This window comes from Elgaria multicarinata, chromosome 4 (genome assembly GCF_023053635.1).
Source record: "Elgaria multicarinata webbii isolate HBS135686 ecotype San Diego chromosome 4, rElgMul1.1.pri, whole genome shotgun sequence".
In the NCBI taxonomy this organism is placed as follows: domain Eukaryota; kingdom Metazoa; phylum Chordata; class Lepidosauria; order Squamata; family Anguidae; genus Elgaria; species Elgaria multicarinata.
In genome coordinates, this window is record NC_086174.1 from 140,363,706 (window position 1) to 140,616,249 (window position 252,544).

The 252,544-nt window shown below is 42.9% G+C and overlaps 5 protein-coding genes and 1 pseudogene across 12 annotated transcripts; 4 read left to right on the forward strand and 2 right to left on the reverse strand.

The window, feature by feature from the left end:
• The first annotated feature begins 13,049 nt into the window (after window positions 1-13,049).
• On the forward strand, window positions 13,050-34,629 carry LOC134398089 (GDNF-inducible zinc finger protein 1-like). Of its 2 annotated transcripts, XM_063125296.1 has the most exons (9): window positions 13,050-13,108; window positions 14,379-15,659; window positions 17,499-18,395; window positions 19,786-19,880; window positions 20,243-20,410; window positions 21,282-21,439; window positions 24,002-24,163; window positions 26,215-26,376; window positions 33,707-34,629. In XM_063125296.1, exons 2-8 carry the CDS (start codon window positions 14,380-14,382, stop codon window positions 26,251-26,253), a joined length of 2,799 nt encoding a protein of 932 aa, XP_062981366.1. In that variant the 5' UTR covers window positions 13,050-13,108; window position 14,379; the 3' UTR covers window positions 26,254-26,376; window positions 33,707-34,629. The 2 variants fall into 2 exon arrangements, with proteins under 2 accessions (XP_062981366.1, XP_062981365.1); XM_063125295.1 differs by lacking the exons at window positions 26,215-26,376; window positions 33,707-34,629 and having other exon boundaries at window positions 24,002-24,530.
• Window positions 34,630-47,904: 13,275 nt separating this feature from the next.
• On the forward strand, window positions 47,905-68,759 carry LOC134398091 (GDNF-inducible zinc finger protein 1-like). Its single transcript, XM_063125297.1, has 6 exons — window positions 47,905-47,954; window positions 51,401-52,770; window positions 55,724-55,818; window positions 61,834-62,001; window positions 63,864-64,021; window positions 65,034-68,759. The coding sequence occupies exons 1-6, from the start codon at window positions 47,940-47,942 to the stop codon at window positions 65,391-65,393; spliced, it is 2,166 nt and encodes a 721-aa protein (XP_062981367.1). The 5' UTR covers window positions 47,905-47,939; the 3' UTR covers window positions 65,394-68,759.
• A 6,059-nt stretch (window positions 68,760-74,818) lies between these two features.
• On the reverse strand, window positions 74,819-101,706 carry NAPB (NSF attachment protein beta). 2 transcript variants are annotated; one of them, XM_063125857.1, is made up of 11 exons: window positions 101,586-101,706; window positions 94,135-94,214; window positions 89,691-89,807; window positions 87,762-87,808; window positions 87,542-87,619; window positions 85,961-86,016; window positions 85,435-85,519; window positions 82,042-82,146; window positions 79,523-79,591; window positions 78,006-78,056; window positions 74,819-75,479 (listed from the first exon to the last, which is right to left on the reverse strand). In XM_063125857.1, exons 1-11 carry the CDS (start codon window positions 101,690-101,692, stop codon window positions 75,375-75,377), a joined length of 900 nt encoding a protein of 299 aa, XP_062981927.1. In that variant the 5' UTR covers window positions 101,693-101,706; the 3' UTR covers window positions 74,819-75,374. The 2 variants fall into 2 exon arrangements, with proteins under 2 accessions (XP_062981927.1, XP_062981928.1); XM_063125858.1 differs by lacking the exon at window positions 94,135-94,214.
• Window positions 101,707-112,418: 10,712 nt separating this feature from the next.
• GPCPD1 (glycerophosphocholine phosphodiesterase 1) lies at window positions 112,419-166,097 on the reverse strand. 2 transcript variants are annotated; one of them, XM_063125298.1, is made up of 21 exons: window positions 165,814-166,097; window positions 156,675-156,755; window positions 153,907-154,003; window positions 151,683-151,767; window positions 146,083-146,158; window positions 143,621-143,662; window positions 141,015-141,138; window positions 139,005-139,248; window positions 137,853-138,015; window positions 137,154-137,286; window positions 135,506-135,560; window positions 134,660-134,752; window positions 131,771-131,848; window positions 129,885-129,924; window positions 129,124-129,185; window positions 128,678-128,743; window positions 127,306-127,442; window positions 126,225-126,360; window positions 125,833-125,993; window positions 115,974-116,104; window positions 112,419-112,528 (listed from the first exon to the last, which is right to left on the reverse strand). In XM_063125298.1, exons 2-21 carry the CDS (start codon window positions 156,721-156,723, stop codon window positions 112,464-112,466), a joined length of 2,037 nt encoding a protein of 678 aa, XP_062981368.1. In that variant the 5' UTR covers window positions 156,724-156,755; window positions 165,814-166,097; the 3' UTR covers window positions 112,419-112,463. The 2 variants fall into 2 exon arrangements, with proteins under 2 accessions (XP_062981368.1, XP_062981369.1); XM_063125299.1 differs by lacking the exon at window positions 165,814-166,097 and adding an exon at window positions 165,593-165,702.
• LOC134398239 (purine nucleoside phosphorylase-like) lies at window positions 161,073-162,715 on the forward strand (annotated as a pseudogene).
• A 272-nt stretch (window positions 166,098-166,369) lies between the features above and the next one.
• Window positions 166,370-242,376, forward strand: SHLD1 (shieldin complex subunit 1). 5 transcript variants are annotated; one of them, XM_063125301.1, is made up of 4 exons: window positions 166,370-166,798; window positions 176,508-176,569; window positions 197,928-198,110; window positions 240,086-242,376. In XM_063125301.1, exons 1-4 carry the CDS (start codon window positions 166,782-166,784, stop codon window positions 240,568-240,570), a joined length of 747 nt encoding a protein of 248 aa, XP_062981371.1. In that variant the 5' UTR covers window positions 166,370-166,781; the 3' UTR covers window positions 240,571-242,376. The 5 variants fall into 5 exon arrangements, with proteins under 5 accessions (XP_062981371.1, XP_062981372.1, XP_062981374.1 ...); XM_063125302.1 differs by lacking the exon at window positions 176,508-176,569; XM_063125304.1 differs by lacking the exon at window positions 166,370-166,798 and having other exon boundaries at window positions 176,514-176,635.
• The last annotated feature ends 10,168 nt before the right edge of the window (window positions 242,377-252,544 follow it).

Here is a 252,544-nt window from a genome sequence, read left to right on the forward strand (position 1 = left end):
GACAGTTCCTTTAATAATATCCAGCATTGAACGGGTTCATTACAAGTAGGGCTGTGCACGGATCCCCCAAACTGCTTCGGGTCGATCCGACCCTCCCCCGCTCCGCAGAGCGAGATCCGGAGGGATGGATCGAGATTTTGCCCCCCTTCCCTACTTACTTGCCTCTGTGGTGGACAGCAGAGGCAGGTAAGTGGGGCAGGGGGGACAAAATGGGGGCCAAATAAGCCCCCCTGCCCCCTTACCTGGCTCTGCCACTGTCGCCGCACGGACTGCAGCAGTGGAGCCAGATAAGCCCCCTCCCCCCCACTTACCTGCCTCCGTCGTAGTCCAGCACCAGCTTCAACTGAGGCCCATACCTCAAAGCGGAAGCAGGCCGTGGTGCCAGGTGAGCCCCCCTCCCCTCCCCACTTACCTGCGTTCGGCACTCCGGATGGAGGGGAACCACTTCGCTTCAATCTGCAGCTCCCCCAACCCGATTCAGATCTGCCTGAGGCGGATCGGGTCGCTCCGATCTGGATTCGCGATCCAAATCGGAGCGGAGCACAGCCCTAATTACAAGCTAGGGGACCTAAGCCTAGTAAGGGAGGGTTTCTCTTTTTAACCAAGCCATTTCCCTCACCAGATTTAGCTCACGGGACAGAAGTCTACAGAAATAGTTTTGTTTATCAAAGGTGTACAGGTATTCCATGTGCTTTACAACCCGCTCAACCACCAGGCACATCGTACCAGGTTGGCCTGTGTTGGCCTAACCCAATTAAGACTTCAACTGTGTCACAAGATAAGTTAAAGCTAAAGTATAACTGAAACACTGCAGCCTGCACGTGTCATATTTGTGCAACATGTTATTAAGAAATTAAACATGTGCAAGCCATTTAGAAAATCATCACCCATTTTGCAGCTGAGAAACACTGAGGTTGAGTGCCTCAGGTCTGAAGGACAATCAGCCACTCCAAGGTAGTGTCATGATTACAAGCTCTCCCACAGAGGTGTGAGACAAAGCGGTTTGCTGTACAATCCACAAAACCTTTATTGGGTAAACAGACACCTCTTCACACCTGACGGGAGTGTGAATGCTAGGAGCTATCCTCTAAGCTTAATTAGTCTAACAAAGCAAGGCAGTTGCCTATCAACTAAATGGACAGTTGACAGGCTTTTTTCTGGATCTTCCTTCAAGCTCTTCAAGCTGTAACCTCTGCCATGTGGCTAGTCTGACCACCTCCCACTTCCTTTAAACTCTGTCTGCTTGATCCTGTGCAGACTCTGGGATCTGTCAATTCTGATGCACCCTCCGCCTCCAACAAAGACTGAGTTCCCAGGGTGGATGGGAGAGAAGGTGATATCTGAGCCTGGGTCTCCTGTTCAAAAAACTCCTGGGAAGATTCCTCTTTGATTCCTGGAGAGTCTTGGAGAATTTCTTCCCCTGTTTCCTAGCTTGGCTGGTCTTCTCCTTATTCAGCCTCGAAGTCCAATTTGGAATCCACACAAGGGAGACCTGGCCTCATCCTGACAGGTAGAGAATTCAAACCCCATGCAAAGCAGGTAAGGAAGTGAGATGTTTTGGATTCTCCTAGTCCCTGATCATTGCCTACGTATGTCATCTGGGACTTATAGGAATTACAGTCCAAAACATCTGGAGGGCACCACATTGTCAATCCCTGAAATACATGCTCTCCTCTCCTCTCTCATAATCATATACACTCACTCTTTCTTAGAGCACCATGTACATTGATGGTGCTATATAAATAAATAAATAAATAAATAAATAAATAAATAAATAATAATAATAATAATAATTTCTTCACTCTGAGCTTTATCACACCAGCGTTATACTGTGCAATCACTGCGAATTGCATGCAAAGGACTCAGAAGTTTTCCACCTTATAATCTGCTTTGATTGTGAAGTACTCCCAGGCATCCTGCCTTAATTGTGCAATAAAGCAAAAAGGTTTGCCGTATTTAGCCCCTACTTTTTGAGCGTATCTTCCGAGCCGCCGCTGGGGCGCAGGAGCAGGATTTTAAAGAAATGCTTACATCTGCATAAACTTTAAAGATAAAGACACCAAAATTGGCACATTGATAGATATTAGGGAGACCTTTAAGTATACCAAATTTAAATTGAATTGGGTCATCCGTTGATTTTTTAATGATTTTTTTAGATTTCCCCCTTAAACTCACTTCCTGGTATGCAAAGGATCGCTGTCGCCCGGTAGCAAAAACAACAACAACCGCGAAAGCTTAGCGCCACGAGGATAATCTGAGGGAAGCAGGTAGGTGGGATGAAGCTTTCTGTCTTTCATGCATCCAGCCATAGATAACCCACATTCTCTCTCTCATGCATACATTCACCCACTCCCCACCTTAGGAACAGAGGAAGGGTCTTTCCCAGCACTGCTGGAGATGCCAGGGACTGAACTTAAGGCCTTTGGCATGCAAAGCAAGTGCTCTGTCAGTGAGCTACACCCCTTCCCTCACATTCCTGCACACAAACTTGTAAACCCCTCCCTCTCTCTGTCATTTCTATCCACACCCAAACCCACCCCACCTTTTCCTGTCTCATTCATATACACCCACACCCAGGATACTTACTCAGCATGCACACACGTGGCCCTCATACAGACACAGATGATGACCAGTGGTGTACTGGAGCCAGGGCTCGTAGGGACACTGTGCCAGCACTTTTTTTATTAGCAGTGTTGCCGACATCATCTCTTGCCACCCTTCCAAGAAGGCCCTGCTCTCACTGAATTTAGCTGAGGAAAAACAAAATTTCTTAATATACTGCTCCTCGTCATTCAAAATATTTGGGAGGCTGGCCTGGTCCTGAATGGGAAATTAAGAGCCGTTAGCTTTACAGAAGACGTGCTCCTGGCTGAGATGGAAACTTCTACAACTGCTTTGTGGATACGGATCACCACAGCTGCCTGCATTTTAGGACTCTCCGCAAGGGTGTGGCTATGGGGAGTGTCAGGAGGAGCTCCTGCACTTCAAAATGTACTATTAAGCATGATGTCCACACTCCCCCCTCTCCGCAATCCTGGCTTCTGTGCCTATTGCAGGGGCTTGGAGCTAGCAGGCAGGGAAGGCTTGGAGTGTGAACAGGTTCACCTGGTGGCAGGTGGGCAGAGGCTATGTGACCAAGTTAGCCTGCTAGTCCAGCCAGCAGGACTTCCTTACTCCACCTTTTGCCGGCACGGCTGCCTTCAGCCACTGGCAGCTGGCCGGGCTCCAAAGCGAGCGAGGAAGCCAATGAGACTCTCTCTTACCGCCACCGCCACCACTGCTTTGGTGACATGTAACAGCAGTTTTAGGCTTGGTCTTCTTGGTTTTGTATGAGGCAAGCATTGGGCATTTTGGTGACATAAGCCATAACAACCAGCGTATATTACTAGTTGTCAGCCTCCATTAGGGTGACCATATTTTGGAAACCAAAAAGGAGGACAACATGGTCGCCCCCAAGGGGGCGTGTCCAGCACCAAGGGGGCGTGCCCACCTGAACATAGCCTTGGTCACATGTCTGATTTTACAGCACACATTTAAGACAAATCTGTTCTACATAACATCTTAATGTTAAAATCACTGAAATAAAGAACAAGTGAGAGATTCAATGTATCTGAAATTAACTTCACTCACTCCTACTTTTGTAGGTTTTGCTGTACTTTGAAGCTTTTGTAGGGTGACCATATGAAAAGGAGGACAGGGCTCCTGTATCTTTAACAGTAATGTAGGGAAGGGAATTTCAGCAGGTGTCAATTGAAGTGAGTGAAATTCCCTCTTCATCACAACAGTTAAAGCTACACTAGCTATAGCAGAGTGGCCAGATACAAAAGAGGACAGGGCTTCTGCAGCTTTAACTCTTGTGATGGAGAGGGAATTTCACCCTCTTCAATTGACACCTGCTGAAATTCCCTTTCCTACATTGCTGTTAAAGATACAGGAGCTCTGTCCTCCTTTTCATATGGTCACCCTAGCTTTTGCTATACTCTCTGTGTTACATTCTCCCCTTCCCTCAAATATCTTTTCTGACTGTTTCTTCACTCATTGCAAGCTGCTGTTGTTGTTAACAGGGTTTGCTACTGGCCCCAGATCTGTTTCAAATTTGGTATGGCTAAAGCTCTACCTAAAAGCTATCATGGTGCCAACTTTCAGCTCTTTATCTTTAAAAATGACAGTTTAAAAAATAATAATGTTAAAACCTCATTTTTAAAAAAATTCCTAAAAAATCAGTGGATGAACGGATCTGTTTCAAATTTGGTGTGGCTAAAGCTCTACCTAAATCCTATCATGGTACAAAGTTCCATCTCTTTATCTTTAAAAATGACAATTTTAAAAATAATAATTTTAAAACCTTAATTTTTAAACAAATCTTAAAAAATCAATGGATGAACGGATCTGTTTCAAATTTGGTGTGGCTAAAGCTCTACCTAAATCCTATCATGGTACAAAATTTCATCTCTTTAACATTAAAAATGACGATTTTAAAAATAATAATTTTAAAACCTCAATTTTTAAAAAAATTCCTAAAAAATCAATGGATGAATGGATCTGTTTCAAATTTGGTGTAGCTAAAGCGCTACCTAAATCCTTTCATGGTGCAAAGTTTCATCTCTTTATCTTTAAAAATGACGATTTAAAAAATAATAATGTTAAAACTTCAATTTTTAAAAAATTCCTAAAAAATCAATGGATGAACGGATGTTTCAAATTTGGTATGACTAAAGCCCTTCCTAAGAGCTACCATTGTGCCAAGTTTCATGACTTTATCTTTAAAAATGATGGAGTTATAAGCATTTTTGTTAATTCCCATTAGAGCTGCTCTTTGGGGGGGGAGATTTCCCCTCCCCTCCCGGATTTGCCATCAAAAACCCGGACAAATCCGGGCAAATCCAGTCATATGGTCACCGGATTTGTAACTACTTGGACAACAGCCCAAGCCCAATAACTAAAGCATGTTCCACAGGTGACGCCACAAAGTTCTGGGGCCTTTTCCAAGTAGTTACTTCCTTTTTCTCTCGGCACCATTACAGACACAAATTCAACAAGTGCTGCCTCCCCAGGCTTTGAGTTGCAGTGCGGTGGGCAGCTGGACTGGGCCTAATCTACACCAAGCAGGATATTCCACTATGAAAACAGTATGAAAGCAGTATATAAAAGGCAGGCACCACACCACTGCTTTATAGCAGTATTGAAATGTACTGACAACTGTTGGGGCCCATTGACACATACCGTGTACTGCTTTCATACAGCTTTGATATCGCTATATCCTGCTTGCTGTGGCTCCTGCGTTTTATATGCTTTCATACCTCTTTCATAGCGCAATATCCTGCTTAGTGTAGATTAGGCACTGGATGTATTGTCTGTTAGGCCACTGTCAAAGTCACAGGAAAACCTGGCAGGGTTGCCTTCCTTGTGATGTTGCTGCAACTCATGTTGATGCTTCCCACCCAACTGTACCTTTTTTGCCAAGCCAAGGAATGGAAGAAATTAGCAGATTTAGCAACCTGTAGGGCCCTAAGGATCCAATCAGGTTTGCTGGTATCTTGAAGACTACACTCATTTGGAAAGATTTTAGTGACCTCTGGTGCTGCAATTGAGAAATGCAGCTAGGTATTGATTATTCTTCTGAAGGAGTGCAGGGTTTGTTTGTTTGCAAAACTTGGGGGCCAGTGAAATAGTTTACAACAGAAGAGGTGCAGAGGTGAGGGGTGGGATCCTGTTCTTGTTGGTGTATTCTGCTCTATCCCTCTCCCCTCTCTTGCAAGCAATGCTAAATTACAGAATCATAGAATCGGAAGGGGTCCTTGGAGATCACGACCATTGATTATTTATTTAATTAGACACCTTTCTCTAAAACAACAAACAAACAAAAACTCTATGCACCTTACAGCAGGATTTAAAAAATCCAAAGCATTGAAAACATTGAGCACCAGTGTGGTGTAGTGGTTAGAGTACTGGACTGGGATTCAGGAGATCTGGATTCCAGTCCCTGCTTGGCCATGGAAGCTCACTGAGTGACTTTGGGCCAGTCACTGACTCTCAGCCTACTTACTTCACAGGGCTGTTGTGGGAATAAAATGAAGAGGGGGGACCATGTTAGCCACCTTGGGTTCTTTGCAAGAAGAAAGAAGGTGGGATATAAACTCAATAATGAAGTTGATGGTGCTAAAAACAATTTAAAATGTCAAGACTTGGGAAAAACAACCCTATACAAGGTTTTCTCTTTGCTGTTCCAATTCAATAGATGCATAGCAATCATAAGGGAAGATGACAACCAGGTGAGTAAAGGATGTTCGCTCTGCAAACGTTTGTGGACTGGAGACCCTGCCTCCACATCTCCTGTGTGATACCCATCAAACTGCAGAAGGTTTGGTGAATCCGCATGGCATAGAACTGAATTCCTGGTACAGAAATATTCAGAGTTAAGATCAAATTCCCCCTTTGGTGACCACACTCTCTTTGCTGAAAGGAACTTTTTCCTCTTTGATGAAAGCGATTGCTACCTCTGTCCAGCAAAGAAAATCCATGGATGGCAACAGGCTTATTCTACGTGCGCTGCCAATGCAGATATGGATTTACATCTGACTACATTCACCTCTGCATCACAATACTTGTCGGACTATGCGTTCACATCTGCATTGTGATACTCATCCAGACCCTTTGAACTGGCTGGATGCATCCTTGGATGTGGGTTGGGCTGAGTTGTACACTACTCGTTGCTTGTGAGTGATTAGTTCTGGACTGGGGCCTACACATTCACTGACCTTCAAGAGTAGTTGGGATCAGACTGCTATCATCATAAGCCCTTGCCCAGTTGACTATGTTTAACGAACAACATAAATGGAGGAGATTGTGTTGCCACAGACAAGTTCCATTTGTAATTTTGGTTAAATGCATTTCTGCATTTTAAAAAATCTGTATCACCAAAGTGTGGCTTAGGCACATTTCATAAATCAAACTAAATAAATAGCAACTTCACTTTGAAAAGAATAAGAACCCTAATACTGTTACATAAGCATGAATGTTTTATGGGCTATTGCCAGTGAGAAATACTGCATTCCATCGCTTTGGCTGTTCTCTTGGGAACGGTCCCTGAATTTTCATTAAAACAGAGGAAGCCTTATATTTTAACTAAACATATTCATGGCAAATTATTTAACAGCAGTTGTTTTTCCCCCAGATGTAATTTATAGCATATATTGCATCTCCTCTGTCTGCATCTTGGCAGTCTTTAATTTTTGAGCACTTCTTTTGTCCTCGCTTCGCTTGAAAATGAGCATGTGTAATGCCCGGTTTCCACCTTGTAAATGAACTGAAATGGATTTTACATTTCTGTAAGCCTCCTGTGGCAAAGTACAAAAGTTCTTCATATAAATCTCAATGTAACCTCATGTTGTCAGGCTGGATGCATATATTTTGACAGCATCCATGGATAATACTAGCTTCATCTTGATTAAAAATACACAGAAAACCACCAAATGTTACTAGGGCCATACTCAATGCGATGTGAGATTGCTTGACTTTAAAAAAGAAAAACTTGAAAGTAACCTCGCGATGGGGGAGGCTTCTATTCTAATCAAAGTAGCGGTGCTAGGAAAAGGGTGTTTAACCATTTCCCCCTACACTATTATCCTGATCTAAATTGCCCCCTGAAGCTGCTGTTAGTCATCAGGGAGGAGAATATACTGGTACCTATATTGTGCCAGTATTCCCCCCACCCCATAGCTTATAGAACCTTGTGGATTGATTTACATTGCTTAAAATTGGAGTCCCTTTTTTTAAAAAAAAGGCAGGACATGTGATTATGGATTTTCCCATCTGTTTGGGGCCTTCCCTAACCTGCTGCCTTCTGGATATTTTGGAATACAGTTCCTATCAGCCCCAGTCCATCAGCAAGTGTCTCTGGGGCAGGGGGCGGTCCTGGGGGCATGCCTTAAGAAGCAAAGAAAAGTGGCACTTTTGAGTGGCTGTGAGAATTATAATGGGTGAAAATGTACTGCTTTCTACCCCACTGTTCTTCCATAGAACTCAAGGGTTCTCGGAACATAGGGATCTCAGAGGGTAGCCATGTAGGCACTGACCAGTCTAGCTTCAGCAAGGTCACTGCATCACCTGCTTTCATTCCCTGTCCTGGGACCAGGGTTCTACCACTCAGCTATGCGGCTATTTGGAGTCTGAGCAATCTCTTATTGGAAAACCACAAAATGGCTTAGGAATTGGGATACCCTCCTGCACGGACGAGGGGTGAGGCTTCTTGCCTTGGCAAATGCTTTGGAGAAAACCAATCCCTTTTCTATGCAACTGCTAAAGATACAGGAACCCTGTCCTTCTTTTCATATGGTCAACATACCCCAAATCGCATAGATGTGTTGCAGCTGATCCTGGGAGAATGGAAGATCAACAGAAGCATTATGGCAAAGGGTGGGCAATCACAGCTCTATGGGCCAAATTGGGTTTCCCGGGGTTTCCCATATAGCTACTCCCTCTTCCATTGGCCTACCCCCACTGACCACCAATCATCTGGTAATTTCTCAGCTTTTGTGCAGTTCCCCCTTCCCCCCACATTCCAGATGGTTGAAATGCCTCTCCTAACACTTAGTTCAGTGGTTCCCAAACTTTTTCAGGTAACAGCCCCCTTGGTTCCACAAACTCATGCCCAGTGCTTCCTGGGAGTCCAGTGGGGTCAGGGAGGGAGGGGGAGGGGTTAACGGGGATGGCAAGCCCCGCGCCAAGGATCGCCAGGCGGGGCCAAAAGGCTGCTGCAAGAGAACACATGTGCTTAAAAAGCAGGTCAATCACAGCAGTATCCTAACTTAATTTTTTTTAAAAAAACAAAACTTCGTTTTTTGCAAACCTCTTGATCTTACCTGTTCTTGATAAGGAACAGAGTGCAACGTTTCATACCGGTCATAGGCTGCCAAAATATGGCATTGTTTATGTAAGAATGGGTTTCTGTTTATGGAGCATGTATGGGACTTGTGATCGGTCACAGGAGGGAGGAGGGAAAAGTATGACTTCATCAGAGCAACTTGGATGAAGTATAAGAGGGAGTCCACACACCGTTCCGAAGGCGCCCCGAAGCCCCTTGAGGGCGCCCCGAAAACGCTTGTGTAGTACGTACCTTAATTGTCCCCAGAAGAGGAGGAGGAGGAGGCGTGTTTTGGCAGCGCAGACTGCGGGCGGGCTGCTCCTGGCTCCGTTTTCCTTTAGCCAGCAGCCCTGCGAGAGCTACCAGCAGCGGGGCTGGGTCGTGGGAGGGAAGAGAGCCGACGGGCGAGGAAAGGGGAGGGCGCCTCCCACCCCCCCGGGGCCGCGCAGGGGCCGCCGCCGCCGCCACCCCGCTGCTGGTAGCTCTCGCAGGGCCTGCTGGCTAAAGGAAAACGGAGCCAGGAGCAGCCCGCCCGCAGTCTGCGTTGCCAAAACACGCCTCCTCCTCCTCCTCTTCTGGGGACGATTAAGGTATGTGCTACACGAGCGTTTTTGGGGTGCCCTCAAGGAGCTTCGGGGCGCCTTCGGAACGGTGTGTGGACTCCCCCCAAATCTATCCTGATGTGGCTAATGGTTAGAGAGTCTCTGTCATGGATTTGTACAAGGTATGGGGCTCCTGAGTGCACAGTATAATAAAGAGTCTCTGTTTCTGGACCAGTTGTGAAGTCATCCCTTTCCTACCAGGTTAGGGGAATTTCCCTAACAATTGGAATAGAAGCAATTCGGAAGCCAAAACCACAACTTTCTTGATACGGGCACGTATAACCCCCCCAAAGACAACGCTGTCTTAACGCATGGGCACGCTGGGCAGTTGCCCGGGGGGGGCACGAGCATAGGGGCCCCATGCTAATCTATGCACAGACCAGAATTTAACACTAATTTTAACATAGAATCATAGAATAGTAGAGTTGGAAGGGGCCTATAAGGCTATCGAGTCCAATGCCCTGATCAATGCAGGAATCCACCCTAAAGCATAAAGCATTTTGTTTTTCAAGTTCAAGGCTCATGTTATATTGTCCAAATGTTTGTATTGCTTAATCTTTGATGTACAGCATGTTTTTTTTTAATGTCAAAACACTGATTTTGTTGGAGGTACCAATAAATATAAGTTTATTTTATTGATAATTTACATTTTTATTCCTGTGAGTGGTTGTGTAGGCCGGGCTCAATGCACTAGTTTGCCCGGGGGGCTATACTGCTGTTAAGACAGCCCTGCCCAAAGAGCCAGCCTTCCATGAATGGAGTCAGAAGAATCATCCGCCTAGCTCGTGCTGTGCCGCTGGACTACAGACCGAAGTTGGGGGCGGAGGTGGAATCATTGGGTACAAGAGAGCACACTGGAGTAGGGAATGGAGCACCTGCCCAAAGCTGCTTCAGTGTTGCAGCCGCAGGAGCGATCATAACCTCTCCATCACACTTTTATATATTTTTAGCCTCCAGTACGCACTCCTTGTTAGAGTTATGTTTTGTTTGGTAAAGTTCAGCTGCGTAACTTCAGCATGTAATTGGTGTAAGGAAAGGCTATAGAAAGAAAAACACACACTGCTATTTCTAGTTAAAATATAGCATTGTTAAGAGCTTATAGCTCCTGGGAAAACAAAAGTGGTTTCAGAGAGAGTTGAGTGCAGCCATTATGGATGCATGCTTCAGACAAAGAGGAAGTTAACTGACTGAGAAGAAGGAGGAAGGAAGTGAAGCCTAAGAATTGTAATCTACATCAACAAGTAGTTACAAGAAGAAACTGGTGGAGGAAGAAACAGGTTCCCTTTCTGTCTATCATCCCCCCCCCCCCCCCCGTTCCTGACTGATAGAGCAGTACGACAATGGAACCAGTGACCTAGGGAGGTTGTGGGCTCTCCCATACTAGAGGCCTTCAAGAGGTAGCTGGACAACCATCTGTCAGGGATGCTTTAGGGTAGATTCCTGCATTGAGCAGGGGGTTGGACTCGATGGCCTTATAGGCCCCTTCCAATGCTGCTATTCTATGACTTATCACAAGCGTTGTTGCTCAACTCCAACACTCCTGAGAAGCCCTAATAACTAGGGTGACCATATGAAAAAGAGGACAGGGCTCCTGTATCTTTAACAGTTGTATTGTAAAGACAATTTCAGCAGGTGTCATTTGTATATATGGAGAACCCGGGAAATTTCCTCTTCATCCCAACAGTTAAAGTTGCGGGTCATATGGTCACTCTACTAATAACAGGATTCCCCCCAAGCCTTGAAACTAAGCCTATAGAACTACCTTCCCCCAACCTGGTGCCCTCGCACTTTGTGAGAATGTTTTTAAAATGTTTTAATTTTTTTAAAAAAAAATCTTATAAAACTATTAGTCAAATTACATTTATATATATATATATATATATATATATATATATATTTGATTGTTTAGGCAATAAACTGCTATTGAAATGTTAAGAATACCATAAGTGTTGTATCCAATGTGTGTTTGGTTCTGTAAATAAGTTTTAAAACTGTGTTAATCTGATTGATTGTAGCTCCTTAAGAATTATTTTTAATCTGAAAAGTCGAGCATTCTGGACACAGACAAGAATTATTAAAGATTTTAATCACTTTTATTGGCACCAGAGTTAGTCTCTCAATCCGCGCCCTCGAGAGGTGTTGGACTACAACTCCCAGAATCCCTCAGCCATTCGGGAACCAGAAGGTTCGACCATATAACACCTGCTCTGGTCCGCTTGCACTGGCTGCCTGTATGTTTCCGAGCCCAATTCAAGGTGCTGGTTTTGACCTATAAAGCCTTACACGGCTTGGGACCACAATACCTGACGGAACGCCTCTCCTGACGTGAATATACCCGGTCACTATGTTCAACATCTAAGGTCCTCCTCCGGGTGCCTACTCCGAGAGAGGCTCGGAGTGTGGCAACGAGGGACAGGGCCTTTTCGGTGGTGGCCCCCAGACTCTGGAACAATCTCCCTGACGAGGCTCACCTGGCACCAACGCTGCTATCTTTCCGGCACCAGGTTAAGACTTTCCTCTTTTCCCAGGCATATGGCAGCAAATCTTATTTACCCACATGGTTTTTTTTAATGTTTTTTAATGCTTTATGTGTAGGGTGACCATGTGAAAAGGAGGACAGGGCTCCTGTATCTTTAACAGTTGTATTGAAAAGGAAATTTCAGCAGGTGTCATTTGTATATATGGGGAACCTGGTGAAATTTCCTCTTCATCACACCAGTTAAAGATGCAGGTGCCCTGCCCTCTTTTAATCTGGTCGCTCTAGTATAGCTCCTGCGCTTTTAAATGTTGTGATGAAGGAATTTCACCAGGTTCCCCATATATACAAATGACACCTGCTGAAATTCCCTTTTCTATGCAACTGTTAAAGATACAGGAGCCCTGTCCTCCTTTTCATAGGGTCACCCTATTTATGTGTGTATGTTCTGTGTTTTAAAATTTTGTATACTTGTTTTTATCTCAATTTTAGAATTTCTGTAAACCGCCCAGAGAGCTCCGGCTTTGGGGGCGGTATATAAGTGTAATAAATAAATAAATAAATAAATTCTGGGAGTTGTAGTCCAACACCTCTGGAGGGCACCAGGTTGGGGGAGCTACAGAAATCGAGAGACCTCGACGACGCCCTTCTTGTATTCTCCTTTTCCTTCGGCAGGTGGCGACAGCCCACGAAACCCGTGAGAAGAGGGGGCTTCAGTGCCAACGTTAAAAATGGCTCCTGCGGCTTCCCTTCCCACGAGAAAGAGGGCTGACCGCTCTGGCACAAGGCAACACCATAGATGCGGGTGATTCAATGATCAGTACGACCCCCCCAGGCAGAAGAAGGGATGGCCGTTCTAGCTCCGCGAGTCAGTCCCCGGCGGCCGTTGAGTCTCGGTGGACGAAGGCCTTCCGTTTCTCCACTCCTCCACCCTCCTCCTCGTGGAGGCTGCCTGGCTACGGTGGCCGCCACAGCTCATCTTAAGCCCCTCTCTCCGCGATGCTGGAGGGAGCGGAGGAGGAGAGCTGGGCGGCAGCAGCAGCAGCAGCAGCAGGGCAGAGGTGGTGACCGTCGTGGTGGCTGCTGCGGAGGGACGGCCAGGCTCTCGGCTGCTGGCTCTCTTCCCTTTGTCGCCGAAACCTCCCCGGTAGCAGAGCCAAGGAGAAGGTAAGCGGAGCCGTTCTGGAACAGAGGTGCATCCAGGTCAGCATCCCACGTCCAGCCAGATATTTCAAGGACCGGAGCTCAGAAACAGGGCATGGATAGGGTGACCCTATGGAAAGGAGGGCAGGGCTCCTGTGGCTTTAACAGTTGCAGAGAAAAGGGGATTTCAGCAGGTGTCATTTGAATATATGGAGAACCTGGTGAAATTCTCTCTTCATCACAACAGTTAAAGCTGCAGGAGCTATACTAGAGTCACCAGATTTAAAAGAGGGCAGCTTTAACTGTGGTGATGAAGAGGGAATTTCACCAGGTGCTACCTGCATCCAAATGACACCTGCTGAAATCCCCCTTTCAATGCGACTGTTAAAGATACAGGAGGCCTGTCCTCCTTTCCAAATGATCACCCTAGGCATGGAGGCAAGTGTAGAGTGACCATATGAAAAGGAGGACAGGGCTCCTGTATCTTTAACAGTTGTATTGAAAAGGAAATTTCAGCAGGTGTCATTTGTATATATGGGGAACCTGGTGAAATTCCCTCTTCATCACCACAGTTAAAGCTGCAGGTGCCCTGCCTTCTTTTAAATCTGGTCACTCTAGTATAGCTCCTGCACCTTTAACTGTGGTGATGAAGAGGGAATTTCACCAGGTTCTCCATATATACAAATGACACCTGCTGAAATCCCCTTTTCAATACAACTGTTAAAGATACAAGAGCCCTGTCCTCCTTTCCATATGGTCACCGTAGGCATGGAGGCATGTGACAATTGCTCCCCCTCATCATTTGTGGTTCCCCCAATGTATTCAAATGCATCCGGCTTCCAGGAATGAAGGTTGTGTTTAGATACTGCATTTTGCAGCTGTCGAGTGACATCCTGCTATCCCCGAATCCATCCAAGCCCATTTCAAAGCCTCCGGAGTTGCTGCTCACTGCCGCATCTTGTGGCAGCCAATTCAAAAGTTGCCTTTTTTCCTTTGCTGGGTGCCCTCCAGATGTGTTGGACTATAAGTCCCATCATGCTAATGTTGCAAGGATAGTGGAAGTTGTAGTTAAACATATCTGGAGGATGCTGGAAAAGGGGAAGGTTGCTGAAGTGTGTTGTGTGAGTTCATCATATGTAGCACATGTGCTTCTTTTTTTTTTAACAGTCCTGGGGTTCTTGAATTCTGAAAACTTAATCAGGTTTAATAAGTGCTCCGTTTTTAGCATGTGAGATATGGTAATTTTTATACAAGCCAATGGAAGTTTGCTATTGTACTGTCTTCTGTTTGATAGGATGGAGAAAGAGAAAATCTTAATGAAATCTAACGTTGCTGCTTCTAACCTCCTGCGAACATTACATTCTCTCTATCTCTTTGGTCACTTCTGCGATGTCACAATACACACAGACCAACTTGGAATCCAGGAGGAGTTTTCTGTTCACAAAGCTGTATTAGCGGCTTCCAGCAATTACTTTAAAAGCCTGTTCCTTAGTGACGAGATGCTGAATGCTCAGAATTGCGAAGTCACCCTCCAGGACATTCACGCTGAAGAATTTGTCTCCTTCCTAAAGTTTGTCTATACAACTGAAGTAGAAATTGAAGTGGACCGGCTGCACCGGATAAAGGAGGTCGCTGAAAGGCTTGAATGCAAGGATCTGCTTGAGGTTTTTGAAGAAATGAAGGCAGATATGAGTGTTCATTTGAAATGCCATGAAAGCGGTAGGTCTCTCTGGAGTCAAACGGAACAAGTGGAAGACAAAGAACAGAGTGACTTGTCCCAAATCCTGGCAACACCTATGAAGAGGAACCTTTGGGACAGAAAGAAGCATAGAAAACTGTCAGCTAGTTATGATATTATTGAAGGTCAAACTGGACATCCCAACAAACACGGGGCTGCTTTTGCAAAGTCCAAAGGTGAGAAAGCACCGTCAACTGCACATAGCAAAATAGACCTGAATGACATCCACAGCACAGGCAATCCCATCCAAGAGCAAAATAAGACCAGCCTGCCCTCCCTAAATCAGGTGGACTCAAAGGAAACCTGCATTGTTATAAGCAAGCTATTCCCTGGCCAAAAGGAGGATGAAAATAATTTGATTCTTGGTGAAACGAAACTCAGAAAATCCCCACGTAACATATCGAAAGTCATGCCACGAACCTACGCCTGCGACCAGTGTCATTGTTCTTTCCATTTTGCCAAGCAGTACCAGGCACACACGCAGCGGAAGCACGGCACGGATCTGGTCGTCAAATATAACTGCAGCGTGTGCGACCAGCTCTTTCCCAATTGCCAAAATCTCCGACGACACAGGCTCGCCGTTCACAACAATGAGCAGCGCTTCCCCTGCGTGTTGTGCGACAAAAAGTTCAAGCGCCAGAAAGATCTCAACGATCATACCCGGCGGGTGCATGCAAAGAAGCAGAATCCTCAAAGGTGTCCCTACTGTGACAAAGTGATCAGTTCCAAGTGTGGACTGACTGTTCACATCCGAACACACACGGGGGAGAAGCCTTATAAGTGTGAACGCTGCCCAGCACGTTTTGCTCAGAGATCTGCCTTTAATACTCATCTAAGGTAAAGTCTTCCCCCCACCCCCATTTTTCTTTTTTGTGTGCAATTCAGAGTATTGGGAGACAGGTTTTTTTTTAAAAGTCCTCGCTTCTTTAATGTTAGAAATTTTATCCAGAAGCTAGCATAAGTTTGTTTGCTAGCCTTAAACTCCAATCCTACACTGACTTTCTTAGAAGTAAATTCCATCGTACTTGATTTTTGACTTGACATGCATAGTATTGCACCCTTAGTGGAGTTTAATTGTGTGTGTGTATCAGTTAAACAAATATTTTCAAAATTACATTTGGTCCTGTAAGTATAAAATATTTACTGCACGGTTTGCAAGTCAAACTCATGCAACTTAGGGAAGGAAAGGAACCTCTCGTGCAAGCACTGAGTCATTGCTGACTCTTGGAGGGACGCCAGCTTTCGCTGACGTTTTCTTAACAGGCCTTATAGCGTTTGCCGTTGCCTTCCCCAGCCATTATTACCTTCCCCCCAGCTAGCTGGGTACTCATTTTACCGACCTCGGGAGGATGGAAGGCTGAGTCGACCCGAGCCGGCTGCCTGAAACCAGCTTCCACTGGGATCGAACTCAGGCCATGGGGAGAGTTTCGGCTGCAGAAACTGCTGCTTTACTGCTCTGCGCCACACGAGGCTCCATGCAACTTAGCCTCAGCGTAAAAGAGATTCAACACTCCCGTGCTAGGGCTTTCTACTTGCTGCTGCCGGTGCTTGGGGCAAGATCCTAAAATATTAGTTCAGACTTTCAGTAAGTCCCAAGAATTTTATTTCCTCAAGTTAGATTTCATTTCATTTATTTTCAACATTCCTATCCTGCCTGTCTGTACAATTATATAAATAAAAATTAAAATTAAAAACCTCCAAGCTGGCAAACAGGTATCACATTTTAAATATATCAAAAATCACCTATTTTTAAATAAATAAATAAATTGGAGTCAGTATAAAAACAGCAGTCAAAAACTTTGTTTTAAAAGGCCAGGGTTGAAAATTCCTGCTGGGAATCTAGGGCCATAGCTAGACAGGGTGAAATCCTGGGGTGATCCCTGGGATTGTCCCTGTGCGTCCACATGACGCACAGGTTATCCCGGGATCAGGGAGGGGTGATGCCTCCCTTGCCCCAGGATCTCACCCTACCCTGTGGCCAGGCACCGCAGTTTATCCCGGCTCCTCGTGGTTCCTCGCAAAGAGCCGGGACCCGCGCACGGGGCACAGAGCAACTCAGGAGCTCTGTGCCCACTGAGGGTGGGGTGGGGTGGGTGGAGCAGGATTTTTTTTAAAAAAACAACCCACCTACCTTTTGCACAGGAGTGCTCATGCGCTGCTGCCCCTTTAAAAATAAAAAATGGTAGACACGACACCTCTCTCTCTGAGGTTGTCGCGTGCCATGTGTAAACAGAGGGGGGATTTCACGATAAAAACATCCCGAGATCTTCATCTTCACCCCTTCGTCACGCAACAGGTAGGGAAGCAGTGGTAGGATCAGGTGAACTTCTGCAGCACAATCCTGTGTGTATCTGCTCAAGACTAAGGCCCATTGAGGTCAGTAGGGCTTACTCCTAAGCGAGTGGGTATAGGATTGCAGCCTTGGGTGATGCCTGCACCAGCCCTATATCCCGGGATCATTCCTTTGCATCCAAATGCCACATAGGGGATCCGGGGAGCAGGCAGGGACAATCCCTCCATTTTCCTGGGATAACCCTTAGGTGTAGAAAGGGCCTTAGATGCTTTTCAGTGGGGTGACCTTAGAATAATATGGCTTTAGGTGAATTTGTAGATTATTTGTGTATGTGATTTGGACATACCTAACTTTTATATACACCATTACGTTTTTCCCATCAGAAAAATTCATGAATCCAGGCAAGACGGGAAAGTCATGCCTGGTTACTGGACGAGAGTCCCACCAACAGAAAGAGTGGATCTTGTAGATGGTGAAATTGACATGAATAACAAAACATGTCATGAGGTACCAAATACTGACTTACCAAGAGAACTTGTGGGTGAAAAAAACTGGGAGCTTGAGAGAGAATCCAGACGTTCTCCTACAATGGAAGCAGAGCCTGACAATAAAGAGGAAAGGCAGGAGCAACGTGATATTAAAAGAGGGGCAGCTGATGAACGCAGGGCTGTGGTTGGAGAAGACAGTGCTAAAGGAGAAAAGGAGAATGGAGCCAAAGCCGATGGCAGTGAAGATGATGATGTACCATCTTCAGATGATGATGATGACTCAAAGGATCAAGGTGCAGAAGAAAATGAATCAGACGTAGACTTCAAAATAAGGGAAGTGAGCAAAAACGAGGCAACTAAAAAATCTGCTTATGTTATAACCTGTCCAAAATGTGCTGAGAAGTTCGTGTCGCGGAAAAAATACGTCGACCACTGCAAAGACGTCCATCACTCTTTGCCTGGTAAAGTCTATCAGTGTGATGTGTGTAGCAAGTCCTTTGCTAGTTACAACAGCTGGAAGGAGCACCGTGCTTGTGTTCACACGGAAGACCGGCACTTTGCCTGCACCCTCTGTAATGCCACATTTAAAAGAAAGAGGGACGTGAGGACGCACTGTGTGCGGAAGCACGAAGGGAGAGTGAAGCGCCCCCTCTGTTCGGTCTGCGGAAAGATCTTAAGTTCTAGAACAGCCTTAGTCTTTCATATGAGGACCCACACAGGAGAGAAGCCATACCAGTGTGGCATTTGCTGCTCACGATTTGCTCAGCCATCACAGCTCAAGATTCACACCAGGTCAGCCACTACCGTCTCTTTTTCTCCCTTCCTTCGTTGACTTCTGCATGCATTGTCTACGGTAGACCTGTGTCCTCCAGATGCATTGGACTGCAATGGGAATTTTGGGAGTTGCTGTCTGTGGCATTACCCCTCAGTTCTGTTCCCTTAGGTATGTCTGGCTTTGTATGTCTAGTGAGTGGAGAACGTTGGACTGAGTGGGTGTGGCTAGAGATGCTGTGAAAGGGGAGGAGGCGTATAAATGTGGGTTGGTTGGTTGGGAGTGGGCAGTGTCAGTGAGGATTGTCAGTGGTGTGGAGAGTGAAAGGAGAGAAGATTTTGAGAGACTTAAGATTACTGTTATTATTAAAACTAGTAGATTAAGCAGGTTAACTTGAATTTGAAGTAACTAAGATCTGTTAAACAAAAATAAACATTTTATTTTATTTTGTTACCTCAAACCACGTGTCTGCTTGGCTTTATCCCCTGCTCTACAGTTACTATTGTAAACACCTTATATATAACCTTCAGCTTACTACATACACAGTAAAACCTTTTCAGATTCTAGTCTTTACCCTCTCATAGGAGGGAATGGTTGTGTTTTACCCTACCCTCAGGTAGTTCAAGTGGTGGTGCTTAGCTTAAGGAGGGTTTGTGTGTCAAGGCCTGGTGTGTGAGGCCTGTGTCGTGACACAGTCCAACGCATCTGAAGGGCGCCAGGTTGGGGAAGACTTTGGGTACTTCTGTGCAGCTCATTCTGATTGTGCATATTGAGTAGTCAAATGACAAAACGAAGATCCGGGGGGGGGGGGGCAATCTACTTTTTTCCCTTTGGGTGTGTAGCCATCAACCCTCGGTAGACTTTGGAGGATAAATGACGATGATGATAATAATATAAATATATAAATTTCAGTTATGTTATTTATTATTAATAGCCTCGTGTGGTGCAGAGTGGTAAGTGGCAGTTACTGCAGCCGAAACTCTCCCCACGGCCTGAGTTCGATCCCAGTGGAAGCTGGTTCTCAGGCAGCCGGCTCAGGTCGACTCAGCCTTCCATCCTCCCGAGGTCAGTAAAATGAGTACCCAGCTAGCTAGGGGAAAGGGAACTGCGACTGGGGAAGGCAATGGCAAACCACCCCGCTACAAAGTCTGCCAAGAAAACGTCAGCAAAAGCAGGCGTCCCTCTAGGAGTCAGCAATGACTCAAGTGCATTGCAGGAGAGGTTCCTTTCCTTTTCTTTTCCTATTTATTATTAACACTTGTAAAGCACATAACATTTTCTAAGCACCCTGGCAAACTATTTGTAATAAACTCTGACAAACTATTTGCCATATTCACTAAATAGGAAATTTCACAGTAGAATGTGATCTTAAACTGCTTTCTCGGCATCTTCACATTTCTCTAAATGCAGGTCCCATACAGGTGAGAAGCCGTATATCTGTGAGGACTGTGGGGCGTGCTTTGCAGACAGAGGCAAGCTTAATGGTCACAAGAGGACACATACAGGTAGGTGTTCAAATCCATTCCCTGAGTATGGCGAGGGGCAATGCATATTGATTCCCCATTCTTCTGAGGACTTTTCATGAGTTACACAAGCACAGATTTCTCCTTCCAACACATACATTTCTACATTGGATGACCATCTGCAAAAAGCTTCTGTGGCATATTAACACAGGAAAAAAAGCTGTGGAACTATTGCAAAAAGAGGGTTATATATTTTCCAGGAGAAGAAAGAAATCAAATCTATTAGAAAAAACAACGCTGAAGGGTGGAGAAAAGTCCCCCTAAATTCTCTTCAGAAATCTCTTGTGGGTAATTGTCAACCTGGGTGACCAGTGAGGGAAATGGTTTGTTCCTTTCCTTCACAGGAGAGCGTCTCTTCAAATGTGATGTGTGTGGAAAACATTTTGCTACCAATGAATACTTAAAATGCCACAAGCGCTGCCACATGGGAGCCAAGCCGTACAAGTGTGATGTGTGTGGGAAAACCTTTGGACTGAGAGCCTCATTAGCCCAACACAGTAATGTTCATGCAGGTAATACATGCTCTTTTATTATTATTATTATTATTATTATTATTATTATTATTATTTTTATTTATTTATTTATTTATTTATTTATTTATTTATATAGCACCATCAGTGTACATGGTGCTGTACATTGGGGTGGAAGATGGAGGAGATAAATGTGCAAGAACAAGCTTCTGTGTCAGCCTTCCCCAAGCTCTTGCCCTCCAGATGTTTTGGAGTACAACTCTCAGCATCTCTGACCATTGGCCATAGTTGCTGGGGCTGATGGGAGTTTAAATCCAAAAGCTCAGGAGAGCATCAGCTTGGGAAAGGCTGTGTCACTCATTTCTATCCAAACTACCCACTAACACAGCCTTCCCCAACCTGTGGCCTCCAGTTGCTTTGGACTTCAACTCCCATCAGCCCCAGCAACTATGGCCTGGGGTCAGAAATAATGAAAGTTGTAGTCCAAGATCTGTAGTGCACACTGAATTAGGAAACTGTGTGTAGGGTCATCTACACATTCCATTTCGTCGAAAGTGCGGAGATTGTGACACAAGATGGAACCTTCTCTGTGGCAGCTGTGAGGTTGTGGAACTCTCTCTTCCCAGGGAGGTTGACCTTGCCTATTAACTAATAAGGGGCATTGTGTATAACTGGTTTGATCTCAGAGGGTATTTGCAACTCAAGTAGGTCATATTTAGCTGGTGATGTTTCTGTAGACTGTTTTGTTTTGTTCCGGAACTTGTTTTGTTGTGTTTCTGGTATCACTACCGTTGTAAGCCACTTTGTAGATCCATTTTGAGTCAGAATGCAGGACAGCGATATCTTTTTTTAAAGAAAAAATAAAAATTGCAGGGATTTTAAAAATGCCCTCTAACATTTTCTTTCTTTCCAGAGACTCCTCCCTATTTCTGTGAGCAGTGTGGAAAGACGTTTACTCAGCAAGGAGCCCTTAGGCGTCACCAGCGTATCCACACTGGAGAAAAGCCATACAAATGTAGGGCTTGTGAAAGAACCTTCACGGACATGTCCACCTTGAGGAGGCATGTCCTGGTATGTCCTCTGGTTTGTGCTATCAATTTTAACAAGTCTTTTCATCCTTGTCTGCTAAAATGCTTTCTTGATGCCCTAGGTGTGTGTGTATATGTGTATGTACGTATGTGAAAAAGCCCGTCATACGACAGGTGTATTTATTGGCCCGTCTGCTAGGCCGGAAGGTCCTGGCAGTTATTTTTCTGGAACTTCCCTAGAAGGCCGCAGTTTTGAGAAACGTCACTAGAAGGCGCCAAAGGGCAAAAACTACTCTGTTTCTTCGATTCTAAGACACACTTTTTCCCCATATAAACATCTCTAAAAATGGGGTGCGTCTTAGAATCGCGGGTGTGTCTTAGGGTTGTTTTTTCTGTTGGTGGTACTGAAATTAGTGTGTGTGTTATAATCGATGGCGTCTTACAATCGAAGAAATACGGTATAACTGGTGAGGAGGAGCAGCCTGGCATTTTATATATAGGATATAGATGTTTAAAACTCTTAGAGCAGGCATGGAGAACCTCCAGCCCACGGGCCTAACACAGGTCTATTAGAGGTCCCCCATCTGGCCCATCAGCTCCCCTGCTTTGTCACTGATCAGAAAAAGACAGATTCCCTGCTCTCCCACCCACACTGCATTTTGGCTTTAAAAAACAACCAAACATTGGTGCCAAGGGAGACTTTTTAAAAGCCTAACTGCAGTGTGTGCGCGTGTTGGGGGGCATTTTCAGGAGGCTGCTGGAGAGGGCCAGACTACCTCCCTTCTGCAACAGTGTGATCTCCCCTGAAAAATCACGCCTCTCCCACTGGGTGGGACAGCGTGTGTGTGTGTGGGGGGGGGATCTGGCCAAAATAGCACACAAGGCACACAACCACTATAGTATAAATATAAAAGTCAAAGACAGGCTGAACAGTTATAACAAACCAAAGGTTTTATAACAAGAACAAAAATTCAACATTATTGTAACAAAATCAATCTTTAGCAGATAACATAAAAGTTATAGACAATTGCAATGTTGTACAATTGTAACAATAGTATTGAGACACAGGCAGGTCTCTTCAATATTTCAAAACCTAATGAACAATACAATAGAATGTAGGAGGAATCTACAGTGTAAAGTCACAAATTAGTCTCTTCAGTGTTTATGGACCTTTTTAACAGGCTACCAGTTTAAAAATCCTGTTTCCGCGAGTTGCTTCGTCAGAGACACTGAAAAGAAATAATAATAGATAAAAGACTTTTTATCCCCCATAAACAAATTGAAAATCCAATCATAATATTGCGGGTGCGAGAAGTATTCAGCTTGGTGTAAGAAGTGGGATCTGGACATTACTTTCAGATGCCAGCAGTGGGATGTGCCACCCACTCACCTCAACTGCAGCCATTTGCCCCCTGATGTGCTTGCCTGGAACCATTCCAGCCCTTGGGCCAAAAAAAGTTTCCCCATCCTTGGCTTAGAAAACCCAACTGGTAAATATCCTTGCTGTACCCCTCCTCTTCCCGTCACCACTCACAATGTGGCACAGTTGCTGTGGCAGGAAGGAGAAAACAAAAAGCACTGCTGAAGAGGCAAAGAGAATTAACCGGGATGATCAGGGGTCTGGAAACCAAGCCCTATGAAGAGAGACTGAAACAACTGGGCATGTTTAGCCTGGAGTAGAGAAGATGGAGGCGAGACATGATAGCACTCTTCAAATACTTAAAAGGTTGTCACACAGAGGAGGGCCAGGATCTCTTCTCGATCCTCCCAGAGTGCAGGACACGGAATCATGGGCTCAGGTTACAGAAAGTCAGATTCCGGCTGGACATCAGGAAAAACTTCCTGTTAGAGCAATACGACAATGGAACCAGTTACCCATGGAGGTTGTGGGCTCTCCCACACTAGAGGCATTCAAGAAGCAGCTGGACAACCATCTGTCAAGTATGCTGTAGGGTGGATTCCTGCACTGAACAGGGGGTTGGACTCGATGGCCTTTTAGGCCCCTTCCAACTCTACTATTCTATGATTCTAACACTGCACCCGTGACTTCTGTCCTGTCCCGGGCAACACCGCTACTGCCGTGTGCAGGGCTTACACAGCTCTGGAAAGCAGAACAGCCAGCGTAGTGTTCCGAAGGCCGCTGTCATTATTGAGGAGCCTTTGAGTTGGCAAACTTCAGTCCCATTGTAGTCAATAGAACTTTAAGTTAGTTGCAACTGACTGAAGCTCCATTCATTTCGGTGGGAGTAAAGCCTGACTGATTTCCTTTGCTTCCTTCACCCCACCTCCTTTATATTGGCACGACAGTGTTGCTAGTATTGGGGATTAAAGGAGGCTTCCTGGCAAATAGGTCAAAGTTTTGTGTGTCTCGCTGCAGCTAATGCAGGCTCAGGCTCCCTTAGTCTTAAAAACACATACAACTACTTAGTGATATAATAAATTGGTGGTGATCTCATTTGTTTTTGCTTTTTGACAGCCATAATTGCATAAAGACTTTATTGCATAAAGACTTTTTAATTTTTATTTTAGAAGGTTTCTATGTTTGGCATAATCAGATCAGAACTTGAATTTTAAAAAGTAGTTTTGTTTTCTTCCCCTGCTGTAGGTCCATGACCGGAATGCTCATTGGAGGAGTTTCTTAATAGATCTTACTATCAAAAAGGATCACAACTGGTCCAAAATAGAGACTTTATCTAATATCTGTATGGAAGAGGACTCTCCACCAATTTGGTCTGGCATTCAAAGTAAACTTTATAAACCAGAAAGCGTGAGTGTAAAAAAAGGGGAACGCTTATCATCTAATACTAACATTAAAGATCCTGGCCATTCCCTTACGTATTTATAACTATAAACACTCAAGGTACAACTATAACCAGTCAAGGTAAGCATTTCTCATACCTTCAGCCTGTCCCTTGTGTGGGAACATTCTCCAACTGCCCACAAGTTCTACAGATGAGCTATGCTAGCATTTCAGCTTCACCAGAAGATGGGAGACACAGCCACTAGCAGCTCAGAAGTGCTTGTGGAACTGCATGGAAATGAAGCATTTCTTTTCAGCTTAGATGCTGGCTTCACTAAGAGCTTTCTGGGAGTCAGATGTTCAACGGAGTTCACAAAGCCATTACTGGTTTTAACAGGAGTACAAGAGTATCTCCTAAAAACTTTTTGGGACTGTGTTCTCAGAACCCTATCAAGGGAGGTGTGAGTAATGCTTAATTCCAGTAAAGAGAGAGGTCAGTACTCAGGCCTGTACATGTGCACAGGAACAAACCATTGCTCCTCTTTGGGGACAGGTGTGGAAAGAGACTGGTTCTGGTGCTATACAGGATGATAAGCGTAGGCTGGTATTTGTCAAAAGATAATGGTTTTATTTAAAAGTTCAAGAAGGCGCAACGTTTCGGATCGTCAGATCCTTCGTCAGGAGCACTGATTGACGCTTTGGACAAGCAGTTTTTTGGATAAGAAAACACAGCTCTCCACGAAGACTCTCTATAGAATAAGTGTCAATCAGTGCTCCTGACGAAGGATCTGAAGATCTGAAAGGTTGCGCCTTCTTGAACTTTTAAATAAAACCATTATCTTTTGACAAATACCAGCCTACCCTTATCATTCTGTATTGCACCAGAGCCAGCCTCTCTTTCCACACCGTTTTGTGGTGCTTTTTCTCTCCCCCCCCCCATCCTCTTTGGGGACAGACTGCATATGCTCAGTACTGAGGGAAAGGTGCTCCGTATGATCAAACACCTCCCATTGTAATAATTCCCAGGAGGTTAGCCGGGTTAGTCTGTTGCTGTAAAATCAACCAAGTGTTGTGGCACCTTAAAGTTTAATGTATTTATTATGGCATAAGCTTTCATGGGCTGCATTCCACTTCATCAGATACACAGGGTGTTTTCCTCTGTTACCATGCCTGGGCATGGGGAGTTTGTAAGCATTGAGATCAGAGGGAAACAAGATGCAGAAAGTACAGTGACAATCCTGTTACCCACAGTGGCCATTCACAGTTGTTTCTGATAATACAAAAGTCCTGGCTTTGGGCAAGGCAATTAATACAGGTAGTGTGGTTTTACAAAAACCTTTATCCCAATCCAAGCTGCACAAGATAGAATTAAACCTCTTAATAAATTGTCACACAGCTGTCTCTTGTTCTTGATGAATTGTAACTCAGCAGTCTCTCCCCTTGAAGTTTCTTTGCTCCAGAATGACCCATTAAGGACAGCGGGCTCATCTACACCAAGCAGGATATTCCACTATGAAAGTGGTATATAAAAGGCAGGAGCTACACTACTGCTTTATAGTGGTAATGAAGTGCGCTGACAACTGTTGGGGGCCATAAATGCAACAAAAAGGTGATAACCTTAACCTAACACAATATAAATGAAAGTAAAGAAGTTAAGGAAACAAGTTAAAAATGCAATTTTATAAACTAAAATATAATGTTAAAAGTAACATGCAGAGCATTTCACATGTACAATAATACAACAAAACAATCAAACTGCTAGACAAAAAAATGCTCAGTAGACTTAATCACATCTACACCAAGCAGGGTATAGCACTATGAAAGTGCATGAAAGCAGTAAATGGTATGTGTCATGGGTCCCAACAGTTGTCAGTGCACTTCAATGCCGCTATAAAGCAGTAGGGTGGCTCCTGCCTTTTATATATCGCTTTCATACCACTTTCATAGTGGAATATCTGCTTGGTGTAGATGAGCCCAGTGACAGAATATCCTGGGAGGTTGAAGTGTTCTCACTCCTTTTTTTTTTTTTTAATATTGCCATTTCTGATGTCAAATTTAGGTCCATTTTTCTTTTGCAGAGAAAATGTAGAATGCAGAGGAGCTTTGCTGGCAGATAATGACATTGAAAGATGAACAGGTGAAGAAACCTGATATTTTGGGTGACGTGACTGGGTCCTGTATCAGTATGGCCAGGTTCATACTATGGTGCTCATGAATTCAGCATTGTTATGGAGGCACAAGTTGTAAGGGTAAGGCGAGGGTTAACTGGGGCTTGGAACTGGAGTGTCTTTTAATTTGTGAATTTTATGGTTTCATAGGATGAGAGATAAGGAAGCCAGGCAGCTGTATGGGGGAGAAGACTGGAGCCAGGCCGGTTGTAACTGTCTGTCCTTGAGTGATTAAACAGCCCAAGCGAGAGGTGTGAAGACACTCCACGCATCAAAGCTGAAGGGAGGGGGGAAAGGAGTGAAAAGGATGGTATAAAGATATCCCCTGTGAAGGGAACCAGGGGTGTCGGCTGAGATCGGTCTGGGTGACGTATGAGATTGTAGTTTTAGTCTTTAGCTTGCCTACACTGGGTTCTTATATATATGCATGCTTTTATAGTTTTATTCTGCTAATCCCATGTATTCCTACCCTTTTCCTAATAAATGGTCTTAAACCTCCGTTTGTGAGCTGTGAGTGTCTGTGCCTGGGGATCCGTGCTAAATCCAGTCAAGAAGCCAGCTGGGTGCTGGGCGCTCTTCCTTTACATGGTGGGCAGCGCTGGGATTCGACACGGATCCGGAGGGGTGAGACACTGGTAGGAAAAAGGGGATAGAAACGAGGCATAGGTACGAACCCAGTGTGAGCAAGGTTGAGTAGGCAGCCGACAATGTCTCAGGATTGTGGAGCAGCAGCTCCAGGTGTGGAGTTGTTGGGGGCGACTTCTCAGGAAGGAGCGGAAGGGAATCCCATCGCAGCTACTATTGAGTGGGTGGTGGAGGGGACGCCTAGCTCCGTGGAGAGGGCGCGGAGGCGACACGTCGAGCCGCTCTGGACGCCAGGTGAAGGGCAGGAAGGAGCGTGGTACGACGTTCGACCCAAAACCCCATACCCTCAGGGGATGGAAGGCGGAGACAGCCCAGGCATGAAGGCGGAAGAGGAGAACAGTGAGGTGAAGTTACGACGAATGTATACTGAATGCTTGGAGCTGGTGACGCGCCATTTGAAGGTGGTCGAGATGGAGAGAGAGGGGGCCCGGGGGCAATCGCTGGCGGGGTCAACGAGGCACTGATTCGACCGACGAGCGTTTCCGGTGTACCAGGAAGGCGACGGTGTGGGGGCTTTTCTGGCGGTCTTCGAGGATACCTGTGACGAATTGGGGGTCCCAGCCGCCCAAAGGATGAGTCTGCTGCGCCCACAGGTCTCTGGGACTTTGAGGGAGCTGATTGCCACCATCCCTCGAGAGCTGCAGCAAGACTATGGGCATTTTAAGGCAGTAGCGAAGGAGCAGTATGCCCTTACGGCGGAGCATTGTCGCCAAAAGTTTAGGCAGCTCACCAGAAATCCAAAGGAAACCTTCGTGGCCTTTACTACACGAATGCTGACCGCAATGGAAGCCTGGTTGGAGGCGGAGGGAGTCCGCGACCTCAAGGCGGTGAAAGATCTGATGGCCAAGGAGCAGCTCTATCGACAGTTCCCCGAGAAATACGATGCCTGGATGGGGGAAAAGAACCCCAAGACGCCGATGGAGGCTGCTCAGATGGCAGACCAACTACAAGTGTTTATTTATTTATTACATTTTTATACCGCCCAATAGCTGGTATAGTGGAAAAGCATTGGGGGAACCCCCCGGGTGGCAGAGAAGGGTCCAGAGAGGCGTCCAGGAGGAGTGTCGGCAGAGAAGAAGACGGACTGGCCCGGGAAGGAGCGCCGAAAGAAAGGGAGTGCCCCACCAGCGGCAGTGGCGGCGGCAGGGCCCCAAGTGAGCGGAGGGTGCTTCTACTGCAAAGAGCCCGGGCACTTGAAGAGAGAATGCCCAAAGCTGGCGGCGAAGCAGGTGGGGGCGAGCGGCGGCGGTCCAGCTCCACGGCCGGTGGTGCAAGCGGTGGCGGCCCCACCATCACCGGCGTCCCCGTTATCAAACTGGAGCGACGACAGTGAGGGAGAAGTTGCTGACCTGGAGTGGGAGTACATGAGCGCCGAACAGGCCGGAGTGGCCAAAGCAGTGGTGGGGCCAGAGAAGCCAGGTTCCTCTTCTGCCATTGCCATGCGGTTGGTGACCCCAGCGCAGTTCCAATGGAGTCGGAAGAAATTCTGTGAGTGTGTGGTGGTCGATGGGAGAAAGGTGCGGGCTCAAAGGGACACCAGCACGGATTTAAGCAGCGTACATGTGGGCCTGCTCAAGCCGGAGCAGAAACTTCCGGGCCGAACTGTGACAGTAACCCCTTACGGAGCACCTCCTTTCGAGGCGCCGCTGGCTCGAGTAAAGATTGAGTACCGGGGATGGAAGGGAGAATTGATTATACTCACACACACTGAGGGGCCAGCTTTCCTGTTGGGGAATGACTTATGTTTTAAAGTTACACAGCTGGCCGTGGTTACCCGGGGGAAAGCCGCCCGGAGGGGAGAGGACTTGGGAAGTGAGACGGAGGATGCCCCTTTAAGCGGGTCACCCAAAGCCGAGGAGGAGGGAGGGGGCCCTGCCCCGGAGGGCTTGGACACCCCAGAGTTCTGACAAGAACTTCAGCAAGACCCCACCCTACAAGGGTGTCGGGAGTCGACGGGGGGGGGGCTGTCAGAAGGAAGGGGAAAACCGGGCACGGCAGTGTTCGCCTGGGAAAGGGGATTGTTGTACCGGTTATTCTCGCCCAAAAGTGGGGGCAGGGTGGAAAGGAAACAGCTGGTGGTGCCCCAGACGTTGCGGAGGAAGGTGCTAGAGGCAGCCCACGAATTGCTATGGGGGGGCACCTAGGGATTTGCCGAACCTTGGAGCGGGTGAGCCGGGATTTCTACTGGCCAGGGGTAGCCCAGGAAGTACGGGACTTTTGCTCCACGTGTGAAACCTGCCAACGAATAGGGTTTCCCCAGGACCACTCGAAAGCCCCACTTCGCCCTTCTCCCATTACGGAAGTACCGTTCAAAAAGATGGGGGTGGATATACTGGGGCCATTCAGCCCGGCAACCTGGTAGATTATGCCACCCGGTTTGCGGAGGCGGTGCCCCTTTCCACCATTTCCGCCCCGCAGTTGGCAAAGGCTATGATGACGGTTTTCACCCGCTTGGGAGTCCCCAGAGTATTGGTGCACGATCTGGGGGGGGGGGGGTTCATGTTCCAGCTGCTGAAGGAGCTATGGAAGCTGGCCGGAGTGCAGCAGTGTACTTCCGCGGCGTACCATCACGAAGGGAATGGGCTAGTAGAGCGGTTCAACCAAACGCTAGGGAAGATGCTGAAGGCGTACACCACCAAGCACGCGGCGGATTGGGACCAGGCCCTACCCTACCTCCTCTTTGCCGCCCGAGATGCTAAAAGCGATAGCTTGGGGTTTTCGGCGAACGAGCTGGTGTTCGGGCGGGAACTGAGGGGCCCGCTAAAGCTGCTGAGGGAGGGGTGGGAAGGGCGGACATCTCCCACCCCTGTTTCGGTAGTGGCGTATATGCAGGATTTGCAGAATTTGTTGAGGGAGGTAGGGGAGGCTGCACAAGAGAACTTAGCCCAAGCCCAACAGACGCAGAAAGGGTGGTATGATAGGAAAGCGAGGCAGCGGGTATTCCAAGAGGGAGACAAGGTGCTAATGTTGAAATCGCTGAAGCCGGAAAAGCTGGCGGTCAGGTGGGAAGGTCCCCTGGTGGTGGAGAAGAAGTTAAATGAGATGAATTACTTGTTAAAGGATCCCGCATCCCCACGCCGCTCGAAGGTATACCATGTAAACATGATGAAGCCGTTTCAGGAGCGAGCTGTTCAGGTGTGCCAGGTGGGGAAGGGGGGTCCGTTAGACGAGGAGGCAGGAATGGATGTATTAACTAGTTACCAGGGAAAGGAGGGGCTGGCAGACATCCAGATACCGGAGGAATTGGGCCCAGAGCAGCGAGAGCAGCTGAAGCGGTGTTTGGGGGAGTTTGAAAAGCTGTTTTCGGGGCTGCCGGGACGGACGTCCCTGACGACACAGTCTATCTGCACCGGGAATCATCCGCCGGTCCAGTCCCCCCCTCATCGGCTGAACAGCCGACAGTTGGAGATAGTAAACAAGGAGACTGAGGAGATGTTGGTGATGGGGGTCATAAAAAAAAGCCACACTCCCTGGTCCTCCCCCCTCGTACTCGTGGCGAAGAAAGATGGTTCGGTCCGTTTTTGCGTGGACTTTAGAAAGCTTAACAGTATTTCCACGATGGCGGCTTATTCCATGCCACGCACGGACGATCTGATAGAGACGCTAGGGAAGGCCAAGTACATCTCCACATTAGATCTAACCAAGGGGTATTAGCAGGTGCCATTAGATGAGGACGGTGCCTTGAAGTCTGCCTTTTCTACCCCTAGGGGGCACTATCAGTTCACAGTGTTGCCATTCGGGCTCTCGAATGCCCCGGGAGGCTTTCAGACGCTTATGGACCGGGTTCTGGAGGGGTTAGGGGCTTTTTCGTGCGTTTACCTGGATGATGTGGCGGTGTTTAGTGACACCTGGGAGCAGCACTTAGAACATCTGGCCCAGGTGCTGGGGCGGCTGCGGGAGGCCGGGTTAACTGTGAAGGCCTCAAAATGCCAATTTGGAAGGGGGGAAGTGACGTATCTGGGGCATCGGGTGGGGCAGGGAGCGTCCCCTGGAGGCCAAGGTGGAGGCAGTCCAGCAGTGGCCTACCCCCCAAACTAAAAAACAGGTCCAGTCCTTCTTGGGGTTAGCGGGCTACTACCGTAGGTTCGTTCCCAACTTTAGCCAGCTAGTGGCCCCCCTGACCGATTTGTGTAAGAAGAGACAGCCAGTGAGGGTGCAGTGGACAAAAGCCTGCCAGCGAACATTTGAGGGGTTAAAGGAGAAGTTAAAGCGCGCACCCATTCTTCGAGCGCTTGACTTTGATCAGCCGTTCGTGGTGCAAACGGACGCCTCGGAAGCCTGGTTGGGAGCGGTGCTGCTTCAGGAAGGAGAGGGGGTGCAGCTCCAGCCCGTCGCGTTCATCAGTAAAAAGCTGCTGCCGCGAGAGGGTATTGGCTACTATCAAAAAGGAGTGCTTGGCCATCGTGTGGGCAGTGAGGAAATTACGCCCCTACCTCTGGGGTCGACCGTTTCAAATACAAACAGATCATTCCCCGCTGTGCTGGTTGTCCTGGGTGAAAAACACCAACCAGAAGTTGTTAAGATGGAGCTTGGCACTACAGGATTATGAGTTCACCATTTCCCATATTAAGGGCAAGGATAATGTGGCCGATGGGTTGTCCCAAAGCTTTGGGCGAGAGGGAGAAGTTGAGGAACAGTGTGTGAAACCCCTGCCCCCGCGTGGGCACAAAAAAGAGAATAAAAGGAAAAGGGATCAATGTGTAAACCGGGAAAAGAAAGGGGGAGATAGGATGGAATTTTCTAGAAATTCCATCTTAAGGGTGGAGGTGTAAGGGTAAGGCAAGGGTTAACTGGGACTTGGAACTGGAATGTCTTTTAATTTGTGAATTTTATGGTTTCATAGGATGAGAGATAAGGAAGCCAGGCAGCTGTATGGGGGAGAAGACTGGAGCCAGGCCGGTTGTAAATGCAGGTTGCTTACCTGTAACTGTAGTTCTTCGAGTGGTCATCTATGCATTCACACATATGGGCTTTGCGCCTGCGCAGAGACCAGACCGGAACCTTCTATAGCTGAGTGGAACGTTTTTGGCTGGAACCTCTCCCCCACGCTACCGCGCATGTCCATGGGGTTCCCGCCCTTACCTCAGTTTACAGGAGTCCAACATTGTGCCCCCATAAACATGAGTGTAATTTCAATAAAGTACATTCCACATATAACTGTGTCATTTATAAGTCTCACACCACCAAGTGGGGATGGTGGGTGGGTTGTGTGAATGCATAGATGACCACTCGAAGAACTACAGTTACAGGTAAGCAACCTGCATTTCTTCTTCGTGGTCTCTATGCATCACACATATGGGCGAGTAGCAAGCTGATATATCCTTGGAGGTGGGTTGGTGCATCATCTGAAGATCTCCGAGAGCACTGTCCTCCCAAATGAGCAGTCTTATCTCGCACGGGTGTCCAAACTCTAGTGTCTAACAAACGTGGACGGAGTGGACCACGTTGCAGCTCTACAGACTTCTGTCAAAGGAACACCTCTGTCGAAAGCAACAGATGTTGTGACGGCTCTGGTAGAATGAGCTGTCACAGGTTTCACAAGCATTAGTTTAGAGATAGAGTAAACAAGTTCAATTGTCTCTACAATCCAGCGTGACAGTCGCTGGCATGAAACAGGGAGTCCCTTATAAGGCTCACCATAACAAATAAACAATTGCTTTGTTTTCCTAAAACTCTCTGTCCTAGCCTTGTAAAAGGCAAGAGCTCTCCTTACATCAAGTGTATGTAAAGAAAACTCAACAGGTGTTGTTGGATTCGGAAAGAAAGCTGGTAGAGTGATATATTGGGACAGATGAAAGGTTGACACTACCTTAGGCAAGAAGGCAGGGTCTGTGCGTAGCACAACCTTATCTTTGTGAAAGATAGTGTAAGGAGCATCTATCCTGAGAGCTCTAAGCTCACTTGCACGTCTAGCAGAAGTGATGGCTACTAAAAAGACAGTCTTGAATGTTAGAAGCCTAAGGTCAGATAAGGCCATGGGCTCGAAGGGCTTCTTTGTCAATGCCTGTATACCTTATGGCCCTCACCCAAGCACAAAACACACTATAATATATATATATATATATATATATATATATATATATATTAGGATAGAATAGAAGAAAAGATGTTAAGAAGCGAGAAATGAGCGAAAAGAGGAAAGATTTAGAGTAAAAGAAGGATTTTAAAGAGAAAAACGCTAAGAGGTTTTGGTTATATGGTCTGAGCACAATGGCGGACAACGAAGAACTGAGGTAAGGGCGGGAACCCCATGGACATGCGCGGTAGCGTGGGGGAGGGGTTCCCGCCAAAAACGTTCCACTCAGCTATAGAAGGTTCTGGTCTGGTCTCTGCGCAGGCGCAAAGCCCATATGTGTGATGCATAGAGACCACGAAGAAGAACTATCTGTCCTTGAGTGATTAAACGGCCCAAGCGAGAGGTGTGAAGACACTCCACGCATCAAAGCTGAAGGGAGGGGGAAAGGAGTGAAAAGGATGGTATAAAGATATCCACTGTGAAGGGAACCAGGGGTGTCGGCTGAGATCGGTCTGGGTGACGTATGAGATTGTAGTTTTAGTTTTTAGCTTGCCTGCACTGGGTTCTTATATATATGCATGCTTTTATAGTTTTATTCTGCTAATCCCATGTATTCCTACCCTTTCCCTAATAAATGGTCTTAAACCTCCGTTTGTGAGCTGTGAGTGTCTGTGCCTGGGGATCCGTGCTAAATCCAGTCAAGAAGCCAGCTGGGTGCTGGGCGCTCTTCCTTTACACAAGTGACCTTGGTGGTGCAGTAGACTTTTTATCAGCCTAGACAGGTGCACCAGCTATGACCCAATTTGGACAGAGATGTCCTGGCTACAGTTATACATACTCTGGTAACCCCTCATTTAGATTACTGCAATGTGTTAGGTGCCTTTGAAAACATTCCAGAAACTTCACCTGATCTAAAATAGGGCAGCAAGATTAATATGATTTATGTAATCATATTATACCAGTACTTCCAGTCAGTTTCTGGGCTTCATTCAAAGTGCTGGTATCAAAGTTTTAGGCCCTAAACAATTTAGGGCCAGAGTATCTGGAGGACCACTTCCTCTTGTATATACCTTAAAATTTTCATGAGATGACCTTTTGAAGAAGATGGCTACCAGAGGGAAGGCCTTTTTGGTGATGGCATCCTGATTATGCCCTCCCTTGAAAGGCTCACTTGGTATTTACATTAGGATCCTTCTGGGGTCCGGTGAAGTCCTTTTCATTTTCCCAAGCCCTTTAAATTATGTTTCAGTATATTGATGTTGGAACTTATCATTCCCCTCATTTGGTTTTAGTGCTCTTTTTAAATTATTATTTTTTGCTGCTCTGTGTTGGATTTATGCTGATTTCAGTATTGGTTTAGATATTCAACCCATATCCAGTTATGGTTTATTTGATTGTATTTTGCTGATTTTAAAGTATTTTGCTGATTTTAAAGCTTTGTGAACTGCCCAGAGGTCTTGGTTAATTGGGTGATATAGAAATCCCATGCATATACTAAACAAAATGCATTCTTTAAATGTTCCATGTAAAGGTTTCCTGCTTCTCATTTGGAGGGATGTTCCTCATTTCAAAATTTTGAGATTGAGACGAATACATTTGAAATCTTTACTCAGCATTTTGTGTATCTGCTATTTTAACTACATGATAATAAAATTGCAGAACTGCTTCCCTTTATCTAGTTAGTTATTCCATCTGTATTCATTCTTTTGAAAGGACATAATGACTTTTGAATCTTTATTGTTATTATATATATGCAACAAAGATAGCGACCCTGCATAGCGTAGCTAAGATCTGAACATGAGACTTGCAATGTATATATTGCTAACAAAGGGCAAGAGGACAAATCTCTGCCCCTAGCTTACAATCTAAAATTCGACAGTGAAGAGAAAGGGGAGAGAAGTAAAAATTAAAGGATTGCCTTCACCAGTACAGTCTTGCCCATACACTTAGATCAGGGCCTCCGACTGTGATCATATGCCAACCGGTTATAACAACTAAGTTGGCAAGTACAAGGGGCAAAGCTTTCTCAGTGGTGGCCCCTCAATTATGGAACTCTCTTCTTGCTTGTTTGTGTCTTACACGTTTGGTGCAGGCCTTTAAGAAAGAACTAAAAACTTGTTAGAACAGCCGTTCCTGAATAGTTAAGTCTGTTCTGTTCTCAACAATCTCAAACTTGGTTTAATATCCTCAATTTGCATGTTAATATATTTATATGTGCTTGTTTCTAATCCCAGTTACTGTTTAACTTGATTTGTGAGCGCATATTTCTGAACAGTAGGTTATAAATATTGAACAAAAAAACGAGGCAGGGTTAAACATGGAAGCAATACACCATTGTTTCACTTAAGACTGCAATCCTCTATCCATTTACTTGAACTCAATGGGACTTCTGAGCATACACATACAGGATTGCTCTGTAAATTATACAGCATGGCAGCTAGGGATTGAGCCAGAGGCTTCACAGCAAAGTATATATATTTTAAGAGGACTTTGAAAGAAGCGATGTGGCATCATGTTGGACAGTAGGAGCTGGAGCATGAAGATGAGGAATGTATTGGGATAAGAGGGCATTAAGAATGTGGGTTAAGGCCACGAAAGGCCTTAAGCATAAGGACAAAGAACTTGTGCTGGATTCAGCAAACAGAAAGCCAGTGCAGGGATTTAAGAAGGGGTATCTTATAGAGAAAGAAGAGTTTCTTGGAAGAAAGGTGTGATATAAATGTTAATAAATAAAATAGTTTGAGGAAAGGAACAACAGGAGAGGGGTGCTGTCTTCATGACATTTTGGTGGCTTCCCATAGGCACCTGATTGCCCACTGTGGGAAACAGAACGTGGGACTAAATGGCCCTTTTGCCTGGTCCATCAGGGCTCTCTTCTTAAGAACATAAAAGGACGTACCAACAGCATTCTCCAACCTCGTGTCCCCAGATGTTTTAGATCACAACTCCCATCATTACTGTCCATTGGCCACAGTGGCTGGGGCTGATGGGAGTTGGGAATCAAAAACATCTGGAGGGCGCCAGGTTAAGGAAGCCTGATCTACTAGTTCAGGCTGCAGGGAGGGAGGGTTTGTATGCTTCAGTCCCATTAGCCTGGCAGAACCCTTCCCTGCCTCCGGGTGGCTTGCTTTTTACATACTAGCAGGTGCATTTTGGCTAGGGTGACCATATGGAAAGGAGGTTGTTGTTTATTCGTTCAGTCGCTTCCGACTCTTCATGACTTCATGGACCAGCCCACGCCAGAGCTTTCTGTCGGCTGTCGCCACCCCCAGCTCCCCCAAGGTCATGTCTGTCACCTCCAGAATATCCTCCATCCATCTTGCCCTTGGTCGGCCCCTCTTTCTTTTGCCTTCCACTTTCCCTAGCATCAGCCTCTTCTCCAGGGTATCCTGTCTTCTTATTATGTGGCCAAAGTACTTCAGTTTTGCCTTTAATACCATTCCCTCAAGTGAGCAGTCTGGCTTTATTTCCTGGAGTATGGACTGGTTTGATCTTCTTGCAGTCCAAGGCACTCTCAGAATTTTCCTCCAACACCACAGTTCAAAAGCATCTATCTTCCTTCGCTCAGCTTTCCTTATGGTCCAGCTCTCGCAGCCATAGGTTACTACGGGGAATACCATTGCTTTAACTATGTGCACCTTTGTTGTCAGTGTGGTGTCTCTGCTCTTAACTATTTTATCAAGATTTGTCATTGCTCTCCTCCCAAGAAGTAAACGTCTTCTGATTTCCTGGCTGCAGTCAGCGTCTGCAGTAATCTTTGCGCCCAGAAATACAAAGTTTGTCACTGCCTCCACGTTTTCTCCCTCTATTTGCCAGTTATCAATCAAGCTGGTTGCCATAATCTTGGTTTTTTTGAGGTTTAACTGCAATCCAGCTTTTGCACTTTCTTCTTTCACCTTTGTCATAAGGCTCCTCAGCTCCTCCTCACTTTCAGCCATCAAAGTGGTGTCATCTGCATATCTGAGATTGTTAATGTTTCTTCCTGCGATTTTTAACTCCAGTCTTGGATTCGTCAAGCCCAGCACGTCGCATGATGTGTTCGGCATACAAGTTGAATAGGTAAGGTGAGAGTATACAACTCTGCCGTACTCCTTTCCCAATCTTAAACCAATCCATTGTTCCGTGGTCTGTTCTTACCGTTGCTACTTGTTCATTATACAGATTCCTTAGGAGGCAGACAAGATGACTTGGTATCCCCATACCACCAAAAACTTGCCACAGTTTGTTATGATCCACACAGTCAAAGGCTTTAGAATAGTCAATAAAACAGAAATAGATGTTTTTCTGGAACTCCCTGGCTTTCTCCATTATCCAGCGGATATTGGCAATTTGGTCTCTAGTTCCTCTGCCTTTTCTAAACCCAGCTTGTACATCTGGCAATTCTCGCTCCATGAATTGCTGGAGTCTACCTTGCAGGATCTTGAGCATTACCTTGCTGGCATGTGAAATAAGTGCCACTGTACGATAGTTGGAACATTCTTTAGTGTTTCCCTTTTTTGGTATGGGGATATAAGTTGATTTTTTTCCAGTCTGATGGCCATTCTTGTGTTTTCCAAATTTGCTGGCATATGACATGCATCACCTTGACAGCATCATCTTGCAATATTTTAAACAGTTCAGCTGGGATACCGTCGTCTCCTGCTGCCTTGTTATTAGCAATGCTTCTTAAGGCCCATTCAACCTCACTCTTCAGGATGTCTGGCTCTAACTCACTGACCACACCTTCTGAGCTATCCCCAATATTATTATCCTTCCTATACAGATCTTCCGTATATTCTTGCCACCTTTTCTTGATCTCTTCTGTTTCTGTTAGGTCCTTGCCATCTTTGTTTTTGATCATACCCATTTTTGCCTGGAATTGACCTCCGATGTTTCTAATTTTCTGGAAGAGGTCTCTTGTCCTTCCTATTCTATTGTCTTCTTCCACTTCCGCACATTGCTTGTTTAAAAATAATTCCTTATCTCTTCTGGCTAACCTCTGGAATTTTGCATTTAATTGGGCATATCTCCCCCCTATCACTGTTGCCTTTTGCTTTCCTTCTTTCTTGGGCTACTTCCAGTGTCTCAGCAGACAGCCATCTTGCCTTCTTGGTTTTCTTTTTCTTTGGGACGTTTTTTGTTGCCGCCTCTTGGACAATGTTGCAAACTTCTGTCCATAGTTCTTCCGGGACCCTATCTACTAAATCTAGTCCCTTAAATCTATTCTTCACTTCCACTGCATATTCATTAGGAATATTAGTGAGCTCATATCTAACTGATCTGTGGGTCTTCCCTATTCTCTTTAGTTTGATTCTAAATTGTGCAATAAGAAGTTCGTGATCTGAACTACAGTCAGCTCCAGGTCTTGTTTTTACTGTCTGTATTGATGTCCGCCACCTTTGGCTGCAAAGGATGTAGTCAATCTGATTTTGATGTCGGCCATCTGGTGAAGTCCATGAATAAAGCCATCTTTTCGGTTGTTGGAAGAGTGTTTGTTATGCACAGTGAGTTGTCCTGGCAGAATTCTATCAGCCTATGTCCCGCTTCATTTTGTTCTCCTAGACCATGCTTACCTGTAATTCCAGCTGTCATTTGACTGCCCACCTTAGCGTTCCAGTCTCCTGTAACGAAAATAACATCTCTTTTTGGTGTATTATCCAGTAGGTGCTGCAGATCCTCATAGAACTGATCTACTTCTGCTTCTTCAGCATCTGTGGTTGGGGCATATATTTGGATCACTGTGATGTTAAATGGCTTACCCTGAATTCGAATTGAGATCATTCTATCATTTTTTGGATTGTATCGAAGTACTGCTTTAGCCACTTTATTATTCATTATGGAAAGGAGGACAGGGCTCATATGTCTTTAACAGGATACCTGAGAAAGCGCCTTCTCCCTTACCAACCTGCCAGGTAACTTAGGTCATCCAAGGGCCTGCTCCTGGTGGTTCCACCTAGATCCATCCTCCATTTGGAATCCACCAGGGGAAGAGCCTTCAGCGTGGTGGCGCCCCTCCTGTGGAATTCCCTGCCTCTGGAGGTCAGGCAGGCGCCAACCTTGTACTCCTTTCGGTGCCTCCTGAAAACATCTTTATTCCAAGAAGCCTTTCCTTAATATGCAGCCTTGAATCTCTGTTTTTGCTTCTTTTAAATGGGGACGGTGTAAAAGCCGGAACGGAACGGAACAGGCCGGAACAGCCCCATTATATTAAAAAACCATACCAAAAACAGTGGCATGTGTTAGCAACACTTGAGAACAATATTTTAGGACTAAAACCATACCAATATTATATCACTATTAACCCCAAAACTCCCAAAACGACGTCCGGAACAGAATGGGATGGCCGGAACGGCCACTAGGGAACGAGCGATACCAACCAAACTCACCAGTCATGCATAACTAAATGGCAGGGATGCAATAGGCCACAAAAGTTGCCCCGAAACCACGTTCAGATACCCGTTCCGGGCAAAAACACGTATTGCGCAAAACGGGCCGTAACGGCAACTTCCCAATGAGGAAAGTCAACCAAACTCACCAGATGTACATAACTAGGTGGGACAAATATAGAAAGTTCCAAAAGTTGCCCCGAAACCACGTTCAGATACCCGTTCCGGGCAAAAACGTGTATTGCGCAAAAACGGCCGTAACGGCAGCTCCCCAATGAGGTAAGTGAACCAAACTCACCAGATGCACTTGACAAGGTGGGGCAAATATAGAAAGCTCCAAAAGTTGCCCCGAAACCACGTTCAGATGCCCGTTCCGGGCAAAAACGTGTATTGCGCAAAAACGGCTGTAACGGCAGCTTCCCAATGAGATAAGTGAACCAAACTCACCAGATGCACATGACAAGGTGGGACAAATATAGAAAGCTCCAAAAGTTGCCCCGAAACCACGTTCAGGTACCCGTTCCGGGCAAAAACACGTATTGCGCAAAACGGGCCGTAACGGCAGCTTCCCAATGAGGTAAGTGAACCAAACTCACCAGATGCACATGACAAGGTGGGACAAATATAGAAAGCTCCAAAAGTTGCCTCAAAACCATGTTCAGATACCCGTTCCGGGCAAAAACACGTATTGCGCAAAACGGGCTGTAATGGCAGCTTCCCAATGAGGAAAGTCAACCAAACTCACCAGATGTACATAACTAGGTGGGACAAATATAGAAAGTTCCAAAAGTTGCCCCGAAACCACGTTCAGATACCCGTTCCGGGCAAGAACGCGTATTGCACAAAACGGGCTGTAACGGCAGCTTCCCAATGAGGTAAGTGAACCAAACTCACCAGATGCACATGACAAGGTGGGGCAAATATAGAAAGCTCCAAAAGTTGCCTCAAAACCACGTTCAGATACCCGTTCCGGGCAAAAACACGTATTGCGCAAAACGGGCTGTAATGGCAGCTTCCCAATGAGGTAAGTGAACCAAACTCACCAGATGTACATAACTAGGTGGGACAAATATAGAAAGTTCCAAAAGTTGCCCCGAAACCACGTTCAGATACCCGTTCCGGGCAAGAACGCGTATTGCGCAAAACGGGCCGTAACGGCAGCTTCCCAATGAGGTAACTGAACCAAACTCACCAGATGCACATGACAAGGTGGGACAAATATAGAAAGCTCCAAAAGTTGCCTCAAAACCACGTTCAGATACCCGTTCCGGGCAAAAACGCGTATTGCGCAAAAACGGCCGTAATGGCAGCTTCCCAATGAGATAAGTGAGCCAAACTCAGCAGATGCACATAACTAGGTGGGGCAAATATAGAAAGCTCCAAAACTTGCCCCGAAACCACGTTCAGATACCTGTTCCGGGCAAAAACGCGTATTGCGCAAAACGGGCCGTAATGGCAGCTTCCCAATGACATAAGTGAACCAAACTCACCAGATGCACATGACAAGGTGGGACAAATATAGAAAGCTCCAAAAGTTGCCCCGAAACCACGTTCAGGTACCCGTTCCGGGCAAAAACACGTATTGCGCAAAACGGGCCGTAACGGCAGCTTCCCAATGAGGTAAGTGAACCAAACTCACCAGATGCACATGACAAGGTGGGACAAATATAGAAAGCTCCAAAAGTTGCCTCAAAACCACGTTCAGATACCCGTTCCGGGCAAAAAAGTGTATTGCGCAAAACGGGCTGTAATGGCAGCTTCCCAATGAGGTAAGTGAACCAAACTCACCAGATGTACATAACTAGGTGGGACAAATATAGAAAGTTCCAAAAGTTGCCCCGAAACCACGTTCAGATACCCGTTCCGGGCAAGAACGCATATTGCGCAAAACGGGCCGTAACGGCAGCTTCCCAATGAGGTAACTGAACCAAACTCACCAGATGCACATGACAAGGTGGGACAAATATAGAAAGCTCCAAAAGTTGCCTCAAAACCACGTTCAGATACCCGTTCCGGGCAAAAACGCGTATTGCGCAAAAACGGCCGTAATGGCAGCTTCCCAATGAGATAAGTGAACCAAACTCACCAGATGCACATGACAAGGTGGGACAAATATAGAAAGCTCCAAAAGTTGCCTCAAAACCACGTTCAGATACCCGTTCCGGGCAAAAACGCGTATTGCGCAAAAACGGCCGTAATGGCAGCTTCCCAATGAGATAAGTGAGCCAAACTCAGCAGATGCACATTAGGTGGGGCAAATATAGAAAGCTCCAAAACTTGCCCCGAAACCACGTTCAGATACCTGTTCCGGGCAAAAACGCGTATTGCGCAAAACGGGCCGTAATGGCAGCTTCCCAATGAGGTAAGTGAACCAAACTCACCAGATGCACATGACAAGGTGGGACAAATATAGAAAGCTCCAAAAGTTGCCCCGAAACCACGTTCAGGTACCCGTTCCGGGCAAAAACACGTATTGCGCAAAACGGGCCGTAACGGCAGCTTCCCAGTGAGATAAGTGAGCCAAACTCACCAGATGCACATGACAAGGTGGGACAAATATAGAAAGTTCCAAAAGTTGCCCCGAAACCACGTTCAGATACCCGTTCCGGGCAAGAACGCGTATTGCGCAAAACGGGCCGTAACGGCAGCTTCCCAATGAGGTAAGTGAACCAAACTCACCAGATGCACATGACAAGGTGGGACAAATATAGAAAGCTCCAAAAGTTGCCTCAAAACCACGTTCAGATACCCGTTCCGGGCAAAAACGCGTATTGCGCAAAAACGGCCGTAATGGCAGCTTCCCAATGAGATAAGTGAACCAAACTCACCAGATGCACATGACAAGGTGGGACAAATATAGAAAGCTCCAAAAGTTGCCTCAAAACCACGTTCAGATACCCGTTCCGGGCAAAAACGCGTATTGCGGAAAAACGGCCGTAATGGCAGCTTCCCAATGAGATAAGTGAGCCAAACTCAGCAGATGCACATAACTAGGTGGGGCAAATATAGAAAGCTCCAAAACTTGCCCCGAAACCACGTTCAGATACCTGTTCCGGGCAAAAACGCGTATTGCGCAAAACGGGCCGTAATGGCAGCTTCCCAATGACATAAGTGAACCAAACTCACCAGATGCACATGACAAGGTGGGACAAATATAGAAAGCTCCAAAAGTTGCCCCGAAACCACGTTCAGGTACCCGTTCCGGGCAAAAACACGTATTGCGCAAAACGGGCCGTAACGGCAGCTTCCCAGCTGTGTGGTTTTATCCTGGTTGCGCTTTTTATACTGTATTTCGTAATTGTGTTTTAAACTGTTGGGTGTTTTACTGTGGTTTTAATTTTTGTGAACCGCCCAGAGAGCTTCGGCTATTGGGCGGTATAAAAATGTAATAAATAAATAAATAAAAATAAATAAATAAATAAATAAGTGAACCAAACTCACCAGATGCACATGACAAGGTGGGGCAAATATAGAAAGCTCCAAAAGTTGCCCCGAAACCACGTTCAGGTACCCGTTCCGGGCAAAAACGTGTATTGCGCAAAATGGGCCGTAACGGCAGCTCCCCAATGAGGTAAGTGAACCAAACTCACCAGATGCACATGACAAGGTGGGACAAATATAGAAAGCTCCAAAAGTTGCCTCAAAACCACGTTCAGATACCCGTTCCGGGCAAAAACGCGTATTGCGCAAAAACGGCCGTAACGGCAGCTTCCCAATGAGATGAGTGAGCCAAACTCACCAGATGCACATAACTAGGTGGGGCAAATATAGAAAGCTCCAAAAGTTGCCCCGAAACCACGTTCAGATACCCGTTCCGGGCAAAAACGCGTATTGCGCAAAAACGGCTGTAACGGCAGCTTCCCAATGAGGTAAGTCAACCAAACTCACCAGATTCACATAACTAGGTAGGGCAAATATAGAAAGCTCCAAAAGTTGCCCCGAAACCACGTTCAGATACCCGTTCCGGGCAAAAACACGTATTGCTCAAAACGGGCCGTAACGGCAGCTTTCCAATGAGGTAAGTCAACCAAACTCACCAGATGCGCATTACTAGGTGGGACAGATATAATAACCTCTGAAATTTCCATGAAAGTCAGGTTCTGTTACCCATTCCGGGCCATAGTTCATATTCCCAAAATTAGCTGGAAAAGAAAATTATGGGTGAGGAAAATGAGGCACTATCTATTGTCGGGAAATTGCCTCGAAAGGCAACTTCTATGTGTGTGAATGCAATCAAATAAACTACTTTCATTGTACTAACTGGAACATTTAATAAACTTTCTCAGAATCCAGAGTGAAGTTCTGCAAAGATGGTTTCCTACAGAAGCCCATAGTTGTCATGTGGTTTGATAGTGTGCTTAAAATATCAGTCTATGATGGCATTGTTGGAGTTGGCCTGTCTCATTCCATCATGAAGCTTACAATGACCTGTGGCTATTCACATCTTTCAACCTAACTTATCCCACAGGGTTATTACAAAATTGGGAAAGGCCATTGTAGTTCACCATGCGTTTCTGGGTGGCGGGTGGGATATAAATGTTCTGTCAAAAAAGCCTAGGTCTTTTGAGGATTGCCATGGGAGTACTGGAGGCTGCATTCGCGGCCCCCAACCCCTTCCAGGGCTGATGGAGGCCTTCCCCCTCAGCCCTTTCCCCCAGGAAATTGGGTGCCAGTCCTGGTTGCCCTGGAGATCTCCATTTTTCCAGAGGTCCCCTGGGTTTTCCGGGTCATCTGGTCACCCTTATCACACCAGGAGACAAAGCGTTAATGCCCACATTCCACAATCTTGACAGGTACCCCTCCCCTCCCCAAACATGGAATTTATTTTTAAAAGCCAATCACACAATTTTTAATTGTATGTTAGGTGTCTTGAATAGGTTAGCCCCATGTGAATAAGAGGGAGCTAGGTTGACCATTTGTTTGATTCAGTATAACCCATTGTCATTGGCTGTGATTTTCTGAAGCTTTATTAACATATACGCTTCTTTAGTCATATTCTTTATGAAAACATGAATACAAGAAAAATAACCACAAACAGTAAGAACAAAAACAATGTACATAATATCTATCTATATATACTCTCTCTCTCTCTCTCTCTCTGTTTGTGTGTGTGTGTGTATGTGTGTGTAAATGTAAATGCTAACATATAGCACCTGTTAACATAATTTTTTGCCTACAGTGTAGATTATTCATTTCTCACAACACTTTGGACATTTGAATATACCACGAGAAGCTTGATTTATCTCAAGGCAAGAGAGATGGTACCAGTCCTGACATGCTCCCTCGCACAGAACCATGGTGTCCTTCTTGGGTTTCTTGCACTGATCACCCATTAAGCACAAAGACCAAGATGAAGTGTAACACTGTTGTATTGCTGAAGACAAGAACTGGATTGTAGAGAATGCTCCTTTCGGTGATTTTCTAGAAACAGGACTATTGAATTGCTTAACTTCTCTCTGATTTATTTCCTTCTTTGTTCTCTGCTGCTGTCTCTGCATTAAAATTGGCTGTGGAAGAAATGATTTGTGCTTGAGAAGTTAATTTGCAGTCCACTGCCGCACAGGCACCATGTCTGCTGGGAAAGGGACAGGTGAGCCACTGCATAGCACATGTGCAAAGAGACATACAAAAAGTTTGGTTGACTTACCTCATTGGGAAGCTGCCGTTACGGCCCGTTTTGCACAATACACTTTTTTGCCCGGAACGGGTATCTGAACGTGGTTTTGAGGCAACTTTTGGAGCTTTCTATATTTGTCCCACCTTGTCATGTGCATCTGGTGAGTTTGGTTCACTTACCTCATTGGGGAGCTGCCGTTACGGCCGTTTTTGCGCAATACACTTTTTTGCCCGGAACGGGTACCTGAACGTGGTTTCGGGGCAACTTTTGGAGCTTTCTATATTTGTCCCACCTTGTCATGTGCATCTGGTGAGTTTGGTTCACTTATGTCATTGGGAAGCTGCCATTACGGCCCGTTTTGCGCAATACGCGTTTTTGCCCGGAACGGGTATCTGAACGTGGTTTCGGGGCAACTTTTGGAGCTTTCTATATTTGTCCCACCTTGTCATGTGCATCTGGTGAGTTTGGTTCACTTACCTCATTGGGAAGCTGCCGTTACGGCCCGTTTTGCGCAATACGTGTTTTTGCCCGGAACAGGTATCTGAACGTGGTTTCGGGGCAACTTTTGGAGCTTTCTATATTTGTCCCACCTTGTCATGTGCATCTGGTGAGTTTGGTTCACTTTCCTCATTGGGAAGCTGCCGTTACGGCCCGTTTTGCGCAATACGCGTTTTTGCCCGGAACGGGTATCTGAACGTGGTTTCGGGGCAAGTTTTGGAGCTTTCTATATTTGCCCCACCTAGTTATGTGCATCTGCTGAGTTTGGCTCACTTATCACACTGGGAAGCTGCCGTTACGGCCCATTTTGCGCAATACGTGTTTTTGCCCGGAACGGGTATCTGAACGTGGTTTCGGGGCAACTTTTGGAGCTTTCTATATTTGTCCCACCTTGTCATGTGCATCTGGTGAGTTTGGTTGACTTTCCTCATTGGGAAGCTGCCGTTACGGCCCGTTTTGCGCAATACGCATTTTTGCCCGGAACGGGTATCTGAACGTGGTTTCGGGGCAAGTTTTGGAGCTTTCTATATTTGCCCCACCTAGTTATGTGCATCTGCTGAGTTTGGCTCACTTATCTCACTGGGAAGCTGCCGTTACGGCCCATTTTGCGCAATACGTGTTTTTGCCCGGAACGGGTATCTGAACGTGGTTTCGGGGCAACTTTTGGAGCTTTCTATATTTGCCCCACCTAGTTATGTGCATCTGCTGAGTTTGGTTCACTTACCTCATTGGGAAGCTGCCGTTACGGCCGTTTTTGCGCAATACACGTTTTTGCCCGGAACGGGTATCTGAACGTGGTTTCGGGGCAAGTTTTGGAGCTTTCTATATTTGCCCCACCTAGTTATGTGCATCTGCTGAGTTTGGCTCACTTATCTCACTGGGAAGCTGCCGTTACGGCCCATTTTGCGCAATACGTGTTTTTGCCCGGAACGGGTATCTGAACGTGGTTTCAGGGCAACTTTTGGAGCTTTCTATATTTGCCCCACCTAGTTATGTGCATCTGCTGAGTTTGGTTCACTTACCTCATTGGGAAGCTGCCGTTACGGCCGTTTTTGCGCAATACACGTTTTTGCCCGGAACAGGTATCTGAACGTGGTTTCGGGGCAACTTTTGGAGCTTTCTATATTTGCCCCACCTAGTTATGTGCATCTGCTGAGTTTGGCTCACTTATTTCACTGGGAAGCTGCCATTACGGCCCATTTTGCACAATACACGTTTTTGCCCGGAACGGGTATCTGAACGTGGTTTCGGGGCAACTTTTGGAGCTCTCTATATTTGTCCCACCTAGTTATGCGCATCTGGTGAGTTTGGTTGACTTTCCTCATTGGGAAGCTGCCGTTACGGCCCGTTTTGCGCAATACGTGTTTTTGCCCGGAACGGGTATCTGAACATGGTTTCGGGGCAACTTTTGTGGCTTATTGCATCCCTGCCATTTAGTTATGCATGTCTGGTGAGTTTGGTTGGTATCGCTCGTTCCCTAGTGGCCGTTCCGGCCATCCCATTCTGTTCCGGACGTCGTTTTGGGAGTTTTGGGGTTAATAGTGATATAATATTGGTATGGTTTTAGTCCTAAAATATTGTTCTCAAGTGTTGCTAACACATGCCACTGTTTTTGGTATGGTTTTTTAATATAATGGGGCTGTTCCGGCCTGTTCCGTTCCGTTCCGGCTTTTACACCGTCCCTTTTAAATGTTGTTTTAACTGTTTTATTCTGTTTTTATTTTCATTTCATCTTGTACTCCGCTCCAAATTTTTTCAATGGGAAGCGTTATATAAATATTATAAATAAATAAACGGTTGTATTGAAAAGGGGGGTTCAGCAGGTGTCGTTTGTATGCATGCAGCACGTGGTAAAATGCCCTCTTCACAACAGTTAAAGCTGCAGGAGCCCTGTCCTCCTTTCCATATGATCACCCTAATTTTGGCAAAAGAGGTACGAGTATACCAGCCGGCCGAAGTGGTGAAAAAAGCAGTGCCTGAAGGGAGCCGCGTAGTTACTAAGCGCCTGAATTGAGGCGACTGTTGCCGGGCAACCGTCATCACCTGTGTGGAGGAGGAGATAGTGTCGCTTTATATAAACGTTGGCCGCTTCTTCCCAGGGACATAGGGTTCAGTCGCAAGGCGCAACCTCAACTTCCGGTATTCATTCAAAGCTGCCTAGGCCAGCTACGATTCTCTAATAAACGCGGCTTGGGGCGTCGCTCTAGACCTTGGCATCTCTATGGAGAAACACCCCCCACCCCGCGTTTCATTGTGGGAAAAAAAACAAGCTCGAATGGAGAGCGGCGGAAGTGCCAGTAAGGCCTTGTCCTCTTCCTCCACGTCCCTCCCCGCCCACTGCTCTCGCCCTTTCTTCCGTCTCCACCTCCACCTCCTCCTAGCAACTGACGCCATTGTGATGCGTCGGACGTCATGGGGCGGTGGCGGTGCAGCCGTTGCCGGATGTGGGAGAGTCACGCGGGCCTTCCTGCCTTGAGACTGTAGGGCTGCCCGGATGTGGGGCTGCCCGGTGAGTGCGAAGCGGGGTGCCGTTGACTCACAGTGGCCCGAGGGTGGGGCGGGAGGATCAGCGGGACTCCTCTGCCCTCCTTTGTACAACCGGAGAGGGAAAGAGCGGCAGAGCTCTTTCTCGTGGGTGGGTGGGTGGGCAGGCGGCGGCGAGGGGCTCTTGCTTTCCCCCGGGGACGGTGGGTGGGTGGGTGGCTGGTTCCGTCCCATAATGTCGCCGCGGGGAGATTGGGGTGGGGCAGAGAAGGGCTGGTCACTTCCACAAGGCACACGGGCCCTGGCGTTGCTGTGAGGCCGGCAAGCCCTTCTGGCGTTGCAGCTGTGGAAGCTGACTGTCCTCCCTGCCCCAGTAACAGGGGCGTGTATTTGTTTATTTATTGAGAATGAATAATTGAAAATAATTGAAAAATTTCAGAGCAGTGTACAAGATAAAAATAAAATAAAAACAAACAGTTAAAACAAAATTTAAAAGAAGCAAAAACAGAGATCCAAGGCCGCATATTAAGGAAAGGCTTCTTGGAATAAAGATGTTTTCAGGAGGCGCCGAAAGGAGTACAAGGTTGGAGCCTGCCTGACCTCCAGAGGCAGGGAATTCCACAGGAGGAATGTATTTATTTATTTATCCAGCTCCGTCAGTGGCGGGGATGGTGCTTTACGCGAAAGAAAAGGGGCAGCCCTATGCATGATTACTCTGTCCTACAACTCCCAGCATCCCCCAGCCAGCTGCTGGGAGTTGGACTCCTGGATTCTGTAACTCCAGAAAGGACAGCTCCTTGCCCCATTGCACTTAAAATCCCTCTGTGATTTTAAGGCAGCTTTAAAGACTAGCCTTTTCCGGCAGGCCTACCCAGATTAATGTAAAATCAAGAATTTTAAAGATGTGTTGATTCTTGTACTAATGCTGTTCCCCGCCTCGATCCAAAGGGAGAGGCGGGTAAGAAATAAATAAAATTGTATTATTATTATTATTATTATTATTATTATTATTATTATTACAATCTGGAATGTGCATAAAGGAGAGGAAATTTGGAGTGAGGGATAGCAAGGGGTGAAGAATCTGTTCTAAAGAGTTATTCTCACAAATAATGGAGGAACAAAAGAGGTGGTGTGCCTTTTCCCCTTCATGTTGTTTTTTTGCAGGAGTTTGTCAGCTGCATCCCCATCCAAAAAAAACCCTAACTCTTTTTTCAAAAAAGCCCCCACAACTGCAACATTTGTTTCATGCTGATTGAAATCATGATTTAAATATCCCTAATTTAAATCCACCCTGCAAAAAAAAAAAATGTTCAGGAACATTCTACCTGCTTGGATAACTGCAGTATGTATTTATTCGTTGGAAACCGTTTTGCCCTGCATTTGAGCTGAAAAGGCTCCCAGAGCAGCTTGGGTAAGATCAACACAGTTTCTGCCTACAGGCTTACAGTCTAAAAGACATCACACAAAAGGAAAAAGGCATGAGGGGAGAGAGGAAAACAAACACGGGCACCAATTCTTCCAAGTTACATAGTAATTCTTATAATGACCAGCTGGACTGGAAGCAGTTCAGGGAGCGAGAGAGCGCCAAATGGAGCTGGCCCCAGAGCCAGTAGAATAGCTCTGCTTCCTATCTCTCCATATGTTTCAGCCTGCTTGCCAGGTGACCATCTGGGGCAGGAAGGGCCAGTGGAGCTCATCTTTCAGCAGAGATGATGGAGTGGCTATTCATAAACAGTGGATTTTCGGTGACGGATGTGAGCGCTTATTTTGGCCACACTGAACTCTTGCACAGAGTGTGCAGACAGAAGGCGGTGTGTGGGAAGACCGAAGTTGAAGGCCTTAATGAAAAGAAGGTCCTTGAGATAGGGAAGTGCGGGAAGCAGGAGGTTACAGGTGAAGTAGCTGAAGGAAGAGGAGCAGAAGAGGCAGAAGAGGAAGGATGGGTAAAGCACAAAGTACTGAGGGAAACCAGTCCACAAAAGGAAATGGGGTAGGGGGAAGTTTTGTGTCAGGCTGCAGGCTGTTGCCATGAGCAAGGTGGGAAAGAGGCCTAAGTAATTTAATGAGAAGAGGTTCAAGGTTCATTGTCCAGGGGGTGGAGTTAACTGGGATTGGCAACTTGTGGCCTTTCAGATATGTTGGCCTTCAACTCCAGTCGTTCCTCACCATTGACTATGTTGGTTAGGGCTGATGGGCGTTGTAGGCCAAAATATCTGGAGGGCCACAGGTTGCCAACCCTGGAATAACCAGTGGGTTACGAAGCAGAGATCTAAAAGGGTTGAGGAGAAGTCTAAAGGAAAATCTGGAAAAGGAATCCTTATCCAAAGCATAGGGACAGATGCCTGGGTGTTGCTGGCAGTAAGGGAAGAGAACGGCAAGAAATTTTCTTGACTGCATAACTGAACTGAGGAGACAATGAGCCCTCATCCACCCCTGCCAAAGTGGTGGTGAGATCTCTGATTCAAATAATAATCTGTACTAATGGGCCACACATCTGACAGTAGGTGTCCAGTAAACTAGCGATGTTTTTGTCTACGCATTTTTCATCTTCCGTGGTGGAAGGAGGTCTGTGCCAAGAGTGTGAGATGATCCAAGCCCCCTAATGCATGCATCATAGGAGGGGGGTTCTCTCCCTCATTCTTTTCTGAGCTCTGGGGAAGTAGAAGCAGTGGGAAGTAAGTATGGGTCTCAGGGTTTCTGCTTCAATTTCCAATGCAGGGTGGGTGGCCAGCCCTCTTCCCATGTGTACCTACCCAGCCCCTGAGCTCATCCTTGGACACCCTTCTTTGCTGCCCCTGCCAGGTGAAGTGTGGGGGATGACTATGAGTGCAAGGGCTTTTCCAGCAGTGGCACCCTGATTGTGGAGTGCCCTCCCCAAGGAGGCTTACCTTGTACCTGCTTTTTGTCCGTACACCACCATGTGAGGAACTTTTTTATTATTTTTCTAGGACTTTCACATCGTGTCGTTTTTAATTCAGTTGTCGCTCTTAGGTTTCATTCTCTGCACTTCGTGTTTTTGATCTTAATTTGGAACTTGTTTATTGTTGCATCACAGTTTACAGCAATGTTCTTTTTATTAGTGCTTTTAACTTGTTTGCTTTTTTATTCTGTAAATCTGTGTACTTTGCAAAAGCATGACCTATAAATATAGAAAATAAGAAATAAATAAAAATAAATAAACTTCCTTCTCCCACAAGTTCTCTATGCATGCCGGAGGACTTGCAGGTGGGTGGGAAGTCAGTTGCGATTACAAACTAAATGGCTGCCTACTAAGACAAAATCTGTGAACTGCTTCTATTAAAGTAAAATGCTGGGCCCACATAGTCTGGCTCACAGTAATAAGGAGAGTTTTGTGTACTTCACAGAGAAGGATTATTTCAATATATAAATTGATAAATGGGGCAATAATGTTTTGGTCCTTTGATATCAGATCCCTGACATGGAATTAATATGTGGTGATGTTGTTCACAGCTTTTAGAAAGGAAGAAGATGGAAAGTAATGCAGTTATTTTGGAATCGAAATCTTCACCCATCAACCTTCTGAATGAAATGCACCAGCTGCGTCTCCTCGGCCACCTTTGTGATGTGACTGTGAGTGTGGAATACCAAGGTGTCAGGGCGGAGTTCGTTGCTCACAAAGCTGTGCTGGCAGCAACAAGCAAGTTTTTTAAAGAGGTGTTTCTTAATGAAAAGAGCATGGATGGACCAAGGACAAACATATTGTTGAACGAAGTTCAGGTAGCTGACTTTGCGTCTTTTCTGGAGTTTGTCTATACTGCCAGGGTAGAGGTAGAAGAAGATCGGGTGCAGCGTATGCTGGAAATAGCTGAGAAGCTCAAGTGCTTGGATTTGTCAGAAACCTGCTTTCAGCTAAAGAAGCAGATGCTTGAATCGGTGTTGTTGGAATTGCAGAATTTTTCTGAGTCGCAGGATGCGGAAGAGGACAGTGGGGCCCAGCCAAGCAGTTTACTTGAGCCCAAGGCAATTGCTGAAACACAAGCCGACAATATGAACTATTTTGCAAATTCTCCCCTCGAAAGGCCCAGAGGTGGAGATGGTCTTGAAGCTCCCACTGCTAAATTAAAGGAGAAGTTAGACAAGAAGAAAGAAGCCCTGAAGACACCCTGTGCCAAAATCCGGAGGGCCAGCGGAAGACTGGCTGGTCGGAAAGTCTTTGTGGAAATACCCAAGAAAAAGTACACAAGACGCCTGCGGGAACAACAAAAGTATGCTGAGGCTGTTGCGGAAGAGAGCAGGCTCTACAAAGACCCCGGCATGCCTGAGGAAGGCGGGGAGGAGGAGGACGAGGAGAAAGAGCAAGTGGAGAACAGTGTGAAGCCTGAACACAAAGGGTGTGATGGCGCCACTGAACTGGAAGAAAACTTGAATAAATTGGAGGAGGATAAAAAGAACCGTGGTGGCAACTTCACATGCAGCACTTGTGAACGGGAATTTCTGTATGAGAAGAGCTTTCTGAAGCACATAAAGCATAGCCACGGGATTGCAGCCGAAATTATTTACCGTTGTGAAACCTGCGCCCAGACTTTTGCCAACCGGTGCAACCTCAAAAGCCACCAACGCCACGTCCACAGCAGCGAGCGCCACTTCCCGTGTGAGCTCTGTGGTAAGAAGTTCAAGAGGAAGAAGGACGTCAAGCGGCACATTCTGCAGGTTCATGAGGGTGGTGGGGAACGTCATCACTGCCTACAATGTGGAAAGGGTTTGAGCTCCAAAACGGCCTTGAGGCTTCATGAAAGGACACACACAGGCGACAAGCCTTATGGGTGCACAGAGTGTGAGGCTAAGTTTTCTCAGCCTTCGGCACTTAAAACACACATGAGGTATGAACAGACTTAACTAGCCTTATTAGCTAAATCTCTGGGCGAAAAGGTAAAGTCCAGACAGGGCAGCTTGGCAGCGGTCAAATAAGTAAAGTAGGGCTGGAGATTCTCCTATAAAATGTTCAGTAATATGGATTCTTTGGTTTTGAGGAAAGGCTGATGTGCTCATGATCACACCCAAAATGTAGTCTCAAACTCTCATAAGTTATCTTAAAAGAGTTTGGCATAAATATAAGCCTTTGTCAAAGAACTTGTAAGATTAGAGTCCTGATTTTAACACACTGGTATTTAGAGTTTTAGAAATGTAGTTAAAATAAATGTTCAAAAAAAATGCTTCAAACAGTCCCGGCTGTATAAGAGCTCTTGGGAATAATACCAAATGTAGGCATCCTACAAATTCAGTAGGAGATGGCATGCTTTAAGAACAGGTAGCAGCTGAGAATAACATCCTGTTATTTTTGTAGAAGTAAATTGTAGCAGCCCATCACAGGCCTGAAAACTAGTTTGTGTAACTTGGTCAAAGAATGACCTCGATACCACCTGGAATGCTCCCAGAGGTTTCTAGCATCTTTCTTGGACTTGGTTTCGTTATTCATCCTCTACACTTCTTAGTTGTGGAGGGGAAATTAGAAGTTTTATCTTGTAAAGCTGTAACTGTTCTGAAAAAAGTGGCCAGCCTGCTTCAGCTTTGGGAAATGTTGATCTCTAAACCAGTTTAATGCGTCCTGGCTTCTGCAATAGATCTATAGACAAAAGTATGACCTGTACTGTTAGCTCTAGAATGTGATTACAATGCTATGGCTAGGACATAGAGATTAGTGGCTGGTGCTCCATTAAAGCTTTGATTCTTGCTTGTTCAGTTTTAAGAATTATTGATAAAGTGATTGAAAAAACAGCAGTAAATAGGATAATGCCATTATGACACAACCACATTTAGAATGCTATGTGGTGATGTGTTCTAAAAAACAGAGCTAGAGAATGCACAGCAGCTGCAGCTGGAGAGCAGATGGGCCCTGAGCATCCAAGCCCAGACAGAGCGAGGGTCATTCACATTGCATGAAGGTATGGTTTAGCGTGACTTCGGAACCCAGCTGTTCATTCCATCAGCAGAGCCTCTGCCTTCTAGGTATTTCAGTCCATCGCTTCCTGGGTGCTGTGCACAGTGGCTGCCTGATTTTCTATCTATTGTTAAGCAATGTGTTTCCTACTGTCAGATTCAGGCTTACAGAGAATATTAGAATAAGGCACATCTACCTTCACATCTTCAAGAGCAACAGATTTCTTAACAGTGTGAAACTGTTCCTTCGGAGAAGGTGTTCCCACTGCTTTCACACTACCTGCTGTGGAGCAGCTTGTGAAACACACAGGGTGAATGAGAAACTGGGTCTTCTCTTATGAGTCATCCTTCTTTTCTTCTGGGATAACATATACTTGAATTAGATCTAGGAAATAAGAGGTGTAGTTTGTATAAAACACAGAAAAGAAACAGAAGGGCTTTGGGGAGTACCTGTTCATTTCGTAGTTCAGATGTTTGGGGTGAAATCACATTTTAGGAAAGAGAAGGGGCATTCAGCTCCTTGGTGGTTAGCCTCATTTAGTAATAATAATTTTAGTGGTGTGTTTGGGAAGACTGTGGCCACATCTACACCTAGCAGGATACAACAGTTTGAAAACTGTCTATGGAATGTGTCCTGGGCCCCAGCAGTTGTCAAAACCGTTATAAACTGTAATAATAATTTTAGTGGTGTGTTTGGGAAGACTGTGGCCACATCTACACCTAGCAGGATACAACAGTTTGAAAACTGTCTATGGAATGTGTCCTGGGCCCCAGCAGTTGTCAAAACCGTTATAAACTGTAATAATAATTTTAGTGGTGTGTTTGGGAAGACTGTGGCCAGATCTACACCTAGCAGGATACAACAGTTTGAAAACTGTCTATGGAGTGTGTCCTGGGCCCCAGCAGTTGTCAAAACCGTTATAAACTGTTTTAAAGTAGTAGTGTAGATCCTGCCAGGATCTGGACTTCTAGAGGGAGGATGATCCCCAGTCTACCTATTTAATATTCTGAAGAAGTCTGCCTCTTGCTTGTTGAGTCAGGGATATCAACCACTGTAGAACAGTGTTGGTCCCAACAGAAGAAGCGGGACGTGCAGGTAAGAAGCCAGTTTGTGATTCATTTTAAATGTGGTGGTGTGTGTTTTAATTTGAGAGGGAAAAAATCCAAAATGTTACTGTTCCATGGATTTCATAAGCAAAATATTTTCACCCATTTTTGAAAGCCAAAATGTGGGTGATCCATAAAACCTTGTTGGATTTTTTTTCTTCGGGGGGTGGGGGAGAAACCCAGGTCACTGGAACCACATTGTTATTCTTGTTCTAAATTTCCTGGCTACTTTATACAAAACAAAACAAAAAATAAGGCATTTGAATTGCGATTTTGATTAAAGCAGCTAATTCTTAACCAAGGTTTTGCTTGTTGGTTCTATTCTTATTATAGTCTAGTTGTTTTGGCCAAGAGACTGAGACCAGGCAGGGGAGGTTATCATAGTTGAGGTTAATTTTTTTATTAGATTATGTACACCTTCACAGTTTAGGAGCGTATTTCTTGTTTGGAATAATTAGTACCTGGTTCTTATTACCTTATTCACAATGTCTTGTTAATCTGAATTGTTACCTGGCCCTCCCATCCATCTGGCACACTGTACATGCAGAAGAAGACATCTGTGTGCGCATCACTGATGGATTGGGAACTTCACACACAAGTAGATGCAGTGTACTTCATTTGGGGCTGTATTCAGCTTTTGGGGCAATTGGAAGTAGAAGAATCCCATCAGTGGATTGGCAGTCACAAGAATAACCCGTTGATATGGTAGAGTGTCGCTCTCTAGTTAACGCTTAGTAATGAGGAGAAAGTGCTATACTTGTCTTGATTTGTATTATTTTCTCATTTCAGAATCCACACTGGTGAAAAGCCTTTTGTTTGTAATGATTGTGGAGCAAAATTCACACAGAATCACATGCTTATCTATCATAAAAGGTGCCACACAGGTAGGAACATTGTCTTTCTTTTTTACACTTGCAGTTATTTTTTTTTAAAAAAAGTTCAATGACTGAGTTCACACAACATGGAAACCTATCATGCGTTATTGTTTGAAACAAGCCATGGTGGGTTGTTTTGTCATCCAAACCTAGACCACTTCCCACCAGGTGGCTTGTTGTTTTTGCCAAGAAGCCACACTAATAACCTACTGCTTGTTCTTGGGATTGTTTAATCCATGGTGGGTTGGCATGTCATTCAAACCTGGCAGAGGCAAACCATTGTGGGTTGCAATTTGCAGTAACCGTGGCAGGGAGCTGCAAAACGGGGGTGGTCCCTAGAGAGCTTCGGCTGTGGGGCGGTATATAAATGTAATAAATAAATAAATCACGCTTAAAAGGACTTGCTGTAGACTCGGGCAAGTATGGAATGGAAGCACAGCACCCCCAAGGGCCAAAACTTAAACTCCTGGGATCACTTGCTAAGGGGGCAATCTTGACCCCCTTTTCCCCACTTGCCCCCATGGCTGTCAAAGTTGCTTATATGCAGTCCCATCTTGTCAAATATCTTGTATGTTTCATACTGCAGTTCATTCCCTTTGACAGCTGAAATGTACAAAGCAATAGACAAAGCAAGGAGATATATATATATATATATATATATATATATATATATATATATATGACAGCTGCATGTGCACACTCGTGCAACTGTCAAAAGTTGACATTTGTGCAAATGTCAGGGCACAAAAAGGTATGTTTTTAGAATGTTTTCAGGATGTTTTAATCATGTATGGTATGTTTTAATTCATTTTAATGTGTATTTTATATCATGTTTTTATACTGTTTGTTTTACACTTTGAATTGTCTTAGTTTTTGTGAACCGCCCAGGGAGCTTCGGCTATTGGGTAGTATAAAAATGCAATTAATAATAATAATAATAATAATAATAATAAGTAGTAGTAGTAGTAGTCGTCAGGGCACAAAAATGGGGCTGCAATTGGAGAAGGAAGGGCAATGGACGGACAGACATGACGTGTTCTGCGACAAAGTCCCCTGGGATATGTGCTGGAACCAGCTGGAGGACCCAAGGGGAAGGAGGCGGACAACAGCCCACAGTATGCCCAATCATCAATTGTTCCCATTGTGGGTTGTTTCACAAACAACCCACACTGCATGGCTTGGTCACCAGAGTTGGTTGTCATGTTGTGTGAACTCATCCAGTGTCTGGTTTCCTTTAAATCTGCAACCATGTTGATCCCAAAGAGTAAGTAACTGGTAACAGGTGCAGTGTTACCCTCTGGTTTTGTTCTAAAATGTTGCAGGTATGTGAACTCATACATCAGTAATGGGCAATTTGTGGCCCTCCAGATATTTTGCCCTACAACTCCCATCAACCCTCACCTTTGGCTATGGAAGTTGTAGGCCAAAATACCTTAATTATTATTATTATTATTTATTTATATAGCACCATCAATGTACATGGTGCTGTACAGAGTAAAACAGTAAATAGCAAGACCCTGCCGCATAGGCTTACAATCTAATAAAATCATAGTAAAACAATAAGGAGGGGAAGAGAATGCAAACAGGTACAGGGTAGGGTAAGCAGGCACAGGGTAGGGAAAAACTAACAGTAGAAAGTAACAGTAGAAGTCTGCACAACATCAAGTTTTAAAAGCTTTAGGAAAAAGAAAAGTTTTTAGTTGAGCTTTAAAAGCTGTGGTTGAACTTGTAGTTCTCAAATGTTCTGGAAGAGCGTTCCAGGCGTAAGGGGCAGCAGACGAAAATGGACGAAGCCGAGCAAGGGAAGTAGAGGCCCTTGGGCAGGCGAGAAACATGGCATCAGAGGAGCGAAGAGCACGAGCGGGGCAATAGTGTGAGATGAGAGAGGAGAGATAGGAAGGAGCTAGACCGTGAAAAGCTTTGAAGGTTAACAGGAGAAGTTTATATTGGATTCTGAAGTGAATTGGAAGCCAATGAAGAGATTTCAGAAGCGGAGTAACATGGTCGGAGCGGCGAGCTAAGAAGATGATCTTTGCGGCAGAGTGGTGAACAGAAACCAACGGACTGATGTGAGAAGAAGGAAGGCCAGAGAGAAGAAGGTTGCAGTAGTCCAACCGTGAAATAACCAGTGCATGAACAAGCGTCTTGGCAGAAGAGACAGACAAAAATGATCGAATCCTGGCAATATTATACAGGAAAAATCGACAAGATTTAGCTACTGCCTCAATATGAGGAATAAAGGAGAGCGAGGAGTCGAAGATAAAGCCAAGGCTACGAGCTTCCTTGACCGGAGTAAGCGTAACATCATTGACAGTAAGAGAGAATGAGAGATGAGGAGAAGGTTTAGGAGGAAAAACAAGCAATTCAGTCTTTGCCATGTTAAGCTTCAAGCGACGATGAAGCAGCCAAGCTGAGATATCTGAAAGACATGCCGAGATACGATCGTGAACATCAGGAGAAAGTTCCGGAGATGACAGATATAGTTGTGTATCATCGGCGTACAGATGATATTGGAGGCCATGAGATTGAATAAGCTTGCCCAAGGGCAACATGTATAAGGAAAACAACAACGGGCCAAGCACCGAGCCTTGCGGAACCCCTACTGAAAGGGGAAAGGAGGAAGACGAGCTGCCATTAGCCAACACGCTGAAAGAGCGACCCGCTAGATAGGAGGCAAACCAGTTATAGACAGAGCCACAAAATCCAAGGTCATGAAGGGAATCTAAGAGAAGATCATGATCAACCGTGTCAAAGGCTGCAGTTAGATCAAGGAGAATAAGAACGGAATAATGGCCTTTAGACTTGGCAATAAAGAGATCATTGGTGATCTTAGTAAGGGCTGTTTCGGTGGAATGCAGAGGACGGAATCCAGATTGAAATGGATCCAAAGCAGAGTTACTAGAAAGAAAGTCAAGACAACGAGAGTAGACCGCACGCTCCAGGATCTTTGAAACAAACGGCAACAAAGAGACAGGTCGGTAGTTAGACAGAGATAGCCTATCAAGAGTAGGTTTCTTGAGAATGGGAGAGACTGTAGCATATTTAAAAGCAGAAGGAAATGAACCAGAGGACAGAGAAAGATTAATAATATGTAGCAAGGAAGGGAGGATAGCAGGAATAAGATTAATAAAGACGCGAGAAGGAATTGGATCACGAGAACAAGTGGAAAGCTTCGAAGAGCGCAGTATTGTAGACAGTTCATCCGCAGAGACCGAAGGAAACGCAGAGAAATTTGCAGGAGGAGCTGACAGATGAGGAACAGGAACTGGAAGAGGAGCAGAGCTGGCCAGATCAGAGCGGATAGTTTGGATTTTAGCATTGAAAAAAGAGGCAAAGTTATTAGCAGACAGAGAGGCGGGGAGAGATGGCGGATTAGGCTTCAGAAGAGAATTGAAGGACGCAAAGAGCCGCTGAGGATGCCTAGCATTTGACTGGATTAGCGTTGAGTAGTACTGCTGTTTGGCCAGTGAGATGGCAGAAGAGAAAGAGGAGAGTACAAATTTGTAATGGACAAAGTCTGCCCGGTCCCTGGTCTTACGCCAAAGGCGTTCAGCTGCCCAGGAACAAGAGCGAAGGTAGCGGAGGGAAGAGGTGAGCCACGGTTGGGGTTGAGAAGGGCGAACTATCCGAGTTGTAGATGGAGCAAGATTATCAAGAGTTGAAGATAAGGAGGAATTAAAGAAGGAGACAGCTGAGTCCAAGGAGACAGCCGAACAGACAGAAGGAAGGGAGGAGGCTAGAGACTGGGAAAAAGCCTCATAATTGATAGATTGCAAGTCATGACAAGAGCGAGAAGCGGGACGTGAAGGAGGAGGATTATGAGTAATATTGAAAGAAACTAGGTGATGATCTGACAGCGGAAAGTGAGCAGTAGAAAAGTCCAACACAGAGCAATTCCGAGTGAGAACAAGATCCAGACAGTGTCCAAGGGAATGTGTGGGTGCATCAGACCAAAGCTTAAGATCATAAGAGGAAGATAATGAGCGAAATCGTAGAGCTGCAGCATCTTGAGGGTCATCCACATGAATGTTGAAATCACCCAGGATAAGAGTAGGACAGTTGTCAGAGAGGAAAAAGGACAGCCACGAATCAAAATCAGAGATAAATTTTGAGGACGAGCCTGGGGGGCGGTACAGAACTGCAACCCGCAGTCGCAGTGGAGCGAAGAGCCTCACCACATGTACCTCAAAGGAGGAGAAGCAATGTGAAGGAGGAATGGAAAGAGGCTGGAACTGGCACAAACTAGATAATAAAAGACCCACACCACCACCCCGACCCTCTGGGCGACTAGTGTGAGAGAAAGAGAGTCCTCCAAGAGAGAGGGCAGCAGAGATGGCAGTATCATGGGCAGGAAGCCAGGTTTCAGTAAGAGCAAGGAGGTGGAGAGACCTAGAGATAAACAAGTCCTGGATGACAGGGGCCTTAGAAGCAAGAGAGCGACAGTTCCATAATGAACACGAAAAAGGCAGCTGAGAAGAGGGGAGACACCGGATAGGAACTAAGTTAGGAGAGACGAGATTGGAACGAGCCATAAGGAACAGATATGAGGAGAAAAGAACTGAGAGGAGACAATGAGAAGATCGTGACCTGAATCAGAAAGTGGCAGCGACCGGACCTTGGCTGGGGTTTTTCCTCCAGAGTAGAGGATCCGCTTGACCGGCTTTGCCCCCATGGCTGAGAGCCACAGGCCGAGAGCCCTTGTGCTCTCGTCCTTCGGCTCGCGCCGAAGGCTCGCGCCTCCAGCAAACTGGAGGCTTGAAGTACCTGAAAAGGAGGGGGGGAGGAGCAGAAGCTGCAATTCAAACAGACCAATCGCAGTTAGTTAATGTTGCTCAATGGCTTCTCAGAGAGCTGAGTTGCAAGTTGCAAACTTAAGGGACACAAGTTGCTGACCTCTGTCGTAGGTGATCAGAGCAAAAATAAAAGTTAATACACCTACTGGCTGATGGTTGCCTTGTTTGATTCTCCATTGGGAATGTAAGTTTTTCTTGAAAACCGTGAGTGTAGTTTCAAGGCACAAATTACTGTTATCTCTTCCACTGTAGAAAATTATGAGTTTTCTGTTTTCCTAACATGAATGTTTTGTTCCTCCCTTCTGCAGAGAAAAAAGTTCGTTAATAGTTATTTGATCTTCGGTTAGTTTAGAAGGGCCACGTTTTCTTCTTCAGCTCGGGTGACGTAGACTCAGTTTCCCAGATGTGCGTTCCAGAGCTCTGTGGCTCATAGGCTACTGTTGGAATCACGAGACACTCAGCTTTCTCTTTCCAAAAAGCAAATTTTATTATAAGAGTCTGAAATGTAGGGTATTATTACATGTTGTGAAATTTAAGCCTGTCTTGTGATTTTAATGGTCTGATATTGAGCATATATTCCTAGCAGTATCAGGATGATCAGGCCAAACGTCAGATAGCTTGTTCAGTGGGTGCAAAGTAAACTGAGTAAACTAGCTGCATCCGTCCAGGACCACGTAAGTAGGTTCCTTCTCGGTCCTAGAAATATGCACAGAAAGATGTGTGCTACCATCATTTGCTGTGTGAAGCAGTTGGGGCAAGTCTCCTCTGCTAAGCTGCCTCTTCATAGCATTCATTTTGTGGATGTCATTCTTAAGCATGAGCCATGCAGGGCTTTGATTGATGGAGTGGCCAAAGTGTCTTGAGGGTGCTGTGTGGGTGAGTTGACACCGGTCTCCTACATTGACCCTTGGTCCAGTTCTATTCTGCACAACAGTGTTGTGGAACTCCTTTATACCATGAGTGGCTCCTGTTATGACATTCTGGATTACCTTTCTGCCAGCCAAATCTCTGACACTGCACCAGTGTAGTGGTTCCTGTGACCCCTTCCCTCTGTGGCTGGATCAACAGCTCAGAGGATCGAACCATAAGTGCTGCAGATTGGCAGCATGGTTGAAGTGAATGGTCTTGGTGCTCTTTATTGTGTCGTCTTGCTCCCAGACCTCCTCATTACTTTTACCATCAATGGCTTGAAATAACTTTTAATTTTTCTCGTATTCCTGTGTGATAATAGGGGAACGGCCTTTCATGTGTGAAACGTGTGGGAAGAGCTTTGCCTCTAAGGAGTATCTGAAACATCATAATCGCATCCATACTGGGTCCAAGCCATTTAAATGTGAAGTTTGCTTCCGAACATTTGCACAGAGGAATTCCCTGTATCAGCATATAAAAGTTCATACAGGTGGGCAGCAAAAGGTCACACTTGGGTTGTGGGGGTGGAGAGTTTGGCCCTAAGCCTGTTGTAGGAACTGGAGAGGAGCTGTTCTTATTGTCTATGCTTATAAACTTAAATGTTTAAACCCCTTCAAATGTTTACTTTCCTTGGTCATTGTGTTGGCGGTATTATAAAATATGTGACAAAAGCTGACTTGGAGAGAAAGGATTATAAGTTTGAAGAGATTTCTGGTAAAATCCAATGCTCCTCAATGACTCTTTCTGCAGGCCTTGGTCTTTGTTTTTGTCTCATCGTCAAGTGACCTTGCTGACTTTCCCTCCTGTTTGTAAACTTGGGTATTTATCTAGCCTCTAAACTCTCTCTTACCGGATGACCTGTCCTATTCCTCCTCAATTACTGCCCCCTCTTGGCTTCCACTCTTTCTATATTTCCTATTCAGATTACTAATCTGGTCCGGGTTTATCAGACTGGAACCTTTAATGACTTCCAGGTTGTTATGGCTCTGATCATCAAGTCCCCAACCTGGAATCTTCCTGCTTTTACCTTGGGCACTACAGATGCCACTGTCCCCAGCTCTTTAGCCTCCAGCTATAAATTTTCTCCCCAAGTGCCTTGGGCAACCAGATTCATTCCACGTTTATGAGAGCTCTCACATATACTTGAGAAACCTCCATGGTCAGTTGCTTATATCGGGACCTGTGGGTTAAAATCCCTGCACAGGGATTTGCTGAAGCTCCGCTTGATCTCTCCGCATCCTAGGAGAAATGTGATTGTCCTCTCTTCATGAAGGGAATAGGGTTGAAAGAGTGAATAAGAAAATGATTGAAAGGTATTTTGCATATGTTGCAAATGGTAATGGGTGAGTGATTGCTAATTTAAACATATTTCCTTCTGTTGTCTTTGAATCTTGAACTCTATCAGCTGTTCTACAAATGGTAGTTCCTCCCCTGGGCTGTTTTCTTCCACTGTGGTGCTTTTTTAGTTCCATCTTTCCTATTCCCAGTTCAAGCCCTTTGTGTTTTGCTTCCTTTTCCTGCGTGCACGTATCAACATGTTTCTCGGTGATTTCTTATCCCTGGCTGCCTGTTTTTCTTGACTTTCAGTTAAAGATTCTTTTACTTCCCTTCAAATCTATTCATTCCCTAGCGCCTGCTTAACTTTCATCTCGGATTTGTCTCTATTTCCTCCTTATTGCTTTGCATTGCTCAAGTCCTTGCTGCTTGTCAAATTTCATATCATCCAATCATGCTTTTTTCTTTATTGCTGTTTATCTATTTTATTATTTACCAGCTGATGTTTGTGCAATTGATTCTCTACCTCTTTTTTTTTTAAAAAAGGAGCTGTTTTTTAATATTTTGGTTGTAAGCCAATTTGACAGGTCCTGTAATTTGTATACAATATCTAGGTTTTTTTAGGCACTTCAAAAATAATGCATAATATCTTCAGTTCTTTGTTTAACCCATTTTAACTATATCAAAAACCTACTCAATGTGAGAAATAATTAGAAGGATGCAGGATGATACTGTGAATTACCAGATTGGTGCAGATAGTTTTTGAAGAGAAAAAGTGTAACTGATCAGCAATATTTTTTAAAAAAGATCAGTCCAGTCCTGTGTTAAGTTGGCAACACTCCATAGAAATCAATAGAACCGTTCATATCAGCTGAGATTCTGATTATACTTTTGAGATTACTGTACTTTCTTTGATCTGAAGGTGTGTTTGTTGCAAGTACAAAGGTCTTGAAGATGTTCTTTAGTGGATTCTTGCTACACTTGGTTGCCATCAAAGTGGTAATCCAGAGCTTCTACCAGAATAGCCCTTTTGAGTGCAGCCGAAAAGCAATAGTAATTATGTGCTCTGGGTTACAGGTGAGCGTCCTTACTGTTGTGATCAGTGTGGCAAACAGTTCACCCAGCTCAATGCCCTGCAGCGTCACCATCGGATTCATACAGGAGAGAAACCGTTCATGTGCAATGCTTGTGGTCGGACATTTACGGACAAATCTACTCTTCGGCGACACACATCGGTATGGAAGGGAGTAGGCACTTTTCCTTTGAAGAACCATCCCATTTTACATGTCCTAGAAGCTTTGTATAACCCCCACAGTAGAACTTGGCTGCCATTTGGAGAGGGACAATAGAATTGGAACTTCTGATGTCTGGCCGTTCTATGCATATGGACAGAGTGGGAATGTTCTTTAGCGAATCCTAACTGGCTCTTTCCAATTTCCTGCATTTAAGCAGCTCCATGTTACTGAATGGTTGGGTACACGATTAGAGACTGCTGCCGAAACAGGGATTTCAGGCATGCCGTGACAATTTAGACCTTGCTACACTGTGAGTCATTTTGGAAGAGGGGGTGATGATTGGCTCCCCAAACTTGCCCATCCCAACACCATATCTTCCTTGTTTCTTTTTATGGTACCTTCCCTACCCCAGTGACAGTTTTCCATAGTAATCTTCCCAAGGAAATGTGATACATAAAATTGTATCCCCTCGTTTTTGCAACCTGAGATCCCAAAAGCTATTTTATTTTAAAAGAAAAGCTGTTACTTGATTAACTGGTGCAAATGATGTATTCATAAATAATAAGTAAAACTGAAAGCTGGTTTGCCTTGCTTCTATTTTTTGAGTTTGTAACAGTTTTGACTTCCCCCTCCCCCTGCAGCTCAGAATAAATTATTTTTACATTTTAATTGCTCCAGCCATTATTTTTATATATGGGCAAGCTTAGATTGGAGTGAGTCCCCATTTTTGCTGAATATAAATCTCTCAAGTGTACTATTTATCCTACTATCAATCTGTAGGAGACCAAAAATGGGTTGCAAAGTGTCCTCTGTCTGATTACCTTCCCAAAAATTGGGGGATGCAGGGAGAGTAGCTAAACTGGCTGTCTATCTGAGTAATAATCCCCAGTTTAGAGCTCTGTGCAGTGTTGGCTAGTTGGATCTGCTTGTTTAAACAGCGTTCAGAGCTGTGAATGTGCTGTAAAATACAATGAATGCCAGTAATGGTTTTTGCATGTTTTTTCCCCTCCAGATTCATGATAAAAACACACCCTGGAAGTCGTTCCTTGTAGTTGTTGAAGGAGCCTCTAAGAATGATGAGGATCATAAGATAGAACTTCCTGATGAAGAATATGACGTGGCTCGTTCCAAAATATCAGAGAAGCTGCTATCATTTTCTGAAAACGGACACTATCAAAGTCTGGCTCCTGTCCAGGGAAGTGTGACTGCTCTGCATGAAAATGGATCCCCCTCAGTAACAGACTGCAAAACAGGGGGCACAGCAGGGTCTCAAGAAGTCCCCATAGCTACAACTTTGCATGATGTCACAGTGTTGCACACCCAGACAGACTTGCTTCAGCCTCCCCTTCACACCTTAGTGAATATGGAATAGCACCGTTAGCTATGAAGACAATTCCATCCCAACAATAATCTGTTGAATATTATAGACTCTGCAAGAACCCATGGACTGCAAAAGAATAATGAAGGCCTATAGTGTGTGTTTTTAGTGTCCTCTGTTTCCTGCAAAGCCACGATTTTGTTGTTTTTTTGACTGAAGAATTCTTGAAGAGTAAACTACACTTTTTCATTTTTTTGTCTGTGTGATTTAAAGTGGGTTTGAGATTACATAGTCAGTTTAAGAAAAGTGAAGATCCACCACTGTTTTAATCCAAATTTCTCTCTTCTTTTCCCTTGGCATAATGAATTATTTGGCTATAGATATTTTTAATGGCCCCTTTTGAAAGGACAGTAATTCCGCTTTTCTTTCCTTTTTTTAAACTCTTAACATCGAATTGCATATTATATGCAAATTAATATGAAATATTATAGCATGCTCTCCCTGGGCCCAGCACCTAATGTAATTTTAATGTAGGGTTGTTGCTTAAACAAAAAAGTGAGGAAAAAGAAAGCCTCTTATTAAACAGATAATAGGAAATGTCTTTCACTGCTTTTCTGAACAGTGAAACAGTTACTTTGGGAAATGTTTGTAAAGCCAGGAGTTGAATCTAATTGTATGTATTCACCAGAGGAACAGATTCCCCCTTCAGCCCCCCTCACTGCCCAAATCTGCTGTGGGTTGAGGGACCATCTGGAACAGTTTTCAAAGGGGCTGCAGGGGGAGGAGAGAAAGGGAAAGTCCTGTTGCATTAGCAGGAGACCCCCTCATGAGACATTGGATATCGCCCCAAGTTTCTTAAAGTGATGGAGCTGCATTGGAACTCATGCGATCAATCTACACTCCCATCAGATTGGAGTGTTCTAAGCAATTTGGACTAGATTTCAGAGTCCTGTTACTCAATTCTAGTCAGAATTTGTGGAGAAATTTCACAGCCTTTTTTCTGTAGCGGAACCTTCCTTCTAAATACTGGCACTCAGCAAGCCTGCTCAGCCCTTGTCTTCTCCTACATTTTTGCCCGCATATTTTGTCTGAAGTTCCCCATATCCACATGCACATCTTCAGCCTCCATCATAGGTATTCCCTCTCCTCCATACATTCCTTACAAAGAGTCTTTATTCACCAAGTATTGCACTTCTAAATGGTTCATTCCTCGAAGGGCCTTAATGTTCTTCCCAACCTCTACTGCTCCCAATGCCCCACTTATGGTTGTTGTGTATTTGGCCGTCGGACAGAGCCTTCTATAACTTTATGAATTTCCTTGGTGGCAGCATATTCCTAGAATAGATTGCTCCAAAATACTGGATATGGTTTTCTCAAGTAAGACTGCACATCGTGCAGTAAGTAATGGCAATTCTCCCCCTTCTCTCACCACCCCACCTGATGAGTTTTATTAACATTTTGTGTGAGAGCTGATGAAATATTCTTAATTCTGGCTTCAGGCAATGGCCTGAAATTATCTGGGTAAATACTCTTATTGTTTTGTATCTGCTAATGTTTATACCAAAGGCTACACAATCTGTTGGAGGATTCAAGTTACAGCCAGAACTGACATTCTCTAAGTATTTGCCTGATGTTCATTTGAGAGGTAGACTTGTTTAGGTCTCCAACCTAAACTTTTAAAGGTTTTACAAAATGTGTGCATGAAATGTTCATTCAGTGAAGCTTTATCGCTGAGAGCTGGAAAACAAGACCATGTAGTATAACCTGCCAAAATTTGAGGAACTACAAGTTGCTTTTAAAATGTGTTGCTTTTCTCCTCATGGAGGTGAAGGCTTATTTCTGCTAGAAATGCATCAATATTGTGCCTTTTTATTTTTAGATTCAGGAAAAAAAAAGTGCCAAATTAAAAATGTTTTTAAGTCCGACTTTTATTGACTTCCAACAGTACTTGAATTTACTAGTATAACTGTTGAGAGTGATCCTTACATTTGACTATATAACCCATGCCCACTAAGGCACTGGCACCTCTCAAAATGAAGTATTGCTCATAAAGAGCTCACAGGATCTGGTTTCAGCCTCACTTCCTCTCAAGAAAGAGATGCATCTGTTCAAGTTCAGTGTGTTTTAGTTTAGAAAGTGTTGTTGTAGGACAGAGTTTTACCAAACGTAATGGAGAATGTTAAATGCTACCTTTCGAATGCAACTATACTGCTTAAGTATACTGCTTTAAGTGACTCCTTTCTGTCTTTTGCCATACTGAGAAGCTACTATATAACACTGCTTTTTCTTTAATGCTGTGATTTCATTGGGTTGTATCCGGTGGTGTGTACCCGCCAACAGAATGGACATGGCTGACGGAATAGGTCCTCCCCCCACTTGAAGTTCCCCACTCGCCCCCCAGATCTGCTCCAAAGAGTTGGGAGACTCTCCAGAGCAGACTTGGGGAAGCACGGTGGGGAGGAGACCAAGAAGTTCCAGTGTGTAAGCAGGCATCTGCTCACATGGTGTTGGATGCCATCCACTTTTTAAATGCATGTGTTTTGATGCCTTGTTCCTTTGAAGACAAGGTTGCAGTGACTAAGCAGGAGTTTAACGGAGCTTTTAATGCCATGGTGGGGTGTCTTTTCCTGCTCAGGTTAATGTGTACAATTGGCCCTGCACCCATTCATGGCAACAGCATATGAAAACTTTCATGGGGTGGATGAGACAGAGAAGGAGAGTAGTGAACTTTGCTGGATGTTTTGGCAAAGTTATGCTCTGGGTTAATAAAACCAGGCCTGGCCTTCTCTAAAGCTCTCTTCCTCCCTTTGTTATATTAAATTCAAAATCACCTGTGTCTGGGGGGAGAGGGGAGAAATCTAGGGCAATTTTGACTCAGCACAGCGTTTACCTTAAGATACTGTCCTGATATTTTATTTACGGAAAGGCAAAGCAATAACAGATCAGTCCAACTATGTATCAGTTTTTTTGGTAAGCCCCTTAGTAAGAGCTTGTTACTATATTCCTTGTTTGTTTAATCCACTAAAAGGGATCTTTTTAGAAATACTACCAAGAGGTTATATTTACATATTTATTTTGTAAGCCATGTGCTTCTTTTTGACTATTGAATTTTAATGACCTATTGCAAAAAAAAACCAGTAGTAAATATTTAAATCCTTATGTTCGTACCTATAGGTAAGGATTTTTATTTTATTTTGTATTCTATGAAGATGTGAAGTGGGTTAACTTGTATGAATTGATAAGCCCCATTAAAAAAAACGTTAATAGTTCCTTCTTGTTATAAGTGACTTGCTTGGAGAAAACAATGTTTACGTGAAAACATCACACTTCTTAGAAGATACTTCTACCGTGTTCCAGACGAGTGAAAAATGTGTGTGTAGGAGAGAGTGAATGGGACTGTTGGAATGACTTGCCAGCCGACTTTGGCTTAATTTGCCCATGAGGGACTGTTGCATTGTGCTGGATGCTCACAGGCACCATTTTTGCATAGTGCCTAGCTTGCCATTGGTTGCTTGAAGGTTAGGCAACCTTCAAATAACCCTAAAACAAGCCATGGGTTATTTGAGAGTTGTCCAACAACCACTGCCTCCTGGGTTTGCATAATACGGCAAGCCGTGAGTGCCATTCAAAAATACACCACAGCCGCAGCAGGTAAATTAAGCCACGTTTGGGCTGTTGTGTCATATGAACCAAGCCAGTATATCCTGGAGTTTTCCCCCTGCAGTTTTCACATCTGCCCCACAATTAATTTCCTGTGTACATATACTATATGTAACTTCAGTGGTTAGGGGACCGTACTGAAGCTTCAGTATATTAGCTTAAGGCAGCTGTATCCAATGTGGTGTCCTCCAGACACTTTGGACTAAAACTCCCAGAATTCTTGACCATTAACTACAATAGTTGTGGCTAAGGAATTGAAATGCAAAACATCTGGGGGACACCAGGTTGGGCAAGGCTGGCTTAAAGCTTAGAGAGTAATCTTAAAAGGTCTTTACTCAGCCCTGCATGTTCTTTTAAATCTGCTGCAAGCATTTATATTGCATTTTTAATCACCAGAACTAACTTCTGTTTCTGTTATGTAATGGAGCAGTTAGCTGCTAAAATATTTTAGTAACAAGCTAGCTCTATATTGGTCAGCTTTCAGTTCACCATAACTGTGAAGGAAAAAGGGAGTGCACTTTCTGTCTTTTAGGCAAAGATCTGTCAGGATTTGAACACATATTTCTGTTCAAAGCTATAACGATTTCAAGCACTGATAGTTTCAGTTTCAGACAGGGAAATAGTATTGTGAGGAGGGATGTAGAAGCTACTGTCTTATCTGCCAATGAGAAGCATTTTACACAATTGTGGTAATCTGCCTAAAGTGGGAGTGGAATAGCAAAAGTTTATTCTAATCTGCATGTAGTAGTCTCTGTATAAACCTTCCTTCACTGCCATTTATGTAGCAGATAATCTAATGTAATGTACTGTATACTGTGATATCAGCGGCTTTTCAGTGAGTATAAAGCATATAATCTGTCAGCGTGGTGTACAATTTGAGACAAAAAGTGAAAACTGCAATAGAAAATTTGAACAACTAGTCAAGGTCTTTGGATGCAGTTTGTGTATTATTTGTGAATAGTAATAAAGTGGAACACTATAGTCATAGTTGTGGTTTTCCCTTTCCAAGTATTTTCTGGGTGTTACTCTAAGTAAAGCCTTTACATCCTGCCGTGGCACTGCTGCCACCACCACAAGTCATAAAGTTGAAAATTATTAAAACATATTTTCTTTCTAGTAGAGAGGTAAAGCTTTCCTTGTTGGCTTAAAGATGGGGAAAATAGTAGGAATAGCTCCAGGTACTTCCAGTGACAGAATTGTAACACCGATGATATAGCAAGAAACTGGACACGCACACCCTTCTTTTCCCCCTTGACAATTATGGTGAATTGAAAGCTGACCAACGTAGAGCAAGCTTGTTACTACAACACTTCAGCAGCTAACTGCTCTGTCTGTGAGGATGCTTAAGAACAGCTTCTCCATATGATGTGAGAAAGGTCACTTCTATATCTATGGCCCCGTTCAGAAGACACTTAAACCATGACTTTAACCATGGTGGTTAAGCCTTAACCACCATGGTTAAAGCCATGGTTTAAAGTGTCTTCTGAACGGGGCCACTGTCTGTCTTCTGCCCGCCTCAGTTTTCAGCCATTCCATTCTATTTCATCTGCCCAGTTCCCCCCTCCCTTGTGTGTCTCAACGTTCTGTGTCATTGAGTTTTTATTGGGCTGTTTTGGGTCTCCTTCCCCCCGCCGCCCCCCTTCAGTGTTTTCTAAAGATCTGCAAACCTTGTACGTCTGTTTCACTCTTGTGCACTGGTGGAACAGTTTTGGCTACATAAATAGTAGAAGACTTGAAGCGATATTAGGAAGGGTCTTCCAGCTAAAGGAAGCTTTTAATATACAAGTATGAAATTGGAACAGAGTTACAGATCCCACAAGGGCTGTTCTGTCCTCTTTTTGGTAAGCTGGCTGTATCTGACAACACACTGCTAGGGGAGGGGGGAAATGCTAGTTAATAAAAACACACTTCATCTTTTCAGTGGGCAGCACTCTCTTTAATGACAATTGTCATGATAAAACAGTGAACACAAAAAGCTGAAAACCTTCCCAGATCCAGCCACAGCCCCTTCAGTTAAGGAACCAACAAACCCAGACCCACTGGTGGTTGTGATCTTCACCTCTGTTATGAGAGTGTAGGTATTCTCTGACTATTAAGACAAATACAGATGTGGGAGAGTCAACAAAGGTTTGCTACTTCCATGTGTCGTGTTGCAAAACAAGCAGTCCATTATTGCCTTTCCACATTGGCAATTAATGGGTCTAGAAGTACACATCCACTATACATTTCCACAGATTCCTACTTAATATGATACCAGGACATAATACACTATGATTGTAGGTCTATGGTGGAATACTTGTACATTTAAATATCTCTCAAACACTAGGGAGCATCCCGTGAATAGTCCAGCAACATAGTGGATTTTTGTTGGAGGCATTTCAGTAGCAGCTTCATGTGACTTGCTTCAGAGAGCTTTGGTCTTAAAACTCTAGATCTGATCCATAGATGCCCCACATGTAGAAGCAGGCTGTGTGTGTGTGCCACACTCAGAATGGTTCCTCCTGTGGTCAGCTCAGACCAGAACCACTGAGCTACAGGCCTCACACTGCTGCTGCCCTCTTCCCCCAACAAGTGATGGGCACTACAAAGTTAATTGCATCAACCATCCATTTGGTGAAAATGCATAGTCTGGGATGGATTACTGCATCCTGCCTTAACATGGACGCCATCGAGATGTTTTGGACTACATTTCACATTATACCTCGCCATTGGTCATGCAAGCTGAGGCTGATGGGAGTTGACGTCCAAACCATGTGGAGGGCACCGTGTTGGTGGATGACTGCATATTGGGCGGATGCAGGGATGACAACCGTTATTCCACCCTTCACGGCAACCTTCTGAATGCACAGGAGAGCCATCGGCCAGATTTTGTGTGCATGTTGGCCTCACTAGCCCAGCGCCATTTACTTGAAGTCCCACAGAAAACAAAGACGCCGGCTTGTGCTACCGCAACTGAAGGAAGGTGCAACTCAGTGACCAGAAGGTGCATAGTAATGAAACACTCCCAACAAACAGCACAGCAAGGATGAATTTGGGCATAGCAGATGCAACATACTTCAAAAGCTGCACTGGCTAAAACTCACATCACCACAAATTACTTTCAGGGATACAAGTAAAGGGGGTGCGCCACAACTGAAACAATATATATGTCTGTCTTGTCAGAAATAAAAAATAGAAATTTACATATATATTTTATCCTCTATATATACCTTGCCTTTCTTTCCATGATGGGACTCCAGCAGTGTACATCAGGTTCCCAAGTAGCCTCCCATCTGTGCCCTGACTAGTTCCAGACCTGCTTAGCTCCATCAGGTGGCCTGCATCATCACGTGCCTTGCAAAATGCATTTGCCCCTGCTCCACACCCACCTAAGCCCTTGCTTCCTCTCCCTGCCTGCTAACCACTCCCTGCTGCTGTTCCCCTGCAGTAGGAGTGTTTAACCTCTTGTGGCCTGAGGGACCCGATTTCATTTCGGAGGCTCTGTTGGGGGTGGGGAGCATTCCAATTGTGGGACAAGACCAAATGCAAAAGGTGCGAGGCCAAAACACCAGCACATTGTAGCTGAAAGCGCTTCCTGCCAGTAGCAAAGCTTTAGGAGAGGCATTCCAACCTTTCACAATGGGGACGGGGGGCTGTACAAAAGGCAGGAAACCACCGAATGATCAGTAGTTGGGGGAAAGGGGGTAGAGCCAGGGGAAGGAGGCATTGGGACCCTGGGGCTGAGGTTCTGCAGTGATGCCCTACACATTGGGTGGGCAACCTCCGGCCACAGCCCCCAGCTGCAGAGGATTGGGAATCCTCTGTGCAACCACTGCACCGCCAGCAATACTGCCATCAGACGAACGCCAGCCAGAGCTAGTATGCCAGCTGCAGCGGAATGTGTAGGCTCTGTGCTTACGTGTCTGTGCCTCTCTTTCTTAGGGGCCAGCACCCCTTTGAAGGTCGGACGAGAAAGCTTGCTGCTGTTCCTCAACGGAAAAGCAGTGAGGAGGGGAGCCATAGGGGAAAGCCCGTGGCAGGCCGGCCAACCACTCAGTTTGCACTGAACTCTTTGACTGGGGCAGGTGCCATCTGACCCTGCTCAACTGGGCAAGAGGTAAATTGCATGGCAGAGGACATACCTATATACACACACACACACTCACATGCACACAAACACCTTTTTGTAAAATATGTGACAAGCTAGGCCAGAGGTCTGGTCTCTCCATGCAGCAGAACGGATTGTATCCCTTCACACTACAGGTTGGGGCGCAAGTTTTCTGCCTGCAGAGGATTTAGACAGAAAGAGGGAAATTCACAAATGCCACCCACAGTCTGAGGTGGTACAGGCCCTTCTACCACGTCAAGACTCTACCACCTCGTTCTGCTGCACATGTAGGCTAGGCCTGGAGGAGCACTTAGTCTTCCAAATTATGACAGACTGATAGCATTTTTAGATGTAGGTTGTCCTGTATTTCTACATGGCTATTAAATTGACACATAGCACACACATACCGCCTATATCAAAATCACAAGCTTTGCATCTGCAGCACTGAAACCGCACAACTGAAATTCACAGTGACAGAAAACAAAGTGCAGTATAAAACACCGTTCGATCAAACGAGTGTCTCACATGGATCAAAGGCATACAGCAGCCTTGCCCAACCTGATGCCCACCAGATTTTTAAGACTATAGCTCCTATTATCCCTGCCCACTGGTCATGCCACCTGGGGCTGATGGGAGTTGAAGTCTAAAATACCTGGAGGGCACCAAGTTGTTGGGGTAGGCTGGTTTCGAAGTTCCTTATCTAGGAAAGAAGAAAAATATCTGCTTGTTCACTACTAAGAAAAAATAAAAGGTAAGGTTTTCTTTCTCTTTGGCAGTGACTAACACTGCTTCCATTTCTGCAAGCAGCCTGATCCAAGCCTCTGCAAGCCCACAAAACACAGAGTTCAGACTACTTTATTGGCATCAGTGCTCAGATGTTCATAGCATTCTGGATTACTGAAGTGGACAGATGACCAGAGCTCCTAGTTTGAAGCCGATCTCGGGACAGTGAGAGATTTCTGGAATTCCACCAATGTCAGTAGTCTCAAATTATGTAACTAACATTTACAGGAAATGTTTTCATCCGGGTTATCAAAATAGACAGATTCCCCCGTAACTCATGTAACATTTGGACAAATGCCAATCAAAAAAATTGCATTCAACACTATTTATACTCTCGTTTTAGAACGGATGAGGCTAATACGTACATCTTAAAGCTTGCAATCCTAAACCAAAATCTAGGGTCACCATATGAAAAGGAGGACAGGGCATAGAAAAGGACATTCCAGCTGATGTCATTTGTATGCATACAGCACCTGGTGAAACTCCCTCTTCATCACAACAGTTAAAGCTGCAGGAGCCTTGCCCTCTTTTGTATCTGGTCATAGCTCCTGCAGCTTTAACTCTTGTGAAGAGGGAATTTCACCAGGTGCTGCAGGCGTACAAATGACACCTGCTGAAATTCCCTTTTCTATTCAACTGTTAAAGATACAGGAGCCCTGTCTTCCTTTCCATATTATCACCCTAAATTATCCCTTTACAATGCAAGTCTATGCATGTTTACTCAGGAGTAAATTCCACTGGCTTCAGTGGGGCTTACTCCCTAGTAACTAAACCCCACTGACAACAGCGGAACTTACTTTTGAATAAACATGCATAGGAATGCACCGTGAAGAGATCTTCAAATTTTAATTGCCATCTCTGGTCAGGTTCGATGTAGTGTTCTGCCATGCTTCATAAGTGGTAACACAAATCACACTTAGAGGATGCCAGTTGGATTTCTTAAAATACATGGTGCAAGTTGTGCTCTTCTATGCATATATGAACATTATAAACATCTTCGAAGAACCCAAACACATTTTAGGTGACCAACATTTATTCAAAATCACCACACCCAGAGTGGGAGGCGGGGAGTCTCACATTATGAGTGCATAATTTCAAAGGAGTTGACATTTCACATCAACTGACGGGATTTCTATGACTAAGGCAATTCTAAGCACACTTACTGGCGAGTGAGCGCAATTGCACACAACAGGACTTAGAGTCAATTTGCACAGACTGTAATCCTATGCACAGTTATGCGGGAGAAAGCCCCACTGAACTCAATGGGGCTTACGTCCGGGGAAATGTGCATAAGGTCAGGCCATATGCCTTGCGTTTAGAAATAAAAACAAACAATAAGGTTTTTAAAATATACAAATTCATGTCCACAATTACACAACAGGACACTAAACAAGACACCAGTCAGTCAAGCTAGAAGCATTGATCAAGTATCCCATAACGGTCCTTGGCCACAGCACAATGGACTGCAACAGACAAGTCACCATGCCACAAATTGCACCAACAGTTCACTTCAGGTCCCCGTCATTGTCTCCTTGAATGGACTTTTTGATGCGGAGCAACATAGTCGTAAGCCACTGGTCCAAGCGGGATATTGAATCAAACTCTTTAACCTAGTCAAAGGGTTAATGGTTAACGGGTTAGGAAATAAAGTCCCTGCGCACCATTTCTATTTCATTTTCAATTATTTTAAGTCAATTACCCAATAAGGTTAACATCACCATGATCTTCAAGCTGCAACAAAACCTGAAACAGAGGGGGGCGGGGGAATATAATATTGCGGCAATACAATATTGCTGCAATACAATATGTGTATCCAGTGGAATTTTAGGATGCTTTTAGGATGTTTTTTAACAGTGTATACTATGTTTTTAATCAGTGTTTTATATATTTTATGCTTGCTGTTGTTCCCCGCCTCGATCCAATTGGAGAAGTGGGTAAGAAATAATAATAATAATAATAATAATAATATTATTATTATTATTATTATTATTATTATTATTATTATTATTGGAGCATTCCTAGAGATTTGAAGGCCTGGGGGGGTGTGGGGGGAGAAACATAAAATAAGGGGAGGTTATAACAACGTTTTCCTGTTTTTTCCTCTCAAGGATTTGGGGGAAATTGTGGGGAGGGAATGAGTTTGTCCTACTTTTTCTGGGTTGACCCCCCACCCCTCCAAGCCTTCACATCTCTAGCCAACCCATAAGAGCAGCTTTGGAGAATCTAAAAATCAGGAGGAATAGGAAGCACACATGAGATGTGCTTCTCTGCTGCCTTGCATTTAAGCACTGGCTTGGCCATCATGGGCAACCAGGAATTCCATGTGGGCAAGTGAGTGGGCTGGCGGAGGCATGATGGAGACTCTACCACTCCTCTGTGCTCAACACAGGAACCATGTGGGCTGCCAGAGTAGGGAAGATCCCTTCTCCTAGCCACAGCAGACTAGTAAATATTTTGGCCTGTTGTAGACTTATTGACAAGGCTGCTTCCCTGTGGGACAGAAAGTGCAAATGAGTCACACTCCTCTGTTCCCTGCAATCCTCCAAAGAGAACTTCTCTCTTCCCTGCCTACACCCCTCCCCCGCCCGGTCACCCCAGCCACATATTCCAAAAATGCACAAGCTTCATATGAAGGTTAGCTTGTGTATTGTGCCATTGGGGAAAGGTAGGAGAGGATATAAAAGAATAAATCAACCCACAAAATAATGAATTTGTTAAAGGAGGATTAACGACTGTTCTATCTGGCTCTGTTCTGGACACAGTGCAATAGAACTGGAACTCATACCATTTTATTTATTACAATTCTTACAAAAATGTGTATCCCACCTTTCTACTAAAAAGTAACACAGAACACCATGATGACACCAGCATCACAACCCTCTAAATCAAGGATGGGCAGAAAGTAGATCTCCAGATATTCTGGACTTCAATTCCCAGCATTCCTGAATTGGCATGCTGGCAGGAGCCTCTGGGAGCTAAACTTCAAGCCATCTGATCTACCTTCTGCCCATCCCTGTCTTAAGTCAGGAGCGGGAAACCTCCAGCCTGTAGAGGCTCCCCATCAGGCCCATGATGGCTTGGGCATCTTCCACAGGCCCTGCCCACTCCCCTCCTCAAGCCCCTCCTTCTTTTCTTCAACAGGCTTAGAAGGCTTTGAAGGGACAAATTCATAAAAGAAGATATGTCCATCCATGGCTATGTACTAAATTAAATCTCTAGACTCAAGGGCATTATCAGCTGCTGAGATCATCCTAGAAGCATCTAGCTAGTCATTGCTGGAAAAAGGACACAGGGCTTAGATGAATCTTTGGTTTGGTCCAGCAGGACCCTCCTTAAGTTCTACAGTGCAGATTGTAAGGGTCAGGTATTCCTTCGATCCTGCTCGATCTGCATGTGTCTCGAGGTGGACTTAGCCCCTACAGCAGTGGTTCTCAACCTGGGGCGCTCCAGATGTGTTGGACTACAACTCCCAGAATGCCCCAGCCAGGCTGGGGCATTCTGGGAGATGCAGTCCAACACATCTGGAGCGCCCCAGGTTGAGAACCACTGCCCTACAGGGATACTGCTTGGACACATCAGCCTAGTAGCAGTAGTAATCAGTATTGTAGAAGAAATCATAGGTCAGATCAGATCTCAGACTAAGTTGGGTCCCATTGAAATCAGTGGGACGAATAAGTAATGACTGCACTTCAGTCCCACTGATTTCAATTGTAAAGAAGTGCAACTAACTTCCACTGCAATTCCATAACCACTTAGCCAGGAGAACCCTTGCTGAATTCAGTGAGACTCACTTTTGGGTAGACATGGACCCAATTTGGCTGTTAGTTGGATCAAACTGAATGTCTCCCTTGCACCGAATGTGCTGGCTGTTCCATCAGTTGTATTTATTTATTTATTTTTATTAAATCGTTATACCACCTAATAGCTGAAGCTCTCTGGGCAGGTCACAAAACCAAACTGAAAACTATAAAACACAATAACATAGTAGAACATAATATAAAAAGTAATATAAAAACCTTATGTTTAAAATAGAATCAAAGCAATGTAAAAAACCGAAAAAGTCAGAATTGCTGGTGGAACTGGAAGGGGTTCTGAGACTAATAAAACATATAGAAGAAAAACAGAGGTCTACTTACTGCCTCGGTGTAAGCTTCACAGTTTTGCTCCTCGTGAGCCTCCAGTAATTTCTAGCAGAATGACATGAAAGGATTATTCAGCAGAACTGACCATTTCCCCACTGCTCCCAAGTAAGATGGGTTCATTATGTAATTCTCTGCGTCCTACAAAACTGAAAAAGATCTTTTGCTACTTGAAGAGACAGGTTTAAAATGACCTAATACTTGAGAGCAAATGTAACCCATCCCCAATGATATCCAGGAATATGCAAAGCTTTTTATTCTAGTCCTATAAAAGAACTATAGCAACAGCTATAATAGCCTGTAACATTCATCACCACAGATTGTGACCTCATAATGGTAAGGATATAGGCATGTTGGGTGGGGTGGGGGAGAGGGAGTATCACTGTGCTGAATTCCCAGCAAGAATCATTTGCATGTCAGTGCAAGAGGAAGGAGACTGGGGGGCAAGTCAAGAGGAAAACTGTAGAGGGAAAAGCAGTCCAGCCATTGAAGCAGGTGGGTGAGAAGGGGGACACACACCTACAAACAGAGAGGCAGTGTGGTGTAGTGGCTAGAGTGTTGAGCTGGGAGTTTGGAGATCCAGGTTCTAGTCCCCACTCAGCCATGGAAGCTCACTGGATGACTTTGGGTCAGTCACAGACTCTCAGCCCAACCTACCTCACAGGGTTGTTGTGAGGATAAAATGGAGAGGAGGAGGATTATGTACACCGCCTTGGGTTCCTTGGAGGAAAAAAGGCGGGATATAAATGTAATAAACAAACAAAAAAAAAACCCCAAAAAACACTATAGCCAGACATGCTTCCCACAATCAGGAGCAGAGACTACAGACTGTTTCCAAGTAAAGGCCAATTCATAAGCAAGGGCCTATCCGTGAGTACAGAGGTGGGGCAGGAAATGAGGTAGAACAGGAAATGTGGCTTGGGGAACTGCTCGCAGCAGTCAAAAGGAGATGGAGGAGAGACCTCTGAAGCTTCTCATGGAGCAGGGGTGTAGAACCTCTTTCAGTCCGAGGGCCAAATGCCATTTCAGAGAAGCTCGCAGAGGCCACATTCCAGTGGAGGCTAAAGGCACAAGGGGAGGGGCCAAAATACCCCCAAATACCAGCAAAATGTAGCTTAAAGCTAAAACAAATAATGGATGGTTGGGGGAAATGGAGTGAGGCCTAGGGAAGAGGCATGGTCATTTGTGGAAACTCAAAGGGCCAGATTTGGCCCTCACGCCTGAGGTGAGGAGAAAAAAGAACACAAATGATAACCAACCCTCCTCCCTCTTTCTGTGGGCCTGGGCAGCTGGTTTGGGCCCTCACCTTCACGTCTAGCCAATGAAGATATTTTATTTTTAATATGCATATTGGGATGACCATTCTTTCCTTCTTTTCTAAGCTCAATACATGTTTAACTTAGAGGGAATGTGAATTCCTCGATCTCCATGTAATCTCCATTAGAATACCTCAAGAGAAAGTCTGGCAAACCTTTCTATTTTCTACGTACTGAGAAACATGCAGTTCCACTTACTTTCAATAGTTTACACTCCCTTGAATCTGTGAACGCTGGGAACATTTCTTCATATTTCTCAAGAGCAAGCTGGAAAGAGAGCAGCAACTTTAAACATTACTATTTCATCAAAGCAAGCAAATTCTACCTAATTATGAATGTTTCATTGGAAAACTAGCTATAGTAACAATGTGCAGCAAGAACAATATATAATAAAGACTAAGAGGCAACGCTCAACCTGTCTTTGAGTAACTGGGAATTTGAGCTCCAGGTAGCAAATAATATTTCACAAAACAGAATTCCCTGTCCTGGCCATCTCCAGTAAGTCCCTTATATGCAGAATCTTTCTGTATCTGAAAGTTCTCATTGTTGCACGCCTTCCCCAGTTGTATGGTCAAATGGAATATTTGCATGCAGAAGCTCCCAGGTTCAATCTCTGGCTTTCTGCTGTTTAAAAGGACCAGTTAGTAGCAGCTGCTGCCTGTCAGAGTCAACAATACTGAGCGAGATGGACAAATAGCCTGGCTTGGTATAAGTAAGCTGAATTATACCAAGAAAGTTTCATAGAATCATAGAATAGCAGAGTTGGAAGGGGCCTATGAGGCCATCGAGTCCAACCCCCTGCTCAATGCAGGAATCCACCTTAAAGTTTGGTTGTATAAGCAGGCTTGATATGTTCCTTTATATAGATAGGTTGATAGATAACCCTGCTGAAAATCTACTTAATTTTTCCTCTTCCTCTCCCATCCCTTTTTTCTTGTGTCTTTTTAGACTGTAAGCTTGTGGCCAGGAACTGCCTTGTTTTACCTTCATGTGAGCTACTCTGGGAGCCTTTTTGAGCAGGATAAAAATGCAATCAATCAATAAATAAGAGGTACAAACAAACAAGTTGTCTTACATTGATAAGTGTTTCAAAAATTCTTCTGTATCTCACGGTTTTTTTTTAAAAAAGCAAGCAAGAACCGCCTCCTGCCAACTTCTGTAAACTCGAAAAGTGCCAGCCTAAATATACATTTTACACCACAACATAAACAGGTCATGCTCAAAACAGACTCTCCTTGTGGGGGGAGGGGTCTACATGCGCACACATGCAGCTTTCGGTCAGCTGGCAAACTGGGATGTTTAAGGGCCAAACCGAGCAATATGCAAGAAATGTGAAAAAAGTCTCCCATCATTTCCCCTCTGCCTGAAAAGCAACTTCCAGTTTCAGTGGAAGAACGATAGGGAAGAGAGATTGCTTAACCATTTCCCATCCCCCAGTCTGTCCACTCAAAGTCACCCTCCCTGAAGCTGCTTTCTCTAGCTGCAGGGGGAAAAGACACCGGCTCTCCGTATGGGGTTTCAAGTGGGGAAGGGAATTAGGCGTCAATTTTAAGTGGAAGGAAGTGAAAGCACTAAGTAGCTCCTCTCTCTGCCACTCCGCAGCCTACATGGCTTCTTTTCAGTTTTAAAAAGGTAAGGCAGGATCTACACTACTGCTTTATAACGACTGCTGGGCCCCAGGATGCAATCCAGACACTGTTTTCAAACTGCTTTTAAAGTGTTATATCCTGCTTGGTGCAGATCGGGCTTCTAAGTCCGGAAACTCTTTACGCACCTCCTGCATACTGTCAAGTTTACCCTCAGCCTACCATGAATGGTTTCTTGGAAATGTAACATGTCACAAGGGACCAAAATCCTAATTATATGGCACACTTGGAGAAGCACATTTAGAAAGAAACTTTCAATGTAATTATAGTGACAGGCACGAAGATTTGTTATTGACAAACACAACATTTTGGTGTTACAAACTCTCAGCTGTTCTACATTTGAACCCGAAACTATGGTGCCATATTTGCAGCACACAGGACTGACTGACTTTAAGCCAGGGGTGCAGAACCTCAGGCCCAGGAGCCAAATCCGGCCTGCTCGGGGCCAAATCCGGAGCTCCAGGATTCCCCAGAAAGCCATGCCCTCTGCCCCAACCACCAATCATTTCCTGGTTTCCCAGCTCTTGTGTAGCTGCCCCCCTCACTCACTCACTCACTCACACACACACACACACACACACACACCAAGGTTGAAATGCCTCTCCTAAGGCTTTAGTTACTGGCAGTAAAAGCTTTAAGATAAAATATGTGTGCATTTTGGGGGGGGTTGTGCCCGCCCCTTTTGCCTTCGGCACCACTCACCACTAGAATTCAACCACCTCCCTCCCTTCCAAGAGCTTCTCTGAAATGGGATTTTGCTTTCGGGCTAAAAGATGCTCTGCACTCTTGCTTTAGCCACACAGCAATTAAGGAAAAAGTACAAAGCAAATGGCTAGATATGGTAACTTTCATTACTCCATAGTCCCATATAAACACAGGCAAACACAGAAAGAGCCTTCAGGTTTGAAAGGAAGGACTTAAAACAGTGAGTTATTCACTTCTTTTTCAGCAGATGGTATTAATTGTTTAATGTTCATAAATAAATAGATTTTGTTTATTCTTTGTACACCATACAAACTAAGCTGTGCAAACTAAGCTATACAACGATGATACATTGTGGGTTGCACTAACCTTAGCATTCAGTTCATCAACTATAAAATGGCACAGGGCAGCCTTAAAAAAATAATCCTTTGCACTGTGCTTGAGCAATGGGTTATCCATAGTACTTGTTCCAACCTAAGGAGAAAAAAAGTTACACTTTACAGTCTGATACAGATAATGAAAAGCAGAATGCAACACTAGTATTTCAATCGGTTCCTGACGAGTTTTTTTCTGCCCTTGCCTTTGGAACTCAGCTACTGTCCAAACTCTCCAAACAAGTTCATTCACTTTCCCATTAATTTTTTTTTTTTTGTTATTAAAAATAAGAGTTCAGTTTCTTAACTCATTTTACTACCACAAATAGTAAATATATTCATGCATATTCAGAGTCTCCTTCACAGTCTTACTTTGCCAAATAATCCAGAATTGATCAATAACTGAGTCTTGACTAAGTATCAAGCCTGATTTAAAAGCATCAGAAAGTCAGGTCAGGGATCCCACAGAGAAAGCGTGTTGGAACTGACAGATACTGAGGAGCAGCGGGAGAGTTTGCCCACATCTGTCAGCAAAGCAGTTCATACACTCTTTCTACTGCCCAATTCTCGGTAAAGTTAGTAAGAGAATGTTAGCATCCAATTTGAAAACAAACTTGGATTTAACGACCAGGACCCACAACAAAATGTTGCAGTATGGAGTGTGGCTATTCCGTGTTCAAGCCTGTGAGACTTCCTTCCAGGGGTGAGGGGTCATAGAAACTTTTACTCTTAAGGAAAAGCCCTCTTATTTATTTATTTATTTATTTATTTATTTATTTATTTATTTATTTATTTATTACACTTCTATACCGCTCCCATAGCCAGGGCTCTCTAGGCGGTTTACAGAAATTCTAAAATTAAGATAAAAACGAGTATACAAAATTTAAAATTCTAAAACACAGAACATACACACATAAAGCATTAAAACGGTTCTCACTCTTTAACTCAGAGACTTGGTTCGGACAACATGGAAGCACACTGTGGATTAATTTATCTGTAGTGGCTGTCGTGTTGTGTCAGGTGCCCACAGGCACCCCTGCTTCCCGTAGTTTGCTGTGTCATGCAAACCCTGCATCAGGGGTTGTTTGAAGGGGTAGACAACCCTCAAATAACCCTAAAATAAACTATGGGTTATTTGGGGGTTGCCTACTGCCTCAAACAACTGATGGTGCAGTGTTCACATGACATGTCAAGCTACGAGTGAGCTCTGCCGCTGCCGCTTGATTATTCAAAATGCTGTCTGGCACTCTCCACTCAGCCTCGTGGGGAAATTAACCTATGGTGGCTTAGCGTTTCATGTGACTTAGGCCCGGAGGGAGTGGCCCAATTTACAGGCTTGTGACATGGTTCAGAAGCCACAGCGGCTTGTTAACCAAGCTGTATGTGCCAGTTGCATGCTGTCCGGATTTCCTTAACCACCATCACTGCTAATGAGTTATTTGGGCTGTTGTTGGGTTGTTTGAGAGTTGCTGCCCTCCATCCCCAAACAAGCCACGTTGCCTGGGTTTGGATGAGCCATGCCAGTGAGCATAATTAGGGAAAACTGACCAGCATGCGCCACAGGAGAAATAAGCCATTATGGTTTATTTCCCTCGCTAAGATCATGGAAACCAATCTAGTGCGTGTGGGTCCTTCTCACTCTTACAGCAGCGTTCAGAAGCCCAGCTCATCCAAGCAGAAGGGGCACGGGAGCGCTGGACATCCAGCCACCACTACGAGCCTTGTCTGCCCCATCTGAACTCACTGCCAGCAGGCCCAGGCCGAGCCTCAGCATGGAGTGGCGCGGCAGCAGGTACACACCACCAAAAAACCTCCACACCGCCAGTTAGCCCTCTTCCAGATACTCCATTCTATTGTCCCCTCCCTTACGTTTTCCTAATCCACCCAACCCTCAGTCAATCAGCATTCTGGGCCACTGAGCATGCTCAATCCACATTAGGCTGTTTGGGGGTGTCCCCCATCCTTGCAGACTTTATTATTATTATCATTATTTATTTATTTATTTATTTATATAGCACCATCAATGTACATGGTGCTGTACAGAGTATTCCTAAAGATTTGTTGTATTACTGGAAACCTTTAGGTTCGCAAACATTCTGATACTTCTCTCTCTCTCGCTTTCTCTTGTGTTTGGGCGGTACCATGTTGGCAACATAAGGACAAACATTAAGAGAATTGAGATTGCTATTAGTATATACAACTGGGGCCTGCAGCAAACTGTTGCAGTGTGGAGTGCTCCATTCCATTCCCATTGAGTTTTCATGGGGGGAGGGGGTGTATGCGGGGAGATTCCACCAAAAGTCAGTAAGCTTTCCCTGGCCACTAATCATGCTTAGTCCTTGTTTTGGGGGAGGGGAGTTCTAACATTTTATTTGTACACCTGCAAACCAATGGATTCACCAGAGCCCGCTGAAAGCTCACTCTTGTGTGTGGGTGCTGTTGTTTTGGCTACATAAAGAGCAGCATTCAAATAATTGGAATCTGTGTGTGTGTGCGTGTTTGCGTGTGCATGATATATGATGGTTACAGAGGTAAAATGCAACAGCAACTGTAATATTTATTTTTATTTATTACACCTTTCCTCTTAGGAGCTCAAAGTGGATCTCCAGCCATCCCCACCCTCCCATTGTACCCTTGCAATAGATAGGTTAGGCTGAGAGATAGTGATTCACCCAAGGACACCAGGCCTCTCCAATCCAGATCTGACATTCTAACCCAGCCTTCCCCAACCTGGTGTTCTCCAGATGTGTTGGACTGCAAGTCCCATCCATCCTGAGGACAATGGGAGTTGCAGCCCAAGACATGTGGAGGCTCGAAATAGCTATCCTAGCCACTGCAACAAACTGGTTTTCAGACTCACATTAATGGTTTAGAAACTGAAAGTTAAAGCATTTTAAAAAGATGTCTGTACCTTGAGATTGTAAAGCTTCAGAATTTTATAAAGATCCTGACCTGGCAGTACTAAGATGTCCTTGGCTTTGGCTAAGGTAACAGAGAAGTGATAGAGAAGTAGTGGAGAAGTAGTAGGATTTAATTCCTGCAGCAGCAGCAGCAGCAGCAGCAGCAGCAGCAGCAGCAGCAGCACTCTCCCCCTTGACATAAAGAACTCTCTGAAAGCACCAATTTTGCTTAAACATTCAATTCTCAGAAATGTTCTGCCTGAAATATTATGGAAGTGCAAACAATTCCAGATGCTTCCTGCCACCCCTTGTTTGAAGTGACAGGTGCCATACACATCCGGCTTGCATAACAGCTTGGAATCTGATACATCCCCCAAACCTATTTCTCCACGTTGGCAGATTACACATGAATAGCACTTGGATTCATTTGGATCTTGTGGCTAGGATGCATTACTTTCCTTTTATAAACCAAGATACAGTGCACCCACCTGTTCAAACATTTCAATTGCCTTCGGATATTGCTCTAACTGAGCAGCATATCCAGCTACTTTCAGCAGACATTTGTTAGCAGAACTAGAAGCAAAAGGTATAATTCATTGAATAACACAGAAACAACAGATTTTCTTTTTTTTAAAAAAAAGTAGCAATATGTGATAGCATTCTCTGATGAAAGAATCTAAACCAGTCAAGAAATGTTTCACTCTGCTGGCATGCATACAGATGGAAACAGAGTACTGGCGTTTGGCCATATTCATATATTCTTATTTATTTATTTATTAAATTCCACCCATTTTCAGTTATCACATTCTTGAGCCTTGTGTTTTGATACTGAAACTGACAGAAGGGCAAGTGGAATGCCGACCCAAGAACGCTTAGTTATGATTTGGCCATTTATTGGACCTTACAACATGGGAGAGATAGAATTTGATTTAGGGTGTCAATGCAAAAACAAAACAGACTCCCCGCTCAATTTATACTTTCAACAGTAAGATCAGCTCTTTTATGAAAACTTGCCTGTTGGATTCTTCCCCTTTGTAATAATCTGCAGATTGTTCATAATGGGCAATAGCCTAAAAAAGAAGACAACAACTCATTTCTCTTTCAACATGGATTCTTTCAGTTTGGATATTTGGGGGACAGACTGTGCAGATTAAGTTCACAGGCTGTCAGCTTCCACAGCTAAAGCGCAAAGCGCAAAGCATTGATTCCCATAATTTAGGCTAAATCTTTTACACGTACAGAAACTTTGCTGCATGGATGTAGTTCATATCCACTTCATATGTCCATTTCAACCGCCCAGAGAGCTTCAGTATGGGGCAGTATAAAAATATAATAAATAAATGAAAATGACTATGTTGCATTTTATTTTGCACACATACCATTTAGCCTAAAAATGAATGGGTTGAATCTGAATGGGCCCTTTCATTGACAGAACAGAGTATCTTTTGATCCAGCTGAGATTCCCACTACTAGAAGAAGGGAGGCAAATTCTGCCAATTTCCCCTGTGTCTCTTGCCCTGCTGCCCTGGAGGGTCCTCCAACCCTCTGGATCAGATTTTCAGGGGACATAGGGGGCCGCAGGAGGAACTGGCAAAACTGCCTTCTTCCCCTTCCACTAGTGGGTGCCAGGAGTGCCATTTCCATGAGTAGAACTGCACTCATGGGATATTAGGAAAAAATGTTTGCTTTCTAAAAGACATGTATTGGATGCATACATTTCTGATGAGTTTTCTTGACATAACATTAGTTCACAATTCTTGAACAACCATAGCCCTTGCAAGTCAGGTCTACTTCGGACATTAATTCTTCCTCCAGTTCTAAAAATCTGCAAAATAAGCATGGCCCTAATTAGAGCAAACTTATATTTGTACTGAATGAAGGGACAATCAAACACACAAGTCTTACATCACAATCCTACACATGTCTGCTCAGAAGTTAAGCCCTATTGCTTTTACTTCCAGTTAGGAACCGCAGCTTTACAATGAAATCCTATAACCCTACTACTGCAATCCCATATCCAGTTATGTGGGAGTAAGTCCCACCGAATTGAATGGGATTTATTTATTTATAATATTGATTAAACTCCTCATAAACTAGTTTCTCTGAGTATAGGATTGTTGATAGCCTCTCATCTGGCAAAGCTCCTGCACATACAGACATATACACTGATCAGGTCTGAACCGCTGGTGATGAATCAAGAAAGATCTTAGGGCTGTGGTGGATAGTTCAATGAGAAGTGTGGATTCAGTGTGCAGCAACAGTGAAAAAAGGCAAATTACCCTAATAACAAATTGTAGATTAACTGTAGGTTGTTTAACCCACAATTAATTCATACTGTCTGGTTTCGGACAACACGGAGTAACCTCTGATCAGGTCGATTAGAGGTTGCATATTCAAAATGGTGGCATCATGCACCCAGCGTATATCATCATAAATTAACCCATGTTTTGCTGCTATTTATGTACATACCACATCTATGTGTGTTTACTCTGACATAAGTTCAATCATGTTCAATGGAGCTTCAGGAAAGTATACCTTTTCAGGTACTGCCTTGACACATATAGAAAGGACTCAAATAACTAAAAAGTCACTCACCTTCTCAATGTCTACTAGCTCAGACTCATAAATCTCGGCAATGGTAATGTGATGCTTGGCGGCAATGGTAAATCGGCCCTGGAAAGAAAAGAATTGGACCTAGGTATTTTCTTTTCAGTTCAGTGAAAACACTGAATACAAAGACAGTTGAATCAAAGAGTTAACACCAATCTGCCAGGTCACAAATTGGAATCACAACCTAGCACCTTGGATATCTTACCATGTCTGTGTAAATATCGATGGCAGCATTTAAGCAGTTGATAGCCTCTGCATCGTATGCATTTTGGGGGGAAATAATGAATAAAATCAGCTCAGTCAACCAAACATTATTATTATTTCAATAGTACAAGGAACTGGGTTGCTCAGCCATTTTTCTATTCAAGACCAACTCAAGGCAAAAGCTCTTTATCCTCTAACACAGTGTGGGCAGATGTCAAGTTTACAGGATCTACTTTGCTTTTTATTAGAGCACCAACCGGAACCAGGTGCAAAAGACATGCACTTATAATTAAAAGAATTCTGAGCACAACAATTTGTTTTGAGTACCAAGACTGAATGGAGCTCACAGTTCTTCTACAATCTACATTTAAAAAAAAACCCACTCCTGGTTATCCCATGAGGGGGGTGGGAGTCAGTTTTGGATGTTATTGTTAAACGGAGTAAAAATAATCCTTGATCTATTGCAAATCACCCAGAGATCTATAAGTAGATCCAGATCTTCCTTCTGCCCACCCCTGCTCTAACATACACAGAAGATACTACTGCCCCTATCCAGTGATCCCTCCTGATGACAGATGCTCTGAGATATTTATGGAAGACTCCCATCTTCATAAGTTTCTTCATATACTTCAATGGAGAGGACTGCTTGGCAAACACAAAGGGACCTGCTGCCTCAATTGCAATGAATTGAGACAAAAGCAGGAGTATCTCATTTGTGTTCCAGCACTAATGTGACTTTGCATGAGGGCATCTGTGCGCAAGATTAGCACCTTCAAATTAAGGTGCAGAGCTAGTTCTCACAGGTGCTAGTGTATTGACTATATACATGATGGGTTGTACAAGCAAGCCTAAGGCTCACACATCCTTTCCCATCACACATCTAACACGTGCCAAGACCTATACCTTATAGATCGTTCACATGAGTATGCCCTACTCATGTGACCCATCCATTCAGAATAATGGGAAGACAAATCCTGTAGCCCCAGTTCACATCAGAGTTTCAAAACATGCTGGCAGAATATGCACTAGCTCATATGGAATAGGCAACCTGGTGGCCTCCATACATTTGGGCTACAACTTCCATTAATACCAACCATCTTGACCAATCTGGACTACAACTTTCATTAATCCCAACCATCATGACCCTGAAACTAGCCTAAACTGGCATAAACTCCAGCAAAAAAGAAAAAGTCTTCAATGTACAAGTTGACTTTTTCTATCCATGAAATAACGTAAGACACACATGTACAAAGTTATGAAGTTCTTCTCAGGCTTCAGGACACCTTCCAACTTTTCCTATCATGATAATTGAACAGGAAATTCAGATTCAATGGTACTAAATTCAAATGCTTGCACATTCTCTTCTAATAAATAGATTACAAGGCCTCTAAACAAAAGATGAGCCAAATCATTTTAAAAGGATATGCTTAGCTTGATTACACATAGTTCAATTTTGTTTAAACCTTTAAAATAGCATAGACTGGCAAGACACATTATCGATTTGCAAAATATATAGATGTACTTCCTTCAGTAAGAGTCAATTTTATGAAAAACATGCACACTGATATATTTTTTCCTTAGCAGTACTGAAGAAAAAGTATTATTTTTCACAATTCTTCAAGGGAAGAAACAGTTTGGAAGGATTCATGCTTCGTTATTCATGCTAACAAGCTATACTTATCCCACACTGCCCTAATGCTACATTTATTCCAAGGTTCCTCAGAGAGCTTTTGGGATTGTTCAAGTTGACCGGAATCAACACATTCTTCTTGGAAGAGTCTGGTTTCCTTTGAGCTGCCTTACTTTATAAAAAAATCTCAATGGTACAACAGTTTTTATGGATAATTATAAAAGTTTATAGTACCACGTGCCTTTCTTAACAGCAGGAAATGCCAATTTAGATAGCTGTACTATGCACAATGCTTCTTACCTTGTGGATCAGCCTTTTTGAATGCATTCCCTGCATCCACAAAACAGGTCGCTGAATCATGTTTACTCTGTAGTTGCATGTGAAGCTTGGCTGCCTGACAAAATGCATTTCCTGCAGCTGCGAAGGAAAGAGTCGCAACATGTCAATCTCCAGTGCAATGACAAAACAATAGCACCCAGAAGTTTTACTTTGTACATACGGTTTTCAGGCTTACACTAAAAAAAAACGATCTTTTGCTCTAACTTTGAAGGCCACAGATATTTCGAAAGAAGAGCTTGCAATAGTTATTGATATTTGGACTGTTCTGAATTTGTCTTTGAAATACTCTCTATATTAGTAATTACAAAACAGTGGCTATTCCAACACATTACACCGAGAAAGGATTTCCACTGACACTCGGAAATAATTTATAATGACAGTTCCAGCTAATACGTATTGGCTGTGTTTGGAAGGACTTTGGAAGCTTAAGCTTTAGCTTTTAGTTAATCCTGGCTTGTTGTTTCATGTGAACCAGGTATTATGGTTTAAGAACAAAAAACATCCCAAAGAAAAAGAAAACCAAGAAGGCAAGATGGCTGTCTGCTGAGACACTGGAAGTAGCCCAAGAAAGAAGGAAAGCAAAAGGCAACAGTGATAGGGGAAGATATGCACAATTAAATGCAAAATTCCAGAGGTTAGCCAGAAGAGATAAGGAATTATTTTTAAACAAGCAATGTGCGGAAGTAGAAGAAGATAATAGAATAGGAAGGACAAGAGACCTCTTCCAGAAAATTAGAAACATCGGAGGTAAATTCCAGGCAAAAATGGGTATGATCAAAAACAAAGATGGCAAGGACCTAACAGAAACAGAAGAGATCAAGAAAAGGTGGCAAGAATATACGGAAGATCTGTATAGGAAGGATAATAATATCGGGGATAGCTCAGACGGTGTGGTCAGTGAGTTAGAGCCAGACATCCTGAAGAGTGAGGTCGAATGGGCCTTAAGAAGCATTGCTAATAACAAGGCAGCAGGAGATGACAGTATCCCAGCTGAACTGTTTAAAATATTGCAAGATGATGCTGTCAAGGTGATGCATGCCATATGCCAGCAAATCTGGAAAAGACAAGAATGGCCATCAGACTGGAAAAAATCAACTTATATCCCCATACCAAAAAAGGGAAACACTAAAGAATGTTCCAACTATCGGACAGTGGCACTTATTTCACATGCCAGCAAGGTAATGCTCAAGATCCTGCAAGGTAGACTCCAGCAATTCATGGAGCGAGAATTGCCAGATGTACAAGCTGGGTTTAGAAAAGGCAGAGGAACTAGAGACCAAATTGCCAATATCCGCTGGTTAATGGAGAAAGCCAGGGAGTTCCAGAAAAACATCTATTTCTGTTTTATTGACTATTCTAAAGCCTTTGACTGTGTGGATCATAACAAACTGTGGCAAGTTCTTGGTGGTATGGGGATACCAAGTCATCTTGTCTGCCTCCTGAGGAATCTGTATAACGAACAAGTAGCAACGGTAAGAACAGACCACGGAACAACGGACTGGTTTAAGATTGGGAAAGGAGTACGGCAGGGTTGTATACTCTCACCTTATCTATTTAACTTGTATGCAGAACACATCATGCGACGTGCTGGGCTTGACGAATCCAAGGCTGGAGTTAAAATTGCAGGAAGAAACATTAACAATCTCAGATATGCAGATGACACCACTTTGATGGCTGAAAGCAAGGAGGAGCTGAGGAGCCTTATGACAAAGGTGAAAGAAGAAAGTGCAAAAGCCGGGTTGCAGTTAAACCTCAAAAAAAAAAACCAAGATTATGGCAACCAGCTTGATTGATAACTGGCAAATAGAGGGAGAAAACGTGGAGGCAGTGACAGACTTTGTATTTCTGGGCGCAAAGATTACTGCAGACGCTGACTGCAGCCAGGAAATCAGAAGACGTTTACTTCTTGGGAGGAGAGCAATGACAAATCTTGATAAAATAGTTAAGAGCAGAGACACCACACTGACAACAAAGGTCCGCATAGTTAAAGCAATGGTATTCCCCATAGTAACCTATGGCTGCGAGAGCTGGACCATAAGGAAAGCTGAGCGAAGGAAGATAGATGCTTTTGAACTGTGGTGTTGGAGGAAAATCCTGAGAGTGCCTTGGACTGCAAGAAGATCAAACCAGTCCATAGTCCAGGAAATAAAGCCAGACTGCTCACTTGAGGGAATGGTATTAAAGGCAAAACTGAAGTACTTTGGCCACATAATGAGAAGACAGGATACCCTGGAGAAGAGGCTGATGCTAGGGAAAGTGGAAGGCAAAAGGAAGAGGGGCCGACCAAGGGCAAGATGGATGGAGGATATTCTGGAGGTGACGGACTTGACCTTGGGGAAGCTGGGGGTGGCAACCGCCGACAGAAAGCTCTGGCGTGGGCTGGTCCATGAAGTCACGAAGGGTCGGAAACGACTGAACAAATAAACAACAACATGGTTAGTTTTAAAACAACACAACATCAAATCATAGTTTATTAAGCTCGCTTGTTGAAACTAACCATAGTTAATGTTAAATCACAATCCCTAGTTCAGACAAAACAAGCCAGGGGTAACTAAAAGTAGAAACAAAAATGTCTGAACTCCTCCTCTCAGCTACATGGGAGGAGAGTAGAGGTGGGGTTGTGGGGAATGCTGGAGCCCAGGTAGATGCTAGGGTCTGTCTAAATGCAGCCTCTTTCTCTGTTTATTTCTTTGTTTTACAACATTTATAAACTGTTGTATATCTTAAAAGCCTGTTTAAATAGAAATGTATTTTGCAGATGCTGAAAACAAAGCACCTGCCTGACATCTGACAGGGAACTAGCCAAGACACTAAAAGCTCAACTCTCAGTGGACTCCAAATGGACCGCAGGTCCAAGCAGAAACAGCAGGAGTGCCTCATCAATGACCTCAGTAGGCTAGTAAGGAAAAAGTGCTCTCTCAAACATCTTGGTCTCAAGTTGTTTAGGTTTTTTTGCAACAATGACAAAATCTTGACCAGGTAACAAATAGGCACCCAGTGTAATTCCTTCACCACAGCTGTTATATGCTGAAAAGGGGCAGCCTCTGATAACAGGTGAGGTGCTGCATTCAGCACTAGCTGCAGCTTCTGGACTAAATTTAAGGGCATCAGCTTTATGTCTGATTCTCATATTGCAGCTTTCTTTACTTTTTTCCACTAAGGCAGAAGACACTCCACACACAGGGAATGCTACTCTGCAAGATCCCCCCTTCTCATAAAGCTATTCACACTGGTGTGTAGTAGATGGGCACCATTTCCATGCCTCACTTCCAGCACTGGGTATACTGGCTGCCACAGTCCTTCACAGTTTCCATGCTTATGTGCCACCCCCGGGCTTTCCCTTCCCTCCCCCCTCAAAAACCTATTTTGTGGTGCACGCATATGCACATACACACATCTGGTTTGGGCACTTCTGAGTCAGCTTCCCTGCAGTGTCGGAAGGTAGACTGACAAGAACCAGTGCCTGACATAAACCTCGATGGATAAGCAGAGGAGACTATGGTGAGAAAGAATCACATCCTGCAAGCCTCCCTTTTGGAAAAATGACAGCCCAGCCCAGCCCAGCCCAGCCCAGGCTGAGAAACAGAAATTAACATTCTGCTGATGAAAGTTCAGCCGCAGCCATGGCTTGAGTTAAGCCATCAGTTTCCCTAAAGAGAAAGGGAGTTTCATACTTCTCCCTGTTCTTTCCTAGATGCCTCAGACTCACGAGTGTTCAGTCAGCATCACTGCTCAGTTTCCCAAGATATTTTCAGCCCAACCAGCACATTGAAACCCAACACATCTGGAGGGCACCAGGCTGGGGAAGTCTTCTCTAGAAGTTTACTTAAAAGTAACTCATATCGAAATCATCAGCCCTTGACTCATATAATGGAAAGTGAGGGAAAGAGCTCCTATTAAGGACTCCTGAGTCACCTCCACTTCATCTTGGGATAAGGGACTGAGTCATCAACAAACAGCAAAGTCATTATCTAGACTATAGAGGATGCAGAAACGAGTGGATTTTAAAATTCAAGGCAAGCAAACCATGACTTGGGAGTATTGAACAAAGAGGTGTGGCTGTATAATCCACCCTGTAATTGCTTGCGTGTGTAATACAGGAGTGTTGATGCAGGACAAAGACCTTGAATTAGTAACCTCAGATAATCTCTGAAGTTAGCAGAGGGTTCTGCAGAGGAAACCAATTGTCAACCGTCAAGTAGGAACACTTTACAGAATTGCAAACATGCAACTAATTGTTGGTTTTAGACTACATGTGATGTGTGTTGTTTGTATTACAATGTTATTATTGTAAATTCTAACATTTTGAATAGGAGCATTTTTAAAAAAAGAAAGAAAATTCTACAAGAATCCACAAATAAATATCCACCCTCTCCTACAAAGGAGACAGACTTTCCATACGTACCACTCCAGTTTTTGGCAATCTTGAACATATTTGCAGCTCTAGTATACATTTCACATGCTTCTTCTACCCTCGTGTTTCCTCTAGGAAAAAGAGGAGGAGAAAGAGAGTGAGAAGGAGGCAGAACTTTGTAATACAAAGAAAGAGTCAGATATGAAAATGTGTGAAGAGGGTAAACCCACAAAAATAAGGAACAATATGCCAGCCTGATTCCATATAAACGGCTCAGATCACACAATTGTGAATCCTCAGGTGTTGTCTCTGCAATGGATGCTGTGTCTTGCATAATGAATGCTGGAAAAAGCATCAGAGACTTGGGCATTTTTACTAATGTGTCCTCTTGAGAGAAACACACACACACACACACCTGCACACTGCTATCAGAGGAGGGGTCTGATGACATAGAGGATGAGAAAGTCTAGGTTCAGGAACGCCTTCAAATCAGCTGTCCCACCAGAGACTCCAGCCATGTCCCATCCTCTCTGCCACGGCAGGTAGCCCTGCTCCCCTTCTCTGACTCAGAGGACTCATCGCCAAAAGTACATACAGCTTGGAAGTACTCCCCATCGACTACTATGCCACATTCAGGGGCAGCAAGAGGCTTCCTAGCCCCACCAGAACAGCTGCCTTCAGAACAGGGTATTGACTCTTGGAGCCCAAACAGCTTCCCTCTGAGGAGGCATAGCTAAAGACACCCACCTGGCTGCAGGATTCCAGACTACTGCTAGAGCAACACTCCAAATAACGTGTTGCTTTAACCTTGTAACAAGCCACCACAGTGAGCTGTCCATGGTCCTGACCACCAACAGCCTATTCTGGAATCTGCTGCGCTTGGCAGGGAAACTGAAGGGCGGCCTTACCCAACCTGGTGCCTCCACATGTTTTGGATTGCAACTCCCATCAGCCCTAGCCAGCTGGCCAAAGGTCAGGAATGCTGGGAGTTGTAGTCCAAAACAGAGCTCCATCCTGAAACAGGACACCTTCCCAACCACCAGGAACACCAAGTATATTTTGCTCCAAACCTTTCTCCCTGATGAATCATGTGTAATTATTCACTGGAAATCAAAAGCAACCTTCCTGAGAAGTTTGTCCAGCATGTAGGATAGGATGCAGATCTGGAAGCCACCCAAGTCTATGTCACATGATAGAGCTGCCATATTCTTTACTGATTTATTTATACATAATGTTTTACTACCGAATAACAGAAGTTCTCTGGGCAACGTACAACATAAAATCAAGAACAAGTTAAAATAATCACAATTACAATTTTAAAAAACCACAAAATTCAGCAAATCAAGCACAACTATACTGTCAAAAAAGACCACAGTAAAAGCAGAAGAGCAGAGGAACACAATGCTGCAATATTAAATGCATTACACAAATAGCAGGGGGGAGGGGGGAATCCACAGAGCTGAAACAGTATTAACCACCACATAGATTAAAAGCCCTGGGAATTGTTGATGTTGTTGTTTTAAGTATTTGCCCAGCAACAGAAAGACATTACAGTAGATGACAGGCAGACTCCTCTGGGTAGTGCATTCCAGAGCTGGGATGGGGGAGGCTGATGAAAAGGCCAACCATACCTCATCTGGTGAGGGATTTCTGAGAAGAAATTCAGATGATACCTCAAGGCCTGGGTAGGTCCATGTGGGAGGAGGCAATCCTTCAAGTACCAAGCTAGGGAGGGCCTTAAAGATTAAAACTAGCACTTTAAACTAGGCTTAGAAATGGACCAGGAGCCTGTGAAGACGATTTCATTTCAGTTCGTTTTGTTTATTACATTTTTATACTGCCCCATAGCCGAAGTTCTCTGGGTGGTTTACAGAAATTAAAAACCATTAAAATGGCACTTACATAAAACCACAGACAACATATAGCTAAAAACAATTTGTTCAACCATCAGCCGGGGTGATTAAATTCCTGGCAGAATATGTCCATAACACCCATTCCCAGTTAATACCTTTGCAACCATATTCTATACCCACTTTCTTTTCAAAGAAAACCTCACATACAACACATTGAAGTAATTCAAACAGGAGGTTACCAGGGCACAGATCACTTAAGCACAGAGATCTCTGTCCAGATAGGTGTTTAACTAATAGAAGGCACTGCAAGCCACAGAGGCCTCCAGTGACAAAGATGGATCAATGAACACCCACAAGCTAAGAACTGGGCCCTTCAGGGGGAGCGCAACCCCTTCCAGAACAAATCTACCACCACTCACCTGGGCAGATGAACCACCCACTAACAATAAACCGTGCCTAGATGTGCTCCAATTTACTGGCAGAGATTTATTATGATGAATTCATTGATCCTACGCTATCTTATTCCAAACAGCTCCAAGAGGCTTATGAAAAAAAACAATGTTCTTCCTAAAATGGTGTAATCATAAATACTTATATTAGCAAACTGTACATTAAAATGATCATGGCTCCCTAGCAGAAAAGTAAGAACTTCTGATACACAACGCTACAGATACCATTTTTTTTTAAAATGAAAAGAAATAAATCCAACAATTTTTCTTTTCTGTTCTAAACAAAAGGCTTTGTATGACTTATAAACCAGGTGGATTATTTTAGGAACAGGACCACAAATAGAAAAGCCCTTCTGCATATCATTCCTACTCACTTCTACAAATGGTAGATGTTAACAGCCAGTGATATGCCAGGCTCACATTGGAGACCTCCGACATGACCCACCCTATCCCAGAGGCTCATGACAGGTAATAATATGTCCACTGTTCTAGCCTACCTTTGCCCCCACCCCCTCACAAGCCATTCTGAATAAAAAAAGGTCTTACACTTATTACACCACCACTGCATGAATGCTACATTGGCATCACACAAGAAGCAGGTAATGCAGGTAACAGTGTTTAAGACGTAAGTGGACAGTACAATCACTGCAAGTGCAGGACTTGAAATGCTTTATCCTACTCAGACAACTGTTTTTACAATGACTAGGCATGGACCAGCCAAAATTAAAGGACATTCGCATCTTAGTGATTTCAACGAGAGAGTTAATATACACATATCTAGCTTGAGTGTTCTGAAGCAATTTGCAATCTAGTTTAAATGCAACTCAGTGCAGTTAATTTCACCATTGTTGATAAATATTTTTAAATTGTTTTCTTAAAGAAACATGCATTAAAGATGACCAAAGGTGTTTTTTTTTAATGCACCATGGCCAAAAACCATCTAGAGCAGGGGTGCTGAACGTGAGGCCCACAGGCCAAATCTGACCAATCTGAAGGCCAAATCTGGCCCTTTGGGGTTCCGCATAGCATCACACCACTTCCTTTGGCCCCACCTCCTTTAAAGTGCAATATTTCTTAGCAAAAAAATATGTGTGCATTATTATATTTACTGCAAGGACCATAACAATTTGACAGATACTCAAAAATCATCTATCTGTGGGGTGGGAGGAATAGAATTTTCCAATGTTACACCAGAGGCAACTTTTCTCCACAAAATTCACCCTCTTTCCTAAAGAGCAAGCTCTCACCAATTCCATCACATTAGAAAACCTGTCTTGGCACCAGTTGAAGGTCTAATCTCTTTAAGAACAAAATCAGATGTAATTTGAATTAACAGATTAGTGGAATCAGTTACAAGATAGCTAATTAACGGATAATCCAAGGAGAATTCGTGCCTGGTTTGCCTTATGTAATGGAGAAATCAGATACTAACAGTGTCTGGTTTTAACCAAATATCCTACTGAAAAGGAAAGATTGCAGAACAACTCAATATTTCTCATCACTAGGCCTTAAGACTCACCATCAACAGCTAAAATGGTAAGTATCTGAATGGACTACAACAGTTAGAACTGCATTTGGGGGTTCATGTGACTTAAAGCCTTTCATACCAAAAGAAGCCCTTGCATCAAGGGAGCTAAAATTCAGGCCAATGAGCCAAATCTGTCCTACCTAAGTTCCCAATTTGGTCCTCCAGGATGTCACAGATGGCCATGTTCCCTCCCCTTGGTCCCAACTCCTTCCCTGTGACCATTTGGTCGTTTCATGGCTTTTGAACATTCCTGCCCCCACCCACGCCTATTCTAAAAGGTTGAAATGCTTCTCCTGAGACTTTGGCCGTAGCTAGACCTAAGGTTTATCCCAGGATTGTCCTGGGGTCAAACCTGTTCATCTAAGTGCCACACAGGGCATCCAGCGCTCAGGCAGGGACGAACCCAGGATGATACTGGGATAAACCTTAGGTCTAGCTACAGCCTTAGACTCAGGAGACTCAGACGAGCATTTTATGGCACACCACAACTGGCCACTCATGGTTCTTCGTGGGACATTTTGATGACACAGCATTCCTTCCGCACATCTCCTGCTCCTCATGCTCTTTTTTCCATCACAAAATAAGACAAGGAAAATCTGATATTTGGGGGGGGGGGCTATAATGATACTTGCTGACATTTCCTGTTGTGTGCAGGAGAAGCTGCGTGATAAGAATGCCCACTGAATGGGCAATGTGGTCACTGCTTTCTTCCCCATGTGAAGAAAGAGGAAGCTGCTCATTATGGGACAGAAGCAGGAGGCAAAGCAACAGTAGGGAAATGTGATTTCCCCACCGTCCCACCCCATCTGATGAGGCACTTAAATTAGAGGAAGTTTTAAATTAAAATATGCTGGTATTTTGGCTCCATCCCTTTTGCCTTTGACCCCACCCACCACTGGAATGCAGCCCCTGAAAGCTTCTTCAAAATTGAATTGGTTCACAGGTGGAAAGAGATCCCAAACCCTTTCTTGCACATAGAAAACTAACACACCAGGGAGAAAATTCTGCAAGAACTCTGGCATTGATATGCAAGATTTTTTGTTCTAATATGGAGTAGCATTCAATCCATCTGCAGTCTAACACAGTCCAGTCCAGATACAGTTGAGGAGAGCTAGGTCAATGATTGGATGGTAGTGAGGGGTGGCAGGAAAACGTTAACCACACCATTCCCATTCCTCCTCTTTCCCCTGTGGAAGTCCTGTCAGTTGACGCCCAGCTCTCCAGGGCTCAAGGCATGGCAGTGGGGGCAGGTACTTAATTTATTTTGTTGAATAGATTTTTTTTTAATCCCACTTATTAGAGTGTTCATCCTGCCAAGGCATCTTACAAAGCAATCAGTAAATGGCAATAAATTAAGAGTGGGGGCTATTAAAACAATAAAATAGCACACAACAACCTGAAGTAATATCAAAATAACGGCAGCAAACAAAGCCAGCATTAAAGTACAGTGCCATAAACACAATGATGAGCAATAAGCAATGTGGAATAAAGCCAGTTCTAAAAGCCAACAATGAGGGGCCATGTGTATCTCCCTGGCGAGGGGCCAACAACAGATACATGCCAACCTAATAGCTCTCATTGGTGGACCAAAAATGAAGAACACAAACAGACTTTCCTACATCCTCAGGTTGTCACGTACAGAGATGTATCGACAAATTCCACAAGGTACCCTGTTAGTCTGTTGCAGCAAATGTTTTGTCATACCTTAATGGAGGGGTGGCCAACTTCTTCAATTCTGAGCACCAATTCCCTCCCCCAACCCCTCCCTGCTACCGTGGCAATTTTCTGCTGAAATTCAGGAGGCTTCTAGGGGCACGATTCTGCTTTCCAACGTGCACACTCCACATGCACCATATCTTAAGGATCAATTGCCAGTTTTTTTGCCACCATTACAGCAAATTTGGTGGCGGGGCCACAAAAATGGCCAAAGAGGCCCACATGTGGCCCTCCAGCCACATGTTGCCCACCCCTGTTTTAATGACAAACAGATTTATTGTGGCATACGCTTCCATGGCCCAAAGCCATGGCCCAAAGAAAAAGAAATGTAGACGGGGGCAGGGGCAAAGGCCTTGAAATGCAAGAGATCCAGTAGGCCTGTGGCACTTCTGTGCCAAGATAAAAGATAACAACAGAAGGACCCATTCACAGGAGTAAGTATTTATTGCTTGTTGCAGTCATTTCTCTTACAGGTAGTCATAGTGTGCTAAAGGTTTATGCTGGCATTCTCCAGTCTGGTGTTCTCCAGACATTTGGAACTGGAGCCAGCATAGCTAGTGGCCAGGAATCCTGGGAGTTGTAGTCCAAAACATCTAGAAGGCACCAGATTGGAGGAAGGAAGCTGTCTTGTGCATTAATGCCTATGGATGATTGTGTCTCTTAGATGTAGCAACACACATTAAAAACTAATTCCAGAGGGTTGCTTATTTTAATGTCATGAAAACAAGAGTCTCATGGCCTCTTAAAAACTGACATTTATTGAGGTTTTAGAGTTTATCCCCCCACCTCCCCACCCCACCCCAGTATCCATGTATATATAACTGCCAACGGAGAATAACACATGAAACCTGTGACGAAGTGGACACCTCTAACACATGCTAGTGTATGCCACAATAACATGCTTTGTCTTTAAGGTGCCCCAAAGCTATTTCTTGCAAGAGAATCCAAATATTAGGACCCCTGTGGACTTATCTCATAGACCTCTGAGCTTTGCAATGAAATGTCACCAACCTCCAGCAGAGACTGCTAGCATTTCTTCCAGCGTCTTTTGGCGCTACCTTGCAGAAAAGCAAGACAACGCATGCATTAATAATGATGATAACGTTGTTACATTCCCCACCTGTGCCTCTATGCCTGTGCCTCTATACCTTTCCTCCCAAACCGGCACCTTCCAGATGTGTCTGACTACAACTCCTACCCTCCTCAGGCAGCATGGGGATGATGGGAATAATAGTCAAGCACCCCTGGAGGACGCCAGGCTGAGGGAGGCGGGTGTAGAAATAGATATGGCAGTGGGTTGAGACTTTTCTGGCACTTCAGTATAGGAAACCACACATCTGAGGTGGAAGCAGGCTAGGGCGACCATATGAAAAGGAGGACAGTGCTCCGGTATCTTTAATAGTTGCATAGAAAAGGGAATTTCAGCAGGTGTCATTTGTATATATGGGGAACCTGGTGAAATTCCCTCTTCATCACAGCAGTTAAAGCTGCAGGAGCTATACTACAGTGACCAGATTTGAACGAGGGCAGCTTTAACTGGTGTGATGTAGAGGGAATTTCACCAGGTTCTCCATATATACACATGACCCCTGCTGAAATTCCCTTTTCAATACAACTGTTAAAGATACAGGAGCCCTGTCCTCCTTTCCATAGGGTCACCCTAGGCTAGGCTTAGGGTGCCAGAAGTGGGTCGGGCGCCGCCAAGAGACAAATGGCGAGCCGTGATTACCGGGGAGTCGCTGCCCTCTGTTCTCTTATCACACAAGGACCCTCCGTTCTCCCTTAGCCACGCTCTCCTTGCCCACACCGGCTGGGGCCTTCCTTGCACAAGGCGGCTGGGCGAGGGAGGGACGGCCACAGGGAAGCCCCCGAAGTAGCACAGGGGCGGCGCGGCCCTGTGGAGGGGAGAGGCCCACCCTCGCCCGACCCCCCTCGCTCGCTCGCTCGCTCGCTCACCCGAAGAGCCCTCTGAGGAAGGAATGAGAGGATTTGACCCGCTTCTCGGCCTCGGCCAGGAGATGCGCGGCCTCCCGCTCCTTGTTGCCGGCGGTGGCGGCATCCATGGCGACGGCTGTGCCTTGTGGCGCGGCGAGGCAAAGTGGCGGATGGACGAGGCCGCCCCCCTCACGCTCCGCCTCCGCCTGCGGCTTCTAGCGGCACCGGCTCGCCTCTCTCGACGTAAGAGAGAGAGAGGCCGGAATGTTCTCCTCCTCCTCCTCCTCCTCGTCGTCGTCGTCGTCGTCTGGATGGCGTCGCTCTCACAGGAGGCGGCTGATCCTACACGATTGACGGTTTTCACATAGGGAGGGAGGAAGGGACGCGTAGGAGAATCCCTGGCCTGCAGGCAAAAAAATACTAGCATGCCAGGGAGAAGGCAAGGCTAGAAGCCCTCTCCCCCAGACACAACGCAAGACAGGGGAGAACTGTTCTGAACTGTTTCCACACGGGGAGGGGATCCCTGCACATAGAAAACTAGCTTGTCCTTACACTCTGCAGGGAACGGTTTTCTACAGAGGAGCTTCCATATTGTGTGTGTGTATTATATTGTGTGTAGGGAGGAGGGGGATCCCTTTCTTGTTTATTCGTTCAGTCGCTTCCGACTCTTCCTGACTTCATGGACCAGCCCACGCCAGAGCTTTCTGTTGGCTGTCGCCACCCCCAGCTCCCCCAAGGTCGAGTCCATCACCTCCAGAATATCATCCATCCATCTTGCCCTTGGTCGGCCCCTCTTCCTTTTGCCTTCCACTTTCCCTAGCATCAGCCTCTTCTCCAGGGTATCCTGTCTTCTCATTATGTGGCCAAAGTACTTCAGTTTTGCCTTTAATACCATTCCCTCAAGTGAGCAGTCTGGCTTTATTTCCTGGAGTATGGACTGGTTTGATCTTCTTGCAGTCCACGGCACTCTCAGAATTTTCCTCCAACACCATAGTTCAAAAGCATCTATCTTCCTTCGCTCAGCCTTCCTTATGGTCCAGCTCTCGCAGCCATAGGTTACTACGGGGAATACCATTGCTTTACCTATGCGGACCTTTGTTGTCAGTGTGATTTAGAAAACTAGCTTGTAAGGGGGAAGGCAAACTCTTTCTCCTGGCATCTAGCTTTCCTGTGCAACACCTGTATATATGTATGTATTATATTTGCCTGGAGGAATATGCAATGATATAAGCCCCCCTGCTGTCGGAAGTGACCACTCAAGCTAATAGATTACAGTATGACATATATGGCTCGCCGCAGAGAACTAGTTTGTTGCAAACAAAACTGTGGCTTTGTTTGTACCCATATTGGACTGCAAGTGAGAATTCACATAACTGAAGCAGCACTTTACAAAAGAGTTCCCTGCACACAGGACATTGTTGTTTCAGGGAGAAAGGTTACAGCCTTACTTTCTTCCTGGCATGCTGGATTTCTTTGTACTGGGATGATGGTAATTTTACAGCCATAAAAAAATAAGGAAATATTCTTGAAATGGCAGAGTACTTCTGTGATGGAGCAGATATCTTTGCAACAAACTACATGAGCACTCATACTATGAGGGGAGACATGATAGCACTCTTCAAATACTTAAAAGGTTGTCACACAGAGGAGGGCCAGGATCTCTTCTTGATCCTCCCAGAGAGCAGGACACGGAATAACGGGCTCAAGTTAAAGGAAGCCAGATTCCAGCTGGACATCAGGAAAAACTTCCTGACCGTTAGAGCAGTACGACAATGGAATCAGTTACCTAGGGAGGTTGTGGGCTCTCCCATACTAGAGGCATTCAAGAGGCAGCTGGACAACCATCTGTCAGGGATGCTTTAGGGTGGATTCCTGCAATGAGCAGGGGGTTGGACTCGATGGCCTTGTAGGCCCCTTCCAACTCTGCTATTCTATGATTTACTATTTACAATGGGAGGGCCAGCCAAATCTAGGCTTCTGAGGAGTACCAGCTGCCCCTGATGGCTACCAACACAGATATGAAAGAAGGTGGAGAAGGGTCTCCTGAAATATCAGGGAGATGAGGAGACTATCTCACCAATTTTCATCCTTCCTCAGATATTTTATTCAATACCTGATGGAGCACATTCCCCCAACATGAACCTACTCGGACAGACTACAATCAACGTTTGAGGTGCAGAGCGGTAAAGCAGCAGTTTCTGCAGCTGAAACTCTCCCCACGGCCTGAGTTCGATCCCAGCGGAAGCTGGTTTCAGGCAGCCAGCTCGGGTCAACTCAGCCTTCCATCCTCCCGAGGTCAGTAAAATGAGTACCCAGTTAGCTGGGGGAAAGGTAATAACGGCCGGGGAAGGCAACGGCAAACCACCCCGCTATAAGGCCTGCCAAGAAAATGTCAGCGAAAGCTGCCCTCCCTCCAAGAGTCAGTAATGATTCAGTGCTTGCACGAGAGGTTCCTTTCCTTTCCTTCTGAGGGAGGCTCAGATCGTGGCAATAAGGGGCAGGGCCTTCTCAGTGTTGTCCATCTCCCCTGATGTGGAATGTTCTCTCTACTGAGGTCTGCCTGGTGGCAATGTTGTCTTTTTTTCAGTGCCATGTTAAGATTATTCTTCTGTCCCAGGCATTTGATGGTATACGACAGAGCATTTACGTAAGTTGTTTTTTTACAATGTCTTACTGTAACTGTCGTAGAAGGAAGCCCTCTTTTCTACAATTGCTTCTTTGACACTGCTTGTTAACCAAGCCGGTAACCTCTTGGACTTGGTGCTACCTTTCCTAATCTGTGGAATACATTTTAGTTGAGCTTCTATTATTGTGCTTTTGAGTAAGCTCCATGCATTTTCCAAGGATTTAAGCCTCTTGATTCCCCCTTTCAACTTTCTTTTCACTAGTAGTGAAGTTCCGTGCTAGGACACTCGTTTCCATTTTTCCCAAGTATTGCAAAAGCAAATTGACCAGATAGAGTTCCAGGATGGGGCTACCAGACAACTCAGGGGTGGGCAACTTGTGACACTCCAGGTGTTTTGGCCTACAAATCCCATGATCCCCCACTTTTGGCTATGCTGTCTAGGGCTGTTGGGAGTTGTAGGCCAAATGTTCTAGAGGACCACAAGCTAGTCTCCCCTGAAGTAACTGAAAAACTATTGCCTGTACACAGACTCTGAAGGAAATGACAAGGATTGGGCAAGGTATCTGTTATGTCACAATGCCTTCATCCAATTGCCTTAAACTGCTTTGGGCCGTGAGGTCACAAACTCATGGCAGAGGTTTCAGTGGAGAACACTGTCTCCTCTCCAGTCGCTCGGTATGAGTGAACTGTAATCTAGTCTCTTTAGGTTGGGGGTGGACTGTATTACAAGCAGAGGTAGGATTCTCCCACATGCCTGAATTGCAAGAGGCTTTGGAGAACAAAACATTTGGATGGCAAAAAAACAGAATTTAACATGCTGGAACTTCTGTTTCAAGTGCTTGGACAGAAATAAAAGGTATGTTCAGAGTCAAACCAACTCTGCCCCCCAAATGGGAGAGCAGTACAGGTGGAGGAGTGTGAGATGGGAAGTCTAATTTAGCCATACAATAGAGTTCCATGGAGGAATCACTTGAATTGTATGTGAATGTGGCTGAGCAGCGGTATTGAACCTCTTTCCAGATTCCATTTTGAGAAGCTCTCAGGGGCTACCTTCCAGTGGTGGGTGAGGCTAAAGGCAGGTGTGTGGCCAAACTACCAGTGGGGGCTGAATTGCACCCTGAGGCAGGCTGGATTAGGCTCCCAGGCCTGAGGTTCTGCACTATTGATGTAGAGTAAAACATTGCTGACTTTCTTGTCTATGGCCTGGTGATGGAGTTGTTGAAAATGGGGGTTGCTGTGTGGGCTAAACTTTTGACTCTCTGAAAAATGGATGTTGTGTGGGAAGCAAGATGGTGTAAAGGCTATTGAAAAGAATAGGTCTCAAAAACGAAACCCACACAATTCAGCCTCCATATTCTCCTGTCTCAAAACCTGCAGTGTTTCCATCTTCTTTATTCCCCACAAAAGAAATCACCCTTTCGAGGCATCCCCCGTTTGGACTTTTGTAATCTTCTTTTGACTGGTCTTCCCTATGCTCATCTCTCCTCTTTGGTCTCTCTTCACCATTCTGCAGCCAAGATTATTTCCTTGGCTCGTCGTTTTGTCCATGTTTCTCCTTTGATGAAATCTCTTCATTGGCTTCCGATCCCATATAGAATTCAGTATAAGCTTCTTTTGCTGACAGTCAAAGCGTGTCATGGTCTTGCACCTTCTTATCTTTCTTCTCTCATTTCACTTTACCATCCCCATCATACCCTCCGTTCTCCAAATGTTATGTTGCTCTCCTGCCCAAGAGTCTCTATCTCTCTTGCCCGACTTCGCCCATTCTCTCTGGCTGCCTCGTTTGCTTGGAATGCTCTTCCAGAGCAACTACGTACCACGAGTTCCATTGTAGATTTTAAAACGCGTTTGAAAACTCATTTGTTTTCAATAGCTTTTGGTATTTTAGCTTGATTTACTGTTCTTATTACTATGATTTTTCTCTTATTTCTGCTTTGTGAACCACTTCCCCCCCTTCATATGTTTTAATGTGATTTTAGATCATAAGCCTCTAGGCAGGGTATCACTGTTTTATTTGTATATTTTGTACAGCACCAAGTACATTGTTGGTGCTATATAAATAAATAAATAAATAAATAAATAAATAAATAATAATAATAATAATAATGTGTGGCAGAAAACTTCAGAGAAAATCTGTGAAAGAACTTCATTACTATAGACCCATTCCTGCTATTTTTTCTTTTTCACAGTAAATGAAATCTATAAAAATAAATACATTCTGCAGACTAGTCTATGAGTAGAATGGTTTATGTCTTCCAAAAATCAAATGATAGGATTTAATATTATTAAGCCCCCATAGGACAGCATAGCTCAGTTTTTCACAACCATCATGAACTTTTTCAGAATATTTACACTCGTTATGGGCTAGTACATAGTGACTGTTTTCAGATACTGGGGCTTGTGATTGAGCATGGTATAAAACACAGTGACACATATAATAATCCCGCACTTTTTCATAAAGGCACCAAATTTACACCATTTGTAAACTAATACATAGGGATTATTTTCAGATATTGCTGTGTGAGTCACTTTGTTGTACCAGGCTCAAATAGAAACATTATTTAACTCAGAGGGTGAGTGCACACACACATGTGCAATATTGCATGCCTCCACATCTGAAAACAAGCATTCTGTATTAGTCTACAAATAGTATCCATCTGGTGCCTTTATGAAAAAGTTGAACATTGTTATTTGAATGACTGTGTTTTATACCACACGCAATTGGCTGCTCATGCACATTCATGTGAAATAGCGCATGCCTTCATATTTGAAAATGATCAGCGAGTATTAGTCCAAAACTGGTGAAAAATTGATGCTCTTCTGAAAATGTACATGATTGTTTGCCTGTGTCACTCCACTAATATTAAAAGGTATCAGACTTAAACCTCAGGGATGCCTGCAATATATCCCTCCTCCTATAAAAGCTTACTGTTGACCTCGGCCCTAGTCACCAACTCTCAGCACAGCCTACCTCAGAGGGTTGTGAGGATAAAGTAAGGGGCCATATATGCTGTTCCAAGTTCCTTGGAAGAAGACTGGAATGAAGATGCTCAAATCTCAGATCTTTCTAGAAACGAACTATGCCCATGGTTATTCTGTTACTGGCCCAAGAGAGATCCATTTTACTTTTGCCTTAGGTCTCTAAAAACCTTCAAATAGTAAGAGTGGTGGGTGTGTTTGTTTGGTGGATAGAGACTCTTATTCGTTCATATTGATTCCTCCTCCCCACAGCTAGAAGTAGAGCCAAAGAAGCGTGTTATCCCATCCCTTCCCCAATTTATTAGTACTTAATTCTCCTGGAGAATATGTTTGTGCACTGGAAGCAGAATCTATCAAGAGTAGCTTAACTGAACTGTGTTAGCCTACAGACTTGGGCAGCAGTGGTGCAGCTAGGGTTGTACCACAGGATCGGAGTCTAGGGACCCCCAGCCCAGCCCAGCCTCCACCCTGAGAGTGGCAAGTGATGGGGCTGCAGAAAACATGCCTAGAGTCAATAGTTGGGCAAGAATGGGCCTGCTGGGGCTAGTTGCCACAGCACCCTTTCTTCATATTTTTTTAAAAATATTTTATAGTCAAGGGTGGCTAGCCAGGGAATGTCCATGATTGTAGATGCTTGTTTTAATTATATACATTCCTCTTCTAGAACAAGTTATGGCTTATTTACCATGCACAGAATATTTCTTTATCAGAGTTCTCAAACTTTGTTTTGTTGTTTTAAATGTGATGCTTTGTTTTTAGGCCTTTACACTGCTGGTGGTTTTTACTCTGGTGTTGTTGTTTTGTTTTAACTTTGGCTTTATTCTATTTTAAACTTTTAAAGGTTTTACATTTTATCATGCTGCATTTTGGAGTTTTTAACTTTTATGAACTGCCCAGAGAGCTTCGGCTATTGGGCAGTAGAAAAATGTAGTAAGTAAATGAAAAAGATCACAACTAAAGCACTACACATGGCCATCTAAAGGAGTAGGGTGGGGAGGATTTTAAGCCCAGGAAAGCCAGGGTCTAAAACTATCTAGCTCCGCCACTGAACTTTGGTCTCTTTGCAACTCCAGGACAGAAGTGTTTGAGTTGGCCATCAGTGAGGAGGCATCTCAGAACATGGAGAGACTGAAGATGGATGACCTGTCCCATCTTTTATCAGATGACAAAAGTATTGTTGGGCCTTGCAACACTTTCACAATTGTAGCAATGGTGCACATTGCAGAGGGCGATGGGGATCTTTTACAGGATGTTAAGCAGCAGCAACAGAGGACAGAAGACCGAACAAGGTTGGAGAAAAATTCTGACATTCGATGCAAAGGGAATGGGGACAGGGAGCACCCTAAGATCTCTGATGACAGGAGAGAGAAGAGAACCAGCATGCAACAAGCACTCAAAAATAGCATGGTGGGGGAAAAGAAGACTTTTGGGACCCTGGAAGAGTAAGGAGGCTTGGAAGAATTAGCCAATGGTGAAAGAACCCCTTTCAGAGAAAGATCGTGTTCTGAGATGTGGTGTCACTCTCAGATCAAGACAATACAAAGTGTGGTATACCCTTATGTCTCCATTTCCCCAGTAATAGCCACAGGAAGGCGCCCAACATACATTTATTTTGCCCACCTGGAAAGATGCACTAGCACAGTTTTCCCATTCAAAGTGTCTTGAGCTTTGGCAGACCTGTCAGAACATCATGGAAGTGTTCCGACCCCACCCCGCTCCCCAGAAATACTTGCAATAGGGCTTTCTTTCCATGCAAAGCTGAGTTCATTCATAATGACCCATCATTCCATCTTCAGCACTGCCAGTTAAAGAAGAAGAGTGACCACCGCAGCCCACATTGACAGGAGATGTGCAAGTTCCAAGACCAGGAATGTGGAGAGTGCACCATGGATATGTTTGGGGGGGGGGGGAAGCAGGGAAAATGATAAATGGACATTTCTCCTCTCTTTCAATGGTGTAATTCCCAAGAATGGCCTTCACGTGCCAGTATTGCTGTGCGTAATAAGGAGACCTTCTCTTGGCCTAGAAACAGTAGTGCAGTGATAATTTTTGAAGTCCAGGCACTCATAATGACAACCCCCTGCCCCCAGCAATGCCCCCAAGGATAATCCAAACATTCAGGCAGCTGTGTTGATCCATATCAACAAACCAGTGATAGCAGTTTTCATAATAACCAAACCAAAATAACCAAACACCCAACAATTAAAGTATCAAAGCAATACAATATTAAACGTTAAAAATGTTTAAAACATTAATAGGAGCCAGCAGTAAAATTAATAAAGATGTAATGCTTGCTGTAGGTGGAAGATCTTAACCTGGTATCTAAATGTTGTTGTTGCTGTTGGTGGTGGTGGTAGAATACATGGTTCTCTTCCACCACTTTATCATCACAATAACCCTGTAAGATAGTTAGGTTTGACTGACCTAAGATCACCCAGTGGGCTTCATGGCAGAGTGGGGATTTGACCCTGGATGTCCCATCCTAGGCCAATAGCCTAAGTCAGGGTGGGGCGAGGGAAACTTGTGGTACTCCAGATGTGGTTGGACTGCAATGCCCATGATTCCTCACTACTGGCTATGGTGACCATGGCTGTTATGGGTTGTAGGCTATAAGACTATCTATCCTGCTCCCATTTGGCAGTTCAATTTTATCTCCTGCTAAGCCAAGAAACCTGAAATACTCCAGGTATTTAGATGTATAGGGTAGTATCCAGCATTGTTCTCGTGCTAGCGCTGATGTAGCATGAATCATTGCTTGCATAAATTAGCACAATGGGGAAAACCAACCATTTTCCCCACAAGCCTTGTTTTGAAGAAAACTTTCCCCCTTTTTGCTACCATGCTACCAAATTTTGGCGACAAATCACTTTTTCTCATTGCGCTACTTACATTGCACAAGTGTTGGTTTATACTAGTATGTCATTAGCTCTAGTGCCATGGCAACATTAGATACTACCCCTTAACTCCAGATTCAGGTGTTGGGGGATCCTCATAACCAATGTTTGAGATAACTGCTCTGTTTCCATGGCCTCTGACACCGATTATACACAGAGGCCCCGGATATATTAGCTTGGCTTACTAACCAAACCTCCATTTCTCCTTACTACCAATTCCGCGAGCTTTCTAGTAAGCAGAGGGCTGGAGGGAGAGGTGGGCTTTTACCTCCCTTGTGCCCAAGGATTGCATAAGGATAAAGAAATGCCCACTGTCCCTTTTCCTATCCAAACTGCATGGCAAATGAGTGTCTGTCCAAAGCTTCTGGCAGCCCCCTTCCTAACCCGCCACCTGCAAGGGGCGCTTGTTCCAGACAAACAGGAGAATGGAACTGTTGATGCCTGGTTATGCACAAGAAGAAAGCACAAGGCTAGATATGATCAGAGCACTTTCCCAAGATTTAGCAAGTGAACAAAAGCCTCACTATGAGGATCCCATCCCATTTCCATATATAAAAAGGGGTTCACAGGAATTTAACTGATCTTCACTGCAATTTCAGCTGCAGACCATTCTGAGATTTCATACATCCTTGTGTGTTGAAGGCCCACCTAGATTGGGTGTCGTTCGCTCAGGCTGAGTGGCGGATCAGATCAGAGCAGTTGCATTTATTAATTACAATGCTTAGCATTTACATGTTGCTGTTAAGAGTTCAAAGTACTTCACATCATCTTGTAGTAATCCTTATAAGAACCCTGCAAAGTAGGTCAGTAGTAGGATCCCCATATTGCAGATAAGGGGACTGAGATGGAGAGAAAGAGAGGCTTGCCTAAAGCCACCTAGTGAAGTCATGGCAAAGGTGAGATTCAAACCTGGAACTTCCTGATCTGTAGGAACTTTGATCTTCAAGCCCCATACACACTTACCTGATAAGATGTTAGTCTCATTGAACTTAATGCGACTAACATCTGAGTATACATACATAGGATTACATGCATATTAACCACTATAATATAGCTACATACAACATAGCAACTATTTAGTCCCATATCATTGTAATGAAAGCCTGCCAGTCATCGTTCTGCTCCTTCACATATCTATTTAGGCCCACTGAGTTTGAGAGGCAAAGCAGCTGGCAGGAAAAAGGTTAAACTGTTCCTTCCCCTTTCCCCTTTTTTCTTCATCACAGACCCTGTTCAGACGACACGCTAAGCCACAGTGATTAAGCATTTTGAGCTAAACATTATGGCTTAGCATGTCATGAATGTGAACCATTCCTAACCATGGAGACTACAAAACCATGGTTTAAACACATTCACTAACCAATTGCTGCAAAAGGTTTAGCGGCCTAACCATGGCTTAGTGTGTTTGTCTGAACAGGCGCACTGTATGTTGCTGCAGTGTAATTTGCACGTTCATCAATACACAACAGGCTAAACTTGCCTCTTAGTCACCTCTCTCTAAATTTCCTGGAGCCATTGCTCTGGTTGCTGTGATGTCACAGAAAGGCCACCAATATTTTAAATGCTTAGAGGGAAGAATCAGTTATGGAATGTTGACACCAAAATGTGAGGAAACTAGAGGGTCTGTTCGGCTGTTGAAAAAACCTCATGTAGGGGCTAAAGAGATGAGGGGTTTGGGAGATAGGGCAACTAATGACTAAGAGCATGGCTAGATGGGACGATGTCCCGGGGATTGCCCCGGGATCATCCCTGCGCATCCACATGATGCACAGGGGATCCTGGGAGCAGGGAGGGATGATCCCTCCCTTTCCCTGGGATATCGCCCTACCCTTCTGTCCCAATGATCCCGAGACTACGGGACGTGTAGCCAGGCATCCTGTTTTTGTCCCGGCTCCTCGCGGGTAAATGCGAGGAGCCGGGCATGGAGCTCTGCAAATGCTCTGTGCCCATCGGGTGTGTGTGTGTGTGGGGGGGGGAGCAGGGGCAGCACTATTTTTTAAAAAAGACTTACCTTTGCCCTGGAGCGCTCCAGCTCCTGTTTTTTTTTAAAAAAAAATGGCGGCCGCAACGTCCTCTTTCTCCTGGGACATCGCGCACTGCGTGTAGACGAGGGGCACAATCTCGCGATCATCGTATTGCGAGATCATTCCCCTCGTCTAGCCATGCCCTAAGAGAAAGGGAGAGGCAAGAAGACAAGCTGGTGGAGCAGGAGGCAGGGGCATGAGGAAGCCCCGTGTGCCAATTGTGGAGAAGGATGCTGAATTCCATACATTGGTTTAAAATATCGAACCAAACCTGCTGCTGTAGATCTCTAGTTATACAGGTTTGTCCAGAGTCAAATGAATTAGACCAAAGGAAAGCTACTTGTTTGTTTATTCCTCAGCATGGCTTCTCCCCTTGCTATGTTTTCTCTGTATTGTTCTCTTCTCTGCTGTTGTTGGAGAAAGGTTCAACCTTTCTCGCCCCTACAACATAAAATACAGCATTAGTGTTTTAAACATCCACTGCAATCCAGGCTGGAAAAAAATATTTGAATACAAAGGTTATATTTAACTTGCATAGCACCAGCTAGTCACCTTGTTTCCTGTTTACAATGTTTTAGCCAGGTCACAGTGGTTTAGATCTTTGCCACAAACCTCAGTCTTTCGATGGACACATCTTCCTCCACTGCTGTTCCATTAATTTTCACCCCTTATTTCTTTTTGGAGCTTAGCTCAACAGTTTGAAGAATGGATTTTTTTAAAAAAAATCTTGATGGGTTGGATCCAGACTTAGTCATACTTTATAGTCAGGGGTGGCATCAAGGCTAGGCATGGTTGAGCATCTGCAAAGGGTCCACTGACAAAACTCCCTGGGGTTGGTCTTCCTCTTCCCCATTGCAACCTGCTTGTTCATCACCTGCCTCTAGCTTGGTCGCAGACAACGGTGGTAGTGGCGAGGGGCAGTAGAGGCTGCTACCTATACTTGTTCACTCACTCTGGTAACAATGATGAGAAAGAGGGTGAGAAGTAATCGCAGCTAATGACAATGGTTGTGAGAATGGGAGGTTGCTCAAGGAGGGACTCATTGAGGATGCCTTGTCCTAGGGCCCTCAAAAAACCTGGAGCTGACACTCTTATTCTCTTAAGTCTCATTGATTTCAATGGTTCTATTCTAGATAGGATTAAATCTGGATCCAACTCTCTCTCTCTCTCTCTTTTTAAAGAATGGCAACATATTTAGTGAATACAAGGATATTTCACTGTATTTATATAGCCATCCCATAACACAGGTCCTCTGGGTGGCTCACAAGCAAATACAACATTAAAATACAGTATAAAGCAATACAAACAAAACTAAAAAGCAATTAAAACATGGGACTTAAACTGAGAGAACCAACTAAAAGACTTAAGTTAGTTAGAAGGACTGAGTGGAGAAGAAGGTCTTCATACAGCACCGAAAAGACAATAAAGATTATGCCAACTGAAGGCTGTTCCATAAACAAGATGCCACCACTGAAAAGGCCCTCTCCCCAGTGGTCATCAACTTTACGCCATTGGTGGAGTCACTAAGAGCAGGTTTTCTGAAGAAGGTCTTAAGGTTTGGGTAGGTACATAGGAGAGGTGATCCCAACCTGTTTAGGACACAATCCTATACATGTTCAGACAAAAAAAAAAGTCCTACAACTCTGACCATCTGCCAACCAGCATCACAGGTTGAGGAATGTTGGGAGTAGTAAGACTTTTTTCTGTGCTCTTAAACATTAAAACCAGGTCTTTAAATTAAGCTCTGAAATGTACTGGGAGCTCATGCAGCAAAGCACAGGCATAATGTGGCCAAAACACCTAGTCCCAGTCAACAAACTCACAGCCCAGCCCTGTTCTGGACCAACTACAATCTCCAATAGTTTGGATTTTTTTTAAGGCAGCCTCCATGTTGAATGCACTGCAATAATGTGATAATATAGGTAATGGTGGTCAAGCTGTCTCCATTCCCAGGTAAAGCCACAGCTAGCACATCAGCCAAAGCTAATAGGGAAAAAAACCACCCTTCAAGTTACAGGAATAACTTCAGTCTCTAAGAGCTGGATTGATAAACAATACCAGATTGCAAACCTGATCTTTCAGGAAAAATATGATCCTGTCTAGAAAAGGCTAAACACCATTCACCCCAGTGGACTAACATTTGTTCTTTTGCTACAAAGATATAGGGTATGAGGACTATACCATTTTTATTTATTTTTTAGATTCGAAATAATTCTAATCTATTGGTAACTCAAGAAGTACAACTTCCAGTTGGATGCTTGGTGTAGATGATAAGTATTTTTCTCTCCCCCCTCCCTCTTTCTTTCACTCACTCACTCACACACACACTCATACACACACTGTTACAGAGAAATTAAATGCAGAGTTAGATTGAATTTAGATATAAAATGCATTTTATTTTTAAAACAGGAAGAGTTCCCAGAGACCTCAAGACCGTGTTGTTTGCAGAGAAGAGAATTTCAATACAAAGCAATAGGAGACAAACCACTTCCCCCAAACAACTCAGTAGTACAGACCAAAAATCATGTACATACTTGCATTTTTTGAACTTCTATATAATCAGCTTTGTACAGCAGTGACAAGATTCATATCATACAAGCTATTGTTTCAATTGTTGATTTGCCATAGCAGGGAAAAAATAAATATCATGGGGGTTTTCATATTTATTATGCATTTAACACTTCAGTAAAAAGATACAGGTACTTCAGTTTAAGTTACCTGTTACTGTAGAGAGGTATGGGTTTAAAGACATGCAAACATACATATGTGACAAAATACTCTTATCATAATTTCTGAATAAGTTATACACAGTGTACAATAGCCAGACGTTAAAGACTCAGGCCCTATTACATCATGAAAATCAAAGTTATCCCTCCCCCCTTTTCTATTTTAAACACATCTGCTAGTGGTCAGAAATAAAGAATAAGATGATAAAACCTCATTTAGCTATCTACACATAGAGGCCTGTGGTTTTACAGCAAAGATTTAAGCATTTTTAACCCGCCCTCGCTACCCTTATACCATATAGCACCACAAGGGTGCAAGGGCTGCTGCAAATACCTAGAGTTTCATGCTTAGTACTTACTGGCTTTTGTAATGTGCATCTTTTCATTTAACTTTTAATACAGTGATATATTTTCTTCAACTGATAAGTCAGACACTGGCAATTTGGCTTATATTGATTTGCAACATTCTGAGCTTCAGCAACATGTAGATACAAAAACAGTGGAGAGGGGGTGCCATTCACCTGAAGGTTGCTAGACAGAGACTACACTACTCATCATTGTATCTGGGAAAATAAAATAAAAGATAGCAACAACCTGAAGGCAACAGGATGGAAAAGACTCTAAGTGCAATCTTGCAATGTGATGGCACACAGGTTTGTATAAATGCATGCATCAGTGCAAATGCATGCAGCTGAGGTACCCTTTCCCCAGACCAAATATAATTTTATACAGTACAGTCTTCTCCACTACTGTCGGAGTCAGATCAACTAAACAATGATATTTGGCAGTTTAGTTATGATGTAGGGAACTATTGCACTTCAGATTGCTCAAAAACCAGGTGCCTACATTACAGTACACAGATTCCATCTTAAACTGGTCAGAATGTACAAGAACTATACAACAGTGCAGAATACGAACTACAACTGACCAAGCATTTTAGCAGGATTGGACAATCTAGCAATGACTTTTAACATTCTGCAGTGGACCGTGTGTTATTGCTTCATCTGGATGCAAGAACAGGGAGACATTGCTAACGTTTAGTAGAGAGAATTGGATTGGATATACACATCAAACTGCATTCCTTCCTGGGTGGAGTTCACTAGAAACTGCTTGTACTGTCTACCAATCTTGCATCTACAGACAATTATTATGACACTTACATAGTCCTACAGTACTAAAGTGGCTAACGGTGGGACAAATGCAGCTTTTCAGCTCCGGTACCTCCTTCCTCAGCCGTTCTAGCTGCTCTGTCTGGAATATATTTGGCTGTTCAGGCATCCAATCATAAATCCTAAAACAGACACACAAAGAAAAGCAGTTAATTAATGCCAACCTAGACCAAATGTGGTATTTGCGGCCTCTCCTAAAAGTTTGATGCCCACACTTAAAGACATTTTGACTTCGATGACAGCACAAGGAAAACAACATTAAGTTCAAATATGTGTATATGTTAGAAATAAGGCACTCATGTCACCAAGTGAACATTTTGATGTAACCAAGGTAGTAAGTTATGGATTATTGACATTTCTGACATCTAGGATTCCTGGTGTTAAGACTACGGTATAAATCTATCCAATTTTCAGAATACATGCACTAATGCAAGGTATGCCATGCTATACAATTTCATTCTTTTACGTATATGAAGAGCCTAGAGAAAACATAGTGTATACTTTGCTTCCAAATCAAAAGCTTTCTAAATTATCAAAAGGGATTTTTAAAAAACTAAGCTAGAAAAAAGCATTATGATCCCACTGCATTTTTCAAAAGGCATTCTGGGAAGGAAGTACAAACCTGTCACATCATTTGGAGCTTGAGGATCTGATGACTGTCTAGAGGAAGAGGAATTCAGGTGTCAAAGACTACACTAGTTACTTGCTTCTTTACAGATCGTACTTGAGAATTGTTTATTGCTTTATTTTTCCTCTAGGTCAGAGGTGGGAAACTTTGGCACTCCAAATGTTGCTGGATTACAGCTTCCATAATTCCTGGCCATTGGCCATGCTGGCTGGGGCTCATGAGAGTTGGAGTCCAACATCGTCTGGAGGGCCATTTCCAACAGTGCTTTAGGTCACCGTTAATACCCTACAACTGTTCATTGACTGATTCTCCAAAGCCAACTGTGATCCTCAGAGCTACAATTTCAGAAAGCATTTTTTAATTATCACCATCACTTTACCTTCCTGCCAATGGCCCAAAAGACTGAAAATCTGCTGACAATGGGCCTGTTCAGGCAGCGGCAGTCTTGGCAGGAATTAGCCAAACACTACGTGCTCTCTTTCCAGCAAGACCCACACCTGCCAGCAGCTCCATAGTATCCTGTACTGGTTCTGAATAGCGGCACTGACATTCCATCAATGTGCCAGCAAGTGTTGTAAGTCTAAAGAATGAATGAATCTGATGCCATTAACAGATTTTAAGTAGCAGCTCCTTTCCAGACTCACATATTATCAAGCTGGATGATGGAACTGGTATCGTGAGGCCAAAGTTATAGGTGTGTCATTTTTGTGGAAATATGAAAACATGAAATTTAGGCTTCCAGTTGCTGGTCCCACACTGGGGGTCAGCATTAGCCAGTTGAAAGAGACTAGCAATTAAATCTGTCATTTGCCAAGTAATTCTGGTTCTGAATTTCTTTTCTCAAGTGTCATCATATTGTGAGAATAGTTTTTATTAAGATGTTTGCCAGTTAAAGTATAATAGTGACCTTGAATATACACGTCGAGTTCCTTGCCTCCTTCAGCCCTCCTCACTTTTTCATCCCGTTAAAGCACTATGCAGTACAGCTTCTAATTTTTCATACGATCCTGTTCAATAATGGGAATAAACTTGCATGTAGTCCCAGCTTTCTTTTAGCCTTCAAAGTAGCCACTTTGAAGGAATCATTCAGCTCCCCAAACTCCTTAGTTATATTTTATGGCTGTTCATAACTGAAGCCTTTTTCTCTCTCTCTGCTGCAGCTTTGAGACCATTTTGTCTTCTCTATTTCATTCCTCCTTGAGTAATCCCAACCAATCAGGGATCCCATACTGGACATGACAAAATCACAATGCCATGTAGCCAAATTTGGCGATGTGCTCACAATGCTAAGGGCAAATAAAGCCCAGGGTAAGGGCAATGTTTCCTGTACTGATCATATCTGTGATTCAAGCAGCACTTTTAAACACTTTCACAGGAGCCCCACCACCACCACCAAAAGGGATGAAACCCTTTCAACATCAACAAAGATTTTCACAAAACCCACCACCTGTCTAGTTTAGATTCAGTGCTAAACAATGGGAAGATAAGGCTTCAGACTAGAAAGGTAAAATCCCATTAGTAACTCTAAACAGCTAAGAATATGAAATATTTTTCCAGGTCCTGTTCACAGCCTTCAGAAACTACAGGGCCAGATGCCCGTTCTCAATAATGATTTTATTTAATTTGTATTAACATTATGTACTGCACATACATCTAGTTTGGGGACAGTGATGTTTTCCCTCATAACGCCATAGGGATAAAGAAACTAGCTTAGGTGCAAATATCTAGCAAGATGCCTATGTTTCAATGTATACAGGGCACATTTCTGTTAATATCCCTACTATGAAAAAGTAACAGCTCCTAAGATCATCTTCCAATTAATATATCTAGCCTCTTTTTTTAATTTGATGGTACATAAAAGACATCAACGCTTTTTTAGAAGAACAAAACTATGGAAATTAAATATACTAAAGAATGGGGAACTGAAAGTTCTGTTAGGGTGTAATCCTATGGTTGGGCCCTGGGTACTTGTAAGCCCTCGAACTTGGGGACTTATGAATATCCTATGCAGTGATGGAGGTGCCTCTATCTATGCATTTTACCTAGAGAGAGGTTTTTGCCCGTCTAGTGGAGGCTTCAGGGAGGGGGAGGGAAGGAAGCTGGGGCAGCAATAGCGAAAGGAGTAAGCCAGCCACACTGGTCTCTTCCCCTCCCCTCCTCAACCACAGGAACGCCCCCTTTCCTCGTCTCCGTGATCCATTTTGCAAGCACAGAGAGGTAGCCAGTGCAATCCTCTCCACATCAGCTATGAAAGGGAGAGGGGGTGGAACGTGTTTCTTGGCTATGATGTTGGAGCCAAAAAAATCCTATGGCCCCCAGATGCTGTCTAGGGGACACAGGATTGCTCCCTAAGGCTCTCTTTTTAAACCTGTAATGTATGCCCTTTTTGTTTTTACCAACAATGCTGTAAGGATTCCCTTACCATGTTTATGTCCACGTCACGTCTCCCTAATCCAGGCACTCAAACAAGTTTGAGAGCTAATCAAAATAATTGGTTAGAAACTCTGAAACTGTAAACTGCATTTGCACATTTCTTAACTAAAAAAAGTAGCATAGTATATTTTTTTAAATGATTATAAACAGGGTTCCTACAACTAAGCATTTCCAAAATATTTCTCTCAGAGGGCAGAGCATTTCAAGTCTTTAAATCAGTCACATCCCAATCCATGCTAGGGAATGGCCCCCTTCAGACAACACACTAAACCATGCTGCTTAACCACAAAATGTTTAAGGGAATGCACCCCTTAACCATTTTGTGGTTAAGCAGCATGGTTTAGTGTGTTGTCTGAACCAGGCCAACGTGTTAAAAACCATTCTGCAAAGCCAGGATTATCTCCTGTGCCACACGGAGTGAAGAAAAGTAGCCGAGCTTCACTTCAGACATAGCAACCACTGGCAATAAGGGAAAGAGTAGGGCAGGAAAAAAATCATGTGTATTCAAGGACTGATCCAAATTATATAACTTTGGTAAGAATAAAGACCTGATGATCTTTCATTCCACAAATGACTGTTGCTTGAAAGTCAACCAGACTCTCTACAGCAGGGGTAGGCAACCTGGTGCCCTCCACTTGTTTTGGTCTACAGTAATATGGCACTATCAAATTCTGATTTAAAAGTTAGCTATGCATCTGAAATATGGAATGAAACAACCGTCTCTCAAACAGATAACATTTTACGAGGCATTACAAAGAGCTACTGCATCCTTATTTCATGAATAATCCCCCCTCTTTTTTCGAACTACAATATTCTTTAAATTCGTCCTTTCCCAAGGAATGTCCAGTCCCTCCTCTATTATTCAACAATGTATCAGAACCATTAGCAATGCTCTATAGCAATGGTTTTCAGATATCCAGGGAATTAAATTAGGGAAACTGGAGACAAGAAATCCTTGTTGTGAGAATTTTTTATTTGTCTAAGCCTCGAATCAGTCCCTGAAACCAGGCCCCTTTCACAAATTTTCAAGGTGCAAAATAGAAAGAGATAAATTCAAAGTTATGAAGATTTCAAAAAGACTGGAAGCATTCCATCCATAGGATCATTTAGATGGCAGCAGACTAACTGTAAGTAACTTGACTTTCTGTTTCCTAAAGAAATAAGAAAATACAGGCAATATTAATCTAGACAGGAGACCTAATGTTCTAGTTAAACTAAGTAGACAACAGGAGTAGTTTCTCTCTATGGGGGATGTTTTAAAATCTAACCTACATATCAATCTTTTTAAACCAAATTCCTTTTCTGTTCCTATTCCGAAAATGAATTTTGTCAAACATCACACTGTACCAAGTTTGACTGTTGGTAGAAACAAATTGAAGTCTCTATATATCTTATCAAAATGGGATAAAGCCCCCAACCAAAGATATAGAGCCAAAACCGCACCAGCGAAGCAGATTTAGTTGCAATGCTACATTCAGACTACTGATGTACCCTAAAGAAATGTCCTTGATAGCTTTCCAGAAGGAATACAGGCTATTTCTTGACATGTTGATTTCATTTTACATAGGTGCTTTGGCACACAGCAGAGGATAAACTAAGATCAGAATCCTAGGCAATCCTGTTTTCTAGGCAGAGTGATAAGCAAATTCTAAATACGGAGTCAACGCACAAGAGGTGATAATCTTGCCCATTCTACTACGTTAAATAGGGACTTTTTACTTTTTAAACATCATCTACTTCTGATCTCAACAGGAGGTGAGAGATTTAATGTATCTGGTCTCTGGGTTTGTACTAGCTTTTCTAGTTTGGACTGAATATTTGATGTCTCAACCTCCAACTAGGGGCCAACTGGCAGAGAGTGGCAGTGATATTAAAAACCAACGCAACACATATCCAGTGAACAAGTTAATCTAATACTTAATACTGGAGATTGAAGATTTTGCTGGTATATTCTCTTCCTCTTCTCTCCACAAGCCAATCCCTGAGACAGTGGATCTCAACATAAGCTCCAAACCTATTGCCTCAGTTGACTGCAACATGGCCACTGAGACTACAGTATGGGCACTGAGGCCCAAATTATTCATGGAGGTCATACAACAAGCTCTAGGCCAGTAAACTGGAAGAAATAGTGATTATGCACTATAGAGCTAAATGTTTTTCATGAATGCACCAATTTTTCAAATGTTGGGAAAACACTTGTCATGATCTCATCAGAGACTCCTCGGGGCTTAGCATCCTGCCCTTCTAAGCTGCCGCTGGGAAGACAGGTCAGATCGTATCTACCCTTGGAGGCTTATGGGGTCAAATCCTTTGGAAAATATATTCACCATGTCTAGTGACTACCTGGCTGAACTATGGAACAGGTGATAGACGAGAGAAAGGCTCTGGTGCTATTGAAAAGTATAAAATCTTTAATAGTTCTTTTTGTATCAAAGGCTCAACGTTTCGGATTTAAACAAAATCCTTCCTCAGGAGCTGACAAAGCTGCTGTAAAACAAACCTGTTCTTGTATATTAGAAAATCTTAAGCTTTTCTTTCTCCAAGGCGTTCTGTGAATGAACTGCGTTGTGCCGAAGAGTTCTTTCTCGTGATGATGAGATTTTTTTAAAAAAATTGCATGCTTTTGGGGAAATGGGATGGAATGGACTTAACACTGGAGAAAAAATGAGAAATCAAAGTTTGCATAAGGTAAAGTGAGAGGGAGAGCAGGGCCATTCTACCAACCATATTGAGGATCTGTCTCATGAAGGCTCCTTCTTCCTCAACTGACACTGCCAGCGGCCATTCCAACAGGTTGCGCTAAGGGAGGTGGGAGGGAGAGAGCAGGACCATTCCATCAGCCCTGCTAAAAGAATTAATTTTCCTCCCCATTCCTTTTTCCTTGCGTGTCATGTCTTTTTAGATTGTATGCCTGCAAGCAGGGACTGTCTTGTTTAACTGATTATATGTAAGTCACTGTGGGAACTTTTTTGGCCGAGGAGCAGCATAAAAATACTTTATAAATAGATAAATTAATAAATAAGTGTCCCAAGTGACTCCTTTCCAGTTGGGAACACTCTCCAGGCAAAGCCCAAGCATCTTCAACATACAACTAAACTTTTTATTCAGACAAGCACTTGATGACTCAGCATTCGCAGAAGGACTTGCAATGGTTGGTTGATTTTTAAACAGTATATATTATTTATACTCTCAGTGGAAGCAGGAAGGAAAGCCAATACATTGAGCTGGTTGAAAAGCAGGCTTCAAGTGTGTGTGTGTGTGTGAGAGAGAGAGAGAGAGAGAGATGGGGAGGACCCAGGTGTCATGGTACTCAGCCCAGCAGCTGGACAAGAGAACAAATTATATAGGAAGATGCATTATTGACAACTATCCCCCTCCCGCTTACCCACCCCAGTGATTAACCCATCCCAGTTGTCAGGCCAGTTGTAAACTTCCCCACTGGGGTTTACAAAGTGCTCCAGTCTTCTTATCCACTACTATGCTCGTGACCATGCCTGCTCTAAAATGTACCACCTGCTTCTATTTGAATGGCTAAACACACACCCTTCAGAGAAGGATCATACAAAATAGCTTACATACACACAAACCATACAGAACATGAACACCATAACCAGACATCCTGGCTAAAAAAAAAAAAAAAAAAAAAAGGTCTTCACCAGCTCTGTTAGACAGGAACTGATCTCAGTGCAGAGCAAAGCCTGCCAGAAAAACAGCAACAGAAGCTGAGCCCCACACAGATCTCTCACTACAGGCAGGGTAGAGAGGAGCACCAAACCCCAGGTCACAAAAGCTACCAGGGAGTGAAATATTCCCTCTGGAATCTGTGGGGGCGCTCCCCCCTGTGCAGTTTGTACCCAGCTGCACTTTTTCATTGGTCCACATTTCAACTTCTTCCCCTCCCTCCCCACCCCACCGATGCAAGAACAGTACCCCCTCAAATGAAGGAGGAGCGCCCTTCTTGCTTTAAATATTGCCAATCTTTCGCTTTTGAAGTTAAGTCTGGTTAAATATATAGAAGTAATCATAAAACCTTTAGGCAAACTGAAGCAACATCTCTCTGAATCAATGCAATATGGATCTACCTGACCCACATCTCCAAATATCTCACAAAATCTGCCAAGTGTCAACACTTAATTACATAATATGCACCTTTGAGAAGTGTTCAGAATGCTGGAGCCATACTATTGACTAGGACCATAGCAAGCATGTGACTCCCAGATTCACTGGTTTGAGGCACAATTCTAAAGGCTGGTTATGACCTATAAAGCTCTACATGACTTGGGACCATTCTATTTGAAAGATTGTATTCTCCTATATGAGTCTCCCCAGGTTTTAAGATCCTCAAGAGGGGACCTTCTCTGTCCCACCACAATCAGAAGCACATCTGGCAGGAACGTAAAAGAGGGCCTTCTCAGTGGCTGCTCCTAGGCTCTGCACGCTCTGCCAAGGGAAGCCAGTCTAGCCCTGTCTTCAATGCGTTTCTGCTAGCAGGGAAAAACATTTTTATTTAAACAGACTTTAAGTTTTTAAGCTGATTTGTTTGCTGAAATAGCTTTTAATTGGTGGGTACTATTTATTAGATGCTACTAAGATCATCTTCTTGGCTCGCTGCTCTGACCATGTTGCTCCACTTCTGAAATCTCTTCATTGGCTTCCAATTCACCTCAGAGTCCAATATAAACTTCTCCTGTTGACCTACAAACCTTTTCACAGCCTAGCTCCTACCTATCTTTCCTCTCTCATCTCACACTATTGCCCTGCTCGTGCTCTTCGCTCCTCTGATGTCATGTTTCTTACCTGCCCAAGGGTCTCTACTCCCCTTGCTCGGCTTCGTCCATTTTCTTCCGCTGCCCCTTACGCCTGGAATGCTCTTCCAGAACATTTGCGAACTACGTTCAATCGCAGTTTTTAAAGCTCAGCTAAAAACTTTTCTTTTTTCTAAAGCTTTTAAAACTTGATTTTGATCTGACTTTTATACTGTTAGTTTTACTCTACCCTGTGCCTGTTTGGTGCATTCTCTTCCCCTTATTGTTTTATTATGATTTTATTAGAATGTAAGCCTATGCAGCAGGGTTTTGCTATTTTATTGCTTTACTCTGTACAGCACCATGTACACTGATGGTGCTATATAAATAAATAATAATAATAATATTTTTGATATGTCTTTTAATTTGCTTTTATGCATTAATTATAATTTGTATTTTATTGTTGTTAGTCACCTTGAACACTATTTGTCATGGGAAGGCTGAATATAATTTTAATACAAACATAACCATCTAAAATTTCCCCCACTTAAAAGTGAATTGGGAAAAGGAACTAGGACAAAATATTTGACAAAATTGTAGGTTCCAACTCTAGCCAGCTGTGTGACTTATTATTATTATTATTATTATTATTATTATTATTATTATTTATTTATATAGCACCATCAGTGTACATGGTGCTAGACAGGCAAATTTAACTCCTATATAAATAAGCATTCCAGTACAAACACTTCAATTTGGCTGCTTGTTAAGTTAAATGACTCAGTATCTGAGGCAACAGTAAACTTGGCATGAGCAAGCTCTTAATTTGTTTGCCATAATTTTGAAGAACCAATAGCCTTGTGCAGGGAGAATGCTGCTCAGTTTTCAAACAACGATTTTAATCAGGAGTGCTGTGTGAGCTTGCACATTCCTTCTCCCCTTTTGTATGGCATTTCTTCCCACCCTGCAGAAAACTATTGTTAGTTATATCAACATCACTGTGAATGTTAACCACAATTAATATCAAACCAGTTTGAGGATTTGCCTACAATCATACTTGCAACTGTGAATAAAATGCTAAACATGGCTAGTGTCAAACACAATAACTAAAAATAACTGGCTGCAAAATCAAAGGAGGGAATGCCTACAAGGCTATAGTTAGCGATTAGGCAGCATTATGTTTGCAACAAGCCAATACAATTCTTGCACTTCAATAAAAGTAGAGTTCCATTGTTGTTTTTAATTTCACTATATCCTAATGGAACTTGAGCTGGGAGCATTTGGGATGATCAAGGCAGTCCCGCATGCACAAGATTGCATGCTGCAGAACACAAATACAAGTGGGAAAAAGGACAATATCCACTGGTGATAGACACACATAAGAACATAAGGGGGGGGGGACACGACAAATTACATGGACAAGAATAACTGAAAAATGCATGAACTTTTCAAATTAAAATACTTTGGTACATTTCCAAGGCAAAACAGAACAAAGTTGCATAGAGTTGGATCCGGAAATCTAGCTGTGTGATGGAGCAGGTGGAAACTTGACTTTCTCAACCCTTATGTTCAGCCTTTGGAGTTCTCTGAGGATCATGGGAACCAGCTGAGTAGGGTGGGCTGTGGTGTAAGAGGCTGAGGGAGGAGGGGGAGATCCTGGAAAAACAGGCAGATGCACCTTCTGCAAAAGGAGTCAGCTTCCATCCACCCCCTTCTGTGGATGGATCTCTGGATAAAACCCATCCAAAAGTTGCATTCAAAGTGTGCATCACCCTCAGGATTATCAATATTCAAAAAGGTGTATTTATATGTAGTTGCTTCACTTTTTAAAAAAACGAAGAGTTCAATGCAAACAGAACATGCATACAGTTCTAAGCTAAGCTTTTGATGAAAAATACAAAACTCCTACCAGCACCAGAAAGATAAGGAAATAAAAAGGATTGTAAAACTCTTGATTCAAAATTCACCTTGAATTTGAACAACCACCTAAACAGAGTTAAGCACTCTCTGCAAATTCTATGCAGTAGATAAAATATTGTAATACCTATCATATACCAGACCGTGAACTCCATATTCCCTCAGCTTTTTCCTATTCTCTGGTTCATTTGTTTCATCACCCCAGCAAAAGACAACCAAGCCTCTCGATATGGCATCTTCAACAAATGATGGATTGATTAGCAATTCTTCGGTATGTGCATTAATTCCCTAAAAAAGATAAAATATTAAATATGGATAGATGAACCACTTAGCCTGGCAAAGGTAAGTTTTTCAAGTTAGGAGTGTTGAACAATATTCCTTAAATTTAGCATAGATTGCAGTCATCTCAATCAGGTTATAATACACTCCTAGCATTTTGTTGTAGCAATGGAAATATAACTAAAACTGTCTAATTTTAGAAATTATTTGACACATAGTTGTCTAGACGGTTTGACTTACCAACAGATTTTCAAACAGTGCAAAACTCGTGGCAATAGCCGTCGTACGGCACCTGAGATCCATGAGTTCTGGGTAAGTTTCACATTTTCCTTGAGTTAGAAATAATATGGGATATTTATTTTGTTTCTGTCTGACCCTGTAAGAAAATTTGAAGTTACAACTTTGATAGAAAAAACAAACATCTATAGTATAGTTCTAACATGGACAAATCACCACATTTCCCCTAAATTAAGTCAAAAGCTAAATAGCAGCGCATTAATTGCATGAAAATGGCAATAGGATTCCTATATAGCACTAATCTACTTCAAAAAGTGAAAAGCAGTTATGACGTAATCTCATCTTCTCCCCTTTCTTCATAACAAAAAGTTTACAGTATACAGGAAGCAAACCATGACTATTTGCATACAACTTCTCTACTGGCAGACAGCAAATTCAAGCACAATATTGATATAATGCCACTGCCATTAAATTATAGTATTCCAGTGTGGTGCATGTTAAAAATTCATTATAAATGCTTGATGTGCTGAAGTTCAAGTAGCATTTTAAACAGAACAGTTCCTTGCCTCTTCAACAATGCCAGCAGCAGAGGTGGAAGCTTCAAAGGAGGCTCAAGTTGCAGGTATGTTTCTTCCCTGCGGGTGTGTATAGGATTGTGGCTCTGGTTCTTGTTTAATGGCTTATTCCAGAGGTTTACACAATTGTAATCAACAAAGGGTCCCACTACCGACCTACTGTTTAGAGCAAGAATGTGTAAAATGTGGCACTCCAGATGTTTTGGGCTACAACTCCCATCAGCTCTAACCATCATAGCCAATGATGAGGAATGATGGGAGTTCTAGGTCAAAACTGTTGGAGGGCCACAAGTTACCAACCTTCTCCCTTAGAGATCTGAGGAACAGCCACGCTATTGAGCCACATGTCAACAAAGAGAATGCTGAACAGAATCTATTTCTATTCACATTTCTTGGTTAAATATGACTCTACAAACACAACTAAAATATATTTTAACATAAAACCATAATACTCTAAGTCAAAAAACATCTCTGTAAGATAATGCTGAAAGGTATTTGCATTAACTCACATTGTGCATATATCTGCATCAAATGAAGAAAATATGATCCTCCTATGTCCAGCCTTGACCAGAACAGTTTTTAAAATTATATCTAGGAAAATGTTCATGTCAAAGTAGGTTGAAAGGTTGCCATCCCATAAGCCATCCTGTAAAAACAACAAAAAACAACAACAAAATAACTTTTTGGTTATTCTAGATTCATAGGTCAGGGGGGCAACCTGTGGTCCTCCAGATGTTTTGGCCTACTACTCCCATCAGCTCTAACCAGCAACAGCCAATAGCCAGGGATCATGGGAGTTTTAGGTCAAAACATCTGAAGGGCCAAAAGTTGCCCACCCATGATTTAAGTGATGATTAAGATCACCAAGGCCTGCTCTAAATAAGCCATCATGGATTAAAGCATTCCCAACAGACAACATGATGACAGACAACATGATAAAACACAATGGGTTAAATAAATCATCATTATACTTTATGGGAAAAAGCTAATGACTCTAAATGAAAATACCTTAGCTAAAAAATGTTTCAATGAACAGTTGAAAAAGGGGGGATGGGCACATAACTGGTTAACTTTGTCCCAGCTCTATGCCAAGGAGCTGCAGGAGCTCTAGCTAATAACAAAAGGAGTATTGGAGATAGAATCTATGAGGCTGATGCCCAAGGAAACACAATGGCTAGTCAATTACAGGCCTTCTCTCCATGGTTTAGTCTTATTAAGAAAGAACAGTACTTTTCACAATATTTGCTTGACCTATCGTTTCCTGCCCTAAGAAAGGCCTTTACTGCCCTTCGTTTTCAGACAATGCCCTCTGCTTTCTTGGAGGGGAAGTACAAAAAAGTCCCCCATGCCCAGCGGATCTGTTTTTGTGGCTCAGGGGAGATCGAAGACCTAGCGCATTATCTTCTGCGTTGCCCTCTGTACAAAGAAATCAGGGAGCGTTTTCTAAAGGAACTATTGTTAACAAGAGCGGATTGGCACACTAGAGACGTTATCTGCGATCTGCTGGCGGACCATAGTAAAGCAATCACAATTAAGGTAGCAAAGTTTGCTGCTGCAGCCCAAAAAATCAGAAATAACTTTCTTAACAAAGTCTGCGTAGATTGTAAGGGGGACCATTTGATTTAATAGTTTTGTATAAATTATCATCAGAGATCCCACCTAACTGATAGTGCCAGATATTGTCTGCCAGCATTTTAGGTTATAATGTAATCACTGAAATTATCCTTGTGACTTTGGCATGTATGTCACCATTGTGATAGCAAAGGGTGGGTGCTGCAGACAAATGGAGCACCCCTAGAGTGACCCACTGACTGATTCCATTGTGGGTTATTGTGTTGTCCAAACCCAGTCAAGGTATATGTTAAGAAAATAGTTTCTTACCTTTTGCTGGCAGATCCATTTGATTTCTATATTAAATCCAACACTTTCGGGAATAGATTCTAGTACCTATGTGAAAAAGCATTACTGAATTAACCAAAAGTCACTAGTGACATTAGTCAGAGAAAAATTGTGCTCAAGTATTTAGGAGTGATTGCAATCTCTTTTAATTTTTTTACATTAATAGTTCTGTAGAACCTACAGGAATTTATTTCAGGATTTCCAATGTCTCTTGGAATGTATAACCACTTTAGCAGCCCATAACATGACATTTTAAAATATATAGAGTTAAAAATAATTCTGTATCTACATACACAGCTCCTGGGTTCCATTGCTGTCACACTAGCAATGTACACTAACACAACCAAGAAACAGATCCCAAAGATATGCAGATTCCACTTAAGACTGTCAGTGGCACCCATTATATTGCAAGGGCAAAGTAAACTTACAGTTTGTAGAGAGGGGAATGGTTGCATGTCAGAAGGAACATTGTCTTCTTCTTTGAATGATTCTGTAGGGAAATTATATAAGAGATACCTTGGAAAGAATTCTTAAACAAAAACTGTCTATGGCAATAAAAAGTTCCATGATTTCTAACCCAACAGCGGCAATTCACATAGGGGATAGTGACTGATAGTCTGATCTGCCCTCAGGGAAGTCATTGGTCTTCTTCAAAACTCCCGTACCATCTATTGTTCTGTCTCTCTCCTGCCCCTTTTGAAGGGTAGGGAAGCAGCAGTTGTATGTGCCAGGAAGCCCAAGGATGTTTAAGTGAAAGCCTCCCTGATCTATTGTAACACTTACTTTAAATGGCCTTCAAAATAGTTTCCACCCAAGAGATACACTATATAGCAAGAGCAGTTGCATTTCTCCAGAAGCCCAACATAAATCAGCATTCATTATTGTCTTGTTACCAAGGCCTAAATGGCAATGTGATGTCTGCTTAGCAGTAGAACGTACTCCAAAGAGGTTCTGCCAGGGCAAATGGACGTAACTATTACATCTCAGACTAAAGTACTTTGTGAATTACTGCTCACATTAAATAATGCAATATATTTTGCCCAAACTCTTGCAAATTAATGAAGAGATATTATAGGAGTTACTAAATTCTCTAAACACTACAAACCATTGAAATATTAATGTTCATTAATTGGTTCATGATCAACATAAAATGGCCAGAATTACCAAGATTTTAAAGACTTCTACATACCTTGACTATCTTTGGATTTCAATGCAGTCACATGTGCCAGCTACAAATAAAATGAATATGCTTTAAAAAGTTTTCGTTGTAAGACCTTCCACATATTACCCATTCTTTTTCTGTTCAGAGTTTATAGTTTGGCCTCAAAATAAAGATATGTAGTGTTTATAATAAAAGGAAGACTTGTTCCCCTTTGTTTAACTTCAGCATACAGTAGTCTTACAGACAATCTGAGATGTTTGGGGTATTTTTCTGGTTAGCTGCCCTCCGACGTTGGCCAGCTGTGAAGCTCCAGCAACCCAGGGTTCAATGAACACAAAAAAGGCAGATCAATAGAAGCAACAGTTCAAAAAAAATTCTTTTGCCTTTAAGGGAGTAATAAAATCTTGCCTAGCGGTTTGTTTTTAAAGCAACAATTTACATAGAAATTTATGTTGAACTTTTGCTCAGTGGTGCAGTGCATAGTTTTGAGCTCAAATGAACAGGAATTCAGGGTTTCCGGTTCCTGGAATAGCAAGTATGATTCTAGTTCTGCTTCCCAGCTGGCAAGAAAAGAGAGCAAAGGAGAGCAGAGCGTAGTCACAGACAGAATTGCCACTGTACAGTCATAACAGAACTGATGCTATTAATTCACATTGTGAATCAATGGATGATTTTGGATTGCTTCACATACACCATATACCATGTTCGATACATTTTGCAATAAAACTGCAGAATTAGTTTTTTGGTTTTTTTAACAACCGAGATGAAGAGAGCTTCAGCTATTGGGCAGTATAAAAATGCAATAAATAATAATAATGATGATGATGATGATAATAATAATAATAAAGGTTAGTCGCCTGGAAGAAGAGTGTAAGTCCTGTTAAAAGGTTATTGGGAGACACACTGGATATGCACCTGTATTATTCTGGACAAAACAAGTCTACGTTGGGAACTGTTTCAATTCTTCTTTAAAATTCTCATAACACGAGAGAAGGAGTCTATCAATTTTGTCTAGCCTTCCTGGCCAAGCCAAAAACTGTACGAATCAGCCTCCCTAGTAAGCCCCCAACCCCCAAGGGGGGTATGCCAGCTGCCTGAAAGTGTCCCTAGCACTAGGAGGTGTTCTGAGCAATTTCTAGCAGCAGCGTCCAACACTTCCCTATCTGCTTCCCTTATTCTAGAGCAGTCAAGATCTTACATAAGGGTGGGTGATTCTTATAGTAGTTTGTTAACTCATAGAATTACATATTAACCAGATCATAATGTAATTCTTATAACCATCTCCTCTTCTGGATACCAAAGAGCTGTCTGCTGTCATATATGCCTTGATAATTTCCTGGCTTTATTACAGTAGTGTGCTTTAAGCAGAGCTTGAATACTACAGCCAATTCAAAATATGACTGTCCCCACCTATATTATAGGAGCTCATTTGGTTACCAATGGTTTTCCAGACTTAGTTCAAGGTGTTGGTTCTTGCCTATAAATGGCTAGTGTCTAAGTTACTGTTAAAAAACAAAAAAAAAACCCCTACAATTATCTGAAGTAACTTAAGAGTACAAAGGCCCTGTTTTGTACTCTTTTAAAAAAGCAGTTGCCAAGAGAAGCAGGGCCTTTTCTGTAGTGGTGCCAACCTTGTACAGCCCCCTTCCAAACAGAGGCTCAGTCAAAAACTTTGTTTCTCCAGTATTTAAGCAGGCTGATAAAGTTAGCAAAAAGCTGCTAGTATTTTTATAACTTTATTCTGCTGCTATTAATTCTGATTGACCCAGTACTAGAATTTATTTTTTGCATTTTATATTATGTGCTACCTTAATGGTCTATGTTGGGAGGGACAGAAATGCTAAAAAAGACAACCCATCAGAATTATAAAACAAACTTTGCAAAATTTATCTGGGACCAGTCTAGTACAATACCTTTAATAACTGAAGCTGGGCAAAAGTGAGTTCTTTAACTGCAATCTCGAACAGCTCCAATGGCTCAGTTTCATCTTTCTTTTAAGCAAATGGGAAAAAAGTATTAGGTTAGAAAGCCACTGGATGCTGAAAGTTCTTCTAAGGTTATCTTAAAAGAGACTTACTACGGCGTTAAGACTCATCCAAGATAACAGGGCTTAATTCTGAGTGCATGTATACAGGACTGTGTTGTAAGTAAACATAAGAACTATTACCCATTCTATCTCCTCCCCAAGAATAATTTCTGCACAGAGAAGTTTCTATAAAGGAATCTGCTATAGGAGGGGCACAAGCAGACCCTGTAACCAGCCATCAGCCTGTTCATCCAGCACAACAGTGCAGAGGGCTGCAATGTCTCTTCATGTTTCCTTCTACACAGGCTGATGGTTATAAGGAACTGCATGAGTAAAACCTCTCACAGCAGCAATGCATAGATTTTTTTGGCAGAAGAGTGAAGGTGTTCCATTCTTCTGCCCAACCACTCTTAAGAACAGCAGTAAGGAAGCAACCTTGCCTTGCCTCTTTAAAAGAGGTGGTAACTAGACCACTCCTGAAGAAGCCTTACCTGGACCCGGAGGATGTTAACAACTACAGGCTAATATCCCCTTCCTGGGCAAGGTGCTTGAGCGGGTGGTTGCAGGACAACTCCAGGCACTCTTGAATGAAACAGATTATCTAGATCCATTTCAATTGGGTTTCAGGCCTGGTTTTGGAATGGAAACTGCCTTGGTCGCCCTGTGGGATGACCTCTGTCGGGAGAGAGACAGGGGGAGTGCGACCCTGTTGGTTCTCCTGGACCTCTCAGCGGCCTTCGATACCATCGACCATGGTATCCTTCTGGATAGGTTGTCTGAGCTGGGAGTTGGAGGTACTGCGTTGCAGTGGTTCCGCTCCTACTTGGATGGCCGATTCCAGAAGGTGGTGCTGGGGGATTATTGCTCTGTGCCGTGGCTCCTAAGCCATGGGGTTCCACAGGGCTCTATCCTATCCCCTATGCTGTTTAACATATACATGAAGCCACTGGGGGAGGTTATCCGGAGATGTGGACTGAGGTGTCATCAATATGCGGATGATACCCAGCTCTACCTTTCCTTTTCATCAAACCCAAGTGAGGCAGTGGCTGTTCTGAACCAGTGCCTGGGCACGGTAATGGACTGGATGAGGGCTAATAAACTGAAACTCAATCCAGACAAGATGGAGGTACTGTTAGCGGATGGTTCATCTGTCCGGCGAGGTGATGTTTGACCTGTCCTGGATGGGGTTGCATTCCCCCTAAAGGATCAGGTCCGTAGTTTGGGGGTGCTCTTCGATCCAGAACTGTCACTTGAGGCACAGGTGAACTCAGTGGCAAAGAGCACCTTTTATCAGCTTAGGATGATATACCAGCTGTGCCCTTACCTGGACAGAGATAGCCTAGCTACAGTTATCCATGCTCTGATAACCTCTCGTTTGGATTACTGCAATGCGTTATTCGTGGGGCTGCCTTTGAAAACGGTCTGGAAACTTCAACTGGTGCAAAACAGGGCAGCACGGTTACTAACAGGGACTGGCCAACGAGACCACATTACGCCAGTCCTTTTCCAGCTTCATTGGCTGCCAGTCCAGGTCCAGGCCAGATTCAAAGTGCTGGTATTAACATTTAAAGCCCTAAACGGCTTGGGGCTAGGTTATCTGAAGGAACACCTCTTCCCATATGTACCTGCCCGGACCCTAAGGTCATCCTCAGGGGTCCTTCTCCGTGAGCCCCTGCCAAAGGAAGTGAGGCAGGTGGCTACCAGGAGGAGGGCCTTCTCTGCTGTGGCACCCCGGCTGTGGAATGAGCTCCCTAAGGAGGTTCGCTTGGCACCTACATTATATGCTTTTAGACGCCAGGTGAAGACCTTTTTATTCTCCCAGTATTTTAACAGTCTATAAATAAATTTTAACTTGGTGTTTTAAATTTGTAATTTTGCATTGCTGCTGTTTTTATCTGGTTGAGCTTTTATATTGTATTTTATATTATGGTTTTATACTGTTGTTTTATACTTTGAATGTTTTTAATTTTTGTGAACCGCCCAGAAAGCTCTGGCTATTGGACGGTATAGAAATGTAATAAATAAATAAATAAATAATACTCTTGCAGGTCTCTGAGTCAGGCCCACGATTCTATTTCATCGTTTCAAAAAGTGTTCTGATTATAACTCTCACAGTCATAAGCAACGGCATTACCTATTTGAAGAGGACTATCAGTTTTTAGAAATAGCCATGTGCATGTTTGCTTGTGTGTGTGTGTGTGTGTGTGTGTACACACACAAGCACTTTACAAAGATATGACAGTTTGGAAAATTTTAGGAGGTAATTTACATACATATCCGTAGTCTAAGCTATTTTAGAAAGGGTAGATTAGGAGTTCTGCCAATATGATTTATTTTCAAAGTTACTTGATCCATTACATGTAAATTAGCAAGCAAGCTAAAAAAATATAACCAGATTAATCCCAAATATCAGTATATGGATACTGGATACAGGTTTCCTTTGCTTGGAACTTTTCAAAATACTTGGGAGTGAAATGTCACTGAAAACAATTCCGTATTTCTACTCCATTAAAGTGTTTAGAAACATAGGGCTGCTAGACAGCAGTACAAATACAAACACACATACATTTGCGAATAATTACACAGATAAGATGTTGTGCATTTAATATTTAAGACTCTCTACTAAAGACATAGTTAGTATACAATACTGTAAAAGGCAGTAAAAGCAATTACTTTTATTATATTACCACTATCAATGCTAGCCTCTTAAGTTAAAGCCATTTTGCTAACCACCCAAACATTTAAGTGAAGTAATGCAAATTGCTTATTTTAATACCTTTTTCATAGCAATACAACAAGTAAGATCATGATATATGATGGGGATGTGATCCCGGGAAAGATGTACATCAAATTCCACAAAGGCTGCTCCCTAAGCCAGAAGAGAGGGAGGGGGTGTTGGAAGACAACTGCATGTGAATTTTAAAATATGCACGTTTAAAGATATATATAACAAGCGTTTATAATTTTGGAGACTGCACCACGTTGCTGCGTGCACTTTATATTTAGAGCCCCAATCATTACCAGCAAGTTAGCATGCTTTCAAACTCAACTCAAAGCACATTACAATATTAACTACAACAAATAAATGAAAATGGAATTAAAGGCAACATAACAAGGTGCAACTAGGCTTAAGCACTCCCACTATAAAAATCATGTTTCATAATATGAACACAGGATTATGAAATCTACCTAAACTCAGTTACTGTCCCTCTGCCAGCAGAAGTCTTCTGTTAGTAGAAGGTGGAGGGGGTGATAGTCTCTCTCTCTCTCTCTCTCTCTCTCTCTCTCTCTCTCTCTCTCTCTCTCTCTCTCTCTCTCTCTCTCTCTCTCTCTCACACACACACACACACACACACACACACACACACACACACACACACACACCCCTCTGCTTTGGAGGGTTGGGGGACACTCTGGAATAGATTTTAAAGACATGGGGTTTTCAAGCAGAAGAATTGCCCTCTTCCTCTTTCACTGAGGGCAACTTTCTACCAGCAGAGGAACACTATTTGGATCCCCCCTATGGTTTTTATACATGGTTCATATAATTTGTTATTTCAACAATAAATATCCAGAGGTGTCAACATGCAAAAAAAAAAAAGTAAACAAAATCCACACATACATGTCTAGCAGCATTCTTTAAAGAAGCAACAGTATTTTCTCGAAGTTTAGCAAGCCTGGAGACAAAAAAAGAGGGGTTATTTTTTATTATTATTTATGATTTCTTTAAAGCATATATTTAAATGATAAATTCATTAAATATAAAAAACTCAGAAAAACTAATGAGTCAAACTATGCATTTGAAACTCTGATTGCAACAAGGAATATTCCTTAACAATTTAAGCTAATACCAAAACTTTGTGAGATATTTCTTTTTCTAATATATATATATATATAAATCCCAAAGTACATTTGTAGCCAATAAAACTGAAACATTATATATAAAGGTATTGAATCTATTCTGTACAAACCCCAATATTACTATTTCCAGTGAACAGTAATTGATTAATAATTGGCCCTTATCAGGAATATGAATATTGCTTTATCTGGAAAAATAATAGTTTTAAGAGAAGCCCCAATATTACTATTTTTGTTGCTGTTGAAGAGGAGATAGAAATTTCAGAGTTTGTAATGTATGAAGTTACTTGTGAGGAAAAGGATCTAACAGCAATGAAGCACGGCCAATTTTATAAAAAGTCTAGCTTCTTCCATTTTGGTCTCGGTGGTAGTCTATCTATTGTAGAGACTAATGACAATTTTTTTGATTTAATGAACGCAGTGAACTCTAAGCATCAAGTTTATCACTCTGTTTCTCTTCCTGCATTCCCTATTCCATTTCGAAAACCCTGAACTCCTACTAAAAGCCTGCTATCCTCACTGATGAAGAACCTCAGTAGACTATGGAAGCAATGACCTCAACGCACGGCAGCTCCATGCACATTCAGTGCTTTCTCATTTTTGACGCAGCAGCTCCCAAGGCTAAGGAGGCAAGTGGCCATAGTTCAGTCTCAGGCCTCAGCCTTTGCATGCTGAAAGGTCCATACATTCAGGAAGCACATTCGAGAACAAACCTGTACCCGAGGCCATGGAGAACTAGTGTCGGTTGGAATGCACTTCTTTCCCCCTGCTATAGGGTTATGCATGCAGTTGTCACATATTGGCAAATCTTCAGATTAGGCCAGAATGGAAGCGGAAACTTAAAATTTTAGGAATATTTACTAGGAATTACATTCTGTAGACTTTTGACACTTGTACTCAAGAAAATACATTCCCAGCTGAGGAACAAGTGCTTTTAGATAATAGGCTTCTCTTAATTTGAATTGGTATTTGTGATGTTTTACTGCATTATATTGTAATTAGTTGTAAAGATCGCTATTAATGGCTATTAATATAACTATGTAAAAGGTTTAAAGAATGTACTCACTGTTTGTATTTTCAGAGTGTTGGCAAATATAGAGCCCTGGAGGGAGGGGAAGTGAGTGCCCGGATGGAAGGAGAGTGCTGATTGGATGTTTGTGTGGAGTGCCTGCATTGGCTGGCTGTGTGAGAATGAGAGGAGCCGGAGGACCGTGTGGCTATATAGAGGCTTTTGCTAACAGGAGAGTGTGTGTGTGTGGGTCATCACAATATTATACATCCAAAGTCTTGGATGTAACAGTGCTCTGCTACACTGATCAAGAATGGCTGCAACACGAAGAAGAAAGCTTGTGGTTCATAGGAGCCAACCAAAAGCAGCTAATAAAAAATATAATTCAATTATTTGAACTTACTTGGTGGTTGTTGTAGAGTTGCCTGCACCCCTGTGCCCGACATCTAGTCCTGATCTTTCTCTCCAGTATTTAGCATACGAAGCTTCCATATCACAGAAGTATCCTTGAATTGGCTTAATAATTATGTAGTCCACTGCAAAGAGAAAGTGAATTTCACTTAGTTGTCAAATTATTTATTTTTATCTAATTAAAAGAGTGCTTTATCTCTTCATTTGGCCATAGAAACATTATCAAAAATCTACTGAAATCCAAAAAAGTACGTGATATAGAAGAAATGGGTACATTTATCATGCTATTTATAATTACTAGGCACCTTTCCTTAAATCATTAATTCTGGCTGCATACACTGGCTTTCCTAAAATTCTTTGTACCAGAAGGTTGAATCTCAATTGGCCATTCTGTGAAGACAGTGGATCCACCAAAGACGCCCCCTGCCCTCCACTGGAGGAGAGAGGTGGCGAGGTGACCGTTGCTGATTCCCCATTCATCAATTTACACTGCTCTGGAAGGTTCCCCACCCTTCCAGAGCAGCTTTCCAGGAAGCACAGAGGGCTTCTCACAGAGGAATCTCAAAAGTCTTGTAATCTCTGTAACCACCAACGAATCTATATCCACCAACCCAATATTTTTAAACATAAAAAAAGAAATGTCTTTAGCTTAAGGCTCATGCATGCCCACCATTTTTTGTATTAAACATACCTCTAACTTTTCCAATTGTTTTTCGTGAAATTCTGCTCATAATAGGAAGCGTAAGAATACCACAGCTCTTTCCTGCTTCTGCGATAGTGGAGGATAACAGACATGCAGAGCCCACATGGCCCGGAAGCTCATCGCCTTGTATTACTGCTTCACTAAGATCTTCCTAAGAAATGCAAAGGTGTTTACCTATTTAACATTTAGTGCTGTGCTTATGAAAGATAAAGCAAGCATTTCTCTGAATATAACTCTTGTCCCATGAAGGCAGGTAAGGAACAAAGCAATGGGAAGTGTGTGTTCATGCAAGTTAAGCCCATTTCTTATCTTTGACACAAGTCTAATATATTTGATAGTGCTGAAAGTTATAAAATACAAAATTTAATTGAAACCTCCCCCATCCTCCTGCACTTTTATGGCATTATGTACCTTGAGATGGGAGTTAGACTAGAGATGGGGAAGACTACCTGTGATGGTAGAGTATTTGTTTCTTGTTCCTTGTATTTTACATCTATGAATCCTTACTGTTTTATGTTTTTCAACTAAAGAACAGTGCCAATCATTGTTTTTGTAAAAAGACCTTTAAGAAGGTGATGGCAGTATCTAAACAAGTCAGAAACTAGGAGAGATCTGGAAGATGCTACCAGCAGCCAGGAGGTAGGCTACCAAACTTAATAGAGAAACTGGTTTTGATATCCAAGGTTAAGATCTCTTTCAAATAACCACACCATTGCTCAGCTTAGATACTGTCTTCTGTGTGTCATGTGGAAAGGAAAAACATTAACTTGAGGACTGGTTCCTGTCTCATCATGCGTAGAGGTTTGGGGCAAAAGAGAAAATGTTGAAATGTGCCCTTAATTAGGTAAATGACTATGGGAAACTTTCATAAGATTTCCATCCTGTTTAGGATCAATCTTGCGGAGCCAACTCTTCATTCACTGTGAGGTTTGTTTCCTCTTTTCTTTCACTTAACTAGCTGTAATTGTGTCAGGGAAATTGCAACTCTGAAATTCGATAAGGGGTGATCCAACAAAAATATTACATCACACTGTAAAAACGAGCATGTTTTTCTTTTCTTTTCTTTTTAACTGTCTAGAATATTGCATTTTGTCAGCTATGAAAACAGAAAAATGCTTTCTTGCATAGCCAAGCCCTCACCTCAAAAAAGTCGAAGATTAATTCCAAGTTGTCTGGTTCCATGGTCTGTATAGTATATTCTGTCCACCGGTCAGGCTGAAGTCCATAACCACATTCTGGCTGAGAATGCCGAGATTTGAATTCAGTATCACTTATTAATGAAATCTCTAACGTGTTTGCCATTTTATGATGAATTGTAGGTGACAGTCTATCATCCTCTTCATCTTCACCCTCCTCCTCCAAGCCTTCAAGGGTGAGTTTCACCCTAAATAGAAAGGAGAAAGCAAAGTCTGTTGCTACATGTCATAGATCTGTGATAGCAACAAAATGCAGGCAGACTGTGGCTTCAAGGGATCAACTCAATGTATTAAGCTTGTGTTAGAGGTATATAAAACTATGCATGGCATGGAGAAAATGGGTAGAGAAGAGTTTTTGTCTCTCTGGTGTCACCCAATGAAGCTGATTGGTGGGAGAGTCAAGACAGCCAAAAGGAAGTACTTCTTCACACAGTGCAGTTAAACTTCCTCAAGATGCTTTAAAAGGGAATTAGATGAATCTATAGAGGATAAGGCTATTAATGGCTACTAGCCATATTTTTTTATTTAAGGTGTTTATAGAACACTTTTCAGATGAACCTCACAAAGCAAGTAAGCATTAACAAAACTACAGAAATAAAACAGCTTTAAGTAAGTGCCAAATCTTTTCCCCCAGGGCAGGGTAATCAGGAGCTAGATCATGGGCAACTCTCCAGCCTGTTCAATCTTCTCCCTCCTCCCCTCAGGGCAAGATGGTTCTTGAGTAGCCCTTTGGTGACAATTGGGGACGGAGAGGCCACTAGGATGTCCACGGTACTATTATGCCACCTCCAGGATTAGAGGCAGGATACCTCAGAATACCAACTGGTATTCCAACTGAATACCAACAGGGAAGGCTGTTGCCCTCATGTCTGCTCGTGGGCTTCCAAAAGGCATCTGGTTGGTCACTGTTAGAAGTAGGATCATGGACTAGATAGGTCTTTGGTATGATCCATCAGGGTTCTTATGTTCCATATAAGTGCAGGGCTATTGTCTTCATTCTATGCCCACAGATGACACATAGTCTAGCTTTACTTTCCCAACCTTTAATTTAAACAGTAGTTCTCGTATCTGAGAAATGTCGTCAAGGTGTCTGCAACCTCCAAAACCCTTGACAATTGCAGCTAACATCAAAAACACAAAGAAACAAAATAGTCAAACCACACATTTACAAATATAAACTCATGCAATGAGTCTGCTGGATTGCAGTTGGTATGAAGTTTTCCAAGCATACAAGGAAGAAATCTCCCAAAGCGTTTATGGTATCAGACTTTTCTGAAGGTAAGAGTGTGACTGAAGGGCAAACACCAAAAATGAAAGGTTACAAATACATCCCACCCTACTCAAAAGTTGTTGATTGGAGTGAATGTACAACAATGGCAGCTTTTGAACACATATACCTTATACAGGTATAAGGTATACCTTATACAAGGAACCAAGACTGCTCAATGCTGAAATAAATATGAAGTGAACTCCAACTGTGTCATAAATAGCCACTGCATTATCAATGTATGAGCAACATCAGAGTTGCAATCCCTATAGAAACAATAAGCGATGGAGCAAAACTGGTAACAATCATTTCCAAATCCACTGAGGAACTCCAGGACACCAATCATTTGTGTGTTGCGGATGGAGAGATTCTAGAAACAGGCTTTCCAGTAAACAAACACCCCTTACCCTTTTTACGTTTAGGTTTCCAAAAGCAGTGACTTTAGAACAACCTCAAAGCTGATTACAAAGACTGAAAAGTAACAACTGACCCAATAATTCAGACTTTAATGGCTCTAGAAAACAAACTGAGAAGGGAACTTGGCTTTTTCAGAATTACACCAATATGGAGTACCATACTAATTAATACCATTATATTATTAAAAGGCAGTCTAGAAATTATTTTAGATATATAGATAGATATTCAGCAAAAACAAGAAATGGCAAACTATGATTAGCGTGATCATACCTAAACCTAGATTTTTTAAACTTTTTCTTAGTTATTGATACAGGTGGTTTTTCAGAAAAATGCAGACGTAGTCTTATTTCTGTCTGACATGTCAGCCATCCAGAATCGACACTCTCCACATCATCTGATAAAGTAAAAATACAAGAGTTATAAAACTTTATAAAATCATTTTGCTACACCTTGAAATATCACTAAACCCCTCTTAGTTATCCAGGTAAAAAGGAGAAGCCGACACAAGCTTATTGCTCTAAAAAAAGTAGGAGTCAACACAAGCTTATTGCCAACACTGCTGCTCAAACTACAGGCGACGGATCCAAGTTTGCATAACTCTGCCTGAAGTAGCCCTGGGAGCTACAAATGCTCTGTGTAATATGCAGTTGAAATCAACTGAACATGCACACCAAGGAAAGAGAAACTTAATGGGAAAGTTGCATCTCATTCCTACTGAATAAGAATGTAACTGAAAGCAAGTGCACACCCATGCAACACAGCCCCATTTCAAGTATCATTAGCTCTACCAGACAGAAGAAATGTTAGTGTCTGAGGGGGTAGCTGTAGAGCCAAGGGAAGCCAGACGCCCGAGAATTAATTTCTACCAGGCCTCCTACTGGCTTACAAGCTGGGAGGGGTTGAGACCCAGGACACTGATATAGCCTAGCTTGCACAACTGGGAGATGCGCTTCTCAACAAGGGACATCTTTCATGGGAGGAGGACTCTGCAGGAGGGTTTTGGGAGGGGAGCGAGTGTCCTGAGATGTGTTGTCAAATAAAGAGGGCAATACAGAGGTGTCCGGTGAGGCGCAGCAACCGCCTGCGAGCCAGGTTTCCCTAACAAGATTGAATGTCTGATAGTGATCTTTAGTGGCTACTCCCCTGAATTTAAACCAGAGCAATGGGCAGTAAGCTTTGCTTGAAGCAAAGTCTTAGTAACCTGGAAAGCTTACTGGTTTTACTGGAAATGTAAACTTCTTTTGATTTATTCTGTGGGCTGAATACAGGGCTGCTTGGGTCTTTTGTTGTGATGCTCATGAACAGATACTGTTCAAGGAGCTACGTCGTAATCTGTTAATCTTTGTAAACTGCCCAGAGGGCTTCAGCTATGGGGCGGTATATAAACGTAATAAATAAAGACAAATAAATAAAATCTGCGATCTTTACTGGGACTGTAATAAAGCTAATTATTGGAATTACTGCAATAAAAGGTTTTACTGAGATTTGTGCCTCTGCATTGGGAAGTCAGATTTTGACAGCATTAATTTAAACTGCTTCAAAACTGTTCACGTGTTTTTCTACACAGTGTTTGAAACACTCCCCAAATCAGCCAGCTGAAGCAGTGCTTGAATTACTGGGGGAGAAGTGTGGGGAGGGGCGAAATGAAATCCACAAACCCCACCTGTGGGCAAATCATGCCCCCCATAGCCATCTCAAATCATAAAAAGCAAGGGGCCAGTTCCTCCTCTCACTCAAGCTTTGAACTGTAGTCCTGTGTAAAGTATGCCTTTTCTATCTGTTCAATGAACAAATATCTAAACCCATCAGATAAAAGATCGATTATATTTTGATATTGTTTATTGTGATTTTATTAGTTCAGCTGTATCTTACTTATAAGTTACCTTGGAAGCAGGGTGGATTTAATTTAAATCAATTTGATTTAAATTACTACTCAGAAAGACTCGATTTTAATCATGTGACTTCTCCCCCTCAAAAGTGCACTCTTCCTCACTATATGCTTAATACATATTTTACATAAGTCTGAGTTACCAAAGACTCATTCTTGCTGGTATAATCTTAATATTTACAAACAAAGGAAGGTTTCGTTTTTAGAATAACAACTTTTCAGATTAGTTTTACAGTTATATCAAAAAATATTGATTTGATTATACTATTAGAAACACATCATAGATAGATGAAATTAATTATGAAATTATTGCGAGGTGAACTATCTCCAGTTTAATAGGTTAATCATTTATATTTGGACAACTTTTCTGCTGTACTTTTTGGAAGGAGAAAAGTAATCATTACCTGAATGGATCAATGGAATTCATTTACCAAAAAATTCAAACATTGCATGAATATACAGCCTCACGCTACATAATTAAAAACTAATCCTTATTTCATGATGAATAACCTTTGGACTATAATATATCTTAAATAGAAAACTATTTTAGATAAGATTTTTCCTCAAAAAGCATTTTATTAAAAAAATAAAATTTAAATTTTAAAAAACCCAATTTTTTTAAATTTATTTTTAAAAAAATCATTGATTTTTATCTACTGTGCTTGGAAGGATCTGTACCCAGAAAGGCAGGGAAGACATAATAATAAATAAATAAATAACAGGGTGCTGCTAAGGGACATGCCTCTATGCAAACTGCACCAAAACGCTAAGCAGCTGCGTAGGAGTGACATCTCCACAACACAAAGCGTAACACCTTCAGGGTGCTGTGCTTGCTCAACAAGTCTTAATATCTGCTTAAATATAAACCTCAGTAATGGGGTTATAATACTTAGTTGGATTTCAAAATAATATATGTTAAGCATCTTAACACAAATACACGTATATATTACACAAGCATTTTAAAGCCAACGATTGATAAAGTACTTACCAAAGATTCCGAAGTGCCCATCCTCAAGGAAAATCTCATCCTCTAGAATTGAAGGGACAAACTATGAGAATAGCTCACTTTGATAGATTATCCAATAAATTGCTAATGTAGGCTGCAATCCTACACACACTTACCTGGAAGTAAGTACCCTTGAACTTAATGGGACTTACTTCTGAGTAGGCATGTAGAGGCTTACACTGTCATCAAGTGTTCTACTTTAGCATTATTTATAACAGCTACATCTAAAATATTTAAACAGAAAGACAAATAATATGCATATTATTGCAGCCTGAAATATACTTCTAAGCCACCCTCCCCCAACCTGGGGCCCTCTAGATATGTTGTACTACAACCCCATCACCCCCAGGCTGGCTGGGGATGATGGGATTGTAGTCCAACACATCTGGAGGGCCCAAGTTGGAGCAGGCTATTCTAAGCTTTGTTTTCTTCCTTTTAAGAAGTCTCCCGGCAACTTTAGTAGGATGGACTTCCTTAAAACCTAGCTATCTAAACTGGGGAAATGATATGATATCCCCTCTATCATGGCAAGATGCTGCACTAGGCTGAAAATGCATATGCTTTGTTACTAATGTGATGGACTATAAAGTAACCACTATGCAACCAATAAATCTGATTTGCTACATGTTTATAGTTTAGATCTAAAACTTCAGTTATTATAATTTTACTTTCATCCCAGGCTGTAGGAATGGAAAAGTTGAAATCTTTAAACATTGAATAAGCTCGACAACATCACAGAACTATACAGTTTAAGATGACAAAAATTCTAATCAAAAGGTTAATTTTTCCTGCATCTCATTTTCTAGTGCTATTTTTTTATTGTTGTCTGACCCTCCAGATGTGACAAAAGGACAAAGTTTTTTCAAGTATTACAAAAAAGTTCATGTTGGAATAATACCGTGAAGGTGTTAAACATTTGTGTAATTAATCCTCCATCCCAAGAGCAGAGGGACTACTTAATTAAAAAGTCATGTGTTTGTTGTAAACTGTCACTGGCAAGTTTTCAAAGAAATGTACATTTCTCTTTAATTAAGTTACTAATGAATTAGATTATGGCCCTAACTTGTCAAATGGGCTAAGTCTTCTTGAAAGTCAGTGGTACCTAGACATTTATATCAGAAGATATTTCTGATAATTACAGGTTACCTTTAAAAGCTACTGAGGGGCATTTCATACATTACTTCACAAACGGATGATCTACCTGAATTTAAGATGCAGCAGTGTCATCTATGCAGAAAATAGGATGAAATCTAGACTAGCAGAGAACTTTGTAAGTCTGATGATCAATACAGGAAATGATTTCCTAACTAGTCTTTGGCTTGGTAAACAGAAAGTAACATGATGAGCACAATTCTTTCCAACAACTAGAAAGCAGGCTATGAAGTGCAATCCTATGCATATCTACTTAGAAGAAAGTCCCACTGAGTTCAATGGGACTTACTCTCAGGTAAGTGTGCATAGAATTGCAGCCTTGGATTGTTCACTTAAGTTCAGCCATTTTGAAGCCCATGCATGCCTGGAATTTACTTCTAAATAATTATTTAAGTTAAAATGTAAAGGATGCATTTTCATGTTTAATTGTAACACACTGCAAATGTATAATAAAATAAAGACAATCCCAATTTTTTCAGGTTCTGTTGTCCCACAGAAAACAGATAGCAAGAAACTTCAATCACTTTATAAAACCATCTTGAGAGAGAGAGAACATTAGTTTATACCAGCATTATGTTTCAATTTGTACTGTTTATCCTAATTTAAGAGAAAGGTATAAGCAATGTTTATCCTATATTTACTTTAAGTCCTGTTGTATTCATGAATACATTTAATATAATGTTTCAGAAAAGGGATGCCTTGTCACTGAGGTAAAATGTTCTTGCTTGTGTTTTTTTAAATAAGAACTGGCACTTAAACTTAACAGAAAGGATGTAGACTTTCTACTAGAAAACATGATCATGGACTCTCAATTTCAAAGTACAATGTTTAGTTGAAAATGTCCTGTCTATTTTTTCCTTTTTAATAAAGTCTTCAGGAGTCCACAAATTCCTCTCCATGTGGTGAACGTAACACCCAGTGGATGATCCTTCACCACCTCTCTCAATCTTCAAGTCTGGGGATGAGAACTGCAGTTCATCCAGGTCACATCTCCAAAACCAAATGTGAAGTCAGAGGTAGCCCGCCCACCCACCCCCACACTCCGGCCATTTGAACAGCCAAAAGTTGTAGACCTGATAAAGATGAAGGCAAGAAAAGAATTAACTGTTCAAATCTATTTTGTTCACAAATATAAGTAAAGCTATAACATGACACTTAGAGAGCAATGACCATGTTGAGCTAAAATGAAGGTGCCTTTGTAGCAGTGGTATAAATCAACCCCATTAAACCATTTTGTAACATATTAGTAATCTTATGCATATGCTCCAAACAGATGCAAATGGTGCCCATACCTAAAGGGGTTATTGATCGTGGTGGTAGATGAGTCTCCCACTTGTGAATTATGACTTGGCATGGACCATCGGGAGTCTGTAATTTAAAAGTTAAACGTCTGCAATAATTTCCGTTAAATCCGATTTTTACCTGCGATGCCCACTTACAATCCTTCGTGAGCCTAGTTTACTTATACACCGTCCGAAGTGCAAAGATTGGCCTTGATTCCTACAATTTATACCGTAATCACTGATGCCACCAAGATGCATCTGGTCATCCTAAGACTATAACGCTATTCAAGTGACATACCTTTATACAGTGAAAGAGGGGAGAGAGAGATGGAATGGTAGTCCTTTACCCTACCACTGACATTTATGCATTCAGCCTAACTTCTGAACAGAATCTACATGTCTCAGACCTGTTCAGAGCCTAGGCTGAACATGTGGAAATCTGAGTCCAAGCCAGTAGACATGATTCCACTCACTCTCTCTCACACACACACTACAGCGTGTCACATGAATAGGACTTAACTTGTTACAAATTCTGACCAGAACAATAAAAATTCTGGACAATGTTAAAAGATTTATAACACTCACAAGTGTTCTATATCATACTACTTTAATTCAGTTGCAGTAGTCACATATATTAATAGCTTATTTTTTATAACAAGCCATTAAAAAACTGCCAAAGCACTGACTCAACTATAACTAATTTGGGGTGTAATCCTATGTATGTTGCGACAGAAGGAAGTCCTACAACTCCCAGCATTCCCCAGCCAGCTATGCTAGATGGGGAAAGCTGGGAGTTGTAGGACTTTTTTTCTGTCTAAGCATGCATAGGATTGCACCCTTAGACCTTTAACTCAGTTATGGCTTTCTATCGTCACTACTCTCACCAGCTCAAACATGACAGAATTCACAGCATAGGCCCTGGTCTGCAGCACTCTCATGCAGACACAAAAACCCACCCTTGAACAAAGGGTAGTATCCAACAGTGGCCATGTGTGTGCAGCTGGTCCCTGGTCCACGCATGTGGCCGAAACATTGCACTTACAGGGGCAAGCCCTGACACATGCAGAAACACTAATTTCCCGAAGATGCAGATTGAGCTCCTTCTGGAAATGCGTGATTTTGCCCAGGTTGGTGCTTGCCCCTGGAAATGTGGCATTGCAGACCTGGGCTGGCAAGGCAGTGCGCATGTGGACCACACATACGTGACACCTATTGGATACTACCCCAACACTGGAAAAACAGTGATCCAAAGGTGCCTTTCCACACATGAAAAAAAAACGTCTATTCCAAGAACGCCTGTTTTTCACATTGTATTATAGAACTGAACAAGTGAAACTTTACTACTTGTATAAGAATGAGAACTTCTATAGTACCTACACATTATTGTACTGTCTGAAACCCTGCCAAAGTATTTTTAATTTATTTATTTATTACATTTTTATACCTCCCAATAGGCAAAGCTCTCTGGGCGGTTCACAAAGAGCTTCTAATGCTTTTTTGGAAAGGCATTAGAACCTCTTTAGATCCACAGAAGAAACAGGGCAGAAAGTTAGGCAGTGAAAATTCTGCCTGTATATCTTTTAGCCAGGAAGTTCCTTCAAATATAATCACAATATTTCCATGTCTGTATACACACTAAAAAAGTTTCACCGCAGGTCATCTGCATAATTAGTTTAAACACCATCCTTAAAAAAGGCACTGCCCAGAGTCCACATGGACTGAGAACAACCAAAGCATATACCCACACAAGAACACGTATTCACAAAAATTATCTTCAAGAATCTACTTGTATTTGCAAAATATTATTTAGGAACCCAGGCTGCAATTCTAGGGCTGGTCAAAGGCTGGATGAGGGGCTGATTAAGTGCTGCTCTGCTGTCATAAAGGGGGAGGGAGCCAATTGGCAGAGGCGCACTTATAGTGTCAAAGGGTATGCCTGGTATGCCCATGAAAAGCTGGCATAGTTAATTCCTTTACAATGACCGCAATGGGAGGGGGAAGAGAGAGAAAAGAAGTAGTAAAGGCAGGGGCTTAGAAAATTGCTGTCGCTTCACAGTGAAATACCCCTCTCCCCCAGGACTGTTCTGTTCAATTACAATCCTAAACACACTTATTCCCACTGAAAATAATGGCCTTATTTCCAAGTTAGCATGCTGGATGTCTACAGTCATTGCCACTACCTACAAGTAGAATTGACCCTTCTACTTTTTAGATTAAAATCCATTTAAGAGTAAAATATTTTAAATTCAAAAGCACAGAAACCCATTAACACTTATACTTGTTTCAGATATCTAGAGCACTTAAGTCACTCACACAATGAATGAATCTTGTGTAAGAAGTTCAAGATACACAGATTACTTTGTGGCTCTGAACCACCAAGGCCTGCACTCACGCAATTTATTAAATTAAGTGCTTGCACAACAGCATCCATGGTCACACAACATATGCCAAATAAAATAAATCATTTTAAAATGCAAGATGGGTTTTAAATGCAATGTCAGCCGTGTCTTTTGTGAACGTTAAGCGATTCAGCCATAAAATAGGAGTGATTGCATACAAAAAGGTTGAAAAAGACGTGCATGCAGTTTTCTGACTGGAAATACTTATATTTTCTATTGAAAAGCTTTGAATGAATGAATAAGTTTATTACGATATAACAACCAGCACTATTGAAAAGCTTTAGCAGGGAGGGATTGACTATCAAAAAGAGGATTGTATGCTAGACATTCTAGAAACAGATGATTAGCAATAGAAAGCTAAATTGTGAAGTTAACAGACTACCACGGACAGGTAATTTTTCTTCGAAGCATTAAAAAAGCCTTTTTTAAAAAACAAAACAAAACCCACCAACATTAGTCACAGAGTTTAAGATGTACAAAGAAATACATTTTTTGGCATAGAATTGTAAATAGTGACTGCCATTGAACGTCAATTGTTTTGAGTCCCAACTTAGCCAAGGATGTTAAGACTCCAGTATTGGATTCATTAAAGATTCTGTTGGATATCAGGAAAAACATCCTCACTGTTAGAGCAGTACGACAATGGAACCAGTTACCTACGGAGGTTGTGGGCTCCCCCACACTAGAGGCATTCAGGAGGTAGCTGGACTGTCAGGTATGCTTTAGGGTGGATTCCTGCATTGAGCAGGGGGTTGGACTCGATGGCCTTAGAGGCCCCTTCCAATTCTACTATTCTATGATTAAGAAGTATGTTATGACAGAGAGGCTGTCTTTGCGCGGTATTTAGTGTATAAAGAAGTAACATTGAAGTTTGTAATGATGGTGTCATTGATAAATCGACATTCCTGGAACAATCCAATCTGATCCACCCTGGTTACTTATAAGCCTCCTGCTCTGCATTTTAGCTGGGCAGGCGATTTTGCCTGGCTAGCAGAGGCTTCAGTGAAGGGGAAGAAAACTTTCTTTTAACCTGCTTCATTTCTCAAGTGCCTTAATATCAACATTCATTTGGGCCAGGTCATCCTCTCCCGCTGTAGGGCAGAAGTTAAGACCTTTAAATGGCAGCTTAATTTCTGTATTTTTTTTTTGTTAGATCCACTATAAGAGTCCTCTTTGAATTTTGGGAATATTTTTGGTGCATAGTCTCACTATGTTGAAGTCTTCTAAACTCTCAGTTTTTACATTTCTTAAGATTTACTATCTTCAATCTGTGTATAAAAAATTATGTTAAGATGGAGTTTCTAATCTTTCTATTATTAGATAGCACAACATGTTATCCCTTTTGAGGTGTTTTTTTAAACTTTTTTCTTTGAAATATCTCAGAAAAGTAATTTACTTTGTTCTCAAGATCCTTTTTTTTCTTTTTCTTTTTTTTAAAGAGTTAAACTCTGACATATTTAGGCACATTTCCTGGTATTGTTTTTAGGATTCCCGTTTTATATACATAGTGGTCAATCAAGGATACCTTGATTGACGCACGCACGCACATGCACACACACACAAATCAAATCAAATATTCAAAGGAGGATCATTTCAATATTCCAAATATTTGAGACTAAGGTTAGTTTTATAAGTTAGTCCAGTAACAGAAAAATGGCACGTTTGCTACTCATAAAATTATGAATCAGGAATAAAGTTCACATACTCCGTTCCTACAGGCATTTCTAGTCATGAACTAACAAATAATTAAAGTAGTGTTCTAAACCCACCCCAAGCTGAACTTGTGATTATCACATAAGAGTCCATTAGTCATAGAAAAATTAAGAGATTTCCTACCGTCCTACAAAAATAGTGGGGAAAGGCAACTTGTTAACTTGCACTAAGTGCTAAAACATGACAGAACCTCTACGGAAATAAACCTACATCAGATCATACTAAACTTAAATATCGTCTGTTTCATCTCCTTAGAACCATGCTTGTGAATGTGTTGATAAAATTGTCACATATTGTGTACCAAAAATCCCTCATTTGGTGTAGAAATATGCAATAGGAAGAGTAATTTAATAAAAGTTCTGACCTATCATCATTATTAATTAAATGCCACAGATGCATTTAATTTTACATTTACTTAGTTGTAGTCACTCACTGCACTCTACTTGTCATTTTTCTATACCATTCCTACTTTCAGTTTCACTATATTATATCCATACACTAGAACGCTTCCTTCACTCCCCACTCCCAGTCAAATTTGTAGCTAGGTATATGATAGCCATCAATACTGGCTCTTTATATATGTCTCTACTCTGCTATTCCATAAAATTCATACTTACCATAGAAGCCTCTGCATCACACGGTACTTATAGCGTGCACGATACAGAGCACCTACTCAAAGGAAAGACACTCACTAATACAGACTGTGAAGTTTGCATGTATTATAAGGGAACTTGTCTTAACTACAGTAGATCCATCATTTTTAAAAAAACCTACGTTGTAGTTGTATTCTCTTCCATGTTTAAAACATCTGCTTTTAAATTTAATCTAACAACAAAAGATTTTTGAGTGTGTCATTTAAGCTTGATATTCTTTGTAAGTTTAAGTTTTCCTATACAGGCTGGGTTCACACAACACAACAAGCCAGAGCATGGGTTGTCATTGAATCATGAGTTGTTGTGTTGTGTGAACCCATCCATGCTAACAAATCTCAGTTTGTTTAAACATGAAAAACCCACGAAGAGAAACCATTGTTTGCTGTTAGGTTGTGAACTGTGGGTTGTTTGTATTAACAAACTATGTTTTGTTATGACAACCCACACTCAACCTGTACTCTGGCTTGTCATGTTACATGAACCAGGGAACAGTGAGCATCTGGGAAATGAAAGCATGAGATGTGCAGATCACTGCATGCAACCGTTGTACATATCTTTTGATCTGCATACACATCATGGGAGACAGGGACCACTCTGTGGCTTGCCAGTACATGTAGAAAGATATATGCAGGTGCTCGCGCTCTCTCTCTCTCTAGTTTCATGTTTTCTAACAAAATGTTTTTTTGTGCATGAAATTTTAACTAAAGCTAAACAGTTTGCTATTAGAAGAACTAAATAAAAATGAATTTAACAGCTGACTACAGGATATAGCCTATTTCCAAATGCTATACTTTAACCTAGAGTAGTCAACAGGTTATACTGGGGCTCGTATAGTTATACATACCTGGGGTTCTAAAAAGGTCCCTTGAAAATATCGATAGTCAATATCCTTTCCTCTAGGAAGCTCAACTGTAGTTTTCCATAGCAGACTGCAGAAAAATATTTTTGAAAACATTTTAGGAAAGAAATATAGGATGACTGTCAAACAAATAGGTTTATTTAAAAAAGACTTGCTATGCATGTACACACATACACAACGGGACTTTTGACTTTTTCTCTCCCCTATTTCGTTTTAAAGGGCCATTTCTGACATATTGCTAGGTCATAGCAATAACTTTTAAAGCATCTATGTAATAAGCTCCACATGGAAACACTACATAGAAGATGAGCAACACTCCACTTCCCTAGCACAGTATTCAGGATCCAACAAGGACTCAGTTTACAAATATATTCAAAAAAGACAGTCTCCCTGTTAATGTTTTCAGATGGAGCCATTAACATGATTGCTGCGGCTCCCAAACAGTTTACCAAGTGGCACAGGAGGCTGTTGTTAAGGTAAAGAGAATGAACAAGAAGCCTGTCACATGCATCGAAGAGCTCACGGTGCAACTTACTAAATAACAGCCCTTGACCTAGGGATATTTAGTGGCTCAAAGACGTATTTATTTAATTTACAAACATTTTTATAGCAGCACCTCACCATTTCCAGCGTCGTGGTGCTTTACAGTAACACATAAAACAATTACCATTAAAAACCCTCAACCCACATGAAAATTCAAATCAACCCTCCCTCAAACTCTTGTATAAATAAGAACACCTTATACAGACGTTTGAAACGACTGACAATGCCACTATTCTCTAGTGGCAAATCATTCCATAACCCGGGGGGGGGGGGCAACCACCGAAAAAGCCCTTGCCCCTGCACATTTCAAATTATAGCAGGGGACCATCAGAGCGCTCTACTCCTGAGAGTGAGTCTGCCAACAGTGGGACACAGGAGAAAGGCAGGCACTCAAGTAACCAGGACCTAAGCAGTGCAGGGCTTTATATATAGTTAATAAAACCTTGCTGCGCCCCCTAGCAGCCACTGGCAACCAGTGGAGCTCTTGAAGCACCAACCACTTCAGGAGCCCCTTGACCAACTTAGCTGCCACATTTTGCACAGCTTGTAGGTGCTGGATTTGCTTCAAGGGAAGCCCTATATACAACAGGTTGCAATAAACCGGCCTGGAAGTAACCACGGCATGGACTACAGTGGCAAGAGCGGCCTCTGACAGAAAGGGATGGGCTTGGCGGAGCATTTGAAGCTGGTAAAAGCAGCTCTGGACCACAGCCCCTACCTGTGACTGCTTATCCAAAGGCACTTTCCAAAGGCATCTTCCAAAGGTGTGATTATTGGTCCAATCAGAAGATCCAAGAGAGCAGTAGTACTAGTGGATGTTTGCTAATTTCACCCTATGTTCCACAGTGAACAGATAACCAGGAGAGGAGGCCCACAGGAAGAAGAGGGAGAGATGCGTGCAGCAGTGGAAGTGGAAGCTATGGGCTCATACACACCAAGCAGGATATTCCACTATGAAAGTGGTATATAAAAGGCAGGAGCCATACTACTGCTTTATAGTGGTATTGAAGTGCATTGAAAACTGCTTGGGCTCATTGACCCATATGCCACTTTCATACCGCTATATCCTGCTTGGTGTGGCTCCTGCCTTTCATAGTGGAATATCCTGCTTGGTGTAGATGAGCCCAAGGTCTACATTTTGGAACACTGAATGAGGACCAAAGCTGCAAGCACAATATGAGCTGCTGAGAGAAGGGTATTTCTATTTCAGCATCATGACCTAGCCCCCATTCTAGCAACGTCTTGCAGATGTAGAGATTGTTTCCACACAAAGAATGACCCTCGCTGAACCAGGGTGTGCATGTTTCTTTTAGAACCTACACAAACAAAACAAAGGATGCAACTAAGCAGGGGCTGAAGTATCAGATAAAAGATGACTTTCTGATACAGTCTATGGGCCAGACAATTGTGTTACGTGGGCAGACAGGTCTTCCTCTGAATTACTTTATTATAAGCACACGAACGCAAATATGAGCCATGCAAGTGCTTAAGAAGCATACAGCTACACATCAAGCAATAATCAACTTCAAGTGATACTTTTGCCTTCTAAAATGAGGCATACAGATGTTGAGGCAATTAAGAAGTAGCACAGGAAGTATACAGTTAGCATTACTCAGCCAGTGTGTACAGTTATAAGTTTCTGCATGCATTCCTGAAAGAAACTTACACATCACCAGCCTCATCCTCCGGCTGAAGGATTACTGCACATTGGGGATTCCAATTTCCCAGAGAATTGCAGCTTCCGCATATGGCAAAAAACTCTCCTAGAAAAAAGAGTGCATGTAAGAAAGCATACAATATATCTTTCAAATTATCACAGTTTTGCCAAATCTGGCCCACATTAATTACATGCGCAGACTCAAAGATAAACAACTTCTCCACTGCTTTTCTATTAAAATAGGGGAAGCATATGTGGTAGCCCAAACAAGACATGGCAGACCTAATTTTTCACCCTTAGGGTGCAATCCTATGCATGTTTAGACAGAAAAAAGTCCTACAATCCCAGCATTCCCCAATCAGCATGGCAGTTATGGGACTTTTTTCTATCTAAACATGCATAGGATTGCACCCCTTACTTTCTCACTCAAAGCCCAGTATGCTGCTCAATAAAGGGAAACTAAAACCATCTTGAATAGATCTTATATGAGTAAACTCCTGTTAGCATATAGCTCCTAAATAAATTCTTAAATAATGCTTAAATGCAATTTAATTATAACACTCTTGCTAGAACATGAAGCATTTACAGCAGAAGATGAAACTAATAATTTGTATTCTGAAACTGGAAAGAGGTGACTTACACATTTGCTTTCCTTACTGCAGTGAAATATTCACTAAATTACTTGATGTACATACAGCCCTGGATGGATCCACAGGGGGGAGCAAGAGATACACTGATATTCCAAAGCTGTGTACAAGACCCTGGTGTACCTTATAGATATGTACGCACACAATAATAAATTAATAGTCTTGTAAGATTTATATAGACTATGTGTACTAGGCTAAAGGTCAATTGCCTGTTATCCGAGCTGAGTTTGGGACATTATGTAATATTTCTGAATATGCTATTTGGTGAAGTAAAAGGATCAGTAGCTGACTTGGTTAGCACAGCTGTTACGAGAGCAATGTAACATAAGTTTAGTTGGCAGAAAAACCCCTAACAAGATTCTAGGAATGGGAGATGCTCCACACTGATGTAATAAAAGGGGTGGACATCAGCATAGAGAAGGAACTGAGGGATAGAGAAGCCACGGAGCTAGGAAGCGGTGTGAAGAGGACCAAATAAAAAGAGTGACTGACAGAAGAAGAATAAAGTGGAATGAAAAAAACAGTGGTACTGAGGTTAGGAAGCATGGGCAAGAGAAACACTAGGCTGCTTCCGGCGCCTCCTGAAAACAACTCTGTTTCGAGAAGCCTTTCTCAACTGACTAGCCACGGTTTCTCTGGTTCCTTTGCTTTTTAATTGAACAATTCTAATTTGCTTTTTAAATCTTCTTTCTTTTTCTGTTTATACCTATGTTCACCACTCTGGAATCTGTGTTAGATAATTGAGCGGTATATAAATACTGTAAATAAATAAATAATTACATGCCGAGGCCAAAGGAGTTCTGAAAGTCACACCTGGCTCCTAATGGGCTCCTTTCTGTTCATTCTCTCTTTTGCTTTAAAATGTGGTGAGGTGGAGTGGGGGGAATGTCCAGGAAAGATGAAGCAGCCATTTCCAGTCACATAGCGTTCTATTAATGCTCCCGTGGGGGGTGGGGAGGGGGTAGACGCTATCTTTCAGCACAGAGTTTACCACCACAGAAAAAGCCCTGCTATGTAACCTCAACTGAATATGGTGGAGGGACCTGATGCTGCGCCTCTGCAGATCCCAGCCCCCACGAACAGGATTATTTGGATCAAGTGAGAGACAATTCAAAGAACATACACAAATGTTTTCAAAAGTTGACTTTGCCCCTTGATCAAGATTTGAAATTGAGGAATTATGCAAGCTGTTGCATGCAGCCTACTCTGTGGGTGTCTATTCCACATGTGGCTACAGTTTTAGTGGCAGGTATGGGGAACTCTGACTTGTGACATCCATTTAATGCTATAACAATTTTTCTTATTTCTCACAAAAAGAGTGCCCATTTTAAGACAGTATACTGCAAGAAATGAATGCTTTTTAAGAAATGATTTAAGAAAGGCAGGCAAGGAATTTAACATAAAATAGCCGAATAGTTGCAAAACAGCAAAATCCCAGTGCTAAGGGACAGATTGGTTTCAATGTTTATTCAATGGATTGTAACTCCTTTAAAAAGTATTTATAGAGAGAGGTGGGGGGCTAAAATAGTGTCATCTGGGAAGTTGCCTAGTCACAAGTTGTTCATTACAATATAGGATGAATGTAAAGTAAACTTACAAATGCTTGGAGCTGGGAGGGGGAAGGGTGCTAGAGCAAAATACTGAGAACAGCATATTTTCTGTGAGGGAAGCAGAAGTTCAATATGGATGGAAAGAGAGAGACAAACACTGAGCCTATGAACAGAACAGCCTATTAGCATAAAAGGATCTGTACAGGCATGAAAGCTGGTAAACCCCGTAAGGAGACAGCAGCGCCAAAGAGGCATTTAGAAGGATTCCGCACATCAATCTGACTAATCAGATATATCTGACAGGTCACTACTAAACAAATATTTGGAAATGTAGTGGAGCTCAGGAAAACCAACCCTGTTCATTAAACATAAATCCTCACACACTTGCTTAATAAAGAGCAGATTACACAACCTGTGAAAGTCTTCTACATGTAAAAATCTGTCTGTGCAAGGAAAAGGAAATTTAGTTTTTTTCCACAGATCCCACCTCCAAGTATTTGCACATGATGTATAGTTATGACATGGAATATTTCCTTCCACTTTTCCTGTAAAACTACAGTAAAAGAAAAATGTTTTGTACCTGGTGGTGATATTCCTCTTACTGCAAAGGTAACCCGACAAGGGGCCATATTTGTGAAGGATGTTCAACAGCTGCTGTATCCTGAGAAAAGAAGGGGAAAGCATTATGTTTCAGGAGTACTACACAAATTCTGTATGTATCTTAATAGAAGAACATATTTCATTCATTTATACCGAGACTTTCAGGATGTTTTTTTTAAAGTAAGTTTGTAACAGAAGTAAACAGTAAAGAACAATTACTGAAAACTCAGCATCAAAAACATTTTAATACAATATCTAGGAGTCAGTAGGAATTACTCATAGAAATCCTTGCAAAACAAAAGGTATTTTGTTTTAAAGACGGCAAGAGAGGGGGCCTGTCAGATTTCACTGGGGAGAGATCTCCAAAGGCATGAAGCCAACATTAAAAATGCTCTGTTGCTGGTACTTGCCAAGCTAATCTTAATTAGCAAAATGCCAAACAGTGGGTTTCTTAGGGCACAGGTAGGTTTATGTGGGTATAAGTGGTCCTTCAGATAACCTAGCATTAGGCCATTTATCACTTCAAAAATCAGTCAGCAGCACTTTAAAATAAACCCAGTAACTCACAGTGATAACCAGTGTCATTGCTGTGGGATCATCATAATATGAGCTCACCACCTTGCTCCTACCACCATCCTGATAGCCACATTCTGGACCAATTGCAATTTCTGAACTGTTTTTACAAGGCAGAATGTGAGACAACATTGTATTAGTCCAAACTGGATCTAACTCATGAATGAGCGACTAAGGGAGGTCCACATTTTCAAATAGGATTGCAGTCAAGTGAAGCTGGTAAAAGGCATGCCTAGCTACTGACACCACATGTAAATCCAGAAATAGTGCTGAGTTCAGAAGAACCCCTGAACTGTATGGTTTCTGTGCAACCCCATCCAACAAAGCTTGAATAAATTCATTCAGTTCAGAAGAATTCACAACAAACAGCTCTACTTTGTCTGAATTAAGTTTCAGCTTATTCATCCATCTTAGAACAGCTCCCAAACATTGGTTTAGAGTTTCCACGGGATCCCTGAGGTTAGTAATTAAAAATGAGAGATAGAGCCAGGTAACACCAGCATACTTATGACATTTCTGCCCAAACTTCCAGATTACTTCTCCCAGAAGTTTTGCATAATGTTAAACCACATGAGGGACAGAGAGTAGAACAATAGTTCCTCAGTACCACCTTCTGGGAATGCACCACCAGAAAGGACTCAGGGCAGAATAACACAGTGCACCCAAGTCCTATTCTAAAGGAGACCCAGAAGGATATCATAGGTCCAAGAGAATCAACAGGATCATACTCCCCCTCTCTATAACCACAGGTCATCTACCAGGATAACTCAGGTTGTTTCTGACCCAAAACCTGACAAGACAAAAGACTGAAATGGATCTAATTAATTACTATAATTCAAAACTGCCTTAAATCCTGTTTTCTACTGAGAAACTTTCAGTACGTGACTGGATTGTGCTCCTTCCCTTTTGGGGGAGAGGGCAAAAAGCCGTATATCTTTAAAGAAGAGCATCACTTTTAGTTAAAGTAAGCAAAATATGCCATTTTAATCTTATTTGAGTAAAAGAAGAGTTAGCCCAAAAAGCTCTCAAACCATTAGTTTTACAACAACAATAACAATATATTTCTTACCCGCCTCTCCCTTTGGATCAAGGCAGGGAACAACATTAAGTACAACAATACAATATAAATCAAATGCATTAAACTGATTAAAAGAGCATATAGAACCGATACAATACAATATTAAAATAACAATCAGGACCTTAGAGCCACCAATGTCAATAGTTTCTGCTGAATGGACCTTTAACAATTCAGTTAGAACTGAACTGCAAATTCCATATTAGCCATTTTCCTATTCTACCAAGAACAAATGGCATCAGATTTCTTCATACCAAGGAAAAGTAAGTAAAACATTTGATAGTCTCTAGAAGCCATATGATTGAGTGAGGTCACTAACTCTACATTCCAAAGAGGACAGGTTTTTGAATGGGTGTACTGTGTTACCTGTTGATTGCTACCTTCTTTTCTTTGTTTATGTCATATAGATGAACAATTTTTGGCTAACTTTGGCAGCAAACCAAATCTTATGGTCACCATTGACCCTTTCCTTACTTGGGCAAAGCACAGGGTCTTTGATGTCTAGCTGAGCAACAGAAGTACCATGATGTATTTTGGCTTCTGAGTGCCTCCAAAGCCCAGAGTAAGGGTCAGGTACAAGCCCTCCACACTTCTGCAGAGCTCTGGACTTTGGAGAAAAATGGGGGTCCCATTCTACAATTACACATACCTCCTCTAACACTCAAGTGAGGCTCTCCAAAGCCACTGCCTGTCTCTAAGAGAACATGAAATAAGATGAGTTACGTTTATAACTAACCATACACGTTTTGCATACAAAGTTTAAGAAGTGGATTAATTATAAACCAATACAAAGAAGGAGCAAACTGCCTCATGAACTACAAAGTTTCTAGCCAAAGCAAAAATGCACCAAATACACATATGCAGTGGTAACGGGCTGGGAAAATCAAGGAAAGCAGCAGTTCAGCTGAAGGAGAAGTAACAAGAGATAGATAAAAAGAGCAAAAAACAGAAGCAGGAATCTCTGAGCACAATTAAGGAGGAAGGACTAACAGCTGTTGGATCATACAGAGACTTCTTCACTTATGCACCATTAATATTATGCTTTCCGTTGTTGGTGTTGTTTTATATTCTGGTTTTAAGAGAAGATTTTCAGAGTGGCCAACAAGATTAAAAACATATTAGAACCCAAGCAAACATTTGTAAATAAAGGAAGAGCAGTGCAAAAACAGCCTCTACATTAAAAACACAGGTAAATGACTCCTGTTCTAAAATATCTAAAAGGTCAGGGCAAATAAGAATGTCTCTACTAGCACCAAAGCAACCTCGGGCCCAGTCCCATGCAAGCCTTCTTAGGGAAAGCTTTCCATAATCAGGATGCCACCTCTCCCTCTCTCAAAATACTAGAACCCGGGGTCATCCCATGAAGCTGACTGGCAGGAGATTCAGGGCAAAAAAAAGGAAGTACTTCTTCACACAGCACATAGTTAAACCATGGAATTCACTACCACAAGATGTAATGATGGCCACCAATTTGGATGGCTTTAAAAGGGGGTTGGATACAGGGCCGGTGCTACCATAGAGGCCACTCAGGCGGCCGCCTAGAGTGCCAAGCTAAGAGGGGCACCGAGCACAGCGCAGCACTCACGCGCGTTGGCTGTGAGCCGAGCTGGCCCGAGGATTCAGCTGGGCCTAGGCGGGTGAGATGGCGCCCGCCAAAGCCAGGAACGCTGGGGTGGGGGTGGGGCGGCTCCACATTCAGACTTCCGGAATGCGCCCGGAAGAGAGAGAATGTATGGGTGAATGGGGTGCAGGGGGTCTTTGAGTGAATGCATGTGTTCATGCGTGTGTTTGTTTGGAGTGAGTGATGCTGAGTGTGTGTGTGTGCACGCGTGTGAGTTGGGGGAGATGATCTGGAGGTGATATTCCTATTAAATAATGCATTTTAGACCCATAGACGCTCCTTTCCAATTTGTTTGCTATAATTGGCATGACGTATTTCTTGCACTTTAAAATAAATTTAGTAGTTTCAAGTTTTGTGCTTCTTATTTTTTCCAGGAAATATATGTTCTTAAAAATCAAAGTTGGCATTTTTTTGGGGTGGTGGTGGTGAAAGTAGCTCTCCTTGCCTAGGGTGCAAAATAGTCTGGCACCGGCCCTGGTTGGATAAATTCATGGAGGTGAAGGCTATCAATGGCTACTAGCCCTGATGGTTATGTGCTACCTCCAGTATTCGAGGCAGTAAGCCTGTGTGTACCAGTTGCTGGGGAACATGGGTGGAAGGGTGCTGTTGCATCATGTCCTGTTTCGTTGGTCCCTGCTCAACAGCTGGTTGGCCACTGTGTGAACAGATTACTGGACTAGATGGACTCTCGGTATGATCCAGCATGGCACTTATGTTCTCAGAAGAAACCCTATTGCTATTCACCACTCACCTCACTGACTCACATAGTTCCAAGAAGCATAAAAGGCAGAGAATACTTACCTTGATTATGCTCTATGCTACTGCAATTACCAATTTTCTGCAGAAAGTTACTAAAATGCAGCAACACTGAGGACCTGAGCTGGTTATGTGTGATAAGGAATATAGCTTCTACTTGTCATATTTTTAAATGTAAGCCTAGTCTTAAAACTGTATTAACGTGAAACTGGTATCTATTCATGGAATTACATGATTTCCATGAACAGTGACTCTTAACTGAAAAAGTTAAGGGAGTAGCAAACATTCTGCAGTTTCTGATGGCAGCCTTGGCATGACTGGGCCTTTAATTTCGCTCTCAACAAATAGCCAGGATGACTAAGTAATTTGTTTCTACAGGAAGATTGCAGGGTATTCTGCAGTTCCAATGCTGCACTGCAGCATCATAACCAACCCAGATTCAACTGTTGAATGCTACTGAAATTGATATTAAGCTTTTCTGTTTCTTCTAGTTAAAAGCCCTATTGATGATTAGAATGCCAGATTGCCTTCTACAATTAAAAAAAGTAGTTAGCCTTTAGAAACACATAATAAGAAATATTAGTATGCGAACTTAAGCCTACAAGCTGGGAAAGCATGGGCTAAGTATTTAGGATTAAGCTTATTTGATGCTTTGACTCCCTGGTCAGCAACTAATTTTCAATCAGGCCATATTTTGAATTGAGCAAGACCTGAAGGGCCAAGGCAGAGGCTTTGGTCAGCTGCAGAGGCCTTCCTTTAGAAACCTTGGAGCAATTGATAGTAGACACAGCCAATCAATCAATCATCATAACAAATACATTACAGGCAGCTCTCTATTATTTCCTGTGTCGTCACATTCACAGGACCAAGCAGTTTAAAGACAGAATAAAGTGATGACACTAGCAGAGCTTCTCTTTCAAATGCCTCAAAAGGAATTGGTATAATAACTAGGAAAAGCCAATATACTATTCCCTCAAAGCAATCATCAAATGAACTGTGCCAGCATCTAAATTTAAGTACTCATTTACAACTGTACTTTACATTGCTATCCTTAAAAGGAATACGCCAACTATATTGACGTTTATTTTTATATTCATTCCATGATCCTAAACCAATGTGAATTACCCGGTTTGAAATAAATGGGACTGAAGTGTACATAATGGGGAGCACACAAACCAATCAATCCCAATGGTAGGGTGTCCTGTGGAAAAACTCTCAAATTCAGATTTTCTGCCCCTCTGAAGAAAAATCTGCTATCCAGAATTCAACCTGAAAACATCAACTTTGAGCACTTCAGCAGACTGGCTGCTAGCCTATACCAGGCAGCGACTCAGAACTGTCATCATCTGTGGTTCTGGACTGTCTACTCACTGACAGCTTGAAGAAGACTTTCAAATACACAGATATCTCCAACCTTCCATGCAGGACAGTTACAAGCCATGATGGGTATCTTATTTTGGGGAGCTGCAAGGCAAGCTGTACAATTTCATGAAGGCGCAATTACACATGTATGAGGGATACCCTTTTTGGAAGGTTACCTTTCCATCCAAGTATTTAAACACTTGGGCATCAAGACACTGCTGGCAGTCATGCAGCACCATATGGGGCCACATCTTGCTGGGCTTGACCAGGCAAAATCTTTTGCTGGGGCCCAATGAGAAGCACACTAGGCCCCACCTCCCTGTCCTCTCTGATGCTTATGACAGAAAAATCCACACTTTAGCCATGGAGTCGACAGATACTTTGGATTCGTCTCCTTTGTCAAAAAGGATGTGTATTTTAGATGGCTGAATAACCGACTTTGAATCTATTACAGAGACCCAGCTGTTGCACTTCCTGGAGGTGGATGCTGTGGGATTCAGCACTACAGCAGAAGTAGTTGTGGCCAGCACTACGGATCTTTGGTCTTTCACTTGTCACCAATAAGGTGACAAAGGATGACAGTGCTAAATACAGTGTTGACCATCATAGTGTGCTGGACATGAAGTGGAGGTGAGACTCCACACTCCAGATGCTCTTCACAATTGGTAGATAAGACTGGACTGTAACAGCAGCAACAAGAAAGACAGAAAGACCACCTATCAGAATGAAAGACCAAGGAACGGTCTGGATGGTGGAGCTCATGAATTGGGCATCGAGAGGACAGCCTCTCACCAGAATCCAAACAAAATCTGGGTTGAGAATCCAGGACCTTTATCTTGCCTGCCTCTATACACCATAAGTGGGCAACTTCAGAAAGTCCATGGGGCATTTGTCAGTACCCCCGCAGACCACACACACACAAACACATAAAACATGGCATTGGTAGTGGCTAAGGAGCACGCAAAGGGTCAAATTTAGCTTGTCTGCAGTCACTTTGGATGCCATTCTCCCCTCCCATTACTGGAAAGGGATTTGGGGAGGGGGGACCGCAAGGACCACATGTTGCCCAACATGTGCTATCTAACTATTGGGTGTGGAAAGATTACTTTTTTCTTTATTAATACTTGGCCTTTTCTTCTTTATTTCCCCAAGTCCACTGACAACAGAAACCATATGTAAACTGCACTGTGCTCTTAGGAAATAAAGACCCTTTTCCTTTTGTGATTATAAATGTAACTCTAGATTTTGTGTTGCTCTAATATTAATCATCTTTTTAACTACCTGATGTACCTACACAAAATATTGTTTTCCCCACAGTACAGAGAAAAACATCTAAAACAGCCTACTTTTATGAGTTTGATAAAGAATGCTATTCTTCTAATCCTTAACTTCCAAAGAGTTTTTGTCCTTACATTTTTAAGGATACACAAGGATCAAAAGCACCTGACATTCATACTACAAGCACCAATTTAATGAGTTTTAATGCAGTCACATTCTTCCCTAGATAGACAGCTGTTCCATATCAGCATATTCCACACCACCACAAAACTTTTTATCATAACATACATTACATAATATGGAAAGACCTTTAACATGTTTGCTTCCCACCCTGTCTATGACCAATAACAGGCACAATAATTAAAACCTTTCACTAGAGTACTTCTTTTTGGCTGGCTTTTCTCCAGCTCCATATCAGGTTCTTATGAGAACTTGGCATCTTTCCCCACATACTCTGCAGTACGGGGCAAACAAGGACAAGGAAGCCAAATCAACATCCAATTGATTTCCCCTTCTTCCTCTGTAGAACAGACCGCTGGTCAGATTAATCAGGAATATTATGAATTAACCCAGTACCTGTCTCACAGGACTCAGCAGAACTGGAATAAAAAAGGAACTACCCCATAAGTCCCAACAATTTGTTAAGGAAGAAGTTGTATCTGTTATACACACCAGGCTCTATAGGATGAGGGGAGCAAATAAAAGTCTACTTCTCACTGACACGGTCTATCCCTGTCTGAATTGTGCTATATCAGACTGGAGGTGGGAACTCACATGGTTGAATGCTCCTACACCTATATCCTGTCAAACAGAAAATTGTCACGTCAGGAATAAGCTAGCATTTTTCCTCACATGCCAGGGTTTTCTTTTGTTTCAAAATGCAGGGAATGTTTTTGGCATGGAGAAGTATTCAATCATGCCAGTTCCCACCTACAGTCTGAAATGGTACAGACTAGACACAGGTCAGGAGATCCCCTGCACCCACCAAGAGTAGGGGGATAAAACCTTGAAACAGGGAAGACCAGTCTTTAAAAACCTAAAGGATTTATAAACAGGAGGGAAAACAGCTCCATGCCCAATATAGCTCTATAAAGCTGTAAGTTGAGAGGACAATGAGGAGAAAGAAATGGGGGAGTTTCACTCCCCACCCCCATGCAGAATGTGTTCTCTCACTGACCCTTAACCTCACAGGTTCCTGGCAGAATTGCATTTTCCTAATCATAGAACCAATGCCGTTTAGCTGAAGACTTGTGTGCTACACAACACTGACTCAGTATTCCCTTTGAAGGATTACACCAATGACATAATTTTGTTATTGTTTACCTTTGTTAAACTTAAATAATTGCCAGAATAAAAGGACAGGGCATTGTGCCTCTGACTGTTGTGCAGTAGAGATGCAGGTACATATTTCCTTGCTTCACACAGCAAGCAGCACCTGCCAAAATTCCCTCTTCTAGACAGCTGTTGAAATTGCAGGAACCCTGCCATCCTCCTGTACATTTGGTCACGCTACAGAGAGAAGGTGAGAGATGGCCACACCCAATATATAATTTAAGGATGCAATCCTAGACAGAAAGAAAGTCCTACAGTTCCCAGTGTTCTTGACCCAGCCATAGATGGTTGGGGAATGTTGAGAGGTGTAGGATTTTTTTTCTGTCTAAACATACATAGGAGTGTGCTTAAGTCAACTCCCACCTGGCAGGTTGGGATAAAAAGAGGATAGTGTGCCAACTAAGATTAAAAACTACAGGCACACTGGACAGAGCTTAACCAAAGAGAGTCTAGTTCAAATCCCCCACTCAGCCATGGCACCCACTGGGTGGGTGTCCTTGCGCTCATTACCACCTCTCAGCCTAACCTACCTTGCAAGATAGCTGTGTAAATCAATCGGGAGGGGGAGCACGCTGACCTTCTTGAGTAAAAGCAGCATAAAAATGTAATAACCACAAAATAACAATTTTATTGAGAATGGAGCCATAGAGAACACACAGAGGTTGGTCAGTGTAGTGGACAATACTGAGCTAGAGAGACCAATAGCCTATCTCAGCAGAAGGTAGCCTTCTATATGACAAGGGCTGTGGCACAATCAGACACCAACACACAATTACGTTTAACACCAACTCAGTCCCCACAAGCAGGGCCGGTTTTTTTCCTGTATTTGTTTCCGTGTTGGGTAAGGAGCAGCAGCTAAGGTCCCCCACCTTGAGAGTGAAGGGAAGGGTTAGAATCTTACCGTTAGCAATTTTCCAAGCAGGGAGACCAGGCGAATTACCCCGGAATAAAATTACCCCGGAACAGTATATAGTGGGGGGGGGGAGAAGAAAAGAGGGAGCCGCAGCATCCCTCGTGTATGCAGGGGGCAAAATAGCCCCAGACAAAGGAGCCCCCTTTCAGCGGCTGCCCCCCCGCCTCAGCTTCACCGCCGTCCCCTTTTCAGCCCCCGCTCGAGCTAACCTGTCCAAAGAGGGGGGGTTGTGAGGGTTTCGGGCGATGGGCTATGATGGCGGCGGCGAGTCGCGCTCTCTCGCTCTCTCTCTCGCTCTCCCCCTCAGGCAACTTCCTTCTCCCCAGAGCAGGGCGGCTCTTCACGCCGGCGGTGTTAGAGAGATGATGGAGGAGGAGGAGACGCGGCGTTGCGCTGCTGTGTGCTGACGAAGGAGCCTCTCCCTGGCCCAAACCGGTTCCAGCCGCCCGGCCGCAGCCGCCGCCGCTGCCGGGCGGAGAGAAAGAGAAACTCCAGTGGGTACCAGGGGCACGTGACGGGCGCGACCAATGAGGGAGCAGAGAGGGGGGTGTGGGGCGAAAGAGAGCGGCCGGGAAGGGGAAGAGGAGGAGGAGGAGGAGGAGGGGCGGGAGCGCGGAGGGTTTCCTCGAAAGCGCCGCCTCGGGAAAGCCGCAGGGGCGGGCTGGGCCTGGGGCGTCGTGGCGCGGGTGACCTGGGAAGGAACGGGCAGTGCGCGCCCCTGTGCGAGTGAGGCGGGAAGAATGAAACGGCGGTGCTTCACTTCAGTTTGGTGGTTAAGCCAAACGAAAACAAAACAGAAATCACAGCGGCACCTGAACAAAATAAGCACACTTTAGAGGGTGTCGCTAGTTGCTAAGGGGAATGTTGCAACGCCAAAATGTTGGAAGGAAAGGAAAGGAACCTCTCCTGCAAAGCACTTGAGTCATTGCTGACTCCTAGAGGGACGCCTGCTTTCGCTGACGTTTCCTTGGCAGACATTGTAGCGGGGTGGTTTGCCGTTGCCTTCCCCGACCGTTATTCCCTTTTCCCCAGCTAGCTGGGTACTCATTTTACCGACCTCGGAAGGATGGAAGGCTGAGTCGACCTGAGCCGGCTGCCTGAGAACCAGCTTCAGCTGGGATCGAACTCAGGCCATGGGGAGAGTTTCGGCTGCAGTAACTGCTGCTTACCTGAGTAAATGTTCCCCAAGGAACAGTAAGTACTTATCTCTTTTAGTAGATGCTTGCCAAGAAAATGTCTTACTATGTACTTACTTTTCAGCCAGAAATTGGTGTATAACTCGGGTAAAATGGTTTGGGAGACAGATTTGAAGGTACAAATAGGACAACAGGGTTGGGAGGGATTATGGAGGCAAAGAGCGTTGAGAAATATGTCAGTAAGAATAAAAGAGAATTATTATAAAATTGTATGGAGGTGGTACCTAACTCCGGTTAGAATGAATAAGATAAACAATCAGCAATCAGCAAATTGTTGGAGAGGTTGTGGGGTTAAAGGAACGTATATGCATATGTGGTGGGAATGTAACTATGTTCAGAATTTGTGGAAGATGGTGTTTTCGGAGATTGAAAAAATTGTTGAAATGAAGATAGAAAGAACACCAAAAGTTGCATTGCTGTCGCTATTTGAAGAAGATTTTAAATGTAAAAAAGAAATTAAGGAACTGATAACGAATTTGTTGATTGCAGCAAGATTAATTATAGCTAGGAACTGGAAGATACAAGGGGAATATTCTATTGAAGAATGGTATAAAGAAGTGTGGGATATAGCTATTAACGATAAATTAACAAGTAATATTAAATGGAGAAGAGGTATAGCTAAATCAAATGATTTTGAAGGAATTTGGAAACAGTTCCTAATATTTGTATTTTCTAAGGGGAGTGGGAATCCACCAGCAGAAGAAAGTATGAGATTCTGGAATCAGGAATGAGATCCCGTGGTGGGGGGGTGCACTGTAGATGTATTGATTATGTTATTAAGATTATGTTATTAAGATAAGATATTGTATTCAACTGAAAATTATGTAGTATGTTGTGTGTTTTTCTTATGTGATGTATGTGTATGTTTAAGTATTGTAGAAAATAAAATAAAATAAAAAAAAGAAATTGGTGTATAAATACCTTGCTAACTCCCTTGCAAGGTAGACACATGATTTGCAGCATTTAGCTCCTGTGCTATTATTTTGCAGAATAAACGCTGTTTGGACCATACTTCTCCTCTCCTCCTTGTGTGCTGAATTGGACTTGGTACACCAAGGAACGGGCTATTTTTGCTACATCCCCAAACTATGCCACATGTTCAAGGAAGTGGTTAGGAGGGGTTACACGGCCTAACACCACTGCTAATATGTTCAGCAGGTTATGGGCGAAATCTAAGGTCACCTGCGGACTTAGAAGTGTAGAAAGCTGCATTAGAACCTTGGTCCACCTAGCCTAGAGTTGTCAACCCTGACTGGCAGCAGCTCTCCAGGATTTCTGGCAGGATTCTTCCGTAGGCCTATTTTGAGATGCTGGGGATGACTTGGGACCTTTTGCATGCAAAGCAAGGACTCTACCACTGTGCCACGGCTCCTCCCATGAAGTTCACTTCAGGTGGGAACTTTCTCCACTGTTCGGTGTACTCCCCCCAAATCTGCTCTGGAAGGTTCCCCATTCCTTTGGAGCAGATTTTAAGGGCACGTGGGAGACTGCAGGCAGGAAGAGATTTTCTCTGCTGATTTGTGATCTTGAGGTATTGGATTAACATAATTTCTTGGGTGGACATTCTGAATCTTGCACAAAACTTTTTTAGGGGCTATTTTTAAAATGGCGGACAATTATTATTTTTTTGTCACTAGTTTTCGTCAACCACCAAAGTAACTATCTTGTGTTTGGTATCAAATTTAGGTTTTCAGGGTCAAGGAGTTCAAAGAATATGTTAGTTTAATTGTCAGAGTACTCCTTCTGCCATATTCCAAGATGGCACTGAAATGTCTCATTTTCTCAACAAATCAGCTTACAAATGTTATTTGTAATAAAAATAAATAATGGATCAAAAAAAAATCCCTGTTCTAATTATTGTTAATACAAAACCTGGATTGCAACCCACAGAACAATCTAGGTGTAAACTTAGTCTAGTAATATTTAATCAGCTATAGATGGTAGGCAAGCAGCTAAATACTTCCAAGTATTGAACTAGAGACAGATAACTCATACAAAGTCCCTCAACCATTACAGTTTTAACATGATAATTCAGCAGAAGATCACCCAACGTTACACCAAAGCATACAGGAACAAAGCCATTGCCACCTTTCCTTTGAAGATATAAAAGCTAACAGTTATTCAAAACTCTCTGTTGCTCTGGTTATCAGAGCAACAGAAGGATAACCTTTCTTTTTGTAATTTGAACTAAAAACGACCAGTATTAGACACACAAGCCACATGCTCAAATCCAAAATATTTTCCAACATATTTTCAGACATTTTCACAGAATCAGTCATCACATGCATGTATATGTTTCACTTTTAGTTATTGTGATAGCTATAGCCCAGCCTTATGCAGGGCCGGTGGGAGAATATTTTGCGCCCTAGGGAAGGTGAGCTACTTGCACACACACACACAACAAAAATTGCCAACTTCAATTCAGCTGTTCAAGAAGAGTTTCTGAACTATTATATTTTCCTTTTATTATGTTTTTTCTTAAAACAGCTAATTTGTATAAAACTGTAACCCTTAAAGGGCAGAACTGCGCCCCTCTGAGATCTGCGCCCTAGGCAGCTTCCTCGGTTTAATGGTAGTGCCAGCCCTAGCCTTATGATGAGGCCAAGATGGCTTGCCACCATGCCCTTTTTGGTCCCACCCAAGATAAAAGCAGCAGGCGATGCTCAATCAATAGCAACTGCCAACAGAACAAGACGCATAGGAACAGCAGCAACCACTCCCAGAGACCATCAATCATAACACTGCACCCAGGCAGCTTGTTTAGCGACTGCAAAATATGCAACTCACAACATTGTACCAGACAATTCCCCTAGCAGCTAGTTGAGAGAAAGCGCTAGTCCACATACAATAAGGTGGGGAAACTATTTCAGTCCAAAGGCCAAATTCAATTTTGGAAAAGCTCAGGGTGGGGGGCACATTCTAGAGGCAGATGGGGCCAAAGGCAAAGAGGTTGGAGCCAAAAATACCACACACAAAAATACCAGATTATTGTATCTTAAAGCTCTTATGACTGATAACTAAGTTTTAGGAAAGATGTTTCAACCTTTTAGTGTGGGGGAGAAAACTGCACGAAAACTGGGAAACCGCCAAACAATTGGTGGTTGAAGAAAAGAAGAAGTAGCATGGGTTTCTGGGGAAAACCAGGAGGGCTATATTTGCCCACTTAGCCTGAGATTCCCCACCCCTGCTATACAACAATGCCACACCTGCAAGACTCCCGCTACACAAGATATCTATCTCTTCCCCCACAGCCCTAGGTCTCTTTGTACTTTATATGTTCCACACAGACCATAACTTATTTGCATAGTTATTGTCATTTTGGCAAGAATCCCGCAAAACATGTCCAAAGGATACGGCAGTGCCACTCCAGGGCGTACACAGAGAGCCAAGGGAGCAGGATGCATCAGCACAGCATGTGGGAGAGGCATATAAGAGCCTTTGTACAAGGTAATCAAACCCATAGACCTTTCCAGGATTGCCACAACTCATGGTTTAGCAGCCTAACTAACCATGGATACATAACCAATGGTTAGCAGCTTAACTAACAGTGTTATCTGAACAGGCCCTTTGTGTCTAAACATGCATAGGTTTGTGACCTTAAACACTAACGAATATATCATAGCACAAGCCTTTGTGGACCATAGTTCATGGATGTTAATGCCATAATAAAAGTATTTGTCACTTCTACATAAATCTTCATTGTTTTTACATTAATTAATCTTGATTGATAAAACACAACTTGAAAAGCCAGTGTAGAAGTGGATGTAATTTAGCTATAGCAGTGAAAGAAAACTCCTTCTTCTTGCGCTTAAGATTAGTGAGCATTTGGATTTTGCTTGAATGCAGAATATAACCTACCTGCCATACTGGCTCAGTCCTGCTATGATGGGGCTTCCTAAAACTGTTTTAGAAACTTTTGTCCTGCCAAGGAATCTGATCTCAGATTTGACATGTCAACATAGCAGTAGCACCGGTTTTAATTAAAAATCAAATGAGACACAGGATATGATTCTGAGTCCTGTGGAAAAGTAATTACAATCTATCACACTTAAAAAAGGATTTTAAATCTGAATTGACCATGTTGACACCACCCAATTATCACTCTTTGTAAAACATTAATAATGTGCTGTCTGAAGTTAGCCCTGACTTTTAATCCTTCCTCTATGTTGGAAAGTGCTTGAAACCAAATACATATTGAACCTTCACGCTCAAGCAGAAAGGAAGCCCCTATAACTGGAGAAGATTCCCCAAATCCAAATAGGACAAGCTCAGCAGGGCCACAAGTAGGACTGGGGAGCAAATATAAACCCCTTGTAGGATACATGCCTTTGGCATAACAAATTTAAAAAGATGGATTCATGAAGGGGATCAGAAATGCTAGATGTAGGATCAGAAATGCTAGATGTAGGAATTTTTTTTCCTGTCTAAGCATGCATAGGATTGCACCCTTTAATTCTTGCACTGCTGCTGGCTTCTTTGTTTACTCTAGTTTTATTCTGATTTATTTATTTCTTATGTTTTTATGTTATGTTTTACTATAGTACTTATTTTATGGTTTTTAAGTCTTGTTTTGTTTTCTGCCCAAAGAGTTTCGGCTATTCAGCAGTATAGAAATGTAATAAGTAAATAATACGGTATTACTAGCTGTGTTTGTACAACAAACTGTAGTGAAATATGAGCTAGTGAAGATATAGATAGATAGAGAGATACATAGAGATAAATCCCCCCCAAAAGAAATGTATCCAAACTTTGTATTTGGATTAATGCATATATTTATATATTTATGTAAGGGAACACTGAAGAAGATCCTTGAATCAATACATTTTTGGCTTTACTTTGAACATTGTAATAGATTTTGGTTGGTTTTGTTTTGAATAATGAAATAGATTTTCATTTTCTGTACATATGTATTATAGTCCTTTTCCGAATCTGTCAAGTTGTTACATTGTACATTCATTAGGCTTATATTCATTAGAACTTAAATTAGATCATATTAGTTACCTTATCCCAGTTTTTGTCCGACAACAATACATGTTGGATATTGCCTAATCAGAATGAGTGGTGTCTTGTTTATTTACAAAAGAATCAGAAGTTTTCAATCTGCAGTTATTGTGACACCGCTGGCACGGGAAGCTTCCCGTTAGCTATCTGACGCAAGAGTAAGTGACGTTTTGGCTCTCTTGCTGCAAACCCATCTACTGGGAGAACATTTCCCACTGTGCTTACATATATTGCTGGCTATCTCAGACCATCCAGGAGGAGGGAAATGACCTGATCTAAACTTCAGCTGAGCAAACTGAACAAAACTGCACAGTCTTTTCTGCGGGGAGTCCTTTCTGTTTGTTAGCTTTGGCACGGCATGTCAGTTTAAACTTGGAAGACACAGGCAGGGCATAGCTATAACTAGAATATTGATAAAGAAAGTGGTACAGACACACTGTCTGACAAGATGAGCCATTGAATGGACTTTCAGATAAGGGGAGCAGTTTGAAATGTATGTCATTTGATCATTTGTGTCCTTGGACAACTTAGTACAGCTTTGATGTGCATCTTATTTTTGCCCACGTGGCTCCATGTAAACATCAGCAAACAATTCAAGATTTAAAGACCGTAACTTTCCCCCATTAGGTATAAGGTTCAGACAAAATGTTGTATTTCTATTATATTTTATAGTTCTTCTGAACAAAGTTTAATGTGACTAGGAAATAAGATACCCATAAAACTCCTTGGAACACAAATCAGCGAGGACATAATTGTAAAGTTTTGACAGTTCGTTGAATCTTGTAGCTCTCCTCGTAGAATCTGGTAGCTCTCTCCCTGTTAGGTAACCTAGCTTTACAGTTATTCAAGATTACTATCAACTTTCAGACAAGGCTTTTTATTGTGCAGTCGCCCTGCTTTATTCACAGACTTTTATGGAGGGTTCACCAGATGATATTGTCTGCCATTTATTACCCTCTCATGTTTTCCATCTGCTTCTTCTATCTTTTTTCTTTCCTCACAAAAACATATTTTAAGGAGGAAAAGACAATGCCTTTTGATTAATTGCATTAGTTGCTCTCTGTCCAGAAGGCCTCTTAAAAACTTTAGTACATGTCATTATGTTGAATTTACTGTCAATTCAGTACCTTATTTAAGCTAGTTTGCACTGTGTATGTGCTAAATGGATTATTCAAATTGTTTCTCAGAAGCACAAACTGGAATCGCATGCCATCACAAAAACTTTCTAATGCAGGATGAAAATGGAATATTCTTTAAGCCATAAATATACTTTAGGCCAAAAAATCCAAATGAGTTTTTCCCCTCCATACACTGTGCAACCAAGCTGAAAATTAAAATGATCATCCAATTACAGAATGATCACACAATTTTGCTTTTAATTGTACTATAGTTCTTGACTAATTAAGTTACAGGTCTTCTTTGCAAGAAGGAAAAGACTTATATAATATCCACTGTGGAAATTTTTTTTCATCTGGCATGTTTATTCTTTTCAAATAGAAGGGCAGTAGCAATTTATAAACCTTGGCTCTATGGAAATATTCTTGTTTGAAAAGAAGAAGGCAGTAGTTTGATGAACACTTTCTAAGTAATTATTGGAAGGGTTTTCAGTTGCTGGGCAATTCATCCTACTTCTCTATGCATGTTGTATGGATTTTTCTACCATAGTTAGTAGTGGGGAAAGAAGTGTTAATGTTATTTGTAAACAAAAATTAAAAGCAAAGACAAGATGGATGAATAATTCAAAACTGTCTTAAGTATTCAAATGTTCATCAAAGATTTGCAGTTTTCCAGTATGATCAGCTTTAAAAGCTGTGTTCATTGTAGCTTTGATTACTTCCATGGTGACAGATTAATAATGCTGGGATAGAGAGTTCTTGGGCTCATCTACACCAAGCAGGATATTCCACTATGAAAGCGGTCTATAAGAAGCAGGAGACACACTACTGCTTCGTAGTGGTATTGAAGTGCCCTGACGACTGTTGGGGCCCATTGACACATACCATATACTACTTTCATACCACTTTCATAGTGTTATATCCTGCTTGGTGTAGATGTGTCATGGGCCCCACCAGTTGTCAGTGTACTTCAGTACCACTATAAAGCAATAGTGTAGATCCTGCAGTGCACTTCAATACCGCTATGAAGCAGTACTGTGGCTCCTGCCTTTTATATATCAAATTCTTACCACTTTCATAGTGGAATATCCTGCTTGGTGTAGATGAGCCCCTTGTTTAAAAACGTTTTGCAAAACAGCTGCTCACTCATAGTATGCCAGCTTCACTCAGTGTTGTGGCTTTCCTATCATGGATTATAAAAACTTATAAATTCAACCTGGTAGGAAAATGGCACAGATATTTAAAAAATTGAGATAGAAGGAAAATTTCCACTCATTTGTTGTGGTGATCCAGGGTTCCATTCATCTTAATCAGAGACAGTGATTCTGTTACTGGGATGTCAAATATTTTGTTGTTGGGAAAATACAAGCCTTTCCAGATTAATGTTTTTAAGGTCAAACATTTTAGGTCAGAAGAAAACGTCTGACCTAAAATAGAATCTAGACCTCTTTCATCAAATTTGCTTCTTCTTCTCCCACCCCACCCCCCAGGGAAATCTCATTTCTCCAGCACTCAAACCACAATTTTTGGGGTGGGTGGGAAAATGTGATAGCACCACCACGTATTATCTTTATTAAGATTGTGAATGCTGTGTGTGGTTGCTGTGTGACTGTCATGAATATTTACTTAGCAGTGTCCACAGCATTACTAGTGACCTCCTCTACACCTGTGCATGATGTTTTTGTAACCTTTAGAAGCTGAGTCTACTTCCACGATACCATTCAAGTATGGGGGCACTCCTCTTATTTATTTAATTATTGCATTTTTATACCGCCCAATAGCCAAAGCTCTATGGGCAGTTTACAAAAATTAAAACCATAGAAACCCTTGGTCTTTCAGCAGTAGTAAATAGCAGCTACACACATACACACACACCTAGGCGGTCAGAAGGGGCTTCAAATTTCAGAACCCCCTGCCAGCATGGCCAGTAGTTAGGAATGCTGGGAGCTGAAGTCCAAACATCTGGAGATCTACTGTACTATACAACTCTGTACTGTACAACTCTGAAGGTAGAAAAAATGAAGAGCTTTGTCCATTTCATTTCACTGCTTTGAAATTGACGAAGTCCTCCATAAGGGCTACTCCAAGAGAGAATACATTAGAAGTGTTGCAGGAACATACAGTGATTTGCAGGAACATACAGTTAAGTTTGTAGATTGTTATTATCTGTACTGAAGTTTTGCATGAAGTTGAGGAGTACCTGTAATGCTGACAAGTGGCAGAATGCTCTGTTCCTGTCAATTTTTGAATGTTTGCTGAATGAGCACTGTAGTGTTCACCTACAATCTAGCTTTCCTAGTCCACCAAAGAGAATACTCAGGGTGTGTTAGTCCTTACAAAGTCATCTAGTTGGCTGGAGACAGAATGTGGTGTCTTGTCTAGCAGGCTAACAATTGAGGCCCTCCTCCAAGTGTCTCTGCTGAGGGAGGCTTGGAGGACAGCAACAAGGGTGAGAGTCTTTGCAGTGGTGGCCCCCTGACTGTGGAATGCTCTCCCCACTGAGGTCTGCCTGGTGCCAACATTGTCATCTTTTCCATCCAGATTAAGACTTCCTGTCTACTGCCAGGCATTTGATGGCATATGATGTGACTTTTAATGTTAACTCTTTTATCAGGTCCTGGTATTGAAACTTTTTTTCTGTTTTAAATTGTTTCAAATTTTTGTATGTTAAAGATTTTGTATTACATTTTTATTATGTTATTGTATTGTATTTTTGTGAAGTGTATTGGAATAAAATAAGTTAAATTAAATGTTTTTGTGCAGCATTGCCTTTTCTCCTTTTCTTACATTCTTCGTTACGCTCTGTCCCAGTGTGGATAACCTGAGGACTGGATTTGGCATTATTATCTAGTTGTGCACATATGCACTGTGGAGAAAATTAATTGCCTGATCTTCTGTGCAAGCCTATAATACTGATCTTTGGAGCTACTCTTTGAGAGACACATGGAAAATTAATGTAGAATGGGTTATTCACATAACCTTTCCAATGATAATCTGTGATCATGATCTTCCTCATGGGTTCTTCCCTGGAAAGGCTGTTTAAGTATCGTATTATGATGCAATGTACTTTCCCATGTATTCTTTGCTCACTGGATGACTTTCAAACCATCATTGGGTAGGTGCAAAAATAAATTATATACCAGAATGAGCCCAAGCAGCAGGCTTTTCCTGTTGGGAAATGTAGCTATGCATTTTCTTCCCATTAGAATATAAATACTAGTGGTAAATAAGCGTTCAGGAATGCACAGAATAGAATACACAGTTCCTGATCTAAATAGGCATGAGGCTCTCTGATTTGGATCAGAGGCATAGGCCTAAGCTTGTTCCCTCCCCTCCCCTCTCATGCTCCAATCCATCAGCTATTTATATTTATTTAAAAGATGCATATACTTGCCCTTCAGTGCAGCTTCCAGGGCAGTTTATAAAACAAGATAAAATACACAAATACAGTATAACAACATATTTAAAAGGAATACATCAAAAGCGATTAAAAAGCTTGGGAGAATAAAGACACCTTTGTCTTATGATGAAAGGCTAACAATGTTGGCATCAGGTGAACCCTCTCTCTCTCTCTCTCTGATCACCATCCAGCTGCCACCAGATGACAGGGGGACCCATGGTTGAGCTCCTTCAAAGATTACCTTCATGCAAGTGTAAGTTGATATAGGAACAGCCCTTCCTTTAAGTACCTGGATCCTAAGCTGTTTAGGATGTTAAAGGTAAGCACCAGTACACTACATTGTAATCAGAAATAGACCAGAGGCCAGTGAAGTACTTTCAATACCGGCAGGCTCCTTTCTCACTGAGCAGTCCCAGTCAAAAGCCTAGTGCCTATATTTTGAGATAAATGAAGTTTCTGAACAATCCAGAGTGGACTGTGCCAATAGCAGCTGAGATTAAAAAAAAGTTATCAAAACATATCATATTTGTTTCATTATTATTATTGAAAACATATTAATAAATTCAAATAAAACAAACATCAATACATTTCAAGTACAAATCAAAATCAAATTAGGCCAAAAAACACACAAAAAAACCACCCCACAACTAGAAAACTGGTCTTGCTGCATGCTAAGGGCTTCAGCAGCCTGGCTTAAATAAGGTTCAGAAAGGGCTTCTCACCAGGCTTGATGATTCACAACTTGCTCTCTCATATCTCCTGCAAAGGTTATCCATCAGGATAAGTGATCTCAGAATGGGAACACTTCCTGCCTGACTGTAGCTCAATGGTAGAGCACAAGCAGAACGTCCCAGGTTCAATTCTCAGCATCTCCAGGTAGGGTGAGGAAAGAATCCTGCCCGAAACCCTGGAGAGCCCCTGCCAGCCAGTGATGGCAGTACTGGGCTAGATGGACCAATCACCTGACTCTGTATAAAACAGCAATGTCACATCTAGTTTGGCCCAAAATTTATTGAGGAGTATGTGATTTGTAACCTAGCATTTGTTCACTGCATTTCATGAATGCAAGCCCTTAGAACTGCAAGAGCGATTCTCTTAAACAGCAGGGGAGGCAAATGTTGTAAACTATTAGGTCCCCAAACGCCCTGATAGAGTCACAAGGGGGAATGTATAATATCACACTTGTCTCTTTAGTTATCTGGATTATGGAAGGGTTACAGGGCAAATGGGTTGTTTTTCTTCCTGTTGCTGAGCAACTATTGCATAACAAATCCTGGGAGTGCTTGTTTCCCAAACAACTTATGTGACCTTTTCATGAAATGTGGTAGAGGAAAAACAACAAAGCCCAAGTCTGTAATTGCTGGTTAATATTTCTCTTGTTTTCTGGTGCCCCTATCTGCTGTATAAATCTGACTTTTATTTGATCTGGTATTCAGAGTTGGATGGTTCTTCCTAGTTGCATAGGCTAGATCAGCCTTCTACAACCTGGTGCCATCCAGATGTTTTGGACTTCAACTCCCATCAGCCCCAACCAGCATGGCCAATAATCAGGAATGTCCAACACATCTGGAGGTTACCAGGTTGGGGAAGGCTATCTTAATGGGTTGAGTTGGGCATGATTTCCACTTCATTTTGATAGTGTCTGCTTAATTTCATCTGGGCGTAAGAACATAAGAGGGTCCATCTAGTTCAGCACTTCGTTCACACATTGGCTGACCAGCTGTTAACCAGGAACCCACAAGCACAACATGAGAGCAACAGCACCCTCCCACTCATGTTCCCCAGCAACTGTATATAGGCTTACTGGCTCTGATACTGGGCAGAGCATCAGTAATATATTAATAATGCATTTCATCATTGCCTGCAAAGAGCTGATAGCATAAAGCTGGGATAAGAGAGTTCAACTAGGAGACTCAGCAAACAGATCACTGGGCGGGGTTTGAAAGTTCCCCAAAGACCGATGAGACTATTGATCAACTTGATAAGATTTGTGCACGAGGTACACCATTTGTCTTCCAATCATCACAGCTTGCTGTGGAGGTGTGACTGGTGGACGGGAGTGTTGCCCATGCTGATACAGCAACCTTGTTCCCTCTGTCCACAATGGACCATGACATTGCTTCTAGTGAGATACAGATCAAAGGGTGGAAGTGATATGCAGAATACAGAGGGCAACTGTCATAATCAAACAAGTCATTATCTCCCCAGGCTGCCAAGAAAAATACCCCTTAAACAATTTTACTCTCTTCTCTAGAAGTGGACTGGACATTTAGACATATTACATTTTTTAAATGACAGTGAACAAAGCACATATTCCAAAACAACCCTTCTGAGGTTAATTTGGTGTAGATTGTTAGAGGTGCTTAAGGGTCAACTTTTTTTCATTCCATCCATCCAAGAATGAAGATGTTCTGCATGTCCATGTGATGGGCCTGAAATGGACGAAGTAGAGGAAACTCCCTACATTTGAAGAAAAACATTGTTTGTGATGGAGGTTGAAACAACCCCTGCTTTCTTCGAGGGGTGTAGTGGTAATTTTTTGAAGTGTCGGTGCTGATTGTAACAGTCTCTGTACTTATGCCCCCCGCAAAGAGAGTCCTAAAATATAGGCAGCTGCATCGATCCACATCAACAAGCCAGGCAGGATCTACCCTGCTGGTTTATAATGGTTTATAACAGTATTGACAACTGTTGGGGGCCAGGACACACTCCATATACTGTTTTCAAACTGCTTTCAAAGTGTTATATCCTGCTTGGTGTAGATCTGCCCCCAGTTTTAACAGTTTTTGGGCATGTCTACACCAGTGGAGGGAGCGGGGAGGATCTCGTGATATGCTGATCACGAGATCCTCCCCCTCAGTCCACATGGGCTGCCTGACATCCTGGGCATTGCGCCCTTTGTGGTGGCCTTTTTTTTCTTTTTTTTACAGAAAGAAGAGCTGGAGCGCACGAGCGCTCCAGCGGAAATAAAAAGGTAAGAAACAACAACAAAAAAACCCACTCCTGCTCCCCTCCCCCGGTTCCTGGCTCATCGCGTTTACTCATGAGGAGCCGGGACGAAACAGGGATGGACGACCACACCTCACGCAGTCTCAGGACGATCCCAAGACCATGGGAAAAATCAGGATACAAGTGGTGCCGGTTATCCTGGGGAAATGGAGGGATCATCCCTCCCTGCCACTGGGATCTCCTGTGCATCATGTGGACGCACAGGGATGATCCCGGGGCAATCCCTGGGATAAGGACTCGTCTAGATATGTCCTTTGTCTCCACCAGGAGGAGGTCATTTGTAAAGTGATTGGGGCTTCACTGTCCGTTCAACAACAGTCCATCTCCAAATCCTTTGCATTACAGCAGGGATTGCTCACAGCTCTATAGTTTTGCTGAGAAAATTCATCACACACGCACACCAGTAAATTTGAGAATTGCAGCTAAACTCAGAGGGAATGGGGAATTCTGAGGTGGATGACAGGTGACCTCAGCATTCCCACCAATAAAAAAGAAGCCCTAGCATTGCATCCCTGGGAATCTTGGCTCCACTACACCACTACTTTCCTCGGAATTTCCCTAGATACCCTAGCCCATGTTCCACCATGCCTCCACAGAATATCCTTGACAGCAGAGGATATTGTTCTGATGCTAACCTTGTGCCCATAGGATCCCACCCCAGAGAATGTGTGGCCCTCCAGATGTTGTTGGACTGCAACTCCGATCATCTCTCAGCATTAGCTATGCTGGCTAGGCGTGATGGGAACTGAAGTCTAGCAACATCTGGAGGGCCACACATTCCCCATCCCCATCCTACACTTTCAAACTCCTTCATAGCCAAAAGGCTTAGAAACGTTCAAAACAAGAGGCAAGGCACAGCTCCCATTCTTAGGAAGCCAAATTTTGGGTCAGACTTCTACTGTCCAAAACAGCACATGGCCTTGAATGTAAGAGAGCGCTCTACATTTACCCCCAACCGTTTTTAATGGAATAAGCCTTGACCTCTGTACTTTACGCTGCATTCTCTTCTTTCTTTTCTAAGCAAGTATAAAGATCCCACAGTGGAGAGAGAAAGCTCATTTGTACATTAGTGCTGGCAAGTTCAATTTTCACGTCTGGCATTGCTTGGCAAAAGATCGTGCCCCATTGTGTGGCTGCAGGTGCTGAGAGGATCCGTCTTTAAAGACATTGGATTTTGAAGATGCTAATAAGTTCACCGTTGGAGCTCTGTTATGCTTCCTCCCCATTTCATTGAATCAATTATTGCTAAATAAAAATAGTTCTGCCAAAGGTTATTGGAACAATTAGGTCTTGTACAGTAAAGAAATGGCCAAGTCATGGTATAATAAAACAAGTTCATCAGCTTTTCCTTGTGTGAAATGCATAGCTGCCAAAGACGATACAACTCCCCCCACCCCCGGAATCAGTCCCAAGCATCAGGAAGACATTCTTCTGCTGGATTCTCCAAGTGGTGCCCACCAGATTAGGGGCATGTTCAGTTTCAATCTTAAGGAAACCCTCCTGACTTTTAATTAGCACTCAGATGTACTGGGTGCTGAAAACTACACACTGGAGCTGTTCACACAACATGCTTACCCACACCTGGGTTCAGACAACATGCTAACCTACAGTTCAACCACTGCGTGTGGGTTAGTGTGTTGTGCGAACCCCGTCACTGCCTCAGGTGTGATGCATTTCCCCCTCCCATTATAGACCTGCCGCAGCCCCTCTGCTCCAGGTCATCTCTTCTTTGTCCTGCCCTTCTTCTTAAATTGTTTGGCTGAGCCACTCACTTGTTAACTGTAAGAAGCAGACCAAAAACAGTGGTTTCATTTGTTTTGGCAGTAATGACTGGTGTCACGTAGGTTTTGCTATCAGGAAAGGAAAGAAACAAATGGGTTTCACAGTTCCTGACTTGACCCACTTTCACAATGGAAGTTTGAAGCAGGAAGCACTTAAACAAACTACTGTCATCATTTAATGTGTTGGGTTGTTGTCCTAAAAACGTCTGCTCAAATAGAATATGAGACAGGCAGCTAATATTGCTGACTGATGATCTGAGAGGACTAGCCAAGTTTCTGATTCACTGATTAACTGCTCCACCTAGTTTTAATTCTTGATGAGAGATGCTAAATCTTTTCTACTGTTTAGTACACAAGCTCAGAAATCCCCAATCTTTCAGATCAGTGGGCAGATTTGAGGGAGTGTCATGGGCACTGTCACAAAATGGCTGCCCCAGGAGGCTTACTCGTTCATAAAATGGCTGCCATGTTGAGCATGGCCAGTCATGAAACACTCATTTCCAGAAGGCAAACTTGACGAGAAAAAAATCTCATCAAGTTAAAAGGCCTTGGTAAAAAAAAATTAAAAATCACTTGGCGCTTAAAAACCATTAATGCAGTCAATAGGCAAGCCTGCCTTGTTAAAATAAATCCATAAGCAGGATGCCACAACTAAGATGGCTTGCTCTCCAGTTGTCTTCCACCACACCTCAGTGTTAAAAGATTAACACATTATTCAGGGATGTAGGCTTACGCCTACAACTCCCAGCATGCTTTGGGCGGGAGGGAAGATTTATTGGGCTTTGGCAGCCATCATCTGGAAGTGGCTCACCGTCCCGGGTCTGAAGGGAGAGTGCCTGGAGCTAGTTGCCTTGGATGTTAGGCACCATCAAGAGTGGTAGGGAAGGAGAGTGCAGCTCCAGGCCTGTCGCTAACGGCAATGACTGAGCTCACAGTCAGTCAGCCACCCTGCTCCCTCATGGCCTACCTAAAGCCACCGCTTCCATAGTGCAGCATGGACTGGATTGGCCAGACTTCACTTCCCGTGAGGCTTGGCAGCAGGAGTCCCATTCAGTAAGTCGGGCATAGTGGCAAAAAGCATGCTAGGAGTTGTAGTTTTTGTTTTCTGTGAGGACAAGGAAAATCATGGCAGTGGCTTCTTCCTCAGGTCTGAGAGTAGGCCTGATAAATTGGATCAAGTGCCTCGGCAGGCTGCAGTGCTTTGGTACAGGGAGCACCTGCCTAGCACTGGCCTACCTTGCAGGTTTGTTGTAAGGGTGAGAGAGGAAAAAAAGAAACAAATTTAATTTGTTTAAAAGTTAACTCACAGGCCTAGCACTGGCCTACTACTTTGATTACCTTGCAGACATTTATCTTAGGGAACCCGAGCAACACCAGGTAGAAACTTGAAATTTGGTACAATGATAGGTCTGGCTGTACAATGTATCAGAAAAATCTAAAAACCTGAAATTTTGGATTTTAAGTATTTTTAAAGAATTTAATAAAAATCTAAGGCTTATGCCTACAACTCCCAGCATGCCTTGGGTGGACCTCCCAAGAGTCTTCTCTTTCCACCAAACTATGACTCATGGTCATAACCAGTACAAATTGCTATTATTCCTTCAGGACATTCCATAAATAAAATTTCTTCAGCAGGAGATATTGAAAATTACTTTATCCTCTATGTGGCTCCATAGCAGTGCCACCCGCACCATAAAGTGTGGGTTGACTATTAACCAGGTCATGTGCTGTTTGCTGTTAATGACACTATCTGGGTCAAATAGCAGCTTTGGGGAAATTTGAACCAGGAAAACGTCACAGGTGGGTAAGTTAAATTCTTAACTTAAGATGGTCAATCTTAAGCACAATTCATGCTACATGCAGTTTGGCTCTTATGTGTCTTCACTTCCTTATGTATGCACTTACTGTAGTGCAGATGGTTAATTTATACACAAGTTCATTTAACTAAAAAAATAAAAAAGTACCATGGTGTATCTTCAGAGCACAGGTATGTCAGATAAATAAAAGGCTCAATAGTCCCTGAGCCAGGCAGGATTTATTTACCCCAGTGAGTGCAATAGCTTAGTGAAAAGTGAGTCTTACAAAATTCCAGTGGTGGTGGGGCCGTGTGATGACATCATCAGTATGGCCGCTGCACTATTATGTAGTTGCCACATTTAAATATTTTATTTATTTATTTATTTATTTATTGCATTTTTATACCGCCCAATAGCCGAAGCTCCCTGGGCAGTTCACAAAAACTAAAACTATTTGAAGTATAAAACAAACAGTATAAAAACATGATATAAAATACACATTAAAAACTGATTAAAAACATACCATACATGATTAAAACATCTTTAAAACATCCTAAAAACATTCTAAAATTTCATTGGATAGGCCGTTTATACTACAGAGATGAATTTTGTTCTGAAATGTTTCAAATTTAATGACAAATACTTTTTGTAATTACACATTTTTTGTTAACTCCATTAGTTTTTCAGATAATTTCATTTGAATGTATTGATGACATCATCACGCAGCCCCCCCACCACTGGAATTTTTTAAGACTCCCTTTTCTGAGACACTTATGTCACATATAAACATTTGTAAACCGCCCAGAGAGCTTCGGCTATGGGGCGGTATATAAATGCAATAAATAAATAAATAAATTCATTAAGCTTCTGCACTCACTGGGGTAAATAAATCCTGTCTGGCTCTGGGACTAAGTCCTTTCAAGCAGGCAGGTGAGGCTACATGCACTCTCCTGCTGTTGCCAACTGGGTTCTCCCCAGCATCTGAATTCTTACTCTACTTTCTCAGTTGCGTGGGAGCATTGATCACTCCAGATTGAGGGAGGGGTGGGCATTGGAGTGCCTACACACTGATGCTGGTGATGACATGTCACTTCTACCCAACCACCCACCCCCGCTGCTGCTCTATGCTGTGGGACAGGCATGCAGCAAAAGTGATGCTGTACTTATAACATTGAGCTAGTAAGGAGGAAAAACAAATTTAAAAAATAAATAAAAGGGAAAAGGACTTTATTCAATTAATGCAAAAATCCATATTGGTGTAATACCTTTATTAGAGCATCTGAAAGGTATTTTGTGACCTTTGAGTTGGCTTAATAATATGGATTTTATCATTTTTCTTTTGGCCAAGACAGCTACCTTTGCTTCTTATTCTATCAGTGGTGAAAACTGAATTGCGTGAAGGATCTCCCCTGGGATTATATGATTAAACATCGTCATAGATATGTCAGATACTTATCTACACTTATTAAATATCTGATATCTCATTAGGAGTCCTATGACTCTTTTGCAATTCTAGGAAATGTCAACTGTAGGTGGACATGAAAGGAAAATATTTTACACTGTCAGACAATGTGGACTTTAGGTTGTTGATATTTTATCACATTCTTTATTTGCCATCACTACCTGTGAAGACCTAACCATCTTAGACATTTGCTAGAAAGGGCTTTTTATCAAACTTGCAAAAATTTAATTTCTATTTATTGACAGCAATGAAAAAGTAATGGGATAGGTTTCCTGCTGCTTTCACAGTTGCAAATGTATGGTGGGGGGAGATTTTACTGCACCCTGTGTTGATTGTTTTTATGATTACTAAGATTACTGAGGAAGCCCCATCTAAACACAGTGCTTTTGAATACACGATAGGTTTGCCCTGCACATGCTATATTTCACACTCTTCTCAATGCCATTGTTATGATTTATGACCAAACTAATCTTGAGGATAGGATTGCCCATGCTGGGTAGATATGATGGGAGTTGTAGTTCATCATATCTGGAGGGGACCATTATTATTATTATTATTGTTATTTATTTATATAGCACCATCAATGTACATGGTGCTGTACAGATTACACAGTAAATAGCAAGACCCTGCCGCATAGGCTTACAATCTAATAAAGTTGTAGTAAACAGTAAGGAGGGAAAGAGAATGCAAACAGGCACAGGGAAGTGTAAACAGGCACCGGGTAGGGTGAGGCTAACAGTATAGAGTCAGAACAAACTCAATATTTAAAAGCTATAGGGAAAAGAAAAGTTTTTAGCTGAGTTTTAAAAGCTGTGATTGAGTTGGTAGTTCTCAAGTGTTCTGGAAGAGCATTCCAGGCGTAAGGGGCAGCAGAAGAAAAAGGACGAAGCCGAGTAAGGGAAGTAGAGGTCCTTGGGCAGGCGAGAAGCATGGCATCAGAGGAGCAGAGAGCACAAGCGGGGCAATAGTGTGAGATGAGAGAGGAGAGATAGGCAGGAGCTAGACCGTGAAAAGCTTTGAAGGTCAGCAGGAGAAGTTTATATTGGATTCTGGAGTGAATTGGAAGCCAATGAAGAGATTTCAGAAGTGGAGTGACATGGTCAGAGCGGCGAGCCAAGAAGATGATCTTAGAGGCAGAGTGGTGGACAGAGACCAGCGGACTGATGTGAGACGAGGGAAGGCCAGAGAGAAGAAGGTTGCAGTAGTCCAACCGAGAGATAACCAGTGCGTGAACGAGAGTCTTGGCAGAAGAGACAGACAAAAATGGTCGAATCCTGGCAATATTATACAGGAAGAAACGACAGGATTTAGCTACTGCCTCAATATGAGGAATAAAGGAGAGCAAGGAATCAAATATAAAGCCAAGACTACGAGCTTCCTTGACCGGAGTAAGCGTGACATCGTTGACAGTAAGAGAGAATGAGAGGTGAGGAGAAGGTTTAGGAGGAAAAACAAGCAGTTCAGTTTTTGCCATATTAAGTTTCAAACGACGATGAAGCAGCCAGGCTGAGATATCTGAAAGACATGCCGAGATATGATCGTGGACATCAGGAGAAAGTTCCGGAGATGAGAGATATAATTGTGTATCATCGGCATACAGGTGATATTGGAGGCCATGAGATTGAATAAGCTTACCCAAGGGCAGCATGTATAAAGAAAACAGCAACGGGCCAAGCACCGAGCCTTGCGGAACCCCTACTGAAAGGGGAAAAGAGGAGGACGAGCTGCGTTAGCCGACACGCTGAAAGAGCGACCCTCTAGATAGGAGGCGAACCAGTTATAGACAGAGCCACAGAGTCCAAGGTCAGGGAGGGAATCTAAGACCAAGTTGGAGAATAGTGCTTTAAAATATCAAGTAATATAAATTGTTTAGACAAGTTATTTACTAGTCTATTGCATGCCAATTGGCCATAGGGCAGCAGTTTCCTTACTGCTGGCACAGTGTTGGAGAGGTTACCCAAGGACAATGCAGCAAAGGTGGAGAGCTCTACTCCATTTGTTTCACAAGGCTGTCATCTTTTCTGCCACATGTTCCCTTTCCTATCACTACTAAGCACTGCTAATGGAGTCAGCAGACTCTCAGAATTGATGGATGGATCAGATTTTGTGGAATAGCTGCTGAAAGAGATGCATAAAAGCCCCAAATCTCAGTTCCATTAGGGGCTCGTATGTGCAATTTGGTCAGAGTAATGTTTACAGCAAGAAATATTTGCCTGCTCACATTCCCCTCTTCTTAAGGTGGCTCTAATGGATTGCTCTGCTTTAATCTAACTATGTGAAAATGTTTGCGTCATCTATTAGATTCAGAAAAACAACAGTATCAGGTAACAGGAGGATATTCTTTGTTCTATAAACTGTCTATGAATCTTTCACATCTGTTTGTGGAAGTGTGATTTTGGACTCCTACACCCTCCACCCTCCCAGTAATGACTTTTAAAGGTTTATGGTTAACTTTTTTAACATTTCCCAAAGCTGAAGAATGTTTCAAGTGCTCCAATACAAACCTTACTAGGTTATTCATAATTATGTTTTCTTTATCTGCTTCATTACAGTGTGTTATCTTGAACTGTGTTCCTCTTTACCTTTGCTTCTGCTGAACATCTGCAGAAAAGTAAGTGGCTTGAACGAAAGCCACTGCAGTCTGCTGCCTTGATCTGGCAGTCTTACTGCACATGTAACAGGGATCTTATTTACTTATTTGATTGACTGAGTGATTGATTTCTATCCAGCCCTTCCTCACAAAGACCCCAGGGTAACTAACAACTTATATTAGACACAATACACCAGATGAACAACATTAAAACCATGACTCTAAAATTACAAATATATATTAAGACCTTTTTATTCTCCCAGTATTTTAACAGTCTATAAATTAATTTTAACTTGCTCTTTTAAATTTGTATTTTTGCATTGCTGCTGTTTTTATCTTGGTTGTGTTTTTATCTTGTATTTTATATTATGGTTTTATACTGTTGTTTTACACTTGAATTGTCTTAATTTTGTAAACCACCCAGAGAGCTTTGGCTATTGGGCGGTATAGAAATGCAATAAATAAATAAATAAAAAACAATATAACTATCAACTATCAATCAATAAAAATAATAGAGCACTTGCCTATACCACCAAAGACTACACAAATAAATATGTTTTAACTGACACCTAAATGACAACAGTGTGGGATAGCCAAATCTCTACTGAAAGTTCCACACCTGAGGTACCATCACAGAAAAGACCCTGCTACATGTGGTAGCCCTATAGGTCACATTCCTGAAGGACACCACCAGCAAAACCTCCCTGGCAGATCTTTAATTCCAGGATGGTTAGTATTAAGGAACATGGTCTTTCAAGTACTTGGGCCCTGAGCCATTTAGGGCTTTGTACACTTATTACTAACACCTTGAATTGAGCCTGGTAGCTCACTGCTGAGGGCAAAGGAAGCCACATACAGAGGGCATTGCAATGGTTCAATCAGGAATTTATCAGAGCATGGACTATTGTTGCCAGGTTATTCTGGTCCAAGAACAGCTATAGCTGACCATAAGTACTCCTTTGCCACTGAGGCCACCAGGGTCTCCAGTGACAGCTTTGAATTGAAGAGCATTCTCAGACTACATACCTGCTCTGCCAGGTGGGGTATTATCCCATCCAGGACAGGACAGCAACCTAATTCCAGGAGCTGGAAGCCACCAACCCATAGAGCCTGTTTTATCAGAATTTCTTATTTGTGCAAAACAGCTGTTCCATATACTCAGACACCCCTGCTGTATGCAGAAAACCGGGCCCAGTCCTAGCATTAGGTGAACCAATCGCCTCATATGCTGGTAGGCAGTGCTGGATGAGCAACCTGCATACCATGAGGTCTGCCCTGTGCCCCCTCATCAGTTTTTAAGCAGATTCATCTGCCTGTCCAGTCTGCTTTTGTACTTCTTGCACAAAATGGGCCAGCCCTGCAGAAAATGAACCAACATGTCGACGTCAGGGGCTGATATATATCCTCCAGGTATCTCCACGATCAGAGGTACCCTGCCTTGATAGTAGTTGCTGGAGAATAACAGTAGGAGGATGTTTTTGAGTTCATGCCCTGCTTGTGGGCTTCCAAGAATCCCCAGCACCTGCGCGGGTGAGGAGAGAAATTCCTGTGGGCACCTGTTTCTGAGTGGGGATTCTCTGCTGTTTCCCAGCAATAAAGGTGAGCACCAGGAGAGTTATGTTAGACGCCTCAGGCTGAAATCCTGCCACCAGTTTCCTGAACTCAGTGGGACTTACTCTTGAGTAGAGAGCGTAGGGTTGCGCTGTCAAGCTCTTTCTATACTCAGCACCACACATTTCATTCTCTTCCCCCACCCTCCTGCTTCTGTTTTGCCAGCAACAAAGATGGCCGGGATCCCACATACAGACCTAGGAAGGATGGGGAGGGCACACACAAGAATATTGGGCTATATTTTTTTCCTCTCCCTTCGTAACTGATGAAGCATTTGCTATGCATTTTTGGCTGGTTGTTTGACATAACCCAGCCAAAAAAACCCCAAACCCGCAAAGTTAATCCCCCCGCAGAAGACCTAAGATTGAGAAAGCTCGAGTGTTTGTTGCTTCTACTAGTGTGTGTGTGTGTGTGTGTAAGTAAGAGAGACAAGCGGCTGCCAAATTCCTGCCGAGGTAAAAGTCCTGGTTGTTTTCATGATCTCCTGTATGCAGCATTTATTGCTGCCAAAAAGAGAGACGAAAGTTTCAACAAATAACCATACACTGGAGGCTGGTATCTCCGATTTCAGTGGGGTTGTGATTCCATTCTGGGTTTCAGGCACAATCAGTCAGGACTCTAAGGGAGCTATCCAAGATGCCGAACCCTATCTATCCTCTGAATGGGTCGGGTGGGTAGCGCCTTCAGAATTCTGACTGTGACGCAGAGCGGATTCGCCGCCCCACTGACATAGGAGCCACCAGCCTCCACTGTAACCAGGAAGTCCGGTCTGCAGCCCTGCCTACACTTTTGCTTTGCCTGCGCCTTCACAGCGAAGGCTTCAAGCGCTGCCGGAACGAGTTGGGGGGTCGATCTGTGGGAGGGAGGAGGGCTGCAGTCGGCTCGTTGTAAGTAGAATCGAAGCGGGTCGGGGGTTCGCTTGGTCCCCTCTGATATCAACCTCCAATTCGTTTAAGACTCCCCGCTTCCACAGCAGCCCAAGTCACAAACACATATGAAGGAGGGCGTGTGCGTGCGTGTAGGGGTGGGATGGATGGATGGATGCAATAGGTTTTCTCTCCCTTGCAAAAATCGTAATAACTCAACGCAAGGTAGTCGGAGGCCTCGCCCTCCGAGGGACTCTGCTGTTTTGTTGCAATAATGCCACCAGTCTGGAGTTTCTCCGCATAGGTGAACTCTGATCATGCGGGAGGCAGAATGTCGTATTTCGATAACACACCCCTTTGAGAAATTTAAGGCGCAATCCTACGCATGTTTAGGGAGAGAAAAGAAAGTCCTACAACTCCCAGCATGCCCCAGCTAGCTGGGGCATACTGGGAATTGTAGGACTTTTTCCTGCCTAAATGTACATGGGTTTGCGCCCTCATCCTTTTATATCAAGGTGCAGGGCAGTGCGTGTGTATCTATGTCTATCTGTCTGTCTGTCTGTCTGTCTGTCTGTCTGTCTATCTATCTATCTATCTATCTATCTCTCCAACCCACCCATTCTAAAAGGTTGAAATGCCTCTCCCAAGGCATAGTTCCTGCCAGTTAAACTAAACTATGCTGGTGTTTTTGTATGCTTGGCCTGTTCCATTTTGCCTTTGCCCCTGTCCCCTTTGCCTTCCCTGTATCCCCCTCTGGAAAGTGCCCCCAACCCCAATTCTCTGAAATTGAATTCAGCCCTCAGGCTGAATGATATTCCCCACCCCTGTTTTCCGTCATTTTCCAGCGAGGTAGATACTGCAGCAAAAACAAGAAAGATTACTGTGACACTTTAAAGACAAACACATTAATTCTGGCATAAGCCTTTGTGTGCTGTAGTTCACTTCATCAGATGCTTGGAGTATTAGGAGAGTTTCAGGTTTATATATAGCTTATATTGGGGTTTGGGGAGAGAATTGTAAACTGAGATGAGAAGGAAATTAAATATAGGAAGTCCTAACAATGAAAATCACATTTTTAACAGTGGTCATTCACAATGCAGTTGTTGCTGCTTTTGTAGTAAGAAACATTCTGCTTTTTATCCATTTCTGCAGCTTTATAAGGTTACTATTTTTACAGTGTTGATCCAGTATGGTGGGATCTCTTTCTCTGATTTTGGTACCTCTAAGCCTAATCGTGTGATCTGAAACTATTTGTGTAGTGGTGAGACTGCACCTGCAATCTGAAATGGGACTGCCAGCCCAGACGACACCATGAGATGCAGGACTAGGAGCTGCTGTAACTTATGTACTACAGCCATTTTAGTAGACTGGGAAGCTTTTACAATAGAATTGTTATGCTCGTCCCACTTCCCTGGACGGTGAGAAGTTCCAGGGCTGTAGAGCTTACCCAGGCTTGGTTTCCTTTGGAAGGAAACCAAATATGAGCTTATTTACAAATGAACAGGTTGAGCACAAAAAATCCTATAGCAAAATCCAGTGGATGCCATGGCTTGCCAAGATGTCCAGAAAGGCACTCACAACATCCCTGTCATTTTTACCCTGCTCTTCACCCAAAAAAAGGCTCCCAGATTGGCTTACAAAGGTTGATAGAAACAAGACAATCCCTGACCTCAAGCTTACAATCTAAAAGACATGACAAAGAGAAAAGGGGATGAGGTGGGAAGAAGAAAACAAGCAAACTCAGGTCTCAGTGTTACAAAGTTCTTATAATGCCCAGCTGGGATGGAAATAGGCTGCTCATAGTTAAAAAGAAAAAAAGAAAAAAAGAAAAAAGGCCTTTATTGGCCTCTGAGAAATCTGGTAATCTGTCTTTCCTAGAAGTAACTGTAATGCAGCCAGAAGTTTTAGCCTTATAGGGTCTGGCCTCGGCCTTCTGGAGCCTTGCTAGAATCTCCCAATGGCTCATAGTTCCTGCTGTGACTCGTAAGGCTCTGGGGAGCCCAGATGCCCCCCACCAGTAGACCAGGGTGATCTTGCTGCTCTTCCTCACAGATCACTTCATTCCAAAAACCTGTGTGAGGAGGGAGGGGTTAGCTTAGCCCAGACAATGTACTGGAGGTAGGGCTTGTGCACACCTCTGTCCTCTACACCATTTTAGCTCACCCATGTTCAGGCAAATATGCCCGCTCTCACTTTATTTTTATTTTTCCTGTTATTCTAAATCTGTCTGTTCTTCCCCGTGAGTGACCTACCCTGAGCCACTGAAACCCTAAAAATGCACCATTACCCATAGGCCCCCAAGTGCTGCCTCACCATTTCCCTTGTGCCCTCCTCATTCTTTATTTGGCAAACCATAACTCCTCACCTCTGTCTTCTTTTCCCCTATCATTGTTATTAGGAATAACCAGCTGGTCCTTTGCTAGGGGTGATTGGTTGTGTACCTATCAATGCTTTCCTACAACAAATATATTTAATCTGAATCTCCGGTGTGTTAATTTCTACACTTCATCTAAGAACAGTGCATAATCTGTTATGTGTGTACCACACCTCTGCAAAAAGAGGCTAGTATTCTCATGTCAGTCAAGTACATGTGTACAGATGCAGGTTCAAAAACAAATGCAGAAACAAGGGTTTGAAAAAATTATGCTTGCCTTAATTTCTGGCTCCAGCCAATCATGCAACACACATTTGTGTCCTCTTAAATAAGGGCAGTGGAATATTAACCTTGTTGTAGCAGATATTTTCTGTACTTGCTTTTTAAACTACTTAAAAGCAATGGTAAATCCTATGGAAGTGAAGAAGAGGGTATGCATGCACACTTTAAAAGTCTGTGCCATCTTTTGTTTAACTTTTGTCTTTTCTGAGAAACAGCTGAATTGATAATTATCCACAGGCCAGATATTTAGGGTTACGTGATCAGTAATGTTCGACATGTTCCAGGTTCCTCTTTCTTGAAAAAGAAAAGCTTAAAAAAGAAAAGAAAAGGGGAGATCTTTTCTTATGAGAGCCATGACTACACCCACTAGTAGTGCTGGCATGGGTAAATTTACTTTATTGTACTCTTCTTACCTGTCACTAATTTAGACGGTGCTGAATCAATTTTGGGCAGCAGAATGTGAACCGCCCAGGGAGCTTTGGCTATGGGGCGGTATACAAATGTAATAAAATAAATAAAATAAAATAAAGACCTCATAAAGATCAAGCCCATTACATGCCAGAGTGCAGTTCTTATGGGGCTGAGAAGGTGTGCTAGCCGTTTCCATTTAAGAGGAGAACATGTTAAATGAGTCAAGAGAGAAGCATAAACAGTTGAACTGACTGCTGCGATTCTGGGTTGCTATGAGTCTGTTTAGTTTGAGCTGTAGTTTAGAACTGTGGAAGCCCACTTCAGTGCACTGTGAATTTATTTATAGTGCCCACAGCAATTTTTTATTATTATTTATCCCTGGAAATGAGAATATTCTTTTGACCTAGATTTGATAAACATTTGGTTCACTTGTTGCCCAAAAGCATGTGCCTGTCTTGGAAAGAATGCATCATATCTGGCGTCATGATGAACAAGTTTGACTCAATCTGTTTATTTCATTCCAAAGAGCGTGACCAGATTTCTCAGAAGGGGCATTTGCATGACAGGTGTTGTCAGACCACGTGGCTACTCATTCGCCTCTGGCAGTTGCCCAGAAGGACTGCTGAAATGTCACAGCAATCTTCACAACTTTGATGTGGCTGAAATGAGGAGCTCTTCCAAAGCATCAACTCAAGTTTAGATTTCTACTAAATCAGCTGTTTTGCTAATCCCACTTTCTGACCTTTTATTGCGTATGCTTTTTTCTGATTCATTTGCCACTTACTTTGGCTGGCTGGAATTATTTTTAGAGCCATTGAAAAGGCAAGTGAATGAGAGGTAAACAGTTTGTCTGTGGCCATTTACAGCATGCTTTTATTTAAATCAGCAAAAGAGTTTAATTGAACTAAACGCAAGTCTGCCAAAGTAGCTATGTATTTAAGCACATGTGTATTTGCATGTATGTGTGCATGTATGTGTGTGTGTGCACACATGTGTCCCTCAGGGCCAAAACATTTGTATACCTCTGGCTTAAGAATTGAAGAACAGCTAAAATTTAAGGTCTGAAAAGACGGGATTCCTCTGATATCCCATCCATTCACATGAGATGGTCATCCTCTTTCATGAAGTGTGCAGCTTCAGGAGGGGTGCACAAGGAGTGGTGAGAGAGGAAAGGTGACAACCACCTAGTCAGCCAAGTCATCAGTAAGGTGACAAATGTCACTGCCAGATTGCCCTTATATTGATATTTTATTTATTATTACATTTATATTCTGCCTTTTTCCCTCTTGCAAGGAACCCAGGGCGGCTCATATAGTCTGCCTCCTCTCCATATTACTGTCACAACACCCCTGTGAGGTGGGTTAGGTGGAGAGTCGATAAATGACTCAAAGTCATCCAGTGAGCTTCATGGTCGAGTGGGGACTAGAACCCAGATCTCCTGAGTCCCAGTCTGACACGCTAACCATTACACCACACTGCTTCTCAATCCCTAGACTGTGGAATCATGTGAACATATGAACCTGCCTTATATTGACTAAGACTATTGACCCATCTAGCCCTGACAGCTTTGAGTGACAGCAGTTCCCCAAGGGACTCAAGCAGAGACGGTCTTTCCCAGCTCTGCTGTCTGAGACTCATTTGGCTGAAGGAGTTAGGAAATTGAATCTGGGATCACAGAGCTTGGTCCATCACCAGGAGCTCCACTTAGGATGGGTAGGGACCTGTGGCCATACAGATGTTGTTGGACTCCAACTCCCATCAGGCTAAGCCAGCATGGTCAATCGTTCCAACTCCTAACTTCAGAGAACAACTTGTTTTTCTCTCTCGCATGGAAACTTCCCTTGTTAACCTTGCCTCTGTTCTCTAGGTCAAGTAAACCGATCTTGCTCTGATCAGAAAACTGATATTGGGTAGTTAACTAGGTATGAGGCAAAGGCCAAGTTCAGCAGCATTCTGCAAAAGGTTGCTCACAAAAGGCACCAGCGGCATAAAACTCAAGTCAAAAGAAAATATATTTAAAAAGAATACCTTTGGTTTGTGACTATGGAATGGGTGTTTCAGATAATATTGGGACTACTTCTCATGGTTAAAAACCGGAAAGCAAATGTAACTGCCTTCTTTCTAAACTAATTGCATATATTGTTGTTCTCAGCAGTATACCAAAAAGGGCCTCTCCAGTTCACTCTTCTCTTGGACCTGGTGGCATGTCACCCATCATTCTTTCTATGTCCAGTCTTTAGGGGGAGAATGCAGTTGCCTATGTAGCCAAAATGGCACCACCCATGCACAAAAAGGGGAGGTATCAGCAAACTTGAGGGAGTCCTGAAATGTGCAGAAGAGAACCCCCGGTGGGAGAGCCCCCCTGAAAACATCCCAGTGAGGACTGAGCATGCTCAGTAGCCATGGAATGATAGTGGACTATTGGGGCAGGGGGATGGAAAACCAGGAAGAAGAAATGCAGTGGCTGGAATCCTGAATAGTGCAACGCTGTAACATTTTGTTGTGGGTCCCACTTATTTTTGTATATTCTCAGACACAAGTGACTCTGACAAAAATAATCCAGGATACATTATTCTCTTATTATTCAGACCCAGGATCTCCCACATGACCAAGGGGGCGGCGGGGTGTGCATGGGTCAGCCAAGATAACATAGTTTCTGTCATTCCCACCATTCAGACTCTGGGACAACCATCTCAGGCTTCTGTGACACCTTGTTGCCAGCAGTAGCAGTAGGATGCCTGTGACCCAGGTAGGTGTGTGCGTGTGCGTGTGTATCGCCCGCCCACCTCATCTTTGTATTTGCAGAGAAGAAAGCGCTTACACCACATGTAGACCGCAGTCCTGTATACATTTACACGGGAGTAAGAAGCCGCATTGATATATATTTTTAAAGGACATGCTTCTGACCTGCATAGGATTGCACTATAACTTCTTTAAATCACACATACTTTTTTCCTACTCTTGAGATTGCTCTACATATAGAAAATGAGATGGCAAAAATCCCTGGGCACAGGTAATCTACACACACACACACACACACACCATTTTGGTATGCAAAGCAATTACTTTTGAGTAGTTCCCAAAAACTGCTTGTCTTGCAAGCTTGGCTGTTTTCGTGATTACTGTGGCTGGGCCCTCTTGCTATGGTTTTGCTTGATAATCTTCAATGGTTGATCAGGAGATTTGTTTTTGTTTTCAATGGTTTTCAGTGGGTTTTATTCTAGATTCTAGGACCTAGAATTTCTCTCTAGCATTTGGAGTGTGTAACACCCATCAGAGTTGGCAGAAGAGATGAAATAGCCAGAAGGAGTTTTTACCATTCGAATTGGAGCAGAGGACAGCAAGCTGTGACTTGGCTGAAGATAGAGCCCCAGGTATTGGGAACTTGATCTCCTTGGGAACCTGATGCAGGATTAGGTGTTGTGCTATCTGCCTTCAGGATCAGTCTGTCCCTGAAAGCAGTTTGCTTGTATATTTGTAAATAGATATTACAACAGCATCGTAGGTCTCCAGTATACTTCCCCCCCACAAGGAAACAAGACCCTTCAGTGCTGCTGCTTGCTTCCAGTTGGAGCATACATTACATAGTATTTCCCAGCCAGAGAAAATCACCCGCTCTGCATTTAAGACACCTCCAAAATAAAATACTTTGAGATGGCATTGCCTTGTGAATAAGCCCATAGTGAGTATAATGAGTTTGTCAAAGAGGCACCATTTTATGCCCCAGTCCTAAAACATTTTCTTGCAGAATTGCAATACCCACTAAATTCAATGTGATATATAGACAGGCATTTTCAGATTGTATGTTAGGCTTATGTGTTATAAATAGGAGAATTTTGGCAAATTTTGCTCTTTATGTTTTCTCATCAGTTGTTTAGATTACTCTATTCAATGCCACCTTCTTTTTGTGGGTATCTTAGCTTCTCATGCATCAGCCAGAGGACCTAGGGAACCCACCCCAAATAAAGGACATCATGGCAACCAGGAGACCAACCTGCTCCCATATATACATTGGCTAGAGAAGAAACTTGCTTTGCACATTTGTGCTAGATAGAATATGCAGCTCCAATTAACAGTTGCCCTGAGACTGCCCAGCTGAAGGGTAGCACACTCTAGTCTCATCCATCATCCATGGTGGTACACTGCCTTGATGGCTTTTTAGCAGATAAGGCAGTATATAAATGATGATGATGATAATGATGATGTTGATAAATAATAGGGACCAAGGGATACTGGGGGGCTGCATCCTCTGCCTCCTATGGAAAACGTGATGGCAAGTGGGAGACCACAGGGCCTGTTCAGACAACACGCTAAACCATGGTTAGGCCGCTAACCCTTTTGCAGTGTGTGTGTTTAATCCATGGTTATATAGCACCATGGTTAGGAATGGTTTACATGACATGCTAAGTCATGGTTCACACGACACGCTAAGCCATAATGTTTAGCTCAAAATGCTTAACCGCTGTGTCTTAGCGTGTCACCTGAACAGGATCTCAGCTTAAAAACAGCTTCAGGGAGCTTGTCTCCCCTTCCCTGTCAGAAAGAACACCTATAAGAACTTAGCAAATAGCCCTTAGTGCCCAAGACTGTTTTTTTTCTTTTTTCCTCCCAATCCCTTTTTCTTTTATGATATATATATTTAGATTGTAAACCTGAGGCCAAGGATTGTCTTATTATTAACCTTGTAAGCTGCTCTTGGAGCCTTTTTTCCTCTTTCCTTTTTTTTTGGCTAAAGAGTGGGACAAAAAAGCTTTAAATAAAGTTATCTGAAGCTATCAAGTGTCAGGAACGATGTATCTGAGCAGGAGTGGAGAATCTCTGGCCTGTGGGCCTAACACCAGGCTGAAAGTTGACAGCCTTGTACTAGCTGGGAATGATGCAGTGCTGGCTATTCATTTTCTTTATTTCTTATTACATTTCTATCCAATTTTTATTCCTTTTGCAAGGAATCCAAGATGGCTTACATGGTTTTAAGAATGATGGGAGTGTAGCCCAACACATCTGGAGGGTGCCAGGTTTGGGAAGCTGTCCTAGGGTGTCCGCCCTGTTTGCTTTTTAATTGCTAGATTAATTTCTGTTTGATTTGTTTTTTAAAACTGTGGTGTAAGCTTTCTTGAGGACTTTGGTGCTGAAGCAGAAAGGTGGTATACAAATCCCAAAATTAAATACAAATGTGGAGCCAGTGTAGTGGTTAGAGTATTGGACTGGGAGTTGGGAGATCTGGGTTCTAGTCCCCACTTGGCCATGGAAACCCACTGGGTGACTTTGGGCCAGTCACAGACTCTCAGCCAACCTACCTCATAGGGTTGTTGTTGTGAGGATAACATGGAGAGGAGGAGGATTATGTTCGCCGCCCTGGGTTCCATGGAGGAAAAAAGGCAGGATATAAATGCAATAATAAATGCAATAACTCTTTGCCTTTGCTTCAGGGGGCACTATGGAGGAAAGTGGAACAGCATCAACCTGTCCGTCAGAAGAGAGCAGCTTGCTGGATTTGCCATGTCTCATAACTGCAGAAAACTTTCTGTTGAACCCCAGCACTGGGAGGGATGACGAGATCCATCATTTCCAAAGCGCATTTGTTTCATCAGCATCCACTGCATCCGACACCGGTAAAGTTACCCTCTGTTATTACTCTCGTTGCCATGTGTGCTTTCTTTTGTCAGGCAAAATGGCGTATGTCACGAACACTAGACAAAATGTTTCCCTGCCAGGCAGGAGTTTGATATATGCACCTCGGCATGAATCACCAGTGACTGATTTGCCTTTTTAAAAGACAGGCTTGCAGTGCCTTTTATTCAAGATAAGGATTCCACAACCGCCTGGATCACTTTGAACTACTTGCTGAATCATTTGCTCACTGCTGGCATTGGTTCACGTTGGCCATTTTTTAGGCCTGTCTCGTTCAAATTGTTCTCTTCCTGGGTGGAGTTCATCTCACTCTGTGTTGAATGTACTTGTGCTTTCCTTTGAATTGATAATATTACTTGCAATTTTTTTTTTAAATAATTTATGTACGGAAATAAATAGGATTGCAAAACATACATCCCATGGTACGCTATCTGATCTTATTTGTTTTTGGTTTCTTAGGGAACATTCTTGTTATTTTAGTGTCGTGCTGGAATTGAGTCAGACCAGTGGCCCACTGCCCAAAATATTTTCAGGCCTGATGAAACAGAGTAGGAGGCCTCAAACTCAGCTGTCCAATGTTGTAGGCAGCACTTGATCCCCTAACTTGAGAGCATCATATTTCGATCTGGGATGACACCTTCCTTTTAGTCATGCCTGTCTTACTATCACAAGGTATACCCACTTCAGGAATACGTACATGTTGCTGCATTCAGACGATCAAATCCTGTCTTAATAAATTAGGATAGGCACAAGTTTTGCGCACCCACATGCATCTGCTTTGCTCCATCTTATTTATTTTCTTTATTCCCCAAATTTATATACTGCTTTCCATGAAGTTATTAGAATGGTGAGCATGCAATATAATTGCCATCAAAATACCACAATAAAATTACAGCATAATAAAGAAATACTAATCAGCAGTAAAACTTTAATGTCCAAAGTGGAAAGTTAGGGTTAATGGTGTCTCAAAGAGCCAGGATATAAAGATTTAAAGCCAAGATATAAAGTTAGCTTCTGGATTTGTTAAATTGACATCCGAATTCTGGCTCATTTGGAAGCCATTTACGATAAGGAACGCCTCCTCCCATTTGTACCTGTACGGACCATCCTCAGGGCTCCTTCTCCGCGAGCCCCTGCCAAAGGAAGTGAGGCAGGTGGCTACCAGGAGGAGGGCCTTCTCTGCTGTGGCACCCCAGCTGTGGAATGAGCTCCCTAAGGAGGTTCGCCTGGCACCTACACTATATTCTTTTAGACGCCAGGTGAAGACCTTTTTATTCTCTCAGCATTTTAACTTTCTATAAATTAAATTTTAACTTGGCTGTTTTAAATTTGTATTTTAAATTTGTATTTCTGCACTGCTGCTGATTTTATCCTGGTTGCGCTTTTATATTGTATTTTGTGTCATGTTTTTATACTGTTAGTTTTATACTTTGAATGGTTTTAACTTTTGTGAACCGCCCAGGAAGCTTCGGCTATTGGGCGGTATAAAAATTCAATAAATAGATAAATCCTGGTTCAGATGTAGTGGGAAGCTATTAGCCCTCTTCAGGCATTCAAATACTGCATAAGCATTGAGACCCAACAGGGACACGTGCACCTGCCCTGGCCCGACTTCAACCTTCAACATTACATTGATGGGTAATGTCTGAAGCAGAACTCTAACTGCATTCAGCTGAATGTGGTATTGCTAAAATTACAGTTTGATCCTAGGATTGTTTAGAAGTAAGTCCCACTGAGTTAAATGGGCCTTACTCCCAAGGAAAGGCCTATGGGGAGGGGCCGTAGCTCGGTGGTGGAGCACCTGCGTTGCATGCAGAAGGTCCCCGTTTCAATCCCAGGCATCTCCAGATAGGGCTGGAAAAACTCTTGCCTGAAACCCTGGGCAACCGCTGCCAGACAGTGTCATCAGTATTGGGCTAGATCAGCGGTTCTCAACCTGTGGGTCAGGACCCCTTTGGGGGTCGAACGACCCTTTCACAGGGCTCGCCTAAGACCATTGGAAAACACATATTTCTGATGGTCTTAGGAAACTGTATTGACTGAACTATGTCATGTATCATCTTTTGTATTATTAAAGCTATTGTTATGTATTATTTTCATTAGCAAACCATCCCATGACAATGGATCATGTAGAGAAGAACGAAAATAATTTTATGGTTGGGGGTCACCACAACATGAGGAACTGTATTAAAGGGTCGCGGCATTAGGAAGGTTGAGAACCACTGGGCTAGATGGACCAAGGGCCTGTAAATGGCCGCTTCCTATGTTCCTAAGTGTGCATATGATTGCCGCCTGACCGTTTATTTAGAAGTAAGACTCACTGTGTTCAGTGGAATTACTCTGTAGTACGTGTGTTTAGGATTGCAACCTGAGTGACCTAAAGATTAGGAATACATTTTCCTGTTCCTAACTAATTTAGCTCAGTAGTCCATCAGTACATCTCTCTGATTTCAAAGTATTGAAAAATGTAGAGTTTGTTAGCCCCTGCAGATGGAAGTCCAGCACAGATTAAAGCAGATTCTTTAACCCATGAAACTGGCACAACCAGCTGCTTTGTAAAAAGAAAAAGAAAAATCACATATAAAAGAACCTTCCACTAGAGGGCTCTCAAAGAAATATTTACACAATAACCTGATTTTCTAGACTCCCATGTGGGAACTATTAACTGTACCTTTCACCATAAAGTATTGTTCTGTGTTATTGCTGCATGCTGAAATCTGACATGATTTCTAAAATGTAATTTTCCAGACACAGTGCTGCTTTAATATTAGATTTTTAAAATTATTGAGTTAAGGTCATTTAAATATAAATAAACTTACCTTTACTTTCTCAGTCTTGATCATTATTTTGGCCATGTTCTATATATATATTTACTGTATATTTGTATTTTCTCCTTTATTCTTAATTATACAATTAATCCTCTTGTGGATTTATTTCATACCCATGACTCAATGGTACTGGTACTAGGGAAGTAATTAGTGAAGGCAAGATGTAGTGAAAGTTATTAGTGGCTACTAATCATGATGGCTACGTTATTATCTCCAGTATCAGAGGCACTATGGGCTTTTCTACACAAGGCATTTATTGTGTGCTTGTCATTCCCTACTCACGATTCTATAGATGATGCTGTAACCCTACTCACAATTCTATAGATCTGTGTTTAAAGGGGACTTTCGGTGAGGTTCTTTTTTCCGAGCGAGGTAAGTGTGGTATTTAATTGCAAAAGCAAAGGAAAACACTTTTTTTACTTGTATATTTGTGCTGCTCTGCTATACTGCAGTGCCACCTAGAGGTTATGTAACAGAAAAAACAGGAAAGGAAATGGTGTTCATGTAGCGCTCAGATCTCAGTTCTGTGACGAAACTGAAAGTAGATACAGTGAATTAACAGCTGATCAATAGCTTTATGTAGAAAATCTTTATACCTCTTCATACCAGTTGCTGAAGAACATGACCAGGAGGATGCTGTTGCACTTCTGAGCTTCCAGTAGTCATCTGGTTAGTCACTATGGGCACAGATGGCTGGACTAGATAGGCTTCATAGGTTCTTAGTTCATTATAGATGATGGCCATAGCTAGATGGGGGATCCTGGGAGCAGGGAGGGATGATCCCTCCCTTGCCCCGGGATCTCGCCCTCCTCTTCGAGCTCGCTTTTTCCACGTTCTTGGGATGATCCTGAGACCGTGGAACTTGTGTGCGGGCATCGCGGTTTGTCCCAGTTCCTCATGGTTCCTCATGAGGAGCTGGGACCTGTGCATCAGGGGTGGGGTGGGGTGAGAGGGGAAATTAATTTTAAAATAAAAAACCCTACCTTTTGCGCACGAGCGTTCGTGCACTCTGCTCCTTTAAGGAAAAAATGGCGGCCACGACGGCCTCTCCCTCTGAGGTCATCGCGTGCCGCGTGTAAACAGAAGGGATGTCTTTCTTGGTATCTATAGGATTTTACACTCCTCCTGCTTTTATTTGTCAAATTCCTTTGCAGTCTTTTAGAAGTATTATTATGTTCTGCTGGGCCTCTCGCACTTGCATTTAAGAACATCAGAAGAGCCCTGCCTGATCAGACTGAAGGCCTATCTAGTCCAGCTTCTTGTTTCCCACAGTAGCCAACCAGATGCTTTTTGGAAGCCCACAATTGAAGCCTGAAGGTAGTAGACCTCTTCCGCTGTTACCCCCCCCCCCCCCCACAACTGCTATTCAGTGATTTACTGCCTCTGAACATGGAGGGCTTCATCAAACCACCAAGATTAATAGGCACTGATAAACTTTACCCTCCATGAATTAACCTAATCTCCTTTTAAAGCTATCTAAGGGTCGTCACCACATCTTGTGACAGTGAAATCCACAAATACACCGTGTGCAAAAAACATTATTTCCTGTATACTAATTTGTATTGAGTCCCTGCTGCTTCTAATCATTTTGTAACATCCTTTAGTCTTACGGTGAATTTCTGTAATTTGCACAACAGATCCTTTGGGTTGTATTTGTATGGTTATTTGAACAGTTATTCAAATGCTGACAACTAAAACCTGAAAGCTCTTTTGAGCCTCTTTCCCACTGTTTATGTGCATGTAGGAAAGACAGGACTACAGCTCCAAATGTACTTCTATCAGTTTTTTAAAAAGTTATTTGGGCATGTAAGAAGATGGATTCATATTTCAACTTTCTTGTGTGTTTTGTGTCATCTGTGGACACATGCATCCTAGCTGAAGTACATTCTTTGGACCCCCGGCCTACTACCTTTCCATATAATTCCATTACACATTTGTGAACAGCTTCTTCTTTTTCCCTCTCTACATTTTAACCATGCTTCCCTGTATAGAAGTGCCTCTTTGGTCACGATTAATAGTTTTAGGGCAACTCCTCGCTTGCATGTGTTCTCTTCTTTTTTCCATGACCGTGGGCATCTGCTGCACTGTCATCTATCTATATAAATAAAAATGTAAATGTTCGTTCGAAACAGACGTTATATCTCCGAAAGTTCTTCACCGATTGCTTTGAAATTTTGACACAACATTGCATTCGAATACGCGAGCGTTGTTATGTAACTATGTTCTCTATGGGGTCAAAGGTTTGTCTTAACATCGAAGAAATAGGCCTCCTCAAAACCAGTCCTGCTGATCATTGTGACATCGCCAACCAGTAGGCCAATCCGCTGCCTCTGCCTTCTCTCTTATTTGCATGTTCTCTCACAATTGGCTGAGTGAATATAGATGTCACACCTGTGACAGTTACACGTTCTGAAGAAAGGTAACTGCCAGGAGTTTCCAGTAACCTCCTCACCGTAAAAACATCCTTTTTTAAAAGCCAAACAATTTGCTTTACTTCATCCAAATAATGCCTCGCAGAAGATCACACTTAGGTCGTCGTACTCACAGAGCGGAAGCACTGCGACGAGAAATTGCAAATCAGACTGAGGAAGAACGGGCATCAGCAAACGAGAAAAAAAGAAAAAGAATGCCTCAAATACGTGCCAAGGAACTAGGCAAGCAACGTTCAGTCAGACTTGAGGATGCACGATTGCGAGCATGGCAATCGCGTTCTACAGCTTCAGATCTGCTTTGTTCTCAACAGAATGAACGCGACAGGCTGAGAGGGGCTGAAAGACGTCAACGAGAAACAGCACATCAGCGTCAAACACGACTCTGTGGTAAACAATCACACGATTACAGTCGCCTTGCATTCCGGTACAACCCAGCTGATGATAGTTTGAGGCGGCATGTTCTCATCGGCACTGTGACTGAAGTGTGTCCTTATTGCAAGGCTCTTAAATTTAATGGAGAAACAAAAGGAATGTGTTGCGCTGCTGGAAAAATTAAACTGCCTCAACTTGGAGAACCACCAGAGCCATTACAAACTTTGCTTGCCGGATATACCGCAGAATCAAAGCATTTCCTATCTAACATCAGGAAATACAACTCATGCTTCCAAATGACGTCGTTCGGCGCCAAAATCATCACAGCTCCATTTATGTCAACTTTCAAAGTCAAAGGACAAATTTATCATAAAGCCGGCTCCTTCCTTCCGTTTCAAGATAGTCAACATAAATTCCTACAAATGTATTTCATTGGTGATGGCAATGATGAATTGAATGCACGCTGCGGAATTTATACCGGCATAAAAAGGTCCATCGTTTCAAAACTGCAACAGCTACTTCACGAAAAAAACAATTTAGTACATTTGTTCAAAACAGCAATTGACATGATGCCATCTGATACACACAAGATTGTTATTCATGCTGACAAAACGCCTGCTGGAGAACATGTGCGAAGATTCAATGCTCCAACTATAGACGAAGTGGCAATTGTTATAGTCGGAGATCAATCCTGACAGGACCTTTCAAAGGTGAAGATGTCCTCATTCCTCGCATTCCTATGATTCCAACAGATATGCCATTTCAATTTAAGAGATTGCAATTCCCAATTCGATTGGCGTTTGCAATCACCATCAACAAAGCTCAAGGCCAATCTTTAGAATTGTGCAGTTTAGATCTAGACACGGATTGCTTCTCACATGGACAATTATATGTTGTGTGTTCTAGAGTCGGCAAACCAGACAATCTCTATATCTACACAGACAATGGAACAACTAAAAATATTGTATATCCACAAGCATTGTGAAATTAAACATATTAGAAACATCCGCTTTGTCTTTTCTTTCTTTTCAGTTTAACCAGACTGAGCCCCAGCAACGCGTGGCAGGGTACAGCTATTTTCATATAAAAAGACCTGTTATCGTGGGGTTAATAATTGGTTTACTATTCCAACAAAGCTGGAATAAGAACAGTTAAATGATTTGGACTAAGCACTTTCAAATTATCATGACATTATAGGAATGGAAGGAAGAATGAAAGAATCTGTATGAAAGAGTGTGTGTATATTAAGGGTTAAGATAAACCACTTTGATGCCAACTTAGAGATGAGGCTCGAAATGGCCTGTATCAGAAGTGAGTTGAAAGGTCAATTCGGCTATTGGGCGGTATAAAAATGTAATAAAAATAAATAAATAAACCACATCATTCTGTACTTAAAGGAAGGTGAAATTTTAGTACTTGGTGGCACCCCTAGTAGAATCACAGAATCATAGAATAGCAGAGTTGGAAGGGGCCTAAAAGGCCATCGAGTCCAACCCCCTGCTCAATGCAGGAATCCACCCTAAAGCATCCCAGACAGAGGGTTGTCCAGCTGCCTCTTGAATGCCTCTAGTGTGGGAGAGCCCACAACCTCCCTAGGTAACTGATTCCATTGTCATACTGCTCTAACAGTCAGGAAGTTTTTCCTGATGTCCAGTTGGAATCTGGTTTCCTTTAACTTGAGCCTGTTATTTATTTATTTATTTATTTATTAAATTTTTATACCGCCCAATAGCCGAAGCTCTCTGGGCGGTTCACAAAAATTAAAACCACAATAAAACACCCAACAGGTTAAAACACAATTACGAAATACAGTATAAAAAGCGCAACCAGGATAAAACCACACAGCAAAGTTGATATAAGATTAAAATACAGAGTTAAAACAGTAAAATTTAAATTTAAGTTGAAATTAAGTGTTAAAATACTGAGTGAATAGAAAGGTCTTCAGCTGGCGACGAAAGCAGTACAGTGTAGGCGCCAGGCGGACCTCTCTGGGGAGCTCGTTCCACAACCGAGTTGCCACAGCGGAGAAAGCCCTCCTCCTAGTAGCCACCGTGTCCTAGTATTCCGTGTCCTGCATTCTGGTAGGATCGAGAAGAGATCCTGGCCCTTCTCTGTGTGACAACCTTTTAAGTATTTGAAGAGTGCTATCATGTCTCCCCTCAATCTTCTCTTCTCCAGGCTAAACATGCCCAGTTCTTTCAGTCTCTCTTCATAGGGCTTTGTTTCCAGACCCCTGATCATCCTGGTTGCCCTCCTCTGAACACGCTCCAGCTTGTCTGCATCCTTCTTGAATTGTGGAGCCCAGAACTAGATGCAATACTCTAGATGAGGCCTAACCAGGGCCGAATAGAGAGGAACCAGTACCTCACGTGATTTGGAAGCTATACTTCTATTAATGCAGCCCAAAATAGCATTTGCCTTTCTTGCAGCCATATCGCACTGTTGGCTCATATTCAGCTTGCAAATCTAACAATTCCAAGATCCTTCTCGTTTGTAGTATTGCTGAGCCAAGTATCTCCCATCTTGTAACTGTGCATTTGGTTTCTATTTCCTAAATGTAGAACTTGGCATTTATCCCTATTAAATTTCATCCTGTTGTTTTCAGCCCAGCACTCCAGCCTATCAAGATCACTTTGAAGTTTGTTTCTGTCTTCAGGGTATTAGCTATCCCACCCAATTTTGTGTCATCTGCAAATTTGATAAGCGTTCCCTGCACCTCCTCAACCAAATCATTAATAAAAATGTTCAAGAACACTGGGCCCAGGACTGAGCCCTGCGGTACCCCACTCGTTGCCTCTCCCCAGTTTGAGAAGGTTCCATTGATAAGTACTCTTTGAGTCCGATTCTGTAGCCAACTGTGACTCCACCTAATAGTTGTTGCATCTAGCCCACTTTTAGCTAGTTTGTTAATCAGAATGTCATGTGGTACTTTGTCAAAAGCTTTGCTGAAGTAAAGATATATGACGTCCACAGCATTCCCACAGTCCGCAAGGGAGGTTATTTATTTATTTAATTACATTTATATACCGCCCCACAGCCGAAGCTCTCTGGGCGGTTTACAACAATTACCTTATAAAAAAATGAGATCAAATTTGTCTGACAGGACTTGTTCTTGACAAATCCATGTTGGCTTCTAGTGATCACCACATTGATTTCAAGGTGTTTACAGATTGACTTCTTTATAATCTGCTCCAGAATTTTCCCAGGGATGGATGTCAGACTGACTGGTCTGTAGTTCCCAGGTTCCTCCTTTTTGAAGATAGGGACAACGTTAGCCCTCCTCCAGTCGTCCGGCACCTCACCCGTCTTCCATGATTTTGCAAAGATAATAGACAAAGGTTCTGAGAGTTCTTCTGCTAGCTCCTTCATTACTCTAGGATGCAGTTCATCGGGCCCTGGAGATTTGAACTCATTCAAGGAAATTAGATGTTCTTTGACCATTTGTTTATCAATCTCAAACTGTAATCCTGCCCCCTCAACGTCTGCTTCACTTTTTCTAGGGTGGGTCATAGACCCGCTTTTGGGAGAAGACTGAGGCAAAGTAGGAATTGAGCACTTCAGCCTTTTCTTTGTCATCTGTTATCAATTTGCCATCCTCATTAAGCAGTTGAACCACCATTTCTTTCCTCTGTCTTTTACTACTCACATATCTGAAGAAAGCCTTTTTATTGCTTTTAGCATCCCTCGCTAATCTCAGCTCATTCTGAGCTTTAGCCTTCCTGACGCCATTTCGGCACTTCTGCGCCACTTGTCTGTACTCTTCTTTTGTAGCCTGGCCTTCCTTCCACTTCCTATATGTATCCCTTTTTGTTTTCAGGTCATCTCTAAGCTTTTTGTGGAGCCACATTGGTTTCCTCAGTTGTCTTCTATCTTTTCTCCTTGTTGGAATTGTTTGTAACTGTGCCTTTAAAATTTCCTTTTTTAAATACTCCCACCCATCCTGCACTCCTTTTCTCATTAGGCTCACTTGCCACGGGACCTTACTTATCATAGTTCTGAGTTTATTAAAATCAGCTTTCCTAAAATCCAGAGTACGTGTATGCCTACACTCAACTTTTGTCTCCTTCATAATCAAGAATTCAAGTATGACGTGGTCACTTTCCCCCAGAGTTCCCGTAACTGCCACTTTATTCACTAAGTCATCCCTATTGGTCAATATCAAATCAAGGATTGCCGATCCTCTAGTTCCTTCCTCCACTTTGTGTAGGAGAAAGTTATCACCCACGCATGTCAGGAATTTCTTGGAAGGGCCGCTTTTGGCAGTATTGGTCTCCCAACAGATATCAGGGTAATTGAAGTCCCCCATCACTACTACATCACACTTCCTTGAAACACTGGCAATTTGTTTCTCAAAAGTTTCGTCCTCATCTTCTCCTTGATTGGGTGGTCGGTAGTAGACTCCGATTATCATCTTCTTTTTATTCCTTGCCCCATTTATTTTAATCCAGATGCTCTCGATGGGGCTCCCAGTCTGATCCGCCTGTATTTCTGTGCAGGGATAGGTATTTTTAACATATAGTGCCACTCCACCTCCCTTTCTATTTCTTCTGTTCTTTTTGAACAAGTTATATCCTTCAATTGCTATATTCCAGTCATGGGAGTCATCCCACCAAGTTTCAGTTATACCTATCAAGTCGTATTTGCCTTCATGTAATAAGAGTTCAAGTTTGTTCTGTTTGTTTCCCATGCTCTGGGCATTAGTATATAGACATCGAAGACCATGTGTTTTATAGTCTGGCTTTGTTCCTACATTGTTGCGGACACTATTTTGGGGCACTATTGGAGCTGTTCTCTGTACTGTGGTGCCTTGGCCTGTCTGATAAGACTGAGATGTTAGGGGGGATGAGAACCAGACCTGGTCTGTTTCACCAACCCTTAACTGGTTTGTTTGCTTTTTAAAAAAAAGAAAATAAATATTGCTATTTGCCCATATACTTGTTCACTTACAGATGCCTTTGTAAAGAAAAAGAAATACCCTGATGAAGTTGACAAACTCCCTCCACTTGTCAGTTTCACTGGAGATCAGAGATGAAGGTGGTCAAGGTGACAAGGTTTTCCACTAACCTTTTCAGTTTCATTGAAAACTAACAGAAAGGAACAGGGAGAGTCGTCCACTGTCAGACTGTGACTACAGTTGGCATTACATCCATGTCTAGTTACAGGGCAGTAGGTGTCTATCTGGCATAGGTGTTGTGACATTTAGCCTCATATTCTGTCTTTGAGGCAAGATATTTTGTGACTAACCATGCCTCCCGTTGCAGTGGCGATGTCCATAAAAGTCTCTCAAATTGCAAAATGTGCCCACAGGATCAGAAAGGTTGCCTACCCCGACGTAGGCTGTATCTAAAGACATAATCCTTTGGAAATATATTTAAAGGCCATTGGTTCAAATTTTGCTTATATAAGAGGGTTTTATGAGCATTACTAGCTAATGATAAGGAATGGAAGCTTTTATTTGTGTGTGCCGTAAGATGTTCCCATTGTGACCCAGCTTCATAAGTTTTTATTTCATTTTCTCTGTATAATTTCAACTCACAGCCCTGAAAGTATATTTGCTTCTGGAAGGCAAAGAGATGCATTATCATATCAGTCAGGATTTATGGATGTTCATCTATAACGGAATGTCTTGGTGTTTTGAATTTTAATCGTCATCCAGTGTAGCATGGCTATTGACTCCTGAATGTTGTGACACTAAAGATATAGCACTCCCTCAGCAGGGCAAAAAGTCTCTCTCTCTTATCTTATTGCTTTAGCTACCATACCTGCACACTATGCTGTCTCACACTGGATTAATAGGAATTACTGTAAAGTCCACTAAACAGTTTTTCCACATCACAGACTAATCCGGAAAATCCAGCACTAAGTGACGCTCCGATTACTGGCCTGCCAGATTTTAGCCCTAGAATATTAGTCCTGAAAATAATAATAATCATAATAATCATAATATATTTTAAGTATTTTAGAGTACTTTTGGTCATCACTGAGTACAACCAGCTCTCACTCTTGACAATAAATAGATGAACTTCCAGAGAAAGTTGAGTGCCAGCCTCAAATGATAGAATGCCCCACTCCAAATCAGTGTGTGATGCTAATACTTCCAGCTTTTTGGACACTCCCCCTCCCCTTCTCAGCCTTTGCACTTTTCTCTGTCTCGGATCAGTATTTGGGCTGGAGAAAGATTCCTGCCCTAAACTCAAGGCACCCACCCAGCCTTCCCTTTGAATTATCTTGGAAGTGGTGATGGTGCAGTAGCAACGCCATGTCAGGGCCTAGAGTGCTCATCCTTGGGGCCTATAGTCCTTGCAAGACTAGCCTTTGGTACTAGCCCTTGGTATGACTACAAGCCCCAAGGATCATCACTGTCCAGACCACGATGTTCTGTGGTGTATATCACGCTAACAGAAAAGAAGGGTGTTCTCTGCTGCTACTATCATACCATCCCCGCTTGTAAGATAAGTAAAAGGGAAGTGTAAGGAGAGTGCCTGGCAGCTAGGAGTGAGGGCTTCATTTTCCAAGCCCCTTGGATTGGTTTAGGACATTGGCCAATCCCTTCCTAATTATTATTTTTTTGAGAGAAATCTGCTTATTTCTGGGCCATGAGGAGGGGAGACTGCTGGAGCTCACAGATCCTTATGGTAGACAGCGTGAGGGACAAAACAGAGCCCTGTGGAATACCCCCAGACATAACTGCCCATAGACATTCTAGGTTGCTGCAGCCTCGATTGAATTGAGTTTTCAGAAACGCCAGCTATCTTTAGCCCTCCAGGAGCCAATTTGGGCTTGAATTTAAAAGAGCTGCCATAGTTTACTTTACTAGATTAGTATCTGAAAAACACAGGATGCACTTGCAGAGGAAGAAATCTAATTGATACGCTATGTAGGTTCCTTTCCAAAGAGTGATATCCTTCCTTCAGGACAGAAGTTTATATATTGCTGTAGGCAAGAGTGGAAATACATTGAATAGAGAAGCAAAACAGGAAATTAAATTCTAATCTGTAAAGCTGAACCGTGTCCTGTGTCATACTGTTAAAATAGAAGAAGCCTTATGTTTCATTGTAATATCTCCAAAGCAAAATAAATTCAAAGCATAGCAGGTACTATGGGTTGCAGGGGACTTGTGTGAATTTAATGCTGTTGGTATCTTTTGCCAGCTACTAATGATCTGTGTAGATTTTTCAAAGGATTGAGACAGACTTTTCCCCCCAGTCCTGCTGAATATACATGATTCCTCTCTGTCTTTTGCTGTTGGCAGTTTATACGGTTACCGTGACCCAGATGGTTTGATTAAAATGCGTCTTTCTTTTAGTAAAATTGCACTTGTCCACTTTGTGCATCTGATGAAGGAGGTTTCCCTCAAACCAAAGCTCATACCCCAATAAATTAGTTAAGCTTTTGTGCCACAGGACATTCTTAAAAAAAAAAAATGATGTAGATGCAAGTCCACTGAGACTTGTATTTGCATTGACACATCCTCAGATGTATAGCATGGGCTAAACAAAGGAGGGGGGTCCTGTGAAGTTAATGAATGCTATTACGAATTTAGTTTGCTCAGACTTAGAAGTAAGTTTCCTGCAGGCTATCTTGACATCGTCTTTGTCTCGAGGTGGCTCCGAATTGGCGCATCAGTTGTATGACGCAGCTGCCGATTCGGAGCCATCCCGGAGCGAAGAGGCGAAGACGCATGGCTGAAATGTCAAAGTTTTATCCCAACTTTACCAGCTACAGTGAGGCCAGACCGGCTCTTCTGCTGATCTGCCCTCACTCCAGAGCCGCACTGGGGGCTTTCCTGGGTGGAAGGCGACCTCCTATTGGTTGCTGTCCACCCAGGCCTTTTCTCCACCTCCTCATTGCAGAGGCCAGCTCTTTGCACACGATCTCCTCCCCCAACCTCTGTGGAGACAGCCACGCCAGCTGGGGCTTTCCTTCCCTGGCCTTGCTTTTGGGGGATGTTCCCCCGCCTTTTCCCAGATTCACATTAATATAGAAATAGGCTTTCCAGCGCTGGGAACCCCCGGACAGGGGGTGTGCCCAGTGCCCTAAACCCTGCGCTTTCGCTACAACATCGGGATTAGCCACTGCTGCTGCCCCGCAGCAGTGAAAGTGTGGAGTTTGGGCTCATCGCGGTGGCAACCTGCCGACATATAGACAGCCCCTTGATCTTACAGTTGCTGAAAGTGTCTTGAAATCATGGCTGCGGTATCAAAAGATGGATGGATGGACAAATGGAGTGAGAGTTTGCTGAAGATTGGTGTCCCAGGATAGACTGAGATGTGATAGCAGATCAGGGCCCCCAGGTCAGGAGAGAGGCAGCCATCATTCCAGTGTGGACTACAGCAGGGTTGGATAACTTGTGGCCCTCCTTATTTTGGCCTACATCTCCCATCATCACTCATCATTGGCTATGCTGGCTAGCACTGATGGGAGTTGTAGGCCAAAACATCTAGAGGGCCACAAGTTGCCCACTCCTGGACTACAGGCAAGTAGTGTAGCCTAATGCAGGCAAACAATCCTGCTCCAGAAGCCTTGTGTGGGCCAGGGTGGAGAGGAAACGTTCTGAAAGTACCTTCTCATGAGGAGATTATTTTTTTCAGATTGAAAAGCTGGCCTTGTCCTCTTGCAGAGTCAGTTGGTGGCACTGGTAATACCTCCTAGGTGTGGTGCCTCTGGATAGCACAGTTTCACCTGCATTTCTTTCAGCAGGCATGCTGCCCCAGTGGTGCAGGAAAGTTTAGGGGCTGGAGCCTTGTTGGCAGGAGTCTTGGTTCAAGACCTCCCTTATAGCTTACAACATCTAATCCTTTCAGTGTTGTCCTTTGTTCTCTGCATGGCATTCTAAGGTCCCCTTTTGCGACTGTCTGAGGTAACCGGAATCATTGCAGAAGGAGCAAGTAAAGAACCTTTGGTTTGAAATGTGGGGCTTCTGTCTGAATCAAAGTCCAGGAGGTGTGGGGGGAAGGGGACAACACCTTTGTTTGGTATTGGTGATGACTGAGGGCATGTCTACACCATGCCTTATCCCTGGGATCGCCCTGAGATCTTCCCTGTGCATCCACATGATGCACAGGGAATCCCAGGGGCAGGAAGGGAAGATCCCTCAATTACCTCGGGATAATTTTTCCTGCGGTCTCGGGATCGGCCTGAGACCGCAGGAGGTGTGAGCGGCCATCCTGGTTTTGTCCTGGCTCCTCACGAGTAAATGTGAGGAGCTGGGCACAGGGCATGGAGCTCTTCAGGAGCTCTGTGCCCATCGGGGGTGGGGTGGGGGAAACGGGATCGGGTTTTGTTTTGTTACCTTTTCGCTGGAGTACTCCAGCTCTTACTGTTTGTAAAAAAAAAATGGCCGCCGCGACAGGCACGATGCCGGGGACGTCGCACGGCCCATGTGGACTGAGGGGGAGGATCTTGCGATTAGCATATCGTGAGATCCTCCCCCTCCCCTCCCCTCCCCTGGTGTAGACATGCCCTGAGCCTCCAGAGTCCATCTGCCACATGAGACAATAGTAAAAAGTACTTCATATACCCATGGATGACATGATACCTTGGCCTCAGTCTGCAAAGACCAGTTGAAATCCCTCCCAAACCACATTGTCAGTTCCCTTGAGAAACCAAAGCGCCAACAGAGAGTTCAATGCTTTAATATTAAAAGTGCTTTATCTCTGACTATCCAAGTCACCCTGTCTGAGGCAAAACAGGCTTAAATGCAAGCAAAACAGGCTTAAATGCAACTAAATGCTGTTAGTTGGTTATTGAGTTTATATTACACCTTTTCTCCAAGGAGTTCCAGCCCCTGTACAAGGTTCTCTCTTCTACAACAACCCTCTTAGATTAGTCTGAGAAATACTGACTGGACAAAGGACACCCAGTGAATTGCAAGGCTGAGTAGGTGTTTGACCCTGGGTCTGAGACTCTAAGGGCACAATCCTATGCATGTTTAGAGAGAGAGAAATCCTACAACTCCCAGCATTCCTCAGCCAGCTGTGCTTTTTTTTCTGTCTAAACATGCATAGGATTACGCCTGAACTCACCTTTGTCCAACCTGATGCCCCCCAAATGCCCTCCAAATGACTACCATCAGCTTCAGCCAGCATGGCCAATTGTCAGGAGCGATGGGTGTTGTAGTCCAAAATAGCTGGAGGGGATCAAGTTGCAGAGAGGCTGCTGTAATCACTACAGTGCGGTGAATCTAAAGCTATGCAGTTGTACGGCTGATGGATATTTTAGTAGCACTTTGCATTTATTTAGTACCTTTGGAGTGTCCCCAGTGCTTAGGAAAAAAGAAAGGAACCTCTCGTGCAAGCACTGAGTCATTACTGACTCTTGGAGGGACGCCAGCTTTCGCTGACGTTTTCTTGGCAGGCCTTATAGCGGGGTGGTTTGCCGTTGCCTTCCCCTGCCATGATTACCTTTCCCCCAGCTAGCTGGGTACTCATTTTACCAACCTCGGGAGGATGGAAGGCTGAGTCGACCCGAGCCGGCTGCCTGAGAACCAGCTTCTGCTGGGATCGAACTCAGGCCGTGGGGAGAGTTTCAGCTGCAGAAACTGCTGCTTTACCGCTCTGCGCCACACAGCAGCTCTGTAAGGTAGGTTGCTATTAGTATCCCCATGTTGCAGGTGAGGAAGACTGAGGCTGAGTCATAGCAGTTTGCCTGAGGCCAACTAGTGAATACAAGGCTGAGGTGAGATTTGATCAGGGGACTTTCTAATTAATAATAAATCATGATATTGGCCAAATGTATCTAGACAGTTATGAATTACTGCCTTTCCTTTTCCCTCTCTTGTGCTTTTATCTACCTGTTTATAATGACAGGGAATATTTAATCATCTTTTAAATTGTTGCTGTATATAAGGCCCTTATAAAAAGAAATCTAATGGGTTGCCTAACTTCTGAGAGGTGTTTTTTTTAAAGCCTTTAGATGAATATCTGAGACCGTGGGAATGAAAAGTAGTGAGGAGCTAACATCCCTGGAAATGCATCAGTTTTACAAAATCACAGAGTTTGTGCCCCTGAGCGTAATGGTTAAGAAGACGTGGTTGTTCGTTAAGCTTACTTGATGGGGAAGGCATTCCTTGATATTGGCCTTTCAAGCTTTCTCTGTTTTCAGTGCAGAATCCACACAGCAGATACTTTTTAGATGGTCTGAAGAGACTGTGGAATTTAGTTTCTGCCTGCTCACATCTGAGTAATGTCTGTTTTTGCAACTGCAGCCAGATTTTTATTCCACTTCTTTCTCTTTCTAGAAAGTTACCGCAAAATACTTTAATATACACATTTCATTTGTTAATTAAATGATACACAGCCAAGAATAAACCATCAGGGACTACTTTGGATTCTGCAAGGGATAGTGGGGCAGCCCTGGGGGGATTATCAGCAAGGTTTGCTGATAATCCCCAACCCCAGCCAAGGCCATGGCATAGGTGCAACATATGGATTTGGCTTTTTCTGAAAGTGGGGGAGAGCCAAACGTCACTTGCTGCTGGGCAATCCTGCAGTTTGTTGTAGTCCCAGCACTTCTTGATAATAATCCTCCCTCTTGTTGCACTATGATGTCATTGTTTGACATAAAGCTCCATCACACCTTGGAAGAAATGCTGCCTTACGCTGGCTACTACCGTCACTTCTCCGTGGACACTCAGTTACTTCCTGTTTTCAAACAGGAAGTAAACAAGGTGCACGAGGGCCATTCAGTCCCTTGTTGTGAACATGCTGCTTCTCCCACACACAGCAGGAGAGAGCAGCAACTTCGGTTTCAAAAACATTTTGGAGTTTTTCTGTTTTTTCTTGCGGCGCAAGGAAGGCCAGAAAGGGCGGAAAGCAAGAGAGAGGCAGACGACGTCATGTGAGCTACCTCCGCAGAATCCGTGAGTGCCCAGTAACAAGCATGCAATAAAATGCTCATCAGATGGAGCTTAATAGTATGATTGGAGGTGCATTAAAAGGCAAAGCCCAGCTCACTTTGGGACTCACCTCCGAAAATAAGCCCAGCCCAATGAGGACTGCTGACTGTTGTGGGATAAGGGGAGAAAAGAGGGAATGGAGTGGAATCCTCCACACACTGCAAAATTTTGTTGCAGGTCCTACTTCTTTTTCTCTAATAATGATGGCCCAGGAGAGCGACTTGCTTTCCCCGCTTGTGGTTGTCTCTTTGTGCATGCTCTGAAACACACAGAGGAAATTCATTTCCTTTTATGTCGGTCCTGCCAAATCAGACAAGGTGGTTATATAATTAAAGCTTGCAAAGATCAGATCAGGGCTTTCTCAATGGTGGTCCCATTGCCGAGTAACTGCCCCTCCCGGGAAGCCCACCAGATTACTTCTTTAGATAAGTCTCCTGCAAAACCTTTTCTCCTTTCTCTGGTTTCCTTAATCAACGAGGGTATGTTGATTTGTGATGTTTTTGCTATTGCTTTTGTGGTTTTTGTTGTTTGGGTGTTATTTTTTGCTTTCTGCTTTTCGTTGCAGATTTCCTTTCTAAATCTGTTTTGCTTTGAATATTTTATGGCTGTACATTTCCTTGAATATTGCCCCCTTCTTTTAGCAGCAATGCTATGATCAAGTTTTAAAAAGTATCCAAGAGTAACAAGGGTACAAAACTAATATTTCATAATTTTCCACCTGTGAAGACCTGACAACTGAAAGGTCTCTGACTTGGGGCATACAGTGAGTTTGATGGCAGTGGGGTTCAGAAAGTGTCAGCCAGAATGCTGTACTGTAGGACTCAAGCTACATTTTAAGTGAAGTTCTGTGCCACCTCCCCCTCCTCCATCATCATCATCATCATCATCATCATCATCATCATCATCATCATCATCTAGGAAAAGCAGTCAGAGGCAGGCAACATCTGAATGGCAAAAGGGCAGGGTTAACTCTTTCCTTTCTGGTTGAGGGGACTCTTTATATGGATGGTCATTCAATCGTGTGAGCTCCCCCCACCTCCAGTCTGCACTGGTACAGCCCAGACACAGTTTGAGCATCTCCATGAAGCCAAAGGAATGTTAAAGATATGGGAGAATTGCTGCTGTAAATCCTGCTGGTGTTCTTAATTTTCACCTACAAACAACAACCCAATTATGGGGCTGAATGTCTCTATCCTTCCTGTACCTTGGAGAGGAGAACTTTTGTAAACCGCCCAGAGAGCTTCAGCTATGGGGTGGTATATAAATGTAATAAATAAATAAATAAATAAGTGATGTGAAACTGTATTCATGTTTGTAAAGCACTTTGGAATACTGGAATTAATACTGTGTAAAATATCAAGTATTATTAATAGTTAATTTCTGCTTGCTTTGTCTGCTACTGTCAGACCAGCTCTTCCTGTTCCTCTCTTTCTTGGCTTAATTTAGAAAAGAAACTTGAACCAGGACAAGTAAAAACCTGGTGCTGGCTACTCAGAACTTTAAAATATGTCTGAACCATCACAGGAATCTGTGGCATTACACCCCACAAGTCAATTCCAAATGTATGTCTGCAGTTTGTAAGTCTGGGCTTTTTAGAATGTTGGCCTGAGTGGGCGGAGTTAGAATGTCTTGGGAAGGGGAGGAGTGATATATAAGGGAATGACTGAGGGGATTGTGAGTTCTTGTTCTTTTCAGGGAGACTTGTTAGGGACTCTTAGAGTCTGTAGGTGCTCTCTGTATTTCTGGTACTTAAGTTCTGGGAAATTTGAGAGTCAGTGTAGTGAGTGGTGTCTTTAGAGTGTGGTGTGCACGTAGTGGAAGTATATTAATCAATACTGATAATAAAGTTCAAGAGTGATTGTGTGAGAAAAAGGAAAGCGTGAATGTGAATGAGTGACCGGATTGTATGAAAGGTTTCAAAAAGGTTTTTAAATGTTATTTGAAACAAAGCTTATGAACTTTTAAAAATAAATTTTAATTGTTTTGTTTTTAAAACTACCACAAAAATCCCACGTGTCTGTTTAGCATTTATCATCTTAAGTTTACATCATTCAGCACCCACTCTGACAATCATTCACCTCAGCAGATATAGCTCACAGCACATTATTATATATATTAAAATCCATTCTCCATTTTAAACCCCTTTCTCCACATAGTTTGGAGGAAGGTGGGCTTTATCCCTTGCCTCAGGCGTATCAAGCGCTGGTGCTTGGCTTGAGCAGGGAGTAGCCTCGGCCGGGTCTGGTGTTCAGAGCCTGTATCGCCCCATAAGAAGTGGTGGTAGTGGTAAGGTCTGTTGTTCAGAGCCTGTGTCGTGGCAGAATCCTATTTGAAGGATTCTCAGTGGCAGGGAGAGAAACCACTTCTGAGGTGTCAAATGTGAGCACAGTGTTTGCATTCATTAAGTCATGCTGCTTTGTGGAGGCTGCTCGGTTTCAATCTTCTGCTGGTACAAAGATGTTGGATTTATTTTCTGAAGAACAATGCAACACCCTGCAGTGTGTTGTGGCCTGTCACAGATGGATTGTCTCATGGATTCCACACAAAAAATGGCCAACACATCTCACATAATGATATGCTTTTTCAGGTTTCATCGTGTTGAAAACCAAATAGAAATGTTACTGTACTGTAGCTTTATGGCTGTGTTACTTTAGGGCTAATATTATGACTAACTTAGTACCACAACAATGTAGAAGTACATAAAAGGCCCAGGGAATCTTTAATCACAACACTCTGAAAGCAAAGGAAATATTAATGAAGTAAAGATGGAGTAAGGAATTGCCTTGCGTCAGCTCTTTACAACTCCGAAGATCCTGTTGGGTATCCTGTGCACCGAAACTAGAGAAATATTCTGACATCTAAGCAGTTAGATGTACCCAGGCTTATTGCATCTGCCCTTAAAGCTGCTTTGGAAACTGGAGCTAGCACAGAATGCAGCAGCTCAGCTGTTATCAGGAGCTGGCCCTTTCCAGCGTGTAACTCCTCTGCTGAGGGAACTGCACTGGCTGCCTATTCACTATCGGACCAGGTTTAAGGTTCTAGTACTAGTGTACAAAGCCTTAAACAACTTGGGGCCAGGTTACCTAAGAGAGCGCCTTCTCCCTTACCAACCTTCACAACAAGGATGCTAAAAGTTGGGTGTTCTTGAATGAAGTGCAGAGTCTCCATCTTCTGAGGGATGCAGGGGATTCTGTAATTCACAACAGTGCAGACATGCAAAAAACCAAGCGTTCCTGCTTATAGATCTGTACATAAAGCTTAAAAGTGAGGGGTAGAGCAGGAGCAGAATTTGCTCCTTGCAGAAAGGCTGTTTAATATTTTTTACCTTTTTGCCCAAAGCATCTGCGAGTGAATAATAACAATAGCAACAAAACAACAACATACCCTGCCTCTCAGGATAAAATCCTTCCAAGGTGGCTTACAAGCAAAATAGCAATACATTAATAAAGTACAATATAAAAATATTAAAAATAACAATGCATGAGAATCCGTCCCACAGGGCAGTTGATAGAAGAAAGACCTGTGGTGGAAGGGCAGGACAAGCGGGAGAAGAGGCCTGAGGAGACCTTTGCCTGCCTTAAGGCAAGCAGGTCGCGTGTGGGGAGTAGGGGCACTCCCTCAACTCTGCTGTAAGAACACTGACAGAGATCAATTCACACAGATTCTAACATCCCATAGGTCGAACAGGCCCAAAGCCTTCTAGACTACTTCTAATTAAAACGGGGGGAGGGGGGATACAGGATGACAGTAATTGGCCAATGGTGTTGCGTGGAAGTCCCATAAACGGTGAGTGAATGAAGCATGGTAATTCCATACTAAATCCCTAGTGTGGAAGCATCTCTCTTCCTCAAGGGGATAATGCAATGCTTAGATTTTGTACCTCCAGAAAAGTAGAACTGCAGATTCCAGCTCCGTTTCCTCACCATTGCTATGGGACAACTTGACAAGTATTAGACAATTAGTGTTCTGTACCCACTGGCTAGCACGTACAGTCACATTTCCTCGGGATTCCTGGCGTTTTGTGTATTTATGATTCGGTCATATAATAATTACTTAAGGGCATGTTTTTCCCAATGTTTTTACAGTATCTGTTTACCCTGGGGATTTGTCTTGAGGCTACATTATCAGATGTTTATTTGGAGGAAATGTTGAGGTAAATGTAGATAAACCTTTTCAGTCCTGTTTGCTTTTGCATTCCGAGTTTAGACATTTTATAGCATAAAACCTTTTCCCCGTTTAATAAAGAGCCTTCAGACATTAGACTGCAGGTTGTACAGTAGTACTTTAATTTCCCTGATGAAGCGTTTGAAACGCATTGGACCTCTTAGCATTATTTTCTACAATAAACCTGCCTTTTGTATTCCATTATAGAATGATTTATTTACTTATTATGCTTCATGTCGGTTGATTATAACCCACTGGATTACAACAATTTATTGGAGCTCTTGTTCCACAAGGGACCGTATTTATGCTTGTGCCTGAAAGGGCAGAGCAAAGAGTATGTAAACCATCCCTGTGATTCCATTGCAGGCATGACATTTTATCAGTATTTGCTCCCCACTCTAAAATGGGGCTGATCTATTTCTCAACTTCTCTCAGCCTTTATTTTTGTAATTTTGACAGCTGATCACTGTTGTTCTATATTGACAGTAATTCCTGTGCAAAAGGTGTGTGTGTGTGTGTGTGTGTGTGTGTGTGTTCAGTAGTAATTTTCACACAATTACTGCGTTGCTTTCTACTGAAGTGCTAGATAGAGCTCAACGTTTTGAGCTCTGCCATTGATATATAATTAAGAGAGCTGCAGTTTGTTTTTCCAGAATACTAAATTGGGTTATGCCTTGGTTTAATAATAATTCTCTTGGTGTACGCTTAATGAAAAGGTCATTTAATGACAAGAGTACATACAAAGTTAAAATGAATGATCTCTTCAGAGGTTGAATTAGAGCTAATTTGTACATCGGCTTGAGTTCTCATTGACCAGAGGGGCGATATAAAAATCTGAGTATTTTTAGATACTCTAAATTTTAAAAATTAAATCGCCATATGTTACATGCATAACAGAACTGACCCCCGGTGGCTGTTGCTTTTTTTTCTTTTTCAAAAATTATTTATTTATTCTTTTGCTATTACAGAGGAAACTCCTAGTAGATAAACAAAGGAAAACATTTCATCTTACATTGATTCGTAAATACAAATTATAACAGAGGAGAGTTATAAACATAATCAAACTCATACCAGTTAAATTGCCCCTAACAGTAAATTAGGTTGTACTGAATCCTGAACATTATTGTTCCAGTATAAAATAAAGAGACTCTATTTTTCTATAAAGAAATTATTTACTGATTGTCCCTCTCTTACTCTAATCATATTAGTTAATTTCATCATCGAGGCCATATCCCAAACCTTCATACGCCAATCATCAATTGTTAGAGGATTAACTCTTTCCCACCTATAGCGTATTGCTACAGTCCATGCGCCTTTTTCCCTATTTAAATAAAGACAACCAGCTTTTTTTGGGGGGGGGGGATTTTAAGCATTTATTGTTTTTAAAAGCTGTTAGGATACCAATATACATGGGCAACGTGTAGTTAAGGCCTTCGGTGCTGCATCTCTCCTGGTAAAGAGAGAGAGAGAGAGAAGTGTTATTTGATCAGTGATCCTGAATTAGATGAAAAGTCACCAACACTTGTATACTACAGGGTTCAATGTAATGCCACAGTCTTGTTTTTTGTGTTTTGCGTGTTCCTCCTCTGCTAAAGAAGAAAAAAAAAGGTGGCACAGCTACATCTCAAGCAGGAGCTAGCTAATTATTTTTGCCTTATTCCTGGTAAGTGAAGTATCTTATTGGTTTGTTCTGATAACTGTGGGGAAACAGGACTCAGATTGCTCAAACAAAACTAGAAGGGTGAAATGTCAAGAACTAGGAACTTCTACCATCACGCCCTGTCCATTGCTCAATAGGTACTCCTGCAATTTTCTTCTGACTTTACGCTGATTACCAAACCCAACTCAGTCCCATGTTTTGAAACTTGAGCTGGATGTCTTTACAGAGAAGAAGTGGGTGCAATAATTTCAGTTTGTTCTTTTCTGTTTTCTTAACTGTTTGTCTCCATATTTTGTCAGTGTTGTTTCTTTTTTCTTTTCCCCGGAACAACGTTTGTTTAAATTTTTATTTTGCATTTGTACAAATTCACAGCCCTGCTTTCCCCCACATCACAGCCATTTATTTTACCTGTATAGGGTATCTACTGGACTTCTCATTCATTTATGTGATTGCCACTCTCCTCCCTCACCCCACACTTTTAGACAAACAGATGCCTTCCAATAGAGTGCAACTCTAGCTGAGGATATATTTATTTAACCTGAACCCAGCCTTGTATTGAACAAGACACTTTGGTAGCCATAGGAAAGCAGGAGTCCATGCAAGCAAGTGAACAGGCTGGCAGAAGAGGAACAGATGTGTCCATTCAGGGCTGCTGTCAAGGGTAGGCTTAGATGAGCACCTGCAGAGGACCCACACCCCAGCAGGGCCCACTGACAAGAGCGCCCTGGACTTGCTGCTCCTCTTCACTGTTGCAAGATGCTTGTTCACCAGCCTCTTGTTCTGGCCCAGACAACAGTGGTGGTGAGAGGAAGTAGTAGTAGATGCTACTGCCTAGTTGCTGACTGGCTCTGTCAATGACAATGAGACTCGGCTGAGGGAGGGAGCCCATTGAGGGTGTTTTGCCCAAGGGCCCTCCGAAACCTGGAACCTGCATTGTCTCAATTCCTGCTCAGCAAGTGTGCTTGGTTTCCATGCTGGCCACAGAGGAAGGGGAGTCCCTTCCTACATGGTCAGCATGGAAATGCAGAGGGCTGGCAGAAGAGAGATAGAGTGATTTGTGTAGGAGAGATGAATCCCTCACTCCTTTCTCCAGCAGCATGCTTGGTTTCATGCTACCCATGAAGGAAGCAAAGCCTCTTCCTCCATGGCAAGCATGGAAACGCTTTGGGCTAGAGGAGGGGGAACGGAGTGATCTATCCCTCCTCCTCTAGCCTGTTCACTCACCTGCATGGAATTCCTGCTACCATAGTGGCTACCATAGCTTGGCCATGTATCATCTTTTACAGAGGGCTGGTCCTCTATTTTGAAGCCATCTTCTATTTGAAGGCCTGCCCAGTCGAAGAACCATCCAAAGGAAGAGCAGCGCCTTGAAGCTGCCAACAGATTTATTTATTTATTTATTGCATTTCTATATTGCCCAATAGCCGAAGTTCTCTGGGCGGTTCACAAAAATTAAAACCATTCAAAGTATAAAACAACAGTATAAAAACATGATATAAAATACAATATAAAAGCACAACCAGGATAAAATCAGTAGGACCTGGGCAGCAGACTGAGCAAGGCCCACAACTCACCTGGTAACAGTCTCCCAGACTATGATGAGATGTACTATATTTCTATTTAAATAATAATAATAATAATAATAATAATAATAATAATAATAATAATAGTCTTTTTTGTTGATACATGACTTTTTTAGTGATTCACAAGCAGCTACACTACTAAGGTGACTTGTCCATAGACAACTTGGAAAGGAAAGGAACCTCTCGTGCAAGCACTGAAACATTACTGACTCTTGGAGGGAGGGCAGCTTTCGCTGACGTTTTCTTGGCAGGACTTATAGCGGGGTGGTTTGCTGTTGCCTTCCCTGGCCGTTATTACCTTTCCCCCAGCTAACTGGGTACTCATTTTACTTCCTCTGGGATCGAACTCAGGCCGCGGGGAGAGTTTCAGCTGCAGAAACTGCTGCTTTACTGCTCTGAGCCACATGAGGCTCAGACAACTTGGAAGAAGTCCATTTATCTTAGTAGCCTGTGTTTCTGTGCTGGCTATGGAGGAGGGAGTGCAGGCTAGTGAAAACATTTGCAAACTAGTAACTTTTGGAGGTTTGTTTATTACTGTATTTCTTCGATTCTAAGACGCACTTTTCCCCCCAAATAAACATCTCTAAAAATGGGGTGTGTCTTAGAATCGAAGAAATACGGTATTTACAAGGCTAACCTATCTCATAATGTAAAAAATTGTCGTTGCCCCCATCAATATTCTTTCCTTCGCCTCAATATGCTGCTGGCATCCTGATACCTTACTCAGGAGAATTGCTATTAGTGAACTCTGATATATTATGCTAACATTTGGGGCAGCCAAGTATATAGCAATGTAAAAAGACCCAACAATTGAATAGTGTTTCTCCATTAGATCACTGCATATTGATCACGAATCATTTTGTGACTTGTATCAAGTACTAGTGCTGATCCAGTTTTATTCATCCCTTTCCTCCCACACTCTTCACACCAAGAGTTTTGGCCCTTGTGAAAACCTAAACTGATGGGACCTTGATTCTAATCCTGCTGTGGCTGACAGATCACATAATCAAATGCATGTGAATGTGTTAAATCCCGTGGAAAAAATAGGACCATTTGAATCCACCCTCGAAGAGACCAAACACTATTGTGAATATTTTATGCAAACTATGGGTAGCTTGTCACCATGCAAGTGCCTTCTTAATTTGATTCTTTTCATTTTGGGGCAGTAATCTGTTCATCTGGTTCCCTTATTATTTTATGACCAAACTCTGTGAGGCAGAGGAAATGAAACTCCTTTCAGACAGAGAACTTTTATTAAAAATAAAACCAGACAAACTTGTGATATGCAACTGTATGGTATACGTGGTGGTGGCTACCACCCTCCTTTACAAAAATAAAATCTCGACTGATACGAAAAGCTAATTACATTTAGCCTGAGCAGAGCTTGTCTCAGGATCTGAAATTTTCGATAACTATGCCATCGTGCAGATGGTCTTTATTAAAGTCAGGGCAGATTAAATTTCAGGCCGTGTCACGATGGCTCTTCTATACAGGTACATGTGCGAGAAACTAATTATCTGTCTTAAACATGAGCTGATAGGTGGATTCGGTTTGCATTCACGGCAAAAACAATTAAAAGTTCCACACTCCTGTTTGTTGGGTTTTTATTTAAAAAAATACAAATGGGCTGGTTTTTAAAGGATAATTTAATGTGCCTCGATGTTTATCGTAGCCTAAAGTGTGCCTTGTTGTGCTGCTTGCTTTTACTAATATAATTTAACTGCCTCACTAATGTAATTTCTTTCAATCACCTCCTTTCCTATCCCTGGGCTGTTTATGTTGGAAAACAAAGTAGATTTTTTTCTCTTCGGTTATAGAGGGACAAGGACAAAATTGTTTTTGCAATTGGTGCTTTTCACATTGGTAGAGAGATGCCACAGAGTTTTCGTAATAGAAAGTATGCCTTACTTCATATTTTCAGCTGGGGTTAATGCTGAAGTAGCACAAAGTGTTCTCCGTTGCACACATAGTCCTCCAGTGTGATCTGTGATCTCTGTGGAAGTGGAGGCTCTGTGATTCTCCCCCTCTTTTTTGAACTAGGTCTTGGTATGGTCTGTCCCAGCCTTCCCCAACTTGGCACCCTCCATCGTGTTGGACTGCAAATCCCATAATTCCTAGCCAGCATGGCCTCCAACAGGACAAGCATCAAAGGTAGTTATGGTTGGGCACCTGCAGAGGGCTCACATCCTGGCAGGGGCCCACTGACAAGAGTCCCTTGAACCTGCTGCTCCTCTTCACCATTGCAGCCTGCTTGTTCACCTGCCCCTTGCTCTGGTACAGGCAATGGTGGCAGTGAGAAGGAGGAGCAGCAGATGCCCCTACTTCCTTGCTCGCTGTCTCTCTGCCTCTCAAGCAAGCAAGTGGTAGCAGTGATGAGAAACAGGATGAGGAGCAGCAGCAGCTGGTGGTGAGAAGGCAGACCTACTGAGGGAGGAGGTCCATTGAGGGTGCCTTGCCAAAGGGCCCTCCAAAACCTGGAGCTAGCTCTGGCCTCCAGATGTGTTGGAGTTACAGGGCATGTCTACACCAGGCGATATCCCAGGGATCGTCCCTGTGCATCCACATGATGCACAGGAATATCGCCATACCCTTTTTTCTCGTTGTCCCCCCCCCCTCCGCCGGCAGTCTTGGGATTGTCCCGAGACCACGGGAGGTGTGGGCGGTCGTCCTGGTTTCATTTAGGCTCCTCGCGAGTAAATGCAAGGAGCCGGGAATCAGGCGCAGGGCACTGAGTTCTTCAAGTGCTCCGTGCCCATTGGGGGTGGGGTCAGGGCTTTTTTTTAAAAAAACAACAACTTACTTTTGCGCTGGAGCACAGGCACGGTCCAGGTCCTGTCTTCTTTTTTTTTTTAAAGGTGGGCGCAATGTCCTCCTTCCTCCCTGGACGTCGTGCGCCACGTGTGAATGCAGGGGGAATCTGGCGATCAGCATATCTTGAGATCCTCCCCCCACTCTCCCAGATCGCCAGGAGGTGTAGATATGCCCACAGTCTAACACATCTGGAAGGTCCCAGGTTGGGGAAGGCCCTTAGTGGTGTGAGGGGTGCTCATGCCATGCCTCCACCATCCTATATCAAAATTGCCTCCCAGCTGTATGAAAGAACCAGGGCTAAATGTATGGGAGCATGTTGTGAAATGAAGGCATGCAATGGCTTTTAAGTGTGCCTACTTTGGGTAAATCATTTACCGATCTGTTTGGGTGTTTCCATTGTCTTCTCCTGACCAGGCTATCTTATACCATAGGAAAGAGGGTCAGTGCTATGCTAGCAAGATGAATGCATATATTGCCTATGCAAGTGTTATCTTTTAGGATATATCACATTTTAAATTCTAATTTAACATTCAAAGAATCATAATTGTCTTACAAAATTTGCTGCTGGAGGAAGTGATGACAAGGGATTATTCATTCATTCAAAGCATTTCTGTCCCACTCATTAGTCAAAAGACTCCCAGAACGGCTTACAAGAATCAATAATTGGACGGTCCCTGCTCTCAGGCTTACAGTCTAAAAACACACAAGACACAAAGGAAGGGATTGGGAGGGGAAGAGGATAGAAAAAACAGGATAGCGAGACTTGATTCAGTTGCCCAGATGGGGGCTGTCCTCTTCTTTGCTGTCCTGTGGCTGATCTTTCTTCTCTTCTGCTGTTTCTCTGATCCTTTTGAGTTCAAACTTAATCTGCTGCTTCTCCCATTCCTTCAGGGCAAAGGATTTCCTCTGAACCCTTTTGGTGGCTGGAAAGCCTGTAGCTGAGAAGCAGACAATGGTATATGGCTGCTTGCCTCACACTTTGCTTGTGGGTTTCTGAGAAACTTCTGGCTGGCCAATGGTACTGGACGTAGATGGCCTGATCCCGCCGCAGAGCTTGCCTGTGAGTGTGCTTAAGATTTGCTCTGCCTATCTGTAATGGTCTCAGCCAAAATGATGTGAAATACAACTCCATGGTGCTTGGGCTTTATTGCATCAAAGGACTGACATCACAATGGACACTGTGAAGTTGGCCTGGGGTTACTGAGGATCTGGTGGATTGTAGATTTCATTGTCCATTGCTCCCTGCTCTATGGAGGAAAAGTAGTAGGCTATGGGACCTTGAAGGAAAGACCTTTGGAACATAGAGTTGGGGTGGCCAGGTGTCCTACGTTGCAGAGGACAGTCCTCTGTTTTGGAGAGCTGGCAGAGGACATTCCTCTCTGAAGAGGTGTCCAGTCCAAATCTGGTTTAAGGATAAAGAACCATAAGGAGACAGAATGAGCAGGTGCCTTGAAGTTGCCCATCTGCAGTGAACAACTGGACAGCAATCTGAGCAGGCACACAGGTCACCTGGGCACAGTCTTCTCCACTATGCTGAGAGGTGTTGTATTTCTATCTAAATTATAGTAATTACTTCAAAATTTGCATTTATACATAAACATTGACATATGCAAATATTACACAAATTGGTATCCTTCTTTGTTCTATTTGTTGGTGACGTATAAGTGGCCATCCTAAAGGTAGACAATTTCCAGTTATAACACAGGTTTCTAGAACCCCGAGGTCAGTTTGTGGCTGTGATACACTTGGCTGACCTCTTGAATGAGAACTTCATCAGTGCAATGCAGAATTACATGGGCTCATTGTATGGTCATATACAGTGGTGGTGATCCAATTCCCTTTCTGCCACAGAGTCATGGCTTATTCTAGTACTAGTGATAGCTTACAGAAGTGGAGTTCAAAAAGTGTGGGAGGTTCTTCAACATTTTCTTTCTTTCTTATTACATTTATATCCTGCCTTTTTTCTTTTTACAAGGTAGCTTACATGAACTTCCTCCTCCATTTTATCCTCACAACAACCCTGTCAGGCGGGTTAGGCTGAGAGTCAGTGAATGACCCAAAGTCATCCAGTGAGCTTCATGGCTAAGTGGGGACTAGAACCCAGATCTCCTGGGTCCCAGTCCAACCCTCTAGCCACTACACCACCCTGGCTCTCGCCTTGCAGTTAATGTGGAAGTCAAAGCTTGGCTGTAACCTTCTTTTCTACTGTTGTGGTGATAGATTGCTAATGTGTCAGCAGCAGGGGAAATCCCACATTGCTCCCCTGGGTGAATAACTTCATTTCTGGAAGCATCTGTTTGTAAACTTTGCTCTTCTACCAGCTTGCAAAGGATTTGTTTATAACTGTGACAGATGGATTGTAATATGCTGTGCTAAATATTGTTCTGCGTGTCAAACTTGTTCCATTATTAGTGGGTACCTTTTGGACTAACTTGAAGCATTTTAGTTGCATTTAAAGCAAACCTGCTGTCACGTAGGTCATCCTTACCCAACCTGCTGCCCTGATTGTGATGTCAGAATAACTCTAGGTGCTTCCATCAGCTTTCATCAGAGGGGACAGGAAGGCAGGGCCAGAAGTTATTTGTATGTGTGCTTATTTTGTTCATCCTTGGATAAGCCTACGGAGAGCAAGCTTTGTACTTTCTGCGGCTTCTTGCCCTGGCTTTTTACATACTTCTTTGTTTGTTTGTTCTTGTTTTGGATTTTGCAGCCCCCCCTTTTTTTTTTTTAAAAAAAAAAAGGTTGAAATGCATCTCTTAAGGCTTACTTGCTAGCAGTAAGATTTTTGGAAAGTTTGCTCCCCACCAACCCTTCTACGTTTTGTCCCACCACCCATTGAATGCAGCCCCTGAGAACTTCTCCAAAATTCAATCTGGCCCTCGGGTCTGCACCCCTGATTTAATGTAAACATTCTGTGTATAACCTTTATTCCATGCGTTAAGATGTCTTTGTCTTAGGTAAGTAAATGTCTTCCTTAGATGAGAAATTCTGGTTAAGAATTATTCACTAAGGAAGAATGCTTTGAATCTTCTTTTTCTGTTAACCCGAGAAGAGTTCCCATCATGATGCAAAGTATATTCAATTAGTTTCCACCCTACTAAAACCTGTCTTTACTAATATCGAGAATGGTCTGGTTTTTATTCTGTATTCAAATGGCCTGATAACCCAATAAAATGAGCTGATGAGATCCCAAAATATTTCTTTGTAGTTGTGATCGGAAGTGGGTTTTTTTTCCAATTGGCACCTGAAATTATTTCCTCACACTCTCTGCCAGTTTTGGTGAAGGTATGTGTTTGGGTCTCTCTCTTGTCCAGTCCAAGTCCTTCTTCCCGCTGTGATGAAGTTATAATTTGATGGCCTTGAGTAATATGTGGTTGTCAGAGAAACATATTTCACTTGTCAGTCACAGGATTCCATCTGAAATATATTGCTAAAGCTACGTTCCTCAAGTACACATTCAAGGCTGAAAATATAACCATTGACAATGAAACCTGAAATGTTCAGGGCTTCTCTTAACAGTATGCCCATCTTTTTGAAATTTTCCAGTGCAACTAGGTATAATCTTTCCTTTCCTTCCCCCCTCTTTTTGCTGACCCCCTGAAACCAGAGCTCTTTTCTCCACTCTGTGTTGGTTTAAGCCAGCCTTTCTCAACTCCAGATATGTTGGACTACAATTCTCACCAATTGCTATGCTGGCTGGGGATGATGGGAGTTGCAGTGAACACAACTGGAGAGAAGCAGGTTGGGAGAAGCTGTTTTAAAGAATAAAAGGTTGTTCTTGTTTTCCCAAGCCAAAGCACCTCTTTGTTTTAGGACTCTCAATCATAGTCATAGAAGGAACTCCAGGTATACAGGTGCTTGGCTGTTGTGTTAGGAACTTATTGTCCTGGACTGATCATTGAGATGTCAAATTTAGCACGTGACATATACATTTAATTCTCAAAAGTTGTTTTCCAAAATGAGTAAAAATAAATGTAAAGAGTGTAAGAGAGCCGGATACTTTATAAACAAGGCTTAGAAGGCTATTTCCTAGGTAACCGCAACCCACTCATGGATTTATGAAGTCACAAAAGGCCAGTCTATAAAAGTCAGGCTTGGCTGGCTGCAGCCCATACCTGTCAGTCCTGAAGTTGGAAGTTCAAGGAGTGAAAAGCCAGTAATTAGCTTTAAAGTGTGTGTCTCTTTACTATATCTGGCGGTTGAGATGTTCAGTTCAAACTGGTCACTTTTCCAAGGTGTGTGACATTTCAGAATATGAAAATGACAAAGATTCACATGTCTTCTTCTTTTTACCATCCCCTTTAATTCTTTCTTCCTTCTCCTCAAAGAAGAGCAAAAGAAAGAGAGAGCAAAAGACTGTTTCTCTGCTGTTGCTCCTGTTTATCTCTAGTACTTTTGACCTCTTCGGTGCTAGACTTTTACCAACAGCAGCAACAATCCCCAACTGCCTTGTAGGCAACTACACTTCATTATTTTAAGCAACCTCATGGCTGACTGGCCAAGACAGCCAATCTGAAACACACCCACCTCACGTCTCCATTGCCACTTCTATCCATCTTAAGGGGCCAGTGCCTTTTCCTGTAGCCTGGCTTCTTCTAACAGGGGTAGGCAACCTGATGTCCTCCAGATGTTTTGGACTACAGCTCCCATAATTCCTGACAGTCAGTTTGCTCACTGGGACTGCTGGGAGTTGAAGTCCAAAACATCTGGAGGGCATCAGGTTGCCTATTGCCATTCTAGTAACAATAGCCTTCAGTCTTGCCATATTCAGGAGCCACGTTTACTTGTAACATGGGACACACTTATTGTTTGTGTTACCTTTAAACCACCCAATACCCATGTTCTCTGGGTAGTAGCCATTAAGAACATAAAATGCAAACAGTGAAACAATTAATACAAAACAACACATAATAAAACCTACTCTTTCTCTTTCCCCTCTGTTCTTTGTTGTCTCCTTCCATTTTTTCTCCTTATCTTAATCTTAACACACCCACACCCACAAAAGGAAAAAGGGATGCTGGTGCATTGATGCAACCCATTTGAAAACTAGTGACCTAAAGCCTGTGCATTTGTGAACATTGTGAACATCAAACAATCTTGGAGGAGGAGAAGGAGAAGGCTGTCAATGGCTACTAGTTGTGATAGCTAGTGCCACCTCCAGTATCAGAGGCAATGAGCACATATATTCATGAGTTGCTGGGGAACATGGTTGAGAGGGTTCTGTTCCACCATGTCCAGCTTGTGGGTTCCTGGTTGACATCTGGTTGGCCACTGTTGACACTGACTAGCAGGAGTCGTTCCCAGCCCATCTGGAGATGCTCTGGATTGTACCTGGGCCCTTCTGCAGGCAAAGCAAGTGCTCTACCTCTGAGCTCTGACCTGTCCCCCAAATGACCACCCACTGTGGACCATGGAATCATTCTAACCACAACTGACTGCCTCATGTGCCAATTAATAATGCGTTATACTAGCAGTCAGCACAAAAGATTCCAAGCAGCAGCAGCAGCAGTGCTCTTGGCATTAAAAAGTGTTCATGTTGCTGTGACATTAGCGATAGGGTATATGCCTGAGAGAGACGGTTTGGTATAGTGGCCAGCATGTTTGACTCTAAAGTAGGCAGATTCGGGCTCAACTCTCCACTCAGACTAGTGCAAATATGTCGCTGTAGGGACTGGTAGTCTGGGAATGTTTGGATAAAAATAAGTTTTCCCATTTCCCTTGCCACTCGAACAATTTCACACTTTAAAAATAAATGTTCTACAAATAAACCAGCAAAGATGAAAACAAAAAAACATGATGTAAGATTTTTCTTTCTCTTCTGCCTCTGGTGTCTTTTCAGGTTTTTCTCCTCAGCTTCTCTTCCTCCTCTAACTATCACCAACTGACTTGTCTTCAGCGCCTTTCCCAGCATTCTGTGCCTGTCGTTTCATTGGTCCAGCAGGACAAAGCATTATGACATGCACGCACACACACTGTGTCACATGTTACATTACATGCACAGTGTAGGACGTATGCATTAACCTCCCCTTTGCCTCATCCCTCCCCCTTCTCCCTTCCCAAGCTGCCCAAGGCTCAAGCGTTGAACTTTTTTGCCGTTTCAATCTTTTCTGCACTTCTACACTGCTCAAGGTTCAGTTTATAACAAAAATGAGCACAATCAATCTGGTAGATCTCTACTAATAAGCCTTACACAACCGTATTCAGTATTCATAGATAAGATAACCTTGGATCAGTTGCCTATTGCACAGGACTGTCATGAGGACTGAAGTGGGAGGGGGAACAGTCTGAATATAACTCCACTCAAGGAATGCTCCTGCCAGCAGAAAAAAAGTTGGACTCAACTCATTGGATTTAGTTTCAACACCATCTCAGCAGTTAGCTGTTGTGGTTGTTGACTTCTGGCCACGAGTGTCACCTGCTGAAGCAATTATGAGAAGAACATGACATGCCACATGGATAGAACTCTGTACAAATTGGATTTTTGTCATCCTGTTCTTTTCCTAACAACAAAACATGAGACAGTGACCTTGATCCTGCTCCGGCAAAAGTGGCTGTGTGTGTGTTTCTGTTTAGAGAGGAAGGGGCTATGAGGTGAGTGTTTACACCAAGATCTAGGTATGCATGGAGGCTTGGAGGAGATGTTCTGAGAACTTTTTAGTGGACAATAGGAGCTTAAAGGAACTTCTTAATGGAAATAGATGGCAGTGAAAGTGGCAAGGGTCAAAATGAGATGGGGGAATTGCATTCAGGAGTGGTAGAGTTGCTGATGTGGGTTAACCTTATCTTGAAACTTGCGTCACCTGGCAGTACTTTATCATGCACACTTGTGTCATTAGTAGCCCTGTTCAGAAGACACCTTAAACCACAGATTTAACCATGGTGAATAAAGCAAAAAGTCTTATTCACCGTGGTTAAAGCCATGGTTTAAGGAGTTTTCTGAACAGGGCCAGTGTCTGATGCGTCAAAAACACAGAAGAAGTCAAAGGCTGCATTAAAATGCCCAGTTGTAGCACATGGTTAAGATGATCTGAAAGATCAAACATCAAGGTAATGGGCAGTGGAGCAATTCCTACTTTCCATAACCACACAATAAGTCAGATTCTCCACTAGTAAAAGAAGTTTAAAAACCTGTTAATTAAAAAAGTTAACTGTTTAATAAGTAAGGGAAACATGGAACTATAAACATGAAATATATTTATTTTATAAGCCATTCAGTATTTTGCTCAAGTAAAATGTAAGAGTCTACCTTTTAAACCATGATGTTGTTTAATCATTTCTGAGGATGAAATATGGTGTCCAGTTAATTTATGGAGCAAGCTATAAAAACCTTGTGATTTATTCACTTTTTATTACTTCGCATGTCAGGGCAAAGTTATAACTAGGTTACTGAGACCAGAAGAGGGTCTGTTTTGCCTCCCCCTTCTTTTTGGTCTTCATATAGTTACAGTGTGGTGCTTCACTCTGAACTTTACAGGGTCTCTCTCTCTCTCTCTGGCCTCATCTACACCAAGCAGGATATTGGACTATGAAAGCAGTATTTGGTATGTGTCAATGAGGCCCAACAGTTGTCAGTGCACTTTAATACTGCTATAACACAGTAGTGTGGCTTTTGCCTTTTATATACCACGTTCATATCACTTTCATAGTGCAATATCCTGCTTGGTGTAGATGAGGCTTTTCTCTCTCTCTCTCTCTCTCTCTCTCTCTCTCTCTCTCTTTCTCACACACACACACACAGAGTGAATCAATTTTATTTTGGTTCTGTATTGTTAAAAGGTGGCTGTCCCTTTTGTGCCGCTATAATATAGAGAATATAAATGCCATCTGGTAGGTCAGGGAAATATGTGTCCGGTCCCAATTGCCAGTGAAGTGAACATGTACGAGAAGATGAAAGCTGGAAAATAAAAGGAGAAAGTTCCCAGGAAGAGCAGACCCAATTACAAGGGGAATAGCCACATAATAAATTGAATTAGCCCCCAGTTTCTTTGTATTAAATAGCCTTGTGTAGGCAGCATTCCTCCCTTTGAACAGGATTTCATATTTATATGAAATGCTGCTCCACTCTTCATGTTCTAATGAATTATAGAAGACTTGGCTTTAAAACACACTTACACAAAAGGCTTATATAATAGACAGCCACAAATCTCACAAGCTCCTGGAAAAGTGAAAAAGACAAGAAGCCATAAACAGCTGCCCCTTCTGAAGCCACAAGAATCATTTATATTAGTAAAAACAAGAATGAGTTGTCACACTTTAAAATTAGCAGATTGTATTGTAGTTTAAGCTTTTACAATGAAGTGGGCTGTAGTCCATGGAAGCTGATGCCATACTAAATTAGTTACTCTATATTATAGACTCTGTAAGTTGTCACAAAACTCGTTTTTGCTGCAACAGAGTAATAGGATTATTTTTACTAAATTATATCAGTGAAGTGGACAACTAGCACGTGGACATGGTAAACACAAAAACTGGTGGAAAGAGAGGGCAGGAGAACATCTCTACAGACAGCCCAGTCCCAAATATATGTAGGAAAATACTGTTGTTTTTAAAAAGTGTCCCAATGCTGCCTCTCCCCAGTCCTCTCTTGCCCCGCAAATGATGGAGCACCACACACTCGCTGCCGTTGTGCTCTCTCCAAACCTTGGCAGCAGAAAGCAGCATGCAGGCGTGAGGTCTTAGCAGGCTGGAGTAAGGGAAAACAGGAGCCTGCTTTTTTGCTTTCCTTTAGCCGAGGTGGGAATGGGTGTGAGATGCTTGTGAGGTGGAACTGGGTTTAGAAGGCATGCCTCACAAGCCTAGATTGCATCCTGCAAGGCCATGCCCCCCCCCCCATTTTTAAAATCTAAGAATGCCCCCCTTCAGTTTTAAAGAATCAGGGGAGGGGGGAAATCACCTCAGAGGGCATTTTCTCAAAAGCCAGCTCTCTACCCTTTCCATTTGGGATGTTTTTTCATGGTCCCACTTGGAATGATTCAGTAATAATCCTGAGGGACAGAGCCGACCAACGAGATCGTTGTTAGGAGTATCCATTGAGATTGGGGAAGGCAACCTGGTGTTCCCCATTCATTTTGGGCTACAGCTCCCATCATCTCTTATGATTAGCCATGCTGTCTTGGGAGCAGTAGTCCAAAACATCTGGAGGGCACCAGGTTGCCTACTCATATCTTACAAGGGAAACCCATCACGCTAGCTTTAGCTTTAAGGTTAAATCTTTGTGATATATTGCCCGATACCAATTTCATCATTGGCTTGTTGGATTTTCCCAGTTCTCATAGTACTAAGAAGGGTCCCTGGTTCTCACTAATATGCATGGACTAGGAAAAAATAGTTACTCAGTCTTGATATCCAAGCTCCCCTCTTTATGACCAGCCTGCTCTTCTGGCTGAGGAAAAGCAGAACTTCCAAAGATCAGTGAGCCTACATTTCCTGTGCTCCAGAAATGCTACAAAGGGCAGCTTAAAAGAACCCCTTTCTATCTTCCTCAGGTTGTTGGGTAGAGCTCTGTTCACTAAGGTATAGTTTTTGGTATTCAGAGGTGTAGCAGAAAACAAAGAGAAAAATAAATCCTTTCTGTTGTTAAACAGATGGGAGTCAGAAATCATTTCTGTTCTACTGCAGATTGGCCAGAGTTCTTCCAGTAGATCCAAATCTAACTTCTGTCCACCTTTGTGTTAAACGCCAAACTAGATGTTCTTTTAATTGGGTTGTATCCAATGTTAGTCTAACTTAAATCCCATTTATTTCAGTGGGTCTGCTCTAATTAGGGCTAACATTTGATATGACTCAGTGGGTAGGGTGACCATATGAAAAGGAGGACAGGGCTCCTGTATCTTTAACTGTTGTATTGAAAAGGGAATTTCAGCAGGTGTCATTTGTATATAGAGAGAACCTGGTGAAACTTCCTTTTCATCACAACAGTTAAAGCTGCAGCAGCTATACTAGAGTGACCAGATTTAAAAGAGGGCAAGGCACCTGAAGCTTTAACTGTTGTGATGAAGAGGAAATTTCACCAGTTTCTCCATATATACAAATGACACCTGCTGAAATTCCCTTTTCAATACAACTGTTAAAGATACAGGAGCCCTGTCCTCCTTTTCATATGGTCACCCTATCAGTGGGCCTGTTCAGACAATATGCTAAGCCATGGTTAGGCCGCTAACCTTTTTGCAGCAAATTGTTAATGAGCGTGTTTAAACCATGGTTATGTAGCACCATGGTTAGGAATGGTTCACACGGCATGCTAACTCATGATTCACATGACACGCTAAGCCATAATGTTTAGCTCAAAATGCTTAACCTCTGCTGCTAAGCGTGTCATCTGAACAGGGTCAGTGTGTCATTAGGAACAATGTCAGGGTTTAAAAATTTAGTACTAGGCCCATGTATATGTGTGTGTGATAGGGGAAGATTCATCAGGATCACAGTGTATGGGGTGCAGAAGCTTAACTTTTCCCTCACCAGCTGCAATCCTGACAAAAAGCATTTGATGCGTTACTCGTGGAAAGAGGATGACAGTTTAGATGGACATTCTCTTGCTCTGATCCACAAGGGCTCTTCTTACAATTCTTATGAGGCTTCCAAGGAAAATCCCTCCCTACCCTAAATCAGGAATTATTTTCTTGTCCCAATTATTTTTTAAAAAGGCATCCTCAGCTTAAGGGAACGGCTCAGTGGCTTCTTCTGTGCTGTTCTTCCACTTCTCTTGTCTGCACCCTTCTTGAAGTGTGGTGCCCAGAAGAGTATTGTGTCCAGTTCTGGGCACCACACTTCAAGAAGGATACAGACAAGCTGGAGGGGGTTCAGAGGAAGGCAACGAGAATGATCAGGGGTCTGGAAGTAAAGCCCTGTGAGGAGAGACTGAAAGAACTGGGCATGTTTAGCCTTGAGAAGAGAAGACTGAGGGGAAATGTGATAGCACTCTTCAAATACTTGAAAGGTTGTCACACAGAGGACCACCAGGATCTCTTCTCGATCATCCCAGAGTGCAGGACACGGAATAACAGGCTCAAGTTACGGGAAGCCAGATTCCGTCTGGACATCAGGAAAAACTTCCTGTTAGAGCAGTATGACAATGGAATCAATTACCTAGGGAGGTTGTGGGCTGGCCCACACTAAAGGCATTCAAGAGGCCTTTAGTGTGGGATAGCCATCTGTCAGGTATGCTTTAAGGTGGATTCTTGCATTGAGCAGGGGGTTGGACTCGATGGCCTTATAGGCCCTTTCTAACTCAGCTATTCTATGATACAATTCTATGATATGATCCTCAGTATTGTGCCTTGGAAGATCCAGTTACCCTAGTACTACCTCTCACAATCCTCCAGGCCCAATCAACACAGACCTATTGGAAGAATCTGGAACCAGGTTTCCTTAATATAGCAGAAAAGAAGGCTTCTAAAGAGCAGATAAAAGCTTAGCGATGGCTGTTACCTGCTGCCTCCTTATTGGAGCTGTGAGCTGCATTGTAAACTGTCAAAGAGCTCTCTGTAAGTAAACCAAAGTGTCATATCTCGCTGACAATATAAAAATAATAAATTCTTATTTCTCTCCTTATTGCTCCCCTTGGATCACTCCCACAGGAGTTGGTTACTGGTTCCCAGTTCCTTATTTGGCACAGAGCTACATGAGCAGCCTGACTAAGAGGTTGATCTTATCCATCTGCACAGTAACAGAGAATTGCAGATTGCTTTTTTATGCTGCTAAGAGGAATGAATTACAGGGCAGGCCATGTGGCCAGGCCATAGCGGAACTCAGGCTCAAACTACTCATGACAACTTTAAAAACAAACAAATAAAAAACTGAAAAGCATTTGGGAGTGAAAGATGGGGAGGTGTTTAACCCCTTTCATGCCTGCCATTTCCCCCCACATGGAGAATATGTATATAGGGGCTGTAGCTGAGTGGTAGAGCACCTGCTTTGCATGCAGAAGGTCTTGAGTTCAGTCCTCAGCCTCTCCAGGTAGGACAGGAAAAATCCCCTACCTGAAACCCTAGAGAGCCATTGCTGCCAGTCAGTGTGGACAGTACTGGGTTTAGATGGACCATTGGTCTGACTCATTGTAAGGAAGCTTCCTGTGTACATATATGTTAACGTAAACATAATGAGTTTATATACATGCTTGCAAACTAAGCAGTCAGCCTGGATAGATCATTAATCAGGTAACTCACTAATCGTTGTGCTCCTTTGCAGCATGTACATTTTTAAAGAAAACTACAAGGCCTAACTGCTGCCCCTGTTCCCATCCTACATTGTTTTGGAGCTTTATTAAGCTACCTGTCTGATTATTCAGAGATAATTACAAACTCTTCTAAGCCTCTTATTTCCCCAGGGAAGTTTACATATTTTCAGCCACAGCATTTAAGTGATACAAAGCCTCCTTGTGGATCCACACCAGATACTCATTTTCTGGTGGTGATTGTTCTGGTAATGCTATGGGATTTAGAGTCACTGATTGTAGACCATTACAGGGAGGGAGAGAGCATCTGTATTGATCCCTAGTACCACAAAATCATTGGTTGTTGCCCTGGAATCTCATATGAAGCTGCCTCGTATTGATTCAGACCACTGGTCCATTTTGCTGCCTACAACTGGCACCGATTTCCCAGCATCTCAGACACTGAGATCCTTTATTTTTGGACTGCAAGCAAGGATTGAACCAGGGATGTTCTGCCTGTAAAGCATATGCTCCACCTACCACTTAGCTATGCCCATTCCCCAAAGGTGAACTTTGCCTTGGGAAGGTCACTTCAGCATCTAACTGGGACAGGACTCAAAGCCCCATCTCCCCTTCTCCATTCAGGGCTGGGCCCCTAACATTAGGAACGCCTCCTCCCATATGTACCTGCCCGGACCCTAAGGTCATCCTCAGGGGTCCTTCTCCGCGAGCCCCAGCCAAAGGAAGTGAGGCAGGTGGCTACCAGGAGGAGGGCCTTCTCTGCTGTGGCACCCTGGCTGTGGAATGAGCTCCCTAAGGAGGTTCGCCTGGCACCTACATTATATGCTTTTAGACGCCAGGTGAAGACCTTTTTATTCTCCCAGCATTTTAACAGTCTATAAATAAATTTTAACGGTGTTTTAAATTTGTAATTTTGCATTGCTGCTGTTTTTATCTGGTTGAGCTTTTATATTGTATTTTATAGTATGGTGTTATACTGTTGTTTTATACTTTGAATGTTTTTAATTTTTGTGAACTGCCCAGAGAGCTCCGGCTATTGGGCGGTATAGAAATGTAATAATAAAATACAGTGAGGCAACCGCCATTCCTCCCCTACCCTTGGTAGCCTCACAGCCATTCCTCCCCCAGCAGTTATTTCCCTCACTTAGAGGACAGCCTTGTGTGTCCTGCACTCCCTAAACTAGCTTGCTTGCCCTCAGGTGTTATGGAGAACATTATACCAGTGCCAGTGTTGAAGTTAGACTCAATTGCCATCCCAGTCGGCTTCTGTAAATAAAATGGAATGGGGCATGTCTGCCATCTTGTCCTTTGCCTCAAGCAGCAAAATGTCTTTGTCCCTGTCTCTGTTGCACTGCTCTTTCTTTATTAGTCTTTGCTCATTTCCCATTTCAATGTACAAAGTGCTTTACAGTTTCATGTATTCCCATAAGCACCTTGGGAGGTGGGTGAGGCTGAGAGAAAATGCCATTTCCAAGGCCACACAATGAGCTTCATGCTCAGGACCATCTAGGCCTAAGGTAGGCAACCTGATGACCCTCCACATGTTTTGGACTGCAACTCCTGTCAGGTCCAGCCAACATGGCCAATAGTAAAGGATTCTGGGAGCTGGGTCCAAAACATCGGGAAGGCACCAGGTTGCCTACCCCTGATTTAGGCCTTAAGGATGAAGCCTGTCACCAGCCAAACCTTTCAGCTGCTGGTTCCCCACTCTGTTTACAAGGGTAAGTTTGGTTGGGAAGGGGTGGACTGGCAGGGAGGACGGGATGGTGGTGAGCCCATGTCAAGTTGGGCTTGAACACCAGAAGGGATTTGGCCTCAGCTCATAGTGGCCTGGCATTTGCAAAGTGAAGGAGTTCATTCTGAACTAAACCCATTTCAAAAGTTGCCATTATTAGGTTGGTCAGAGATTTGAATCTGCATCTCCTATTCATAAACATAACACTCTGGTCAATACACAACATTCATTGACCAGCCATTTGCATTTGCCTTTTTCTGTTTCAGTGCAGATAATGTAGCTTTGCAATTTCTTTCCTGACAGATCCAGATAGCACAGTCTTTACAGGGCACGATGCTGGAGCTGATGTAACTTCATGGCCTAGACTCTGTGGGAGGACGCAGCCAAGCAACTGTGTGAATACTGAACTATTTCCACCTAGTGAACTTCCCTTATCTTGTGTGTCTGAAGAACTCACCATTAGGAAGTCTCTGGATACGTTTTATGGGACTTGCTGCCAGAAGAAGCCATTTGGAGGGAGTCCAGCATACGAAGCAGCTTCACAATGTGTGTGTGCCAAAATCACAGACCTAGCAGACAAAGAAGGAATGGAATATGCTCTGAAGAGTCTCCGGATAGCTCAGATGGTTTTGAACCGAGATGGAAATAAGGTATTTCCGCAACACACCAGCAGCGCCTGCTTTTCCACTCCCACTAATGCGGATGTTAGTTCAGAGGAAAGAAAGCAAATGCCAGGACTCTCAGATGATATCCTTCAGTTTATCTTAAAACAGAATCTAGCAAAGTGATTTTTTTTTGGCATAAAATTATTACATTTCTGAGCACGTTTCCCTGCCCGCCTCTAAGAGATGATAAAATTGGGGTGGGGGGTGGGGGTGGTACAGAATGAATTGTTGCATTGCGTAGACAAAGCCATTAATATAGTCATGAATTAACCAGATTGTATTCTATAGCACAGAATTATTGCTTTTAATCACTAGTGTTCTTTAGCGCACATCCATGATTTTATTTTATTTTATTTTTATTTTACAAAATGCATAAACCGCTCTGTATCTAAAAAGGATTCCCCAGCAGTGAACAGTAAAGAAAAACTATGTAAACTGTGATGACTCCTCCGACTGTGTAAGTGAACATAATGCAGCCGCCTTTACATAGAGGCAGACCATTGGTCCATTCAGCCCAGTATTATCTATTTTGACCGGCAGTCGCTCTCCAAGGATTCAGGCACAGGTCTTGCCCAGCCTTGCTGCTAGAGTTCCTTTTAATCGATTTGAACCTGGGATGATGTACATGCAAAGCTGGGGGCTCTACCACCGAAATGAGGCTCTTCCCAAATAGCACTGCAAGGCTTATAGAAGGGAGATGCCAGCTGTCTGTGCACCACACTTGGGCCACAGTTCATGTACATTTGGAATCCTCTTGCTATGAATCAGTGCTCTACTTCCAGATTATGTGGGATTTACAGCACAACGCTAGGCACCTCTACATTCAATGTGAGTTATTTCCAGGTAGAATTGGAGCCTAGGAGGGAGGATCCTAGTGCCAGCAGGTGGAGACAGTTTGCCCCCTTGATTACAGTGATTTGGGGTGTGTGGGTGTCTCCTGGGGAGGGAGGAAGCTGCAGCCTCCTCTCTCTCCCAGCAACCTCCACGCAACAGTTCAAAGTGCTGGTATTAACATTTAAAGCCCTAAACGGTTTGGGGCCAGGTTATCAGAAGGAACGCCTCCTCTCAAATGTACCCTAAGGTCATCCTCAGGGGTCCTTCTCCGTGAGCCCCTGCCAAAGGAAGTGAGGCAGGTGGCTACCAGGAGGAGGGCCTTCTCTGCTGTGGTACCCCGGCTGTGGAATGAGCTCCCTAAGGAGGTTCACCTGGCACCTACATTATATTCTAACTCCATGTGTATGTGTATGTGAATGAGTGTGCATGAACGACTGTATGTGAATGAGTGTGCATGCACATGTGAAGCCCCCAGCACCCCAACAAGGCACCCAATATGGTGTTGGGGGCTGAAAAGGTGGTGCACCCCTGGATTATATCAACACCAGGGCAGCAAATGCCTTCTTTGTGGTGTGGCGTATGTTCAGAGGCTCTCTCAAGATATGTATGTAGGCAATGCTGGGCTCCCTGATTAACCAGTGTGGTGTAGTGGCTAAGGTGTTGGACTAGGAGTCGGGAAATCCGGGTTCTAGTCCCCACTAGGCCATGGAAACCCACTGGGTGACTTTGGGCCAGTCACAGACTCTCAGCCCAACCTACCTCACAGGGTTGTTGTTGTGAGGATAACATGGAGAAGAGGAGGAGGATTATGTACACCACCTTGGGTTCCTTGGAGGAAAAATGGTGGGATATAAATGTAATAAATAAATAAAATAAATAAACCACATATATAGAAATCCCTCTTAAAACCATATTCCATCTTAGCACAAGCTTAATATTTCACTTTCAATATGGGTGACCCAGATATTTTTGGAAAGCAGTATTGCTACTCTGTATGCATGAAAATTGTTGGACTGCTAATTCATTGTTTTTTAAGCATCTTTTAAAAAGTTGTATGATGTATTAGCTATTGTATTAAAAATTTGTACCACTGTTGTTATAATTTCATTCTTAAAATTTTCCTAATAGCTATTTTGCTTCACTGTTTTGAATGTAGTTAAGGACAGAACCATTACTGGAAACTGTAGTCCTCAATGATAATATCTTCCCAGGTTGATTCTACAGGCAATACCTCGGGAAGCTGATCCCGGAAGATAGCTCCCACTGTTGCATGTTCTGAGTATATGTTCAACTATTTTTAACTATCTATCTATCTATAAAACGCTTAGATATGTTTCTGTAAAGGCTTCAGCTGATACAGGTTGCTAAGCAACACTAACAACATGTAATGTCAGCTGATACAGGTTGCTAAGTCCCACGCCCGACTCCTCCGGGCTTTCCAAGGTAATCCTACCCCTCTTTCTGCCTCTTCGCTCCCCCCCCCCCCCATGAAGGGGGCAGCACCACGGTCTGGAGCATGAGCGAGGCATGGTCGGGGCCCTTGGTGGCCAGGACGGAGGCCGCTCGCCTACTGCGAGCCCAGGCCCCGGCCTAATCTCATGCGAACTGGGCAGGTGGCCCAAGGCTAATATGCTTCAACGGCGTATGTTACGCCGGGTACAGCTAGTTATTTATGTATTTATCTAAGAATTTCAAAAATAGCATTTCTACCTCAAATCTTCATATGTCTAAATAAGAGTATTGAATTATTATTATTTAATTATTTAATTAATTAATATAGCACCAACAATGTATTTGGTGCTGTACAAAATATACAAATAAAACAACGTTTTATGCCTAGAGGCTTACAATCTAAAATCACATTAAAACATATGAAGGGGAGGGAAGGGGTTCACAAAGCAGAAATAAGAGAAAAATCATAGTAATAAGAACAGTAAATCAAGCTAAAATACCAAAAGCTATTGAAAACAAATGAGTTTTCAAACGCGTTTCAAAATCTACAATGGAACTCGTGGTACGTAGTTGCTCTGGAAGAGCCAAGCAAACAGGGCAGCCAGAGAGAATGGGCGAAGCTGGGCAAGAGAGATAGAGTCTTATGCTTCTTATCAAGATTAATGAATGTAACAATATATTTACACAAACATTTTAGCCTTCCTTGACATGTTACAGGTATGTTGGTGACACAAAAATATTTCCTTTGTATCACCCTGTCTTATGAGCTTGTTTTCATATTTCATGTCTGTTGTATTTTCGATCTGAGATAAGCTTTCTGGTTACTCATCTGATGGACCATCTGGCCTCATTCTGTAGCTAATTATTTTATAGTACCCTCCTTAATGATGCTAAACAGAAGACATAACTATATATATTTAACCTCGGCATCTCCTTATCGGCATTCTTTTCTTACCAGTAAAAGATCACCCATGGCCTGGCATTGCAGCTTCTCATCTTGCAAACCTCAGAGATGGGACACCTTTACTACTCACGGCCAGAAGGCCTAACTGTATTGCATTAGCCATTGGAATCTCATTTTTAATTTGATTATAGAATTTCCTAATTGGGCAGTAGGGATAAGATGATCCAAATGTGAAAGATTTGCCTGATCTGCTACAGCAGCAGCACCAATAATTCTCTCCAAAGTGATGTATATGCTACCACTTTGCTGTGGGAGGGGACCCTGTCTAGCTCAGTTTCCTGCAGATTTTTTCAAAAACACCACCACCACCACTTAAATCATGTTTCACATGAGGTGCTAAGCCCTAATGTTTAGCTCAAAGTGCTTAACCACCATGGCTTAGCAAGTCATCTGAACAGGGTCATTATTTCTTGTTCCAGAAGCCCAGAGACTTTTTTTAAAGGAGGTGCCAGAGGGGAAAAGGGAGCCAAAGACTCAGTGGGAAAGATACCAAAGCGTTATGAATCTTCGCGTAATTAATTTTTAAAAAACTGTACCAAGTCTGGTATTCTGCAGAAATAAAAGTTACCCGTGTTTCTTCGATTCTAAGACGCCATCGATTGTAAGACGCACACTAATTTCAGTACCACCAACAGAAAAAAAGCTTTGATTCTAAGAAATAATAGACACACTCACGATTCTAAGACGCACCCCATTTTTAGAGAAGTTTATATGGGGAAAAAAGTGTGTCTTAGAATAGAAGAAATACAGTAAGTTCTTTTTGTATATACAGCAGGTTGTAGTGTACCCCTGAGCTTGAACCAGTATCAGGAAGTAGTGAGTCAGTCACCTGAGAGATTGCTAAGGTAACCTTTTCAGGCCATTACGACATCACCAGCACATCAGTCTGTCTGTTTCTTCCTGACAAGCCTCACTGGCATGCTGACACCACTGGGTGGGAAGATTACATTATGCTAGTTGAATAGTACATCAATATTTCGCAGTGTTGCCGTCTGGAACCTGCTGCTCTTCTGAACAGTGAGTCATAACTGATCTTGAGAGGGAAAGGCTGTAAAAGGGTGAGGTGAAGCATAGGTTGAGTATACCCAGTTTTCCAAGGCAGAACCAGTCTCAGGCACAAAGACTTACATTCCCCTTTGTTGTCCTAAGATCCTAAGAGTAGCATCTTAAATGAGCCAGGGCAAGAGAGAGGATCACTGCCACATGTCAGCTGGGCCTGGTGGTGGTGGGTAGTGGTGACTGTGATAGGGTTGGGGTGGGTGTCCATTAGAACAGAGCAGGAGTGGGCAATTTGCCTCAAGATGCTTTGGCTTACAACTCCATCAGCCTTAGCAAATAATGAGGGGGTGAGGGAAGTTGTCACCCAAAACATCTGGAGGGCCACTCCTGGAATAGGATTTTGAGGAAAACACTGCTGCCAGATAGGGCCAGGATGTTTGGTCAACATCCACTTTTTGCAAAGTTTGGGGAGGAGGAGGAGGAAAGTGCTTTGTTATGCCCAATATTCAGTGGCTTTTCTCCTGTGATCAGAACTGGGCTCAAGCAGGCACTACTTGATTATCAATGGATTGTCCATGAGAGCAAATCAGCAAACATACTGGTTTTCTTCAAGTAATCCAGGCCTAATCTACACCAAATAGAACATTGCACTATGAAAACGGTATATAAAAGGCAGGAGCCACACTGATTCCTCCATCACACCTTGGAAGAAACGCTGGCTAACATTGCTTCTCCGTGGACACTCAGTTACTTCCTGTTTTCAAACAGAAAGTAAACAAGGTGCACGAGGGCCATTCAGTCCCTCACTGTGAACACGCTGCTTCTCCCACACCCAGCAGGAGAGAGCAGCAACTTTGGTTTAAAAAATGTTTTTGGTTTTTCTGGGTTTTCTTGCGGTGCAAGGAAGACCAGAAGAGGTGGAAGGCGTGTGAGAGGCAGACGACGTCATGTGAGCTACCTCCGAGGAATCTGAGTGCCCAGTAACGAGCGTGCAATAAAATGCTCATTGGATGGAGCTTCAAGTAGGATATAGCGGTATGAAAGTGGTATATGTGTCAGTGGGCCCCAACAGTTGTCAGTGCGCTTCAATACCGCTATAAAGTGGTAGTGTGGCTCCTGTCTTTTAAATACCGCTTTCATAGTGCAATATCGTGCTTGGTGTAGATTAGGCCCCAGAAGTGCTGCTTTTAATTAAAAAGTGGGGCAAGTGAGGACATGAGCATTGCAAAGGACAGACTTCCCACAATGTATTGATCTAATCAATGTGCTGTGGTCATATGCATAGAGCAGCCTTCCCCAAATGGGTGCCTTCCAGATGTGTTGGACTACAGCTTCCATCATCTGCAGCGGGTGGTGGGAATTGCAATCCAACACATCTGAAAGGCACCAGGCTTGGGGAGACTGGCGTAGAGTACCCTGTGCCCTTCCTTGGGGAGGGGGCGGATGGGATTTGTAAAGCGTGTTGCTAGTGTTACAGATTGTTCCTGTTCTGAGCATGCCTTAGTTGGCAGGATACAAATTGTGGGTTTTATGCCCCTTCTCTCCTAAACACATTGATGAATTGCAGAATATAAAATACCTCAGGGATGTGGACTATGAAAAGCTTTTCTGCGTGTGTGTGTGTGTGTTTTTAAGTGCAAGACCTTGTTGAATCTGTGAAGCGAGTGCCTTGCCTCCTAGCTGTTTAAAGGGCAGTGAGAAAGCTGGCTGCTGAGTCCGAGGGTGTCTCATTAAAAGAGAGAGAGCTGAAACTGTAAAATAGGCCAAATACCACTTCGCTTTAGCTGGTGTAATTCAGCTGCATGACTCACACTGACAGAGCTTCTGGCCTCTGCTTGTTCAACAAATAGATTAATTTCCTTAGCTCTATAAACAACAGTAATCGTTCGTTTACTTTTAAAATAGAGTTTGTATGCATTTAAAACTGGGTGATATCTTCCCCTTGTATCAATAAGAATAAATTTATATTGTGAAAAAGACTTTGGAAATTGCTGTTTGGATCATGTTAACCAGTGCCAGGGGATTTTCAGTGACTGACAACACTTTTGAAGGCTTTAAATAAATTAGATCTTCCAGTTTAGCCTTACTGCTCACTTTCATTTTGGGAAATTTGTCTTACAGAAATACTGGTGCACTGTTGTTTGGATGGCTAAGAAAAAGTTTGTTTGTTTTATTTAGTTATTATTTTATCCTCATGGTGATGAGACCAGTGTGGTGTAGTGGTTAGCATGTTGGACTAGGACTGGGGAGACCTTGGTTCAAGTCCTCACTCACTGGGTGACTTTGGGCCAGTCACTGACTCACAGACTAACCTATCTCACGGGGTTGTTGTGAGGATAAAATGGAAAGGAAGAGGAGGATCATGTATACTGCCTTGAGTTCCTTGGAGGAAAGGTGGAATATAAATGTAACAAAATAATAATAATCATCCACAGAGAAAGAGACAACCATTGAGCTTCAGAATTCAGCAGCAATTTGCACCTAGGCTTCTACTATCCCAAACAGATCCTAAATGTCTAGACATACCTGCCAAACTTCCTGGATTTCAGCACCAACTTAATAGAAAAGGACAGCAAAAACCCTCTTAAAGTGCAATGATATGAATGTCTGTTCAGAAGTAATCCTAATTGAGTTTAATGGGGCTTACTTCCAAGAAAGTGTATATAGCCTTAGTTTTTACTACAAGAGTAGAATACTATTCCTGCTGAGCATCCTGGTGCCTGTCTATACTGTGTAGGGTGACCATATGAAAAGGAGGACAGGGCTCCTGTATCTTTAACAGTTGCATAGAAAAGGGAATTTAAGCAGGTGTCATTTGTATATATGGAGAACCTGGTGAAATTCCTTCTTCATCACAACAGTTAAAGCCGCAGGAGCTATACTAGAGTCACCAGATTTAAAAGAGGGCAAGGCACCTGCTGCTTTAACTGTTGTGATGAAGATGAATTTTCACCAGGTTCCCTATATATACAAATGACACCTACTGAAATTCCCTTTTCTATGCAACTGTTAAAGATATAGCAGCCCTGTCCTCCTTTTCATATAGTCACCCTAATACTGCAGATCTGCACTGCATCAGTTATACTTTTTCAATCAGAGCGATGGGGACAATTTGGGGGTGGTCCCTGGTGGAAGGTGACCAGCGATTGGCCACCTTCCACCAGGAAGAAGGCAGGGGGTGGCTCCGGTACCTCGATGACCACAGGAAACCCCGTGCTCCCTCCTTGGTGCCGGGATTACCCAATGCCACCCTGGGACAGGGAAACTGGGGGGTTTTGGAGGAGGGCAGTGCCAACCCTGCACCATGAAGACAACCCTGCCAAGCATCCTCCATCACCCAAATAGAGGACTAAAGAACACTGATTTGCCTTCAAATCTGTTTGTACTTCTTCATATACGTAAATGCTAGTTTAGAAATAATGAGAATAATTTCAATAGAAATACATTACATTTCACCATCGTGGGAAAAATGTGGTTTGATATCTGGGAACCTAAAGGATCACCTCTCCTAATATATGTACTTGCCCTGTACACTATCACATTTCATTGTGTATCACCACTCTTTTCTTTGCTTAGATATTTCCAATTGTAATTCTGCATTTTGTGATGTAACAATGATGCAGTAACACATTAACAACATGTAACAATGCTGAGTCGTTAATGATCCAGATAATAAACCGCCCTAAAGCTGTTAGGCTTTTCTGAAGTCAGTGGGAATTGTAGGTTTATACTATTAAACAACCCTTACTTGGTCTGTTCAATAGAAAGGTGTGCGTAATGAATCAGCAGCACTTCCCTCATTATGACCTAAATGTACCCAGATGACAAGTCATCAGAAAGTTTTAGTTAGCACAGCTACATCTAAAAGGACTTTGGTATGTTGATTTAAAGGAGGTCTGCAGATGTCCGTTGAACATTCTGATACTAGTTAGCTAAAATGGTTCTTATAGCAGTTGCCATATAATTTATATCGGGGGGGGAGAACCTTTGGTCCTCTGGATGTTGTTGGATGACAATGGCCATCATAACTTACCATTGGCCATGCTGGTTGGGGTTGATGGGAGTTGGAGTCCAGCAACATCAGGAGGGCCACAGGTCCTGTCCCCCCGTTGATACCTTTCTCTCCTTCAACTTTGCTCTCTCCCTCCCCAAAGAGTTCTCTCATTGACTCTATGGTTTTCTTCCATGGAGAAACTTTCAGGTGGGGCAATCTAGATAGGGAATACAGTACAGGAGGAAAGTGTTAAAGCTGCTTCTCTCAACACCGGACTAATTCAAGCCTTTTCCTCCTATACATGTGGCTGCTTTTAACTTGGAAACAAAGCCAAAACAAAGACAATTTGAAAACAAAGACAAATGGCATCTGAAGTGTTGTTTGGACTGCAACTCCAGATGTGTTTGGACTGCAACCCCCTCCCCACTCAGCTACAACTCAGGGCTATCATAGCTGGAGATGATGGGAGATGTAGTCTAAACAGATCTGGGAAAGGCTGAGCTAAGGTGTTCTGTGCTTGCATCTAGAAGGAGGTTGATTACCATGATTGTCACTGGTTAGCCAGCTGAATATCTGATTCTGCATCATATAACTATAGTATACATTCTAGTTAGACCCTAACCTGTGATCACAGGGTCATCTGCCATGGTACACAATTCATATTATAAATAAACTGAACTAGCTTTGTACATTTCTACAGAATTATTTGACAGGGATATTTTACACCCTTTTCCAAATTCTGCTGCAAAGCTTTTTGATCTCACTGGAGTTCCTTCAGTTCCTTAAACTGAGCATTGGAGCCTATCCCCAGAAATGGCTATTTCTTAAGAAAAACAAATGAGCACAAAATCTTCACAGAGATCTTTTTTATATCTCCTTTCTGTAAATGAGCCTCCTTCCAAATTCTGCAAAGTGAATGTGTCTCTGCCTGGGGAATTGTGAGAGTCTGAGGTCTGCCTTAGCTAGATTTTCCACCCACACATTTTTGAGTTCCAGTAAATTATAGATATGTTTTCTTTCTCTGTCAGCCTCTGTGCTATAAGCAAAGGCATGCAGAAACCTAGGTTGCTGATGTAACCTCCTTTAGAATCACAACTCTCACCATAACATCTCAGCTGCATCTCAAAGCAAAGGACTCCTGGGAGATTTTCAGGTTAAATTGTTACCTTCAAGCAAGCTGCACTTGACATCATATATACTAATTAGTGATGCCACCAAAGTCCACAGTTAGTTGGCTCATTTGTCAAAACTCATCCATTTGCAATGCTCACCTTTGTAATGACTTTGGATCGATGTATTACGAATTTGCCATTAAGATCATAATTGACTGTGTGTAATAATAATAATAATAATAATAATAATAATAATAATAATTTCTTATCTGGCTCTCCGTTTGGATTGAGGGGGGAACAACAATAAGGGGGGATCTACACTACTGCTTTTAAAGCGCTTTAAAGCGCTTTGAAAACGTTTTGAAAACTATATGGAGTGTGTCCTGGGCCCCAACAGTTGTCAAAACTGTTATAAAGCACTTTAAAGCACTTTAAAGCAGTAGTGTAGATCCCCCCTAAGTATAAATACATAAAATTGATTAAAAACATAGTACACATTATTAAAGCATCCTAAAAACATCCTAAAATTCCACTGGGTAGGCCTGCTGGAAGAGATCAGTCTTGATAGCTTTCTTAAATGCTAAAAGCCTTTTAAGTAGATGAGTTTCCTCTGGCAGGCCATTCCACAGTCTGGCAGCAGCAGAAGAGAAGGTCCTCTGGTAATACTTGTCAGCCTAATTTTGGCAGGCTGAAGTAGATTCTTCCCAGAGGACCTGAGTGTGCAGGGCGGATTGTACGGGAGAAGGCAATCCCACAGGTAGCCTGGACCCAAACCATGTAGGGCTTTAAAGGTAATAACCAACAATTTATACTTCACCTAGAAACTAATTGGCGGCCAGTGAAGAGATTTTAAAACTGGTGTAATATGGTCACCCCTAGGTGTACCGGTGACCAGCCTGGTTGCCATATTTTGAACTAATTGAAGTTTCCAGACTAGGCACAAAGGTAGCCCTATGTAGAGCGCATTGCAGAAGTCAAGCCTTGAAGTTACCAGCATGTGCACTGCTGTCTTTAGGTCTTCCAACTCTAGGAAGGGGCACAGCTGGCGATAGTAAGCACTCCTGGCCGTTGCATCTATCTGAGCTGTCATTTGGAGCGATGGATCCAGAAGCACCCCCAAGCTGTGAACACAGTCTTTCAGGGGGAGTGTAACTCCATCCACACCTCCAAACCCAGGTTGCGGCCTTTGACAGCGAGCACCTCCGCCTTGTCTGGATTCAGCTTCAGTTTCTTTTTCCTCATCCAGCCCATTGTTTTGAAGCATTGGTTGAAAAGGAGAACACAAATCACTCCTTCACCTAAATTTTCAATCATTTTATCGCCTAGATGCCTCAGAAACTTACTTGAAGTAGTCTCCTTAGTGTTTCCCTCATTGCTGCCACTGCCACAGCTCTGGGTCCATCTTCATACTGGTGATGGGTGCCAGCAAGTAAACGTCACGCAGCAGCATCATGCAAGCAGGCCACGTGAAAACAACCAATCAGAAACAGAGCACATAATGTGGTGATGCATGGCATCATGCCACACTATGAGATTTCAAACTACAGCTCGCAAGATGCGCTTTGATACTTCATATGCGCAAAGCCTCACATGTATGAAACAAGATTCTGCAATACAAAATTTTGTATTGAAGGAGGACTTTCGGCCAGATTTGTAGATGTTTGTTACTTTTTAAGTAAAGAATAAATTCACTCAAGATAAGTTCACCCACCACGAATACGAATGGGGCTCACAGTCCTCAGAGTTCTGGTGCTGAGTGTATCCAAAATGGCACCATCCACGGACAGCAGAGAGCTGTCAGTTGTCCATGCTCTGGTAACCTCCAAGTTAGATTACTGCAATGCACTCTATGTAGGGCTGCCTTTGAAGACGGTTCGGAAGCTGCAGCTCATGCAAAATGCAGCGGCCAGATTGATTTCGGGAACCAGAAGGTTCGACCATATAACACCTACTGTGGTCTGCTTGCACTGGCTGCCTGTATGTTTCCGAGCCCAATTCAAGGTGCTGGTTTTGACCTATAAAGCCTTACACGGCTTGGGACCACAATACCTGACGGAACGCCTCTCCCGACGTGAATATACCTGGTCACTACGTTCAACATCTAAGGTCCTCCTCTGGGTGCCTACTCCGAGAGAGGCTCGGAGTGTGGCAACGAGGGACAGGGCCTTTTCGGTGGTGGCCCCCAAACTATGGAATGATCTCCCTGACGAGGCTCGCCTGGCACCAACGCTGCTATATTTCCGGCGCCAGGTTAAGACTTTCCTCTTTGCCCAGGCATATGGCGGCACATCTTAATCACCCACATGCTTAGTTTTTTTAAAACGGTTTTTAATGCTTTATGTGTGTATGTTCTGTGTTTTAGAATTTTAAATTTTGTATACTTGTTTTAATCTTAATTTTAGAATTTCTGTAAACCGCTCAGAGAGCCCTGGCTATGGGAGCGGTATATAAGTGCAATAAATAAATAAATAAATAAAATATCAGTGGGCTATGTGGAACTCCAAGCTTTGCAGGAGTAGAATGATAAAACTGCCCAGTGAAAACTGAGCATGTTCAGTGGGCGCAGAATGCTTACCAGCTGATGGAGGGGAAATGGGATGAAATACCCTGGAAGAACACTGAATAATAGCACTCTGCACCATGACATTTTGTTGTAGTCCCACTTGTTCCCTCTATTTCCGATGGTCAGGTTGTGAGTGCCGTTCCTTATATAGCCAAAGTAGCACCACTCACCAAAATAGC

Coding starts and splice junctions, on each gene's coding strand:
- NAPB (XM_063125857.1), bottom strand. CDS start 101,692: ATGGATGCCGCCACCGCCGGCAACAAGGAGCGGGAGGCCGCGCATCTC. Junction 89,808..94,134: donor GATTGCCAAAAACTGGAGTG/GTACGTATGGAA, acceptor TTTCCTTCGCAG/CTGCAGGAAATGCATTTTGT. Junction 78,057..79,522: donor GGGAGTGTAAACTATTGAAA/GTAAGTGGAACT, acceptor TCATTCTGCTAG/AAATTACTGGAGGCTCACGA.
- LOC134398091 (XM_063125297.1), top strand. Junction 52,771..55,723: donor GCACTTAAAACACACATGAG/GTATGAACAGAC, acceptor TTCTCATTTCAG/AATCCACACTGGTGAAAAGC. Junction 55,819..61,833: donor TCATAAAAGGTGCCACACAG/GTAGGAACATTG, acceptor GTGTGATAATAG/GGGAACGGCCTTTCATGTGT.
- SHLD1 (XM_063125301.1), top strand. Junction 176,570..197,927: donor AAGATTACCTTCATGCAAGT/GTAAGTTGATAT, acceptor CCTTTGCTTCAG/GGGGCACTATGGAGGAAAGT. Junction 198,111..240,085: donor ATCCACTGCATCCGACACCG/GTAAAGTTACCC, acceptor CTTTCCTGACAG/ATCCAGATAGCACAGTCTTT.
- LOC134398089 (XM_063125295.1), top strand. CDS start 14,380: ATGGAGAAAGAGAAAATCTTAATGAAATCTAACGTTGCTGCTTCTAAC. Junction 19,881..20,242: donor TCACAAGAGGACACATACAG/GTAGGTGTTCAA, acceptor TTTCCTTCACAG/GAGAGCGTCTCTTCAAATGT. Junction 20,411..21,281: donor ACACAGTAATGTTCATGCAG/GTAATACATGCT, acceptor CTTTCTTTCCAG/AGACTCCTCCCTATTTCTGT.
- GPCPD1 (XM_063125298.1), bottom strand. CDS start 156,723: ATGGCCCCTTGTCGGGTTACCTTTGCAGTAAGAGGAATATCACCACCA. Junction 151,768..153,906: donor GAGGATGAGGCTGGTGATGT/GTAAGTTTCTTT, acceptor ATTTTTCTGCAG/TCTGCTATGGAAAACTACAG. Junction 125,994..126,224: donor CACTGTTTGAAAATCTGTTG/GTAAGTCAAACC, acceptor TATCTTTTTTAG/GGAATTAATGCACATACCGA.